Consider the following 257,107-nt stretch of genomic DNA (forward strand, 5'->3'; position numbering starts at 1 on the left):
AAGTCTAGGGTGAAAGAACAATTTATCCTGCTTTTTCTTCCAGTTCTGTTCTTCTTGGTTTTTACTAGAAGCATTTCCATGTGAAGTGTTGGTATTCTTCTATTCAGAAGGTCCCAACATCATTGCCCACTAATTATTTTAAATATTAGCTACTAATGAAAGGTCATTGAGAATAAAATAAGAAAATAAGATTTGTATGACTTGTAAGTCATACAGCCTTTTCATTGCATGAACTCTAGTGCAGAATAACTTTACATGGCTCAGAAATAAATTTTCATCTCAACCTGTAACAAGAGAAAGATTTCTTGTGTATGTGACAGAAATGCGAACATTTCTATGAAAATTTATGAAGGCTGATAAAAGGGCAGCTGAATTTTCACTGTGGCTATGAATTAATTTTGTGAAGTTTCAGAAAATTCATTCTTCCTTTCCCTTCTAGAAAAGTCGAGTCTTTTTTCTTTTTTTTTTTTTTTTTTTAGTTCTGCATTTAAAAGGCAATTTTCTCAATTACAGAGGGCCAGATTATAAGGAGAGTGCTCAGGCATGATGGCAGTCACCAGCAGCTACAAAACCAAAGAACTGACATTCATGAGAAAAGTGCTCAGATAGAAAACAAGAGAAAAGGAAGAAACATTAAAGGAGAAGACATTGTAAAGAGGAGGATTTGGAGACATGATGAGCAATACCTTGAAGAAGATGAAGTCAAGATGCAGAAAGAATGGGTTCACAAATGGAGGTCAAACCAGAAACCTGAGTGACTAAAAATTTGTATGAGACATTTTGATTAAGGAAGTCAACCCAGATAAAAGTAAATTTGAAATAAAAAAGAAAGAGAGACCTCAAAGTTAAATAATGAAACACTGGAAGAGTGAAAAATGAGCAGTTCTGTGAGCAACAGAATTCCTGATGTCTGATTTCTTACAAATTTGTGTCTTGTGATTACATTTTCTCGTGTCCAGGAAAATGTGTACCCTGACCAAAGTTTTTTCTGGTATTGAGCATTAATAATAATTAACAATTAATAATTGTGCATTCGCTGGAGGGAGCACATGCTGTAGCCTTTCCAGCAGTAAAGGCAAGTCCAGATCTTTCTTCTTCACCCAGTCATCAATCTTCATGAAAACTGCAGGAAGTTGGTATTTTTAAGACCTTCACTCTGTTACCACTGAGGTTTCAGCTTACCAATAGGTTCAGAAATGGGTCATTAGATTTAGATGCTCACATAAACATACACATAGCTGAATCAAATAAGCCTTAAGAAATAAGGCAAATTGGGTGGAACAAATCCCAGAGGAAGAAGAGCTGTGGTTATTGAGTGGAAAGAAGATGAATGAGGCAAGACAAAGAGAAAGCTGACTTTGTCATGGCTTCAGGACAAATGGTGAAAGAGGAGGTTAGATATATTGAGACAGCATTTAATAGAAAGAGAACTGGGAAGAAGGCAGAAGAGAGCGATTTATTGAAAAGCAGGAGACGAAGGGATAGGATGTGAGAAGACTGTGGCTGGCAGGTTCTGAAGGAGGAAGGGGAAGAGGAAGCCGTGGCTCCCCAATGACAGGCAATATGGAAAAAGAGGTTTGAAGGCAGGAGAGAGCTCAGTAAACTGCAGGAGGAGATAATGAGATGAGAAGAAAAGTGAGCATATGCAGCAGTGGGAAATACAGTAGTGCCATCTGACTGAAGGGACAGAAGGCGGCGGGCACAGGTGGCCAAGGACAGAGATGTGGATATAGGGAAAGGATAAGCTGACATAAGGATGAACTGTGTGAAGAAAATTGAGTAATGAGCATTAGATCGCTTCTGCCTTGCAACTGTGTGCCAGGGCTCGAGGAGGAAGGCTGGAAGGGGCTGGCAGGCCTGCTCAGCTATGCTGTTGTGGACGCTGCCAAAGGGGCAGGTGGAGCATAACTGGTAAATGCTTTGTTCACGAGAGAAATATTGAATTATGTCTGGTAATTATACAGCAAGGGAACTAAAGATAATGATGTGTCTGTGCATCAGTGTCTCTGGGAGTATCAATTAATCATCGTACCAGTCAAAGCTGGTTGTGAACTCTCCAACAAGACATGGCTTCATCAGGGCAGGCTGGTATCAGCACCAGGATCGGCATCTTTGATGAATCATGGGGCAGGATTCCAGTGGACTGCCAGGCATCCAGCCCCTGCAAGCAAGGGAGCCAGCTGGCTCGGGGACCTAGAAACTCTGAAACCACAGGGCAACCCAGAAGGCAGACCCATCCCAGCCATCCAGACCTGGGAAGGGAGCAGACACTGGGCAAAATTAACACAATTGTGAAAGTCACAGCTGCTGTTCAGGAGGTGGGCAGCACTGAGCCCGATGAGCACCACACCAATTTCAGCCAGCAGCTGCCAGGGATCATACTTCATTTCAGAAATCCCATGCGTTGGTATTTGCAGAATATCTTTTCAACAGAAATTCCAGCTTACAGGAAACATCAGAAAATGGTCTTTCCCAGCCTGAATAAAACATATCTGTATTTCTAAGATTTGGCCAACTTTGCTTGCCACACAAATTTGCTGCTTGCAGGATCACAGGTATCCTAGTCATGTTGAATCGTTAAAAGATTTTTGCACTTGGCAATTTGTGCATCATCCTCCCACTGATTTGACAATGGACATAAAATCTTTCTGCCATGACTTGAGTCTTCTGAAATGAAGTTCATGTAAAGGGGAAAAGACCCTCTGCCTGACTCTGGGCCATATCAGCAAAAGTGCAGAACAGATGCAACTACAAACTGAGTCACTAAGCTTCAAACATTCGTCACTGATGTTTAGTGAGTGAATATTTGTTCCTCAATTCAAGAGAAGTTTTGAAAATTTCAACCTACAACTTACTGCACTTCTGTTTCATCATCTGTAAATGGAGAACAGGATTTTATACTCTGAGAGGCAATGCCAATAATTTTAATGTATACATAGACCAGAAAATGCCTATGGGTCTTTTCTTGAAAATAGCACGGAGAAAAATAGTTCTTCATTTGACCACAGCTTCACTAAAAAACAAACTTTCTGAACATGCAAAAGACAACGCAAAATGAAAAAGAGCTACTTTTCTTCTAGAAGCTTTCTTCAGCTAATTTGTCCTCCCTCTCCCTTTTTATAGTATCCTGTTGCTCGACTTTCTCTGTCATGTTTCTCCATCCTGAGGTTACTGGTATATCCTGTCCGTGACACAGCCAGAGGTTAGCCACAGTGACGTTAAAGCAGCCTGCACAAGGACGATAAAAACCAGATTTGCTTCTCTGTCAGCCACGACTGAAACACAGATGTTGAGAACTGTTTAAGATCATAGGGTTTCTTTCTTGTAGTGACAAGCTGGCAGGAGCTCCTCTCCTTGTTACTTATCAGAAAGAAGTTAGCTGCTTTTAACACAATCTCTCCGTGCTGTTGTCTTAACTGTTCTTTCAGTACCTTTCTGACATAGACCAAGTCTAAAATGTCATCCTATCATGTCACATGTTGTAGTTTAGAAAGAAACATTTCTATTACGAGAAAAAATGGCCCTTTTTATCTTTTTTTAGGATGTAAGCACAAAATGCAAAATATAGAAAAAATATTCAACCCTTAACTGCAAGTACTATGTAACTGTAACCTTATCTTTACTAGTACCATCTAGTGCCTACCATTATTAGCTCATATTTCAGGTATCTATAAGATATAATCATTCTTCTAGATATAAACATTTTCCCTGTATTATTTGTGTGTATAGTATGTATATATGTATAGTATGTATAGTATGTATATACAGATGAGCTTTGGGACAAGGGGTTTATAGCAAATTTCTGGTCTATGACAAAACAGAAATAATGACCAAGCGTACAGTCCCTTGCTCAGAAAGGGCCATCTGAAAGAGATCAGTTTGCTGAAATAACCACTTGTGCTTTCTTTCTTGGGTCTCACAGTCAATTCTAGTAATGAATCTGCAACTCTGGATTTCATACATATAGGAGGCAAATGTTTAAAATAGAAAAAAACAGTATTTACCAGCAGTTAGATAGCTCAGAGAAACACACAATGCTGGATGCAGTCTTGACAATCTTGTTCAGTACGCAGCCTTGGATGGGGTAACTTTCCAAGGAAGCTATACTGGCAGGTCAGTCCAGAATGCTCTAAGAGAAAGAGAGATGAGATGGGTATAACTGCACTAATGACAAAGACTTTTCATCTGTAATTGTACAAAAGTGTTCCACCTGCCACTGACTCTGCTGTTTTTCTTCCTGTTCCCAAGCAGTGTGAATCTTGTAATCAATAAATAGATAGCACTGTACAGATCTTTCGTCTGCAAGAAGCACGCACAGCTGTGCAGGAAATGGAGGTGGAACAATACAAAAACCCCAACTAAATACAGCTAGGACTATGGACATTTGGATAAACTGGGTTAAGCTCCCTGAAGAAAGTTGCAAGTAACTATTAACAAGTCTGCAAAATTAAACAGGGAATAGACAACTGCACACACCAGTAGGAAAAAAAGTGAATAATTGTGTGCAACCATGACATTTAATAAACAGCACGTTAGAAGAGAATACGATTGCTAAATATATTAGTGTCACACCTGCTACTGTCTATATTGCTTTTCTCCTTGTTTTCAAGATGACATTAACTGTATTATCTATAAATAGATTAAACTGTAGAAGTCCCTTACCTACAAATAGCACACACAATTCTGCAAAAAGCACCTTGCTCATGCTGGTCTGAACAAAAGAAAAGATGTATTGCGTAATGGCGGAGAGGGTGGTGGTGACAGTTGGTGGTTGCTGAGGCTGAAGTCTTCCACATAATCACAGACCTGTGACAGCAATGGTAAAAGCTTCTCTCCAGACTTTGCCATTATTGTTCTTCTATGTTGATCTGCATGAGATAATTCTGCAGATGAAAGATATACATATAAACCTTGCCGTCTTCTTTCCTTGGTTACTAGATGTGATCTTCATACTACTTCTAGTTTCTAGCCACTAGAAAATGCATTGCATAATCATATACCAAGACAAATATATGCCCTCAAGTAATCTAACCTGCTGAAAGAAAATGAAGCAGTTGAGAACGTACTGAAATATTTTCCAGCAGGGATAGGGAGCCACTCCCTACAGCTGGCAAAAATCACTCAGAAAAAAAGCAGTGTTTGCTTGTAATCTTGCACATATCTTCTCTATCAGCACTTTCTGTGATTCTTCTGCTTGGTTGGGTCTCATATTCAGCTCCACACAAGATCCCCTAATCATTCTCTGATAGCCACCATTGTCAGAAGCCATGAACCTCTTTAAGGCTAAGTTTCTCCTTAGCAATATTATTCTTTCCCAGATTCATACAAGAGGCTTGGTTTGCATTTCAGCTAGCTTATGCTTCAAGAATGACTTTCTCCTTCATCAAAAAAACAGTAACATTTGCCTCTTACCCCAATTTGGGCCAGTTCAGAAATCCGTCCCCCCTTTCTCCTTCATACCCTGTTCAGCCCTCTTGCTCTTTCCAGTATTGCAGGAGGCTGCATTCAGAGTCCAGTAGTATGGGGCAGGCAACTTTTGGCCTGCTGCACTCTGCAGCAGCCTTAGAAGAAAGCCTTGTTTACCCAACGCAGTGGTCAGCCAGGTTGCGCACATAAACAGAAACAACCCCCACCCCTCCACAACCCAGCTGTGGGGCTGAGGAAAGCTGGGCAATACAGTTCAAGGCAGGTATGTAGCACACTCGGTCTCTCACAACAGCAGGTAGGTTGTCAAAGCGCAGGACACCTGGGCTTTGGTCACATGCATCTAATCAGGCGGACACTGGCGTTTCATCTCCCTGCTATCTGCCTCCTGCAGAAATGCTGAGGTGAGCTGTAAATGCAGCATTTGTATTGGTGCAAAATTCTTCTTAACCTTTGTCTCATTGACATTATGCTGTGCTAGAAAAATATTATTTTTATTTTACAGTTTAATTCTAAAGGAAGACAGGAGAAATTTCCTGAAGAAGCACAGATAGTCCTTCATTTTAAAAATCTGTAAGAAAAGTTCTTACTTGTTGGAACAAATACTTTTTCTAGATCAAAGTGCTGTCTATTTTTGTTACTACTTTCATTATGATGCAAACAGAAGACACTCTGATCTAGAAAGCAGATAAAATATTTCAGCCATTACAAAGTAGCAAGCTCAATTCATTATTTTTTAAATAAATACAGTTCTTTTATCAGACCATGGCACATGGCAGTAGTAACATAAAATGTTCACTAATAGTTCAAGTTTAGGAAACAATAAAAGTATTAAAGTAAAAATATCCTATGCTAAGTGAAATGTCAAAATTCTGAAATGGATTTATTCAAAACTAGTTTTCATTTTATTCAATTCTCCTGAGGAGTATTTAGTGAAATTTCTAAGTTCACAAAAAATGTTCTTTTCAACCATTTTTCTGCCAAGCTGTTTTAATTACACTTTCTGTCCAATTCCATACTTCTGCAGACTTCTTTGGTATTTTACTTCACAGATCCTTATGTGAAGTGTCACTCCTGGATGGAAGTGGAGAAATCCTCATTCAGCTTTCTAGTTGTATTGAAATCATCTGTTCCAAACTTAGAGGTTAGGCATGTCACTAGAAGCTCAACAGCATTTTTGTCTCTGAAAGGCAAATGATCAGTAGCAGCTCTTGTCTCATGCCAAGATCAAATCCAGGTATTGGGGAGCATCTACGACCTACAGACACTTCTCTGAAGATGGTGAAGCTCCCAGCCCTTGGTTCTGTAGCAACTCTGCTCTGTACCATTTGAAGTATGCCTCCATACTCATATTAGCATTAGACGTAGATGACCTGCACTGGAGGTAAACTGAGGCATGAAGTAGTTACCCTTCTGAGGTGGTAAACAATATCGTGGAATTCAAGAAGTCTAACAATATTAGTGTTCTGTTTGGAAGAAGACTTCCAAATTTGGTATCCCTTCCAGCTGGAATAGAGATGCGGTCTTCGTATCTTCTCTAAAAAGTGCACACAAGCTGACCAAACAGTAAACGAGTCTAAATGTCAGGACATGTGGCAGACAAGATGGGATTCAGGAGACTCCTGCCTGCTTTTATCTGTCTTCCTGTCTCTTAATACCAGGTCAGTGTGAGATGTCAGGAAAGCGAACAAGCTCCAGACATATCTGAGCTCTAGGCACTGTCTCCAGCATGGGACAACTCAGGCTCCTAACACTGGCAGTCTGACTGACTGTCCCTTGAGCAGGACAGAATTTTCTTTACAAAACAACATTTAAATTGGAAAATTATCATTTGTTGATCCCTGAATAGTTGCCTGTAAACATTCTAGGCTCTACGGATGTGCTCAATCAACATCTGGACTCCTGAAGGTCTTCAAGTGGCCTCAGTGCTCCCAGATTCATAGGTATGGAAGCAGCAAGCTGTGCCAGAGCTTGGCATAGCCTGAAAAGCCTGAAGCCATGGGTCAGGGTCCTAGGTTTCACAGCAGTCTCACAGGGCAGACCAGAGATACCCAGTCCTGCAGACTCCTGGTCTATCTGGAGGGCCATATGAACAAGGATTAGGGGAGCCCAGCAGTTTTAAGCCTTGGGCTATTTTCAGGGAAGACAACCACAATCTCAGCAGCCTTAGCATCGGCTGAGTAGAACTGGCATCCTTGTCCGTTACAGAGAAGTGTATTACTATGAAGGTTTTCAGCAGCTCTGCTTCTTTGACTGGGATGTGTCTCTGAATTTTTCTACATTTTGAGTAACTATGCTGACAAAACTAGTTTATGGTTTAAACCAAGCCTCACTCCAAGGCAAAAATATACTGAAGTAATCCCAAGAGTTCAAGGAACTCATTCACAGGATGACAGGGTTACCAAAGGCTGTGTGTGTGGCTGCTCTTTTATCATTTTTAGGCAGGTTCTCTTGCCTTCATAAAGATCGCTGCAGCTTCTATTTGATGTAATGGCCTTTACAGAAACAATGGCAGAATTGCATAAGGGCACAGAGGCATTCTTGCCTTTAACCATTTTGGGAGAGTCTTGCAATAGACAAACTCACCAATCTGAAAAATAAAAGAGTAAGATGATGCAAAGTAATATTAGCAAAATAGCATTCACCATTCTGTGTCCCCAAAACTATGTTAATACACTAAGTAGCATTTTCGCCAGCTCATGGTGGGCTAGGGAAAACATTATCCTCACTATGAGAAGAGGAAACTAGAGTCACAAACAGAGCTGAAGGGACCTTTTCCACGGGCAGTCTGTGGAAAAAAATGACTGGATGTCCTGGATGTCCTGAGGTTTTATTCTCAGCTAGTGCACTACTAGTTTGGGACTTTACACCATTTAAAATAGCATTGTATAATGTTCCACTATGATGTCACTTAATGACATCAGTCAGGATTTGTGAGAGGCTCTGTATAAATGCAGCAGCATTAGACCAGCAATTCAAACATCTCTCTCAGACCTACAAAAATTTCTTTTTTGCTAATTTCTCATTCACCAGGTAATTGTTTTCCATGCTGTTTCATGTAGGAGAACATGAAGAACAAAACCACAAATTTAAGACAGTCCATTGTTCTTTATATATCTCATAATGACTGTACATCAGACTGAGAATCTATTACACTGCTTCCATACCAACATAATTTACCATTTACTTCTTTGGGTCAAGAATTAACTGACTTTCAGTTCATAACATCTCTATTACATTTACCAGTGTACGAAGATGAAAACGTTACTAAGACCTAGATGGACCGACAGTGCCTGACACTTTGAGTCTTTGCTGTGGTAGGAACAGCAGTAATACAGCTCCAGAGTCACCCTGTTGGCACTCCAGTTTACTGGATTTACCCACAGGGTTTTGCCCTCACAAGAGTGAGAGGTTGCTTTGTTACCTGACTTTCTGCTGGGAGAGGACATTGTCTTATGAACCAAAAGCCCACTGAAGAATGCCCTCCCCGGTTGCCTTAGCCCTGGCCCTGGTCAGGTCCCAGGCACTGCAGCACTGGTCTTGGTTTTGTGCCCTGAAAGGCGGGGAGTTGATGTAATTCATGCTACAATCGCTTCTGCTCCTAGGTGTGGTTTTACTGCCTTGGCCTTGCTCTGAAGCTTATGTTGACAGAAGCTGGCTTAAACAAGGATTAAATATAGTTGTGCCTCAGTGTGACTATTCACACATACAAGGAAGGTGATGAAAAATAAATGAAGAGTGCATTATAGTTATTTTACTTTGTAACATATTTAAAAGCTGTCTCCCACTGCTGTTCCCGTTTTCCAAATTTGACTGGAAGCTGCGACCTCATTCTCCACTGCTTTGCATTTAACAGGGAGAAAATGCTACTATCATGATAAGGTAGGATTCTGCAACTCCCAGTTTTTAAATGTGTAAATACAAGGGCATCACTGAGAATCAGATCTAGACAGCAAGATTTTTAACTGAAGTCAAATGAGCTCTGCTGATTTACCCAAACCGATTACCCAGATTTGGTCTTTGCTAGAAGATTAATGTGCTTCATGTTTGAACTTCCCAAAGAAATCTGACAGTACCTGACTGACAACCCCACAGCTGCATAACAAAGCAGCTTGCACTTTTCATTTGAAATCATATTTAGTTAAGAAAAGCAAATTCTTCATTCATATGAGCATAGAGAAGCTCATACAAAGAAAATCATGGATAGCTTTTGCCACATATCCGTTTAACTGTCACTTGAAGACAGAATCATGTTTAATTACCACTAGAGTGATTACTGATTAATGCTAAATATTTTCATTTCAGCCTTCTGGATACATTTGATGGTCTTTGTCAATTGTGATTAACCAGATATTTGTTACAAAATACTAGATACTACTGAACTCGAGTGCTTCCTGTTCATAAACACTGTTTTTCCCTGTCGGTGCTCACAGATTCTACTTAAATAAACCTTCACCACTGTATCATACGTAATGATTCACAAAAAATGGTTTCATTGTCTGTATGCAAGAAAGCTCAATAATTTCTCAGGTAAACAGTAGGGCTTAATTTTAACCTTATGTATACTAGTATTTTGTATTGCTTTTCCTGATCTTGTCCCATTTTGTTTCTCTAGCTGGGGTAGAGGTGCTGTCTGAGGACCTCCCAGTACCACACTATGGGTTGCATAAAAATGCAAGATGACTACAGAATGATACAGACTTATTCCAAGAGATTAAGACCATGAAGATAGCATCAAAAACACTGATATCAGGAAAATCCCAGGCAGCTCACCTATTTGGCAAAGAAGACTCTGTAAGTGGGGAAGAAGTCACAGAGGTTGTGAGTTTGACTGATTTCAAAGAAATTTCTCCAGCCAACCACACTATGCCTTAAAGACAAAAATGATATTAAAAAAGCAAGGCTATTCACAGCTTTAGAGCATTTTAGGAAATAAATAAGTGAATCAAGAAAGTTTGTTATGCTGCAAGAGCTAGCATGAAACAGATTTCAAAACATCCTGATTCTAATATAATGAAAGAGGTACTAGGTGAACTCAGCAAGACAATGAAATTGTTAAAAACAGAGGAGCCTCTTGAACAAATGGATATGCTGGTAAATGCTATAAAATATTTGAGATGCAATCAGCTCCCTGGTTGTAAGAACACTTCACTCTTTGGTAGCAGAAGGTTTGCTGATCATAAACTTCTCACAAAGATGCAATTTTAAAACTTAAACCAAACATGGATTTTTTTAAATCCAGAGTCTTATAGACCTCCTTCTTTAATGTAAATGAGAAAGTCTAAAATGCTGCTATTGAGGATTGTACACAATAATACTTACATGGGTGAAATAACACCCAAACAGCTTCATAAAAGAAAGAAGCTCTTTGGTTAGTATAAAAGAGGATTTCTCCATATGGAACAGCATACCTGGAATATGGAGAAGAAAACTTTAACAGTTTAGCTGTCAATGCTAAGTGTTTCATATTTTGGAGAAATTATTTTGGGAGATATTTTCAAATGAGGATCAAAATTATCTATAAAAGTCCTCTGGCTTATCCTGGAGGGCAAAAAAGCTAAAAAACTAAACAAAATCATTGTACAGGAGAACAAGATATAAATGACCCTTATTATCTCCATGGTTTGATTTGGTTACAAAACCATTATCATTAAAATTCAGAGATACTGAATAGAATTATGAAATAAGCACAACACGCACAGAAATCATTCTTAAAAGGTTGTAAGCATTAGTTGAACAAAAAACCCTCAGCAGATGTATATTATAGTACTCTAATCTTGGGTCCATGAAACACTTAAAAAAGTGTGAACGCTTGCTGAATGTAGTCAATAATAAAATGAAATATTTAAGCAGTAATTCACTGGTTATGGTGGAGAATAACTTAAATGAAATATTAAGCCATTAATTGGAACCCTGTGCAGTAGCTCAAGCAGATGGAATTACGTGGTAAAATCCAGAAACTTTAAAATGAACTTCTTGCCCCTTTTTGGTCAAAACAAACAAACCAAGACAAAAAGTAAAAAGAAATTTTTCAGAAAGATTCTAATGGCCAAGAATAAAACACAGTAACGCAGAACACGTAAAAGGAGAGGGGTAGGATGGAAAACCCAGTGGCAGCATATTTCAAACAATATGTTAGGGTCATGTGTATCACATCCTCTGTGGGATGAGGCATTAAGAGGCAATTATGACTGGATCATAAAATGGCAAACTCATTCTCATTGTAGCAATTACAAGACTTTTCCTCCAAAATTCTGGCACCCATGAAATATCACCTGGTAATTAAAACTGTATTTACTAATTGGTCACAGAACAGACAAGCTATTGAGTAAAAAAAATAAAAAGATCAGATCTCAGAAATGTATCTTAATCAGAAGGAAAATAAAAATACTTTCATATCTCGATTGAAAGAAACTGTAGTAAATAGATGATTTCTTAGCAGGAGGAAGGGGAAAGACAAGGGAAGGAGAAAGGGAGAGGTTCAACATAAATGTATACTGTTTGCTTACGTTATTTATAATTTTTCCAGATAAGAAACAAACTAGGCTAGCTTCATTAGAAAGTATAATGCAAAGGCTGAAGTTTCCATGATCAAGATTATGTCTAGAATACATGATTCATAGCTGTTTTTAAAAGACAAACTGCATAAAAACTATTAAGTTATTTAGTCTAGACTGTAAATATGAAATAACAGCAAAAGACTGAGATGAGATCATGCAGATGATAAATGCTTGCTCCCAAACTAACCGTCACACAGGATTCAGTACTACCTAGTTTACAGAACGTGTATTTCTCCATCATTATCTCACAAAATACATAATATTGCCCCAGATGTCTATATGAAATGCAAAACAGTCTGGTTTTCCTTCATACATACAATATGGGAATACTAGATGGTAAAAATATTTTGAAACTCCATCTTGAAAGCAATAAAAAATTGCTAGAGACAGAACTTGAACAGGACTTATAGACATGTGTATTGGGATTTGGTCCATTCAGAAGATTTAAGATGGGAATGAGGAAGCTACTCTTGTTGTTGCTCTTTGTAGGAAAAAAAAGCAATCTTAAAACCATGGACCCAGGCAACAGCTCCCACTATATATTGCTGGAAAAAACTATTAGTACAGTATCTAATAATGGAAGACTTGACATATTCTGTGAGAATAGTGCCAAGCAAACTCTCCAAAATGGACAAAAGTGGTGGTATACCTTGCAAAGGAAAGATGACACAGCAGAAATACTAAGCTTATGGAGAAGCTTTGATACAGATAGTATAATCTTGTGAAATGAAAAGAAGCAAAGAACATTCCGAGGGAAAAATAGTTTAATTGGATAGTCCTCCTTCTCTAATCTTCTATACTGCCTCTCTTCCAAAGCATTTTCACCTCCTCCATACTAGCAAATAGTCAGCTCCACAATAAAGGTCTCAGAAAGCTAATAGAAAAGGTAAAATATTCATACCAAGTTACGGTAGTATTCATATAATTTGAAAACAGAGGACAGCTCCACTCAATATACGGTTATGTATTTTTAATTATGTAGAAAGTTGTCTTAATGCTTGCCACAGTAACTACAACTGAAATGTTTTATTACAAATGGCTAAAAAGATATACTTTTTATTTTGAAAATATTTTCTTTTAATTTCTCAACTAAAGCATTCTTTTCTGGGTTTCTCTGGGGTTTTTTTCCTACTCAAATGCTTCCATTTACAGAGGACCAATAGACAGTTAATATGCAAAGAGATGCAAAGAAAAATTACTTTAGTAGGGCAGATCAAAACCATCTTCCTTCCTTCAGTACCTTGGCTACTCAGATTAATTTAGGGCTACATTATCACATGGGTGAAACTGTTCAGAGGCAAAACATCCTAATTTATTCTGAGATTTGTAGGTGTAAATTGCAGCTGTATTTATGCTTTCAAAGTAGCTAGTACAAGTCAAGTCAGTAAAAGTTCTGTAGTTATTTAAGAAATGGAGATGATCTTGAACGTCCTTTGCAACCCAAACCATTCTGTGATTCTGTGATTCTCTGATGTTGGGTGAAAATAAGGAAGCAAACACAGCCTGGCCAAAAAGCTAGACACGTGCCAAGAGAAAGGTGACTCCAATTTCTGTCATTAGAAAGCACATTTGACAGAAACTTTTGCTAATTTTTGTTTAAATTCTCACTTTAGCATTAACCTTTTGCAGCTGTGATCTTGCCTTGTTTGAGTCAAGAAAGGCAGAAGTCTGGACCTGGGTTGGAATGAGAGCAGAGATGAGTGGAAGCTCTTTGTACCACATCCAGCTTCTCTACCTGTGAATTTGCTTCCCAGAGGCATGAAGAGGAATTAAAACAGGTGAGGCACCACTGCTCTGCAGCTCTGGTTCATGCAGGCTAAATACCATGCTATTAGTATGGCTGCAAAATCTTGTCATCAGTGAAACCGGGAATTGGTATCCTCTGCACACTTGGAGTTTAGTTTACAAGAATGAACTGCACTGGGAATAACACAATCCTACACAGTACTGATGTAAGCTTCCAAATATCTCCTGCTTTTACAGTCTACAAATTAAGCATTAATACCAGCTTTTAAATGTCTCTTTTCACACTGAAAGAAAACAAGAAGAAAAAAATAGTGATACAGTGTGGAACTAGGCAACAAAGTATTTATCAATTTCAGGCAGTTTCCATGTCTTGAAGTATTTCATGTTTCAAAGCACTGCTGAAGGAACAATATGAATGGTAAGGCAAAAAATGTGGTTCTGTCCAACAAACAGTTTAAAATTAAATGGGAAATAGTTTATGTTCTCTTTTCTGCAGTTTCTTTCTGTTTACATGAGGCCAAATGACCTTGACATTAAGACTCCAAACCATATTTGTGAGATCAGGTTTCCATTCCCAGCCTCTGCTGAAGAACTGCTGTATCATCTTGAGCAAGTCACTTTCCCTCTTTGTGGCCTCAATTTCCATCTGTACACAAGGGATAATATGACAGTCATACCCAACTTCGTACAATTTATTACATTTTAAATTGTAAGGCAGAGACTGAGTCTTGCTGCGTGTTCATGTAGACACAAAAACAATCCTATTTTTGTCTTGCCACTATTCAAAGAATTTTGTTGTCTGCTGTGCCTCCGTATTTGTGCTTAGAGCCTGAACTGCAAGTGCCAATATACCGGTATGAAAGCTAATCTCTCAGCATTGCCAGCCTGTCTAGAACTAGGTGATACCTAGAATCATATTAAAAACTCTGTCCTTCTCTTTCTCTCTCTCCTTCTCACATGCATGCACACTAAGCCACCTGTTTGCACCAGTCTGACAGCCAAAGGAAGTTCCAGAAAAGCTTCCAAATTCTTCTGGGATTATCTGAACCATATCGTGTGAAAGCTTCATTTCAGTAGTTTTATTACAAGCACAAGGATTTACGAGTGCATAAACAGTAAGTTGCCTACTGCATGGCCTATCAAAAATAAAAAAGGAATCAAAAAGGTTTATGAGATCACCATCCTGCTAGCATAGGGCATTCCCCACCTAAGCACAGAACTGATCTGCTTCAAGCAATGAGACACATGCTCTGACACCATGGAAGTTGCATGTCTCCCACGCAAGGGATCCAAAACAAGTAAAATCGCTGTGGAAAATTGCTGCAAACAGCAAACCAGTGTCTTTACCTCATATGTCGTATCACATGGCATAACACTGCAAACTATGCTTTGGAAAACAACCCTGCACTACCAACTGGAGTGTGCCAGCATCTTTACTGCCCAGCTCTACTATTTTAATGATCACTGAATGAATCTAGTGTCATTGTCACTCTTCTACCGTGTCATCCTCAACTCTTGGATTAAAGACCATTCATCAGTATCCTTCAAGAAAGCCACCAGTAATCCTATTCTACACAAGTTCTTGATATACGGAGCTAAGCCAAATTCATACATAGCTTAGAGGTATCTAGAATAATCTCTAATATAATTAATTCAGCACAGACCTCCCAGCTATTCTCCAATGCAGAGTTATGAATAGAAGACCTTTTCACAGGACTGCTTCAAGACAACTGTTTGGCAAGAGGCTGTTTTTGGGACTGCTATAGACCTAATATTAAAGATGAGGGGGAAAAAATCCTTTCTATCCAATAAACGGTCAAAAATAAAATAGAAACCAGTTTATATTCTTTTTCCTGCATTTTCTTTCTGTTCAGGAAAGGCTGAATGACCTTGACAACAAGGCTCCAGACCATACTTGTGAGATCAGGTTTCCGTTCCCAGCCTCTGCTGAAGAATTGTAAGACTTAAGAAGCCTCTGCTGTTGCACAAAGATTGAATTTCATTAACATGAAACAAACAACCCAGGGTTCAGAATGCTGCAAAGTAGATCAAAAGGTTAATTCTTCCTTTGATGGAACAAGAAAGAGCTTTTAATACTTCACCATACCCACAACGCTGACAGTCATACGGGATTGTGTGTTTGTCAGTCGCAGATGACTGAAAGGTGATAGCGTTAGCCACTTAGAGGAGAGCTGGGCCTGAGTCCTGCCGGGTGACAAACGTGTGATAAAGCACTTTCACTGACAAACAGCAGAACACATAAAACACACAAAGATTTCATTGCCAGAGCACAATATTCTCAAACAGAAATAATAGCTCTCTGAAAGAAGCTTTGTTCTGAGGAAAACAGCCCCACTGGGTTTGGGTTACTGTGCTGGCGCTCCATCAGTGTCTACAAGATTTCATCCCATGCAGAAAAAACCTGATTACAGGCCTCCTTTTTCCTTTTGGCTTTTTTTTTTTGGTGTGGTTTGTGGTTTGGTTTTTTTTTGAGAGGGGGGCGATGGGATGCAAAGTTGCCAGACTTTTTTCTAAGGCCTGCCTATTAGTTCTAGAGGTTTCCCCATAGTGCTTTTGCCCAAGTTGCAGAAACACTTCCTGATGGTTGAAAGACCTTTAGCTCATCTCTTACTCACTTGACCACAAGCTAACATAACAGTCTCCTACTGGAATAAAGGCTGGACAGAAAATTGTTTCCTCTTTGGATAATTTTCTACAAACATACTGGGGTTTGGTTTTTTTTTTTTTCATGGAGAACTCAGACTTTCAGAATTGCCAGACTAAGAATAGTCTTGCTTTTTTTTTCCTTAAAGATGAAAATATTAAAAGTTTCAGTGTTACCAAAGTGAAATCTCAGATTCAAAACACAAAGCTGAAGCAGAGTATTTTGCTTTATCTCACCACAATATCAAACCACAACTCCCTAAACTAGCATATGCTTCATGCCCACTTTCTCCCCTGGAGGCAGAGCTCTCCATCAGCCTACACCTTCTGTGAAGCATGGTGACATCCCTTCTTGCTCTTTTTTCATAGTGCAGGTACCATCAAGTTTGACAGGCAAATCCAGGGACTGAAAATAACTTTCTAAATCCATTCTATTGCTTGAAAAAATGTTCAACTGTTTGCTTTTTCCCCCTCAATGAAAGCTGTCCGCAAAAAGAAACTTAGCAAATCTGTTTGGCTGAAAACCTCTTTCTCCATCAGGTGTTTCTTTTAGACTTCCTATTGGAGTCCTAGATTTATTTTGTTATTTTGGGCAAAATAATTTTTGTTATTTCTAGCTTATATTATTTAAACCCTATTTAGATATCAGCCTTAACTGCTAAGCTGTCAGAACAGCTTGGGGACAGGAGAGGACAGGACAGAGGGGAATTCTGCTTTACCAATATGTCAAGCTATTGGCACATGGAATATTTAGATCTCACATAGCAGTTTGGAAACCAACTATAAGCTTCCATTGGGGTTACTGAAAAAGTGCTTCTGTACTTAATGTGTGGTGTATGTGACTGCTCCTGCTCTGCTATACTCTTAAGGATCCTCCAGTTGAACATGTATGTGATACCGCATACTGGGAACTGTAGTCTTTGCAAACTGCATTTCATAAACACAGTGGATGATGCCATCTGGTTTATTTTTAAAAAAGCACTAATTCTTGCAAAGTGAAATGTTAGTGCATATGGTGTCTGCCACCCTGTGAAAAGGTAGAGAAGAGGGAGGTTCTCAGACAGTAGCTTACCACACTGTCATCTTTTTGGAGTCTTCAAATGGCTGGAACTATCATGCAAAGAGTTACTATACCTGCATTCATCTTCATGTAAGTCTGAATGATCTCCACCTGTAAAGTGAGACCAAGATTTCCATGTCCATTTAAACTGTATATCTGTCAAGGCAAAACTATCTCCAGCATCTACCGTAACAAAAATCCAAACTCTTTTGCAGCTTCCAGATAGCAATGTAACAGATGATACACCGTTTCTCAAAGTACTGTTCTCTTCAGGATGCTATTCCCATTCGTTGCTGAATCTAGTTTGTAGAAGACACTAGCACAACATTTTGAGAATAAGTGCAATCCTTTATAAGGAAAGCTTTATTCTATCTATCTCCTTCATCTTTACCATCACCTTTGAGGGATTTTCCCTCTCTTTTATTGTAACTTAGTCAGATACCTTCATCTCAGCTCTCAGTCCAGATCCAAAGAAAGGAGAACAACTAGGAATTATTTCACTGCAGAAATACTGTACATAAAAGAATACACTGGCTTCTGTTAGAGAGAAAGAGATCTGAAAAAGAGGTTTATGGGTTTGTTTCATTGGTAGCAGATGCCAGTTTTCATTCAACACAATGTTTTTAAAGCATATAAAACAATGAGATATCCCCTATCAGAATCATTTTTTAAACAATCACTTCCACTCACTGGGCCCTTACAATCCCATAATAGGAAAATACCATTTAGGAAACAACCTGGCTCTAGTCAATGATACATTTACAGCCACGTAGAGGCAATGAGAGTCTCTGCCATTTTAGCCAAACTATTGACTCTGCAGGTGTTGTTCTGCACAAAATAGGATCTGGTTCTGAAATTAAAGGCTCTAGCTGAGTGCATGAGCTTTCACTTTGGCAGAGGAATCAAAGGCAGATAATCTCCTTTCTAGCTTTTAACCCTGGAGTGAGCAAGGGTCAGCTCCTGTGAAAAGCTTTAGGGCACTCTGTCCACAGTTTCCTTTCAAACCATTCTTCTAACCTGGGACTGCTAGACCGCATTGTGTCCTGGCTCCCCCCACTACTATCTTCAATATATTCCTCAAGGCAAAGGCAGCAACCAGAAATAAAGTCTATTGTGCTTATTCCAGTGATGATGGCACAGGAACCACAGCTGGCTGTGAGGCTGGTGTGGAGAGCACTTCCATGTCACTACTCCTGTTCAAAGGGATCTTGTTGGGGACTGAAAATATGGCCTTTCATTTTCAGGTGTAATTGACTTTTGAAATATGGTATTTCCCAGTGGAAAGATTTTTTACCTAGATCAACCTTCACACTGCTGGGATCAAACAAACAGGGATCAGAAGAAGAGCTTCTTACCGTAAGAAGGGCTTAGCTCAAGCACAGTATCTAATCATGCCCCAGACTGTGCTGGGCATCTTACAGTACTGACCCTGAGCACCAGAGGTTTCAGCTGTACACCACACTAGGTACAGCAAAGAGGCAAGAAGCAGTGGGGAGGAAATAAGACAGGAAACAGCAAGAATACAACAGCAACACATCAGATGGGATATGAGCACGGCGGGGCTCGTTGTTCCTAATGAACCACAACAGAGCTCTGGTTGCCTCCTGTTTGTGGCAGATTCTGTTCTCATGGAGAGGTTTGAGCACTACGAGTGATGACAGGAAGGTATTCTTGCCACAGTGAGTATACAGCCATCCCACTGACTACTGTATAGCACAGAGATATGTCCAGGTTTAAAATTAGCTATGCTGAGTATAGCGTGCAATATTGATCTCACAGAGTGGAGGTCAGAATGGGAGCGAAACCCAGCTAAGGAGCTGAAGAAAATGAGCTTATGCTGGGCTCTGTGCTGCACTGGACCAATGGCAAAATGAGGCAGTTTAAATCTAGCTAGGATGTATCCCTGAACATGTCACTAGTTTGAGGGCAGTGTAGACATATCCTGGCTGGGGTACACCCAATGGACAAAGAGATTTCACTTCCTCCCCTGTCTTACACACAGACACACACGTAACCTGAGAAATGTCCATCTTCCTTCCACAGCTCCTCCTGGGTCACTCCACACCACTTGCCCCACAAGACACAGCTCTAGTACAAGTATGTCTGGAAAATGCAGTTTTCCTCATAAGTTTGCAGAGAGGCCTCTCTGGGACTGGGGAGCCTCGCAGTTTTTTTTTACCTTAGCAGGTCTTATTAGGCAGGGCACAGACCTATACCACTTCCAGTTCCAGGGTTAGCACAGTTGCTGTTATGAAATGGGGATCTCTTAATCACAGCCTGTTGAGAAGTATGTACATACCCTTAGAAGCTTATTAAAGGGGACCTCACACAGCACACGGGGTACCATTATCCCTGGAGGGTTGTTTATTCATTCAAGGAGAGCCACCTTTGAGAGGGGAAGCCCCTGACTCCTGGAAGCCCCTAATGCCCTTCAGTTGTCTAAGCCAGGGTAGCAGGTTATTTCTCCAACCCTAAACCTGGCCAAATGGTAATTATTCAAGTAATGTCATCGTTAATCTGAGTGGACTGTGAGGAAAAAATTATTTGTGCCAATAATAACAATACCTAGGTACCTACTGTTGGTCTTTAAATTTATGTGAAGGGTTTCTGCATAAAAATAGTAAGATTTCCATGCAGCAGACTTCTCAAAATATGAATGTAGCTTGCTTAATGTTAGTTTCTGACTTGAAAAATATTGACCTCAGATTGAAAACTAGAGGCAGAATCAAAACCAAAGTGCAGTATTCACATCTTGGTGATGAAGTATTCACATCTGGACATTTCCTCCTGGCTACTGCATACCCAGTAAAAGTATTCTGTAAGACTCCCAAGCAATAGGACTACAGGCCTTTTACTGATCAATCCTGCAGGGGTTTGAAGGACACTGTCAAAGAATCATAAAAATTACAAGCCCTATTAATTAACAGCCTGCCTATATGTCTGCCAAAGAAGGGATTATTTTCTTCATTCTTTTTTCTGGGGTTTGACTCATCCAGTTTTAAAATGGATGAGGAGATCCCATTTTATTGCAAAGGAGGTCTAATTAATGTTCATTTACAGCTCTGGAGAGTTAATTCCAATTCTGAGCTGCATCTACAGCATTGCAGCCATCAACTCAAAACCAGCAAAAGACATTTGAGCTCAGGAGCAGCTATGCCTCTTTCTGTGATATTCCCCTGTTTTACCCCTTGTCCTTCTTCCTTTCTGATAGCATCCATAGGAAAACAGAATCTGTTTAGCAGTTCATCTGCTCCTGCTGCATAATCCTCTGCAACACACTGCTGGCAGTTGCAGGGATAATTATGTGACCAGGAAGGTTCTGGCAGTGGGTAGTGCCCAGTGGCAGGAATGAATGAACTTGAAAAGAATAGTTTATTTCCATGCAGAGTCCTTCTAGAAAGACAGAGGAATGCTGAGAAATCAGCAGGAAGGAATGTCTTTTCAATAAAACCACAGAATTTGCAGGCAGTATCCCAAATCTGTCTACCCAGCTCTGTCACAGCACTTTGACCAAGCCATTTAACATCACCATATCTCAGGCTTCTCAGCTGCAAAATGGGGACAAAGTACTCCTGACAAGGGTGTTCTGCTTCCATCTCAATCAGGGCTTATAACTTGGGCACTGCTGAAGCATTTTCAGACTCCCAGAACTAGGTTTAATTATTATTAAATACAGAAGACAGCTGAATTCCTTAATAGAATGTGCTTCCAACAGGGCTCAGTGTTTTCTTAAAGGGTCTTTGTATGGTAATGTGACATTTTACAGCCTACATGTAGGCAATTATCTTTGAAAGAAAAATGACCATTTTTTGGTTTGGTGTTGTTTTTGAGAAGAGGCTTTGATTAAAACACATTTCTGGGGGAGCTGATATGCAAGGACGGAATGTGGAAACAAAGCTGATTCAAGAGCTGGAGCTGTTATTAAAGGTACTAGAATTAAGCAGCATGAGGAGGCCTTAGCTAGAGGCATTCAGACAGCATCAGACTCTGACACTGACTGGAACCAGTGCAGTCTGTTGTGTCTGCAAAGTATTTTTCAGTATCTCCTAGAAAGTCTTCCACAACTAGACTGCTGCACTCCAGCATGATTCTAAGTGAATGACAGAAAAGAATAATTAAAAGGCTTGTTGTTGCTGCTTAGCATCTCAAAATTGTTTGGACTATTGTGTAAACAAACAGGACATGCAGAATTAAACATTAATAATATCTGGTTATATTGGTTTGAGTGCAAATTTACGGATAATTCTCATCGTCCTCGGAAAGAAGCTGTTATTCCTTGCTCCTACAGCAATGAAGTCAGTGGAGCTTTTACCACAACTATAGAGGGAGCAGGAACAGATCTTATGGATAGAGGCCTTGAAACTGCAGTCCAAAACATGCATATCATCTCCATCCACACAGCACCTTTGCTGTGTGAGCAGAAATATTTCTTTTGCTTTAACTCACAGCCAGCACCAAAAGTTACACCAGTTGTCACGCATACAGCATTTCCATGTGCTGTATGCGTGGTGTCATTGCCTACTCAGGATACAGGTGATCAGCTGCATTCCCAGATCATAAAGACCTGACTAAACAAGACTTCAGGATGCTTCGTAATCTCCAAGCCAGGAACATACAGCTTATATTCACAACCATTCCTACCAAACCCATTTGTTTTTCCACCTACATTCTTTCGGTTATAATTTGACATTTATCTACCATTCCTACATTCCACAGTTACACCAACAAAAGAATAAATTTAGGTCCCTTCAAACACTTCTTTTAACCACTCCTTCCTTCCATACTCTCTCTCCCACATAACAGTCATACATTTATGAGTTTATGGTTGAGAGCGTTCGCCACAGGGAGAAGGAGGCAGGAAGAAAGGTTGGGCAGCAAACTGAAAAGGCACAAATGCAAATGTCTTCAGGATTCAACATTTCAGTGTCTGTGCTGGTTGCCAGTGCCTTTGAAGTAATGTTTTCTCCATTTGCTTCCCTTGGTGTCAGGTCCAGGCAATTTGAAAAATAACAGAGGCTTCATTTAAAAGCACAAAAAATGACAACCAGCCCCTTGGATTTAGGCTAGGACCACGTGAACATAAATTGCAACCAGTCATTTGTAAATTAAAGGGCACTATGAGAAGACCAACCCAAAAATCAGGTTTTTTAAAGGAGTTATTTTTCATTCAGAATGAAAATGCAGCCAGCTTCTGGGCAGCTTCATTCATGAGCCTTTGCTTGTAAGTAATAACTCAAGTTGAGTACAGTAACTTATCAATTCCTTCTCCTTCCACCTTGTATTCCTGGATTTTGTGTTTCTTAGCCCTGAAGATAAAGCGTGAGCCAGAGAACAACCAGTACCACTCCTCTTCTGTCAAGAAAGTAAGCTACTGGCTTTATTATGGAATAGTTTGCTTCTTCCTGTGCATCTGAAGAGAAAACCAGGCTGACAGAAAAAGGACTCCAGTGGGGAGCAGTAGGCTGCTTACACAATTTCCCATTACCAGAGAGTCTGTCAGAGCAGTGAGGTGTTTATTCTACTGGAAAGCAAATTGGGTTTGGTGATGCTTAAGCCTTCTAGCTGAATCACCCCTAAGAAATCTATTCCCCCAACAGCTTTGGTTTGTTGGCCTGTTTTTTGAAGGAAATGAGTCAATGTCTTCATACTGTTACACATCTCTTCCAAAAACCTGTTAGCCAGTTTCAACCAAATTCATCAGAGGGTATAGATTTCTTACTAGGGTTGTGAAACTAGGCAGCCAGGTAGAGAAATGCAGGAATGCCCCCACGGGGGGACAGGCAGCAAGTAGCCTCTTTTCAGACATCAAAGGGTCTACAGGAGAGTCCTACCCCAAGACAAAAACCTCTGGGAAACCAGGTTTCATTGGTTCCACTGCTGCTTGGAAACACTTATTTGACCTTTTAATGTCAGGTGAGAGATAAAAAGGCTGTTAATGATCCCTGTTATTGCAAGAATGGTATAATATAGCCTTCTCCTAAACTGATCACAGTTCATCATAAAACCATTTGTGTTTCTTGTCCCACAAGTCCATTTGAAAGGCTGTCCCAGAATGTCACTGCTCTGATTGTCAGAAGTCTGGAAATTAGAAGGAAGTTCAGATTTTCTTGGCGAGTTTGTATTATCTGCTCTAAAGTCAACATTGCCCTTTAGCTGGAAGACCTCTTCTTCTCTCACGTCTGCCTTCCCCAGACTCCACTGTGGGTTTCCAGAACCTCTGCCCTCTCACCGTTGGCTTACTGAGGCTAAACCAGACAAACTCTGTTAATCCCCTTTGTATTATAAACTCTCCATTCCTGTCATCATCTGTTCTGCTTTAACTCTTGTCTCCTGAACATGCTTGCTCAGAAGTCTACACAGTCATGCCTTGTACCATACTGCTAGTATTTTATTTCTTCTTTCACTTGCTTGATACAAGTCCTCAGATTGCACTTACTTACTTTTTTTATGGTTCTGTTACACTGTCAGCTCTACAGATACCCTGTGTCTTTCTCCCACTTTGTAATTTCCAACTCATGAACTCCAAGCATGTCCCAAAATTTCTGGTTATTAATTCTATACATGATCTTAATACTTTGAAATATTAAAAATCAACCTGTTCCTCAGACTCAGATCCTTAAGGTCACTCGGTTCTTTCTGTACCATATCGCAGTTTGTCATCTGATGCTATCTCCCTACTTTGGGCTACCAGTAATTTCATCAGCATAAGTTTGCTTTTGTGTCAATATCATAAGGAAAACTATAAATTGTATTGGTCCCAGAACTGATCCTTTGGAAGCTCCACCACTAATCTCCCTCTAAGCTGGTTCTTCCATCACAAGAACTTTTTATCCCAGTTTTAATGGATATACAGTCCAGTAAATCAGTCTCCCCTTCTTGCAAATTTTTGCATATTCAAAGATTTGTGCCCTTTTCAGTCTTTCCATTTCATCCCATGATGAATTACTCCTATATATTAACACTTAAAATAGTTCCAGTCTGTGTCTTAGAACTACATCAGTCACACTGGCCAGTTTTACATTAATAGGACCCAGCACAATCTCCTTGCCAGCCACAGATGATAATTAACATTTTTCACCTCCACAGATATTGATTGTGCAGTACAGGCTAAGAGGACCCTGAGGCTTGCATTCAATGGGAGTGATTGTTATTGGGAAAGAGCGTTTCCATCTGAGCAGTTCTTCTCCATAGCTTCATTACTGTCTTATCTAACTTCAGCCAGAGCCAGCTGCTCATCTCTTCAGGGCACCTGAAAGCTATGAGATCATGATGGTTTCAGTTAATATTAGGCAGCCTAGAATGGGGTGTCATCCGCAGAATTCTGGGACTTCAAACTCTCACCACCTTTCCTGATGTCCCCATACACATACTGATAGAAAAGTTGAGCTTTCACGCTACATGAATGAAAAGAGAGAAAATTTTTATTGGTTGTAAGTTTTAAGCTCAGAATCAGTATAGTGTTGCTACTGTAGCTCCGTTCCTATGGGGTCTGAGAAAGAATAGGCAGGGAACAGAACATGGGCAATGTATCTGACTATCCAAAAATGAATGGTGAAAGCGAACATACATAAAGGACATGGATAATAAACCAACTAAATAAAAGCAGAATTACTTTCACCATTCTTCAGTATCATTCAATTTTAAGAGTCCTAGGAGATGCCTACGAAGGATTGTTGATTCAGCCTCCTAAATAGAGTAGTAATTTTTGAGGTTATGATGCCTACCACCCATAAGATCAGTTATCTTGCTGAGAAAGAGAATGAACAGGTGTCCTTCTCAAAATTTCGCAAGATAAGGGGAAGACAAAAGGTTGGTTAGACTTCTTTTGATAGCATTATCTTTTAACTAAACACATACAAGCATTCCTCTCACAGTAGTTGTTCTTGGGAATTCACACAAAAAGTAAATTCATAAAGAGGATCTATCTTTAATACTTTTGGACAAAACCAGACTGCTCAGAGGTTGGGGTTGCAAAGCACTTTTTTTCAACAGTCAATATTCACCGATTTCTCAAAAAATGCTCTTAGCATCAAGCCTTTATTTCAAACCACAGAAACTGACTAGTATCTCTCTATAAAACAGGAGCTATACATGCATTCAAGAATTAAAGGGGGAGCTTGCAGTAAACTACCATTTGTACAGGTTTTCAATGATCAATTCAGTCAGGATCACAATTAAAACAGTTTTTTCCCTAACAGGAAAACACATTAAAAGATGACCATCTCCTCCACCAAACGTAGTTCTCTAAATAGAGGAAAGAATTTTCTAAATTTATCGTTATAAGCCATTTATGTTGTCTGGTCACCTACTACCTCCAAGTTCACTGGCCTTGTCTTTTGGCCTAAGTAGCACTTATTTGTGACCACTATTGAAGGCAGGATATTGACCTATGTGGAGTATTGGTCTGACCAGGTATGGCTGGGCTTATGTTCTTATATTTACATTATTAGACTCAACAATATACTCAGACACAGCAGGCTCCATCCCAGTGGAGCAGGAGCAGCATTAATGCTGGAATGCTGTAATATACTACATCAGCAAAAAGCCTCTTTGAGATGAAAGACAGCAGACTCGCAAACAAGATTTGGTCGTGTTGAGGGTTACACTGATTGTCTGAGAAATTAACACACTTGCAACTTAAATAAAACCCTCTGACTTATGTTCTGTAGAAAGCCTGATTAATATTTTATGGTTTATTACCATTCTTTTGGTAAATTATTCAAAAGCATAGCTCGGCAAAGCACACAGGAAGTCCAGAGTGTCAGGTCAATTAGTTGTTTAAGCATTATGTAGAATTTCAAGTATTTTTTTCCAATTACAGAGTATAAATGTTATGAGTGGGGAACAAGAGGAAGTGAGGTAGGTTAGATGTATTCCTTTTTTAAAAATCCACTTAAATATTTGGGCACCAGTGTCACATGTGTTAGACTTCTCCCTGTCACTACAGTTCTTGTAGCAACGATAGTTCTGAGGCAAAAACCTATGCTGCTGTGTGCTAGCTGAGAAAAGTTAAGACATGTAACTGAGGATTTAATTTCTGCATGCCTTCATCATGATTAGGTGAGAAAAGTGACTAGCTACAGAAGCAACTACTCTATTATAGATCATTTAACAATGTCTCCCAAAATTTCTGGGCAGCTTGTAATTTCAGAGAGTGAGAGAACAGTTATTTGCTGATGCATTCCAACTCCCTGCTACTGTGAGATTGTTCCTTATTGTACATTTCCAATTGATCCCTCCAGACCACTGAAGCTTTTTAAGTCCTATAGATAAGGAACAATGCTTCCCTTCGAAGGCTGCTTACAACGCAGCAGAGCTCATCAGGAAAGACAGCCAGCCCAAGTATTACTCTTAATTGAGTCTAGCTTCTGCTGTACGTCTCTCCCACTCTCGAAATAGTTCTGGTCTTTTGAGCTGTATATACATATTATTCTGGTGCGTAAACACCCTCAACATGCTTAGCTCTTAATTACTCCATCAGTTTCACTATAACCCTGGGTGCTCCAATTTAGGGGCATGAAATGTTCCAGCATTTCATGGGCGAGAAGATCTATAATTATTCACAGTTTTCCTTAATGACTGTTGTGGTAGTACCCTCATTTTTCCTCAGTCCTTGATTACTCCTTTGACAACGTGTGCACACCTACCCACACTGCACCGAAAATTTAATAAATAATCCTGAAGCAATAAAAGGGAATGAGAAGGTTAAGATCCTCAGTGTCACCCTTCAAAGCTGCAATTAGTCTCAGCTGAGACTAGGGACCCTCCTTTTAGGCTTGCCTTTGCAGTTTGACAGAAGTCAGGGCTAAATCAGTATGTTTATGCCACAGCATCCTGGAAACTTCTGGATCTCCCAGGTTCCAAAAGCAAAAACTTCTTGATTCCTGTCCCCAGTGACAGCACTTCCTACAGCTTCTTTTGCAGAGATCAGGGATGGAACAGCATTAGTCTTGTAACAATTCTGTCTGTGATTACACAGTAATGTAACCTAAATCCATGCCAGTGCTGAATGGGATGGTCCTGCCCACCTCCACATCACTGAACACTTACTCCCACTATGTCGCTTGTCTTGGTATAAGAGCCCACGCAGGTACACGGTGAGCTAGATCAGGTACCTGGTCTGGCAGAAGAAGGAAGGACAAAGAAAGTCATGGCAAGGCAAAAAAAAGGAAGAGGGAAAGGAGGCAGAAGGGAAGAGAGAAGGGAGAGTGGAGAGGGTGGAGAGGGAAAAGACTTTAACTAGATGACTTCCCTGATTTAGTTTATGTGGCCACACATATACTAGTGCCTTATCGAGGGAAAGAGCAAAACACTTCCAGAAGCAGAGAAGATGGGAGGACTACCACTCTCCGTGACAAGCATGGGTCTGTGCTAGCTTGAACTGACTGCATAACCACAGCTCGTAAGTCACAAAAGTCCAGGCTTTCTGACCAAGTCAGCAAACCCACTACCCAGGAGCATCCTGGCTTCATAGCTGAGACACCTCCCCTTTACATCAGGGTCAGAAATGAGTAGGCAAATGGACTGACATTTCAAGTAAGAAGCAGGAAATACATTTAAGACAGTGTTGATTCTAGAAAAACCTGATGAAAGAGAGGAAGGAGTACCAAAAATGAATGCTTTAAAGTACATCAGCATAAAGGCAAGCTGACAATACCATTCTTTCACTAGCCAAATATTTTCCAGACATATTTTGAGCAAGAGAAGCATGCAGATCTCACACCATTCTCCATTCCCATTTAACAAGGACATTATATCTTGCTCTTCAAAGCATTAGGCATAGACTACAGCTAACGACCAAATTGGCAGTGCAATGGTGTGATAAAGTAATTCACGTAAGTATTTCTAATACCTGGCATTTCTTCAGTTATTCCAAGAGACTCTCAAAGTTCTTCGCATGAAGAACGCATTACGGTTCACAACAAGATGATAAAGTACAAAACAACCATATTGCACAGTTGGAAAACAGAGACACGGAGCGTTACTGTCTGTAACCATGTAGTAAAGTAGTAGCATCATGTGCGTTATCCCTCTATATCAAAATATAAAATCTTTAACATCAGATTCACCACCAGCAGCAGTCATAGTGGCAGTTACCACCACTGGCTGTTGCAGTTTTTGGATGGACAGACTTCATGCCACTCTGAAATGGCTTACTCCATCTGCCACCTCTCGGTCTAACATTTCAAATACTGGTAAGAAAGCATTATCTATGAGGTATAGAAAGTAATTTTATGATCCAATGTTTATGCTTTCCCCAAAGGCAGGCCCCAAAGAGATATTTGGTTAGCTACAGAAATGTCACTGAAATAAGGAGCCTTCCAGGCAACCACTGATTAGCTCAGGGAACAAGACAAAAAGAAAACAAATGTTCTTATGACAACCTGTACGTTTTTTCTTTACAACTTTCAGAACAGTACAACAAGCCATGCATCCTTTGGCAGAGTGCTTTCTGCTTCGCATCACGGTAAAATATGTTCATTAGTGTCTGTTCCTAAGGTATCAGCTTTTCAAATTGTGGGAACCTCTTGGTGGGAGTACTGAAGCTCAGCTCCACTAATCTGTTTCAACCCGCCAGCTGGAGATAAATTTACACATTAAGAGATAGTGGAAACCTCCAGGAAGAAGTCAAATTTCAATCTCTTCTGACCACCCTTGCAGAAACTGATAAGCCTGATGGCTCTGATCAAGTGGGTTGTGGGTTTCCTTTTTTCCATTGCCTGGGTCTGCAGGGAATTTAAGCCCTTTCAAATCATTTAATAATGCTGTTTAGTACTTCAAAGGATTATCTATTCTCTTTTTTGGCACGTGCAAGGAAACCAACCTTCCCAATATGCCAGTTCAGCTTGGCTGCTGTTAGATAACTTTCTTTACATTTCCTACCTTACTGCCTTTCGGTACAGGTGACAGCTTCTTTAAGTGAAACTGTTCTTAAGCCACAGTGGAACATGAAACATCCCACTTGAATGCAGGGGGCAGAGAACCAACAGGTACAAAACCGAGCCTTTGCCTTGCTGCATAACACAGCTACTGCAATGTGCACCGCTGTGACTGGACTGGGCCAAGCTGCAGCGTGTTACAGCACTACAGAAACCAACCTGTGCCAGAAACGCAGCATGCACTGCTGCATAATATCCTCTGCAAACACTGCAGAGGATCGTTTTACCTATCCCAGAATTTCCTCTACCTTCCCAAAATGAAGGACACAACTTTCATGATGTACTTTCTCACATGAACACTTTCATTTCCTTCTAATTTTTCTACCCTATACAAAAATAGATGTCAAGTTTTTGGGAGACCTGTGCACAGTTTTTCTTGACAGTGACTCACTGCAGCTCCACAGGGATGCACATCTTTCCCCACAGAGTCAGAGCATACTTCACACGTAATTTAAAAGCAAGAGATCTTGAGGGTAAGTAGGGACAGCAGAAGGAGACTCATATTCTGGAAAAATAATTTGTTGATTTAATCTTACATTTTCTAATTCTGGATGCTTAGCCTTGCAACTCTAAAATTATTTTTCATGGAAAATTGACATTAAAACAAAGATTGCATGTGCACAGATCTCCTCGTGAAACTGTAGTAAAATGTGAGAGCAGGGCAGAATTGTAAATTAAAGGGACCAAAATCAAGCTGTAATTTTGAAGTAGTCTACCAAAAATTTTGAGGGCATTGATGCAAAGGAGCTCAGCTCCAAATTTTCACATGGTTTTCATTTCACATAAAATAAAACCAATTATGGTTCTGCAAAAGCCAAACCCACAATACCCTCTCTAACACAAAGCATTTGGAGTATTTCTCAATGCCCTTAAAGGGAGACCGTCACCCTGACCCCCAGTGACATCCATGTTGCAAGACCAGATAAAATTCAGCTATTTCATTGGTTCCTCAGTCTCCTTGTCTCGCTTCTGGCTTTACTGTCACTTTTCTCACTACCTTTAAGAGGCTCACACAAATGAAAAAGCAATGGTTTTTTTCAGTCATAAAGACAAATGACTGTATAGTTCAAACAGTAAGGATAATTATATTTCAAGTGTTACTAAACTGGAGGAGGAAAAGATTAGTGAGAGGAAGTACTTTTTAGTAATAATCTCTCGGTCAGTTTGTGCATTACTTTTAGCATCAGGTGAAAGCATTCAGGTAGAATTGTATAACCAAATGTGGGAAAACCCAGATCACTTTGCTTCCACACAACAGAAAAAAACACTAATGAGCACTCCGCAGTTCTTCCAGTTTCATACCAGAGGCATATGTGGGGAAATGCTGATATCATATAGATGACCTCTTGGTAGTCTCCCTGCCAGTATGCCCCGTCAGGATTGGCATCATCAGCATGTCAATGGCAAAGCACTCCACAGATTCTTGCACTCAGGTTTCTTATTCTATAAATTCCTCCTGGAGCACTTGCCAGCATGTTCTCTGTACTACCAAAATGTTACGTACAGCTTTGAAACATCTGTTAAGGACTTTCCCTGACAGGTAGCCTAAGCAGTTTGGTTTTTAGCTTCAGGCTACTGCTAGTTGTCCTTCCAAGTTCAGGGACTGTGAGCAACTCACTTGCATCTGTTATTATGCCTTATCACATACATGTCACTTTAAGCATATGTGGTAGTTTAGAAAAATGCAGTCCTTTCTCCAGAGTTACAAAGCACACATGCAAAGTTCTCATTCAGGGATAAATTCATGTATCACAAAGGAAGTGAAGGGAGTAGTGGAGCCTTTGCCTTTGGGGAAAGATGTCCATTTTAAGGAACAATTGAAAGGGAGATCACATTTTATATGCGCATATGATAATATGTAAATATATAAAATATAACAATATGTAATATATATATATATAAATAAAAACATATATATCACAGATGTTGGAAGCCCTGGGGTGGGGAGGAATCCCAGCACAAAGTCCTGTGTGGGAGAGACACAAAAGGAGCAGCTGAGAGACAAGATTGGCAAAAACAGCATGTGGACTTGTGGGCAGAAAGATGTGTGGGCAGAGTTGTTTACAGCCTTGAAGGCACAGACAAGGAATATGAATTTGATGTGGATTTTCAATAAAATATATTGAGATTTTTTACAATTACTTGGCTAGCATTTCTAGACTCTTCTGCCCTCTAATATCTTTTAGACTGCTTAGCTTTAGCATCTTCTGAGTCCTTTACTTTGAAAAAGTCAGGGCAAGGGACTGATACAAGGGAGGCAGTACTGCGATGGGAAGCCGAAATGCCTGATACATACATGCAAAACTCCATCAGCAGAGATTTCCCAAGCAATATGTGTCAGTCCAGGTGATCTCTGATTTGCTCAACGTATTATTTTCTCGCACAAATGTCTGGATACATTTTTTTTTTAATCATGCAACAGGCAGGTATCGGAAGGGTGAATGACAGCAAGTTATTCACCCTTAAGAAACACATTTGATAAAGTTCTGGAAATAATGATTCTACTTTTTGTCAGAATGGGTAAAAGACAGGCTGCTGACACAGGGAGACGAGAATAAGTCAGGCAAAGAACAATGATCACACTTCTGTTGCCGCACTTACCAATGGCAAATAAATATTGCAAAATTATGCCCTATATCTCCAGTGCACTAAATTGCCATGTCAGCAGTGTGCCACAAGCCATCTTTTCGCTGTTCGTGCTGCCTCCCTGGCCACCAGGCACCAGGATGGGAGGCACCACGCCCCCGAGTGCCACTCTGACCCCAGGCAGGTGAGTGGCATGGCAGTGCCCAGTGGAGGAAGCTGAACTTCCTACTGCCAAGTGGGCATGACCAGGTAAATGTGTGCTCGTGTCTTACTTCAGCTGAGCTTGCAGGGGTGTCTTCATACAAATTAGGCAAGCAATCATATATGCCTAAAAATACAAAAAGCAGAACAGAAATACAGATCCTTTTCAGTTAGACATTCCATTACGCTGGTGCCAGCTCTTCAAGTGTTATAAAAAAAGTCTTTGACACATGGAGCAAGATCAAAATCTCACAGAGTGATTTTGCCCTAATTGAAAACAAAGTCAGAAAATTAATCCGTGTCTCTCAGATACCATGGTAAGTCTAGGAGACCACACTGCTTCTCTAAACTTTTCCATGCTGAGACTTGGAATGGGTGGAAAGTGTTACTCTTGCAGCTTTGGGACCTGCTGACAGCTGCAGCTCATCTTTGGTGGGACCACAATGATGGGTGGAAAAGGAACCCACAAAAATTCCTTCTGCATAAACAGTCTCCACAACTAGTGTAAGCCTCGCCTGCTAAATCTTCACCAGCTCCCTTGACCTAGGTTGGGAGGCAGAATGTGGCCAAGGTGAGAGAAGATGGTATTGCAGTAATTCCCTGTTCTTGCAGGCCTGCAGGAAGCTTAGTGTGGGTGACAGCAGCCCCAAAGCAGTGCTTATTTATATCTATGGAGGAAAAGGCAACTGAAGTCTTCCTGCGCCCACACAAAGCACCCTTATCGCCGTCAACAACACAGGAAGAAAATAATTGAGATTGCAGGCTTCTGGACATAGCGGGAACTACAGGAGTCTAGGTTTGCCCCCCCCCCCGAGAACCTCACCTGTCATTTGACATAACTAGCTCAGAGGCAAGAAAGCAATTCACTCTCCACAGTGCCTTGAAGACTTTGCATTTTTTGAGATAATTCCAAAAATTGGACTAAATTGTCATGCGTATGACATGAATGTCCATCAGTTGAGGCTCAAATGCTGTCATAATCTACTTGTTCTTGTTCTTCAGAGGCACATCTTGTACCCAAGCAGTGCAATAGTTGAGACACACTAGTGTTCACAGCCAGCAGCATAGAAGGAACCGTTTTAGCTACCAGCTTGTCTAGTCACCTTTGATTTCTCCTTCTCCCCCACAAATCCCCATGTGTCTGCGGCCGGGCTGACAGGAGACCTGAAACCCAAAGACAAATGTAGACTCACAATATACATCCAGACACAAGATGCCTTAACTCTATCAGGTCTTCTTGCTAAAACAGATAGTGAAATTATTAGCCTCTACCAATGAAAATCAATATAAAGCTCTCCCATCATTGGCTAAAAGCTAGTCTTCCCCCAGCATGGACATCTCCAGCACATTGAACACAGTCCAGACATAATCCATTCACATAACCAACATTCACATCCATGCCTGTATGTGTTTTTGCCAAGTGGGCACACTTCTCCATAGCATAAGGTGGGGCACATGCCCATACCCAAGGGGTCTCCAGGAAGGAAATATGAGGGATGAGGTTGCAAGCCAAGTAGATTGTGCTGAGAGGCTGAATCTGGATTGTAAATCATCAATTGCGTGGTTTTTGCCAACACAGCGCTGAGCATGTTTTTGCTTGTCTGCGCCAATCAGCTGCACAAAGCTTGCAATCAAACCTTCAACTCGGTCTAGAAACGTTTTTTGCTTTGTACCATAACACTGCCATGTTTTCCTCTCTGTAGGAAAGCAGCAGAAAACAGATGACAATTACTTTTTTATAGAAACTCATTTAGTAAGAAGCAGCTACCTCTCCTAATCTCACACTATTTGGAACTACTCTCTTGCTGGGCCTGGTTTTATTCAGAGATTTGCAATAGCCTAACCAAGTCCATTTCAAAGTATCTACCCAGTCTTAGCCGTTCAAAGCATTTCTTTCTTAGCACGAATTATTATAGCACACTTCTGTAGTGTCTCTCAAAATATACTCCTATTTTCCTCATAGCTGGGGAAAGGTGCCTGCCACGCTGAATCAACAGAGCTCATTTAATCCTGGCCCAGCGCGCTCAGTAGCAGCCAGGAGAGGGTGACCTGTTTCCATCAGATGCTGCTAGCCTGCTACCAGGGCAGCAGGAGCAGTGGCACTATTTTGGTCACATTGTCGTGGGGTTAGCAATGAAAAGAGAAGTCCTCAGAATTTGTGAAGTGAAAATCCTAGCGCCCAGAAGCAAGCCACTTGGAAAGGCAGGAGGGTGGCCAGGCACGTCTTGTTTCAGGCTCTCCTCAGAGAAATCTGCTCCAGAAGCATCGCAAAGAGGGGAGGAATAGCAATGAAACTTTGTCTGTGGCTTTAATTACACCTGTCCCTGTCTTTGTGATTTTTGCAAAGGAAAAGGGCGGTTTCAGATCTGCTGGGAAGGGAAGGGGTCAGGAGGCTCAGTGAGGCAGAGGGGCTGGACAGAGGGTCCGGGATGTGTCCTCTCCCGTCCCGCCACCCCTGCCCCCTGAGGGAAGGGGTGCAGAGTGCATGCACCTGCTTTGCTGGATCTCCCTATAAACTAAACAGTGGTCTTACCATTTCCTCAGGGATCTGACCCCGCTCCAGCCCTGCCCTGTCTCCCTGCTCCCCTGGACAGCACCCATGGGGCAGAGGAGCATTTCTGCCTGAGTGGTGAGGGAAGGGGAGCAGAAACTGCCCCATTGCTCAGGGGAGCACTTCCCTCTTTTTCCTCTGACAAAAAGGGGTCAGCTCTTCTCTCCCTCTCACTGCCTCTTCATCCTTGCCTCTTCCTTCCCTCACACAACCACATGACTGAGAGAAGAGGGGTTATCCCGGACTGTCGGCATTCCCCTTCCTCCCACCTGCCCCAGCCCAGCCCAGCCCAGCCCAGCCCTACAGCCAGCCCTGAGGAGGATGAAGGTCCACCACAGCAGTGGCAAGTGGGTGGGACAGGGCACACTAGGCACACCATGGACACTAAAGCAGCCGATGGGGAGAAGAGAGGCAAAAATGTACTTTGGATTGGCAACACGCCATGAATGGCTGTGCTGAGTGAGCCGAGCAGATGTGGAGATAGCACAGCATAAGCTAAATTAATTTTGAGAGCTGGGAGGAGCACAAAAGGTCCGCTACGAGACAGTGCCATAGAGAGATCATAAAGACTCAACTTGGTCTTGGATGGGTTCGTGGCGGGGGCTGATGTTACGTTAGTTTCTGTGCTCTTCTGAGAGTAGCACCCTGCCACCCTCATCCCTCACCAGCGTGTCCCAGATTGCACTGTTCCAGTGAAAATGTTCCCTGTCGGGCCTCTTCTGCCTCTGCCTGAGCTGGCATGGCACCTGTGGCATGTCTCACACCTTTATGCTTCCCTGTGGGCTGGCTTCCCTGATTTGGCTGCCTACAGGTTTTGCACTGAACTGATCATGGGAGTACGAAGGTGATGTTTGCAGAAGAGGATCCCTGTCCTGTATTTCACCAAGGAGGCATGAGTTAAACTCCAAAAAGATGTATTCCACTGTCAGGCCAAGCCACACCAGAATGTTTCAGTGTTTGTGTGTGGAGACTTTTCAGAACTTTCTGTTGCACAAAAAACACACAAAAGCAACTCTGTCACTATTTGCGATTTATTGTTGGAGGGTTTTTTAACTATGCAGGTATTTCCCATGGGTGGGGAGTCCCATTTTCAGGCTTTGAGCAACACAGTGGCCTTCATTTCCACGGGGCGTCTCTCCCCCAGCCAGCCCTAGCTGTGTCATCTCACCCTGGTATCCTTCTATGCAGACTCAGGATGCTCCAAACGGCTTTTTAGCTTCGTTATAGAGGGTACATGGGTATTCTGCTCTAATTGCTGATATTATAGAGTTTAACATCTCATGACATTTCTCCTATAAATTTACTATTCTTTGTAAAAGAGGAGAATGAAAAGTAACCCCTGCACCACTTAATCAGTTTTCAATGCAGTTTGCGTTCACTATATATAATGTAAGGTAGGCTGTTCCCCATACCATGGTGGCTGTCATCTTTACTTCTCTCTGGAGATGACAGGCAATGATTTACTAACACCTGTACAATTGCAATGTCAAATTCCAGCTCTTGAAATACAAGGCTTAGCTCTGTGATATACAGCAGGGCATCTGAAAGTACATATATCACCTCTACAAAATCTGCCTGGGACCAGTCCTTTATCAACTCACGTATGATGTTAACCAGTTGTGAACTTCCTTTATTTTCACTGGTGACTCATCTGATAAATCCTGAATCTTTTTCTTTTGGGGGAATTCAGGAGTAACAGAAAAGACTTCTTCAGTTAAATATTCTTTAAAGTAAGAAACTGAATCAGCTGTAAAAAATTCACAAGTACTGACCTGTGGGCAGTAGAATAGTAATTTATTAACATGGTATTTGACATCCAGAAAATTCATGTAAGTCGTAACAGTCCTCAGTATAACTGGAAGGTAAGCAACATAAAATCTACTTATTGGAACAAGTTCTTGGTCAGTCAAGCAATGTTATGAAAGGGTGATAGGATGATGCATGCATCCCACTATAAAATTCCTTAAATTTCTGTAGGAGTAGCAGCCAAGGCATCAACTGATTATGTTAAACTCTTTCTTTCCTACTCTGCCTGTTCCTCGGAGCAGTAGCTGTAGGGACTTAACATTCACAGTCAGCTTTTTTCAGTAATGTCCTTGGAGTGAAAAATGATCTTTGGCAAGAATGCGAAAAGACAAACACAAACCATTGGCACTTATTATAGCTTTTCATATAGTTATGCAGTTATATAGTAAGCATTTTCACTGCTGTTCCTACAATCTGTTCCAAGAATCTCAGGAATTTGCGAAGTAGGCTGTTGGTTTTTTCCCTACAGTCAGGAATCTGAGGAATCAATTCTTATTCCCCGTGTACCTAATAATCCTTGACGTTCTCAATTAACAACAGGAACAATAGCTGATGTTACAATATTTATGATGATCCAAGCTTTTTTTCAACTCCTTCCCTAAGCTGTTTGTTTGCCTTTTAACCCATCTCCCAACAATTATTATATAAGCTGGGACCCAGGTTTGGTATCATCTAAATTTAAAAGAATGGTGGAAGTATCAAGGATAATTACGTTTCTACATGTCTTGTGCTAGGCAGGAGAAACCCAAGGGAGAGGCAGGAAGAACTGAACCATCATACATTCTGTTTGTCAGCAAATGGCTCAAAGCCAGCCAGTCTCCGGACCAGACACCAAGCCTGAGGACAGCTAGGGCTATTGCTGGAGGGAAGAGGTAGTACTTAGGGGTACAAAGTATATAGATACATGAGAAACCAGACTTTATTTATTCTGTAGCTCTTGGAAAAACTTGTTCTAATTCTGTGTTTTACTAAAAGGTTCGGTGTATCTGCCAGGATAAGATTTCTGTGTCTTCTTTTTCCTCCATTTTTATGTGCACATCTAATATTTGGAGGTGTCTTGCAAAGTAAACTCCATATTCATCTTGCAGATATACACAGTAGTAAATCTGAATTTTGTATTGTCATGCTTAGTGTTCTTTCAGTGACATTTCTCTCAGCTTTCTCATTATTCTGAGGGCACCTTGACAAGGAAAGGCTGTGCTGGAACTGGCAGATCTTACTGGATGTCTGAAACTCTGCCTGAGAGTTGGTGCTCCCTGTCAGTCCTCAAAACCTTCCAGTTTTCCTGCTTTGCAAACTCTGATTTTATCTCAGAAATCAGCATTCAATAGTTCTGATGGCTTCATGACTTTAGAATATAATTCAATTAGCCATCAATACATTTCTCTGTCGTACTCAAAATAAGCCCCCCTCTCCAGATTTTGCTATGTATTCAATTATGTGTATCATATTGAATTGTCATGTATCTTATCTGAATGTTCCTTCCAAGTGGAATGAAATACTACTTCTCATTTGATTACATTTTTCTTTTCCTAGATGGCTAGTTTATATGTCAGCAGTTAATTCTCTTCTCTGTGCTACTAGGATAATCACTCACTCTTCTTTTAGTAAAATGCCCACCTTAATAAATTCTTCCTTGAAGTGCTGACATCATACCAGTTTGTGCTCTAAATCTCTGCTTTCTTCTGACCATCCTTGTAAAATTTCAGTTTATGCTAAATAAAATCTCTCTATGTAAGTTCCAGTGTGAAATTCTGTTAATTTTGAAATTATAAAAGGAGCATGCTTCACTACATAAATTTCATACCCATCAATATCTCTTTCATGTAGTATTGATCTGTTTATCACCCTACTCAAGAAATCCATATTTCCTCCCTTATTTATATTCTACAGAAAAATCATGTCCCTGTAGCTTCAGCATCATATGTACAACTTCAGCTGGTGGTAAATGGAGAAGTTTCTTCAATGTGAGCAAATCTGAAATTCTTGCAGGCTTGGTAGGTACACTTCAAACAACCAAACTAGAACCAGTTCTTACTAATTCCTTTTCAAACTTGAAATAGTTTCGTCCACAGCAACAGAGATCTCAGGGAATATACAATTGACTGCTCTTGAGAACACTCAGATCTGTATTTCTGGAAGATGCCTTTGCTGAAAGTATACCTGACAGGGGCAGATCCTTTGCATTTGCTCTCTGCTAGTGTGTTAAGTAAATCTTCCATCTGTTTTCCCAATGTCAACAAAGCTCCTAATACAGCATGTGATGCCTCCATTCTATGCAAGGATGCAAAGAATTAATTTATTAAATGTGCTTATGAGCATATAGTTCATAAGATGGATCAGATAAGTGAAGCTTACCCTTCCAGGAACCTATATGGAAGGGCAAATATATATTCTTACCAGAAAAAAAAAAAAAAAAAGAAGTGTTTCAGCACTTACATCACTGGTTTACGTGCTGTGTGAGACTGTCACTCTTCCTAAGATTAAAGACTGCCCCTGCACAGACAAATCTGTTTCAATATTACTTTTGTGAGGGGATTGTTATTTTTATTTTCACAAGTAAAAGGTTTTGAGCACCAGGGGCTTTAGTTGCTGCTCAACTACCCAGAAGTTTCTAAAACTACTTTGGCTCCTTGGATTCCGTGGGCAGAGTGACTACCATTGAATGGAGATGACTCAAAATAGTTTCTGTGGTGCTGCCCTTGTGGTGGGAACCAACTCCGTTACAAAGACATCAAGGACAGCTGCAGGACAGGCAGGGAAGAAAGTGAGAAGATGTGCTAAACTAACAAATCAGAGGAAAAGATTTCAAGAGTAATCACTCCCTCTTACCTGTAGCTCTCTATTATTTTTCCTTCACAGCATGCAGAGAGCAGCCAGCAGACCTAAGAGAAGAGATGCTGCTCCAGGCAGCCCCTGACATAGTTTTAGATCAAATCTATATCTGCAACACCGGCCTATGTCCCATCTTTTTCTTAAGATCAGAAATGCATTTCAACACAAACGGAGATTTGATGAGCCATTTGTCATCACCCAAAACTTGCAGGTGTTATTGCCATTTTGGTTTACTTGGCTGGATAAGCCCCTACTGCACCACCAAGTTGCTACCTAAGGTTAGGATTTGCAAGCCAGATTGAAAATATAATTAATACCAACCTAGACTGAGGCACAGATTATTCTGAATAAGGTACAAGCTTGTACTCAGTAGCATCCAAAGGAAGTGGAACTTCTCATGTAGACACTCAGTCTCACAACTCAGACACATACAAGAAGTCAGAGAGAATTTTAAAATGTATTTCACTTTACCTTTGTTTTCTTTCCTCTGATACAATGGAATAAAATAGCTACAGGCAGCTGGTCGCACCTTTTGGATGATAATTTAAAACTCAATATTCTGGTAGAACACCGAGTCTTTGGTTCCATAAAACCCAAGATATACAGAATGATACTTTGGGAACTAGCTCTTACTCTGTAATTCCATGCAAATATATTTTTCTGCTGTGTTTTCAGCCTATTCAAAGTGGCCTTGTTCTAATGCAAAAGAATAAAAAAGAGAAGTCTTAAGCGGAAGTGAAACGTCCTGCTCTATTTTCAGCATGCATACCCCAAGATGAGTGAAAACCCAAACACTGCTAATGATGATAAGTACGTAATTTTCATTCTTTCAGTATCAGCTGGTAACTTTAACATTTTAGTATGATTTTTATAGTGATGGCATCCTCTTAAAATAAAATAATAGCTTAATTAAGAAAGTAAATGCATCCATAAATATATGCATAAAAAATTAAATGGCCTCATATTTCTGTGTGAGTAGGAAGTAGGGAGAAAAAAAAATGTACAGCAAGAGGTTGGTCCGTACCATTTTGATAAGTTGCTACAAGGTGGAGGAAAAGGAAAGGGGGCAGCATCTATTGTAGTGCATGCATTTATATCAAACGCACTGGAAAAAAAAATGCTAGTAAGAGAGTTTGTTGAACCAGATATTCATATAGCTGGGGCTTTCATCTTTAATGGAAATAAATGAACTCATCTGATGTGAGAGGAATGTTTGATGAGGGTGGAAAGAATGCAAGGGCTTTTTGAGTAATCAGGGTTTAAGCTTACAGGGAACAAATGTCAACTTGCTAGAGGTCACTTCACCTCCATATGACAGGCATTCATTGCGGAGGAGTCACAGCCTAAGCTGTGGAGAGTGAATGCTGTAAAGGAATGGAGGGTTCTTTCCGTTAACCAGAACCCCAAGAATAATCTAAGTGATAATGCATCAGCTTTGTATCAGCAAGCAAACAGAGGTGGTTTGCATATAACTAGGCATCTAAAGGTTTTGTGTGAGATCAGTTAGGGCTTGGAATTGGAAATAAAACATAAATGAAAATAAACCTGCAGCATAAATTTAGCATAACAGAACTGGACATGAGCTCTGAAAAGGTCTTCTGACAACAGTGAGTTTGGCTACAGAAATGATCTGTCTGTTGGGGAGAATAGAGAGAGAGAGGCTTACAGGAGAAGAAATCCTGGGAAGCAAATAGATGGGGCAGTTTCAGAGGTGGAGGGAAGATAACCTGACAACACAGGGAACAAAGCTCTCAAGCACTGGCTAAGTAGTATTCCTTACACTCACAAAGAAATGTAAGTTTACTAGCAAAACAGAGTTAGAAAATATTATGAGCTCATGGATCCAGACTAGGCCACAGCTGAGCCCAGAACTGGGAGTCTCTGTCCAAACTCAGGTCCAGAGATAATGCTTCTCATTCCTGTTAAACTTCTAAAAATAATTCCCAATGATTTCAAGACTATCCCATTTATGATTAAGTTGGTGCCAAAAAAGGCTGCAGCTAGAAATCCTTGGAGTTCTCTGTTTTTCAGGTATCTACAGTGTAGATACAAGACCAGAAATGTCACAGCATGCTTCCTGGTCTCAGGGACAGGAAACTGCTCGTGAGCACAGACACAAAAAGGCCCTTTACTGATCCGAAAGCTCTCAGATGCACTGTGGCATTCTTTTGCCCCAATATACCCACATACCTCTGGTCTCTGATGTACTTTGCTGCCTTTGTACAGCTGTGACAGCAAGTTGCAGAACAGCAGTGTCCTGCAAACTATTCACACTTTATTGCTCTCCTGTGTTTGTCTACTACAGACAAAGACGGAAGTGTTTCAGGGCTTTGAAAAGGACGTAAGAGAGAATGACATCTCCAGAATGCCCACCAGGAAAGCCCCAGGCTTTCTCTGCCACTGAAACAGAGAATGAGGTTTTTCAGCTGCTGCCTCCCTGCCATACTCCTGTGAGGGAGGGAGGACTTCCCATTTCCTCCGAACTGTAGAGATGCAGCTGGGAGGTTCCTGTCTCACGGTGTCAAGAAAGAACCTACGACTCTTGTAAGAAGAACTGATGTCTTCTGGATCCTCCCTGCCACCTTGGTGTTTGAGAAGGATGTCTAATGTCTTCTGAGCACAGAGGCAAGATAATGGGATAGGGAAGGTTTAAGCAAATACTTCCCAGTTCCCTACAATTATTCTGGCGGCTCCTCCAGGAAGCTAGCTTGAATCTCAGCTTGGTGCATGTAGTTTCACTGAATATGCCTGCCCAGCTCTCCCCCAGGTTTTTCTGTTTGGCCCTCGGGATGGCAGGGCTCCACATCCAGTCTTCTTCAGCCTTTGCACTGGTCTGGAGAGATGATCTGTAAGAGCATGAAAGAAGTTTGTTTTCCAAGATCTGTTAAGCTTCTGGCCTCTGCCAGGGGCTGACATATGACTAATTAATACCAACTTTGATGATAGATTTCAATTTAGAAATTGGGCAGTGACCTGTCAGAGCACTGAGGTATGAAAATTTAACACAAATTTATCAGTCCTTTCTCTCTTGCATTTGTCTGTAAATATGGCCTTTCCGGTCCCCTCAGAGAAACTGGGCTGATCTGCTACAGTCTGTAATTATTACTGGAGGAAGAGCAGACAGCTTTTTGAAACCTTGAAAAGTTAAGGGAATAATTTAAATCGCCAACAGATTCAGTTACAGTCTGGCATATGAAGCTGAAAACACAAAAACTTTCTGTTATGTGCAATCATTATCCTCCTTTGATGGTGGTGTTAAATTGTGCACACTGGCAAGAAAAGCAAAGACCCCAAACCTACCGACTGCTGCGATGAGAAAATCCTGAAGTGAACATGACTGCAGTGGGATTGTGACATTTTAACGGTAGTTTAGAAATACAAAAATGTCTGAAGTGGAGATAGACAGTCTTCTATTCATTCTCTTTCTGTGTGCATAGCAGTCCTGATGGAAGCATAAGCTGAAATTCGTCCACTAGCCTTTCAGTTGTGTAGACATAGATTTAAGAAACTATTTTAAATCAGAAATAATTTTTATCTGAAAAGAATGTAGTGAGTTTGAGTTTTGCTTCTACAAAGATCTGTCCATAACCAGTGATACAAATACATTGCACATGGCCCTGCTTTCTTCTGATTTTTTCCCCCAAGTTCACACAATCTGGGCCCTACCTAATGACTCATAAACCCCCAAAATAATGTCTTCCTAAATTTTTAAGATTTTCCAGTAGATGTCATGATGTAAGGTCAGAAATGCTGTCAGTCTGACACAAAGCTGTTATCATAGGCTGTTCAATACAAAATTGTACCTATCTGGCTAAATTAGTAAATATTGTTTTGCAATTGAAATTGGTGGAACTATGCAGGTAGATCAAGGTGGAGAGACAGGGAGAGAGCCTAAGTACAGGTGAGGAAGGCTCAGGGTGGAGAGAGAGATCACGGCTAGGCTAAGGAAGTTCTGTCAAGAATGTGGTGTTTTGCTCAGTGCAGCCTCTAGGCTGCCTTCAGGACTCATTAAAAAACAGTTTTCCCCACTTCCACTAGGGCTTTAGGAAGTTAAGTGTTTTGAAAAGGCTTTTTAAAAATACATCTTGTACCCAGTCAAACTGTAGTTTTGAGAAAGTAGCAGAAGAAGAAACTGTGGAGTAGGGGGTATTTCACATAGTGCCAAAGGAAGGAAATGAAATATGTATGTAAGGGTTTTGGGGAGGATCTGTAGCGTGAAGGCCTATTTGTGGAACATTTTATTTGTCTCACACCCAGTCATACCACAAGACTGCTTGGTTTAGCTCAGGAAACAAAAGGTTTTGTAATATCTGGTTGCTTGATATAGCTGCATAAAAATAGTAAAACTGAGATAATGGTACCCAGTCTGCAATTATTAGAAGGAATCAGATGACTGGCGCCAAGTCTGAAAATAGGTAACATCCATCTGGTCAGGCCAAAACGATCTGGCTTTCACCTATGAGAAGAGGAAGTACCCCTTTGGACCATGGAAAATGTCATCAGATTCACAGTATAGTATTCTGAAGACTTATCTAACAGGTTTGATAAGTGCTTGAACTTTAGTTGTTAACAGATGAACTGCCTAGCTGGAGTTTTGAGATTTCATGGTGTCTCAGTCTCGCAGGTGCTCCCATCATAGTGGCCCCAATTACATGTTTATAGTTGCAATAGATCCAGTGTGAGGAATTGTGAGGTTTTGGGGAAGATGGCTCCCATGTTTGAACAGACCACGAGGGAATCTGCGCATATTTGCTTGATTTTGAGGAACAAACTTTAGAGTTTGAAAGTACTATGGCCAGAGACCTGTATGGCTTCATTAGAACAGAGGAGCTGCAGAGCTCAGAGAAGTAAATTTTAACCAGTGCCTGCCTGTGCAGCTCAGTGTACCAGGCAGTGGCCAGTAGCTTCCCGTGCTTACGTGTCATTCAAAAATGAATAGAAATTTGATAGTATAATAAACGTGACTGTCACTGATTACTTGTCCCAGGAGAAATACCATCACTATGTATCAGGGCTTTTGAGGTCTGCCTTCAGTTCTACTCCACTCTATCATGTTGTTACCAACTGTTCCTCAAATCATTCTCTCCTCTTCCAAAAACTCCTACATTCTCTTGCTAAAGCTAATAATGCTAATAATACGTTGAAGCTCTAATAAATTTATCATATAGGATTTAAACAAAATGCCTCTTTCTCCCCCAGAAAAGGTTAGAGGAAGAGTAATCATGGCTTTAAACATTCATCTTTTGTTCCCCTTTGCCTAGATGAAAAATATTACAGTCGCTTTATAGCATATGAATGAGAACAGGTACCTTCCTATGCTGGAGAGAACATAAACGAAATACATTTCTGCCTTCAGCAGTTGAGCAACAAAATAACCAAAACAGTACTGGGATCCTGGTCGGAAAACAATGCAGTCCAGGATTATTGAGTTTATCATGGAGATTTAGCAGACTCAGTCTAGGATGAGCACTTCTAGCAGCTTCTCAAGTGTTTTATTAACACCGGTTTGCTCTGGTACACTGTTGAAACTATGTACGTTATTAGATACAAGTAACTACACTTTCTGTAATTGGGATTATATTTGCATTTCACTGTCTCGCTAGAAAAGACCCTTAAGAATTGGCTACAGTGACCTGGTGTGAGGGAGCAGCAGCAAAGGGCTGCTCCCCAAGGAAAAGTGAGCTGGGAGCCAAGGGTGACAGCAGGGCAGGCAGGGCAGTGCCCTCACTGCCAAGGGTGTAGTCCCACCCTACCCCAGCAGGTCCAGTGACACTAAGCAGGGTCAGCCGACAATCCGGTGGTTGCCAGACAAGCCTTCGGGGATGTAACAGATCAAAGGTAACCCAGGGATTCAGATCAGTGGATCTGGCTCAGGAAGGTACACAGCCGGGCTACATAGCCACAATATAACTCAGGCAAGGACCGAGGAAGGGCCTGAGCCTAAAAGGATGCCTCCAGTGAGGCTCCTTGCAGCTCTGTCTCACAGACCTCCTTGCACAGCAGGCTCACCCCAGGTTACAGCCGCATGTATCAGAGCTGGCCATGGGCACAGGCAGCCAAAGCCCTTGTGGGGGGCAAAGGCTGTGTCCAGGACCCCAACAACGGAAGCCCAGGAGGGCTGATAGAGTGGGCTTGCTTATCTACAAGGGTGCAAGTATGTTTAACAGAAAGCATGTTTTAAAATATTGTACTTAGAGGTGGAAATATTGTTTCTTTTGAACTCCTCATTCGCATTAAGCCAGATTTATCAGTTAAGCTTGCTTTGGCAAATTTACAGTAACAGTCAATCCCCAGGTAATCCATTTTGATGGGAACTTTCGAAAAAAGGGGTGGTGGTAGCTCTTCCTTTTAGCCAGATGTTTATGAGTCACACCTGTGATAACTGATAATCCAGACAGTGACAGCTGGAAATAATGGCATTAGAGGACTTCCAGGTTCAGTTAAAGTAACACTAATTTTAATCCTTGCCTAGTTCCACATTTGCACAATTAACTGCCTGTTCTCTGACATCTTAAAGCAACATGGTTCAATTCCTCCAGAAACACAGGACAGATACAGCAGTTTCACAGGCCACATGGGGGTTATAAGTGCTGGGCCATGCTCCTGTATGAGAGGAGGCATGGCTGCAGCCTCACTCTCTTTTCCCATGGAAATTCAGTCTTAAAGCCCCTGACTTCTGCAAGCACAAGCTGATATGTTCAGCTGGTTGGGCAAACAGCACACACTGTCAAGCACACACTTGTCTCCTCTTGGGAAGCAGAGATGGGCTGGGTGTATTGCATAGTCCCTGGACTGCCAGCTGGACCATGATGAATTCAAAGAAGAAATTCTCATAATACTTGTTTATGTTTCTCTGCTAGATCCCTTTGGATTGCAAGACATAATGAGCAACTAATTCTGAGAATAAACTGTTATACTCCTCGTAGTTACAAGTTTGCTCATCACTTTTTAAAAAATTATTAAATATTTCATTAGGAATTTGGGTTGCTAGTCAGAAAGGAAAATATTTTCTTTTTTATTAAACTTGGAGGGGTTAATTCACGTGGGGGTCATCCTTTGCAACTGAATATTTCAACCTGTGCTTGCTGTGATTAGTTCTGATATGATTTTTATTTCTCTTTTTTTAATGCCTTAAGCATGTTTCTCTTCTGTTGTTTGTAGTATGACTGATGGAATCAAATGCAAATATCATAGAAGTAAATATTTCACATGTCATAGAACCAGAAGCTTAAGTGTAGTTTAAGTTAAGAAATTTATGAAACTTGTCCAGTAAATCTCAGAGCTCATCAAAAAAATCTGAAATATCAACACAATTTTGGAAGACTGATCTTTTAATGATACAAGTTACATTAAAAAGAAATAAACCTTACAACAGGAGAAATATTATGTGCATTAAGAATGTCCAAAAACATAAAAAGGCTGCTGTAAAATTATTTTAAATTAAACATGAGAATCTCAAAGATAAGCCTGATCAACTTATTTCCTTCTATGAAAATTTCAGTGGAATTTTTTGATTGGCTCCTGCCATCTACTGCATGGTGAAGAAAATGCAGCACAGAAACATGAAAACCATGCGAGCTGTATTTGCTGACAGTTCTGCATAACAGAAACAGTCCCTGTTTTCTAACACTTCCGAAGCTTAAATACCCTGCATGACATGCTTTCCCCATCTCTGTGGATTCAGAAAATAGTTTTCCAGTGTCTCATCCATTCAGTGCATCAGAGTCATTCTGGTACGGTGATGTGAGGTGCAGCTCAGTGAAACCATGTAAAGGCTGAGGAAGGGCAAGAAACTGTCTGCAGTCTTTAAGTCTGCGCAAGTCCTGGGGAGAACAGCAGTAATCTCAGATTATGCTCGTGGCTCAAAGCTTTGCAGACTGACTGCACCTGACCTGCTTCCCACTGTGAATTTGCAGTGTAGTCTGGACAAAGCTGTCTTGAAGGCAGAACGTAGAGAGCCTTTGGTGTAGCAAGGCCACTTAAAGACCCATCTCTTCTTTTCAGCACTGGAGACAGAGCATGCAGGGGAAGAAGGAGTCTTTTGTTCAGCAAGCTGATGAAGTTTAATTCCAGAGATCTTGCTCTAAGCAAGCTCTCATGTTGCACGTTATCTCAGAAACACGTCAACTATTAAGGGAAGCACCTGTAAGATCAGTTAACATTTTTTTGTTCCGGAAACCATTGCCCCAGTGAATTCTGTTTTTAGGAAAGAAGGTAACATCTGTGTGCTGTTTAGACCCACACTATCAAAACAAATGGTGTTCGCCTTAGGCATCCAGGATTCATTTAACAATTTTTTGTAATCTAGTTAATGGTGATCCAGCCTAATACCCTACACCTCAGCAGATTTTCAAGTTCTTGTGAGCAGCCTTTCCATAACTGTCCTTAGATGACACGCACTCACCTTCAACCAGCTTTAACTGATAGTCATTGTGAAAGACACAAGATAGTTTCCAAGACTGATAGAGTGATAACCACCCAGACAAACACGCAGAAGGATGCAATAGAACCTCTGTTGCCTGTATGCAACGTGCTGATAAAAGGACATCTGTTTCCATGGTTTAGTGGTGGACTTGGCAGTGCTACGTTTACGGTTGGACTCGATGATCTTAAAGGTCTTTTCCAACCTAAATGATTCTATGATTGTATGATTCAGGTCTCTTCTGTGTTGACAAGGTCAGTTTTGGTCTGTCAGGGCCAGTGTGCTATTAGGCCTAGAGCACTAATAGACCTTAATGGCTCTGACAGGCTTCACCTGGGGCCTCCACCCACAGCCCTGCCCTGAGCTTGGGGTCTGCATTTAATTTCAGGCCTGGGCCTTCAGACCTGGCCTGGGCTATGTTGCAGCTGTGTCTCTTCCCAGTTTTGCCACAGCTGTGCCTACAGGCAGTGTTGTTCCAGGCCCTGACCTGGCAGACTGACTTTCCAGCTCAGCTTTGGCCCGAAGCCTGTCTTGTCACTGTGAGCTCTCAGCCATCAGTCAGGGTCTGACTCTGACCTTGGCTCTGGCTTGCTCGCTGGGCTTGGGTGCTGTGGGGCTGGGCCCTGGCTGGTGAGGCCTCTGCCCCATGGGCCACCCTGGGGGTTTGTGCCCTGCCCCCTGTCCCGTGGCGAGCGGGCGGCCCTGGCTGCTCCACTGGGTCGGGGCCTCCTCGCTGCACCGCAGAGGCCGCACGGGCCCTTGGGAACTGCTGTGCTGCGCCCCGCTGCCCGCTCCTGTCAGGGTGCAGTTACAGGGATGAGAGAAACCAGCATCTCCCTTTTGAAGTTCAAAGAAAGAAATAAAGCTTGATTTCTTCAACATGGAACTCAAAAAATTCTCACCTAACCTTTTGGTAAATTATGTTATGCACGATGGAAATATTCTGGGATGGTATCGCCTATTAGCATTAACTGTTCTGCCATAGGTGCCTCCTCTAAAAACTTGCTCTAAGTCTGTGGATGAATTTTTAAAATATTTTGACTGACTACATCCCCTAGACAACAGATTCAGTTAGAAAGGGCTGTGGTCTGGAATCAGCTATAGATGTGGTTCTCCTCAGGCAGAGAGTAGACGGTTGAAGGCTCCATGCTGTGCCCAGGCTCTGGCAAAATTAGACCCCCCTATGAGCATAGGACGAAAAAGGACTTACTGGCTCATCAAGTCTTTGCTATTGCACGTAGCCTTGTCAGAAAATCCTATTAATAAACTACAGTTCTCTCAAGACTAAGGAAGAGGGAGAGATTAGAATTTCTTACCTCCCAATTTCCTCTATATTTTAAATTCTTTTTGCCATGAAATGGCATTTCAGACAAAATTTTAAGTAGTTGATTAATAGCACACTTTTGCTAGTTAAGTGACTTTCTAAATGAAAAATCCAATACTGAATCATTTCTAACATCCAAACTTGCAAGGCCCTCTCCAGGTTAAAATTTGTTAGATTAAATTGTACTAATTATAAGCTCCCTTTTGTATACTGTTCTTAAAATATCAGCATTTCAAGTATTTAATCAGACTATAAACCTTGTAAATTCTGTAACTGTTTAAAATTAATAGCAATTCAAGAAGCATTGTTGGAGCTTGTCTTCAGACCTATTGACTAACTTTATATAACTGGGAACTGATCACTACTAGGAAAATCAATTTAAAACCCACCACCATGATAAAAAATGTAATATAGCTCAGAAGTTAGCTACTGCTTTGATTTGGTGTATGAAATTCAAACAAGGACAACTGCAAAACCGTATATATGTGTTAGTGCTGCAATAGAGTGTGTGTCTCTGTGGATCTGCCTGCATGAATGTATTGCTGTTCTCTAATGATGGGAGCATTTTGGATCAGGTCAAGTCTCATATGTTTGCAACCTATTTACCCAAGGAACGGGAGGACTGAAAAAAACAAAACACAAGTTACAATGTCAAAGGTAGTTCACAGTAATTGTCCTGCAGTTCAAGAGATAATCTGATTGCTTTGGGATTTCTATATGTTTTTGGATGTCAGTAAGGGCCATCCATTAAGCACAGAACATGCTTTGCATTTCTACTCTCTCCTCTGTAACAAAGAACTCTAAAATGTGAGAGAAGTGCTAAGAAAAGTCCTTGGCTTGCTATCTTTTTACCAAAGAAGTTGTTTTACCAGTAGCAGAAATAATGGGGCCTAGTGACCTACAGAACTGTGTCCCTGGATTTTCCTCCTTTCTTCCACTCTCTCAGTACCTCCAGAGAGATTGCTCCCCCAGTTTCTACTTGCTTAGCTGAACAAAGGGCAGCATGGTTTGCTGGGTTAGTAGTTTGCAATTACATTTGAGCCGACTCTGCTCAGGACCTCTAGGCTGACTCCCTAGCCAGTTAATACCTCTTAAATGGGTAAGAGGATGTCTCTCTCCTCATGACCATGTGATCTTTGTTGCATAAGAAAACCACATAAAAAAAGAAGAGCAGTCACTAATTCAGAGGCCTCTATCTGAATTATTCCACCCTGGAATTTGGCCCTGTTGGGTCAAATGGAGAAACCTTACTGGTTCTCTATTTCCTCCCTTTCCAGTAACTTGCAGGGAAAGTCACCACAGAGTTTTAGATTTGGGGTGTGTTGGGGAGAACTCTAGTGAGGCAAGCCCTCATCTCTGTCCTTCATAGTACTCACAATGTCTGACTTGAGAAATGTTATTACACTGACTAGTGTTTGCATAAACAGGATTTCCCCCTCAAAGCCACCACAATTCTAAAATACAAAGGAGGAGCGCCAATCTATTGGCTTGATAATTCTCCTGGAAACCTTCCTTTTCTTTTACAACACGCTGTGTGTCGTCTGGCCACACAGTTTGACAAAAAATATTAATTGAAGGAGACAATATGTGGGAGGGATTGCAACAATTTTATGTGGCTGCACAGGGTAGGAAGAAGGAACAGACTATCAAAGTCTGTGAGAATCTTAGCCTTTCACTTCTAATACACCTTGAAATATTACCATCTACCATGTTTCTCCAATTTCCTTATATGTTTCATTATGAAAGGATGGCCACGACTGGAGGTTTAACCCCAGGATCCCTTCCTGGTAGTCCTGAACAGGTCTTGCATCGCGTACTGTAAGCCTGGGAGGGATTGGGGGATTTTTAATTTTGCCTGACAACTCATCATCCTGCAGCATTAATGGATGCTTACTGTGCAGGGGAGTTGGAAAGTTGAATTTAAATGCAAGATGACCTCTCCCTCACCTTTTAGGAACCTGAATCCAATGCTCATTTTAGATTTCTATGTTAAGGAGATGTTTCTTAGACTTTATTCCTGGGAACCAGCATGTGTGTAGGCACTGGAACAGTAAGCCGCTGTATATCAGCTGTTCAAGGGTAAATGAACTTTCTTTGAGAGTAGATGTGAGGAAATTTGAGATAGCTTACCCTAAACTGGCTTGTGTAAATATGTTTAGAGAGACATTTGTAAACATAAAAGATACAAAATATTTTTTCCTAACCCAATACTGAAAATTAATTTAGTGATTCAGAGCTGACTTATTTGTGGGTGTATACCATAATTTTCCATTGAAAGAGTTCACATTTGAATATGCTTCTTGCTTACAACTTGAGAGATCTTTCTTTTTTAAACCTTTCCAGTAGTTTGTGGATTTTTGTAACCTATCCCACAGCTCAGTCGTTCTCCAATCACACTCCTACTCTCCATAGCTTCTCTCAGTCTACAGCTGTACACGTCTATGGTGATACCAAATTCCCTTACCAAAAGAAGCACTCGTATAGGGAATCTTTCAAGGGACACTATACATATATTTTGTACAGCTGCTCTCTCTTCCTACTTTATTGCAAACTGTTTGACTCCTACCAGATCTCTTCCCTGATACTCATTTCTGGTACATGTTTGTGTGTTGTTTATTAAGAAGAAAATACATCTTCACTTTCAGAGAACTTACTGAGTTCCTCTTTACCATCCAGAAAGAAGGAGCAGCAACAAAAGGAAATTACTGACCCGTTTTGTAGATGAAACACAGTAGTTTATGATTTAACCACAGGCTTGTCAAAAGTATGATGTAGCAGCAAGAATTAAATTTCTATTACCCAAGACAAGTTTGTGTAGATGACTGAGTCATATTTTAAGAGGTTAAGAGCTTTGACTCCAAAAGCTCTTTGTACCAGAACACTACCTTCAGCTCTATTTTTAATTTTTTTTTTCTCTTGAAGCGAAAGAGATTACATATCCATTGTACGTCTTTTTTGCATTTCTGTGTGAGCTGAGGGCAAACATGAAAGTTTCTTTCTGCATCTGATGATTCATAAAGTTGTTTCTTTGACTTGTCAGCCTTTGGTTTGAGATGCTCAAGAATCAAGCCAAACAGTAACTACCTGGTTTTACACCCAGATTTTTTTCCCTTGTCTCTAACAAGCTGGTATTTCAATTGCCACAAGAGTTCTCCCCTGGATGGTTTTAATCTTCCACATGAGTACATTATTGGTCCTCCTAGATGTCCACAATCGTCCTATTTCTCCTCTTAAAAGAAAAATTAGAGGCATTTGGTTTTTACATTCTAATGAGCTATGGCAGATGGACAAAGTGATCATCTGTCTATTTCCAAAATCTAAAATATAGTCTGGTTCTGACCATCATGGTTTCATGACTCAGTAGCCAAAGGACACCAATTAGAGGACGCCACTTAGCTCATGAGCCTGTACATCTGCCAGAAGGATACCATTCATTTGGACATATTTCCGCTTCTGGATGGAAAAGGCCAACAGCATTGCTCTGCAAGAGTGACACTGAATGTGTTTCATTGTGCATTACCAAGCAGGCATCAACAGCAATGGTGAACTTCACTCCCAAAGTTTTCCCAGCTTTTTTAGTCAGATCATCTTCTGTTGTGGCACTATACATTACCTATGCTAGTTTTCTGAAATTTCCACAAGGTAAGATCAAAAAAAAAAAAAAGAGGACTAGTTATACATACCTGCAGGCAGAATACAAAGCACTGTTCCTCAAAGCACACATGAAATGTAGCTCAGCAATGTCTGAGAAAGAAACTGCCACCAAATAAGAACGAGTCCCCTTCTTTCTTTCCTACCCTTCTCAGGTTGGGGATTGTTATTAGGGTTGGAAGCTGTTAGTTTTGGAAAATAGTGAAGGACAAAGAGGTAAAGTCTCTTTTCATGTTCCCTCTCATGCTATTTTTTACTTTTCTTATTAGATGGAATGAGAAAAACAAACAAAGAAAGCAGCTGTAAGTAATACCTCATTTTCCAACAGAGGATTACATTTCATTGAATTGGAAATCAAGAGTCAGAAACCTAACAGATTGTGCAAATCCTACTGTAAGTCCGTTTGCACCTTTGGCAAAAGATGCTTTTGAAAACTCTTCCCTAAAGGACTTATCTCCTAGGAAGGAGAATAAAAGGGGGAGGTGGCAAAAAAGAAATAAAAGGAGGCAATGTGAGTTCTCAGAGTTACTCTTTATTAAACTTCATGTTGAAACCAAACTGAAAATTGGCAAAGCTTCCAGGAAAATTTAGCAAAGAAACAGCTTGCAGTAATCTAGCAACCAGGGTTACTATGGCAATAGCAGTACACTGTGAAATTTAGTGGATATAATTTTCCATGATTCACTGTATATTTTTAGCTATTTTTCTTTTTGTTCTCTCATGCTAATTGCCTTTCTGAAGAAAAGGAAGGACTGAATGGTTAGGTCATGCCCTCAGAAAAAATAGAGAGGTGTCAGCTGATGCTTACAGGGAGCCTTTGTGTTCTAGCCTCAAATGATCAACTGCCCTAAGGAAATCTTAGGATCTCAACTCCTACCCCATTCATCTTGTCTTGAGCCTTTAAGACCACTGTTCCCTGCTTCTTTAAATCCTTCCATCCCTTGTTCACCTTAATTTCCTTCTCTAATGCTTCTCCCCGCTAGTTCGTGGTCGGAACCATTTGAATAATTTTTCTCCTTTCCTTCTTTTTCTGTTATTATCCAACATGATTCTTTTCCATAACACCACCTCTTTTCTTTGTGGCATGGTTTCAACACAAGGATTCAAAAATCTAGCTCCCATCTCCTCACCCCCTTCCCTCTGTGCAGTCTTCTCTTTGGCCTCTCTGTGGCTTGCTCATAACATGTCTGATCAAGACTTAAATGTTCCTTCATTGTCAATCACACTTATTCAGTCACTTTCCTAGCCATTTAGATATACAGTCATGATTTTATATATAGACCATGGTTTTTATATGGCTCTGACATGCAATCTGTCATGCTTTCTTCACCCTCATAATATCTCATAAGATCTGGCCTCCTATTCTTTGACCAAATGTCCAAACTTGTCATATGAGTCCTTCTCTTGTTCCACTACAACTAGAGTCTCTGCTCCTGGGCCACACATGCTCAGAGTCATTCAAAATGTTGATCACTTCATGATCTTCCGTTTACTTCTTCAACTGCTGATCTCCTTTGTGCTATTCTTCCTCTGCTACGCCAGGTTCTACTTCTGTTCCTCAGATGCATTAACTTATAACTAAGTGCCCTTCTCTGTAATGGTGCTTTTATCATCACTGATCAACCCCTTCACCTTACCATTGTCTCCAACACTTGTTAGTTTATTCCACAACTTGTACTGGTATCTCGGTGCTTCGTTACATTGACCTTGATGCATGATAGATGGGTCATGGAAAAAGTAAAAAAGTATCTTTCTTAGCTCCCTTTTTGCAATTCACCTCTGCCACCTTATTTGAAACAGTAGCATCTAAGTACGTTTAGGCAACTAGAAAACTACATAGAATCACAGGCAGTCACCAGAACACGCTCATGCTATTATTACTTGCCCTTCCTTACTCTTCACCTCTAACCATTTGTTTGTTGAATTCTCTTCTGTATTGTCACTCTGTATTGTGGATAGGGCTCTAAGTGTTTTAAGGCTGGGACTGTCTGCCTGCTATATTGTTGTATATAAACAGCTCAAAAGAAATGAGGCTCTGTGAAGCCTTTGTGAACTTTGGAAGGAAGGCGTAGATGGAAGGAGTGGCAAAAATGCTGAAAAAGAGCAATTCTTTAAGTCAGTCAAGGCTGGGGAGGCTTACAAGGATCTTTGGAGGACTTAATAAAGGACCAGAACTTGGATACCCACCATTCTCAACTCCTACAGATTTTAGTCTTAGCTGCTAGTAGTAGCATGCATAAATACAAATAAACACATAAAAAATAAGAAAGTATTCCTAGAAATTAAAAATTAAAAACATACAGAAAAAATCATTTTATTAAAGCATAGTATATTTATATAGTCAAACTTCCTGCTGCAAGATACAAAAAAAGGCTATGTATTTGCTTATGTATATTCATGAGCATTTAAAAGGACCACAGTGCTTCAGCTCAAGACACAGCTGATCAGTAGCTGGGGCTGTGGTGCAGTGTTATATAATGCAAGTTTATGACTTTGTAAGACCTCGTTTTCCTTTCCAGCATTTATGGTGTTGCTTTTTTCTGTGTTTAGAAAGTAAAGTATTTCAAATAAATACTCACTTTATGCTTTTTTTACACCATGTAGGGCATACTAGATGCAATCACAGTATAAAATATAACAATACTAATGGTATTCTGTCACAGATGATAGTAGACTAAAGATGTCCTCATCTGTTCTGTGGTAACAACACTGGGTTAATGAAATCACATTTTTCTTCTCTCTGAACCCCCGTGAACCATGGCAGTATGGGCCTAAGGAAAAACCGAAGGAAAACTTCCCAGTTCTGAGTGACCCTCTGTGCATGAGGAAGAAGGAAATGCCCCATCCCTCAGAATCACCCAGTTTTAGACAGGTGACTAATTCAAAACCCAAAGAATGAGAGTTCCTCTCACAAGAATCAGCAGTACTGGGCTCCACTGGCTCCCCTGTAGTATCAGAAGACCCTGGTGTTGCAGCAGGCTCACCTCGTGAAGGGTCTGCTGTGCTCTAGCGTGGCAGGCGGCACCGCAGGGTGGTAACTCTTGTTCAGTCCACAGCACGGCTGTCCTTCTGCAAGGCACAGGGCTTTCAGCTGAGAACACAGCATTGCCCTTGCAAAAAAATATATCCAGTAATAAAATAGTGATCTGTGTCTACTATAGCTGTTCATGATTCTCAACATATGTTCAGTTTTGGAGAGATTTAGAACAATCCCTGTAGAGTTCTGCTGATGTTATTTTTTAACAGTCTTTTCCATGCACATGAAGTGCATCCCTCTTTCAATCTGCCAAATTAATGTCTGACATCCTTTACTGCCAAGACATCCAAGATTTCTATTTCCCATCACGCTTTATGTTTTTGTGACACAAACCAATTTCCATTTTCCTCTCTAAGGTGAGTTGGACTGCTGCCTTCCAACCGTGAATTATTTTTCTGGGTTTCTTTGTAAAGATGCTCAAATTGTTCTACAGCTAAAGTATTTAAACCCCTTTTAGTAAATGTTACATTTGTAATTAAATGACAACATTGTAATTTCAGAATGTCTCCTGTTCCTACAGTTATTGCACAGCAGTTTCTGCTACATGAAACTAGGCCTTTTTAGGCAGAAAATCCCTATTTAATCCCCATGTTTTAACAGAGAAACATCAAAGTTCCAGAAAGAAAAGCAAATGTGAGGTGTTCTAAAAAAAAGGAGTTTGAACTGTTCTGCCTATTCTGGATGGCTTGCCAAATACAATAATGCTATAGATCATATTTAGTATTGCGGTTTCCAAACTGTATTCCCTGCACTGTCCAGCAGATGATGCTAATGTATTACAAACTATTCTCTGTTCAATTTTAGTCAGAGGAAAGATGACCAGCTGAAAGATGTAGTTTTGTCACATCCCAGACATTTTAAACATTTTTCAATTGCCCTCTTTAATTCTTTTCTTTTCTAATATGTGTGATTCTGAGCCTCAGAATGTGTTGTTTTCCTGAAGCAGTTTTGTTACTAAAGGTTGACCCTTTCAAGTACCTACCTACCAATCTTTCATAACCCTCTGACATTCCAGTTTCACCATTTTCAGAAGTCCCTTGGCTATATTTACCATCTATTTACTCATATTTTGTGACATACAGCATTAGGTTTTGTGCTGTGATAAGCATTTATTCCTGTTTCCAGTCTGCAGTAAACATGTGAAGCCAAATCCTTGCACTAAAAAGACAAAAGCTAGAAGGGGAAATAAAATATACCATTCACATATATAAAGAAAAAGGCAGAACTGAGTTTCCATGAATTTTCCAGGATCCTCAGCTTTCTAATCTCTTTCTCTAATGTAAGCATACCTTAATTAAAGACTATGAAAGGAAGTTTTATAATCACTTCTACTTTGCAATGGATTCTGATTTTCTTACTCAGGGAGACTTGCTCCTAATTTCACGAGAAGCCTCCACAGAGGCCTTTGGAATTACTTGCAGAATGAGCATGATACTAATCATATATATCAGAACCCAAGATTTTTCAAACAGAGTGACAGTGCCTGCGTGGCATTTATAGACACTGTTTATCTTTTGCTGCTGAAAGGAAAGTAGGGTATAAAGAACAGGTTTGCCAAGGTGGATGCAGAAAAAAATTGAGTTTTCTCTGCTTGCCTCAGTCTTGACCTCATTCTCTGAAGCGGTGAGATCATAGTCAGCCCTCTCCAGAAGCTAGGCAGCTAGTGACTAGCTGTCACTGTGCTAGCAGACCAGCACATTTTTCCTGTGCTAGCAGACCAGGACTTGTGGTCCTTCCAGCCATTGGATCCTGTTGCAGCTGTTACCTGCTTGCTGAATTGCTGCACCACTAGAAGGAGACGAGCCAAGAGGAATAAATCCCAAATTCTGAGGAGAAAAGCAAAAGTACAAAAGAGGGAATTGAGCTGCCTTTCTTTGTCCTTTATTTCTTTCTCTGTCTCCTTTTTTTAACTCTGCTCCCTTGGGAAATGTATGGGCCCCTGAGGAGATGGAGAAAGAACCTTCTTGCTTCCTGCAGCAAGCAGGTCTGATGTGTGTCCTTTCCAGACTGTGAGGCTGAGGCTAATTAGACCATTTGACTTTTCTTATACTTTTTTTCCCCAGGAGGGCTGAGTTATATGAGAAAGATGAAGCTTCTCATGTAACTCTGCAGCAGGCTCAAGGACGGACAAAACCCATTACTGGTAATTGTATTGCAAGAGTCGACGGCGTAGAGGAGATCTAACTGGCAGCTGGGACATGAAGTAGACAGGACATGCAGGATTCAAGGTGTAGGCCTTAGGGCTTGTGTGCCTTAAGCTAACAGCTGGAGAAAAAGTTCCAGAACTTCCAAGTAAATCAGCACAAAGCACTTCAGCAGAAGCGTATTTAGTCATGTAAGTCATACAGGATTAATTGCGTGGTTAGTTGTTGTGTAGTCATTAACGCAAAGAAAAACAAGAAGTCAGTGGGTGGGCAAATTGTTTGAACAGAGACCACACAGGAGTTGCCCTTTTCTGTCTCCCTGGCATCAGTCACCAACAAACACACCTTCATCACCATGTGCAAGGAGAAGGGAAGAGAGTAAGAGAGGGAAAGAGAAAGCACAACACTTCAGCCAACAACACGTCCTTTCTCTTGAACAGCAGCCACTTGCCCAGCCAGAAGTCTGCCTCAAACCTGGTTTTGTAACGTGTGAGTCCCTTTGGACGTGAACTTCATACACGTGTATCAGAAGACACTATATTAATGTTAGAGATAAATCACTGAAGTACATAATAATATGTATTGATAAGTGTTGAACACTTATCTCTAACAATCCAAGTAAGGTCCTACCACATGAAATACCTGCTTTTCTCCACAGTGTCCTGTAATATAGAGAGCTGGAGGGCATAACAGAAGTACCTGGGTCCCTCTGCTCAGGAGTTGTCTCTGTGACGCAAGAAAGGGAAAAATATTTTACAGAAATCTAAAAGAAAAGGAAATGATTGAGAAAACACAGACCTTAGAGGGAGGTTGCCTTCAGCCGTGGCAGGCAAAGGAGCCACTGAACTGGAGAGACAAATATTGAAGAACTCGATGAGTTTTGTTTTATTTTGAACTTTGATACACCCTGGAGAGGGGCAGACTTCTTATGTAATTGACAGGAATTTTAACATAGAAGTACAGCTGGATGATGAGAAAGAAGTTGCTGGTTACTGTAGCTTAACTTGATAGAATTCATCAAGAATGACTTTGCTTGCTGAGATGAGTAGACACAGGAGACATTTGATTGCTACTGTGGGGGCTGTTTTTAATTCATTGGAGACGTTTGGTTTGGGAGGCTGAGCTTTATGGGCCATTGTATTTAAGTAATTTGGAACAACAGTTTGAAGTGTTATAGGGAAAGCTAAGTTTAGAATATGTTGATCATCAGGAAGAAACATTGAAGTCAGCCTGTATAAAGCTTTGGTCGGAGTAGTATGTGTAGCTTTGCATATACACTTCATTGTATATTTTCAGATGGGTATTTTTTACTTTAGTAGAACAGATTCGCCTTAAAATGGTTTAGCTTTAGGGTATGCAAGCATGAATTTGTGGGCCAAATGTTTGGATCTGGAGAAACCTTTATGTATAATAAAGATACAACCAAAGAAAGATGGTGGGAAATGAAAGGAATTTCCAAACGATTAACAGGAGTGCAGATGTCCAAGAGATGTCATCTAGAATGGCCATAATGGGAAAGACATTTCTCTCAAGGTATTAGTTGTTTCTTTAAGAGAAACTGAATTTTTACTGAGAAAAAGGTTTGCAATAAACATCCAGTTCATGCAATATTAAGCACTTAGTATTCTGAAGGAATACCACGTTCTTTGTCGTTTTAAGCAGTGCACAGTAGAAGTACACACACTATAATTTCTATCACTTCTTTGTATGAATCCCTGCATGTCTAAATTGCTTAGAAAATTATATAGCTAACAATCTGAGACTGCATGATGCACATGTGAGATTTCAGGGGAGTTGGAGCATACTGGGTAAGGAATTAAATATTTGAATGTGAAGGTTTGGGATCTTGAGAAGAACTGTAAGTTGGCCCTACAGAGGGACCTGGACAGGCTGGATCATTGGGCCGGGGCCAACTGTATGAGATTCAACAAGGCTAAGTGCCAGGTCCTGCACTTGGGTCACAACAACCCCATGCAACACTACAGGCTTGGGGAGGAGTGGCTGGAGAGCTGCCTGGCGGAAAAGGACCTGAGGGTGTTGGTTGACAGCCGCCTGAACATGAGCCAGCAGTGTGCTCAGGTGGCCAAGAGGGCCAATGGCATCCTGGCTTGTATCAGGAATAGTGTGGCCAGCAGGACCAGGGAGGTGATAGTGGCCCTGTACTCAGCATTGGTAAGGCCGCACCTCGAGTACTGTGTTCGGTTTTGGGCCCCTCACTACAAGAAGGACATCGAGGTGCTGGAGCGTGTCCAAAGAAGGGCAACGAAGTTGGGGAAGGGTCTAGAGCACAAGTCTTATGAGGAGCGGCTGAGGGAGCTGGGGTTGTTTAGTCTGGAGAAGAGGAGGCTGAGGGGAGACCTTATTGCTCTCTACAGCTACCTAAAAGGAGGTTGTAGCAAGGTGGGGGTCAGTCTCTTCTCCCAACTAACAAGCGATAGGACGAGAGGAAATGGCCTCAAGCTGCGCCAGGGCAGGTTTAGGTTGGATACTAGGAAAAACTTCTTCATTGAAAGGGTGGTCAAGCATTGGAACAGGCTGCCCAGGGAAGTGGTTGAGTCCCCATCCCTGGAGGTATTTAAAGACGTGTAGATGCAATGCTTGGGGACATGGTTTAGTGGTGGACTTGGCAGTGATAGGTTAATGGTTGGACTTGATGATCTTAAGGGTCTTTTCCAACTTTAATGATTCTATGGTTCTATGTGTTCTAAACAGCTTAATGCAAGGAAATATTATGTACAGAGTTAGAACCTACCAAATAGAAGAAAGCTGATCAAGCTTTCTTTTCCTATGGAGAAGCAAATAAAAAACATTGTATTCTTTTGCTGGGGCCGGGGCGGGCGGGGGGGGGGGGGGGGGGGATGATGACACAACAGAATTGCAAAGAAAGTAGGGCATGATGACAGTTTCTGTCCAGTTATGTGGGCTATTTAGAAGAAAATGGAATACAGTTTGTATTTCAATATATTTGTTTCAATGAGTAACAAGGAAAGAAAGTTACTCATCATAAATTATAATGAATGGAATGTGTGTTAAGTTCATCCTGTGATTTCAGTTAGAGATCTGAATAGCAGGAAAATATTTTGATTCAAATAGTGAAGCTCTTTGTTTGCAGACAAAGGAGCTGCCACAGATGGAAAGACAAAAGTACCTTCTTTTGCCTCTTGAGTTAAATACATATAACTTACCACAGACAGCAGTTGTGTAGGAATTTTTTTGAAGGAAAACTATTTTTTGAGTGATAAAACTGACTTGGAGCCATCTTCCATAGTACCAAAGTCTCAAGAATGACAGAGAAGGTGGTTTCCAAATGTAGATGTTTTCAAGAAATATGCTGTTTATTTTTTTTTTAAATTAGTTGAGGAAGATGCTGCCCTCTGATTGCCGATTCTTTTCGGAAACATACATGTAGTGAATGCCTTGGACTTTGTTATGGAGACCTGGGGTTCAATCAAAGTTAGCTTTAACAGGGGAGGGAAGGGAAGGAGAAGTCTGCTACTTCACAGCACTGTTTGAAATCAAAAATAGTGAAGAAATCATCACTCAAGAAATGAGACGTTATGGCTGTGTTCTGTTGAGTGGGCAGGGTAGTGTAGAGGGGTGATTTATTGCAGACACTTCTGTTGTGTCATTATTCACTCAAAATAATGTGACTTATCACACATGCAGACTGGTAGCTTATTTCAACAGACACGGTTAAGTGCTAAATTGAGAACTGTGGAAGTGAAAAAGGCTATCTTGAAGAGCTGGAGTGTTTATGCATGCTGATCATTGGCCTGGGATCGGGTTTAGAGAAAGGGGAGTTTTGCAGCCATGTAAGACAGTTGAAGAAACTACCTAAGCACATCCAGAAGGTTTATATAAGGCTTATGAAGAGACCTAACATGATATTTGCAGGAGGCTGTGTATCTCTTTGAGGATGCTGGTTGACAAACATTTCTTCTATTGGCAATGCTGCCTCAGGCTGTCCTTGCCCATGCCTGATTTCTGACAGATGCCAGGACAACAGTTTGTGGAAACGCACAATGAACAGGACGAGGGGACTCATCCAGGTGATGAATTGCATTCTTTTTTTTTCTTGCATTATTTTCCAGACAAATCCATTTCCTAATGTGGGTTACCACATGACAGCTTAATTACTCATCCTGAGACATTTAAGAACACATTTGAGGGACAAGAAAAAATTACAAAAGATTAGAGGTTACTGCTTAGACCAGCACTGTTTACCTTTGTTCAGTTACATTCACAGAGGTTCAGAAATTCCCAGGTGTATTGTTATCAGTAAAAATAGCTTGGCAAGGTGTTTGTTTTATAATTTCAACTAATAAGAAGAGCTGTTGAATCCCAAGGATGCCTAAAGGAGAGTTGATAGTAACAAAAATGTCAATTTACATAATTTAAAAAATATGAAGAATCACATCTTAAACCCACATAGGTGTGAGGAATATGGCAGGGTTCTGTCAAATTGAAATATTGAAGAACTTAGTTACTGAAAAGGTTGATCGATTCTGTAAAGACTTTTCTCAGCTTCTTTGACTCTTCTGTTCTGGTTAGTCTCTTGGAGTGAGGATGAAGAGTTTAATATTAAAGATTTTCAGGAAAACAGCTCAAAGTTGAAAAGTAATTTTAGCTGTTGTGGGTAAACGCCCACATAACTCAGAATTTAATTGAAGAGACTTGTAGGAAAACTAAAGGTGCATATATATAGGTACACAATGAGGTCAGGATGAGTTCAATATGGTCTTATTGTGTGCCTAAAATACAGAATTATACTATCTTCATTTGGATATAAACGATAGTTTTGTAAAAAGATCTATGACTTCTTAATAACTTCAGGCAAATTTTATTAACACTAAAAAAGCTCTGAACTTACCTGTCAGTGGATACCATTTTAGTTAAGGTATTTATGCGTTAAGGAAATAATTGTCTCTCTGTTTATATAGTTACCATCTACAAATTGTGGGGTTTTGTTTTGTTTGGGCTTCTGAATGGATGCAAGCACAATGGTATTGTTAATCTTTCCTACCTGCATATGGTAACTGATCTTCACCTTTAGAAGCTGATACTGGGACAATACTATCGAATATAACCATTTAAGACTTGGTAATGGTACTCACTTGTATCTTATTGACATGTGAAAGGGTTAAGTTTTCCAGAATATTTGTAAGGAAAAGGGACAAAGACTGAAAGAGAAAGGGGAAAGCCAGTACCCAGAAAGGTGTTGTTTTCTTCTTTGGTAGCTGGATAAGAATTAGTTGTTAGGCAAACTGTTTTAAAGCACTTGTTGCTTGCTGGCTTGCTTGCTTGCTTGTTTCTCCTAACTGAGTTAGACAGATTTGGTTGTGGTGTCAGTTAATCTGTTGTTGAGTATATACAAGGCCTGTATACTTGTCTGTGGGTGTCCCAGTGGAATTCAGAGCTGTGCACCTTTCTGACATATGTTAACTTCTTCAAATGTAAGGGAAAATACTTAGTTTCTTTCAGGAGGATATTTGACGTTCTTTTCCCATTTGGTCATAGTGAAATGCTTGGCAGAGCTTTAAATTTCATGGAATTATACCACACCTTCCTTCCTACACAGGTTATGTGTTCCCTCAACATTTCAGTCATGAGAATCGTTCTGACATTTCAGTGTTGTCAGTTATATCAAATTTCTTTTTATTGTCAAGAATTGTCTTTTTTTGTCCTTGTTTCTCAGGCTCTAGCATTAGGAGATAAACAAGTGAAATATTTCTTCTCTTTAAATTCTTTGACACCTTATGTGTGCCATACACTGAGTTAAAACAATATTTTTTCTACCTTCTTCTTCTGTTGTCAATTTTGTGTCTTCCTGGCTGCTTCTTCAGTGAAAAAGATCAGCATTCATGTCTATCAAGTATAGGAAAATTGCAGCATGCTGCCCTGTTATCACTGTGCTGTTGGCTTCATCTGCCTTTTTTGTCATGGAGTCACCAGCAGCTATCGCTCGCCTTCTTGCAAAAACTCCCATCAGATATCTCCTGCAATTTTCCATTACATTTTGCCAGACAAGTTCCTCAGTAGGTGACTTGTGGAGAGTCTAACACCTATTTGATAAGTTGAGTGTTTTCCAGATGTTTTTTCGCCTCATGTCATAAGTTGCCAGTCAGCTACCTGGGTTTCTGCTTTTCTGCGGTTTCCTGCTGCTGATTGTTTTCTCTGTGATCCCTGTCAATGATTCCCCATCTAGTCATTCAAGGAATATTAATTTGCTCCTACTGTACCCAGGATGACACTTCAATCACATGGAGATAACTTATGCTGCATTTCTGCTGGCTTGCACCGCATGTACCCAAAATTTCTTTCAATTAGCAAAAAAGGAAAACATAGCACATCCAATGCTGGTCACAACTGTTGTTCCCTCCTCATTCATGCACATGCCATAGAGCTACTCCTCTACAGAAGGAATCATAGTTTACCTGTGGTCTGCTTTTCTAGATGGACCTCCTCCAGATTTCAACAAACCCAGAATATCTCTCCTCTTGGCTTTCTGCCATTACAACACACTCCAGACACCTGATATGATCGATGACCCCAAGGCTCAAGCTTTGAATTCTTCTAAAGCAAACGACATGCATATCTCTCTTAAGTAGACTATTCAGAATCACAGAACACCAGACCATGAAAAGAAACAACCAAACAAAAGCTCATCAAATCCCTTCATTTCCAAGAACAGGATTTGCAGGTGGGCTCTCAAAAATCCTGTTAGTTATTCACCCATGATAGCCATTGATGACATCTTTTCTTTGCTGTTGAGATTTCATTGTAAGTCAAGTGATGCCATCTGCTAACAGCTGATCATGCCATTTCCAGGTTAGTAACAAATATACAAACCAGCAGCAGCCTAATACAGAATTTTGAGGCACCTCACTGTTAACTGTTACCACATCAAAAATGGACCACATGGACCAAAATGGACCACAACGGTTTATTTCTTTTAGCCTTATACTGTCCCACTGTAAGTTGGTTTACCTATTAGTAAGTCTTTACATATTCTTGGGGTATTCTTTTTAATCCTTAGGCTTGTTTGAATCACTACTTACTTTGACATTTCTCATCTTTACAGTGATACAATACAGATCAAGGATTAAAAATATGGCACATATTGATTACTAAGGGTACAATCACAGCAATAAAACTGGTAATAAGGAATATGCGTACATCAAGACCAGAAGATCTGCACTCCAATAAGGCCACATCAAAGATGACTTAGCAGCAGAAAGCCTGAGGTCTAATAACAGGAAGATGGCAACAAGATTTCAATGTGTCACACGGGCCATTCCTGTTCTCTCAACAGGAAGGCAGAAATAAAGAAACCCAGAATGAGAGAGCAAAGACGATGGGCAGCAGCCTTGCCTAAGAATTAAGGAGGATGAAGAATGCAAAACTGAGGCCATAATCATGTTGCAATGACTGCTTCACTCCCAGAGGATATAAAGAGCTTGTCCAAATTATAGTTTGCTGTGCCTCATCAAGAAAAACCTAAGAGACATACCAAGGACACAATAGCTAGTGTCCCCTGTCCTTTGTGTCACACACACATGCGGTCTTCTTGGTGCTTGTGAGTATGAGTGAATGAGTGAGTGAAATAGGAGTGAATGAGTGCAAGTGACTGAAATCAGTTTTATTTAAAATAAATATGAGCATCCTCTTCCACGGAGTCTTGAACTGAGTTTTGTAACAGATTCTTACACCTAAGGCTGTCATTATTAATGAGTTATGCCATAACAATTGTCATGATACTTACACCAAAAAAGCATTCCAGTACACCCATGGGACTTCAAGAGGTATGTCCATCTGGGGAAGACTTTCCCCTGCAGTGAAGGCCACAGTATGAGACGGCAGTAGGAGGTCTAGCACTTTTCCTTCTTCCCTTCTCCCTTTTTGGGAAGTGTATTCCTTTCCCCTCACAAAACCTCTGCGTTCTCCTGCCTCCTTCCTAGGGACCCACAAATAAGGCAGGTCTGCTCTGTTCCAACACTTTTCCAGAGAAAAGGAGTAAATCCACTGGCTGCTACTGGGTAGAAACACACTCCGCTTCTCAGTCCTCTGCCTCCCCTCAGCTGGGGCAGAGAAGGTGTGTAGCAGTATTGCCCCAGTGAGAAAGAAAAACTGGCAGAGGCATGGGCACAACTGGCAGAGGCAGAGCAGAGCACAGCTCATCTGGATTATACAGGACAACACGAAATATATGCGTAGTTTATAATACTGTAGTAACTTAGCACTCGATCATTTTGACCCCAGTGGCAACATATATATTTAGAATGGCAATTCTGTCATACCATTGATAAATTACTCATCACTGTTATCATTGCTAGATGATTAAAAGGAATGCATTTGTCTGGGCTATGCTCAAGATGAGCATTCTCATCTCCTGGGAGTCAGTGGTCCATTCATTCCTCGAGGAGCAGTAAATGGGGTATTGAGTAAGCTGTCCTTTGAAACGTGTAAGGAAGCTGCTAAGAGAGCACAAAATATGTTTAGCCAGCAGTACCAGCTGGATGTGAGCCCATCCAGGATACTCCGTTCAGCTGACAGCTGTTACCAGAACCACATGAGGGTTAGTCTCTAACTCTCTCATGTCTCATTCTCCTTGTCATCATACCCTTTGTTTTGCTCTGTAGGAGGGGAGAAGGAGAAAGATATAACATAGGGACGGATGCAGACGCTGGTGGGTAGAGAGGTAGGGAAGATTTGCATGGTGGCAGGTGTTTAATATGATGTGCACACCACGTTAGACATGCTACTGGGGAAAAGAATGGAAGGAAGTTCTTGTTATGCCATAAATTGCATCCTCGCACTAAAAAGGAAATTACTTTCTGGTCGTTCCATCTGTCAGTCCTCTTCCTCTCTGAGGAAAACTATTCCTTTTTCTTTTTTTTTTTTTCATTCTCTCACTCTCTGTTGTGGGGGTCAGCCTCGTGACTGGGAGATGGGTGCTGGTGAGCTCTGACACCTCGTGAGGAAGGGAGGGGAGTGGAAAGGGGGTATGTGAAAACTGATGCAAACGTGTCAGTGCACAAGTCCAGCACTTGCTGCAGCAGGGGAAGAGTCCTGGTGCCTGCCAGAAGAGGGGTAAGTGCGGATGGCGGTTGGAAAGCAGAGCATGCCATCACAGGGAAGCAAAGGCTGGACCATCCTCTAGGAGAAGCATTACTAGGTGCCCCATCTGTACTCTGAGATGAGTACACCGGCATCTAAATTTCTCCCAAAGCAGGTGGGTATAGGGGAGTGAAAGACCTTTGGTGCTGGAGAGCTAGATTTTTTTTTTTTTTAACATTCAGATCTTGACATCTTCTTTCTGGAAGTCAACATCAGATTTTACAGGGCTACTAATAAACATGCTTTACAAAACCCCAAATTTGCTCTTCAACATAGAACAGTAATGTGAAAAGCCTGCTATTCTGCTGTCAGCAAAAATCAATGCCGACCTTCAAAGGAACAAGTAGTAGCCTTGTTGTTGTTAGGTGATGATCTAAGGCAAGCCAAGCTTTCTAGAGAGATACGAGCTTTTGTTGGACCAAATAACACAGCTGGTCTATAGAAAAGCTTTTGGGATTGCAAATCTCCAGAGCAGAAGGTCAGACAGGAACACGGCCTTGAGCAGCCAAAAGCACGTCGTTTCCCCCAGTGACACCGTTTACTCTCACTAACGCTATTCCCTCTCCCTCATCAACCTGCCCGAGGACCGCTGGTGTGGGAGCGCTGCCCCGCGGGTCGCTTCGCCCGGGACCGGAGGGCGCTGCGCTCTCGCCCCGCCACCCCACCGCGGCCCGGCCGCCCCCGCGCCGCCGCCGTCGCCCCCTCACCGCCCGGTCCCCAGGCCGGCGCCCCCGCCGGCGGCCTGCCCCGGGAGGGGAGGAGCGCAGGGCGCTCCCTCTGCCGCCGCAGCCGCCGCTGCGGTGAACGGCTGGTGCACAATCCCACGGCGCCGGTTTCCAGCGCCCTCTTCTCCCGGGAAGGCAGCGGGGAGCCCAGCCCGGCTTTCTCACACCGCCGCATCGCCCCGCCGCCCCCTCCCCTGTCGGCGCTCGCACGCCTCCCCCGCCCGCAGCGCCCGGGGGCGTCGTCGCCTCCCGGAGGCCGACCCGCGGCCGGCTGTGACAGGGGCGCCGAGCCCCTTCGCCCCGCCGCCCCCCTCCCCTTCCCCTCTCCCGCCCGCCCCCGGGCCCTCCTCCCGTCACTGATTCGGCGCCGGAGCCCCGGGTGCCCGGGCCCCCCTCCCCAGCCCCGGCCCCCGCCGCCGCCGCGGCTCCCGAGCTGTCAGTGCGCAGGCAGCGCCGCGGCCCCGCGCACAGCCCCGCGCACAGCCCCGCGCCGCCAACGGCCGCCAGCCGCCGCCAACGGCCGCCAACCGCCGCCGCGGAGCCGCCACCGCGGGGCGGCAGCAGGTACCGTGCCGGGGGAGCCGCTGCCGGCGGGGCCGGGCTGCACCTGAAGGGGAAGGGATTGGGATTGGGATCCCCCGGCCGGATAGGGGCTGTGGGAGGGGGGCCGAGGGCGGGCCTGCCCCGGCGGCGGCGCCCGTGGGGAGGCCGTCGGTACGGAGCGGTGCCCAGGCGGCGGCAGAGGGGCCGTCGGGGCTCTCACGGCGGCGGCCGTGGTTCTCGCGAAGGCGGGTGCTCGGGACACGCTGCGATGTCCGAGCCCGTGGCCCTCGGGGGCGGCGGGTAGGGCTCGGACGGCCACCCGGGCGGGCGGCGCTCTCTCTCCGTCCCCGCTGAGAGGATGGACAATAGCGGGAAATGCCTGAGTTACCCCCCCCTTCCCCTTTTATTTCCAATATTAAATGAGTAGAGTTTATGTGGGCAAGGGCATGAAATTTTGGGTGGAGAACCTCCCAGGGGCCGGCCATGGAGGAGGTCACCCCGGAAAATTCCCACAGGGGCAGTTTTTCAGGTGGGAAATAGCATTAAGCTTGCATGGATCTCTACTTTAGTTTCCTGGGGGAACTGACTCCCAAGGGTTTTCCTGAGACTAGCATACACGACTGATTCTGTAATGTACAATTTTCTGTCAGATAATCTAGTTTAATCCTTCTCTGTGTACTTGGCAATCCCACTGTCATCTCCTCAACCCACTCCCTAAAAGCTCCAAGGGAAGTGGGTCAGCATCTCCAGATGATGTTTCTATCAGACACTCGGTGAGTTTCTGCACTGCTGGCTGACTAGAAGGCAGCATTGTGACCCTTCAGTTTATGCACATACTGAATGAGCCGTGCTTCAATTATTCATTCTGATGCTATTGCAACCTTCTGCAGTTTCTCTTCTCCAGGGACATGATGTGTAACAAGACTTTGAAATGCTTTGCCAATGAGGCTGCGATCCTATCTAGGCATATGGCAGCTGTTTGCTTGTCTACCCGTTCTTAAGGGTTAATTTATAGCACTAAAAGATATGTCAAGGAAGAATAAGGATTCCCAGTAGGGCAGCATTACCCTCTACATTCCTTCTGTTCCTCTCTAAAAAGCTGAGACCAGAGTACTGAATGGTTAGTGGACTAGGCTCTACAAATGATTTTCCTATTTTCCACCTGGAAGAAACAAAGCCTTCAAAGTACATTTGGTGTCCATAACGGAGAACCTATGTCTTTGACATGGAATTGATTTAAATCTGATAATTTGTCAGTGTGGTAGACATTTGCTGTTTTGTAGATGAAGAAACAGGTGCAGAAATGAAATACATTGGAAACAGAGATTTGGCGGCAAAACTTGGAATCCCATTTGTTGTTATTTATGTTTTACTAGTGTGATCATCTGTCTGTTGTGCTGTGCTCTCCAGAGAGAGCTCATTGATAAACTGAGAACCATTAATATTTTCCAATTACAGGAGACTGGGTGGGCTCACAATGGCAGCAGCTATACTTACGGAAATACAGGATAACTATGCTGTGACCTGTAGTCAAGTAGGTGTATGATAGCTTTTATTTTCTCCATTTTAATAATAGAGATATTTCCAAGCAGCGGCAAGGCCAATTGTTGATCCCCAGTTCTTGGAATGCTCACTCTTGTATCAAATAGTAATCTACATGAACACAGGCACACAGAGAATACTCTATGTCTAAGGTGTAAAGAGCCAAGATAATTTGAACCTTCTGTGCATAGCACCCAATAATATGAAGACCAAAAGAAAAAGAGGCCAGTGCTAGTGGAAAGTGAACATGCAGTGAGCCTCCAAGTGATCACTGTCATTCTGCCAAAATTTCCACATTCTTATGGTTCGTTATAGGCAGAGAGCATTGAAATGAACTAATCTAATAGTGAAGGTAGATTTCCAAGGTGGAGAGTACCTCTGAGAATATAATATTCACAGCTGAGAAACATCTCCCTCCAAGAGATACTCATCTCTACATTGACTCTAAGGCATGAGAATAGAGAAAAAAATAAGGCTTAAAAATGCTAGAGTCTTAAAAATGCTGAAGTCTACAGCATCTGAGGTCAGATATTAGGATTTGGTGGGGTTTACTCCTGAACTCTTCCATTCACCTATCCTTTTAAATGCCCAAAGTATGAAGTGTGCATTCTACTCCAAAGTGCACAGTTAAGGAAAATGATGTTCCACTTGCCTTAGAATAACAGCTTGCTGACTAGTCTGTAGGGGCAAGGATCTTTGTACTGTCTTGAAAGACACATGAAGGCTTGCAGTTTGATAGTTCGTCATACATTATTTGAAAGAATCTACCTGATTGACTCCAATTTTCACCCAGTAGAGATTAAAAGCTTCAGCTCTTACTTCTTGACACAGAGATTTAGTATAGATCCCATTGCCCAGCAGATCCAAGCTTAAGTAAAGGCAGGACTTCTTTTTTCCTTTCAGCTTTCCTTTACCTTTTCCTTTGCCCCTATCCCAGGAAAGGAAATTTGCCTGATGCTCAAATGAGATAAGCCAGTAAGACACAACTGCTGTGCTGCTGGCTCTCTTGTCAATGCCTTGTCCTGTGTCCCCCCTTACCCCCCCTCCCCGCCAGTGCTATCTTGTCCCCGTAAAGCCTCTCTCTAGTTGCATACTTCCTCCAGACAGGTTAGAGAACAAAAGAGGAATTCCTGCTGCATCTAATCAAAGGTCTGAGGTTTCCAGCGGAGGTAACACAGCCAGAATGAGGAGATGATCACAGAGCAAGCAGTCGGTGGCTACTCCAGAGGCTAATAATTGATTACTAGGGCCCCATTGGGAAACAGTACAAATTCATAAAGTCCTATTTCTCCCTCTTCACCCTCCAGCTGGTTAATTCATCCCATGCATGTTTTCTGCTGTGCTGGGGCCTCAGCCACAGTGCCAGGAAAACCATCCATAATTGGGCTAAGGAATCTGGGGAGACTATGGAAGTGGTTACTGGAATGAGAGCCAGAGCCAGATGAGAGAGTCAAGCCACTGTTGTCAGGAGGAATACCAGATCATCTTTATTCCTGTGTACACAAAGGCTTACTATCTGTTAGTGCCTGCTTGTGACCACCACGGCTGGCATTTGAGCTCTGAGGAAAAGAACCTGCAGTCCTTTGGTCAAGGGCAGGTGCAAAGAAAATGTTTAGTCCATTGAAATCAACTAGCTGCCTCGGTGCATCCTTTCCAGCGTGTGCTGGTGGTGTAACTACAGTGAGAGTAATAAATGCTGACATTTATAATATATCCCTAAGTCTATGAAGAGAGAGGGTCACATCTTTCCCATTCATTGTTTCAGTATTCCAGCAGATTCTAACAGAACTGGCTTTTCTTAATTTTACATATTAAAAGATTTTTTGTGGCATAAGAGTGAGAGAATTAATTTGGGGTTTTTTTAAGTAAAAGTTGAGATTCTTGATCGTGGTTGTACATTATTCTTAAATATTTGCTTTGGGGAGGCGCAGGGCATAGCAGGTGAAGGAGGCTATAAACTGGGTAAACATGATTTTCTGAACAGGAAGATCTTCTTTAAATAATATCAGAAGTTTCGGAGCTCATCTGCTTGCTTTTAGTCTGTGCCAGTCCTTCAGACAGGCCACAAGCTGCTTAAAACTGATATGATAGCTGTGTTGGCGTGTCCTGGATCTGCTTCTGTTCAGTGTTTTCTTAGATGACCTGGATGGTAATATAAAGAGTGGGTGTATCACATTTGCCAGGGACATAAAACTGTGAGACTTGAAATATGCTGGAGGAAAAGATTAGAATTCAAAATTATTCCAACAAATTGGAAGAACTGCTAAGAAAAGAACTGGATGAAATTTGGTAGGGATAAATGCAAGGTACTACAATAAGGCAGGAATAATCAACTGCATAAGCACGAGTGAGAAGCAAATGGCTAGGATGCAACGCTGCAGAAAAGAATCTGACTGCTACGATAGATCACAAGCTGAACATGAGTCAATGTCATGCTGTTGCAAATGAAGGCAAACATCTTGCTAGGATATATAGCAAGACTTATAGCCTGGAAGACATGTGAAGCAATCCTCCTGCTCTCTTCAGCATTGCTAAAGCCTCAGCTTGGAGGCTGTGTGAAGTTTTGGTTATTGCACTTTGAGACAGGTGCAATTCAATTGGAGAGAGTCCAGAGAAGGGCAGCAGGACTCACCAAAGGTCTGAAAAACGTGACCTGCAAGATGACTTGAAAGAACTGAAATTATTTAGCCCAAAGCCCAGAAAACTGGTAGGGGAATATTACAGTCTTTGGACACAAAATAGAGGAGGGAATGATCTTTTCTTTGGGGTCATGGTGAATGGAACAGAAAGCAAGAAGTAGCAGAAAGAAATATTATTTTAGAATGCAGGAATAATTTTCTAGGACCTAGGATAATAGAAAAGGTTGAATATTTAGTCTGGGGAGGTTGTGAAGACTGCATCTTTTTAAGAACAAGTTAGACAATTATCTGTGAAGAATGAAATTAGGCTAGTGGCCCTATCATGGGAAAGTACCTTGGACTATTTGTCGTCTTAAGTTCTCTTCTAGACCATTCTTCTATCATTTTATGAAGGCAATGTGCTCATTTCATGTAAATGAAATAAAAGCTGTCTGCTGGCCCTGTTCTGATGTTTGTCTGATATCCAAGGGTAGCACAGCACCAAGAACACGGTGCAGCTCTTTCTGAAAAGAGCCCGAAAGAAAAGTAAGAGCTTACTAGAAGATGGTTAAAAGAGGTCTCTCTTTTTGGAGAAGACATAGGGAGTGGGACATTCTGATTTCCCTGGAGCAGATGCTTGACTGAGTCTATGAATGCTGAAAACAGTGATATAGAAGAAGAAAAGTGAATGAGAATTAACAGTTAGCAAAATTATCTGAAATGAAAATACAAACTCTTCTAGCATTTTACTCCTTGAATGAAAGACCGTAGTCCAAAAATGTTTTTTTAGAGATAAAATGGAATAAAATAATGGAATTCAGAATAGGAATAAAATAAAGCATAGTTCTACGATTGATGTTTTTAGGCATTTCTTCAGGGAGAGAAAATCTAGGTCCTGTAGTATTCATGGTTTAACATATATTGTTTAATATAAATGGAACAGGCAGTCCCCTGTGAATGGTGAAAAAGTGCTGGATCTCTGTGAGGAGACAGGTAGAAAGTAATAAGAGAGCAACGATCATCTCTTTTGGATGCTGCAGTGGAGAGCAGCACATGAGATCCTGAATAGAACACATTTTGAGTCCAACCAAAGAATTTTTTAATCCTCTAAAGGGAGAAGGATTTTTCTCTCTCCCCAGGCTTTAGACCTTTCCACTCAGACAAAAAGAAAAGCTCTTAGAGAAGTTAAAAACATACTGGGAGGAGTGGAAGTGTTTTTTATACCAACCAGGCAATAGGGAATTTTTTCTGTGAAAACAGGTACTCTCTGGGACTGAAAGGCTGCAAAGCAACTGCTGGAAAGAATCTGAACAAGACAAGGAGAAAATGAAGAATTAGGCTACGCTTTTTAGAAGGCTGTTTTCATGGAGCTGTTGCTCAGTGAACTGTAGCATATTAGCATTATAATCTGGTGTCATTTAAATACTCTTACACTGGAATTATCCATAAATTGTTGGAAATCCTCATATTTTGATTTACTCTGGGACATGTGAGCACAAACTGTGACACTACATAAGCTCTGATTGCTTTTCCCCATGCCCCCATCTTCCGTTGCTGCTTGAACACTTTGGGAGAAATAATGATGTGCTTAGAAAGCCAGTCACTTGGTGCCCCAGGTATTTCAAAGTAAATTCACATCCCTTCCACCCAAGGACTGACCAGTGCTTCACATTAGCTTGTATTGTTTTGCTTGAGTTCATTTCATCGCTCCTTCTCCCATCCTTCCGTTTGCTGTCTGTACTTCTCATCTGAGTCTATGAAATCCAGTCTTTATTTGGGAGACAGAAAGGGTGTCCAAAAGAAGGCTTACTGTAACCCGATGCTAAACGAGATTCAGCTTTGGAACAAGGTGATTCTGGAAGGAGATAAAGCAAAGGATACCTAGTGTAAAAAATCTCCTTTTTACTAGTAGGAGGAGGCAACAAGGTGGAGGCGTTGTTCTCTAGGAAACTTGGGAGGAAATCTGAGACAGGCTGGGCAGAAAACTACTGAACATGCTGGAGGGGGTTCTGCAGATTGTAATCTCCTGTTGGAAGCTGTTAATAATTGTCTTGAAAAGGAAAGGTGTTAGACAGAAGTAGCTAGAAGGACGGTAGGGGACTGAAAGAATTTGAGTAGAGGGCGCAGTGGCTTAAAATATGAACCGAATGTGAACATTTGGTTTTAGGGTGCATGGCTGAAATTTCTCAGTGTGGTTGTGAGGAAATTGTGTAGGCTATTGCAAATGGCACTTCTGTCAGTATGAGCTGCATATTTAATGCAATGTAACGATATCCAAGCCTGCTTTAAATAAAGCATCTGCATAACAGTGTTCAGAGCAGCAATATCCTTCATGTTAATTCTTTTTTTTTTCTTTTATATCATGTCCAGTTAGGGTCTAAAAGTTACATAAAACCTGCCAGTAGGTTGCTGCAGTCATTATTTCAGTATTTTAGCAAAATTCTTTTCCTATAAGCAAAAATCAGAGGCAGCAGCTTCAAGCTGTCAAAGGCAATTTTGCCTAGGAGGAAACTGGCTGGTCACGCAGATGAGCCTGGAATCTGTGAACACTTGACAGGCTCTGAGCGCTTTCTCACTGTGAATGAGGGACTGATGAGTGAACAGCAGTGTCCAGCAGCGCTTTTTGATGGTAATGCCAAAGCCTTTTACCAGCAGCTTCCTAGTGCAGATGGAGTTTTACAGAAATAGTCACACAAGCATTTCTACTGCCATAACGAGGGGACGGGCGTTTTTTAAATACTGGAAAAAATATAAAGCCAGAAAGGAGATATGGGAAAACCTTGTAAAACTATGTGTGTATTGAGGAAATTGTTCAGCAAAGGCTTCTCTCTGTCCCTCCAACCAGGGCAGTAGACTCTGCCTTGTGGGCAGCAGCACTTCTGTGTCAGGTTGTCACAGAAAAATCCAAGTTCAAAAGCGCAACTATGAAAACTTGACTTGCACGGTGTTTAAGGAAGGAACTTCATAACTCCCTGTTGAAGAACATGACAAGCTGATTAAATCCATGGACCAAACTACACTCAGAGTTTAAAAAGTGGAAGCAGAAACTGGGTTTTTCCTGAAGATATCAGCTATCAATTCACAGCCTTGGGATGTCTCATTTGCACCAACTATAGCCTTCTGAGAAATAGTTTTTAGTAAAAAGGCTAAAAAATTGAAAGGGCCCAGGTTCCAGCTGTCTATAGGCACTGCTCAGAGAGGTCTCATTACAAGGCATTTGCGAGGAAAGACCACTGGCAACGGGGAACTGCACGTTGCTGATTGTGAAGGGTCAGTATTAACAAACATGACAATGACTAACTTTTCTAACTTACTTTGCTACTTTTAACTGTGTATCTGTAGGCATAAAAGAAAGAATGCTACTGGGCCGAGAATTTTATAAACCTGATTCATGAAAAGCAACTGATACTGAAGAGCACTCTGTGTATTGCAGAATTTCATTGTTAATCCAGAACTTCTGTACCACTTAGAGGAAGTCTGGATCTCAAGAGACTGGCTGGTGACAAAAATGGGGGTAGTCACACGCAATGATTATTCTTTAAATGGTTGTTTCTTGATCTGTCTACTAATTCACTGAGTATAAAAGCAACAGGATTGTCATGTTGGACAATTAGAGAACAGGAAGAGAAAAAAGACTCGTTAGTGTATGTGGACTTTGACTGACACCTTCCTTTCCCCAGACAGAGTTTGGCAGAGCAGGGTTTTCATTCTGGAATAATACTGGCCTCTGCTTTGGTGCTGAGTGCATGATGCTTGTTTCTTCCCAGTTCTCCAGTTCCAGGCCTGTGTCCTGACCCTGCAGGAGGAGGAGCAGAAAGCAAGATGCCAGAGCAGAGATGGAAGATACACAGATCTTAATGCCTTTTATCACCTTCTTCACTAAACTAGAGCTCCGTGAATTTCCAAATTGAGATGTTGCAGCATGTCGGCAGTGAAGAGCAGCACTGCAGTGCAATTCACAGTGTTCTCTGACTACCTTCACAGTAATGAAACAGCAGGGCATGAAAAGAAATGAATGTGATTTTTTGGCTGAGTGTGATGGCAGATGTTAAAAGACAGCATGCTTTCCTGCCTTACCTGTCAAGACAAGAAAAAAAACTCCCAAGGAAAGCAGCATTCCTGTAGGCAAATGCCCCAGTACAGACAGAGTTTTTTTCAGATGGTTTTACAAAGTCTACTGTCAGAAAATACCAGTTAATAGCATGTGACATTTTCTCAAAGTATGTTATAGTGCAGCCTTTGATGGATAAAAAGACCAAATCAATTATGTGTTTTCATTGATGAAACATAGTGTTACAAGTTGATCTATCAAGCAAAAAGAACTGAATCTCATCCTTTCTGAAAGTTTTCTGTTAACTGCAGGTAATCAAGAGGGGGACCAGAGTTACCCAACTTGTGAACATCTTTGGTTACATTGCTAAATCAACTCTTAGCAGTCAGTGAGTTCAGACATGACTAGGAAACAAAAATGCTTTTTGTTGTCCTTGCATGTAATCCCAGATGGCATTCAGCTATCCATTAATTCCCCTAGGGGACAACTACTGGACTCCACAGGCTCATCCTAATTTGTGATTTGATGATCAACCAACAAGAACCAGCATATTCCCTCTAGCTTTTACCCAGGTGGGTGACGTGTCAGGTCTTAGAGCAATGACTGGAGGGCAGCATACCAGTGAGTGGGGGAACGGGTTGGAGGCAACAACTGCAGGCACAGAGTTCCAGGAAAAATGAGAATGATGTGCCTAATCAAGTGAGAGAGAGAAAGAAAAGGTGTGGCTATGCAGCTAGAGAAGAAAATAGACAAAAAAATCTAAAACTTGTTCCTTGTTTTGATTAGGACCTTACATAGCAGTGAAATTGAAATCATATATTGGCTGATACAAAGTGCAGGAGCACAGACTTACAGAAACGAAACTGAGAACACAAAACCATTACAGAGAGGACAATGAACAAACCTTGAGAGTACACCACAGGTTCCAATATTTCTTATAATATCTCCACAATCTCATGTACAACAGTCTTCAACAGGAAGGTATAATACAAAAGTTGTGATTCCTGTAATGTATAGACAGTCAAAATGGCTTTCTTATTTAGTGCACCTTCATGGGTGGCAGGTTCCACAGGTTCCTATTAGTTCCTGGACAAATAAACCTACTATTAGCAGTTGTTTTCATTCTTAATGAGAGGATGAGAGGAAAACATGAAAGGATCACTGCAAGATTTTTCCCAGCTGATGGTGCTGTACCTGACAGGTCTGCTGGACGACTGGGCATGTGAATGAAAGTGGCAGTATGGAACAGGAAGGAAAGCCAGTACAGCCTGTGTTTGACTGGAATACTTACTCTCATCCTGATGAAATTTTCTTTAATGTCTATAAGTATTTGTTACAACTAAGGATTGAAAGAAAATTGACAAATAGGGCATCAGCTCTGAGAACAGCATAGGAACCTCCTCTTCTGGTCTGCATGATTGGAGGATGAAATTATTCATTCAGCTGCATTGAAGGAAACTTCTCCTTAGATGCATAGAGGAAAATGTGGTTTAAAAAAATCAAACAATAACTACCTATACTGTAGATACCTACCTATAGTAAATACTGTAAATACCTACCTATAGTCTCTGAACTGTTGCTAGACTTTTATAGGTTAACAGAAGGAGCGGGGATTATCCCGAGAGCTAAACTTTCCTTCACTGGAAGGAAGTGGCATAGAAAAACTGAGCCATGGTATGTAACAACAAAACAGAAAGAATAAAGGGGTTAGAATCTGAGCTGATTCCAGAGTACTGAGTATAGTGCCATTCTGCCCACCTAGTGTTTCCACTTTGTCACTCACAGCTCAGTTTTCCCTATTGGTTATAATGCAGAGATGTGTTTTAAAGAAAATGTCCCTAAGGATGTGAGCTACACCACCACTTCAGGAAAACCTGAGAACAAGCTTGTGTTCAGTGGGGCTGTCTAAACAGCCTTTTGATTCTTTATCAACCCTTTAAAGTCCCCATAATATTCCCCCTGGGGAATAACGTTGAACTTTTTCCTGCCCAAACTCTTACTAAAAGAGAAAAATTTCAAGAGTAGTCTGTGATGCTGAACCCATCTGCATCTTCCTTAGATTCCCAGTTTTTGCCTCCAACCCAGAAACATCTTCTGCAAACACGTCTAAACTTTCTCCCTCGTTGCCTCTTCAGAGAGTCCCTCGTGGTCTGTATAGCCATTACCTTGCTGTTCACATTCTGCTTTAGCACTGCTGTGTACTAACTGGGTCTTGCTTGTTGATTCCAGCTGGTCAGATGATGAAACGGAACTGTCTTATTTGCTGGCTGTTTCATTTTAGCACCTTTAATCCTGCAGGTTTGTTTGTTTGTTTTTTTTCCCCAGACTTTGTAATAGCATAGTAAGAGTAAGAAATCTTATGCTACATTTGCTTGTTATTACCCATGTCCCCTATCCTATATCTTCTAGACTGTAAGTTTCTTTTAAAAACTCTTCTACAGAGTCCAGCAATGTGCAGTTCAGCAGGCTACCAGCTTGTTTGCAGACTACCATAGTTTAAATATCTTAAGCCAGGTGAGAAGTTTAAAATAAAATCATCCCTGTAACTAAGTCTTGTTCATTTTTAAATAATAATTTCTCATTAGCCTTTGGAATAGCCTGAATTGCGCTGCTTCTGCTCAGAATTCTTCCTCATAAGGTGACTGTCACTCCAGTAGGGCTGTTGCTGGGGCAGTCTGTCTGGCAGCATCCCTGTGCTTCCTGTGGTTCTACCTCCATGGCCAAAGCGAAAAAAACCCAGGACTTCTGTGAAAAAGTCCTCCCACTACATGGCTTCCAGCCCAGCCACCTGGAAGAATGAAATTGCCCTCTACTCCATTCTCTGAGGTCTCTGTGCCTTTCTCTCTCTTTAGACCTAGCTAAACTGGCCAGTCTGCCTTTTGGGACCTTCCTCTCTCTCTGTCTTAACTGAGATCTTTATGGTATATGCTGCCAAAGTGTCAGTTACTTTTTTTTACCTATCAAAATACCTCCTGGTATTCCAGGCCAGACTGTCTCTGTTAATCCTTTATGCCAGTGTGATTTGCCTTCTGGTGCAGCAATCCGGTTCCTCCTGGAGAGATGGGATGCTTTAACAAAGCCTTGTTCCACAGGCTCAGCATCTCTTGCATACACCAGGAGAAAGAAATGCACACATAAACGAGGCTAAAAAAGGAAATTAGGTTCGGGGGCGGGAAAAGAGATAGTTTAACTTTGGCATTACTGTAACCGTAACTGGATCCATGCAAAAAATTCCTACTGTTGAAATGGTCTCAGTGTTTTATGTTTAAAGGTAGCAGTGTTAAATAAACAACAGACTTCTGGCTTTCTCATGCTGTGGTTTCCAGTTTTCTCTGTCCATGCTTTCACAGAAACCATTTATCACTGAACTCATTCCCAACAATGGCTAGTGTTTTTCACTACTTACTGCTGCTGTGATTTCAAAGACGGCTTATCAACAGTTTGTTTAACTGCATGTGCAAAACAACTTTACAGTATTCAACACATTTTATGAACTACAGTTTAAACTCAAATGTTCTAACAATGTTTTCTGTTCTTCCACTTCTGATCAGTGTTAGAGTATGTTTCTTTGCTTTGCAGTTTTTAGTCTTGTTTGCTTGAGGAGTGTGTATGTGGTGGAGAGTTGGACTGTGTAAGTTGTTCATTTAGAAAAGGATGTTAAAAAAAATTATATTATATTTTAAAGCATTAATCTGTTAGAATGAGTCCTTGCTCCCACCTAGGGTTTATTCAGCCATCTTCTCTACTAAAACATCACTCTGTCCATCTAAATGAATATATTTTTAAATATACATAATAGCCAAAGCAGAAGACACAGTGTGTCACCCTGGCACTTCAAATGTGTTTAACAACTTGAATGCTGTTATAGGAAGAAAAATCTTAATGTCAGGACTATCGTGTTTCCATTTTGATCAGTGAATATACATCATCTTATATATCATCATTTTAGCTTAAACAGAGTTGTTAGGGCTTCAGTTGAAATATCGCAGGTTTAATTAATATTCTGAAGTGCAGGCTAACATGAGAGGCTTATGCCAAAATACAGTCCCTCCATTTTCTTTTCCTAAGTATGGCTGGAGTTGAGGCACTTTGAAAGAATTTTTGTCTCTCCGCAGATCTTTGAGTACACAGAAGCTGGTTTATTATGTTAAAGGACTCCCTTGACTGAAGGAAACATTTAAAATTAAGTACTTTCTATATTAATGCCATACAGTTCTGTCATTCAAAGTGTGGCTTATAGTTTCCAAAAAGTATCCTGAATGCTTCAGACAAGGTTTTACCTCTCAGGATTTTTCCAGAGTTTAAAAAAACACCTTCATCAAAAGCAGAGAAAGACCAAAGCCATAAGTGAATCCCTGATTTTGTCAAACAGTACTCTATACAGATTTTGCTTTTGAGGTTCTACTACAATTAATTTCTCCTTGATGCTGGAAGAAGTGAAGCATTTGCATCATTATCTGATGCTCTTAACCTGTATCAGATGAGTGGAACAGGCAGTATGTGGTATCTGGGGAAAAAAAAATCTTGCTAACTATAGTCCAAGAAGGCTGTTCATTACCCAGGCTTTCACTGATTCAAATAATTGAAACATTTGCAGCTGTCCTTAAATATTAGAGTGAGAGCTAGGAAGAACAGGGCTTTGCTCTTGCAGCTTACAGGATTTTAAGAACTTTTACTAACAGTTAATCCAACTGCACTGCTTCACATTTGTTTCATATCTCATTCTTCAGTGATCTTCTGGGTAAAACTCCCACTGAAATTAAAGGACTCTGCCTAAGGTAGGACTAGGGAATCTAGCTTATTAATATTTTGGACTAAAAAGAAAACCCTTGTGAGTTTAACAAGATCTGGCCTGCAAGTCTAGAAACGGGGTGACCTTTCTATTATTGAAAGTCATTTTCTAAATCCATGGATTTCAGTAGAAGAGTAAAGCTAATTGTCTTTCCACTGGTGGGTTGATTCTGTTCCAGGACAGAAAAAACACCTTCAGCAAGTACAAAGCTATTAAAGTTTCCTGGGTCATGCAAATGGTGAATTCTGTCTCTTTCTTTTCAAAAAAGATTTGCAACTCCTGTTCTATGTGAGTCACTACCATTTTAGCCCCTTCTTTTCAGGTCATTAATTTAATGTCAGTGCCTTTGAGAGCTGTTTAGCTCCATGATGTGTTCTGTGCTTCCTGTTCCAAAATTAGTTTCTTGACTTCTTCCCTGTGGGCTGCTGTCCCTGTTGGTACTGCCTAGTGTAAAGGCAGTAGCATACTCTGTTTATCCCTTGGGTCTGCTTAGCTTCATTGCACACTTCTGTGGTGTTAGCACAATAAGGAATGGTAGGGTAGGGGGCAAAGGGCCCTGATTGATATGTAAATGTAATGAGAATAACACAGCTGCTATGTATGACACATGCATGGCCCATGCTGAAGACCCACTTTTCACCTCTGGCCTGGGTCCTTCACCTCACTCTGCAGTTTTAAAACTTATGCCATAGCATGAACTTAAGGCTGATACCACAGTGTCCCTGGCCAGCCTCACATCCTTGGTGCTGTCTCTTCCCTGCTGGAACAAAGCTATCCCAGTAAAACACTTGGGCACCAGAAGCATTTGCTGGGGGAGCAACAGAGCATTTTGGAAGCTTTATCTTTCAGACTTACTATGCTAATACGTTCAAGAGTTGTCATGAGTTGCCTCTGTTTATGGCAGTCCTGTAGATAGCTGAATCTTCCTAATGATTGGCAAATTATTCTTAGACTGGTTTAGTGTGAGAGGCAGTTATTAGATACTTTCTAAATTATTTTAAAAAGATAAAGAACCTAAATAGTCCTGAAAGTCGTGAGTGGGAGCTGTCAAGGAAACAACTTGCTAATGGAAACATGGCATAATTAACTGCCTTATTTAAATGACTTGTCAGTAAGTTATTGGGAAGAGCTGATAAAAAAGGGACTGCAGCAGCAGAGAGTCTTTGCAACTGTAACTGAGTGATCCAACCTTTTTCAAAGGGACATTACCACAGAGAAATTAGCTTTGGGACAAAAACAAGGATAGTGGTCATTTGAAGAAATATAAAGTCAGATTTACTACAGAGTTTATTAAACTGTTTTGTCTTTCTGTGGTTTTTTTGGCCAGCAGTGACGTGCTTGCAGTATATTCCCTGACTCCCAGATACACTGAGTGAGCTCTGGAGCACAGGCAGCGCTTTAGAACCAGGCTGGTTAGTTTAGCTAAAAATTCAAATGCCAGATCCTTTCCTGTCATTTCTTGGCTCAAGAGCATGCAGCCATGTCACAGTCATCCTGGTTCTCCATGCGGCCACACCGTGGTGATCACTAGAGTAACAATGGATGAGTATGAATCAGAAACATCTAACAACCCTTGTAAGTTTGCCTTTAGGGCTTGGTTTTCTAAGCTGGAAGCTGAAATGAGCCTGCCATGCTGGATGTAGCACTCTGCACTCTGCAAAAATAATACTGCTAAACCAGAAGCTGAGCTCACAGTGTGACAGTTTGGGATTTAGTTCTTGGTGGGATGTTAGGGCCTATTAGTATTGTTTAAATGGTAGCAATGGCCAAATGCTGTACAGACATGGGAAGAGAGAGAGTCTTTGCCCTGAGGAGCTCACAAACTAAATGGTGAAGTGAGGAAAAATAAAGACAGCATGGAAGCAGATGCATGGCAATTAGCTGTGGCTTAATAGTTCCATTGAAAATGCTTTCTTAAATTTCTTAAATAACATTCATTTGCTGGATGAAAGAATGTCTGTCAGACCTGCCGTTAGCTGGTTAGTTCCATGTAAGTGTCATGGCTAGGGTTAGTAGTGAGTTAATTTTAAACTGTGAGAAGGCAGTAGCTATGGGAATCAGCTATAGAATCAGGAATCATGACTTCGGAGGTCTCTAGTCCGACCTCCTGCTGAAAGCAGGGCCAACACTGAATGCAGACTAGGTTGCTCACAGCTTAATCCAGTCTGGTCTTGAAACTTCCAAGGATGGAGATTTCACAATCTCTCTGGCTAAACTATTCCATTCTTAATTGCCCTCAATGTAAAATTATTTCGCTTATATCTGGTCTGAACCTTCCCCTTTGGATTTTATGACCATTGTCTCTTATTCTCCCACCATGCATATCAGTGAAGAACCTAGCTCTGTCATCTCAGTAACCTCTTCATAGGTACTGGAAGGCTACTACTAGATCCCCCCAAAGCTTTCTCTTCTCCAGGCTAAACAAGCCCAGTTCCCTCAGCTTCTCCTCATATGGCAAGTGCTCCAGACCCCAACCATCTTGGCTGCCCTCTTCTGGAGTCACTCAGTTGTCAACTGAAGGGGAATAATCACTGCCTGTGGTTACTGGCTACCTTCTGTTGATGCACCCTGGTGTGCTGTTAGTCTCCATTACCTGCAGGGCACAGCGCTAACTCAGGAGTAAATTATTGTTCCCCAGGACTCCTAGATCCTTTTCAGCAGTGCTGCTCCTCAGCCAGTTAGTCACCACACAGGGTTTGTCCATCCCAGGTACAGGAATTTGCATTCATCCTTGCTGAATTTCTTTTCAGTCCATTCCTCCAGCCTATGTCCCCCTGAATAGCAGCTGTGCCTCCAAGTGTATTGACAAACCCCCTGTTTTGGTGTCATCTGCAACCTTGATGAGTGGACGTTCTGTCTCCTTCTCCAGGTCATTGATAAAAAATATTAAAGAGGATATTGAATATTAAACACTAGCCCTTGAGCCTGACAACCCAGCCAGTTTTTCACCCATCTAAGTAGTCCACTTATCTAGATTGTAACATAACAACTTGGATACAGGAATGCTCTGGGACACTATAACAAAAGCCTTGCTAAAAGGTAGGTGACAGACACTGGTCTTTTCTCACAAGAAGGCAATCAGTTTGGTCAGACATGATCTACCCTCAGTTGATCAACACATGCTAAATGTCATGCCTTTTGCCTAAAAATGTGTTCCAAGAAGAACACTCCGTGATTTTCCCAGGGACCAAAGTGAGGGGCTAACTGGCCAACCGGCCTGTAGTTCCTCAGGTTGTCCCACTTGTCCTGACACTAGTGTGTCAGTTACATGTAATTAAGTGAGAATATAGTTCATTCTTGGGTTCATATCTATTAGAGCTGCATTTCAGATTTCAGTTTTATTCTCAAGTGTGAAAGAGCAGGGACTGTAGGTCAAGCTAAATTCCTGTTGGTGAGTGATTCTAGGTATCACATCTTGCCAAAACAGGATCCCATTGCCACCTCACAGTCTATGTGGATTCCGTATGCTTTACTTCTATTACTAGGTTATCCAGTTGGTTCAAATATTTACCTTTTTATCCCTTTTAATTCAGGATTTGTCTTCACCCCTCCCCCCAATGAGTAGCATGTTTTGCTCCTGTTCTGCTGGTCTGTGAATTCATTGTTTGCAGGCTGGCAAGGCACCAGTTCTGGGGTGACAGATGGGACAGACTGAAAACCAGGCAGTTGCCTCCCAGCCTGAATGATATTTTAATAAGCACAGAGAGGTGACAGAGAGAGAAGCTTCTTACTGGAATGACTGGCAGTTTTGTTTTCAGCCTGAAAGCACTAATAGATGATTTTTGGCTTCAGTCCAAAAACAAAACTATCACAGAAACTAGCAGCAGAAAATCCCATTAGCTCCTAACTTATCCTCTTTTTTAAGGGTCAAAGAAGTTTTTTTTCTCTGTGGTTTATTATCCAGATGGGGAGTCGTTTCCCTGGTTTTGGTATTTCGGTTCTCTCTCTGAGATTCTATACTTTGGGAGACTTGCCTTTTTTTTTATCTTTTGTTTTCCTTCCTTTTTAAATGTCATTCATTTTCTCCATTGTCTTCCGTCCTTCCCTAAACAATCCCTCTTCTTCTAGTTTCTTTACACTCTTCACAGATTAATGGTGGAGTCTGTCTGAATAATGGGCTCTACCAACTTACTTACTTGGCTTCCAGCTTCCACATCCTGTGAAACAGCTAGTGCAGTGCTAGGCAATGACATCTGCATGGCAATCTCTAGAGCACATGTCCTCTTCTCCCTGCCCTTCAGCTGTATCTATCTCAGTTGTATAATACAGGGTCTGTGCAGGGCTTTGTTTAATCCTTGGTCTTATGAATAAGAACACTACAAAAGGGAGGTCTGGCAAAGCCCCAACAAGCTCTGAGATCCCTCTGCAGTGTGAGCAACACAGTGTTTTGCAGACAAACTGTAGGACAGCCAGGCTTTCAAAGGAGAAGGTTCTTTTTTTTCCTACAAGTACAGGGAAAAAAGGTCCAAGTCTTGCTAGGAAAATATCAAAATGGTACTGGGATCTGAACTGAGGTATGGTTCCACACACTGATCAGAGAATGCACTGGAAACTCCTCAATATTTGGACATAGACCTTCATGTCTATTTAGCAAGATTCAGGTCTGGGTTTCAACTGGAGTATGAGCTGGAAATTAATGGGATTCCTGCTAAAATATGCTTCTTTTTCCTTTCAGATACAATGATGCAACCGAAGGTTCAGATCCTGTTTGGCTTCCTTTGCTGCATGACGTTTCTGCCTACAGATGGCTTCCCAGCAGACACCAATACCGAATTTCGCTCTGCTTTTTCTGTGGCCAGAACCAGCAGCATGGAAGGGAGCTCTGAGATGGTCATTACCTTTGACAAAGTGTATGTGAACATTGGCAATGACTTTGATCCCAAGACTGGATTGTTCCGCTGTCGGATCCCTGGAGCCTACTACTTCTCCTTCACTGTTGGGAAATACCCAAAGAAAAACTTGTCTGTCATGCTGATGAGAAACAAGAATGAGGTGCAAGTGATTGTGTATGATGAACATCACCGCAAGGAACGGAAGGTAGCCAGCCAGAGTGCCATGTTGCAGCTTGACTACGGTGACACAGTTTGGCTGCGTTTACATGGAGACCCCAAGTATGCTCTTTACAGCAACGTGGGCCCCTATACAACTTTCAATGGCTACCTAATCTATCCAGACACTTCTGCCTTCTTCCAGAACGCTCTTAGCTCTCAAGAGCTGGGGCCACACCACCACACTATTCAGCAGCTTCCCAGAGAGCAAAATGAAGCTTCACAGCGACATGTGTTATCTGATCAACCAAACAGAGAGCAAGACCCTCGCTCTGCATTTTCTGTTGCCCGCTCACAAAGTCTCCTGGGGACAGATGACAAGCAAACCCAGCATGAGCCTATCACATTTGACACAGAGTTTGTGAACATTGGAAAAGATTTCAATTCCTCCACTGGCATCTTCTCATGCCGTATACCTGGTGCATACTATTTCTCCTTCACCATTGGCAAAATGCCCTTTAAGACTATGTCAGTGAAACTTATGAAGAATCACAATGAGGTGCAGGCCATGATCTATGACGACAACCACTCCAAGAGGCGGGAGATGCAGAGCCAGAGTATCATGCTGCCTCTGCAATATGGGGACACTGTTTGGCTCTACAGCCATCAGCACGATGGCTATGGTGCCTACAGCAACCATGGCAAGTACATCACCTTCACGGGCTTCCTGATCTATTCAGAGGCTCAGCCAAAATGGCTTCCAGGTGCCAGCTCACCCCAAGGGTCAAATAATTAAATGCAGATGTGAAAGGAGCGTAAGAAAAGCCAAGGTGCCATGAACTTGGGTACAGCTCCTCTTCGGATATCATCCTCTACTTTGAGCATGCTATCATGTGTCCAGTGCTTTCCTTATGCTGCACGCTTGTGCCCTGTCCACAGGGCAACTGCTGTGTCTGCCATTCATCCGTAGAAAGGTCTTTACAGGTTGTATGTGTGTGTCCTGTGCTGGTGTTTGATTTAAGCATAAAGCATGAGGTAGTTTTGGGGCAGGGGTGGGGCAGTGTAGTGAGATGCTGAGGATCAGAGAACCACTGCAGTAATGTTACTGCAGGTCCCCAACATCCAGAAAGCAAAGGATGTGGTGACTTTCCTTGCATATCTGGGGAGGGAATAAATGTAATGAAAATGAATGCAATAAAAATACAAAAGATGTAAAATTTTCTCAGACTGGAATTTGTTGTTACTTCTGAGACTTGTGTGCTTGTCACTGCCTGAGGTACCAGCTCAGACGAGAAAGAAGCACAGTGATCATACGAGCTGCAGTATGTGTTACTCCACCAGTCTGTGTGTGTACACTCTTTTTTATCATTTCTGTGCGTGAAGTGTTGGTACCTCTTATGATTTTCTTGCAAGTTTCACAATATTTGGTGCTTTTCTTAATCTGAAGTTGCTGAAGTCAAGAAGCTGTGTTTGAGAATCTCAGCTTCCATTTAATGAAAATTATGCATTTAGAAACAAACAAAAAAGTAGGCTTCTAGTCCTTGTAGTAAAGGATGAGGGCTCAAATCTATGAACGGTCCATCCTCTGAAAGTTCAGAAGCAAGGTAAATAAGAAGGATAAAAAATGTATTTTTGAATCTCTGAATATTTGGGTCAGCATCAGGCTCATAATGTGTAAGCGTGAGTAGTATCGTGCCATGCAATGGCAGTGTTGGCTGCAGGGGCATTAGATTCTCCAGAAATTAGCTCCTTGAACACAAGGGTATGGCTAACCTGCCATATGCTGTATTGGTAACCTAGTGCAACAGGGATGAAAGGTACAATTAAGTGAGATTTTCAGCATCTGCGTTCCAGTAGTTTCTTACACGCTGTGTTCTGCCAAGCCATAGTGCTGCTGCAGAGAGACTGGTGTGGCTGTGGAGGGCACTGGTGTGTTCCTACAGGGTGGTTGGGACTGACGGCAAGATCCACCTGGGCAGGTAGTAAGAAACGAGAAGGCTGGAGACTTCATCGTAGTGCTATTGGTCCTGTTTCAGTTGAGCTGAACTCTGGTTTGTCTCCCAAACTACATAAACTGCAAATGTACATCATCCTGAGCATGCACGAAACTTCGTGACATCACTTGAGTTTAATTTATAATCTGCTCAACAGATAGCTATGCTCTTAAACTGATCCTAACAAAATCCTGGGTTCAAAACAGCACATTTGCATCCGAGTCACCAGGCCAACCCCCTCAACCTTCATCCAGACATTCATATAGCTCAGACCATATATTCTCCAGCAAGACAGTATTTTCATGCACTAGTGCCATCCCAGCTCAGCCTTTTGATGATGTTCTCTGCTCAAACTGCACTTACCTAGAGCTGCTCCCTGCCTCCCTGCCTCCCTCACTCCATACACATCCTAGACATTAAACACTGGGGGCATATTTGGGAAAAGGATGAAAGGTAGAGACTGGAGGTATGTAAAAAAACAGCATAAGAATAGAAGAACTTTAGGTGGGACACTGGTATACTAGAAGTTATACTTCAAATAAAATGCTAATCTTAATTCCTAAATCCTTTGCGGGGGGGGGGGGGGGGGGGGGGGGGGGCGAACGACACAGGGGGCCCCAACAAGAAACAACCAACCTGCTTTATGAACTGTGTAAATCTATCTTCTCCTGTCATAGCCCTAACCTGACCTCGAAAGCCATTCTCTGTGGCATCTTGCTTCCAGGCTTCTTATTCCTGCCTCGCCGTTTCTCCCTTCCATCTGTTGGGCAACAACAGCTTGGAAAAAAATTAACTAGGTCAAAAGCTAGCAGTTCCCACTTTGAATGTCACACATGCCTCCTTTGTTGAGCATGGAAAATTAAGAGTATATTGATAGAAAGGGAATAATGGATCCCATCATCTAAGCACATGCAAAGAATGTTCAAAATTAACGTACCTATAATGGCAGCGGGAAACCTAGTAGGAAGAAAAAAAAAATCCAAACCCTCCCAAGTAGATAATTACATTTATTTAATTCCACATTGCAATGTGTAAGATGGAGAAAAGTTAAAGATCTCTTTCTATAAAATAATTATGCTTCTGATTTTGAGGACAGAGACTGTGTATTTATTATGTTTGACTTGTAAAGTGCCATAGCTGTCAAAAAAAACTTCATAGAAGAAGTAAAATCTGCTGAAGAAATAACTAGGTCATGATCCTTAGGAATTTAAATGAGATTCAAGGAAGTATATTCCAAACTGATATCTGACAAAAACAGATGTACATGTGTAAATATGATATTCAGATCTAGAAAGCTTCATGGAATACGTACATTTTCAGGTTGTTTTTTAAAGAAAAATTGATATATGAGGTGGGAAATTACTATGGACAAATAAAATGTGATGCCACATGAGCAGAAAGCTGAAATTAAATATGTGACCTATATCATGAAACACAATAGCATCTGCTTAGCTGGAGAGGAGAAAAGTTACTGTATTTGGCTGAAACCACAGGGGGAATATAAGGAGGCTGAACTGAATTATCTGAAATGAAGTCAGCCGGGAGACCAGTGTAACATCCTGGAAAAAAACAGCCAGGGCATCTCCCTAGTAAGCATCAGTGATCAAGACAGATAACACATCTGAACAGCACTGCTCCCTTCAGCACAGCCCACTTTAAAAACAAACAAACAAACAAACAAACAAAAAAAAAAAACAGGAAAGGGTGAAATGCATTTTATAGTTCTGTCCTATTTCATTTAAAAATAAAAGCTTGTGTATAAATCCTTAGATGGTTGCCAATGCAACGCAGAAAGCGGGACAAAAAGGTGTGGTGTATTTGGTCAAAGTCCTGAATAATGTGGAAAGCATTTGAAATAACCGAGGATGCAGCTGAAGTCAGGTGTGTCCTTTCCTACCCTAGTTTCCCTTATTAAGTGTCTCTCTTGGTCCTGGTCAGGTTAGAATGATAGAAATGTTTCAGGGATGCTAAATGAGAAGGTTTCTCCTTCCAGGGCCAGGAAGCCAGGAGGAGGGTGGTGTTTGCAGGGCAGAGCCCCTTGCACAGATCGCGAAACATTTCATCAACCAGCTGAGAGAAAAAACTAATCCAGAGATTTTTATCCAGACCCTGCATGGAGCGAACCTGGTAGGCACAGTAAACACTGGTGAAAAGGAGACGGTCAAACTCTGTTAGAGGCAAAGGGGTATCGATCAGTGAATAATATCTCAGGTGCTGCTCAATCTCTGTCGGTGTTTTGGGAACTTCATCCTCTAAAATCTGCATGAACCGCCGTGCTGGGCGCAGGGAGGCCAGCTCTTCATCCCGCAGCCGGATTGTCCTGTTGGCCTGAATATCCAGCCCTCCCCAGAGCATCTGGAAGAGAAGAGCAGCATCCGCATGGGAGGCCCAGCCCAAACCCTCTGCCAGTTATAACTGAGCTGTAAAGCCGCTTGCAACGCTGCCAAATCTCAGGCCGGACCGAGAGGCAGCCGCTCCCTGACTCGCTGCCCACGGCCCGCCTAGTCCCACTCCATGTCCTTCTCTGCCAGCCCCACACCCCTTTTCTGACCAGCCCCATGCCTCGGTTTCCCCATGGGACCCGTCCAGCTCTTGCCTCCCACCCTGCCTCTCCCACTGGCGTCCTGCCCGCAGCAGCTCCCTGGTGCAGCTGCCTTGGTTGGGGGGAGTCCCTTGTCCCACCCCAGAGCTGTGCGGTGCCGTGGAGGGGCTGAGAGCCCCCTTCAGCTGCACCCCATGATGGGAGGGAGCACAAATGCAATTAGGGCATTGCCAAGGTGTTTTCCAGGCGCTCTCAAAAACCGACAGGGATAAGAACAAGCAGAAGGTGTGAGCTTTTACGTGCAGGCAGGTGGGAGCAGAGGCACTAAGAGTGCCTCAGCCCATGGGCCCCCAACGCCCGAGAGACCTCTAACATGACGTTGGCGTCCTCTGGGCTGCGACGGGGTGCGTTGGCACTGGCACCATCCCTGCTGTGAGGATGTTCATCTGGAAGACATCAGGCAGAGTTTGGTAGCACAAGACCATGGCCCTTCCTGTTTATTTTTGTCATTTGGTTGTCAATAATGTCTTCAATATTTCTGAGCTGCCACTCATAGTTTGCCAAACATGACAGATGCTGACCACGGGATTTTGATGAGCAAAACAAGCTTTTTAAGAGAAGGAGGAGTGGTTAAGGGAGGCAAGTGTAAGTTTTGGATATGACGGCCCTTAATCCTGCCAACAGAGCTAAAGCATGTGGCAGCAAAGGCACTTGCTTTGACAGGCAGCACAAAGCCCCTCACAGAGTATGGGTGGGTTTTGAACTGATGGGTTTTGGTTGCTTGGCACTTTTTGCTGGAGAAAGTAATGCTGCCCAACGGAAGGAAGGTGCTGGGAGGCTCCTTGACCTGCTCGTGGAAAAATAACCTGATGCTTACCCTGGTTTTATACTTCTTCCCTGAGCATCTGCTGCTGGTGGGGGCAGAGTGTGAGGGTAAAAGAAACATGGTCAGATCCATTATAGCTCTTCTCATGTCCAGCTAATTCCTTGCTGGGCCACCCAACATCACTTAAACTGGGAAAAATGGATAGGAGGCGAGAGGAATGGGAGTGATATTAATATGAGAGTCACATTAAGCCCAAGAATTCTTCAATTTTCATTTACTAGTACTTCTAGTGCTTTATACTTTCTGCATTTATTTTGCCTTTATTATTTCTTTCTTTGTGAAAAAAAGGAGACACGAGTAGCCTCAGTCCAGGACTGTGAAAGGGAGGCTGCATCCTCTCCCTTCTCTGTGTTGATCAGTGTAGTCCTGTAGCCAAGACCCTCTTCTACTTCTTGCAAATTCAACCTTCAGGTTAAGAAACATGAAATGGAAAAAGCTCGTATAAAACAGTAAGCTCTCTGACACATTTTTTTTTATTATTTTTACATGGATGAAGGCTTTTTTATATAAAAAAGAGGGAGAATTTATGTTGAGTATTCCAGAGCAGGTTCTTATAAAAAGAAGAAAAATAATTTAATACTGTATGTGTGTGATGACTACTACCAAACCCCACTTCCAACTTTCTATTCTTGATTAAAGCTTTTCAGGGAGATGTACAAGCTGCCTGAAGAAGTGCACTGCCACCCCCCAGGCCGCGGAGGTTTGTTTCTCTACACAGCTGCAGGCTCCCTGATCCAAGCCAGCTGTGGTTTTGGAATGTGAGCAGGGATGTAGCTGCTCTCTCCTACTCCTCCATGGATGTGCCAGCAAGGTTTTAAGCTGAGGTAAAGATATAACATCATCTGAAAATATCTTTGCTGGGCTCCTCTCTGCTCGCTGATCCACTAGGTCCACAGATCCCTCTCCTGAGAGATGTCTGATTGGCTGCAAAGTCAGTGAATTTGTTGAATAGCCACCAAACTGCTGCTATTAGTGACTGTCTTATAAATATATGCAGTGTTAGATTTTTCAAGTAGAGTAAAACAAAAATTAAGCAAAGCATAACAAACAATGTATTGAAATAATAACATAAGTGTCCTCTGCAGATGGGAAAATGGTCCCTTACTTTATCATTTAACAGGGCTTTTTGTCCCAAAAAGCATCTCAAAAATCCACAAACATTATTGCAGGGGCAGACTTTTTCAGCAGAGACCCAAGAAAACCCTCCGCCTGCCACCAAAAATAGCAGCAGGTCTTCAACCTGCAAGCGGGTCCGAGTGTCTCCCCCACTGAACAACCTCAGCTGGGACTCCAGCTACTGCGCTCTCTCCCATGTCAGCACAGCTAGCTGAAGCATTTGACCATATCTGAAGAAGCAGGCAAAGCGTCGTGCCACTAGCATTGTATGAATGTTTGCCAAGCCGAGAAGCCGCATCGCTAACAGGTGCGATTCCTACCTGTCAGCCTCTGGGATCCAGCAAACACGCACAGGATCAGCCAGGCGTTGAACTGCGCCTGGGCCATAGCAGCGCTGCCCGGTAGCGGCTGCCACCCCCTCCGCGGACAGTGCCGTGCGTGAAGCGAGAGCGGTTTGCTGTGGCGTCTTCCCTTGCTGCTTCTGGTCCCAGCAGCCTCTGTTGGAATGGATCCATCTTTCTCTGTTTCTGGTTGCGGTCCTGGGAAGGGCTTGCAGTTTAACTTGCTGACCCCGAAGGATATTTTCCATCATATTTTGGAAACTTGGACGACTTTGTTGTGAAGTTTTTGGCAGAATTGTTTAAGCTCCTTTTCCAAAGACTGATTTCCCACTGTGATTTATTATAGGAAGCAATTAGTTGCAAGAAATTCACTACACATGATTGCCTCTGAACAAGGGGGGACCTCCTGGTCCCTTCAGCCTCCACACAGCACCTTTGTCACATCTCTGTGACACTTCTGCTCAGATCCTTGGCTTCATTTTCAGTTTTCCTTTTTCCTGAGTTTGAAAATCTTTAAGCAATCCTGAAATGTCACGAACAGATAAGGCCGGCAGTCTGTGGAGATCCATGGAAGTGCAGTAGCAGCCAAAATATACAAGCAGGCAGAAGAAATGTTACTTGTTCCATTCTGTATCAAACCTCCCGGAGGAAGAACTCAATATACTGACCTAGCAAACAGCAAGGATCAGAGCCTGCCAGGCTTCAGCACCTCATCATCCTCTCCTGTGACAAGACTTCTGGGTTACAATGAGCACGGTCTACCTTAGATGTTGTGAATTACATAGACGACACTTCATCTGATTCCCTTCACAGCAGATATCTGGTCTCTACACATCTTTGCATTTTTATTAGTGCCCAATCCCCAGTCAAGCTATTCTGTATTTCTACTCTGTACGGCACAGTATTGTCCCGGGTTCTCCAAAAGGTTCTTGGATGCCAGGATTATACAAATAAGTAATAATATGTATAAATAAGTAATAATACAATCTCCCTCAGGTTAAAGGTGTTATTTGGGGAGAGAAGTCTGCCTAGAAAAGAGAGAAGGTGGAGCTGAAGCGCATACTTTTCTTAGCAAGATACAGGGTGTCAGTTTGTAGTGACTACTGTCACCAGATAGTTTACTGAGGGTAGGGATGATGTTCCAGTTAGTAAGTTGTCAGTGTGCAAAGCAGCAAGTCTTCTGAAGCTTCCAGGATCTATAGGTGTACCTGGCAATATGTGGGCTCACATCAGCTATGAAGAAAAGCAGCACAAAATGGAAGAGTCCCACAGATTTATCAAGGATGGAGGGGCCCTCAATATCCGGAGCTATTCTTACCCTCAGTTTGAATCAAAATAAGACCTGTGTTTCTGTCACAGCCTTGGCTACCTTCAAGTCAGACTATGCTTCTTTCAGTTTTCATTATTTTCTGCTGCTTACGCTTTAGTTGCATCCCTTTCTTCTGGGATGAGATATCTTTTATTAAACTGTGAATAACATGCTACTCGAGAGGCAGACTGATGACCCATCTGTGCAGTGAAATTGATGTGCCTTCTGTTTTGTGCCAGAGTCCCTTACAATCTGCAGTGTACACATGACTTTGTCTAGAAGTAACTACACAAAAAAATCTCATGGGCCATGAAATAGCCTCCCTTTATCATGCAGCATGTGACACAAAGAGGAGCCCAGGATTTTGGCCAACATCTGCAAACGCCATATATGATTTTGTCAACAGGAAAATTTCATAGGAACAGCTTGCAGCTGAAGCGCTTAGAGGAGGATACACATCTTGGTGGGACGGAGGAGAGAGGAGGCTCAGAGGCTGTGCTTAGGTGACTGATACAGTGGCAGGTGGGGTACAAGCATCAGTGGTAGATGCTGCCTTGAGCTGGGGGAATTTTGTAGAATTGCCTCACTATCCCACACAGAAAGGCAATTGCAGAGTGACAAACACATGCCTTAGTTGTTTGTAAAGCAGCGGTAGTTATATGGTGCACAGAAACAAGCCCGAGTTTCTGACAGCTGCACATAGTCCCTGCATGTGCGAGTGCAATGTTAGGCAGTGCACCTGCTCCTCCCGAGGGATTTTGTCCTTGCCAGGTATTCACAGCTGAGCATGCACAGCCCTGTCCCTTCGCACTCCCCCTGGTCATACCGTCTGTTGTAGGAGCAGTTTCAAAACATGACATCAAGCCAGGTTTCTGCAGGGGCACCTTGACTGGTTTCATGCTTTCCACCATGACCTCCTGAAGGAAGAAGATGGGAAAGGGGAACAAAATATGAGGGATCAAAAACTGGAGGAGCTGCTTGGATGCTGATGCAAAATTTGTTCCAGGTGGCTGAAGCTTTGCCCATCCCAGGGGAGCTAGGGCAATGGAGTGAGAAACTATTAAGGGAAGAGAGTAGCGAGGCGGCAGCCGCCCTAACCTCAGTTTGCCGCAGTCACAAGTGTCAGCATCTGCTGGGAAGAATTCCTCTGGTTCTTACGTTACAGACCCCCGTAGGCCCTAAATCCTTGTGTCTGTTGGCTTACTTAGCGCATCCATCCACCATTATGTTGTTTGTACAGACCTTTTATTTTGTTACCTTGTTTGGATCTTTGATTTTTCAATTGTAAACATATACATAGCAATGTTTGTACAGCCGAAGCTACCCGTCCTCTCGACACCGTAGATTTCTGCTGCTTCCTTGTCCCATTGCAGGTTACGTCTGTACGTTGGGACAGTCATCTTGCCACAGGGACCCACATAGGCTGTGCTTAGAGGCACATGTGGTCCAGGGCAGTGGCAGAAGGCACAAGGTGTGGTTAATACAGCACCAGAAGAGCCTCTTTGGGAGGAAGGTTTGTTTGAGATGGGACTGCAGGGAGATAGGGAGCATCTTCATGAAAGGGAAATTCTGCTTATAGAATTGGAGAAACCTCTTGCTTTGAACGTCCTGCCCAGAACTTGGGGAGACCACAGTCCCCAGCCTGGGCCTGTCTGGCAGGTGCTGGAGGGAGGAAGATGAGGCTAAGGAAAGAGGGGAAGGAAGCAGGAGATACATGGCTCCCAGGGAAGGTGAGGTTTGAGTCACAGGAGGCGAAAAAGAAAGAAAACCTTGAGGGAAGTAGGAGTGAAGCAGTGTCTGTAACCAGATGGGACCTCCACTGCTATACTGGTATTTTCCAGGTATGGTGCTGCTGGTCCTTATGCAAATGCTTTCCTTGTCTTTTTTGTTTCAGCTCGTGAGCTGCATCCCCTGCTTGAAGGAGTAATGGGCTGTGTAACAGTGACAGAGCGGGCCCCATCCCACTGCACCTACTGCACAAAAGGACCCCCTGAGGCCTCACACAACTTGGAGAAGATGCAATAGGATGCAGTGTGATGGGTGACACGGGCATGCTGTCATCCAGCCTGTCCCTCAGTAGTCTCATAATCTTTGTTCCGCAGGCGTGCAAGGCCCAGCTGAAATCCCCATCTAGATTTTGACTGGAGATCAATCATAAGGGCCTATACAGACAGTGTCGCCGTGATGCAGATGGATGCCCAGACACTGTCAATAGCCACATCCTCGGGGAGGAGAGCCTGCTCGCCTGGCTGTAGGGAGAAAAGCCAGAGTTCTGGAAAACACCAGTGAAACCTACTCAGCTGGGGAAGCTCAACATGGTGACTGTGAGTCATCACCTAAAGTCTATTTGTCCCTGCAGTACCAGAAAATTTCTCTTCTGAATAGAGTGTCTGTAAGTCAGCTACATCTGACTTACATTTCATCCAATGTCCTCCTACAGTTGGGAAACCCAACCCAGGCAAACAAGCCTCATGGAGGCTGGCAGTGCGGAGCAGGCAGGGACAGAGGATTTGGAAGACAGCTGTGTGCTTGAGCAAGCTGACCACAGCCTTGCCCAGCATGAAGCAAGTGCCCACTAGCCACAAGGAACCCAGAGCGAGCAGGCTCCATAGGCAAGGATGGCCCCTGGGGCTCAGGAGCAGTGGAGGAGGTAGCGTGCCAACACTGGCAATGCTTTGTGAGGCTGCGTAACTTCTTGTGCCCTGGGATAATGCATCTGGGTGAGTAAATTGCACTCTTCATAAGCTCCCAGGCTTCTCTGACAAGAAGAGATTTGGGTCCATTAGCAACTATTCCACATACTAAAGACCCCCTGGAGCCAATGCCTGTCCCCACAGGGCTGGCTGCTTTGACTCCAGTACACACATTCTTCAGCAAACCTTGCATTTTGTCTGACTTGACGGGACATTGTGTCTTAGTTTCTTGATGTTACGTCAATCAAATTCTCCCTCTGCACAAACATTATGTTTAAATGGCAGTTTTCCTTCTGTTCCTGCTACCGTCAGTCTTCTGACTTATCTCACTGGGAAATACATATTTTTTATGATACATAGATGGTGCGTCTTGGCACGGTGCCTCAAGCACCCTGGGATGGGGGAGGGAGAATGTGGGGGGAGAAATGCGCTTTATAAAGAATTTTCACAGTAACAGAAGTGGTGCCAGGAACTTTTCTGTCTTGTGCAATAGGCATCGGCACGCAAAAAGAACCACTGCAACAGAAAATAGAACCAGCTGTGGAACATGCAGGAAGGACTAAAAGTACATTTCCTATTTAATCAGCTCAATTGATGGCAGATCCAAAATGGAGGTAAGAATTGTACAAAACCCCCAACTTCTGCTGATTTGTGTTCCCTTCTCTTTCCTCTTTCCCATAAACAGTTATAACTTTTAAGGTGAGTGGCAAATGCTATTAACTAGGGAACACTGTTCTGAGTCACATCCAAACACTGCCGGCCATAGCAGCCTGAAACAAATTAAAAAAAAAAAAAAAAAAAGAATTTAAGCAGCCCATGCTTACAACGCTGGGGTGGAAACAGACAAACATGAAACCTGCTTCTTACCATACAGTTCAGCTCTTTATTCTTGCAAACAGATCAAATTCTAGTCACAATGAGTGCTTGTCCCTTTTTTTTCTTATCTGAATTTATTATTGTCCTATCCCTCCCTCCATACCTTGCTTTAATCTCCCCCAACCCCCTTTTTTAATTAGTGCTCTTCCAGTTTAGAAGCTTAAGTAGTGATTCAGGGAATCTCTACAAACAGTTTGTGAATTATTTTATGAAATCTCTTATGCAATAGTTTTCAGATCTTAATGAGGTCAGTCAGCTTTCTGATGCAGAACTGTGTTACGCATTTTCTGGACTAAGGACAAGGGACATTATTAATTGATGACTGCTGTAATGTAATCCCATTCAAACAGGTGGTGGGTGGACTGAAACTACAGTATTTTTCCAGCTTTTTTGGAAAGAGCTGAGATTTTCCACAAGAGCAAAGATAGCGGTAATGCTGTCATATCATACAGCTCAAAATAATTGGAATAGTGACAAAAAGGCACAGCCTCTTGTTTATGGAACAAGGGAAGGGAAATATTTTTGACTGTAGGAAAGAGCACAATCTGAAGAAGTTGGAGAAAGTAAAGACTGCTTGATTGTGACGAAAAAGCCAGCATGAGAGAGTGGCACGTGAGAGGTTGCCTGCAACTCCTTCTGCCAGGAGAACAGGCACTGGCCTAATTCCCAAGGAAACAATGCAGAGATTTCCACAATTGTTTTGATCTGGATCCAGGTACATCTTGTGTTGTCCTAATAACAACTGTATTAGAACCATTTACAAAAGCTTTGCCTGTTCGCTATATTATTACGGTCTTCCCAACACCCATCTTGGAGCTGAGATACTGCTGTCCCATTGCTTAAACTACACAGCTGCTTCAGTAGAGTCTCCTAGTGAGCGCTCAGGTTATGATTTATGCCTGCAGGGGCAGCTAGCAGAAGCAGCGTATATAAAGCATCTTAGCCACAGGGAATGCTGGGACTCTATTCAATTTGCAAACCAAAAAGACAAATCCAGTGTCTTACAACTCAAAAAATAGCAGATAAACATCTACCAGCTGGATTATCAGGATTGTAAATTAGCATCCCTCACCCTGTGCTTTTCATCTAGTTTGAAAACAACATTATTCATTTGACCACAACAGGCAAGAATCTCATATCAATTTTTATTATTATAAATACTATGTTAGAACAGAAAGGATGGTGCCGTGCATCCACTCCATTCTGCTGCTATTTTGCATCTTCTTTCTTGGCTCCTGCTTCTATTTTCAGGGGTTCTGGAGCTGCACGATAGGCAGGAAATGCCTCCCAAGGACTATTCAAATCAAATTTGCGAAATTCCTGAGATAGCTCCACAGGCTCTGCCACTACCCGTTTCACTTCGTCATCATACCGCACCTAGAACAGTGCAAAGAACACAGACCAGTAATTTTTACACAGTCCCCATAGCATCTCTGCTATTAGCTGTACACAGTAATGACCCAGACCTCCTCCAGTACAGGCAGTCCTACTTCTCACGCCATGGATAGGCCACAGGCCTCTGCCACAGCTTCAGTTCTCCTCATTATTAAACAAGAGCTCTCCAGATGCCACCAAGACTTCTGGACTCTCCAGGAAAACCTTCCTCTTCGCTACCACATACCTCAGGTGTCCTGACTAACCAACCACGCTGAATTAGCAGTGCCCAGTCTACAGTCCATATGAAGTCCACAGGGAATAACAGATTTAGCTTGTCACATGACAAAGGAATTTCTCCTGAGTCACTGAAATTAGGTGGCCCATCCACCTGGCATAGCTGGAGACTGCTCTCATGAATCTTTATAATATGGCAGTTTTAGCTGTGCTTCTTAGCGCAACACTCAGAACATGGGACAAAAAGACAACCAGGGTGAAATGCAGGTGAGTACCGGACAATTCTGACTGGCTTGATTTATCCTCACTGTGCCAGTCCAGATCTCCAAACCACAGCTCAAGAGATGCTGCCTGGTCCTCACTCGCAGGATTTGCTGTTACTTCTATTTTTCTTAAAACCTTCTGTTGCCTGCGAAACCTCACTGTTTTCTCCTGAGACTCAACTCAGTCTTAGAACTGCACCAAATATGACTGCTTCTGCAAGGCGGTCATTTGAAACTAGACAGATACTAAACACACTCATTACACTTGTGGTTTGACACACACAGGTAAATATTTGATAAATGGCAAGAGTCAGTTCAACTAGAGTTTTATAATCTGAGTCTACAAAACTCAACAAAGTGGAGTTCCAAATGCATTAAGATCAGTTCGGTCCTTTATTCCTCTGGGAATCTCCAGTTTTGCAGTGGAAAGTTTAACTTCCAGAAGACATGCTAAAAGCAGAAGTACTTTCTCTGCCTGACAAATTTCTTCAGTATACAGCACATGAAATTTGCTCAATGCCTCTGGCTTCAGGCTGTCTTATTACGATGATACTTTGTGATGACTTCAAATTTCCATGCAGGAGATCTATACAACTTCTCTGGAATACAAACGAGTGAAACACCCCTACTGCCTTTTCGACAAAGGATTATAAAGCAGTCATATCTCTGTACCGAAACTCAGATCACAGAATCATAGAATAGTTTGGGTTGGAAGGGACCTTTAAAGGCCATCTAGTGCAACGCCACTGAAATGAGCAGGGACATCTACAACTACATCAGGTTGATCAGAGCCCTGCCCAACCTGACCTTGGATGTTTCCAGGGATGGGGCATCTACCACTTCTCTGAGCAACCTGTTCCAGTGTTTCACCACCCTCATCGTAAAAAATTCCTTCCTTATATCCAGTCTGAATCTACCCTCTTTTAGCTTAAAACCATTACCCCTTGTCCTATCACAACAGGCCCTACTAAAAAGCCTGTCCCCATCTTTCTTATAAGCTCCCTTGAAGTACTGAAAGGCCGCAGTAAGGTCTCCCCGCAGCCTTCTCTTCTCCAGGCTGAACAACCCCAGCTCTTTCAGCCTTTCCTCATAGCAGAGGTGCTCCATCCCTCTGATCATCTTTGTGGCCCTCCTCTGGACCCATTCCAACAGGTCCTTGTCTTTCCCCTGCTGAGGACTCCAGAGCTGGACACAGTACTCCAGGTGGGGTCTCACCAGAGCAGAGGGGCAGAATCACCTCCCTCAACCTGCTGGCCATGCTTCTTTTGATGCAGCCCAGGATATGGTTGGCTTTCTGGGCTGCGAGTGCACATTGCTGGCTCATGTCCAGCTTTTCATCCACCAGTACCCCCAAGTCCTTCTTGGCAGGGCTGGTCTCAATCCCTTCATCCCCCAGCCTGTACTGATACCTGGGGGTTGCCCTGACCCAGGTGCAGGACCTTGCACTTGGCCCTGTTGAACCTTATGAGGTTCACATGGGCCCAGTTCTTGAGCTTGTCCAGGTCCCCCTGATGGCATCTTGTCCCTCAGGGCTGTCAACTGCACCACACAGCTTGGTGTCACCTGCCAACTTGCTGAGGGTGCACTTGATGCCACTGTCTATGTTGCTGAATATATTAAACAGTACTGGTCCCAGTATGGACCCCTGAGGGATACCACTTGTCACTGATCTCCATCTGAACATCGAGCTGTTAAGAGGTAAGAGTATTTGAGAGATTTGATAACTTTAAACATGAACGTTATCTCCTACCTCCACATAACCAGAGAGTGGAAAGTCCTTCCGGAAAGGATGGCCCTCAAACCCATAGTCTGTGAGGATTCGCCTTAGATCAGGGTGGTTGGCAAAGAAAACACCGTACATGTCCCAAACCTAAATGAGAGGGAGCCAAGCAAGTTGGGATTAGAAAGAAAAAACAAACCTTCAAGTATTATGTCCATAAAATTTCAGTCATATGCCTGGCTTTGTGCAGTGCCAGCAAAACTGATGCAGGAACTCATGCAAAAGCAAATGAAACACCCTTTTATCTCCTGTTCTGAAAAGGCAGCCAGGCAAACACTTCCCTCTTTCTTCCTCAGAGCCCTGGGAATCAGTTTAATCAGGAAAACACAGCCCCTCTCCACAAAGACTCTGCTCGCAAAGTACACTGGCACTCACCTCTCTTTCATACCAGTTTGCTGCCTTGTGCACGGACACTGCTGAGTCAACAGGTGTCAGCTCATCAGTATATGTCTTCACGCGGATCCGACTGTTGAACCGCAGAGACAGGAGATTGTACACAATCTGAAGCAGAATAAAAGAAGGCATTGGTCTTGTATGGCATTTATGGATCTCTTGGCAGTATAGTACTGGCTAAGCAAAGGCACGCAAAGACTATTTCAAATATTCTTTATCAGCAGAATCACATTCAGCACTTCAGAGCAGGGCACTAAAAGACACTATTACAACTGAGGTTCCAACAGCTTACCACTTTGATCCTTAGAAGTGTAACAAAAAGGATGTGAAATTTAGAAAACATGACTGATGAAGAAGAGCTGACGTAAAGAGCGACTCTAAATCTTAGAAAAAGAGAATACTGAAGGGATGGAGACACTTGACAAGTCTTTCAATAGTCTGTCACAAAGAAAATGGCTATCAATTACTCTCAGCATTCAGTGGGAAAAAGCTAAGAAGAAATACACTTAGTTTTCATCAAAGAAATTGGATACCAGGGAAAATTTCTAACTCTTCTGGTGATGAAGTACTAATAAAAAGGCTGCTTATGAGGATTACTAGAACCTCCGGGGGGCGGGGGGGAACACTTACTACAAGCAGACTGAAGAAAACCCCAAACCTTTGTAAGAAATTGTGTAGCCTTGTTTGATACTGCCTCTGTGAAGATGGCTGGTAAAGGTGAATTCATCAAGGTCCATATTTCTGTTATTTCTATGAATCTACTACGTTGATTTTTAGAAGAAAAATCCTGAAGTAAAAAACCTTCAACTTCTTCAGTGACTGGAGGCCTTTAAGTTAAAGAAACTCTCTCTACAACTCTCAGGATTTTTGCCTAATCATGAGTTACATTACTAAAAGTCAAAGCTGTTACTAGCAAAGCAAGAAGGAGCTATATTTGAAAACAATAGACAACTGATTAGCTAACACAGATAAGGCAAACCTGCCACCCCTCGCTTTCTGAGTAGTTGTTAGTAAGTGATTTAATACCACAAGATAAACCAAAGGGGGAAAATAAATCAGTTACTTTTCATTATCCTTGTTACTTGCTGGGAACTAAAAATCTACCAATTCACTTCTCTTGTCTGAAAGACAGTCTGCCTGGATTAGAAAAGGGAAGATAAACATCTCTTCGTCCAGAAGATTTTCTGCCGCTGTCTTTTACAGATCTTCCTAGGGTAAACTACAATGTCTTTGCAACAATACTGTGAACAAAGCTTTCTAATAGTAGGTGAGAAGACAATATGCTGAGTCTGTGGTTTCCCCAAAGATGTATCTTTTCTTTTTCTATTTGCAGCTGCAAAAATTCTCACCATATACAGTGAGATTTTCAAAAGCATCTGTGGGAGCCAAATCTCCAATATCCACTGAAAGTCAGTGGAAGTTCAGTGCCCCAGATCTTCTGAGAGGTTTCTGAAAATCTGCCTCATCTCCTGTTTGGTCCCAACTTTCAGGGAATGCTTTTAAAAGAGCTAAATAGGTTTTCTGTTTTGTTTTTTTAAAAAGAGGAAAATTGTTAAGAAGATTGATGGGATTTAAAGAAAAACACGATCAGTTGTCTCAACAGCAGCTGACAGGCTGGAAGAAGGAAAAGCACCAATTCACATCAGGCCAGAAAGAAGTCTCTAGATGCTTTGGTAAAACCAAACTAAAACAAAAAAAAAGAACACAACAAAAAAAAGAGAGAGACTTTCAGCAGAGCACAAAAGGAAAGCCAGACTAGGAACCCATGCAATGTCAGTTCTGCTGCTGCTTCCATGATCAACAGATTGAACAAAATCCAGTATTTCAGAGTGGATTTTCATTTCACTGTCAGAAAGCAAAAAATGTGATCACAGCTGCAACAGCGCCCACAGCCATCAGCACTTGTGAAACCTTCCGAGTCCGGCACCTGTGAGCGGTTCTTACCTCAAAGCGGTACTGCCGAGATGGGACATCAACAGCAGTCAAGTCAGCCAAGGATTTGAACTGGGCATTAGTGTGATCTCGAAGGAAGGTCAGAACCGGAATGATCCCATCTGGATGGATCAAAAGTTCCAGCTCATTGAAACAGGTCACCTGATGAAAACAGTGGAAAGGGCATGAGTACAAACACCAACAGGACTGAACATTACACTGAATCCAGCAGAACACCTAAACAAAGAGAACAGATTGTACAGCAGACACATAATGACATCAGATAAAGGGGCTTAATAATAGCAGTAACTTCCATGTAATTCTGACAATCTTTCTTCCCCAGAACAACTTCTGGAAACATCTAACAAACAAGCAGTGTGTTCACTGGATCCTGTCCCCCTCACAAGAACAATTTCTTGAACAGCACCTACCTGTGCTTGCTGGATATACTTGGGCAGAATCTCAGCCACATACTCCCCAAAAGCACATAGCTGCTTCTGTTCTACTTCATTTTTTGGTCTGACAGTAGCTAAAGAGAAAAATAAAGTTCCCAAGATTATGGCAGGGAATATAGAAAGCTACAGAAAGAAGAGGAGTAACTCCCATCCCTGACTTAAAAATCCCTTTAACCAGTCTAGCTACCTCTCAGTAGCTCTGGCAGAAGCCAGGCAGCTTCAGGTTCAGGTAACTTGCAAAGTTTAGACACAGTAAATCCGAAGCTAAACATAACATATATGTATAGTAGAATAAATAGGATGCTGTAATAGAGACTGGACTATAGCAACATACATGTGTTGTGGTACATAGAACAATATGGAACTAGAGACTTTGATAAGGAAGGAAGTTTGCGTCAGTGCTAGACAGAAATGTTTCTGTGCACTGTAAATACAGCAAGAGGAACAGTGCAACAAGATGACAGAGAAACAACTTACAAGATGAAAAAGAGAGAGGCAGAGATGCCTGAACAATCTGAACTTAGATACTGCTCATGACATTCAGCCTGGGTCTAGAAAGGATCTTTTTTCTAGACAAAATAATCCTGGTTTTGTTTGACGTGCCAGCCTCTAAGCAACCCCCTTATAACCAAAACATCCTAGGACCTCATGTTGCGCTTTGTTGTTGTTGTCGTTGTTATGATTACAAATACTCCTCGAGATTCAGGGCAGTGAGGGGCTGTGAAGCTGTTGCCCAGGCACAACTTTGCACAGCGCAAGCCGGCAGGCCCGCGAGGAGGGACGCAGGCGGGAACGCAGGGCGAGCACGGTTGATACTCAGCCCCCTTTCTGCGCAGAATTCAGGTTTACGCGTGACAGGCGCCAACCGTTTCCTGACGCGCTCACCGAAACGGTTATAGGGCACAGGAGCTTCCTAAGGGCAGTCAGTGCCCCGGCGCCGGGCCGGGAGCGGGCAGGGACGCAGGCGCACGCCCCGGTCCCTTCCCCTGCGCTCCCCCCCAACCGAACCAACGGCCCCAACCGCAACGCCACGCCGGGGCCCCCGCCCCGCTCACTTACGGCGAGTCTCCGCGGCGGAGCTCCCCGCCAGCCGGGCCTGCGCCGCCGCCGGGCCTGCGCCAGCTGCGGAGAGAAACGGACACGTCTCACCGACCGCGGCCGCCCCCCGCCAACCGCCCGGCCCGGCCCGGCCCGCGGCCACGGGCTGGCCGAGCCCCGCCGCCTCCCCTCACCTCGCAGCGCGGCCCGCGCCAGCCCCCGCGCCGCCGCCGCCGCCAACATCCCCGCCGGGACACGGGCGCGCAAGGGCACGGACCGGAAGCGGAAGGCACCACCGTCGCCGCGCTTCCCCCGGGGGAGGCGGAAGCGCGCGCGCGGGGCTTCTCAGGGAGGCTTCCGGGTCGGTGGCCGGAAGCGGCGAGTGCCTGGCGGCGCCTGGCGCAGGGTGAGGGGCGCGGAGGAGCCGCTGGGGCACCCCGGGGCGGCGGCGGGAGGCTCCGGGGCGGCGGCATGAAGGGAGGCGCCGCAGGTGGGTGCCGTGCCGCGGCGGAGCGGGGGTCGGGGCCGGCGGAGCTCCGCTGCCCTGGGGCGGGCTGGGAGCCCGCGGCGGGGCGAGCCTGGACGGGGAGCGGCCCGGCCGCGGAGGCAGCGAGCTCTGGGGAGGCGCGTCCGCCGTCGGGTGCGGGCGTAGGGCGCCTGGCAGAGCCCCGGCCTGGAGCAGCGCTGAGGGGGCGAGGCAACTTCCCGGCGGTGTTCACAGCCTTAGTGCGGGCCTGGTGCGGGGCTTTACTTTTCCGAGAAGTAGCTTTCCTCTCCTTCCCCACCGCCGCCGAAGCGTGGAGCCGCTGTCGGTTGTGTGTAGGGGTTCCCTGATCCCAGGCGCTGTCATGGCATCCGCGACCCTGTCAGGAGCAAGGAAGGAGGAGGCAGGTGCGCCAGGTGCTGGTTACGCCATCATCACCCATAGCCCGGCACACGGCAGGTCATGGCTTTGGTAACGCAAAATGCGCATGGGGCGTGAGATTTTGCTTTATGGGATACTTTACCGTTCCTGCTCCTCTCTCTCTTTATAGTGGAGATGCCATGGATGCAAAGGGGAACTTTGAGTTTACAAAGAAGGACGTGAGATTTACGGTAGTCTTTAGCTGCTGTTGGCATTTCTTTCGTGACTTGGCACCAGTGCTCTGGAAATTGTGCTGGGCAGTGGGGGCAGCCGGTTCTGCTGTGCCAAGAGGGCAGAGTAGTTCATCTGTCCCTTGCCCTGGTGCTCTGCGTGGTCGCTTCGGCACTCTGGGCTGCAGCTTCTGGGCACCTTGCCTGTAAGGACCAAGAGCTGCAACTGAAGTGGGAGCCCATTTGCAGGATACGCTTGTACTTGCAAAAGCTGGAAAAATAGTACTGATGTGTGCTGTGCCAGTTGCAGTTGCTCAGTCTCTTACAGATTAATGTATTTTAAAACTATTGTAAAATAACAATAAGGGTATAATTAAGACAGGCCACCACCAGGGATGGGACGGACGCATCCAGCCAATTAGGGATGTAGACACTACTTCTTGTGAACAGAACTTGTGCAAAGAACTTAGGAGCACTCCTGTGTCAAGCAGAGCTATAGTAAGAAAATGCATATTTGACAAAGCATGGAAGAGTAACTATCAATCTCTTGGAAAAAAATCCCATCTTTGTGAAATATTGTACTGGAAATCATGTCAGTATTAAATGAAGAAATCTGTGATATCAGTCACCATGGCTAGTAGTTGAGGTGTAAAAATAAGCTTAAAGTGAATGCAAGCAGGCATCTATTTGCTCCTAATGCTGTCAGGAGCCACGTTAAAGAAGAGCTCTTTTCCACAGCAGTCCTTCTCTGGTTCAGAAGCTTTTTTGACCCACAAACTGCTTGGACCTCTGCAAACAATCTCTGGTACCTCTCTGGTGTTATCTTTTAAACTGAGTTCTCCCTGCCAGTTGGGAAACAGCAGCTAACAACATCTAACAGGTTATTTGAATGCTGAAGATATTTGGCACATTAATAAACTGAGTATGACTATCAGTTATCTCATTTGGTTAGCTTGAAGGACTGGTGGTTATATCTGGCAGACTTCTCACGCAGCTTTGGTAAAAACAAGTTCACCTTGCTTGATATCAGTGCACACATTCATCATGTTGGTTTTGGATGGTAATTAACTCCTCCTGATGATATGAACTACTGTCTGTGCTCTTTGTTAGTATGATACTGTAATCCTTTTTCCATCTAGCCCAGCTATGGTGCTGCCGCGTTCTTCTGGCTTTGCGAGTTTCCTAGTGCAATTGCTGGACTTTCCACTTGAATAACTGTTGCTGCATTTCTTTGTGTCAGTGAAATGAGTGGTGAAAAGACATGCACGTCTCCCAGTTCTGCTGGGATGTGATGCTCACTGTACTGGAAGTTTGGTATATATTATAATTTTAATTATGCCAACTTCTCATTTGTTGTTTGAGATTCTGAAGCTCAAGCAGAAGTTTCTGGCTGTGCTATTTATATTCAGTCTAAAATATGCTGGCCTCTTACCAATATGTTAGATTTTTCCCTGTACCCTGAAGTATTGCATAATCTTGTTAGTGGAGAGAGAAAGCCGTATGATTATTGTGATTTTACAGATTGCTGGAGGTCTGATCTGTGCAGCACCATGGACTCGTCAGAAGAGACTGGAGGCTCCTCTGCAGAAGAGAACTACTTTGTGAACTACACCTTCACCGACCGCTCCCACTCAGGCCGCGTGGCCCAGGGTATTATGAAATTATGCTTGGAGGATGAGCTCTTTGCTGATGTTACAATATCAGTGGAAGGCAAAGAATTCCAGCTGCACCGTTTGGTCCTCTCGGCTCAGAGTTGCTTTTTTCGTTCTATGTTCACTTCCAACCTAAAGGAGGCCCACAACCGGGTGATTGAGCTGCAGGACGTTAGCGAGAGTGTCTTTCAGCTCCTTGTGGACTATATTTACCATGGGACTGTAAAGCTGAGGGCAGAAGAGTTGCAGGAAACCTATGAAGTGGCAGACATGTACCAGCTGACTGCCCTTTTTGAAGAGTGCTCCCGTTTTCTGGCCCGTACGGTGCAGGTTAGGAACTGTCTGCAGGTCATGTGGTTGGCAGACCAACACAGTGACATGGAGCTCTACACAGCTGCCAAACACTGTGCGAAGTCACATTTGTCTCAACTGCAAGACACAGAGGAGTTCCTACACCTGCCTCTCCGCCTACTGACAGACATCCTTACAGGTAAGGAGTTCTTGAGACTAGCCAGGAGGTGGATGTAGATTTTCAGAGAGTCTGTCAGGGACTGAACAAAATAGACAGAAAGATCCAAGTTTTCATAATCACTGTCTATTCAGAGGCTTAGCTAAGCAAAGCAAAACATTCTGGATAACTTAATCAGAAGATAAACTATTAATTATTACCGGACATGAAGCATCTAAGCTATAGAAAAGGGACACGGAGGATGCTGGTAATTCCCAGCGGTTCCTGAGTCAACAGGTCAGAAGTATTACAGGTTTTTTAAACATAACTTAATAACTTTCAACAATTTGTCGTATTTTTATTTGCAGTAAAACAAAAGTCTTACCAGAAATGAACATCTTATGAAAGTAATTTTTTTTTTCTTTAGTTCTTAATCATTTAACATAGTAATGCAACAACTCAACGTTTGTAAGAAGGCTGAGTACAAACCTTATTTTTAGACTATGTTAGTGTCATTAACAATTGTATATAATTGTTAGGATCATTTAGGCTAGGCGCTCAGCTGACTGAAATAGAGGCATTGTAACATCTTAGGTAATACAGTAATTACCCTTCTTGTAAAGGTAATAGCCTTTGCAATGGCCAAGGATGGCCTTTGCAATTTAGCCAATGGATGCAATGACTCAGGGTTGTGAGGGATGTGTCCACACATCAACAGCTTAGTCCAACTGCCACCAATCCTTAAAGATTCTCTACTGGCCTAGTAAGTACAGCCAGTACTTGAAAACCTCTCCATGATGCTGCAGTCACAACTCCATTTTTGTGCATTTATGTATCATTGCTAGAGGAAGCAAGAATGTAGAAGCAGCTCATACATTCAAGCGTACTGGACTTGGGACCAGAGAGATTGCCCCTTTCTTGCTTTAATTAAATAATTTTGTAATTGAGTAAATAACTATACTTTGTGTGTCATGTTTTATATGCTGTTACAACAATAAAACTACTGTGACTGGCTTCTTTGGAATACTGGCAAATCTGTCCATAAGGCTTAAAATAGCCTTTAAAGTTGATGCTATGCATATGAGAATCTTTATAGATATTGAATTTTATTATCTCTGTTGCATCTAAAGAAATTCAGTCAAAAACCTATTGAGAGTATGTACTGATAGCTCAGAAAAACTACGATAAAATTAATTTTGATAGCTATCTAGCTAAAGTCTTTAAACCAAGTTGTGACTACATTAAAAAAAAATAATTCCTAAAATCATGAAATAAAGCTATAGAGGTCAATCACCCTTAACTTCCTAGGGATTCCATATAGTAACCATAGTTTTAGGACTATGGCCTTTAGTGTTTGTGGTCCTAAATTAACGTAATTGCTCAATAAAACTTTTTTTCCATGCTTCATCTATTTCTATATATAGAATCACATTACTCAGTATTTATGCTGAAACTTAGCTCATAAAATGGATTATAATCTGAAATACACTCCTACTGCTGGCAGGGAAAATCTTCTTCTTTTGCAATTCCTGCATCTTTGTTTAGTTAATGGAGAGTTAAATAGAGGAAGCTATTAATGGCAAGGATTACAATTAATTTCATGAAATAGTAATTTATTAAGCTTACCTTTTGTTGCACTCTAGGACCCATTTCAAAATCAAAGTCTTTCCATTTAACCACTACCTGTGATGGATAGCTTACGGACATCCCTTTTACTAATAAACAGAGTTGAAATACTTGCTTTTGTTCCACGCTTTTCCTCCTCCCTTCCAGTATAGAGAAAAGTGTTGGAATTTGTCTGATGCCTTCAGCAGCATTGAATTCAGGGTTTGTCATGAGAGCAGACTACAAAATCAGAGAACCTTCATAGGGAAGCCTCTCAATGAGTACAGGCATAGTTGCTGGCTTTCAAACTGGAAGTAAATACCTAAAATCTTCTAGGTAATGTACTGACGATGATGATGATGCAGTAGTTTGTGGCAGAACCAAAACTTCCAGTTGTGTCTGGAAACAAATCGAAATCTGATGCAGGCTGTTGAGTATTTCCTACTGTCACGCTGCTAAGGAAAGCTATAGTAGCTCATTGGGGATTTCCAAATGTTAAGAGGATAGCAGCAACACCAGATGTTCAGTCTTGAGGGTCAGGTGTCTGACAGTGCTCCGAGAAGGGAAATTTCTGCAGATGACTTTTGCTAGATAGGTTTCTAGGACCAGGCAGAAAGAAAGGTAGCTGCTGAGATTCTCAAGTAAGAGAATCTTTTTGCCTACGTGCTTAAATAAGAACGTATTTTTCATCGTCACAAAGCATGTAGGTTCTCTTTCCTGTCCTCTTTCTCTCGGAAGTACATTCCTTTGTTGAAACTCATCCAAAGTGCTTAAGATCTGGCAGCTCTGTCTTCTGATGTTTACGCAAACTAATTTCATGTAGATGCCTGGCTGGCAGTGCTGATCATGCCTGCCAAAATCTATAAACCTCTGTATCTTTTTGTCCTCTCTAGAAAGTAGGGTTTGTGGTGGGAGTGGAGGGAGGGAGTTGCAGGAAAAGGATGTTCCTGAGTACACACACCTTTGTCTAGATATCATAAATGCCTTTCTGTCCCTAAACCGCAGATGGCGTTCCATGTTCTCAGAATCCAACAGTTGCCATAGAAACCTGGATCAACTTCAACAAGGAGGAGCGAGCAGGCTTTTCAGATACACTGCGATCGAGTCTGAAGGTATAAAAAGACTTTCTGTTCTGGGGTTGGTGTAGCACTTGCTGGTTTTGCACTTCCCAAGGCAGGGTATTCTGCTCACAGGTGTGACTTGAAAGTCACAAAACACAAATGCCATTGAAATTCACAGTGCTTGTGTGAGGAATACTTTCATTGTCATAAATAGCAACCCCACTGACAGCTTTTTTAATTTAACCTGAGGTTGCTTTCACTAGTGATTTGAGCAAAGCCACAAATAACTTTTTCACCAGATGCTCAGCTACCGAAGAGACCATTCAGAAATCTGAGTGTGGCATTCCCCTTATAAAAACTCTGCTCCATCAGTGATGTAACCAGCCCTTACCTAAACCACAGACCGTTGGGTTCCAGTGAAGTCTGTTGCTATTGTGCTATGTCAGATATGACTGGTATCTTGAAAAGGCTTTGAGGCTCCAAATCCTGAATGTTGTAGGGTGGCAGGACATGGGAAGCGGGTCACGCACCTCAGGCCCACAGGTGGGTCCTAAAAAGCTGAATAATTCGGTCTTAGGCATCACTGATGTTTGTGTAAACAGGCCTAATTCTGCTGACACACTCCTCCTTTCTCTCAGGTGATTGGAGAAAATGTTCACATCTACCTGATTGGAAAGGAGTCGTCACGTACACATTCACTCGCTGTCTCTCTGCATTGTGCTGACGATGACTCCATAAGCGTGAGTGGCCAGAACAGCCTCTGTCACCAGATCACTGCAGCCTGCAAGCACGGTAGTGACCTGTACGTTGTTGGTGGCTCCATTCCACGACGCATGTGGAAATGCAACAATGCAACTATAGACTGGGAATGGTGTGCCCCTCTGCCCCGTGACCGGCTCCAACACACCCTTGTGTCCGTGCCAAGCAAGGATGCAATATATTCACTGGGGGGTAAAACTTTACAGGACACACTCTCTAATGCTGTCATATATTACAGAGTACGAGACAATGTCTGGACAGAGACCAGCCAGTTGGAAGTGGCAGTCTCTGGAGCTGCAGGTGTAAACCTTAATGGTGTCATTTACCTGCTGGGCGGGGAGGAAAATGACTTGGACTTCTTCACCAAGCCCTCTCGGCTAATTCAGTGCTATGACACCAACACAGAGAAATGCCACGTGAAGCCATATGTACTGCCTTTTGCAGGGCGCATGCATGCTGCTGTACACAAGGATGTGGTGTTCATTGTAGCCGAGGGGGATTCACTGCTATGTTATAATCCCCTACTGGATAGCTTCACCCGGCTATGCCTGCCAGATGCTTGGAGCTCAGTACCATCCCTCTGGAAAATTGCCAGCTGCAATGGCAGCATCTATGTCTTTCGCGACCGCTATAAAAAGGGTGATGCAAATACTTTTAAACTTAACCCAGCCACCTCTGTTGTAACAGTCACAAGTGGCATCAAAGTGCTGCTCACTAACCTGCAGTTTGTCCTGGCCTAAGCGGGAAAAACAGGCCCAGTGATAGGAAGGGCAGCAGCAGTGTTCGGCTGTGCCGCTCAGAGGCACCCACCACCCTCAGCACCAGTCCCAATTACTACAAGCTCACAACATCGAGTAAAGACCCCATCCTCTATACCTGTGCAGAGGAAGTACAGGCTTTCTGGCTGCGGGCCTATTCTTTTACATAGCACTATTAAAGTTGAACTGCTGCATCTTAGATTTCAGATGGACTCAATGCTATTACTTTGATCCCTTGACGATAAGCTGCTTGTGTTGGAGGCCCAAACCGCAACAAATGGCATTTTTAGCCTGGAACCAATCCGCCAATAACAAATCCTATAACATATGGACAACATCCTCCTTGGCCCAGACTGCTAGTTTTAACTGTCTGGGAGACTGTGTGTTGCTGCCATGTCAGTCACAGAGTTAGATGTGCACTGTGTCCTCCAGGGATGTCCCCATTTAAACATTCCTGTGTCCCTATTGCAGAAGGAGGGACTGGCAGAAATATTTACAGCAGACAGATTCCAGAGCTGACCCCAAGACCTTTAGTGGGTTGCATTATTCAGCACTTCTCCTAGAGGAGCAGTAACAACCTGGGAACTTGCTTACTGCTCTGTCATCACCTAGCATAAAGAGGGAGATAATTTTTATGAGCACTGACTTCTTTTACTGTACAGGGAATCCCCACCTGTAATCATAACATACTGTTGGTGAAAGACAGAATTAAGACCACTTCCTCCTGCCCCTCTCTGTTGGCACTGTAACCCTTTGGGTAAGAACCTGAATAAAGTCTCTCCTGAGACAAAGTTTTCTTTTCCTTTGCTGCAAATATAATAGAACTTCTTGTGGACTGCAGTTCGGCTCAGCACTGATACTGTGTGTGGGAGAAAAGAACTGTGGGGCTACAAGAGAACTAAGAGATTAGCCATAAGGAAAGAAAGCTTTAATGAAACAGCCCAACCTCCCCTTTACTGTAATTTATATAAAAAGTTCTTTATTGATAGTCAAGAAGTACAATGTTTAAGCCTTCATTAGATCATTAAAACGTAAGGTTTTTTTTTAAAGCAGCCAAGACAGAGATTTTGATAGTTCTTACTGACTCTCTGCAGTTGTCCCAGCGATCACATTCCTGTGAAATGTCTCCAGGACCTGGACTTGCTTGTGGCGAACAAGGATGTGGGGACGGATCTTGGCAATAGCCTCTATTGCTTCCTGAGGGCTCCAGTGATGCAGCTGAAAAGGCAGAAACCCTGCAAGTGAAAATCCATTCCATCCCTTCACCAGTTAATGGAGCCTTCCTGGAGGCTACAGGCAACATTAGAGTTGTTAGACAACTTGCTGGTTTGCCCCTTCTGTTGACTTCCTGTTCCTCTCAGAGGGGCCTGAATGTTAATGCAAGTTCATGAAATGAGTCCCTCAGTTAAAGAGGGATGGTTGCTGCCTGGGACCTCCATTTTCTGTCTCACTCATGCTTCCGTCATGTTGTGAATAGTTTCCTGTCCTAGTCCCACCAGACCAGAGCAAGAGTGCAGCTTGCTTTTTTTATTTTTTTTTATACTTTACTAGTATTCCCATCGTACTTCAGCACTTGGTGAGAAAAGTTTTCTCTTCAGCACTAAGGGAAAATTTTCCAGGGAGCACTTAATAACACCAACAGAAGAATCCACAGTTTAGTGCTGGCTTACCCAGTTGGGTCTGTAGAGGAACTCAGAAAACCAAAGTCACTTCTCTTGACCCTGAATTGTATTTATTGAAAAGCTTAGAAAGGCTGGCCATTTTAGTTAACCAAGGAGAAAATCTGAACAACAAAAATGGATGTTTATCTGCTCAGTGAACCTACCCTCATGAGTGACTTGTTATTCCCATCTCAATCGTTTCCTCCATAGAAAGAATTAAGAATGGCAGAACTTACTATATTAATGGCCCAGAAAACTGAGCAGCTTCCTGAAGTCTGACTGATCTGCCAGAACCAGCAACAGATACTATCAGACCATGTGTTTCAAAGCTTTGTTGCAACAACAGTTTCTCTTTCCCATAAGACCAGAACATCTTTGCCAGCGCCTGTGCTAATAACTGAGCTGGCAGAGGGAGACTGTACAGATGAATGAAAAGACTACTTGGAATGGCAGCTATATTGCAGCTTCACCACTGTCTCATGGCCAAGAAGCATTATCTATCTTGACAGTATACGTGCAGATGAACAAGGTGTGCAAAGATAAACCAGATTATCAAAGAAAGCTTAGAGCGCAGTTCAGCAAATGTTAAATTTCACTTGTTCATTTACCTTGCATTTGCCACGTTCTACAAAACAGCAACATAAGTTTGGGGCCTAGCTATCTACCTCTTTTCAGATGGGTCTCCAGTCCAAACTCTGTAAAATCATGGAATACTAACGCACCCGTACATGCTCAGGTTTCTTGAGCAAAAGCAAATTGTAAAGGTTGGCTGTACTCGCCCCAACTGTATGAAAATAAACCCCATTTAGTACAGAAGCCTTCTTACTTGAATTAAATATGCTGCCACCATAGTGGCACTGCGGGAGCGTCCTGCCTTGCAGTGCACGTAGACGCTGTGACCGCACGCTCGGTGTTTCAGTATGAATTCAACACCCTTGTGGAGGTCTTCCAAGGTGGGGACTCCAGTTAGATCCACAGTGCTGAGGCGCAGTTGCTCCACTCCCATTGTCTCCCATTCCTGAAATTGAGATAGCAGATTCGATCAGTTAACTTTTTGGGGTTTTTATCCAGAAAGAAAACCCACAAGCTGTTGAGACAGTTGGGAAATTCAGTGGGGGTTGTAAGCAGACTTTGAATGTCAATCCTTTAGATTAGATCTATGAAACCTTTAGTGCTGGCTATCAGAAAGGAGAAGGTAAAGGGAACTGGAAAGATGTGGTTCCGCTAAAGGAACGGAGGTGAGCTGGGATTCTTGCAGGTGCGTAGTGCTGTGCGTGGAATTAATGCTCCCCTTCCCTCTCGCCTCCTCCCCACCGCGGTAGCTGTAGCACTTGCATCCTCACGTTTTACTGCTTTGTCGGTAGTTTTAAAGGTCGGCTTCGGTAGGAAGAAGCCACGTCCTTGCTGTCAGAGGACTTGGCGGTCGCTGCCAGGATGACGGCAGGAGGCGGCTAAAGCCTTCACCTGCGCCGGGACAAGCCACAAGAGACCCTTCCTGGGGGGCACCGGCGAGCTCCCCGGGCCGCCGGCCTCACCTGGGCGGAGCAGCAGAGGAAGCGGGTCTCGTACTCCTCGTTGAGGGTGACCACGGCGCGCACGTTCTCCTCCGCCACCAGCTGCGGGCACAGGCACCGTCAGGCACCGTCAGGCACCGCCGGCCCGGCCCGGCCCAGCCCGCCCCGCCCCGCCTTACCCTGCGGCTGCGTCCCCGCAGCGGCAGCGCCCCCAGCAGCACGGCGCCGTCGATGCGGTGGAACCAGGGCCGGCGGGACCCAGGCAGCCGCGCCCGTGCCGCCGTGTAGAGCAGCGTCGGGTAGAAGAGCAGCCGCGCCGCCCCGGCGCCCAGCACCGCCGCCACCCCCATCGCGGGCAGCGCCGGGCCGGGCCGGGCCGCGCCGGCCGAGGGGCGGGGGAGCGCCGCGGACGAGCGCACTGAGCGTGAGGAGACGGGGGAGCCTGCGGCGGGCTCGTGGCGGGAGCGGGGGGCGCCGGGCGGGCCCGCCGCCTCCGGGGCGGCCGGAGCGGGGCGGTGCCAGGCGGGGCGCGGAGAGGCCGGGCTGCCGGCCGGGGAGGGCGGGCGGGTCGGCGCGTGGCCCCGGCCCCTCCACCTCGGGCCCGCCGTGGTCTGGCCCGGAAGCGCCGCCATCTTGCGGAGCCGGCCTGAGGCGGCGCAAGGAGCCGAGCGGGGCGCGGGTGGATCCCCGGGGGCAGGTGAGGGCGGCGGCCGCCAGGAGGAGCTCGGGCCGGGCTGGGCCGGGCAGGGACAGCGCCGAGCCGAGCCGAGCCGAGCCGAGTCCGCGGAGAGCGCGATCTGCCTCGCGCAGGTAACGGCTTTCCTCTCCCGTCTCACCCCCGTTCCCTGGGCTCCCGCCGTGAGGCCACTCGTGCCGGGCCGCGGCGGCAGCCTTGCGGCGGGCGCCTCGCTCCTGCCCGCCCGCCTCTGCCCCCCCGCTCCGCGGCGCGGAGGGGCTGGGGCCCGCGGGGCAGCCGCCGCCCTGTGCGCGCCACCCCGGGGGCGGTGGCCGCCCCGCCGGGACCCTCCTCCGGGGCCCGGAACCGGAGGCCGCCGGTTGTCGTATCTGATCTGAGCCCTGACAGCGCCTCGGGCGCCGCCGGGCCTCGGGGCGGCGGCGGGGGGCGCTGCAGGTGCGAGCGCAGCCCGAGGTGGCGTCGCCGTTGAAGGGGGGGGAGGGGGGCGGTGCGTCGGTCCCGGGGCGGCCCCTGGGGCGGGGGAGCGGCTGCCCCGGGCTACGGCCGCCGTCCGCCTGCCGGGCTGGAGGCTGAAGCGCCGCGGAGCGGCCCGGGGGCTCATCCCAGGACCCTGGGGTGCGGTTACATGTCGTCGGGGGCACGGTCTGTCTTTTGGACTGGTGAAACGTATGCTGGTATGCGAGGGGGTAGAGGCAAGCCGGGTACAGGAGAAGTACAAGCAGGGTGCGAGAATTTGCAGTCTCAAGTGTGAGAGGGCGTGACGGACACTACTGGAACGAGGTAGGAAGAGAAATACAAAAGCCAGGAGAGACTGAACATAAAATGAATGATAAATACATGAAGAAGCAATAAAGATTGATAACAGCATGAGACTTTTGTAGGACTATTTAGTTGAGAAGTTGAGAGCCGGCACTATGATAAAGTGTGGAACCTTCACTCCTTTAAATTCCTGAGGAATCACGGCCCAGGCGTTTTCACCTTTACGGCACAGGCATTCTCTTCTGCCAGAAGTTGTCAGGGAGCATTTTTCAGATGTTGCAGTTTTCTTGTGCTGTACTGCTTGACTGTGGTCATTGGGTGTATTTTACAGGGAGCTCACTTGATTTGGAAAAATATTTGGTGGGGATTTACATCTTGAAATATGCTTTGCTTCTGGTCTACAAGAGCTTAGACTTTCTGAGTATCTTGAATATTTTTTGTTGTTGTTGTGTTGTGTCTGTCTGTCTTTCCAGTTTTACTCTTTGAACTAGTGTTCACAATAATTGCTAAATTATCTCCTGGTGCCTTTAGCTGTCTTCTCTGTTGCTTTTCTATAGATTAGTTCATCAGATTTTACTGCGCTGACTTGGTATTGCATATCCATAATAGACCCATCACATTTTTTTTTCTTCCCCTCAGCTATGTTGTTCGGAGCTCTGCATAATGTGAGATACTGTACTTCCTAGAGTTGTGTATTGACCCGAGTCTTTAAGAGGCAGCTTTGTTGGAAGTACTACTGCTGTGGTAGATGTTTAAAAATACTACTTACGTCTTTACGCTGTGATAGGAAATGTTAAGGTGGGTGTAGCTTGCATCCTGCAACTTAATATGTTCATCAGCATTCCTGCTGATGAAGAGTTCCCTTGGCAGTAACACAATTCTTATATCTGATCAGGGACATGGGTGCAGATGTATATACCAGTAAAATCCCTACACAGGGATTTTAAAATACAATGATGTAAAGGATTATTTTTTTAAAAGATGCTTACTGTCCTCCTCCAGCCTGTGCTCACTTCCAAAATTATTGCTAAAATTTATTCTGGGAAGGTATATGCTGTTTTATGGGGTGGGTTCACCCTTTCTCAATGATCACTCTTGGATGGCTGTGTTTTTCCTTTCCCTGTCAAAGTTTGATGTTACATTAGAGAAAAATCAGTCCCAGATACTGCCTTTTTAGTTATGTGCTTGGCCTTATGTATCTGCTTCTTTTTTGTATATGAAACACAATTTCCTAAGCCTGCATCTATTATTGTGTTAACACACGAAAGAAAGCAGGAGCACAGCATCTGTAGAAAAGCAGACAATTGAAAAGTGACTGTTATAAAGTCATGAACACTAAAACATGAAGATTTATGTGTTAGGTAGTTTTGTTTTGAAAGTATGTGGCTTACAATAATGAGAATAACTTACCCATCTTTCACAATGGGAGATATGGTGAAGAACTCCACAGTAGTACTGTGTACTTACTGCTGTATCCACCTTTTTGCTAGTCCTTCAAAACTAGATGCACTTGTAAGATTATCATTACATGGCAGGGGAAAGGTGTCTTTTAAGTTTTATTTCTTCTGCTATGAGTAAGGATTCTGAAGACACACTGCCTGGCACTACTCCTCTAAAGGGAAAAGCAAAGAAGGTGACTATATCATAGATATGCAGTAACTGTATATCTCATCAATAATAAATCTGTAATTTGTAAGGTCCCTTGCAGGTAACCTTTGCATCAATTGAAGAATCATTAGATGAAACACAAATTATGGCACCCTGACATAAGACAAATATTTATAATGTTGTGTCACTTTTCTTTTGAGATTACTGCAAACAATATTATGCTGAACTAGTTGAATTTCATACATGTTTCTGTGGTTCTTAAATATTTAGACTCTCACAGAGTTAAGTAAAATACTACCTATAATCCAGTCTCTAACTGAACTTTGTAAGAAATTTTGTTATGAGCAGGTTGTTTGCCTTCTGAGTCTTCTGCCACAAATCTCTTCAGAGGGCCTGCTCTAATTTTTCCTTTAGTGCTTCTTTTTAGGCTAGGAGGGAAGTGATACCAATTCTCCTTGTTTTTGAGATTTCCTGGTTATTAGTCTCTCACTCTGGTATCTAAGAAGAACCCACTGTTCTGGCTATTGAAATACAGACTGTTGTTCAGCAGTATGTCCATAAGGCAGTCCAGTTTTCCAAGTCATAATGTGAGTTTTGCTACTGAAACAGCAGCAATAGTCCAACACACTCAGATTTATATTTCTGCATTCTTATTTATCAGTCTTGCCATGAATGTCTTAAATGTTTTATTGCAATCTAGGCATGTTCAGTATTGCTTCTTGTCCTTTACTTCACCATTCCCCAAGACTATGTGCAGAGTTATTCACTGCCTTGGTAACTGCCTTCAGGCAAGAAGGTATTATTTTTATCCATCGATCAGTTATTTGGCAGGGGAAAAAACAGTATAAATCAAAGCAGAATAAAATACTTCAGGGTTTATTAGAATGAGAGTTGTAAATTGAGAAAAGTTATCTAGGCCCTCTAATGGGTATTTCTCTTGAAGTATCACAACACAGTATCTTGAGTTGTGATCCTGTTACAAGATTTCTTGAGGCAAGAAAGATTAACTTCATTGGAAAAAAAGTAACCAGTAGTTTTATTGCCCTTCCTCCTGTCAGTAGAGATGCTTGTGTTGTATGAAAAAATGCAAGATACCACCTTTCCTGCTATTGCTGTCTACACCTATTTTAGATTGTCCTGCCAAGACACTTTGTGTTGGGGACGTAACAGTGAAAAGAGAGAGCTTTAGCATTCACATTTTCAAGAGGAGATTTCCCGGACGTCAACTGAACATCATCTTGTTTGCACCTGATAGGAGATTCAAGCACGTAAAGCTAAAAAATACGTCAGGTCAAAGCAGGAAATTTGGATAGAGATAGGGAGAAAACGTAAACTGCTTTAAAGCTCCTGTGCAAATCAGTCTGCAGACGCTTTGCTGTAGGGATGAATAGCTCACAAGTCTGAACTGTGATAGACGGAGCAGGCTTATTTGTTTGACAGCAATGTAGTAGGGCACAGTCATCATCCCAGGTAAAGGAAGTCTTCTTTCTGACCTCCTGAGTAGCATAAAACTTCCAGCCATCTTAGCCCTGTGCATTTGAAAAGAAAAGGCATTGTTGCTAACTGAATTCAGGATGAACAGTGAGCCACTAGATAGCTGAACAGAAATCTTCAGTAGTTTTCAACTCTTAGCAAAGAATTTCAGTTTAGGTGATACAGTTTGTGGCACAGGTGTATCTGTGTGAAAGCTTTATGCCAGAAGCAGAATCATCATCCATAAGCTGTCTTCTCTGTCCCATATACACATATTGCCCTTCTGTCTTCAGTATCCTCAGTATAGCATGATCTGGTTTTTTGTTTTGTTTTTAGAAAAGAGATGCTGTTTTACTGGCTGCTCTGTTAGAGGCAGAGGACTAGTGGCAAACTGACAAACTGCAAGTTTTGGTAATGGCTCTCTACTGATTTGGAGTAGATTTAAAACTGATTTAATGGCTTGGCTTGCAGTGGTCAAGTTCCAGGTAGACTAAGATTATACAAACTGTGCTTAAAATCGTATCGCTCTGGGATTTTCACATTGAACGTGGAATAACTGGCTTAGATATTGCTGAAATTCATGCAAGTGAGCAGGCACTTTGGGTTCTTTGTCCTTTCCAGCAGCACACCTCAGGAAGATCTTGAATGAGCACGTGGATAAGAGGATGAGTGTTTGTTGAATATCCAGTGTCATACTGATATGATATCTGGTAGGTTTTCCTTTGCAGACAATTTTTCGTTTTTTTTATGGTTGCATATTTGTGTTCTCTCAGAACTGAATTCTCTACCAGTTGTGATAAGAACTCAGGTGAAGTTCTATGATGTCTTACATTGTTTTTACTTGAAATTAGAGTTTTTCAGGACCTTGGCTTTTTTTTCACCTCCATCAAAATTGTTCTTTCTGGTAGCTTTCACTTCTATCTGCAGACTGTTTCATACTGCACCTTTCACAAAAATAACGTAGTTCTTATCCACTAGATTTCATTTTTTTACACATCAAAGTAAAACTATTGTTCTTCAAACATCTTATCATTTAAAATTCAGATTTTCACTGAATCCATGAATATTCTGTGCTATTTTTGCCTCAAACCATGCAGTTCAAAAGTTATTCCAACATATGCATCCTATCCACAAATCCTTCAGAATCTGTTGGAAAGGGAACATTCATGTCTGTTTTTTTCAAAGCAGAGGAGATGGTTATTTATGAAGTCTGTAACTCAAAGAAGTATTTAGCAGACAAAGTCCAAGTCCACATACAAAAATGATACCATTTTCTTTAATTTACTCTGTGTGGAGATATGCAGGATGGACACCAGGCATTTTAATATCTCTGCAAAATTTTACAAACTAGAGCTTTGATAAATGATTCTTCAGAAGGCAGTGAAATATTGGTCTTCCAGGAAGAGAGAATGTATTTTGAATGTCATGTCTCGCTATTGCATTTCCTGTAGGCATAACACAGTGTAAAAGTAGTTCTTCTCTCATTTATAGTCTTACATTCCGAAGCAGAGCACCATCTCAAAATCTTTTTGCCAACTCACCTGTGCCTCCTTGTTATTTCACTTCCAAAAATTCCTGTTTTCCATTTAAACTTCTACATTAAAAACCATACATCTTGATGACAGGTCAACTTAGCAAAGAATTGTATTTCTTCCAGGCTTTTTGTCTTGCCTGTCATTGTGTTATGAATGTACAGTGTCTAGCACAATTTATGAGCGAAACAGTGAAGATTCCTTGCGCAGTTGTAAGTGATATTAGAATTTACTGTAGAAAATTATCAATATGCAAACTCTTGGGGGGGGGGAAAGGGTTATATATTTACTTCTCTAAAGCACAGTTTTGACTGCTCAGAAATCTGTGATCATATGCTTGGTGACTTAGGAAAAGATAAGTGAGAATATTCTGATATTTATGGAGTAAAGCCACCCATATTACATTTTGGATTGCACATTCAGTGCCAGAATTTGATCACTGTCAAAGACTGGCTGTAGGTGTTACTGTCTATATTTCACAGTGTGGAAGCTGCTATGGCACTGAGTCTCTGCTGCAGAATGTGCTTTAGAATTTCTTTGGGTTTTAAACTTAGTCTTGAATTAAGTGAGAAATACTTTAATAGGCATTTCATGACTGCTTTCAGGGGAGCAGGACTAGGACACATATTCTTGATCCTTGTGAAGAAGATAATTCAGGGTATGCTTAGGCATACAGCTAATTTCTGAGTAAACCAGTGTCTTCCTGAATTTGCAGGAGCCTAAACCATTATCTCAGTCATGGGAAATTTGAAAAATATTGAGAATGTTGGTTTAAATACTAGCACTTTTATATCTACTTGCAAGTCACATTAACAGAACTACCTGACTAGTGTACTTCTAGTTCTGAATTGGTTACTACATGCCTGGTACAGCTGAAAGTTGCAACTTCCACTTACTTGTGTGAGAGAACTTTTCTGGTAACTTCTGTAAGGTGGTTACGTATCGCCACATAAATGTGGGATATACTAAGTATAAGAAACAGGCAGCAGCGTAGGATAATAAATCTATCTTATGAAAAATTATGCTTTTGTATATAAAAGAAACTGGTTTCGAGTTTGCAGACTGTCATACATGTGTACTAAAAAATTCAGGCACTATGCCACTTTTTTTTTTTTTTCTTCTAATACCTAGGGATTCAGATTTTCAGTTACAATAATTTTACTCTCTTTCCGTGCAAGAACATGACAAAGGGGGGGGGGGGGGGGGGAGGAGGGGATGCTGCGTAGGGGTGGATTTCTTCTGTGTTTAAGAAGAATGCATAGAAAAAAGTTCAGTTTGTGTTTAAACGCTGGCATTAAAAGACTACTGGGAAAGCAGATGTGATATGGCAGGTCACCATAGTAGTTTGTGTCAACCAATGGGAAAGGTCATGCTTACTGGTTTAGGGAAATACTTAAAAAGGGAGAAGGGTTTAAACAGATTGCTATAATTAAATTTGGGGAGAGGGGAAGGTCAAACCAAGAGCTTAGTGTGTGGATGTGTGCATCCAAAAGCAACAAGGAAGACCTGGCCAGTTCAGTAGTTCTTGAAATGCTGGTGGATGTGGGCATTCCCTGGAAGGGAGATTCTCATGTCTGAGTTGCTGCCCAGATTCTGTTGGATGAAGAGTGCTGGACATTTCTGCATTATTAAGGTGGGCTCAAGTAAAATGGACTTGGAACTCATTTCAAAACAGTAACTCCTCCTTTAAGTCTGTACACTTCAATTTTTTTCTTCCCCTGCCCAGTGTGACAGTGAATGGGGGGGGGGGGGGGGTGCGTGTGTGTAAAGGAACTTGTCTTAGCAATGGTCTCTTTCAGAGACCATGTATGGGTAAAGCAGTTCGGCTGGTTCAGCTCCCTGCTCCTCCCTCTCGGAGAGCTGAGCAGAACCTCTTCTGCTGCAACGGTTGTTCCACTTTCTGCTTGCTATATTTGTACAGCAGCAGCACACTAGCTAACTAGGTGGTGTGGCCGGCCTTGTGTGCATTCGGCATTTGCTGAACAGAATTGAGAGCCAGGGCTTACAGTCTCTGTCGTTACGTCCGTCTGTCTGTCTGTCTCTGGGGAGGACTGACGTTCCAAGTGAAAGGTGATCTGTTTGTGGATGTTTTCTTTTTTTGTAAAATGCAGTTCATCCTAGTTGGGAGTGTAGGGACTGGGAGTGGAGGAGGGAAGACAGTTGTCTCGCAGGGAGAGTATGCAGTGGGTGGCAGTGGCATCAGAAAGATACAGCTTTAACCTCCAAAAAGCTGCTGTCTTCTGGGATGAGGGTTTTAATGTCCCTGCCTGCTTTGGGGCGTGATTAGCCAGCCTTTATCTTGCTATGAAAGGTCTGTTGTCACTGTCTGCCATGAAGGTTAATGAAAACTAGATCCTGTCCTGGAAGAACCTAGTGCTGTCTTTGCTTATTATGGGCAAGGGGGATTAATGAGGAGCTAGACCCTGGCCAGCCTAGTTTGGAGTAGGGAGTTGGTGCTGAGGGATGGGGCTGTAGGAAATACCTTGTTAGGAAGAGCTGGAAACTTGTAACTAGGATTTCCTTGGCTCTGCATTTGCATAAGGCTGTGCATTTGCATAAACTTTGTATTAAAGCCCTGCGCACGCTGTGATGACTATTCACAATTGCTTAGGTAGTATGTCAGGTGAACAAATAGCGCAGGAAGTCTGTTAGCTGCTGACGCCATAGTAAACTGTTGATACTTTGAGGTAGCAGAAAGGTGCTCAAAATAGTGGCAGCAACTGGATCCACCATTAACATTTGCAGTAAATTTTTTGAGAGGGAGAAAGAGGGAAATAGGTTATAGGGTACTTTCTGTCTTCTAGGGGATGCTGTCCGCTTACAAATTCTGCTGCCTTTTGAGTATCTATGCAAATAGGCATCAGGCCTTTTGTTTCTGGAATTTGAGCAAGGAAAACATTGTTTCACTTGTGAAGCAGAAGACCGTGTCTTGCTAAAATAAGTCTTGAGGATCATGTTCCGTAAACTCAGTCTGAATCATTTTTTTTATTTCCTACCACTGCAGTGTCTTCAGTGCATTTCCTTTTGAGAAAGGCATGTGTATCTCGCATTTGGAAGAAGCAAATTTTTGAGGCAAACTGGGGGATCTCAGCTGCCCAGCAATGTCTGAAGCACACTGTGTCTGCAGGCAGGGAACTGTGATTGATGTGTGACAGAGGGTCATCTCATTCTTGAACTGTTTGAACTCAAGCAACTTTGTTGTGTGGCTGTTTTCTGATCATTCTTTGTGTAACGGGGACACGCTGTGGTAGTTGTTCCATCTTCATCTGGAAAACCTGTGGAATTCATTGTGACTATGCAGCTTCTGGGATGTTAAACTTGTTGTCTTAAGTGCCCTGATGTTTCCCAATTCTTGCATCCTCCTAAAGCCCTCTGCCTTTCTTTCTTCCCGCTTTTCCACTTCCTGACCCCGCAGTTGACATCTTTTTATTTCATTGCTAGAGCAAAGTGGCAAAAACATAATCTGAACTGTTTCTGAGTTTACAATACCAATTAAAAACAAATCTTGGTACTGTTTGATGCCAGTGATTGGGGTTGTACAATTCCTCTACTTTAAAGTGTTTTCTGGTAGCATACTTAATTTTTACTTGTAGTCTTGTAGCAGGAATGTGATTAGCAGTTTCAAAGGCCTCTTGGAAGTACACTGTTGCATATTTAAAAAATGTTGCTTGTCCGTTCTGTGAAAGATGTCATGATAAATGAGTAGAACACTGAAGAAATGTATGTTCACCAAGTGCATCGAGTAGATGAAAGATAAAGCCAGGCTGTAGAATGGCATTAGGGGATTTAAATCTTCCATTTTGTAAGAATCTTCTTAAAGGCAATGTGTAAGAAAGTGGCATTGTGCAGAGCTAAGCTAAGCTGTCGGTTGTGTTTCTTGGAAGGCAGATGCTTTGAGCTACATATGCAGTAAATTTGTCTTGCACCTATTGCCCACTAGTGCAAAAACAGTGACTTAGTGCTCTGCCTATTTCCAGGAGTTCAAGTGATTCATGTAGCAACATATAATGCTTTAGATGTATAAGGTCAGGAAATCATGTTTGCCATATATACTTTGAGTTTAAGGGAGAATACCCAGTAATCCATTCTGGATTGACTGCATTATTATCCTGTTTGCCGAAAAGGTTTCGTCAAGGTTGGAGACAAGTCAGAAATGAACTTCTGTCTGACATCCTTTGAAGGTCCTGAAATTCCACAGGAAGGGATAATTTTTTATTTTCTTCTTACCTTATTGCTTCTATTCTTTACGCAAAGAATTATTATTTTTTTAACGTCATAATTGTGCACTTGAATAATAAAGTTACATTAAGGGTGGACATCTGGGAAGATTATGGAAATTTGGAATCAAATCCAGTGTTCGCTTGAAGTTAGTTGAATTTATAACTGGTGTTGAAAAGCAATTACGGGTATTAAACTCCAGGAAGAATAAGTGAAAAGTGAAAGTTGAAAAGGATTTACTTGTGATTTTAAAAAGCTGAATCATATAGTTTAATCAAGGATAGGGAGTGACATGTCTTTAAATGTTGGAAGCAGTCCACTGACAAAGAATTGGGACATAAAGGTGATTATATGGAAGAACATGCACATGCTTCTTACAAGTAGAATGTTTTCTTAACAGAAGTAGTGGAAGCCTTATTTATCACTTGGGGCCTTTAAAAAGGATTAATCAGTAGAGAATTAATTATGTGAAATTCGGCTCCTAAATCTGATGATGTGGTTCCATGAGTAATTGGAATGAGCATATGCCAGTATTTCTCTGAGAGAGGCTTTTTCCATCTTTCATGCGTTTCCCTTTTCCTTTGTGCTGCCAAGAGCATCTGTGTGGTTGTGCAGTGAATTGAATCAGGGGACACATCTGGGTTAAAACTATTATTTTCCTGTTGTTGTTGGTAGGCTAGATCACACCTGGATCATTTCCTTTCTCAAGCTTGTTATACAGAGGTGGGGGTGGATAGCTAGTGAGGAGAGAGTTGTGCTCTATTCTTTTGGCAAGAGCATTGGCTGGAACTGGATCTACAGCAGGAATATCTTGATCTATTCCTTTGTATTTTTGCCCCATTTCTATCTAATCCTTATGGAGAGCTTGTATCCGGTCTTACCTGGTAATATAACCCCAAAAAAATGAAGTAAGAATTGTTTGCATATGTTACCTGCTGTGGCACATTTCGTTTGGTTCTAGACAGGGAGGTACTAAATGTTGTCATAACGTATTTCTTTATGAATGCAGTATGTGATACTTGCTGTGTTTGATGCTGCTGTACAGAGAAGTCTGCTGTTCGTTTGGGAAGAAATCGATGAACTTTCCTGATGCGAGGACAGAGAGAAGATAATGTGCCACGTAGACTGTTACATGTGAGGTTTTGATTCAAGAAGTATAAGGTACCTCCAGGATCTAGATAGGAGGTATAGAAACACTGAGAATCCAGCAAGATATGTAAGAGGATTTTATGTCTATTTTGAGTCCTCATGCAGCCAAAACTGTATTTATAGCACTTGTTTTTGTCATAAAGTTTCTGGAATCTCCTCCTGCTAGCAGTGGAAACCAGCTGATGTCATACTGTGCCTTCCAGGAAAAGTGAATGGAAAGAATTGATGGAAAAGTGTGTAAGTGAAGAATGTCTGAAAATACCTGCATAAAACTACAAGCAAGTGCTGTGTCTCTCTAGTTCTTGGCAAAGTGCGTTGACACTCTCGATCCTTCCCACGCCTTCCTCCCCCCACTCAGCTAAAGTCTAAGATCGGGTGACGGATCCAGCCTTGTACAGCAGGGAGGGTTTCTGGGGCCTTGGGAAGAGAGACAAGCAAACGAAGCTGCCCTGGCACATGAGTCAGCGAGCATTAATCACCCTAGGCGAGCAGCCTGGAGGGGGTGTTTCAGGGTCACAAAATGGGCCACGAGGGTAGTTTGTGGAGTAAAAGGCTGCTGATATCAGTAGGAAAGACATTCTATTAGTCATCTTTAGATGTTTGTAACTAAGAATGAAAGTTAGGCTTCTTCAGACAGAGAAAAGTTGATCTTAAGTGTGACATTACATTTGTGAATGGTAGTCAGACAAAAATAATGCTTCAAGGTGCTGCATGTGTTTATGCATTGATGTGTTTTCAGTAGGTATTAGGTTGTAAGTTAATGCAGAAATGTTTTCTATATTATTTACAGTGGTTTGTATGCTTCAGATACTGTATAAAGATATTGAAGAGGGGGTAAATATTGCAAAAAAGAAACCAAACTATGTATAATGATGCTGCAAATTGTGACAAATGAGAAACCTTCGGAGAGCTTGAGTAGAAGCTTAGGAAGAACTGCTTTGCAGTGAAATGGTTAGATTTTATTTCATTTGGGTTTTTGAACAAAAGTCAGGACATTCCTAAGTTAATGTTCCCACAGCAACGCCAGTGTTTGCCTCTGATGAAGAAAAAGAAATAGTACGAAATATTTTTTAAAGCTTCAGCTCTGCACACCCAGTATTAAATCCAGTGAAGTGTTAATGAAAATTATTTGCAGTTGAAAGTGATTGGAATCAATATTCTTTCCTGAAAATAGAGCATTGACTCCAGTTCTTTGCAGATGTAAATGAGTGTAATTTGAGACTTGTATCCATTTACTTCTGCAAAGGATTCGACCGTGTGCCTATTACAAAAAAAATAAAGTGACATATATTTTTACTCTTTGGTTTGTAGGCGTGGCAATGGCAGATTCTGCATGGTAGAGTTCATGGCAAGTATTTGTCTAATGTAGGCCAAGCAGGAGACACACACAAGCTTAAGGTAAATCAGTCTTTCTTGGTTGTGCTTCTTTGAAATAAAATATAAATGTTTATGCTTAAACATTTTGCAAATGCAGAATTTCAGGTCTACTCAGAATTTTGTATCCAGTTCGATTCTGATCTTTCAAACTTGGGACGCCTCAAAATTATTTTCCCTCTGAAGCTGGCAGTAGATGCTGAAAATGGTCGTAGGTAGTGTCCTCTTTTAGTATTTTAGGTGTAATAGTACAGAATAGCGATTGCATTTGAGGATCTTTGTGGGGACACCTGCAATACCTCTCCTCTGTTTGGGTTTGAATCTGTTCTCTTTTGTGCAATCAAAAGAAAGAAGCGTGTTAAGTACCTTGGTACCATTATAAAAGACTTATTTTAACACAGAGCTATGCAAACTGTGTCTGTCTAAACACTGCCAGGGATGATTTTCCCATTGAGATTTTTTTTAATCTCACCTTTAGTGATAGGTAAGTGAAAGTGTTAGTATTTGAATCCTGTGACTGAGACAGATGAGGTTGTTAAAGTTCAGCTAGTGTTGTTGCTTCTGGAAGTAGGCTTAGTGGTTAAACTGAGAATACTGTTTTTGTTCGCTACACCTCAATCTTTTACCCAAAAGAAGACTTAAAACTCTGGCTACATTTGATAGGTCTTCCTGTGGCATGTACAGTATCTGTAAAGCAGAACATGAATGTGTGTTTTCTGAATATTTTGGATCCTCATTCAGAAAGTAAATAAAATATGTTGGTGTGTACCTTTTGGTATCTGCAACTCTTGAGACATTTTGAGAGTCCCTTAATGCCATAATCTGGAAGGATATAGCAAGCTTAAATCTTTTGTTGGTAAGATTCTTAGTTTTTATTAAGACAAATGTTTTGTGGAAACTTTTTTTTTTATTAAGTTGTTCACTAGGTTTTCAGCTGAGATGCAGCTGTAACAATGTCATGATACTCTCTGACTCCTATTGAATACAGTCATTAGTTCTCAAAATACCTTTTCACAAAGAAAACAAATAAGATGATAATACTGTACAAATGGAAACTCTTAGGACCATAAAGTGACTTGTGCAATGCTATTCAGTCCCATAGCAATAGAACTCATGGCTTTTAAGCCCCAGTCTCATGTTTTCAACAGCAGACCACAGGATTGTTGTGCATTCTCAAAGCGTGTCTCTTGACGCTTTCATTAGGGGTTGTAGGACTAATGATCAATCTTGGGAATGTTTAAGCTGTAATTGCTGACTGGGCATGGAACAGATATTGCAGATACGGTCTGCATCCCAAATCTTAAGTATTTGATGATGTTCTGGTTACAGTAACTTGAAGCGTGGCATTTAAAATGTTTTCCTCTCTCTTTTTTTCTCCTAATCTGCCATGGTCCCAAAATGTGCACCTCTTCTGTTCTTCATTCTGTTCTTCCTATTGTATCTTAAGTTGAACCAACTTACATTCTCATAGTTGAACCTACTGTCGTGAGTAATTCAACTGGTCCGCTTACTAACTGTACAGATTGTCTGCTAACCTGTATGCACATTAGTACTTGGGCTGGCAACACTGAGGAGAACAGTATTTGACAGCTCTGTCTGGAAAAGTAAATGAGCAGGCGCAGTGACTAGGAGCTGTTGCTTTGCATTGAGCAAGTAGCTTCTGGTGCTGAGGCGTTTGGGTGGTGTAAAGATTGCAACAGAAGATGGGCATTTCTCACATAAGAAAGTATGTCTGCTTCCTTGGTAAGGCTTTGGCACTACAGGAGTTTCTTGTTGCTATCTCTGTTGTCTTGCTGTCTCATAAGTAATGTTTACTAGAAAGTTACATGCTTTCTGTGGGTTGTGGCCTAAGCTGTACAGTAATTGAAACTTCATCTGATTTGTATAGACTTCTCTATTTGTAATCTGACTTACCTAGTGCACTTGCTCCTTCAGTCTGGGATGCATCGTTATCTCCCTCCTGCACTTCCTCCAGAAATAGTTATTTTTATATTGCCAAGTTTTTATATTGACCATACTTAAAAGTATGTAAATCTTCAGGGAGTCCAGACTGAATGTTGATTTATGTGAGAGACTGTTGACGCCAGAATATATCTGAGGTTGAGCTATTTGGTCGGTTTTATCTGTTAGCCTCTCTAATTGTCAATGGTAGTCCTGACGTCCCACAAACATTAATTCCTGGAAAGTGTAATGAGAAATCAGAACTAACTGGTCTAGACAAGTGCTGACTGTGACAGTAATTTCATTGATCAGAATCCATTAAACGATCTGGTATTCTTTTGCGGATGGTCCTGGGTGCTGGTGAGACTGAAATTTTGCCACTAAGTGTCAACGCAGTATCACTAGATTTATTGGGCTCGTATCCATTGTCTAGTACTTAGTGGCTAGAGCCGCTTGTTTTCATTACCAGCTGCAGTTCTATTTATATTATATTGCATGCCAGAAGTTACAACTGTTTGTTCATCAGCAAGAGTGTATTTTGTCACTCTTAGATCTGGCAGGGCTAAGTGTTAAATCTAAGTGTTAAACCTTCAGTTTTTTACATGGAATTGTCAGGTGGTGTCATAGTTCCTCCCAGCTTTGTACAGAAGAAGTTGGAAGTGACATCTATACTCGTATGCAGCACTTCAGTCGGGGGGGGGGGGGGGGGGGCAACTTCAGCAAAAATGTTCCTTGCAAAAGCTGTGATGAGATGTGCCAGTTTACACCTGTTAATTGTTTTGCTGTCCCCAGTAAGAACCTCCACTCATGCAACTATGAAACCAGTTCACTGTGAGCGTCTAATGCTGGGCTGGGGTGAATCTGCAGTTTGCACAAGAGCTTACTGCCATGTCAGTTAAGTACAGAAATTACTATGCTACATGCATTGCTAGCAGCATGCCAGCGGTATATACCTTGCTCTGAGGTATCCAAGTCCTCATTTCTTCAAAGAAGAAATAGAGTTGTCAGATTCTTTGGCCTTTGGGCTAAGTCTGTCTGATGTATAAACTTGGATAATGTATTCCGTGTATTTATGTTCTGCACACATTTAAATGAACCATACTAAAACAATTTTGTTTTAAAGAACATTTATGATTTAAGAGCATTCTCCCAGGTTTTCTACAGGTGGTTGTCAGATTAACTGCTTGCTTTTTAAAGTTTTTATTGTCTTGGATTTTGCCTTTGATTCAGTGAGGTGTATATTTTTTCCCAAAGGTATCCAAGAGTTATGGGTTCCTCTGGCTACCTTAGCTGTACTTTTGATTCCTTTGAAGTTTTAAAATTAATTCTCTAGTGTGCTACATGTGCGAAGGGAAGATTTTCTTTTTAACATTAAAAAGTTGTTTACCAGTGTATTCTTAAGCATTTACAAGATCAATGGGCTGTGTGTTTCAGGTTTTTTTCTGAAAGCTGATTATCATAGAAATATAACAGCATTTATGACAACTTCCATAGGGCTTAAATATCTGGCAAAGATTGGGTTTAAGAGGAAGAAAACAAAAATTCTGTGTTACATGATGTTTTGAAGCCAGGTCTGTTAGCAGGAAACTGAGACCATTTTTTGGCCATAAGCAAATATTCTTTAATTAAATGTCAAAAAAAGCAAAGGAATGTGGGTGAGGTGGAAGGAGGTGCCCTCAGGTAATATATTTGCCTGAATCTCTAGTAGGAGCTTCATAATCCGCAATGTTATTGTGAAACAGAACAAAAAGCAGTATGTAAAGTGGTCCCTGACCAATAGTCAGTTTTCAGTAATACTCTAAAAAAGATAAATTCATAATTTTGAAAATACACATTTCAGATAACTGAGCTATGTTTCTCAGGATTCATGGATTGATTTTTACTGTTCTTAACTAGTATTGTAAGAAAATTATTTTTGTTGTTGTGTTTGGAATTCTGTATTCCTTTAGAGGGTCAGTCTCTTCTCCCAAGTAACAAGCGATAGGACGAGAGGAAACAGCCTCAAGCTGCGCCAGGGGAGGTTTAGGTTAGACATTAGGAAAAACTTCACCGAAAGGGTAGTCAGGCATTGGAACAGGCTGCCCAGGGAAGGGGTTGAGTCTCCATCCCTGGAGGTATTTAAAAGACGTGTAGACATGGTGCTCGAGGACATGGTATAGTGGTGGACTTGGCAGTGATAGGTTAACGGTTGGACTCGATGATCTTAAGGGTCTTTTCCAACCTTAACGATCCTATGATTCTAGGGTATAATACTTTATTAAATCAATTGAACAAATTAGAAAGAAATTAGAACAGTTGAAAATTACTAAAAAATACGGATAAAAAATTCTCAAGAGATCTTCCTCTGGAAAAGAGAGCATGAGTACATGTGATAAATACGCAAGTATATTACAAGACAAGTTAGAAGAGGATATGGATCACTTATCCACACTTCTCAAAGAATATAGAACAAAGGTCGTGAAGAGGCCTGCAAAGCAGTGAAAATGTGGGAACTCAAATAGCCTTGTATCACTCTTCTTGCAGATGGATGCAGTTTTTGGTTTGGTACCTATAGATAAATAAATGGATTTGGATTTTCTGTAGAATACTGCTAGGCAACCATGAGTGTAGCACTGCAAAATAACCTCGGAGGAAGTAGAGAAGAAATTATCTTAAAAAACCCAACCCCCCCCCCCCAAAAAAAAAAAAAATCCAAACTTTGTATTTAAATATATGCTAGCTTGTGTTGTGGGTCAATTACTGAAGCTGCAAAACAAGAGTCCTGAATCAGAGAGTAGCGTCCCATACTTATGAGGTGCTAGTACAGAAAGTCTGCATGGTTCCTGGTTGATGATTTGCTTAATATGTAGAAATAACATTTTTTCCTTGTGTTGTTAGTTCTGTGTGTTCCCTAATTCAGGGCTTTTTCATACATTTCCATCTATGCTGTCTTACATTAGAGTTGACATCTGCAGGATCATTGTCATCTGTTAGTGCTGCTGCTGTCAAAATAATGTAATATAGGAGTTTGGGATTGTGGATACTACTGTTGGTAACTCTGCTTCTGTCACGAGAGCCGAAAAGCCAAACAGGTAGGATAAGTCCACTGGAGGTTATTAGGAAGTTACAAGACTTCTGTTTTCAGCCATGTTGTGTTTGCAGTTCTTTCTTTTGCACCCTTTCATTTACTCTCTGTATTTTTGAAATGTGCAACTTCGAGTCTAATGAGGGTTGTTACCACCTCGTGATGACTTCTATTATTAGAAATATGCTTTACTTTCACAGTCCTCAGTGTTTTGTCTGAGTTCATGGATGAGTTCAGGATGGAGTTCATGTAACGATTGTTATTATCTAATTTTAACTCTGGAGTACTCAATGTCTGTTTTTGTCCTTATCTTTTAGAGTGAAGACTGGAACGGCTAGAAGGAGGTGCGTAGCTGCAGGTATGAACCAACTACAGTTTGTATTCCCTCAGTTGCATATTGGAGCTTCCTTTCAATGGTTTAGAGAGAAGTTGTTTTTATTTTCAATTATGAAGGCGGTCATTTTCCACTGCAGTGAGCAGTGTTCCCTGAACCTTAAACTCTTTGCAGTTTCCTGCCTTTGTACTGCTAAAGGGGGTTGGGAGTGTTAACAACTTAGGACTGCAAGTACCAAGTCAATAGGCTTCTTTACCTCCATCTGTAATTTAGTAATTTTAGAAACATAACTAACTACAAAGTAGAAATGCATATCTTCATAGTAATTTCTTGACCAGAACAAATCTCAAGTATTCTCTGTAGTACATGAAACCCTGAAGGTGAGTATTAGTGGAACAACTCCCTATGGGCTGAGACAAATTTGATTATGTGCAGCAGAATAGGAATATAGTCCAGTGTGAAAATGCTTGGAGCCAAATGTGAGGATCTTCTGGTGCAATTTTCTTAATGCCTGAAGTCCAGTAAGGGTGTAGTTTCATAAGACAGCTGAGACAATTCCCCCTTCCTCTCCTATTCAGTTTCCAGCTGAGTAGTCCTGTGTCCTTTGGTTATGCTTGTTTCTTGTGATAGTTTGACTGCGTGGTAGACAAAAGTCAGCTTGACAACCCAGAAAAAAGCTCTTTTATGATCAAGTTGTTATTTCTCTGGTTTAGCAAGTTGGCATAATTTACTGTGTGGTCAGAGGAGTACCAAAGGAATAGATCAGACTGTAACTGTGCACCTTAAGAGTTTCAGTTGACTTCTGAGGACAGATGACCTGTAACTGCTGTGTTAGGTAACACTATCACGCTCAAAACCTGGTGATTGTTGCTCTTCTGATGAATCACCTCTGCTATGGCAGAAATATTTAAGGTGCACTTTAGTTTATAGACAACCAGGGAGAACTGAGTTTTGATATTGTCTTGAGGAAGCACTTGTTTTTTACAATGGTCAGACATTTGCTACAGTTTTCATAAATACATTGGAAAGGATTTAGTCATGTCTATATCAGAAAGAAAATCAAATTTGCCTAAAGTTCAGGATATCCTGTCTCTCCATATGTTACTCATCAGGGTAGAAAGAGCTAAAGCTGGATTAAGAACCACCTTCATTTTCAAGTGATTTTTCAGAGAATTGGTGATTGACCTCTGTGTTTGGAAGTATCAGTTTGAGGGCATTGGTCTCCAGGCATTGTGGGTGTTGCAAAACACTCAACTTCTTTCCTAAATGAGTGGTGCTCTGTACTTTGCCCTTCCTGCTTCTTTGCTGCTCCCTTAGGACCATAGAAGATAGGAAAGAGAGAATACTGGTCATTATCTTTGTGTTTTTGTCTGAAGAGTTTGTATCTTTTGCGACAGACTAATCTGTGATTGGACCTAGTTTTTCAAACTCAGGGGGTTCTGCCAATTACAAAACGCAGGTCCAGAATCAATAGATTTGGATTACTTAAATAACAAAATAATCAGATTATTTAAGTAGTGAAATTATCAACTTTATGGTTGCTGCAAATGAGTCACAAAATGGAACACTTCCATTTATTGGAAGAGTTTCTCATCTTAAGAACATAAAGTTGAATTCATCTGCCTTAATGTGAATGTAGAAAGGTGTCCAAATGAAAGAGAATTGAGACTTTTCTTGAACATCTGACAATGGTATATGAAATTGCTTGTATGCATCCCAGTATGAAATGCCTCTTATGATGATTGACTCCATAAATTAACTCCACAGAGATATATCAAAATAAAACTGATGGCATTCCGCTTCTGGTCTGGTACAGAGAATATAACTGAGGAGGAGTCAGCTTTGCTTTGAGATAAGGAATCACTTGGCCTTTGAAATAGCACTTGGTTTTGTTCCCCACTTTTCTGGTAGCTGCTCTCTTTAACCAGACAAGTTTTTGAATAGAGAGTTTACTCTGACACTCAAGATTGCTTCTTGTATTCGGAAATTTATATGCCGCACTCTGCCACAGGAGATTAAATACTTATTCTGTCAAATCATATTGTTGTAAAAGTGAGCATTGGCAGTTTCAAGACCGAGGAACTCCTATCTCTGTATTGACTCTTGTCATATCCACATTCACCATGCTGATATTCCACTGGAGGACAAAAATGCCTTTATATTGTTTAAATGCCCTGTGGTTAGAGAGCACTGTAGTGTTCGTATTGTTCTTACTGCCCTGCCCCTCCCTTAGGGTGATCCTGTTGTTTTCCTGAAGGTAAGCTCTAATGAAAACTCCATTGGGACAGATTTGTAGGCATGTTGTAAGTTGCTATTCTTCATCACACCTGTTTTTACCTGAAACATGTCTGTGTTCAAATAAAATTTCTGCAGATCTGAGCCCCTTCCAAAATGGAAGTCTTTGGCATGGAGATGAAAATGGGCATTAAAAGACTGTAGATTTGTCTACTTAGAAGGAACTTCAGCTCTTCTGCCATAAGAGAAATTAATTCTTCCTCAATACTTCTAAAGCCATTTAGAGTTCAGGAAAGTAGAAGTAAATTTGTTTGCTTATAGATTTATTTGTTTGTTTGGAGAGACTGTTCTGGATTAGAGTCCTCATCTTCATTCTTTCCGGGCTTAGCTCTTCCTGAAGTTGAAACCTACTACAGTATCTAATCTAATGCTTATTTAGACCTTATTAAAGAGGAAATTTTTAGATAGGCATGGCTGTATTTTCTTAGCTGATTAGGAAAACTGAGGCACATACACCATACTGCTTCTCTTTTAACTCTGGAGGCTTGGAAAGTTTAGATATTTTTCAGAAACACACTCTCTAACATTTTGATTATGGTCCTGCATGTGTAGCTTAAAAGCTAGTGAAGTTTTGCAGATGGCTTCTTGTCCAAAATATGCAGCAGGAATCTCAGCTTTGGTTAGGAGGCAAGATAACAAAATAACAACTTCCTAAATCGATCACATTCCTTCTGTGCCAGGAGTGATGCTGGAGCTTCCCTTGTTGCATCTGCTAGTCTTTCCTACCCCACAACGTATGTGGTAGCTTGAATTGTTTGCCTTTCCAGGGATACCACATCCCATTCTGATCTCCACTCTACTCACGGACAGTGCTGGAGCTATACCGCTGCCTTTGCTGCCTTGTGCCAAGAGCCAGGGGAGATCATGCTTTATAATGTTCTAAGTTGATGCACTATGCAGAAATTATTATTGCAGTGATTACTATTTTAACTGCATAATGTACTCTCCTGGAGCTGTCTGGGCTGCATTTGAACTCTCTTCAGGTAACATGCAACAAAAAACTTCCATTTGGATAAAATGAAATGAGAGAGAAAAAGTGAGTGAATTTTTACTGGAGTATAATATTAACTGGTTCACTTTTGTATCTGGTACTATTAGTAGAAACAATTTGAGATTAAAGGACTCCTCAAAATGGCTTGCATGGCTGTTCTGATGGCTGCAAAGGACAATGAAACTTGAGACTTGTTGCTTTGTTTAGTCTAAATGGTCTCTTGAAACTTAATGAGAAGAAAAAACAGCCTCTATCATACTTCAGAAAGATTTTCTAAACAGGTCTTACAGCTATTCTAAGAGAGTTCAGAAAGGAGAGGTTGTAAAATCATTTAATAATATGAAGTTTGTTCTTCTGAGCTAAGATTACACGTTACATTTCTTAAGTAAAAAAAGTAACTCTGACCAGTTCTTACTTTAAGGTTTTACCTCACACATGCACGAGGTATGTTGCTTGCAATAAACCTTAGTTGAAGGCATTTTTGATTCATTGTAGTTCTCATGTAGGGTAATACAACAATCTTCATATGTGGTATTGTCCTGGAATTGTATAACAGGTTCTGTAGTCTCCCCTGGGTCCAATATGCAACCACACAGCAATTCTCTGTGTAAATGTAGTTACTTTGCCCATTGTAGTGCTTTGTGGCATGTTTGGCTTGAAGACAAGCAGACTGTTCAGAGCTTTCCAGGACCCAGTGGATTTCCAGCTTCTTAGCAGAAGAACAACTTCTGGCTCTGTTTTAGTGGCAGAAAACTAACCTTAAATGTATAGTTGATTCTTTAAAAATATCTCTAGCAAATACTGCAGAGATGACAAAATGTTTGTTTCCAGTGCATCTTTTTGACTAAAGTACAGAGCTGCAGGTTCCTATAATATAGGAAAAGACAGCAAAATACAGGTGTATTTGAAATCAGATTTCTAGGTCTTGTGTACAAAGTAAAAAAGTTGAAGGAGATCTAAAGTATTCTGTTCCATAGAATTGCTTGCAGCGTTGTTTCTTACACAAAAAGCTCAAATACCTGAAGGTAAACTTCTGGCCAATCTTAAAAAAAAAAAAAAAAAAAAAAAAGGATCATTTTTATAAGCTCAGAGACAACATTTGGGGAGACAAGAGGGGAAAGGCAGTGTAAATGGATCTGTACCTCTGCTTTCAGGGCATGATAGCTTGCAAGCATTAGTATTTTTACCCTCTTCAACTGAAGACTTCAGCGTTGAAGTGCAAGTGTGATTTATCATCCATTACTTTTGTGTGTCTCTCATGGTCTGAATTCAGTCAATAAATAAAAAGAAAGGGGGGAGGGAACCCCTCAAACCTTGCTGCTGCCTTAGATGTTCCATCCTGTCTCCTTTTAGTAGTTCTCTGTCCTTTCACAGGGTAGAAATGCATATCCTCACTTCTTATGCTCTCATTTCCTGCCTTGTCTCCTGTTCTGTCTCCTACTGTTGCATTTATTTCCTCTTACCATTGTTGTGGCCAAGCCACTTTTCCTACTTTCTCAAGAATTTTTTTTCTATCTACAGTGCCAAAGTGTCTACAGGTCTTTCAGATCTCTCTTAGGTACTCAAGATTTCCACAGTTTGTCTCTGGCAAAATGTAAGCATTGTTCTGTTCTAACACTGTAATGATAAAAACTCAAAATGCTTCCCCAACTATGTCTGCTGGAATTTTGGCAGATGTTTAAAAAAATAATAATTTTTAACTGAAATTTTCTTTTGCATACCTTCCTGTAGAGCTTAAGGAGTAGAAATACACACTTTACATCTATTCACAAAAAAAACCCCACAACCTACAGATAAGGATAAAAGGATTAACTCTTTTACAGGTTTTTTTTTTCCTTTTTTTTTTTAACATTTATATGTCTTCCTAGAATAAGAGGAAGAAACCTATATGCTTCTGCTTTAAAAGCAAATGCCCTGAGATTCATATATCAATGCTTCTTCCTCATATCAATTATTAATTGTAAAATGTCTTGCAAAGAGAGATAAACATGTGCTGATTACTCCTTGTCTGTGATTTGCCAAAATTCATTATTCTAGGGAGCCTGCATTAAGGCTTGTTGTTATCTGTTCTACAAGTACAGATGCTCTAATAGGTTGTCATGCATTAATTGCTCCAAATTCATGATCTGGTCTTTTGGCAGTTTGTTCATCCGCTTATTTGGTTCGTGTCTAGTATCTTTCATACAGTGTCTTCTGAGCCAGGCCTTTGCTGTCTTCTTTGCATCACAGTAAGTTTTACTGTGTTGTGGTTTTTTGGTTTTTGTTTTTTTTCTGAATTCACTACTACTACCAAGAAATAGCTGACAATGCTGATTTTTGTCTCCCTCTCCATTCCCTTAATCTGAAAAAAAATGAGGAATTGGGAACTTTTAATTAAAAAATTGGAAGTCTAAAGCTAGCAAAAGAAAATGTCTTGCACTATAAGGGAAAGACACCAATCCAGGTACCTCTCTTGTTCTATTTCTATGAAGATTAATGGAAGTGTTTAATGTATCATTGGGGAACAGGTATAAGAAGGAGATAATTAAACACCAAAGAGAAGATGGAGTTTCTAGGAAAATATTTTAATTCGAAGATTTTACTTACATGGACATCTTTTTTATTTAGTTCACTGTGTGAATGTAGTAGCTATTATCCTAATGCTGCACAGGCACTCGCCTTGAAAACAGGGTGGGCAGGTACTGGCTGCCTTTGGAAAAATCCAGCTAAATACTAACCGAAGTTTTCTGTCACTCTGTAAATGGCACTACTGCAAAGTGTGATATTTGAAGTTCTTTGGAGTTTCTTTCTTTGTGTAAAAAAGAATTAAATAGATACAGATTCTGGAAATAATAGTTGTGATATACCTCAAAATAATGCAAAAACATTTGAGTGATCTCAAACCGGAGGGTAATGAGAAATTTTATGGTTGGAGATGGGTGTTTGAGGTCATCGTGAGGAGGCATTTTCATGGTCAGTCTAGTCCATTTTTTTCTCATTTTGGTAATGCCTGTACAAGCCTTTGCAGTATCATCACTGAAGTAGCAGACACAGCTGCAGCGGGTCAAGCACTGGGTTAGCAGCCTCATGCTGCTGTGTTAGCTAGCAGCTATGCACTGAGAAAGTAAAACTTGGGTAGCATCATGCAGCTGTTCTGCCCTAGAGAAGCAGATCATTGTCTGCAGAGCTGTGGGTCGCTTGTATTGAAGAATTTTGATACCCACAGCCCCATCAGTATGTTCACAGCACACTCATGTGTCCCCTCTCAGGCAAGCAGATGAAGAGGCAATGTGTCAGAGGGAGATGAGAGGAAAATTGAAGAAGTTTGGAGGCCACTGTCTTAAAGTCAGTGAACTTCACTCATCTGATTATAAGAGGGTCTTAAGACTGATAATTCAACTTCTTCTGAGTTCTTGTTAGACATCCTGTTACTAGCAGTTATTGGCAGAGCAGGACCTAGCTGCAGTTTTTTTGGCTTCTTGGATTTGAACAGATGTTGTTACCTGTTTCCTGGTAGATAAGCTCTCATATTGCAGAGCTACCGTCTGCCATTTGGTGTAAGTTCTCTTCAGGAGTGAGCCAGATATTGAGTATACCACAGATTGAATTTGTTCATCAGTTATATGATGGCATATTGAAAGCAATGGCAAAGCATTTTAAAAAGAGGGGAAAGTGTATATACTGGTTGCTATCTGTGCTGTAACATTTCCTGAAGTCCAGAGGTGTGGTTTGGGGGGGTTTGGGGTTTTTTTTGTTGTGTAGTTGGGGGGTGGGGTGGGGGTGGATATACTTACTAAAGCAATTGAATATTGCGCTGATAATAGCTGAGCATTTTTAATTAGCATTTGCCTAGTGTGTGTATAGTTCAGTTCTTGAGTAGTTTTAACAGGACAACTCTTTTTTTTTTTTCCATAGTGCTTTATATTTTGTCCCAACACAAATGCATAGGCATTCTCCTGGTCTTTGGCATGTTCCAGACCTATCTTTGCCATTCACAAAGGCTAATAATCTATAGTGTTTGTTTTCACCACAAAACTGTCTGAGCGGTCTCTCAGCCTCTCTGTTTTCAGCTCAGGAGAACCTAACCTGTTGTGGTTTGTCTGGTAGCCTCTGATGGGTCTCTTCCAAATACTTGTCCAGTCTGTTCTTGCACTCCTGTAAGTTTATTGCATCTGCACTATCCTGTCAACAAGGAGTTAAAAAAATCTACTACCCTTTGCATGAAATACCATTTCCTTTCCTCCTCAGAGGAGGAATGCTGTTGTATCAGTCAGTAAGATTTTGCTTCTTAGGTGTCATGGGAAAAGTTAATTTCGAGATACTAGCTGCTTAAGAAGATAATAGCCACACACAACTATTAGAGTTGATATGTTCATTCACTTCATTGCTTGTTCTTTGAAATAAAAGCAAGAGGGACATCTAGACTGGTCAGACAAATAAATGTGTGGCAGTCAAACCAGAATTGTTTGGCATCATGTTGGTATGTGGTTAATACTCTAGATACAAGTCTTCCTTGGTTTTGCTGTTACATAAAGGTCAAAGATGTTTCTATCAGAGCATTAGTTGATTCCTGGACCTTTACTGTTTGTACTTCCAGCAAAATGATGGCTTAAAGTCACTCGTCTGTCTAAAGACCTGGTGTTCTAGACTACTTTGCTGGTGCCCTTTGAAGTGCCTTTGCAGTAATGCATGCAGCATGGGGAACAGACAGGAGGAACTGGATGTCTGTGTACAGTCTGTGTTCTAATCTAGAAGTATTTTGATTAATGGAAATAATAGATATTGGCTACAGAGAGCTCAGTTGGATTTTTTTTTTATTAGCCAGTTTTTAAAGGAAATGATGCACAAGCCTTATACTGTCATTCCTTCCTGAAAACTTTTGAATCCACTGTTCATATTCACATGAATTTGTTAGAGCAGTAAATGTCTCAAGGCATTAAGTTCCTAATCATTTAGCATTAAGTGAGGGGGAGGCCACAACTGAACATTCAACTCTTGCCCTTTGCCCATCGGTGTGTGAGTAGCTCTGAACTAATCTGGCTATTGGCTATGGTCTGCGCAGCTGAACAGGTAGCAGTCACTGAAGGATCTTCAGACTCATTGGATTTATTGTAAGGAGGTAAGACACATCTGTAGGAACAGCTTTTTTTAGTTCTGCTTTTGGTACGTATTGGCATACTTGTGTTGAGGGTTACCTCTCTAGTGTATAGGTTTGTTGTATAGCAAACAGTATTCTCAGTTCTCTGTGTCCCAGGAAAGCATCACTGCATCGTGGTTTGCCTGTGTGACATCTGGACATTGAGGAGCTAAGGGAAGTTGCTTGGATTTTTGCATCAGGTTGGTACAGAGGTGGGAACAGAGCCTTCTTTTCTACCACAGCTTGCCATTCCTTGATGCCTCTCTGAAACAGCATGTTCAAGTGATAGGTCTTTTCTGACCAGCTTAGTTCGGAACACCTTCATACAACAGGCTCACACAGGTATAGGACTTTATATACTGTTTTGCCACCTCATAATTGTGATCTCAGTTGCCACAGAGGAGAAGTAGCTTTTGTGGTTTTAATCCAAACAATGTCTTCCGTATCTATTGTCACATGAAGATTTTGCACTGGATGTGTTAATTTAGGAAGACAAAAAGCTGTGACTATGGAACTTGAGAACTGCCACACTGGACACAGTCTAGTTTGTTATTTCCTTCTGATAATGCCCAGTACTATGTGCATTAGACAAATGGATCTAAAATCTTAGTGATTATTGATCAGTCTGTGTTTAAAGGTGAGGTTACTTAGTTGTTCATTCCTAATATTAGCTAGAAGATGGTAGTTCTTATGTGCAGTATTTTGATGCATGTAGTCCATGGGTTATCTGTTTAAAAAAAAAGAGTTGGGATTTATATATATGTGCAATGTGCAGTAAATAGAAGTGGAAAAATATATCCCTGCAAGCATCCAGTTGTGCTCAAACCCTGTCAAGCTTCGACGGGATTACAAAAGTCACTGCAACTAATTATTTATTTTATCTGTGAATATAGTAAGAAGTGTTCCCTCTTACCAGTTTCAAATTTGCCCTTGCCAGTCTCTTGCTTTACTCCTATGAACATAGGAAACTACAACCACTTTGTGAATTGTGTGGCAGTAGATTCTGTTTCAAGTGAATGTTGCATAGCAGTAAGAAGGCAGGAAGAACAGAAGCAGAGCTTTCAAAAGAAACATACGTACTTGAGGAAGCCCATAGACAATTTAAAAGAAAATGTACCTGTATATGTTTCTTTTCTATCTTTTTATAAGCTCTACTGTTTAGAATTCATTAGAATAACAAATTTGTTCACTTCGGTGCAAAGTTTTATCTCCTTTTTCAGAAAAATAACATAATTCCCTCATTTTAGAAAACAGAATCATAGAATCGTCAAGGTTGGAAAAGACCCTTAAGATCATCGAGTCCAACCGTTAACCTGTCACTGCCAAGTCCACCACTAAACCACGTCCTCAAGCACCACATCTACCCATCTTTTAAATACCTCCAGGGATGGAGACTCCACCACTTCCGTGGGCAGCTTGTTCCAGTGCCTGACCACCCTTTCGGTGAAGAAGTTTTTCCTAATGTCTAACCTAAACCTCCCCTGGCGCAGCTTGAGGCTGTTTCCTCTCATCCTATCACTCATTACTAGGGAGAAGAGACCGACCCCCACCTCACTACAGCCTCCTTTCAGCTAGTTGTAGAGAGCAATAAGGTCTCCCCTCAGCCTCCTCTTCTCCAGACTAAACAACCCCAGCTCCCTCAGCCGCTCCTCATAAGACTTGTGCTCTAGACCCTTCCCCAACTTCGTAGCCCTTCTCTGGACACACTCCAGCACCTCAACGTCCTTCTTGTAGCGAGGGGCCCAAAACTGAACACAGTACTCGAGGTGCGGCCTCACCAGTGCCGAGTACAAGGGCACTATCACCTCCCTGGTCCTGCTGGCCACACTATTCCTGATACAAGCCAGGATGCCATTGGCCCTCTTGGCCACCTGAGCACACTGCTGGCTCATGTTCAGGCGGCTGTCAACCAACACCCCCAGGTCCTTTTCAGCCAGGCCACTCTCCAGCCACTCCTCCCCAAGCCTGTAGCGTTGCATGGGGTGGTTGTGACCCAAGTGCAGGACCCGGCACTTAGCCTTGTTGAACCTCATGCAGTTGGCCCCAGCCCGACGATCCAGCCTGTCCAGGTCCCTCTGCAGGGCCTTCCTACCCTCCAGCAGATCGACACTTCCACCCAACTTGGTGTCATCTGCAAACTTACCGAGGATGCACTCAATCCCCCTCATCCAGATCATCAATGAAGATGTTGAACAGGACCAGCCCCAGTACTGAGCCCTGGGGAACACCACTCATGACCGGCCGCCAACTGGATTTGACTCCGTTAACCACCACTCTCTGGGCTCGGCCATCCAGCCAGTTTTTAACCCAGCGCAGAGTGCACTTATCCAAGCCGTGAGCAGCCAGCTTCTCCAGGAGAATGCTGTGGGAGACAGTGTCAAAGGCCTTACTAAAGTCCAAGTAGACAACATCCACAGCCTTCCCCTCATCCACTAAGTGGGTCACCTTGTCATAGAAGGAGACCAGGTTAGTGAAACAGGATCTCCCTTTCATAAACCCATGCTGGCTGGGCCCGATCCCTCGGTTGTCCCGCACTTGCTGCATAATGGCACTCAAGATGATCTGCTCCATGACCTTCCCTGGCACCGAGGTCAGGCTGACAGGCCTGTAGTTCCCCAGATCCCCCTTCTTGTAGAGGGGCGTCACGTTTGCTAGCTTCCAGTCATCCAGGTCCTCCCCGGTTGACCAGGACTGCTGATAAATAATGGAGAGTGGCTTGGCCAGTTCCTCTGCCAGCTCCCTCAGTATCCTCGGGTGCATCCCATCTGGGCCCATGGACTTGTGTGCATCCAGGTGGAGGAGCAGGTCAGTGACTGCCGCCTCTTCGACAACTGGGACTTCACTCTGCATCCTATCTCCATCTCCCAGCTCAGGGGCCTGAAAAACCCTGAGGATGACCAGTCTGACTATTAAAGACTGAGGCAAAGAAGGCATTAACTACCTTAGCCTTCTCCACATTCTTTGTGGCAATGTTTCCCTCCTCATCCAACAAAGGATGGAGATTCTCCTTGGCCCTCCTTTTGTTGCTGATATATTTGTAAAAACATTTTTTGTTATCTTTAACTGCAGTGGCCAGTTTAAGTTCCACTTGTGCCTTCACCTTTCTAATCTTCTCCCTGCATATCCTCACAACATCCTTGTAATCCCCCTGAGTCGCCTGCCCTTTCTTCCAAAGGCGGTAAGCTCTCCTTTTTTTCCCGAGTTCCAGCCAAAGCTCTCTGTTCAGCCAGGCCGGTCTTCTCCCCCGCCTGCTTGACTTGCGGCACATGGGGACGGCCTGCTCCTGCGCCTTTGAGATTTCCTCCTTGAATAACGTCCACCCTTCCTGGACTCCTTTGCCCTTCAGGACTGCCTCCCAAGGGACTCTGTTAACCAGACTCCTGAACAGCCCAAAGTCCACCCTTCTAAAGTTCAGGGTAGCGGTCTTGCTGACCCCTTTCCTTACTTCTCCAATAGGTTTTGTATAATTTATTTTGAATCATTTGTCTTTACTATCAAATAAAAGGGGAAGTTTAACTGCTGTTTTATTTTTCCCTAAGCGTGCTTAGGCAGAGAAAACATCATCCTGTAAGGCAGAGGGATAGGTGACTTGTTGCTTCATCTGCTGGCAGAGAGCTGGGAGTCCAGGGGATTCTTCAGTCAGATAAAAGTTCAGAATTCATTCCTTTTGAGCTTTCACAGAATTAATTGGAGTAGAAGCTACAGGTGAACAGGACTTCATTCACAAGTCAGAGAAGTAGGTCAAGAATGTATTGATTTACCTCAAATATTTTTTTCCCAGGAATATTTTGAGGAAGGGGAGGGAAAAAGAGCTGCTTATAAGCTATTTTTAAAATAAAATTTACTTACGTAATTTGTGAAAATCCGTCTTGGAGAGTATGGAGGAATTAAATGCTCTCAGATAAACACCTGAGAGAGAGCACCGTGAAACTTTGCTGTTTCTGAGATAAAAGTAATTGTCATCCTCTCCTATCCTTTTTCTCCACCTGGGAACTTCTACAAAAATTTCATATAAATAAAAGTGTCTTTCAGTTAATTTAATCTGAATTGTAGGCAACCCAAAACTTCATGTATTTTGATGGCAAATTCAACATTCCAAATGTGTCAGATTTGTGTACTCATGGTGCATAACTGTCATAGAGATTGGCAGAGGAAGAAACTGCAGTTTTGGCAACTAGGTAAGGGGCTTTTTGTACCCAGCGAGGCATGGGGAGACAGTTTGGATTTCAACATAGGCAGAAAATGTTCTGACAACATGCCTATATGATCAACAACGGAACAACCAAATATTGACTAGTTACTGTATTTTGATGCATGTAACCCAGGCGTTATCTGTTTAGAAACAAAACTGCAATTCAGCAACACTGTAGGGATCTGGATATGCACAGATAATACAAGGGGAAGTTTATTCTAGGACCTGTCTCCTTCAAAGCTTCATAGCATCTGATTTCCCCATAGCTTGCATCCTTTCCCATAGTTCACTCTCACCATCCCAGTAGTTCCTTAGCTTCAGATTTGTATATGTTGTCTGAGGTTCAGACTGTATAAAATAAAAGATCGTATTATCTTTAGCTTTCAGAGTTAATTGGTCATGGAAATGAACAAGGCTTTCTTAGGAAAGAATATTTGACACAGGTTTTTTGTTTTGTGGGTATTTTGTGGCTTGGGTTTTTTTGTTTGGTTGGTTGGGTTTTTTTTAGGTTTTGTGCCCCAGGATATAATGTAATTTTGTAAATTTAAAAATAAAAGCAAAACTTTCAGCCTTTATACTCTGCAGTCTCTGAGGAGCATATATAGCGATATATTCTGCAGCATAATCTAGGGCTTCAGAAATGTAAAAAAAGTGAGATTTAATCTGTAGCATGTAGAAGTTTTTAATGCTTGTATTGTCAGATTAACACCACATTTAAATGTGTAGCTACAGCCCATAGAGCTTGGAATTTCAGACATTGTTTCTATTATCCTTTGAATAGAAACAGTCAAAGAATGGATCTGGAAGCCAGCAGGAATTTGACATCTGAGCAAAAAATAAGTGTGTTTAGCTCTCTTATTTTTCTTTCTTTCTTTGTGAGCAATGGCTAGGATGACTTTTGTGTTTTTTATAATTCCAAAGAAACACTGCTTCCTCATTTAATTCTTCTTATTTCTGTGCAGTAGCAAAATACCATCTTTCCCCTCTCTTTCTGATATTTTCAGAAGTGAAGTCTGTACGTCTTTTAAATTCACTAGCTTGATGCCTTCAACTAAATAATGTTAAAACAAACCTGTTTGTAGTGTTTTGTCACTGAAATTGCCATCATTACTGCAGAAGTATGGTACCTGAGGCACTGAGTCTTGGCTAACTTACCTTCAGATATTTACTGACTATTCTACTATTGATTCTTCGTTTCCCCCAAATTGTACATAACAGCATGTGAAGTATTTTTGGCGCTTTTCATTAAATGAAGTGAGCACATCACAGGAGAAATTAGAGTAAATATAACAAGAATCAAAAATTAATGTGTAGCAGGATAGTTGCACAAAACTAATGTTTTAATTATCAAAGCCAGTAGACTGAATTTGACATGGAGTATAACGGTGTGAGAATGCCTGTAACCTGTTGCAGTTTTGTCTTAATGGAACAAGAAGATAGACTTCCATTTTGGGGAGCAGAGAGATGAGGGAAAGAGTGGGCATAGGATCAAATCATAGTGACTTGGTGATTTTCTTCAGTGAATTAATCAATCTCAGTAACCTTTCTAAAACCCATTTTCTAGAGTATCTGTTGCCAGCATCATCTTTCGTTGAACCTACAATGAGCGTGGCTGCTGGGGTATTTTACTGGCTGCTTAAAAAAGCTAAAGATAACTGAAAGACTAGAAGGAATGAATTCTGGTCTTCATAGGCGAGACCAGAATTTAAAGTGTTGGTCTGTGGATTTATGTGAACAGTGGCAAGAAACCCACCGTATCTTCTGCTGTTCTGATCATATAAATCTGAACTGTTTCTCTCTGTGGGCTCATTTTAGAGAAATCCGTAAAGTGAGCTCCAGGCACAATTTAACATTTGAATATGATACATTTTACACAACATGGCATTTTTCAAGTGGGAAGCCTGTAAGATGTGTCTTAAGGTAGATATGAACACTTTACTGAAAGCTAATAAATTGACCTGTGCTCCCTAGTGCCTATTTGCATGCTTTTAACAGTGGTGCTTAGCAGGTAGCTTACACCTTTTTCATTAAAGAATAAGCTTTCTTGCATTTACCACATAGTAAGAGCATACATGTAGTAGTTACTCTTGAATATCTGATGTGTACTAAATTCGTGTCCTCTCTTATTTTGCAGTAACATGCATATCTCTTTGTATTACGAGGCCTAACTCCTTTTAATAGCCTTTTAATTAACCTCAGTGTAAGCAGAAGATTGGAAATGTTCTTTTTTTCAGAGGTTGGAAATGGTTATTTATGAAAAAATAATTGACATGCTGTACCTGTGCAAGCAGAAAGCAAGCTGTATATACTGGCCAGTCTAAAGAAGTGCAAGTACATGTTGCAGTCATTGACAGACAAGAAAGAAGTGATTGCAGCTGCCCCAGCATGCAGTCCCTTAATGCTCTAAGAGGTTTTTTTGTGGTTATATCGACCTTATACATAAGGCTTATCTGGATTCATGCTGGAGTTGAATTAGTCATCCCTCCTGGAGTGCTCGGACACACCCAGCTGCTTCTGCAGCACTCACTATCTGCAATCAAATATTTCTGCATTTCCCACTGCATCCAGTATTATCCAGGTTATCTCCCCATTAGTTTGGGTATTGGAGATTTAACAAGAGGTCTGTATTGTGTGTATAAATACACCTCACAGTTCCTTGATCAACATGTCATTCCTGTTTTAATGATGAAGCAGCTGAGGTGTTCTGACAGTGTTTTCAGAGATTATAAAACAGTTTTCAACAAATCACTGTGTTTTTCCCTTTCTTCGTCATCTCTGTATATCTCTGGATTTATAGATGCATGATGGGCAAAGTATTGTTTCCAGAAAAATGTATGTCTTGCTCCTATAAAAGGAGTAGGTTTTGATGTTCTGTGGTAGTTAAGGAATTTTTGAGTAATCAGATCTTCTTAGCTTTCATGTTTTGGCAGGTTCAGAGAAACATTTTAGTTGGCAATTTTCCCCCTAGAAGTTAGGAGAGTGTCAAAAATAGTGCACAAGATGAAAAAATAGTGCACAAGGTGAAAAGAGTGAGATCAGCCATTGAAAATGTTTATGGTGAAGGAACTTCTTGACTTCACACCTTAATATTGATGATATGGGAAGAGTCTGTCTGAATCTCAAGGCCTTGGACTGCCATTTTGGGAGGCAAGGAGTTAGTTGGGGATGGAAAGACTGGAGTTTGTATTCTTTCTGCTCTGTTACCCATTGCTATCTTCATGGATCTGACACTCTGTTTATCTGACAGTGCACTCAGTACTGCTTCGCCAGGGAAAATTGAACAAAACAAGCCCAGTGCATCAGCATTTTCATTGTGTATTAAGCTGAGCCTCCCTTCACATGGTCACATCCCCTTTTTAATCTGGGATTCTATGTCCCTTTCCCAGTCCAGCCTGTTTCTGTCGTGTCTATTGCTGGTCTCCCTGAGCTTCTGTTTCTGTGGTTTGAGTGTTTTTTGTGTGGCTGAGTGTTAAGACCTGCAGGACTTTTGGAAGTGGTGTTGTTTGGGGGTTAGGCAATACACTGGTTTAGTGTTAGTAGTTTGTCGCAGACTGAGGTGATGGCTGCGTTCAAGTTGGATTTCCTCCCAGAGATGATGGTGGACCATTGCTCCTTGAATGCTAGCCCTGTGTAAGTATTTTGTCTTTGTGTCTAAGTTTGTAACTAAAGTGATAGTTGGAATTGCTGTCTTTGAGGCCTCTGCTGTCTGATGAACTCCCACTGGGGAAGGGGGAAAGAGAGATGGAGAGCCTACAGTTTGTTTGGTTCAAGAAATTGTAGTGGGCATTGACAATTGATGTTGGATTCTGGATAGGGGGAAAAATGATCTGATAATTTTGGGGATGAGGGCTAAGGAGGAATAAAGCTATTTGGCAGTACTGTTTATAGTATGCTACAGGTGCTGATATTATAAAATCAGTTATTTAAATCAATTATTGGGAGAACAGTTTCTGCTCTTCCCTATTAATGACTCCAGACTAAACCTTTTAATTAGGAGTGAAAGATTCCTTGAGTACCATTGAGGTCATGTTAAGAGCTGCCCAGTTAACAGGAGCCATGCTATGCTCTTGAAGCTACCCATGGCATAGAAGGCAGGGATGAAAATTATTATTGGCAGAGGGTTAATGATTTCCAGTTGTTCTCAACTGGAATGGAAGGACATTGAATAAAAAGAGGTAGTTTACCTCTTTGTAAAAGTTACTGTTTGCCTTGGATATTTGGAGAGGTGCTGACCCTTTCTGAGTGGAAAGGTAGAGAGGAGTGAAAGGATTTATGATGATTCCCTTCCCTTCTAGTAAGAAGCTTTGTTGTTTGAGGTCTGTTCATACAGTTAGAAAATTGTGAGCTTTCCCAGCATCAGTTTTCCCTTAGGCTCTGAACAGCAGCATATTGAGGGGAAAAATTAACTAGGCATTGCCTGGTTTGGATTTTTTTTTTATTCTGTTCAGGGAGGAATATGATTGCAGATGAACAGTGAGAGGAACACTGGTTACTGTAATGTGCAGTTAACAAGCCATTCAAAAACTATCTTTAAAGGAAAAAAGCAGAGATGATGAGAGATGACTACTCTGGAAGAAGGCCACCTGTATTCCTCAACAAAGAGTTTGGGGGCAGAGGGAACCATTGTATAGTTACTATTCCACTCCCCATGTCCTTTCTAGATTATGCAGAGGCTGGTCAGCAATTTTAACCTGCTAATCACTGTAGCTACAATAGGATGTTGTTACAGTCAGTCTTCCACAGAGAGAGGTCCTGTGGTATACCAGGCTGTGACTACCAGTAGCAAGACCTCACATTGCACTTGGCAAGCAATGAGGGGTCAGTACAGAAAGCAGTGTATGACTGTCAACTAGCTGGGTGGAGTATAACACAGTTTTGTTAATAGGCTGTGAACTGTTCATATGGCTAGATGTAGTGCCTTGAAGCCTATTGAAGATTGCCATGCTCAAAACTTCTGTGTTGTAGTCTTAAGTGACTTTTTTTCTATGTTAACACCCTACTAGTAGTCAACTTGATTCAGTCTGTGACTAACTAGGTTGTCCAATCCCAACCTGTTCATTTACAACCTAAGCCTGTTTTTTTGCCAAATATTGTTGAAAGTTCCCTAGTTTCACAAAGAGCTATTGCCTTGCAAACCTTTAATGAAGCTTCTGATCTGTTCAGTTGTACCTGTCTCTCTGTTTTAAGATGGATCTTCACCCTGGGAAACAGTTTCAGATAGTCACATTTAAAAACAACGAAAAAAATGTTATCCTCTCATTTTCACTGGTTACTGATAACTTCAGTAGTCTGTGGGTAGACGGAGTTTAGGTTCTTTCCTGTTCTGGTTTCTTTTTCTGTAAAGTTTTACATGCTTGAACTAGTGATATTTTTCAGTTATCTCAACAGATTTATGTCCTGAGTTACAGATGTTGACTACATTATAGGAGCAAACGTTAAGAGAAGTTTTAAACATCTGTATAGGGTGTGTTGTGGTTTCCAAGTACACAGCTTGCCAATGTATGTGAATGATGTTTCTGAATATTCTCTGGTATGCAGGACTGGAAATGTGCAAGAGTCTCTCTTTATATGTATAGTTTAATCAGATATATTTATATATATATGTACAAAATTATTATTATTTTTTTTAATCTTGCTGTAAGCATGCCTCTTCTAGCTGCAATAGCATCTAGAATCTATGGAAAGATATAAACCAGAAATTTCTTCTTGTTTTTCATAGCTCAAAGAAAATGAATGGCACACTGGATCATCCAGACCAACCTGATCTAGATGCTATCAAGATGTTTGTGGGTCAGGTCCCACGGAGTTGGTGTGAGAAGGATCTGAGAGAACTTTTTGAACAGTATGGTGCTGTCTACGAAATCAACGTCTTGAGGGACAGGAGCCAAAACCCTCCTCAAAGCAAAGGTGAGAACTTCTGTACTTCTCATGTGAGACTTGGTGTCTCAGCTGCTTTCACATGGTTACAATCTTAGCTGTTTGCTTATTCAAACATCCCTGTGTGTTGGAGCTCTGTGTGACCAGGTGTGCATGCAAGCCCAGGCTTTATAGTCTTTAAGTGTATGTGTCTAATTATACTTGGCATTCCTGTGAAACTAGGTACATTTTTGGTACTACCAAATAATGATTGAGTTTGATAATGGAAGTAGCCAACAATTATCTGGCAGATGTATCTAAATGTTTGTTTTAATGGTGTATTGGTGATGTTGGGTCAGTTCTGAATATATCCTATTTTATTACACTTAGAAATCTTTTTTTTAAACAGTAACAATTAGTAGTACCTACTTATTTCAGTGTCTAACCTCTTCTGCTTGTCATACATTTTGCATTGGAAGGATAGAAGTGGGACTTGCAATTTCAAGATTCAGTGTTCTTTCTTGGCTAGCATTTTGTTTCAATTGCAGGGTGCTGTTTTGTTACGTTTTATACCCGTAAAGCTGCACTAGAAGCACAGAACGCTCTTCACAACATGAAGATCCTCCCAGGGGTAAGAGAAGAGCCATGCTTTCTTTGCAACTCTGTCTTGGTTTTCTGAGCTCTGGCACCACTGATGTACAAACATATGTTATCTTGCCCTCAAATCATGTTTTAAAAGAACTATTCAAAAGAGCAATGTCATGAGATTTGTATGGTAACAGATTGTAAGGGAATTTTGGAGCATTTGGAGAATAATATGGTAGTGAAGTGGGCTCCTGTAATACTGAGAAGGGATGATGGCATATCGTTAGGAAAGCTTTTCTTCTAGAAATTTATGTATTGTTACATATGCACCGCTATAGAGGCAGTTTAGACTACCATTTCTTTCTTCCAAAGTTCTTATGGGATGTATTTCATATAGTATAAAGTGAATGCATCTAGGATTAAATAATCTTTTTACATTTCAGATGCACCATCCTATCCAGATGAAACCAGCTGACAGCGAAAAGAGTAATGGTAAGCTGTACTAAAGTCTGAGTTTGGTGGCATCGTTTGGGCTAATAGGGAAGCTTGAGGATTTTCCTTTTGTTGAACAGCTTTTGATGAAGTCTTCTTGAATTGGGGACCTGATTTTTGGAAGGAAAAAAAAAAAAGAGAAGGAAAAAAAAAAAAAGGGGCGGGGGTGTTTTCACTATAGTAGATAGCGTAAGTGATATCTCTAAAATTCCATGACTCAGTATCTCCCATTGCTGCTGCTTGTGGTGGAACCATGTTGTCAGTTAGGGAAACATACAGTGAGGAGTTCTTTGTACTAAGGTGGTTTAAATCTTTGTTGGGGACATGGACAGTGGGATTGAGTGCACCCTCAGCAAGTTTGCGGATGACACCAAGCTGAGTGCTGTGGTTGATAGTCTAGAGGGAAGGGTTGCCATCCAGAGGGACCTTGACAGGCTGGAGAGGTGGGTCTGTGCAAACCTCATGAAGTTCAACAAGGCCAAGTGTAAGGCCCTGCACCTGGGTCAGGGCAATCCCAAACATGGATACAGGCTGGGCGATGAGTGGATTGAGAGCAGCTCTGTGGAGAAGGACTTGGAGGTGTTGGTGGATGAAAAACTGAATATAAGCCAGCAATGTGCACTTGCAGCCCAGAAAGCCAATTGTATCCTGGGCTGCATCAAAAGAAGGGCTAACAGGTCGAGGGAGGTCATTCTCCCACTCTACTCCGCTCTCATGGGACCCCGCCTGGAGTACTGTGTTCAGCTCTGGGGCCCCCAGCATAAGAAAGACACGGACCTGCTCAAGCAAGTCCAGAGGAGGGCCATGAAGATGATCAGTGGCCTGGAGCACCTCTCCTATGAGGACAGGCTGAGAGAGTTGAGGTTGTCCAGCCTAGAGAAGAGAAGGCTCCAGGGAGACCTCATAGCAGCCTTCCAGTACCTGAAGGGGGCCTACAGGAAAGATGGGAAGGGATTCTTTATCAGGGAGTGTAGTTATAGGAAGAGGGGTAACAGTTTTAAACTGAAAGAGGGTAGATTTAGATTAGATATTAGGAAGAAATTCTTTACTGTGAGGGTAGTGAGATACTGGAACATGTTGCCCAGAGAGGTTGTGGATGCCCCACCCTGGAAGTGTTCAAGGCCAGATTGGATGGGGCTTTGAGCAACCTGATGTCGTGGAAGGTGTCTCTGCCCATGGCAGGGGCTTGGACTTTAAGATCCTTTTCAACCCAAACCATTCTATGATTCTACGAAATCTAGAAATGCTTTTTCAAGTGCTTGACCAATTGAAGCAAGGCCTGTTGCAGCTAGGGTGAGAGTCAAAACTTCTTGTAGTATACAAGGGAGATTGAGAATTCACAAGAGTTCAGTAGAGAAAAAACTGAATATTTCTGTGCATTGGCCATTTCAGATGGATTAAGACATTCATCATCTACCATTGGGTAAATGATCATTTATCCATGTATTTCCATGATGAGTTTATATATGTACATACATACGTGCTCAAATGTGTGTGTATATATATTGCTGCAAGATAAGCAAAGTGTTTAGCATCTTGTAGTTTCAGCCTTTCTAGGCTTGGCTGAATTTTATTTTCTTCATTTGCCATAGTTACTATAAGATTAGCATTCCATCATGAAGAAAATAATCCTGGTTCCAGAAAGCTTACATCTTAAGATAGTTGAAAACAGAAGATGGGATATATGGGTAACATACAGTAGGAGTAATTCCATCTGCAAACTCCTCCATGGGTATACAGAATATGTTTCTGTATAAATATATCTAGAAAGGAGTAATTCTTTTGAAGTATTGTTGGGAGGAGAACAGAATAGGTTCTCTAAACTAAAATTGATCTTGCATTATACATGCAGACAAGTATCCTGGGAAAATAATGGAAAGAGGAAAAAAGTATTTAATGGCATTTTAGGTTGACAGTTCTGAGGCTAATATATAATTATATGAGTTTTGGTAAAAGCTGTAGGTGAAAATATAAATAAGAAAGCATCAGTTAAAGTGTTTTAACTTGCCATTAATAAAAGGGATTCTGGATCTCTTGAACTAAAATGGACTGCAGAAAGGATATGAGAGCAGCTTGAAAGTGAACTGGGTACGACATTAAGATTTAATAGTCAGTTAAAGTCACGTCAGCTGGAATATTTTGGAATTTTTCTCTTCAACGCCATAGAAGACTTGGCAAATAAGTTGATTTCCCCTCACCATGGCACTAAATAGGAGAAGACTTTCTCTCTTGAGGCTTCAAATTGTGCTACAGCCTTCATCTTATTATATTTTATATTGTGCTGATTTGCAAGCTGTTTTATATTTCCAAATGGTGTTCTGCATAATTTGCTTCATCCTTTAAAAGCAAGTATTTCAGAGGTGATTAGCATCCTGAAATAAGTAAAACAAGAGGTACAAAGTTCTGCTCTGGATTCATATTCACCCCACTCTCTTAAGTGACCTTAAACTGACATTAGTAACTGCTAAATGAAAAGTTAAAAGAAATGTCTTTCTGGACCATTTATTTTAAAATAGTCTGCACACTGAAAGGTATTCTTCAACTCTAATACATCTAGTAGCATCAGCATTTAGAGGCAAGATACAGTAGCACACAGTCCATCGTTCTGATTTGAGGTGTTATTTTCATGCTCTTGGTACAGATCAGAATGGATGAATCTGAAACAGAACTAAAGCTGTTCTGTTTTAGCAACTGCTGTTGCTTCCACTGTTGAGACAGGAGCATGAGGAAATCAGCAGATCTAAATTCAAGTGATTGGCATGATAAAGAGGCTAGAAAGAAGCTTTCTGCAGCTCACTTGCTTGTTTAGATACAGTTAGGTATGTTGGTAATCTAACAACAGAAGAGACAGAGGAAAGAGCATGAAAATAGTCCAGTAAAATATGTACAAGTCTTCCCTCACTTGCCAGCAACTGAATGCAGGACGTACAGGGAAGTGCTGAACCTGATATATTTTTTTTTTTCCTTTTCTTACATTCTTGCAGTTCATAGGCTTGCAAGGGAGAAACAGTCAGCAAAATGTAAACATAAAGCATCATAAAACAGGCATCCTTCAGGTTCGTCGAGGTATCTCATATGCATTCTCTTAGATTGAAGAGATTTCATTATTGGTAATCTGATTTTTGACAAGCCCCTACCCTAAATACAAGGGAAATAACTGCAGTTGATGGAGAAGACTTGACAAAATAAGATCTAGTAAGCGCATATTTGCTGGTAATACTCTTATCCTTTGATTTCTTAGCAGTAGAAGATAGAAAGTTGTTCATTGGAATGATATCCAAGAAGTGCAATGAAAATGATATCCGAGTGATGTTCTCCCCCTTTGGGCAGATTGAGGAATGCAGGATATTACGGGGCCCAGATGGCCTGAGCCGAGGTAAGCAGGAAGCTTTTCCAACAGTTCAAGGTTCTCCACTGGATGCCGCTTTTTGCAACTCAAGGTGGCATTTCAGCTCTTTCTGTGATTCCCCCAACCCCCTCCCCAGGCATTTTCATTTCTTTATTCATCCCAGTAATTGTGGATGTAGTGAATGACTTGGTTCCTTTTTGTTCTTTCCCCAGGTTGTGCATTTGTGACTTTTACAACAAGAGCCATGGCACAAACAGCAATCAAAGCAATGCACCAAGCACAAACCATGGAGGTAAAACAAGTTAGTGGGTGTCAGGAGATGATGTAATTTGTCAGGCAGTCACTGTGGCGTTTGGAGGACTAGAGAGCAGAGAGGATAAGTGCAGTGTGTGTTTCTTCACAAATACTACTCCTGGACCTTTGTGTTTGTTCTGCTCCTATTTTCAGAGCTTGAGATAGAAACTTCATTTGCAGAGAAAATGCCAAAAGACCAAATAGAATTAAAAGCAAAAGAGATTTTGAGCCTTTAATGAAATGTGCTGTTTGGAGAAAAAAAAAAAAAAAGTATATGTGCATGTGGGGGGAGGGGAATACTTCCAATGTCTTAATACAGTATTTTTGTGACTGCTGGTGATAGCAGGTATATAATTGTTTGAATTGCTGTTTGCAGGGTTGCTCTTCTCCCATTGTGGTAAAATTTGCAGACACACAGAAGGACAAAGAGCAGAAACGAATTGCTCAGCAACTCCAGCAACAAATGCAACAGATCAGTGCTGCCTCAGTATGGGGAAACCTGGCTGGTCTCAACACACTTGGACCCCAGTACTTAGCAGTGAGTTTCTCATTTGGGTTCTTTTTATCTCTTCAGGGATTACAGTGTCTGACTGTCTTGTAGTGTTTAACATATTCATTTTTAGAAGGCTCCTGATAGATGGGAGCAGGGTTCTTAATCCCCATTTTGTGAACGAGGAGGCTGAAATTAAGTTATGTGCTAACAGCTAGTCAGGATACATTTAAGTGAGGATTCCAACCCCAGTCACTGTAGACCTAACTACTGAAACTTTTTTTTCCCTGTCTTCTGTAGAATGACTTTGTGCTAGGAAGATTTTCTTCATATGTTATGGCCTCAATGTTTGCCCATATTAAGTGCCCTTTTCATGTCTATCTGATGACATAGTTCTTTTATTCCTCTTCCATTTTTCCTTTTACAGCCTTTATCCTTTATTTCTCTTATCCCCTTCCAGTGAAACCTAGAACAGTACTTGGTGCTGTCCAAATAGAAAAGGTGATCAGGTTGGAAGTGCCAACAGCTCACAGTGCACAGTAAAAAAAAAAAAACAAAACAAAACAACAAACCCAACCAAACAAAAAAACCCCAACAAACAAACAAAAAAAGCCCCCACAAAACAAAAAAGAAACCACCAACAAAAAAACACACCAAAAAACCTACAGAAAATAGAGAGAAGCTACTCTCTTTAACTAAAATGACACAAGAGAAGGTAGTCTGTTGTTTGTCACTGATCTTAGTTGATTTTGCTGGCTCCCTAAAGGGTGAACTTTTCATAAACTGATGTGCTCTGGCTCACGTGGGTTGCCAGAGTAGCTATGAGAACTGTATTCACGCAATATAAGGTCTGGGGAACAGAAAAGGAAAATTTCATCTCATTCTTGGCATGTGTACTGTTGAAGTGGGGGCATTCTCTCTTCTACTACTGCTTTAGGTTTGGTAGATTGGAATTTTTTATAACACCACCTAGTTAATGGGGAAAGGAATAGGAAATCCCTCTAAGTAGCTTCCAAGCTGAGGCTTGAAACCTCTCTCATGGCTGCTGTGCTTAAGGAAAGTGGAGGGGGTTCCCTCTCACAGTGGCTTTTTGGTTTTGATACGGCATTTGCCATTTTTCCTATGCTGGCAGTGTCAGCTGTAAAGTCTGGCTTGAGGTAGTATGTCCTTAGGGGTGGCAGTCCTGCCTGAGGTACTTTGGATAGGAGTTCTTTCTCACTACTGATTCTACTGGTTTTGTCTTGGTGTATTAGCTATAAACTTCCCTCAACATTGATTATGTTGAGTGGGGAAAACATTGTGCTGGTGCTTTGGCTGCAATGTGATGCATGGGCAATGTGGATTTTCACTATGGCGGTGCTCTGGCTGTGTTGTGTAAGGGGAATTCTCTTTACGCTTTGCTACGACGTGGTGCATGGGCAGTGGGAGTTCCCTTTGTGACGGCGCTCTGGCTGTGGTGTGATGCAGTTTCTCCCAGAAGCGGAGCCAGCCCTCACTCTCACTCTTGTTTTGTTTTTTGGTGTAATGTCTAGCTTTATTTGCAGCTCCTTCAGCAGACAGCAGCTGCGTCATCTGGGAACCTGAACACATTGAGCAGCCTCCACCCAATGGGAGGTGAGTTTTTTTTCCATCAGAAGACAAGTACAGTGCCAGAGAAAAGAGGAGGAGGGTAGAGAAAGTAGCCGAAAGGCTTGTAGACACATTAACCTCATTTGAAATAAGTAGTCCTGAGTTTACCTACTCCTTTGGAATGACAGGAATCCTTTGCTACAAGTGTGGATGTTCCTTCTTAATCTTAGTTAACCATAGTCCCCAAGGTAAGTTGTGGTATGCTGGTAATCTCCCCGACCTCTGGCATTTAAAATTATCTTCTCTTATGCGTACAAAAAGATGGCTCTGTATATTTATTTTCATCCAAACAGGTGCATATTTGAAGCATTGTGTTTTGAAATAAGCACTAAGGCATGTGTTTCAGTGATAATGGATTCCTAGGTTTCCCGTTTTAAATTATTTGTTCTTAAATACATAAAAGTTGAAAATGCAATGTCAGTAGGAATGTGAACTAGTCCTTCATTCAGGTTCTTTAATTACTTCGTTTGGATTATGATTGATTACGCCATTGCTGTTAGGGAAATACCAGCTTAATAGGTATGAGCCAAACTCCTTGCTGTGGACTGCTAGTCAGAATATTCCCTAGGTGTAGCAGTACTGGGACTGCAAATTGATTGTCCCTTCTGTCTTCACAGGGTGAGGAATAATGAAACACATGTTAGTAACTCTATTCACCCCATCCTCTAAAGTCTTCTGCTGTCAGAAAAACTATATTTTTGGTTTTAATACTGAACGTTCTAAGCTTTTTAAATTGCCTCCTGGAATTATATGGTAGTTCAGAATATTACATGCCCTGTCTGTGCAGAGGTTGATCTAAAAGCGTTAAGAAAGTAGTGTCTTTGTACATCTGACTTGTGTTGGTGCACCCATCAGTAACAATTACAAGCTTTTGCAAACTGTTGTGTTTTCAGTTGTAAGAACTTTTATACTGATTTATACTTGAGGTTCAATCTAAGCTTAGCTTCTTGTGTTTACTTTTTTCACGTTAGACCTCTTCAGAGCTCTTCAGATCTAAGACTCTTGCCAAAAAGCAATTTTTTAAATCGGTTTCACTAATATCCTGTGTGGTTGTGACCTATAATAGATTTTGTTATGTGCATGATACTGTTTTTTCTTCCTCTTATGTCTGTTTAGAAGCAAGCGGTAATAAAGGAGAAAAACAGTACAGCAGTTCATGTTAATTGTTACTACGATAAGGATTGGGGCAGGGGGAAGGGACTAACTAGCTGAGGTTGCCTATGAAATTTCCAGGGTAATTCTGTCTTCACTCTTTAAAAAAACACCTTAAAAATTGAGAACTCAGACATATAAATAGCATGTTGCATGGTGTTTTGAAAGAATTATTCCAAGTCTGTGATTCTTCACAGAAAGAGTTTTAGTTTCAAAGTCCTGTTCATACCTCAGCTGATCTCCTTCCTTTCTTGAAATTCATAGAAAGAAATATTAAGTGGGTAATTAGATCCCAAACTATATCAGTCTTTGTAGACAAAGTTTAATCTTGACCCTGTTTGAAAGCAGATGGGAAAACAATGTGATGACAAGAGGACAGGTGCAGTGCACACATGCCAAACTGCTACAGAAAGGAAGCAAGCTGCTTTGTTCTTCGCTAGCTCTAACACTTGGACTTTTAACCCTCTGTAGCACAATAAAAACAAAAAATATAACTTTTTGGTTTTAACTTCATGCTTTTGTTACAATGGCACCTTGAGAATCTAAATAAAGGCAGAATCCTCTTGTTTCAGGTACTAAATGTGGTTAGGGAAACAGACCCTGTCACAAAGAGAAAACAATTGAAAAAGAGAAAAAAAATAAATGGACTATGCTAAAGGTAGTAGAAGTTTTTTAGAAAATAAATAGTTTATACTGTGTTGTCACATACTTGTGTTGTCTGTTTATATAAATGACAAAATTGAGATTTTTAATTATTTGAGATGTGTGCTTTGAGCATCCAAAATATGAGGTGTCACATCTGCCTAGGACGTTTTGATATTGTTATATGAATGGCGATTAATTTAATTTTGGTTTTAATTTTGTAGGGAAGAATTTTACTAGGGATTGTCTGAATTCAGATGAAAAGAGGAGGAATTGTTAGAATAAGCAAAGGTAGAGACAAAAAGGGGAAATAAGGGAGAAGGGAAGAGAGGCAGAATTGGAAGAATGGAGCTAGCCTACCAAAGGATGGCAAAAATACAGAATTCAGAAGAAGATTGATATCAATGATAATCCCATGGCAGGAAAAGAGGGCAGAGAGTATCAGTACTGACCAAATGGTTTCGTTAAAAATTATAGCTCAAAATCAAGGTGAGTCAGATGAGTAAATTGACCAGTAAAAGTTCATCAACACAGGGATACCTTCCTCTCCCTGCAGTATTCCTGGCTGCTTACCCACATCATGCCTGATGTTTCTTGTTTTCCTTACCACTTTTGTTTGACCGGCTGACTAGCCTACACATACATTGGCTGGTCTTGTGGTCGGGAGTTGCTGCTTAACATTGTCTCACAATTGACTGTTGCTTCTTGGCTGCCAAGGGGACCAAACAAAATATGCTGATATTCAGCTGATGGTGGGTTAAAGGTGTGACTTGGTGGCCACTGTGGTGTGTAGGCCTTCTTGAAGGAATTCTGCAGTTATTGCTGTTCCCATACAAAGAGAGTGGAGGGGCACAAGAGGGGGTTATTGGTTGGTGTCTAGACAAGTTCTCTGGCTTGCAGATGAGCTGTCAGACCCTGGCTTAACTCTTAGTTAAAGCTGCTATGCTTTTGTGACTGGAGAGAACACCGCTTGAAAATTTCTGTACTCTGGAGTCTACATCTGGGATCATAACTACCTGGTCTTTTACAGAAACTCATCTATCTGGGCAAAGAAAAACTTTTTTAGTTACAACAAGGAATCACAATGTAGAAAAGATCAGTAACTAGTATTAAGCCTGTTGTTTTTAAGCTCCTTCCCATTACTCCCTTGGGATGTGCTGAAGTTGCTGGGTCTGTTAAGCTTGGATGATCGTGACTATTATAGGAGAAACTGTGCATTCTTCAATGTGTTGCAGGACTGAATGCGATGCAATTACAGAACCTGGCTGCATTAGCAGCTGCAGCCAGTGCAGCTCAGAATACACCGAGTGGTACTGCTGCACTCACCTCCTCCAGCAGTCCCCTGAGTGTGCTCACCAGCTCAGGTAAGAGACTGCCTATGCTGTAGTGTGTTATGACATGGGTTGCCTTAGGAGTCGTTTCAGGATAGATGTCACCTGTTTTGTCTATCCCTTTTTGTCACTTTCATGTTGATCCTTGAATAGACAAACAGTTTTACTAGTAGATTCACTGGCCTTTGTTTAGGGTAGATATCTTTGCCACCAGCAAAGGCTTTTGTACCTGCTGTGTTCCTTCCTCCAAATGGTCAGATTAATTTAGAGTAAAAAGAATTCTTGAGGTCATCATGAAGCAGAAAGGTAAGTGGCCTCTTCCCAGTCACGTTATTACAATCTCATCACATATTCAGTTTATCTCTGATTTTAGGCAGGTACTGTGGCAGATGTACCCTGTTCCTCTGGACATGGAGATAGAAGATGCCTTAAGCATGAAGTAGTGCATTCTGTGCACTAGAGCAGTACAGTTTATATTCCTCTGGCATTAATGAAGACAAGGATACTATAACTATCTCATAGAAGCAGAATAAACAGATCCCTAGCACGTTTATTGGAAAGTGTTGTCTAGAAATGAGTGTATAAGTTGCACGTAAAAATCAGTATCTTGCTCTTCTGGGTTTTTTTGTGGTTTGGTGGTTTTTTGTGCTTTTTTGTGTTGGGTGTTTTTGTTTGTTTGTTTGTTTGTTTGTTTTAACTTTAGGTTATGTACATTATCCAGAGAGGCTAGGATGTCCAAGTAGTGTTCTTTTGCTGCCTTATTGTTAAATGTGATCATTAAATGCAACAAACAAGAAAACAAAAAGAAAATTAAATTGTGCTTACATCAGACATGCTCAGTTTTTACTACAAATGAGGATCAGTATCCTACTCAGTTATTTCTCTCCTATTTTCAGTTATTTCTAAATCCTGACATGAGAAGGGAGACCCTGTATTTTCAGGGTGTCAGTTTCCCAGCATCTGTGGTGTGGTATGTGGGTTTGGTTTTGGTTTTTCATAAAAAGCCAAATAGCTTGTCCAGTTTTGAAATCCAGCCTCCAGAGTTGACATCCTCACCTGTGATTGTGAGAGACCAAAGCAGGCTGGGGGGTGTTTTAAATTACAACAGGTAGCTTTTTGTATTGCGTAGGAGGACCAAGGAGCTGGACTAAGAGGTTATAAAGAGATTACAAGGAAAAGCTGTTTAGAAAACCTTATGTCACGTGATCAGGAGTTAAACCATGAGTGCTTTGCACAGCTTTCTACTTAGAGAAATCCTCAAGAAATAATTCAGTTCAAAGAGTGTTCTGTTGCTGGACAGGTTTTTTTTTACATAAAAACTTTGTGGTCTGCAATCCTTAAAGATTAAAATTTCAACATTTATCTTGACTCCCAGCTATGGTATCCTGTTCTATAATTAAAAAAAACAAGAAAGCATTGAGGCTATAGAAGAGCTGCATTTATAACCCACTAATGCACTAGAGAAAGCACGAAGGAGAATGTATCTGAGAATTTCTGCTGTATTTCCTCATGCAGTAGCAGAGCTGGAATTGTCAGGTTACAATTTGCTGTGACTGGAGTTTAGAACTAAAACTTCCGTGTTGGCTCTCTTGCCTACTGACTGGAGCAAGTTTGTTCTCTGATTGTTGAGGTGGGGAAAGGGACTGGCAGGTTGTGAAGTTCAAATGCCAGACATGCTAGAAAAGGCAGAGACAGCCTCTTCTCAGAAGTGTACAGTGAAAGGACAAGGGCAATGGACACAAGTTGCAACAGAGAAAATTCTGAATGTATATAAAAGAAAAATAAAATTAATGGTGAGAGTGATTAAGCTCAGGAACCAGGTGCAAGACGGGCTGTGGAATCTCCATCATTCCAGAGATTCAGAATGCAATTGGAAAGGACCCCGAACAGGCTGACCTAACTCAGGTTAGACCAGCTCTGAGCAGACCATTAGACTAGATGATCTACAAAGGTCCCTTTCAACTGAAGTTACACTACTATTGTGTGATTCTTTGGGATTGGTTTCCCGTCCATGATTTTTGGCTTTTCCACAGTGCTCTGCTGGTTCCTTTTCCCTTGATGAGAGACATATCTCAGGACTCTGTTTCACTTTTGATCATGCTGGTGGAGAGCCTGGTGGGTGAGGAGCAGTCCATTTTTAAGCACCTTCTGTGCTGAATCCAAACAACTTTCTGATCGCCAGTCATACCAATAAATGATTGTGTGTCAACAATCAAGTAATCATGATGGCTCATTTGAATTAATATCCTATATAGATGTATCAGTCAGTTCACTCTTCACAAGTTTGTAACTTGAAGCAGTCACTATTGTATTGCTCTTTAAACTTAATTTCAAGTATAATTTAAAGAGTAGAGAGATTAGCTTTGTTCAAAAGAAATAAAAAGTTCTGGAGGTTATGTGGTCTGTGTGTAGTCACTGACATAAAACTCTGAAACAGTTTCAGTGCTTTTCATTAGAGGCATGAATATGCTTCACCTTTTAAAAACTGTACTTAAGTTGGGGGGAGGGGAAGCCTCAATGTATACAGACAGCATTCAATCTCATGATGCTTCCTGTAATTATACAGCTTTTTAACTCTTTACTCTGAACTAGCTATTATCTCTTATAAAAGCAGACTTGAAATTCTCTTTTGATTAATACTTACATGTGCATTCACACTGTATGTATTCACATAGATGGCTGTTGCACTCCACACATTCAGAGCATCCCTCCTGAACCTAGACCTTGAAAAAACTCAAGTGTATAGCTGTTCAGTACCATGTGTTAGTAAATGCCTTCCTTGTGTGTGGGACGTATGGCAACACCTACTGTGATAACCTCTTAAACCTAACTGCAGATGAGATGACTACTGGCTTGACTTCTATCCATCTGTTATTCAAATGTTTGCCTGATGCTTATTTGGACAGCTCTCCCAGATTGTCCTCAAACTGCGTAATTGGTGAAAAAATCCAGACAATCAGTATGCGTAGTTACCTTTTTGATTTTCTTTCATGTGCACTGATATCTTTTATATTTGGGGAACTTGGAAGTCCACACAGTGCAGCGTCTGTGGACTATGCATAGGTTACATGTCAGAATGGTTGAACTCAGAGGTGTTAAGTATTGTTGTTGTGCTGGTTGTGCTGTCTTTGTACTCATTGCACGTGGTTTTGTTTAGATATTTCCAAGCAGTATTGTGTATTTTGATGTAGAATAGGATGGAGCAAAACCTTCAACCTTGCAATAAAGCAGCTACTCTTTGGAACTGAACAGACTGCTGCTGCATCCACCAATAGGTGATCCTTGTTACAGAGACTGTGGCCTTAGATAAACTCATTTAAACTGCTAGCTTGTGAAAGGGACATTCAAGAAAATATTATAGAAGTATTTCAGGATTGGAGTGTTGTCTGCCATTTTTTCGACTCAGACATCAGTAAGAATTGTCTGCTGCAGAGCAAAATAGAATCGTTGCAAAAGCTGATGTATGTTTCTATTTCTCCTCCTTTCAAAGGCAACCATCAAAGGTCCAGCAAAGACTAGATGACTTTGCTGACCTTAGTGTGCCTGCAGCAAAATTGTTTTCAAAGACATCATAGTCTTTCTGCTTTTACTGGAACTAATTCTGGTACAGTTCAGTCAGATTCATTGCCTGAATTTTAGTGCTCTTTAGCTCATTGCTTGGATGCTAGATGACTGAATTAGATCAGACTTACTGTTCCCTCAGTTTACCTACCTCCACAAGTTGGTAGCTGATGTCCTTGCCCGAGCTTTGTTATGTTTCCTAGCTATTCTTTACTACATAGTCTGATTTTCTGAAAACCTTTTCAAGTATTTTCAGCTAGTTTTGTTAGAGTTAGCCTTTTTGACTAGATGTAACTCAGTAGATAGATCTAAGAAAACATAACCTCAGTAGCAAGCAAAAAAAAAACCAAAACAACAAAAAACCAAACAAACAAAAACAAAAAAACAACAACCCACCAAAAACTGCACAGAAACAATGTTAAGAATTAGGGCTGGAGTAAAGAACACGTATAAAGCTATACTGGTTTTCCATCCCCATTACTGTGTGCTGTTTTCTGATCTAAAATAATACACAAAAACCAGAAGAACAGAAAGGATGACTAGAACTGTGGAACTCCTTCCCTATTAGGAGCAACAAAGGAGCCTGAAAAATAGAAGACTGACATGAGAGGAGGATATGATTGAAGCCTACAAATATGTTAATGGTGTGATGAAGATGACTAGGGAAAGACCAGTCATTAGATATTTCAAGACAAGAATTAACAGGATATCAGGTGAAGTTGCCAGCTGACAGTTCAAAAATAAAAAGAGCTATTTCTTTGCATACTGCACGATTAAATTGCAGAACTCTCGTGCCTTAGAACATAGTAAAGTCAAACAATTTGGTGTTCAAAATGCACTGAAATTAATGAATGAAAATTGTAACTTTAATACAAGGACATTGCCCTTGTCTGAAAAAATCCTAGATTTGCAAATTGCTGCATTGGTATATAGATTATACCTAGGAAGTATTCCTTTGTAATTGCCCTGTATTTCTGCTCTACTGTTATTTATCTGCCTTTAGTCATTATCAGAAATAGGGTGCTGACTCAGTACAGCAATACCTATATACATATGATAAAGACAATAAACCAAACTGTTAAATTTTCTTGGTGTTTTCAGTACTAAAGCACTTCTTGTTTTGCTTAAAGAGATTTCTGACAAAGTCAGCTAAACTAAAATAGCTGTGTGTTCAGCTTTTTGTGGTGGTTTAAATGAATTTATTTAAATCACAACCTTTTTAAAGTAGGGAAGGCATCCGTTCTCTCTTTTACTTTGCTCCTTAGCCTTGGCTTCATTCTTTTTTTTCCATACCACTACTATTTTATTGTGGGTTGTTGTTTTTTAAGTGGTTTTCTCATCTGTCAAATGCAGTGTCTTTTTGAATTATGCAGATTAGCAATGAAGTGTTGCAGAAACAAGTGATATTCTAAAATCGAGGCAGCTGTATCATTTCTGAATGCTGGCTTTTATTCAGCCAGCTGTGCTATTTTTTTCTACCAGCTTGAGGCTTATACTGTAATTCTTCTCTGTATTTTTCTAACATTTAATATGCTACTGATAGCAAGACAGGAATTGTCTCCTTTTCTTCAGAGTAAGCATCTTGAAATATAGTTTGGGACATTGTCTTTCAATTTTTGACTTGTTAAGAGAGTTTGTGTAGAACTTTTCTTAGAGGAGGTTTGTCATTTCCTCTGTCAGTACAAAAACTAAACAGTGAAATGCAGCTGCTTGGGTTCTCATGCAACTTCTGTTAGGTACAACTGGTTTTGTTAGACACAGCTTTTGCTGGGGCTTGTTAGGCAAGTTTGCTGTATTCCATTTAAATAGTTACCATATTCCACTCCAGCAGAGACTTTGTGCCACATATATGAAGTGGTGAATATGTAGCGTGTGTGAATCTGCTTGAAAGATGCTAACAGTTCTTTTCAAAGTTTTAATGGACGTACACAGCACAACTGAGAATCACAAAAACATGAAGGAAACTGAAAATGCCTGAATTTCAGTTCTTCTGTTAGCCACTTGGTCAGCCAATCTCTTGAAAGCAGATGCCTCTACAGCACTAGTCTTCAGTATCTTTTAATTTGTAGAAGACACAAATATTTTCCAGTGCATCTTGTGCAGCAAATTTAAACTTCTGGGTTAGTAGCAATATGCATAGCTTTTCTTACTTACCTTCTTTAGATTTCTAAGTAGTCCGCAAACCTGTTAGGAAAACCACTATGTAATCATAAAAATACTATTCTTTTCTTATTTTACCATGTCCATAATCTTTGTAGATGACCTAAATTTGAACCTCTGTTTCTTTTAATATACCAGCTTGGCAAACTTTTTTTCTTGTCACTTTGATGTCCATTTCTGTAGAAGTAACTCCACCTGTTCTAGAATTTGGCAGGCTGTGTAAGCTGTTAGTCTCCTAGGTACTTCATCTGTAGACTTCTCTTATTGAGTAAACATAGTTGAAGATGTTAGTGGCACAGTCAATAAAGGACAGACTATGTCTTTTGTATGTACATTCCAAGACTTTTCTTGGCCCTGGCCCCAGCTGCTGCAGCGGGATTTTTAACGGAAAATTATTTCATCTGTCAGAATAATCTGGGCATCTGCTGTTCCTGTTCTGGCAGTATGGGAAAACCATATGTTCAGTTTGACTGGAGCTTTCTTTAATGTCCCTAGTATCTCTGTTTCAGGTCTTTTTCACCTTGTGTGATGTTTCAAGGATAGATATTAATATGTAGCAATTATTACTCACTTTAGTCAGCAGGAAAGAGGCATTGCTGCTGGTGACCTTAAGTTGAGGTACGAAGTTTAGCTAACATTCGTATATTGTCTGAGTCTTAGGTGTCTTACACTTCATGAAATTATTATTGCTACGAGGAGTAGATGTTATGATGAAGTAGAAATTTTCAAAAATGTAGGAAGGGATTAGAAGATAGCAGCAGTACGATCAATCAAGTTATGTGGGTTTGGGATTTTCTTTTTGACATAAAGTATACTGTGTTGCCTTGGTCTGGTCCTTACTAGCCTTTTCTACAGAAATAACTTAAGAAGTTGAATTATCAGGACCAAAAAATATTGCTTGAAGTTTAATTATCTTATTTTAATAGCAGGTTCCTCACCTAGCTCCAGTAGCAGCTCCTCTGTTAATCCAATGGCTTCTCTTGGAGCATTGCAGACGCTGGCAGGGGCTACAGCAGGCCTCAATGTTAGCTCTTTAGCAGGTAAGCTATGTATTGGGGTGGGCTGGTGAAACAGCTGATTATCACTTCTCAGGCTGTGCTAGTTCTGTGGGGGTACTTTTCTGCTCCCTGCCTTTTTGTAATAGTGCAGAGTATTTGAAAGGCAATTGATCTGGCTCAGTGGAAGTACTCAGTCATCTTTATTTCCTCTTTCTTATACAGGAATGGCAGCCTTAAATGGAGGACTTGGCAGTGGTGGTCTCTCAAATGGGACAGGTAGCACAATGGAAGCCCTCACGCAGGCTTATTCTGGAATCCAGCAATATGCTGCTGCTGCATTGCCCACACTCTATAACCAGAGTCTCTTAACACAGCAGAGTATTGGTGCAGCAGGAAGTCAAAAAGAAGGTAAGCAGAAAGTTGTAGAAACAACTTGAGAGGGGTTTTCAAAAGGGCAAGCTCAGCCCTTGCAGCTGCCTTATCTGCAGAGCTTTTATTTGGTGGCATTTTTTAGAATTCTGAAGTTACTGAAGATATAGAAGGAAAACCTGTGAGGTCTTTCTGTTAAGGGCTGTCCACAGTACTTTTTATACAGGAGGTTTCTCCCCAGATTTGTCTAGTCTTAAATGCTTAGTAATCGTATTCCTCCATTTTCTCGGAGGACAGGAGAGTGTGAGTCTGCAGCCTGATACATCCCACTGTCAGAGAATCAGTTGTGGTTTTGTTAAATTTATTTTCTTGGTCCTTCACCTCTTCCCACAGATACTTAATGCCGATCTCTTCACTCTTTAGATTCAGAATCAATTTAACACGCAGTGTAAAAAAATGAAGAATGTAGGAGTAAGTTTTCAGCAGAATGTAGGATGACGCTTGGAAAAGAATCCGTCAGATTATGAGTAATGCGATTGCTTGTATTTTGTTTTGAGATTTACTTAGTTTCTTTGGGCCACAAGCTTTGCATAGCCATTTTTGTTTTAGTCAGCATCTGGGGCTCAAATTTACTGTTCAGCTTTCATTACAGCAAAGATCTGTGAACCAGTTTTGGCACAATGTGGAAATTACAAGCAAAAATGGTGAGAAAGAGCTAGAATTATTTGAATGATCAATCCCAGCAAAGGGTCATGCTGATGTATTCTGGAATCAAGTACTCCACAGAAGTGCAAACAGCAGTTTCATTGTTTTATCTAGAAAATTTGGCTTGAATGGCTCTTCCACCTTTTTTTGTGAAGTGGGCCTGTATTATCCATGCTCTTTCTGAATTTATATTCCTACTTGTTCTTTGAAGGTCCAGAGGGAGCCAATCTGTTTATCTACCATCTCCCCCAGGAGTTTGGGGATCAGGATCTGCTGCAGATGTTCATGCCATTTGGAAATGTCGTCTCTGCCAAGGTTTTCATTGACAAGCAGACCAATCTAAGCAAGTGTTTTGGTACGTTGGGTCTAGTCATTACCTGTAGAAAGGTGGCTTCTTTTGAGTAATCTCTTTTCCAGTATATTGTCTAGTCTAGCTCTTAAGTCAAGTAGTGACTCTTTCTCTATATCCCTAAAAATAAATAAATAAATGCAAACTCTTCCAGTTCTGTATTTTCCTGATTGAATGAACTGTATTTTCCTGATTTTCATTGTGACTTTTTGCTTTTCCTGATTTCATACTGTTATGCCTCATTATACTGTTATGGCCCTAGATAATTCACTATGATTTGTAATCATGGTATAGTTCCTTCTCTTCCCCCTTTCTGTCTTTTCACTAATTGTTTACATTTCTGTATATATTACTTACTACATTATCATTATGAATTATTTCTATTAATATTTTTATATGTAATTATTATGGCTACCATATAGTACAGGAGCATTTAACTCTGATGTTCTGTAAATCCTCTGAAGGCAATTTTTTAAAGCTTCCTACTAATTCTTGAAAACTTTGTAATAGAAAAACGTTTTCAGCTGTTATTTACTACCTAACTTTGGCTGCATCTCTCATCCTAATTTCACGCTGCTTATTGTGTATTTAGATGGGAGAGACGTCAGGGTGGGAAGTGTATTCTAAAACTGTAAATCAACCTGTCGTGCTACTGTTACTATCCAAATAGATTATTTTCAGCTAACTGCTAAAGTCTGTGATGCCAAGAGGGCAAAGAATATATTCTTCCTTAGCTTGTGTAGTAGGAGGCTGTGCGTGTGGACTGAAAGATTTGCGGTTTTATTTTCCTCACTTTGAAACCCCAGTGCAAGCAGTTGTAGCATGTAAGCTCTCGTGACTATTTTGATAGATGGAGATTTCTTGTGATGGAATAAGAGAGGTGAGCCTTTCTCTATGGTTTTGATAGCTTTGTGCCTACGTAATATCCTGTATTTTTTAGTATTTGAGCCAAAAGATGTGGACAATCTGATGCTTTGTGAGAACACAAAAATCTGCTGAGCATCAGGCTGTTACACCTGCACATGGAATGATCTCCCCAGGTAGTGATACCAGCCATTGACTGGAGTTGCTTAAAATGGGTTCCTTCAAAACCCTGGAGAAGTTTATTTTGAGGATGCTCTTTCCCTGGGATGATATACAGCTTTTCATCCAGGAGAGACCTAAACGTAATAGTGGTACAAATGCCACACTGCCTTGACAGCTACTTCACTCCAAACAAATCTACTCCCATAATGCCAAGAGAGTGATTTCAGTCTTGTATCTTTAATGAGCTTTCATATATAGATTAACGTTTTCCAGGTTTGTTTTTTTTCCAGGTATGAGTTCTTATAAAACAAACAGCAGTACTCCTTTTTTGTTAGAAGACTAGAAAATGTTATTTTAATTTCCTGAGCTTTGTATATCTTTTGGCCAAAGTTCCATACGTCAGAAAGCAATGTTTTGTCTGAGAGCGCTTAAGCCCTTAAGTAAGAAGTTTTTGTGAAGAGTCTAAAATAGTTGTGAGCTTCTGAAAATGGCGTTTCATGCAAGCCTCTCTTACCCTGTGAGTACCTGCGTTTCCAATTGTGAGTAGCTGTTCTGGACAGCTTTGGCATGGTGTAATTATGTATTTTCCTTTCTTCAGGTTTTGTAAGTTACGACAATCCTGTCTCTGCACAGGCTGCCATTCAGTCAATGAACGGCTTTCAGATTGGCATGAAGCGTCTGAAAGTACAGCTCAAGCGCTCTAAGAATGACAGCAAGCCATACTGAGCGCCCCTCCCCTCCGGGACTGGAGTGAGAAGGATCTTCTGGTAAGTTGGAGAGGAGCGCACTTAGTGATTTGAAGCCCTAAGGCTGTGTTTTTACAGTCCTGGAAGCTGATCCATGCCTTCTGTCTGGCACATCTTCCCCTGAAGATTCGGCTGCAGCCTCTGCTGAGAATCCTGCTTCGGATTGAGGACAAGTTTGTGCTTTTGTTTCCAGTGTTTTACTTTGAAGTTTAGGTGCCATATCGCTGAGGGTTTGTTCCCCCCCCCCCCCCGCCCGCCCCTTATTTGAAGTTTGCTGTGTTTGTAACCAGTGTGTGTTGAGAAGGACCAATGCCAGCTCCTTGGGGGTGGGGAGGGAAGGTTAAAGGGAGCAGCAGAAACTGACACCACACCGCCATGGGGGAGAGGAGAAGGGAAAGCAGAAATAACACAGAACAGCTGATGAAAACAAAGATGGGGAAGGAGAACTGAGTCCATCCAAGTTTGGGTGAACAAAGAACCGACTTCATGTAGCCTTTGTCATGCCCCATCCACTCTTTGAAATTTCCTTAACTGTATGCCATGGTGGGGATTCAGTAAATCCTAAAGCAGGAGGCAGGCTAGAAGGGTGAACACATTAACAAGCCAAAGGAAAACTGCAGTGATTTTTTTTGCTGTATATAAAGTAGTGTTTATATAGCATTGTGAATGTACACAGCACTTTATAAAAATATTAGATAATGTCCCTGCCCAGAAAATTTCACTGTCCATTTACAGTTGAATATTAATGAGATGCAGTGGATTTCTCCATATTTAAAAAAACTTACCCGATGTACTTTATCTAGGTTTTGTAGAAAGTTATAGAGAGAGACAGCTTAGTCTGGATGAATACCTCTGGGGCTGGAAACAAGAAACTTTTGATCCCTGGTAACCTGCAGAATTTTTTTGACAATTTTTGACAATTTTTCTTAACAGTTCATCACATTCCCCATTGCTATGGAATAATGTCCTTTTTGCAGAGTATTACTTTGAATTCATTCTGATAAGCATAATGTAAGTGCTGTTTGTTTCTCTATTAAAATGATTGTTAAATTGAGATACAAAGCCCAGAGTTACCCTAACACAGCTCTTGAGGCTCCTGTTTCATACATGTTCTCATAGGATTTGATTTCTCAGTCTTAACTCTGTTGCAAAGATAACTTCTTGGTTTTTTTTAAAGAAAAAAAAAAGATAAAACAATTTGTGCGGTGATTTGGTCTAGTAATTAGATATTTCTTTATACTGCAGTTTTCCCTTAAGGTGGTGTGTACCAGTGCAAAACAGGCTAACACAGGAGCTGTGAAACCAGAGCAGAGCATTGAGCCATTCAGTCTTATTCTGCCTTTTGGTACTAGCTGTTACCATCTATATTGAAGGAAAATTGAACACACCCCTTCAATGAACACACACTTTTTCTGCACAGTTGTGAAATTGCTAATGCATTGCTAAGGGCCTTTGTGATACACTGTTTCCAGGGGGCTCAAAGGACTTTTGACACTCTGGCCTGAGTTGTTTTAAGAAATCAGAGTAGAGTCCCATTTTATAACCACAAAAATCCACCTCTGTCACAAGAGGATGTTTACAATTTCTGTGTGTCTTTAACAGAAGTTCCATTTACCTCATATTTTCTCCTTTTCCTTGTTTTCTTTGTATTCCTGGTTCGTCATGCTGTTTCCCAGGGCACCGGCTAACACTGCAATCTGGGAACCAGCTGCTAAATAATGTGTGGGTCAGACAAAGGGTTGGGAGCTTCTCTTCTGCTCCAGCAGGAGGAGCACTAAACCCACCAAACCTGAGATCATGTTCAGAATCCGCACCCATGTGTGGTGCTCCGTAGGCAATGTCGGGTGTTCCCAGGGACTGGGTCCCCTGGGATCTCAAACCTCAGAAGTACAAGGCCTGGCCTGAAGCATCCAAGAAGAGCCCTTTCCATTCTTAAATTGAAAATCAGTTGATGCCACTCTGTCTATATTGATGGCAGACAGGTAAATCTATCAGTATTATTCAAATCATTTTGTGGTGGCAAAGATCCAAAGGCCAGATTGCCAAATTTCCCAGTTATGCTGGCATGTGGTACCCTTCAATGTTAATTATTTGAATCTCTCTAGAAACGTAAACATACACTTAAGTGAACCATGTACACTTGAATTCTGCACGATGGGAAAGATGTGTCCTGGTTTTCTGAGAAAAGAGTGTTGGAGTGTGAAGGCCTCCAGGGTGATAATGGGATTTTTTTTTTAATAAATAATATACTTTTCAAAAAAAGAAAAAAAAAAACAAGAAAAAAAACAACCATAGTTGGGAGCAACTGCTCCAAGTGCAACCTGCTGTAACCAAGAATGTTGTTTCTATTTTTATAGAAGTTTTATACTGCTCCAGGGTGGAGAATATTTATTACCTAAATTATTTCACTGGAAAAAAAGGCCAGGGTTTTGTAGAATCCTGAATGTGATTGTTTTACACACATAATGATGTGCATGATTGAAACTACTGATTTTCAGTGGCCTATTTGCAGCCCAACAACTGCTAAATGGGGAAGACGAATGCTGTGAACCAGTGGAGGAGAGCACTGTGCTCTGGGGTCTCTACAGTCACTCTTACCTTCTTTGCACCCTACCCCACTGTACCTTTGTCCTGTTTTTCTTTTAACCTGATGCTCTGGCCTCTTTACTAGTCATTTCAGTTGCCCAAAATTAAGATATTTTAGCTTCTGCATCCTATAGTGTGTGCTCAATACTGTAACTTATGGATCAAGCTTGGCATTGTTGCAAATAGGTGCAACTGCTATTGACTTTAGGAGATTCACCAGTTTACACTGTGGCTTAGTTTGATCAGTGACTCCTCCCAGACAGAATCACCTTAAGACACCTAACTTGGGCTAGCTCTTGTGCCTTACTGGCATAACTATAAGTATTGCCAAAAAGAAAAACAATCTATGCAGGTTAAATTTTTAAATATGTGATCCTCAGAGGGTTTGAATCAATGCAGTTCTGCTCTCTTTGTTAGAGCTGCATCAATTTTCACCAGCTGAAGATGTTGCCCTTTTTGTGTATTTGTTTCAGATTTCCCTTTCTTGGTATATCAATGTATATGTTGCCAAAGTTAATAAATGTATCAAGTTTGTGACTTGGGCAGATTTGTTTCTGGTAACAGAACTGATCAGATAAAGTCAACATTTCTGTTTCTGTTTGGTGCCTGCCGCTGACTCTGGACATTTAGGCTCTTCTTGCCTTCCAGTCTTAAGCCAGTTTTCTTCCTCACTCATTGGCAGGAAAGTCTGGGATTCTGGGGACTTGGGGCTTTTAAATTTTATTTTATTTTTAATTCCTATCATACTCTCATTCAGATGCAAATCAAATCAGTGTCAAATGCTTTATTTCTTGGATAGTAAGATAAGAGTTGGGTGAGTTCCAATAAACTGCAGAAGGATTGGCTTAAGTAGCACATGAACAAAGTATTCTGTATGGTCATAAACCAAAGAATCTGAATTTTCTACAACAAAAGCTAGTAGGACTTCGGATGAAATGGAATTCCATATTACATGTGCCACCAGGAAGCACTTACATATTTTTAGAAATGGCCTACTTCATAGATTTATTTTTTTCTCAGAAGACATTTGATTTTACTAGATATGCTGTAATAAGATGGAAGTGTTATGAATAATTGAAGTCTTAGTCTGATGCTACTTAGTATCAAGTACTATAGTAAACAAAATCATAGATTCTTCAGTCCCCTAGATAATCAACAGTCCAAAATAGGATATCTCTTTGTAGTTTCGGTTTTTTTCTTCCAGAAATACAAAGCTTGCATTATTAGAAAATGCCTTTGATATGTAGTGATTAAATTTTAATCCTAAGCAGAATGAGGACTGGAATTTTTCAAAAGTATCTGAGACAATGATGGTGAATATCTCTTTATATTTTAATGGTGAGGCAGTTTACTAGCTGTGGGCACTACTATCTGGAAAATAGGCACCTCAGAAAATTTCTCACTGGCAAATACATCTATGAGGAAAAAGCTTTTCGTCTGAATACTGAAGGTCACATAGCATGATAGATTCTGCTTGCATGATAGAATTAACTGAAGTGTTTCTTCTTGTTAATGCTTGTGAGTTAGGAAAGAACAGCCAAGCAGAATGAAATTGTTCCTATTTCATTTCAAAATATCTAAAAGCAACTTGGATAAAGCAAATTGCAAATGAAGGTGCAACTATGAACACACAAAATGCTATGAGAGCTTCTTGTTGCAAACGTTTAAACATAAGGATGTTTTACATCCCTGAGCAGACCTACCACAAAATATAAAACACAGAAGGCAGAATTATCACAGTTGTGAGAATAAAACAAGGACAAACGGGAGTAACTTTCCCCAAGTCATTAAGTTCTTATCCAGCATCTCATGGCTCTGCTCTTCTAGGTCTGTCCTTCCTCAAGCTTTAATGAAACCTAGTCTTTCCCCCTCAAAATTGCTGAGTGAAATACTTGAAAAATCTCTATCAAAAAAAACCCAAACAAATCACACAAAGAATTTCTATGGTGCATGCTTAGATGTCACTTGATTTCATGCCTCTTGTTGTTTTCCATGCCTCAGTTCATGATGAATTTGCCTTTCTGGTTTAGGACTGAATCCTTACAGCTATCTGCAAACTATCTAGAGTATTTCTAGAACTATAGAAATAACTGCAAGAGCTGCATTGTACTCTGTTTGCTGGAGTTGGTTTAAACTCCATACTAAGTCTTTTCCCTGAATTGAAAAGTATAAAGAGCAAATTAATCTCAGCGGTTCTAGTAAGTGGAGTGTTGCAGGTCTAGTGGACCGTGCTTCTCGTTGCGTTGCAACTAGAATGCAACACTTGCTGTTTTCAAACATGCTATAAATGCTATAAGATAATATGCAAGTCTCACCTTGCTTTAGTCTCTAACCAGCAGCTTTGAGATGTGCTGAAGAATAAGGCCACAAACAGGAGGTAAAGGGGAGTCGGAGGGAGTGAGGAGGGAGGAAGAAAAAAGGAAAAACTTGCTTCCTCTCTTGCCTACCTCCCACATTCTTCCCAAATTGTTGTTCACAAGCTGAGGGGAGGAAACAAAGGTATTTATATCACTTAATATAAGAATTATTTTATTTATAAACTCTTCAAGAAAGCTTCAGGAAACACATTTTTTTCTGCTCATCAAACTGGCAACAGTGACTGTAGAGCTTCTCAGAGCCCAGAATCCCCTCCTCATGAAGTCAGGGAGCTGGGGGCTGTTTATATAAAAGGCTGGGAAAGGAAAATCCCTGTGCAGGTCTAATGGTATGAAAAGTGCTCAGCTAGGACAAGTCTTAACTTGCAGTCAAGTCTTAAGGAATTCTTCTCTAGTGTGTGGTGTTTTTGGTTCCACTTATTTGTCTTGTATAATCTTTTTTTTTTTTCCCCGCCCTGTTCCAAATGACCCACCGCCAGTTTCATGGGCTCCTAGGGAATGAGAAGGGACTGTAGCTGAAGGAAAGAACATGGATTTCCTGGGCTACCACTGCCTGAGAACTTCCCATGTTAGGATGCAAGAAAAGTCTCAGCCATCAAACCACCTGTGAATCCCTGTGTCCTCTGTCTTGTCTCTCATGGTCTCAGTCTCTGTGGGCAAACGTTAGCCCTGGAGCCATAGTTCTCGGAGTCGTTCTCCTGGGGAGGGAGCTTGCTCTGCTCTTCTCCTAAATAGAGCTAGAGGAGACACTGGGCACAGGGCACGGTGAATGCATGCTAATCGATGTGTCACGAAGCTGTGGAATGCTCCACAGACTGGGTGTTGAGAGGGAAATCCAGGCCTCTGCTTCCATTTGGTTTCTGGCAGTTTGATGTTTACTTGGTGTCCTTCATGTACTTCGACTTTCACTTGTCCATCGTTGGCATGTGCTGCCCTTCCCTGTCAACTCCCTTCCCCAGGAGATCTCATTGTACAGTGCCCATTCTTGTTCTCTCTCTCTGTGTTTGGATGTACTGCTCTGTGTAACTCAGTGGGTCTCCCTCTTTCTGGTTTGTTTTTTTTCTAGATTCCTGCCGTTTGTTCATCGTTGTGCCTAAAGCATGTCGATGTGGCGTTCAAGTACATCGTCCAAATCCTTGTCTCTTCAGCTTCTCTGATGCTTGAACTCTCACCTTTGACCTTGTGTTGACCTTTGATGCTGATGTGTATTTTTATTATGTTTGTTTCTTTCTTTTTTTTTTTTTTGTGCTGCCAAATTGGTTTTGCTAGAAAGACTGCTGAAGGGGAATATTTAAACTTGCATTTGAATATAAAAGAATTTCTATTTTTCTAGACCTTCGTAAGATAACCACTTGATTTTGTGAATCTGATTCTTTGTAATTGTCTTCAGAGCAGCCTTGCTAGCATACCTTGTGGAGTATTTGTATTTCTGTGAACATACAGCCAATCACTTTCTAGGCTTAGTTTTTTCTGTGTGCTTAGTTTTAAAAACACAGTTTTGAAGAAAAAGTCAATTATATGGTGTGACTCAATCTTTCAGGAGACTTCCTAGTCACATTTTGCTGATCTGGTTTCTGTGCTTGAGGAGACAGCATGTGTTTTTATGAGATCAAACTTGTGACTTGACTGGCATCAGCAGAAAACACTTGAACTACATTTTCTTCTGATTGTAGCTACATTTTTGCCCTGGCATTTATTGATTTTTTTTTTAATTATTATTATTATTATTTTTATTTTCCCCCTGCTTCCCTGTGTGATTATCAGTCTGCAGTGAAAATTTGATCAAAGTTGATGTTGTATTTTGTTAAGCCCTAGCATGCTTGGTTTTTTTGTAACTACAATCTCCTCAGCAAAATGTGATGTTTTTGTTTTAATCTTTCAAACTAAGATAGTGCCCAGAAATGTTTTGCATGTTTCCTGCTGTTCTCTTCACACCCTCGTATATATCACCTTCACCTCTCTGTTTTCTATAGTTTGTGCAAAAACTGAGCAATTTAATGGGTTTCAAAGGTATCCTTTAAATTGGTGTTTTTGGTATGACAAATATCTGATCAGAAGCCACCTGAGGGCATCTACCTGTGCACTTAGACTGTCTGCCTGACAGAGCACCTGGACCTTGTTCCATCTCCAGTGCTGGCTGAGGCTCCCAGGGGGCTTGGTTGCACTGTTCCTGTAGTGGAAGTTTTGGTGGAAGGGGATAGCTGGGGAGCAGGAAGGTGGGGGAACTTCACAGTATTTCTGTTTCCAAAGTTATCTGAAGCTAGGGCTCCTTTGAAACACTCTCTATGAGCATTTTGTATAATTCAGGGCACATTTTTGTGAAGTCCAGCCCCAGTTTAATACCATCGGTCAGACCTTGGTGGCAGGATCCTGGAAGGATCTAGGTTAGCTCTTGAAATAGTGTTTGAAATGTCCCAGAGAAAGCATTTGTAAACCTGGTCCTACAACTGCTGGCTCTTTTCCCAAGTGACAAGCACAATACAACAGCCGCTGAAGCTGTTACCTGAACAGGGTACCGTCCCCAGCTCTCTTCTCAAGGGCCTTAGCTGGGGAATCTCTACGGAGATTTTTTAGTTTTTGTTTAGTTTTTAATTGGGTAATGAGCTAAGCAGTTTTTCTGGCTTGCAGGATGAACTAGAACAGGTTACTGCTTTCTGGGTAGCAGGCTTCCCCCTACCCTACGTACCATCTGCACAGGTAGAAACTGGGATGTAGCTTCTAGATGAAGGCACCTGAAGAGTGTGTGCTGTGATGAAGTTTCAGTCAGAAGGAGAAGCAAGCTAGTGCAGGTATCTTAACAGTAGAAAATAATGTGAAATGAAATCCCAGGAGAAGGAGTTTTGCTGAGAAAACAAATCGTGTTTGATTGGGATAATGCAAAGATGCAGAAGGTTTTTTTTTTTCTCTATCCTACTCCTGAGTTGGCTGAGGATACTATATTCTCAGTGGATATTGGCTAGGCTTGTGTAGACAGTCCTTAATCTGCTTGTAAGACAGAACATGTTTGGATATGGTACATATACCTGGGAGTGAAGCGTGAGGCTGGATGAAAAAAGGAGAGAGACTTGTTTATTTGGGAGGTAGGGTTGTGGGCTGGCTGCTGTTAGTCCCACAGTCTGAATGCACAGGGCTGTGTGTCAGTGGGGGGCACTGATACCCTGCAGTGTGTTGGGTAACTGCCAATACGTTTCTGTACATGCGCATTTGGTTCCATAAGGAACTTTGGGGAAACCTGTGGAAAAATATCTGAAGAAAACCAAAATGCCAAACATTGGATGTTTCTTTCCTTTCTTCTTTCCTTTTCTTCCTTTGGTTGTTTTAATTGTTCTGTGGTGGTTTTAATGGATTTGAGACAGTGGAGCAGCAGCTGCCTTTCTGATTTTTGGCTGCTTTTTGTGAATAATTTAAAAAGAAAATTTACATTTTGGAGACAAACCTGTGGGCTTTTTTATTGGTACAAACATTGTATTTAACACTAGGGGTTTTGTACAGTTTTTTGCCTTTTCTACTAGAAAACAATGTAAAGTGATTCACAATGTGACGAGAAAACAAATTGCCACTATGACCAAATGTAGAGTCTGTTCTGCAGTAACGGGATTTAATCAACTCAAAGTCGTGGTTCAGTCGTAGAAATGCTTTTCTTTACCTTGTTTGAGCTGTTCCTTTTTTTTCTTGTTTTGATTTGCAAAACAAAATGTCTTTTTGTGTGAAATTGTGTTGTACTCTGTAGAGAATTACGGATTTTACTTTAATGGTTTAAAAAGCAGAGGAGCACGTGTTGCTTTTCTGATCGCAGAGTTTGTGTAGTGGATTTAAAATGAAAAGATTTGTTACAAGTTTGGAACGAGCGAGTATGTGTTAAAGGAATTTTCTTCCTTTTGTGTGTGTGGTTTTTTTTCTTTTTGTCCCAAAGGGCAACTTAAAGCTGTTTTAATTGCACAGACACACCGACAACAAGTCATTTTGTATATGCCAAGTGTGGTACCTTCCTTTGTTTATTTGCTATTAAACTGTTTGAGAAGAGTCCTTGTGTGTTGTATTTGTGTCTTAAACTTGAGGTTCTTTTTGGGTCCAAGTGTGGGAAGATGAGGAGAGAGATGAGAGAATTATCTTCCAGTTACTTTAGCTGTGAGCCACAAAAATTTTCATGGCCCAATACCACTTGATCTGGATGTACAATATAGCCCTGGATTTTTATCTCTGTGTAGATGAGTTACTTTGAGTAGAAATGGAAAAGCTTTTTGGTTGTTTAGCCTGCATTTTGTATCCTTTGGCAGTCAAGTCCCCTTTAGACGTTAGATAGAGAAAAGCTGAGAATCTTGGATAATGCAAATATGTGATACACTGGGGAGTGAGGTGTAAGCATATCCAGCCTCACAGAATTGCTGCGTAGCCACTTGCCTCTCCGTGCACTGTGCTTCATGGTGTTTCAAGGGCTAAATAACTTGAGCATAACACCAGACTTCAGCTATGTAGGAACAGCACACGTGCGTGGTGGTGTGTGGGATTAGACAGGCACCAGCTCATGCTGCTCCCACGAGCCCGATACCCACCGCTGCCTCCTTACCCCTTCCAGGAACACAGCCAAGCTTGCCGAACCGATCCTGGTTCTGCAGCATGAAGGTATCTGCAGCCCCCAGTGCTCCTGGTCCTGGAAATACTACACAGGGAAACTCCAAATGGGTTGGGATTACTTACTATCTCAGGTTTTGTGATAAGCGAAAGTTACCTGCTTTGCTTTTAGAGCTAAGATACATTAATAATTTGAAATACAATGAGTTGTAAAAAAACAAATACTTTGGTGTAGGCAAAGTATAATTAATTTAGAAAGTTGCCATGAGTTTGACATTAATATTACCTCTCTCAGAAGGAAAGTACCACAATGGCCGTGACTTTGCCACGTTTCTGAAAGCTCCTAAAATTCAGTAATGTTACTCCTTCCTTCTGCTGTCTTGCATCTCGGAGACTGCAAGCATTTTCAGGGCAGCTATGTTTCTCCTCCATGTCCTTTTCCTCTGTTATCTGGCATACTCTGTTTCACCCCATTACTTCCTACATGACTGTAAATCTGAGAGCACTTGCAAGCATCAGGATTCAGTGCAGCATTCCTTTCCCTGGAGTGCACCAATTGCGAAGTGAGGCGCTGAGCCACCTGTTGCAGAGTATGCCAGGATCCCTGCAGTTAATTTGCAGCTGTTGAGAAGGGAGGCCAGAGATATTTCAGTTCAGACATGTCTGAGGTGAAGGATGGAGAGAAACAATTGAATCAGAAAAAGGGTTTGTTTAGGCAGGATGGAAGATTCCTGCTTGTGGAAAAAGTTGGCTGTCCTCATCTTATGCAATCAAAGCTCTGTCAGTTGCATCATACAGAACTGATACTAGATCCCTCGGGGTAGGTGGCTTTTTTATTTTTTTGAAGGTTTTTTCTTTAATTTCAAAGGCTATCGCAAATCGATAGACAATTAAACTACACATAAGAGCCAGTGTATTGATATCTGGAAATAATCAGCATTTCACTTGAGTTGTTATATTTATCAACATCAGTAGGAAATACACAAACCTGTAGATTAAGTCCTGATGTTGAATGTTTAGGGGAATTTTTTTTTCCTGTCACATCCACCTCCACCTTTCACTGCTTGTTTTGACTCCAGTCTCCAATCTTCCTGACTTTACCAGCCATGTTCTGCTGTCTTCATATGGCCAGGAGTCACCGGGGATACATTACGAAGAGCAATGTGGAGGAGGACAAGCAGCTCAGTGTGGTCACTCTGAAGAAGTGACTACGTGATTAGCTACGCTGCGTGTATAGCTCCACTGCGTGACAGGTGAGATTCCCCGATTTGGTGTTTCCATGCACCTTGCAGGCTTACTTATCTGCAGTTCCTGAGAAGAAACTGTGGATCACTTACTGTAGAAGCCGTACCTGAATCTTGCACGAGCCAGAGCTGTCTTGAGCCACAGACTGATGATCACTCTGCCATTACTTTCTCGAAGCAGCACAGGGAGTCAGCGTCTTGGCAGTGTGATCAACAAAATGCAGGACAGATAATTTCCCTCCTGTTAGATGGGTTTTGTCAGACTGCAAGGAATCCTCTTCTCACTTTGCCTATTCTTTGTGGGATATGAGAGCGAACACTGAGGGGAGCAGTGCTTTGGTGAAGTGCTCCAAAAGCATCAGGATGAGTCTGAGTTACAGGCAGGTTACTTGCGGAAGGTTAATTTTGCAAAGTAGTCTGCTCCAGCAAAGAATGATGTGATTTTCGTTCTCCCCATTCTTGAGTCCTGGCTTTATTCTTTTTGTGTAGCAGACTCTAATGGTTGCTGTCCCTGGCCTCTTAACTTCTCCAAGTCCAGAAATCCGATGGCCTCACCATTACTAGTGCTTTCCATGGGGATTGGTCTTCTGCATCTCATGTCCATCCCACCACCCATCTCTAGAGAGACATGTAAGAATTACTGCAGGGAGGAGAGACTTTTTTTTTAATTCTAAATCAGACTTTTATGGAAGTCTAGAAATCTATAAAGTATCTAGATAATAATTTTAACAGTGCTGCTGAAGTGATTGTTGCACATTAACCAGCAGTGCCTCAGCATTACTTTTCAGCCTTCTGTAGATTTTTCCACAGTTTCTACTTCTAAAGTTTGGGAGTACACAGCCTATGCTGAAACATCATCTAGCATGTTACCACTGAAAAACAATGTTAAATTAGTAATGCAAATATCATGGAGTATATAAGCTCCCAAAAGAGAATCAGTCTGATTGTAGCAAGACTTTTCTACCATTTAAATGCTTTTATTTTTAAAATACTTTTCTGAGGAAATTCTGGGTAAAGGTATGGACGGAATCTCTTAAGATCATGACTGCTATGATGTAAAGCCTCTAGGAAGACTGTGGTTCCTTATTCTTTTGTGTCCTGTGTTCCTTAGGGGTATTAGCTCAGGAAGGCTCCCTTGGGTTTGTGTTTCCTTAGGCAGCCATGACACAGGCCAGGATGGTCCAGCTGGTGGCCTGTGAGATGCTTACGTTGGTATTTACCTTTGCCTGGGGAAGAGCTGCCACCAAATTCACATAGAAGCAGGGAGGCAGGTGGAGACATGCCTGCTTCTGCATGTGGGTCTGTTGTTAAAACTCGGAATGGCCCTTTCTTCTCTTGAGCCTGTAGAAGGATCCCAAAACAGGTGTCTGGGACTTCTGTATCTGAAAAACATTAGATTTCCCTGAGGCATTCCCCCTGCCCCAAGTTTGGTATCTCTTGTTATGAAGGACAGAGTAAATATACAGATAACCAAGACTGGGTCCATTAGAAATGCAGTACATCAGTGGGGGTATGAAACTTGACTCCTAGAGGAACGAGTGTAACTTTTACTCTTTCAAAGGTGTGTAGGACAGTTAAAGCTATCTTCTAATTGGGCTAACAATCCTCTTCTGCAATCAGAAGGTGCAGAAATCTGTTGCTTTGAGTCACTATTGTCATTCGTCATAAAAGATCAGCAAGTTCTGGATGCAGAACTTAAGCAGTGCCTTTGACAACTTCTGTTGAAAACTTTAGGAGGCCTGTCACAGGTATCGGATGGCAGTGAGCAGCAGTGAGGCATGAACAAAGTTTTTCAGCATGGTTAGCTTCTCGTTGTCCCTGAAATTAAGAAGTCAGTGCCATATTTGCAGCAAATCTGTGACAGAGCTGACCTTTGCCCACAGAAACAGTCCATATTGCCAGCTGAGGTCCTCAAAAGGGAAGCTGAATTTTGTGCCTGGCAAAGTATCAGGCACATTGTTGCAAGTATAATACTGCACATATGTGCATGCTGGAGCCTTCTAGTTCATACCTTACTTTTTAAGGCATGTATTGTTCCTAAAGCTACTATTCTAGCTGAGGCTGCTACCTCCCCAGCTAGCCCATCACCACCAGTGCTTGTAAAAGGGTATGGCCAGAGAGAGAGGAAAGAGACAACAGAGACATGCCTGTGACTGCAGCTGATTGTCTCTCCCTGGGGTATTTATAAGCTGCATACTGGTGGGCAGGGGTGGGCAGTTGGCTCGCCGTGACCTTCGGAGCTGGGTAGCCTGACTAGCATTCCTGGGAGCCATGTGAGCCGGACTGGCAGGCGCAGCTGTAGCCAATGAGGAGGAGACCAGCACTGGCTGCTCAGATTGAGTTTCACTCCTGTCGCTTGAGATTTTTCTCTTTCTCTCCCTGTTGTGCTTTTCCTCTTTGTTTACGGGATTGGACAGGCGAATGCGCTGATGGAGTCCTAGCGAGCAAGACGTTTGCCTAGTGGATTTGGGATTCTACCTTCAGTGCTGAGCAACCACTTCTTGCCATTGCCTACCACCACTCCAGCCCTCTGACATGGCTGGGCTTTTATGGCTCCAAGCCTTCTGAGCACGCAACCTGCCCTCCTCTATTAGGGCATTTTATGTTGTGTTGTGTTCTCTTCTATGCGCTTCCTTTTTGCTGTCCTTAGAGGTTAGTGTATGAGGCTTTTTAATGCATGGAAGATGGGTCAGGACCAGACAAAGCAACAGATAGAGAAAGGACTCCATCTTTACCAGTCTAATCAGACGGAAAAGGCCCTGCGAGTCTGGATGAGGGTTTTGGAGAAGTCTGCGGATCCTGCTGGCAGGTTTCGGGTTTTGGGTTGCCTCATCACTGCTCACGCAGAGATGGGCAGATACAAAGATATGCTGAAGGTAAGGTGAACTGGAGATGAATGCATGCCGTTGTGTCGCACTCACTACGGGGAGAGGCTGGAGATTAGAATGTGAAATCGGGGGTTTTCTTCTGTATATAGTAAAACATACCAGCTATTGAGTGCATATTGTGGGCTGCCGTAATCACCGTGACCAGTAGCTCCAGCCCACAAGTTACACAGCACACTACTTTTCATTGGGTCTGGCCCCTCAGGATTCCCAGGTTATTGAGGTTCTCCAGTTAATCATGGGGACCTTTCTTGATTTATTCCCCACATAGAGGCACACCATGTTATTAGGCTTCAGAACAAGGTATGAAAACAGGGCCTTTGCTCCACTTAAAGCTGTTTACAGTGTGTATGTCAGTGTAAAAAGAGATCTCCAAGTGGATTCTGTAGAATAAGCAGCAGTCTTGTGGAGACATGTCTGTTATCCTGTTGTTCAGCTGCTGTTTGATACCTAATATTAGATCTTACGTTGTTTTTAATTGCAATTATTTGTTTGCAAGGGGGCTGATTAAGAGGGGAAAGAGGGTGCTTTTTTGGCAGGGGGGTTGAGAGACGTTCCAGGAGGGGTCTGACAGTTGTCAGGACAGCATAGAAGAAAGAAGGATATGGGGCTTGATGGAAGAGTGGTAAAAAGAAGCTGAAGTTACATTTCAAGAGCACAAGGATAAACATGTTTGGTTAAATGAACAAAAAGAAGCTGATGCGTGTGCATCCTGTTACCTCTCAGATCCATAGAGAGCAGCAGGCAGTGTTTGAGAGGGTGACTCAGGAATCGGGAAGACAAGGCAAGAGGGTGTTGTAATAGTCTTAAGAAGCTATCCCAGCCTGAAATAGGGTCTTGCTAAAAGGCCTTGATATTCTTGTTCTGATATTTTTGGTTACCTCTTACTAGACTGGTAATCATTCAGCATTTAGCACAAAATGTGAAGGGCATGCCCACATCTCATTGACAAGTTTTTGGTAGCTCTGTTTAGAATGGGGGGGGCACATCTTACTAGTAAACCCATGCACATGTCAAAGCCCCATCTTAAAACCAAATACTTAGGATGAAGAAGAAAAGAGGGGTATTAATACACTTGGAAAACATTTGAAGAAAAACAGTTCTGAGAAGTGATGTGGAATTAGGTGGTGGCAGAAACAACAGGCTGATTAGGGAAGAGAGAAGCAAAAAAGGTACGATGTGGCTACCCGAAGGAAATACTGAAGGTTTCATGGAAAACAAGAAACAGGCAAAGGAGTAGGCTCAGTACACCTGAACATTTGTTACCTGAGAAGAGAACAGAAAGTGGGATCAGAGTAGGTGAATTTTAGTTCTTCCCAGTATTAGGAAGGAAAAATGGCTTCAGTCGAACTGAAGATTTTTACACCGCGAGTGATCGAAGATAGAGGAAGGAGAACTTTAGCAATAAACCATTGAGAGAGCAAATAACATGAGAAAAGGGGTCAGAATTAAAGGCATGAAATTAACTGTGATTTAAGAAGGGCTATGATGCTCAACCTCTTTTGGAGAGAAAAAGTACCTCACACCAAGGAAAGAGGCTGTGGCAATCAGGAAAAATGAAGAACTTGTACAAAGGTAAGGGAATGTGGGGAAGCGTGAGCAAATGCACATTACTGGGTCCACATAACAGCTTTCCTAAAGTGCTAAGGAAACTGAGAACATATATACCCAAACATATGCAATTTGTGGTTGGGTTTGGGTTTTTATTTTGTGAAGAATGCAAAATGTTCTAGTAGTTTAAATTATTATGTGTTGCCACTGTACAAAAAGGAAGTAATTGGTGCCCTTGGGGAATTGTTATCCATAAACCTAACTGATAATCTCTAATGAAAACACTTACTGAGAAAATTGCTAAATATTTATCTTTGCTACTGGTATTAATTCAAGCCAGCAGTGGGGTTGGTTCGTCACAAAACACAAAAGAGTCACTGCTCAGAAGAGTTTGCAGTCTAAAAGAAAGAGGCTTCAAATCATTTGAGAGAACTGTATGCAACGAATCCTGAAGGTTATAGGACAAAAGCTGTTCAGACTGCAATTTGTTAGTAAAAAATTGATGAAAGAAGTAGCTTGCTTACTTTCTTTTATTAATAGAGTATTTTAATATCTTCAGAATTCCAGAGAAAGTGGAATAAATTAAACTGAGTGAAAGAAAACTGAGCTGCGTTGTATCAGATGTTTCCTGCTTCACCTGCTTCTCTTTAGGGCCATTTAACAGCTTTTTTCCACTAACTGCCAGCCTAGTTCATCTTCCTTGCCCCAGAGACTGTGTGGAGAGAGGGAGAGGTTTCTTCAGAGCGCTCATGGGCCTTTTAAACCACCAGATAACTGCTCGCTGTATACGGTGCTTCTGAGTCCGTGCTGCTGGACTTCTCTGCCCTGCCACTCCTCCAGTACAGGGTGCTACTCTGTGGGTGTTTGAGCTGTATTTAAATAAGCTACACACTTTTATAAACACTGTCTTTTCTACTTCAAGTTTGCAGTGGTACAGATTGACACAGCACGGGAGCTGGAAGACCCGGATTACCTTACAGAGAGCTACCTAAACCTGGCTCGCAGCAATGAGAAACTCTGTGAATTCCAGAAAACAATCTCTTACTGTAAGACGTGCCTGAACATGCAGGGTACCACTGTGAGCCTGCAGCTGAATGGCCAGGTGAGCCTCAGCATGGGCAATGCCTTCTTGGGCCTCAGCATTTTCCAGAAGGCTTTGGAGTGCTTTGAGAAAGCTTTACGCTACGCACACAACAATGATGACAAGATGCTGGAGTGTCGAGTCTGCTGCAGCCTCGGGAACTTCTATGCCCAGATAAAGGTGCGGTAACCTAAGGGACAGATGGGTGATTGTCTCACGGATTCAGGGAAGAACTGGAAATGGTGTGAATTTCACCTTATTTCTTTGCTATAGAAAGTGATGTACTGAGAGCGCGTTGTAAACTAAAATCTCTTCTCTGTAAAATCATCACTGAGTACTCTCCTTCACAGCGAGGATGGGAGGATTAGTGTAATGTTTACATAGCACAGCAGAAGCAGCTGCAAATATTCCTGTGTGTTGAAAAGATCAAGCTTAGCTTCAAAGAAGATCATATCAGAGGAGGTACTCTCTGCACACAGGGCTGGCAGCCAGAACTCATGGATTCTCTATTTCTACCACTACTGCAGGCAAATAGCTATTTACACGAACAAAACCAGGCAGGAACTGAGGATGGGGGTGATTTGCCAGTTCTAACTTCTATTACAAACAGCAACAAATAGGTTTTCCTCACAAAGTCTTGATTTTTGTTACTAATGGAAGACTCACCAACTGAAGTGTTGAAAACTATCAGAAAACTGCCCTCATAATACCAAAAATAAAGAATAGAATATTGTGCTGGATACTTTTAAGGCATGGAATAAGAAGGGAGAAAGGAAATTTTAAAAGTTGTGGTTTCCTTTGTGCATCTTGGAGAGTTAAAAAATAGAAGGACTTTTTCATTTCTGCAGTCTCATGTAACTTACTTGAGAATGGTTTTAAATATTTAGATATTAGTTTTACGTACTTATTGTGAAATAAGATTTCTTTCTAAAATGCTTTTAATGCTGAAAGATGCTTAAAAATGAAAATATGTTATATTATTACTTATTGTGGATTTGGTGAGGCCATGATTCTTTTTTCCTGTTTCCTGCAATGATGGATAACCTGCCTCTTGGAGATCCTGACTCACCATATGGAGAGCATGAGGGCTCCATGTAGATGTTGAAAGCAGAGATGATGTAAGAGCAGACAAAGTTTTCAGCCTTTGGTTATAGAGGAGGGTAACTGGTTCCTGCAGAGTAAAGCTGATGGTATACTATGTAAAAGTCATTTGCTGTGTCATTGCCCCAGTGTCCTGAACCCAGAGAGTAATATGAATTCAGTATATGGCAATTCCACCTTCCACAGTTTGATATCCAGTGAAAACATCTAGTGAAATACGGCTTGTGGAAAGGAGCAGCAGCAGTTGAAAGGTGTACAGAAATCTGCTATCTGTTGCAGTGTTAGTAAATAAAAAATGGTTGCTTTTTTTTCTTATTGCTTTATTTTTGCTGTAACTGCTGTCTGTCTGCTTGTCTGCCTTACAGGACTACGAGAAAGCCTTGTTCTTCCCATGTAAAGCAGCTGAGCTGGTGAATGATTATGGAAAGGGCTGGAGCTTGAAGTACCGTGCAATGAGCCAGTATCACATGGCAGTGGCCTATCGGAAGCTGGGGCGCTTGGCAGATGCTATGGACTGCTGTGAGGTATAGGGTGCAGGCAGATGCAGAGCTGTCAGAGGTCTCTGCAAGGGGATCTTGCCTACAGGACTGGGAGAAGAGAGATATCATGGCATTCACGCTTGACTCTAGATGTTTCTGCTGCCTCCCAGTCTTAGAGCTGTGGTTTCAGTAGCCCAAGGGGCCTCAGAAGTTTGGGTCTGTGAATGGCCCTTGGTTGCGAACACGTGAACAAGACTTTACTTGCCTTGAAAACATTGTGCCATTTCTTTGGAGCTGACCTTTCCGTGGCTGGAGTGCACAGTCCCAGCCCTGCTGTTTTGAACAAGCTCTTTTACTGACCAAAGACAATTTCTTTCAGGAGTCCATGAAGATTGCCCTGCAGCATGGTGACCGGCCTCTGCAAGCGCTGTGTCTGCTGTGCTTTGCAGATATCCATCGCAGTCGCAAAGACGTGCAGGTACAGCTCTTTCCTGCCAGGAAGGACAGAGGGGATAGCAAGAGGGTGTGAAAAGTAGGCATAGCCAAAAAAAAAAAAAAAAAAAGCCACAGCAAAAAAAAAAAAGCCATAGCAAAACATGTGTTTTCCTCCCTGCTTCTGCAGACAGCGTTTCCTCGCTATGATTCCTCCATGAGCATCATGACAGAGATTGGAAACCGCCTGGGCCTGATCCAGGTGCTGCTAGGAATGACTAAGTGCTGGATGATCCAGAAGGAGCTGGACAAGGTCAGTTACAAACTTGTTTCTACAGAAGTTTGTTAGACAAGATTAGAGCATACAGGCTTTTTCTGAACCGTACGCCCATCAAAGTGCAGTAGAGACCTGTACCCCTTGGTTCTACCAACAAGGTCTGTGGTTTGTACAGTTACACTGCTCCAAATGGTCCCTCTCAGCCAGGAATTTGTTACTAACAGTATGAACATCCATTCTGAGTCAGACTGCTAACTTTTAGGCTTGTTTCGTCAGTCAGTCCTGATGACTTTAAGCACTACACTGAGAAACCAGCACTGAGGGAAGGAAGCCTACTCCTGCCATTTAGCTATGTGACTAAGCTCATTGTTGTGATAGTGGTGATGTTTAGACAGCTCTACAGCTCCACCATGTGCTTTGCAGACAAACGTGGCATCAAATTCCTAAAGAAACTTTGAAGGTATATAAACTGTGATGTGAAACAGAAATGAGAGCAGAAGATCATCTGGGAATAGACAACTGATCAATGTAGTACAAAGGGGCGACGTTACTTATTTTGAAAGTGCTTAGGCAGTGTACGTGTGTTAAAATCCAGATTGCACAAGATGCAGCAGATTGCACTGCAGAAGCATTACTGTGCTGCAGAATGAGATGCTCAAAGGTTAGCCTTAAACTAGTGCTGAACAACCTGGAATGCCTACACAGTGCCACATCAGGATGCTGGTTTGGGTGTAGATATGATGAAGACTCACTCTTATCACTTATGAGACACACAGAATTTTACCTCAAACAAAGCATCCCAGACATTAGGAAATCAAGTACTTGTCTGTCAGAAAAGACAAGTTCAAGTCGCTGTCAGAATCTGAGTTGCCTACAGCAGTGAATCAGTTGGGTGAGATACACCTTGCAATCTCAGTAAGTAAACACTATGTTTGCAATGGAAGAAGAAACTGTGGACTTAAAAGCTTTGCTCAGTGTAATCCCTTCCCAGCCTCATATCCCATATTCAAAAGAATGGGACAGGACACAGCAGGTAGGCCTCTACATAAGAGAATATTCAGAGCACTCATCAAACCTCTACACCCACTGATCCCACCTCCAGCCATTGCTGCCCCCGATATTACAAGCAGCTCTCACCTGTGAGAGCCTGGTGAGGGCTTAGCACAGAGTCCTAATCTCACCAAAACCCGCAAAAGAAGAGAATGAATAGATGAATCTTGTATTCTGTTCCAGGCATTAGAGGGAAGTCTGCCCTGGTGGGTCAAGGACGTTATGCCCATCGCTCCAAATGTGACCTCCTCAAGTGTCCCAGCCCTGAATACTCACCCAGGCCTGTTCCTCAACTTGCCAGTCCCAGTTTCCATTTCTCATGCTACTCATCCTAATATCAGTTACCTAATAAAGCAGTTTGCTAACTTTCCACTTGCAGATTCCCTATTCTTGTCCTAGCTTCCTTCATCTTCCTGGTGTCCTCGGCCAGTTAGTCCATTTCCTTTCATTGTAGTCAATACTATTGCAGATCCTCCCAGGCTGCTGTCACAGCCTGCTTGCCCAAACTCTTGTGCAGTCTCACATTCCTGTCCAAGACAAACTGTCCCCTGGACTTCTCGGCATCTCTTCCCCCACCCCACATGCTTCACTTTGATTCTTAGTCCCGGTCATTAATTTCAGGGGTTTCCAGTACACAGTCTCTCTTCCTAGGCACAGCTCTCAGTTATGTTCTACCTGCTAGCCTTCAGTTCCTGCTTCCCTCTTCTACAAGTTCCTTATCCTAGGCTGTTGCTGCCACCGCAGGTCTAATGCCATCTCCTCTGCATTCAAAGGGCATTCTTTCATCTCATCTGGTCCTTTTCTCCTAGAATAGCAGTAATGCCAAATTATAGGGTAGAAATTTTATAATGTTCCTCCTGAAAACTACTGCATCAGAAGGGAGACCTCTTCTTCCCCCTGGACCAATCTGAAGCAGATCTCAATAGTTCTGGAAAACAGAGACTGATAATCAGAACAGTGAGGAACACTGTGGCATCTACGGGAAAGCAGGGACTCGTTTGGGTATAACAGCTGCTATGCTGAATACTTTCCTTCAGATTGAAAAAGATGGATAGCAGCACACTCCTACATCACACCATGTGTAAGTAGGACAAAGTGGATATATGAACAGCAGGGAAAAAACGGAAGAGCGTGGTGTGTTGGTGGTGCTGATCCCTTTCCTCCCTTCTTGTACAAGTGAAATTGCCCAGCGATTATTGAGCCTGTAGGGTAGGACGGGGAAAAGGCTTGCTTTGCTTGTGCTTCATCCCAACCCCAATGAGCATGTGTGACTGAGTTTAAATAAGTCTGTATTCTCTCTGCTTGGAAACACCAGCCTCTGTCAACATCATACCCTCACTGTGCACTGTGTGGCTGGAATAGAAATGTAGCTCTTGGATTATTTGTGGTCTTTCAGAAACCAAGCTTTTCTTATGGATGAACTTTTGGGAGGGGAGGGAAATCTGCCAGACAGCTATCTTGCATCTCCAGAGTTGCAGTGATGCTTGTTTATCCAAATTCTACTCTGTACCTCTTTACCGCTTTCTTTTAATTATTCCCATAGGGCATTCATACAAGTCTGGTTTTGATATATCAGACTGAGAACTGATGATGCATGCTCTCCATTCACAGGCTCTGGAAAGCATTGAAAAGGCACAGGAGCTGGCAGAGGGACTAGGGAACAAGGTAGGATCCTACAGCTTCTCTTCAGCACTGTCCGTAGTCTTCTGTCAGGCAACTTAAGAAGCCAAGCGTTGAAGTATCCAGACTTTATATTGCTTATTAACGTGTCTGTATTAACCAGTCAATGCTTGGGACTTGCTTTGTTGTGAAGTGTTTAGTTGTGGGCAGTTGCACAGATGATCGTCAGTGTGCAAGTCTGAAAAGTGAGGGAGGAGTCATGGTGGGATAAACAACAGGGAATGGGAAGCAGTGAAAACGGGGTATGAAACAGGCAGAGAGCTAGAGGATTAGGGGTTTCTTCTTGAAAAATATTATTGCCCTGAGCAGCAGCTGGAGGCAAAGGGAAGTGAACTACCGTGTATGTCATGGATAGCTCAGGAAAACCATCTTGATCCAAGAGCTGCAGAGTGCCTCAAACCTGGTGCCCCTTTTGCGATACAGAGAAGTAGCGTTAGTGGCAGGAAGTGCCGAGAGACCAAATGTCCTTATGACCGCTCCGAACCCTCGGGCAGCTGTCTGTGCTGATGTTTCTCTAGCTGGCTGATGGGGCTGTAGTGGTTTCCACTCCTCCTGTTACTGGTCTGTCTTCACCTTGTTGTTCACTTCTCTTGTGTTTCTGCCCTTCACGTGCAGCTTGGCCTGCTGAAGCTCCACTGCCTGTGTGAAAGGATCTATCGCACAAAGGGGCAGCAGCGGGAATTGCGTGACCATGTAGTGAAGTTCCATGAATGCGTGGAGGAGATGGAGCTGTACTGTGGCATGTGTGGAGAGTCCATTGGGGAGAAGAACAACCAGCTCCAGGCGCTGCCTTGCTCCCACTTCTTCCACTTAAAGTAATGAGCTGGAAGTACTAAAGATCTTTGTCATGACATTAGTCATAGGAAAGAGCTGTTCATGCCCAGAGTAGGACGGTCCTATGCATGCCGTTCCCCAGGTCTTTGTCCTGCTTGCCTGCGCCCTGCAGGATCCCGTTGTGGTGTTGTGAATCTCGTAGCCTTGGAGGGTGAGATTTAGCCATAATCTCCATCCCGCTCCCACTTCTGTCCTCTAAATGGTTGCTCACCAATGTCCTCGCCTTGTAGGTGCTTAGCCCGGTTCACAGATTCTTATTTAATTCCTCTTGGGGATTCAGTTCTTCGCTCCCAGGGGCAGCTGGGATTTCTGCCTGGAATCCCCCCCCTTTCTCTCTTGTCTAGCGGTACACTGAGGTGAAGCAGGTGTTGGGTCTGTTATTGTGCTACTGCCATGAAAGAAGGTAGCTGTACCATCATTTTATTTTTAGAAGAAACATGAGTGTAACCAAACACTTAGTTTTGAAAACTGACAGTTTAAAAACACAGCCTCACCATGATACCAAAATTAGGGTAAAACTAGCGGGCAGCGAGAGGTGCCCGAGGAGCCCTGTGCATTTGCCTGCAGCAGCACAGGAACTTGCTTTCGCGGTGCCTCACCGAACGGCCGTCACGAGGACGGACCGTTGCCCGGCGGGAGGGCGCTTTTGCCGGCGCTACGCCGTCGCTGTACGGCGCGGCGGCGGGAGCGGCGCGGGGGGACGCCGAGCCCCCCCCAAACGACCTCCTCCCTTTGCAGGTGCCTCCAGACCAACGGGACCCGGGGCTGCCCCAACTGCCGCCGCTTGTCGGTGAAGCCCGGCTACGTCTGACCGCCCGTGGGGCTCGGCCTGCGGGGCCCCCCGCGCCTCCCGGGGCCCTTCGGGCTGCGCCTAGCGGCCCCGGCGGCCGCGGGGCTGGGGTGGGCGGCGGGGGCGTCCTCGGTCTCCCCTCCCCGTGGCCGGCCCGGCCCGGCCCCGCTCCTCTGTACGGGGACTGACTGCAATAAACGGTGTCGCTGCGAGACCCCCCCGCCTCCGCCACCGGGCTCCGCGCGGCGGCCCCTCGCGGGGGGGCGGGGGGTGAGGGGGGGCGGCCGCGCTCGGTCCCGCCTCCGGCGGGCCCCGCCCCTGCCCCGCACCAAGATGGCGGCGGGGCCATCACTCAGCAGATTTGGCCGGTGGCACGTGACCTGCGCGGCGGTTTCCCCTCAGCACGCTGTCGGCAGATTCGGCAGATCCCTCGGGCCGCTCTCCGGGCGGCGGGGGCGGAGGGGCGGCGGCCGCGGCGGGGCGCCGAGGAAGAGGAGGGGGCGCGGGGCCCCGGAGCCGCCTGTCCCGCCGCCTCCCGCCCTGCTCCCCGGGGCTCGGAGCGCGGAATCTGCCGCCCGGAATCCGCCGCGCCGCGCGCTCGCTCGCTGGCTGGGTGAAAGATGGCGTCGGTGTGGGATGAGTCGGAGGTGAGGGGCCGGGGCCGGGGCCGCGGGCCGCCGCCGGGCGCGGGGGTGCGGTGGCGGGGCGGGGGGCGGCGGGGTTGGGGCGAGGCGCGGGCCGGGCCGAGGGTGACGCTGCCGTTGTGCCCCCGCAGGATGGCGTCGGCGAGGAGGTGCTGAAGATGTCCACGGAGGAGATCGTGCAGCGCACGCGCCTCCTCGACAGCGAGATCAAGGTGGCGGCCGCGGGCGGAGCGGGGCCGGGGCGCGGAGCGGGGCCGGGACGGCGGCCCGCGGCGGCGCCGGCCTCGGGAGCCCTGCGGTGCTGGTGCTGGGGCGGGCGGGCTTAGCACAGTCCCGGGGGCAGAGCCGAGGGCAGTGAAAAACAAGATGCCGTGAGCCAGGTCGAGATTTAGTAGACTGAGGAACAGTAAGCCGCGAAGGGATGGCAGAAATAGCCGGTAACAGAGCTGGGGCCGGGGGAGGCTGAGGGGACGGTTGTTCTACAGAGCCTTAGTAGCCTGGATGCTTTAGCTGAAGGGACACAAGTCCTCCCAGCTCTCGTAGGTGCAGGGGAAGGGGGGGCAGTTCCATGGCCCGGGTGAGGTGGGATCATCGGGTAATTCAGGTTGGAAGGGGCTTCAGAAGATCTCTAGTCCAGCCTCCTGCTCCAAGCCAGGTCAGCCCTAACCCAGGCTGCTCAGGGCTTTATCCAGTTGGATCTTGACAGCCTTTAAAGACAGGGATTGCACCGCTTCTCTGGGCGTTCTGTGCCACTGCTTGACCGTCCTCGTGAGGATAAAAATTTGCTTTACGTACAGCCTGAACCTCTCTTGTTTCAGGCTTTGTTGTTTCATCCGGCCGCCGTGCACTGCTGTGAAGTGTTTCGTTCTGTCTTCTTGATACCTTCCCCAGCAGTTCTCTTTTCCAGCTGAACAAGCCCACTTCCCTCAGCTGCTTCTCACAGGGCCTGCTTCTCACAGCCCCCCGGCCATCTTGGTGGCCCTGTGCTGAACTCAGTCCAGTTTATCACTGTCTTTGCTGTACGGGGAGGCCCAAAACTGGACTGAGCGCTCTAGATAGGATCTAACAAGTGTCAAGTAAAGGGGGCTGATCACTTTTCTCCATCTGCTGGCTGCACTCCTGTTAGCACAGCTCAGGATGCTGTTTGCCACCCCTGCTGTCAGAGCACATTGCTGGCTCGCGTTCAGTTTATTGTCCACGGAGACCCCCCGGTCCCTTTCCACAGAGCTGCTCCCCAGCCAGTCGCCAGCCTGTGTCACTGCAAGGTGCTCTTCCTTCCCAGGTGCGGCGCTTTGCATTTGTCCTTGAATTTTGTAAGGTTTCTGTATGCCTGTTCCTCCAGTCTCCCACGGTCCTTCTGAGTGGCAGCCTTGCCCTTGAGCACAGAGGCTGTGCCCCCCAGTTTGGCGTCATCTGCAAACATGACAAGAGTGCACTCCATCCCCTCGTCTAGGTTATTCGTAAAGATGTTAAATAGGACAGGCCTGGGTCGACCTGTCCCAAGACTGATGCGTTTCGCGTAAGAGAGCACTTACAACTTCAGTATAAGTTTGTCTCTACTGCCTGATGTTAGTAATATTGAGATAAATTATTTCATATATTCTACAGAGCAACTTCATCCTACTGCTTCAGGCTCCACAAGTAATTCTGACTTATGAACATACTTTCTTATTCTTTAAAGACAGCAAAGATAAATGTATGCCTTATTTTTAAATTGTAGAATACAGTAAGGAGTAAAAGCAGCCTTCTCTATTATATAGTAGGAGCATCATAATTGAGGTGGCAGAAATGTTTATTGGCACCCTCCCTTCATGCAGTTTTCCTTGAATGTTTCCCAGACTGTGTTTATTAAATCAAATTTCTGGTTTTTTTGCGTTTTTATGTAACAGATTCTGTATTGGCTCCTGTAATAGTTCTGTCCTGTGAATAAGTATGTGTTACAGCACAGCATTATGCTTAGGCATCAAGAGTTTTAAAAAGACAGTTTTTTAGAGGAGAGTGGATTTCCCCGCTAAACAGAATCACGTAGGCCACTTCAGGTGTAACCAGTTCTCCTGAGACCATTTGGTGCTGCACTCGCTTCAGCGGGGATCACAGACTGCATGTTTTCAAACTGTGTGACTAACCAGGAAAGGGAGGAAAAGGTATGTGGGCGTCAGCCAGACAGCGCTGAGAAACACCTGTACTGGGCGCCTTAGTCTTGGGTATAAGTGTACTTACTGCTGGATGGTGAGTACAGAACTTCTTTCCTTATAGGTGTTTTCCCTTAGAGTAAGTAAAATCATAGAATGGTTTGGGTTGGAAGGGACCTTTAAAGGTCACCTAGTCCAACCCCCCTGCAACTAGATCAGGTTGCTCAGAGTCCCATCCAACCCGACCTTGAATGTTTCCAGGGATGGGGCATCTACCACCTCTCTGGGCAATCTGTTCCAGTGTTTCACCACCCTCATTGTAAAGAATTTCTTCCTTATATCTAGTCTAAATCTCCCCTCTTTCAGTTTTAAACCATTACCCCTTGTCCTACCGGAACAGGCCCTGCTAAAAAGTCTGTCCCCATCTTTCTTATAAGCTCCCTTTAAGTACTGAAAGGCCGCAGTAAGGTCTCCCCGCAGCCTTCTCTTCTCCAGGCTGAACAACCCCAGCTCTTTCAGCCTTTCCTCACAGCAGAGGTGCTCCATCCCTCTGATCATCTTTGTGGCCCTCCTCTGGACCCGCTCCAACAGGTCCTTGTCCTTCCTGTGCTGAGGACCCCAGAGCTGGTTGCAGTACTCCAGGTGGGGTCTCACCAGAGCAGAGTAGAGGGGCAAAATCACCTCCTGTGACCTGCTGGCCATGCTTCTTTTGATGCAGCCCAGGATATGGTTGGCTTTCTGGGCTGCAAGTGCACATTGCCAGCTCAAGTTCAGCTTTTCATCCACCTGTACCCCCAAGTCCTTCTCCTCAGGGCTGCTCTCAGTCCCTTCATCCCGCAGCCTGTACTGATGATACCTGGGGGTTGCCCTGACCCAGGTGCAGGACCTTGCACTTGCCCTTGTTGAACCTCATGAAGTTCACATGGGCCCATTTCTCCAGCTTGTCCAGGTCCCTCTGCATGGCATCCTGTCCCTCAGGCGTGTCAACCGCACCACACAGCTTGGTGTCGTCTGCCAACTTCCTGAGGGTGCACTCAATCCCACTATGTCATTGATGAAGATATTTAACAGTACTGGTCCCAGTACAGACCCCTGAGGGACACCACTTGGCACCGATCTCCATCTGGACATTGAGCTGTTGACCACAGTAGCAGTAAAAGCCTCAGAAAAGTTAAAATTCTATAAAGATGTAGGAATTTGAGCTTTCTGTCGTGCTACTAATATATGTTTAGTTTGTATCTTTTTTTCCTATAGAAAAGTTTTATATCTTATCAAAGTCTAGGCCAAGGTTAATTCAAACTATAAATTACTGGTCATGAACTGAAAAAATGAGAGATTCCACAGGGGTATGAAGATGACCTTGTCACTGTGAGGGCAGTCAGACAGTGGAACAGGTTGTTCTGGAGGAATTGTATAGTCTCCGTCCTTGGAAGTTTTCAAGATTCAGGTGGGCAAAGCCCTGAGCAACCCAGTGAGAGCCCACGGCTGACCCTGCTTTGAGCAGGAGGTTGAACTAGAGACCCCCGAGGGCCCTCTCAACCTCAGCTCTCCTATGAGCCCATGTTCCGTTGTTTTCCAAAGGACCTGGCTATCTTTGTGGGAAACAAGTACTGGATACTACTCCAGTGTTGAAGCTTTTACTTTCAAGGAGAACAAAAAGTATTTTTCCCCTACAGAGGCAGCTGATATGTTTGTTTCTCATATGTAGGTCTCGATACGTGTGGTCTTGTCAAACATAACAGCTTTATAAAAGCGGCACCTCTGTTTCTCTTTGTTCCACTGGAAGCAGTGGTGGCACATCTCTTTGCGAAGGTGCTGCTAGTCCCACTGCTCTCAGTAGACACGAGCCTCAACCCTGCCATTCCCCGTTCGTACTTTCAGTTTACTTTGATTCTCTAGGGTGATACTTTCTGTTTAGGGTTTTTCTGGCTGTTGGTTCTATGCCATTGCGTGTCATTGCTTCAGTGTTCCAGCATGCAGTTCTTCTTTAAACACAGCAAAACATAACCTTAAAATGGGTGTGTGTACAGGGATGCATATAGATATGCACGTGTATCTATATCTAGTTACCTATGTATCCCTATATATGAAAAAGGAAGACCACACAGTTGCCTTATCTAGGTCGTATCCTTCTCTAGGTCGTATTGCAACCCTGTAAGCTGATGGATTGACCAGGGGAAGGTTATCCAGTGACACTGTGAAGAAATTACTTAGGGATATTGATTAGTTGGAGACCAGAATGGACTGCGTAGCCTTGATTCCTGACCAATTTTGGATCATTTGCTGGCTTTTCCTCTTTTGATATTGCACATCCCTTTATACCCACTCTTTCCTCACTTAGGTTTTTATAACTGTTTTACTTTTAGAATAATGCGTGAATTTTATCCTGCCTTAGTCTTCTGATACTATTCTTATCTTTCTTCTGCGTCCTGATCGCAGATCATGAAGAGTGAAGTACTGAGAGTGACCCATGAGCTTCAGGCCATGAAAGACAAGATCAAAGAGAACAGTGAGAAGATCAAAGTGAACAAAACCCTGCCGTACCTTGTCTCTAACGTTATTGAGGTGAGAGCGGTGCGCTCTTCCGCAGCAGTGCGAGAAGTGTGCGCAACATATACCAGGAGGGAGAAGGGCAGGGGAGGCCATCAGTCATTTGAGACACAGGCTATTCTCAAACTGCTGATGCTCCGGAGCCAAGACTTTAAGTTTTTTCTGTTGGTTTTGTTTGTGAGCTGTAAGTGCACATCACTTGTCCACTTCTTGTCTGGGTCGTTCTTTAGGTGTCGGCTACCGTTCATCTGTACGTAACATAGCCGTCAGAGGGGGCCACGGCCTCGCTTAGTGTAGACTTGGGTATGTGACATTTGGTACGTGCTCTCTGAAACTTGTGAGGCAGTGAAGGAAAAGTGGTGGCTCTGTTACTACATCACATTCTTTTTGTAATTCAGTAACTTTGCTGATATGCTAAAAATGCTGACTCTTTTCTACTTTTAAAAAAGGGGGTTGGTTTGTACTGGTGTTTTAGAACGTACAGAACTTAAGGCTTAATGTGAGCTGCTGAAATGGGAGGTGAGATCGGTGCCATTAGCTACGACTTTGTTCTGGACTTCATAGCGTCTTTCTATATGCTATTGTGTGCTGCTTCATGAGGAAAAGAATAAATTAATTTTTATAGGAGGGCTTTAATGCTTTTAGGATTCTGCTACTGATGGATGATGGGAAGTTTTGTTTCTCCTCCTGAGTGTAATTTAGAAGCGTAAATCCTGTGGTCACCCTGCTGGCCTGGTTACATTATCATGAAATCTCTCACTCTGGTTTTCAGCTGCTGGATGTTGACCCCAACGACCAGGAGGAGGATGGAGCAAACATCGACCTGGACTCCCAGAGGAAGGGCAAGTGTGCTGTGATCAAGACCTCTACGCGCCAGGTAAGACCCCTGTGCCCGGCTAGGTGTGAGGAGTGCTGAAAAGGACCTTATCCTAGTGCAGCTGGGTGTGCTTACTTCGCTTCCTTTCCTACAGACGTATTTCCTGCCTGTTATTGGGTTGGTTGATGCTGAGAAGTTGAAGCCCGGAGACCTTGTGGTGAGTGATGCTGTTGTGACTCTTAGATGTAACATTGGCCAGAAAATCGCATACGTCTGGCCCTTCAGAAAGGAGACAAATCTGTCCAGATTTCTCCAAGACCATTTCTGTACTAAAATTTTAATAAGATATTATGGGTTCAGTCATACCTGTAGTATAGAAAAGTAGTTGGGGAGGACTTTATACATACAATTAGGTGCTGAAAATTTAGGTATCACCTAGTAAGCTTTCTAAAAGATTTTCTAAATCTTTTGTATCGTAAGTAAATTGGGCCCCTTCTTTTTAAAATGTGCTAGGTTAGCTGTGGCGTTGTCCACTGTGCCAAGCTGTGGTGATTTGATGAGTGCCAGTGTCAAAGCTGGTCCTGCATCCTTGGGGATGCAAAGGTGAATCACCTTTGATTGCACGTTTGCTAATTGCTATCTGAAGGGCCTGTTAAAAGCAAAGGACTTGTGTTTACAGGGAGTGAACAAAGACTCGTACTTGATCCTGGAGACTCTACCTACTGAATATGATTCACGGGTGAAAGCCATGGAGGTGGATGAGAGACCCACAGAGCAGTACAGTGACATCGGGGGGCTGGATAAACAAATCCAAGAGGTGATACTTTATGTTTAGTTTCTGGTCTGACTGAGGACAACAGCCTTTGAACTTCAGCTCAAAGCAGGCAGCCTGGATCTGTGGAGTAGAATGGGTTTATGTATTAATATTTTTCTTTTGCCGTAGCTCGTGGAGGCCATTGTCCTGCCCATGAATCATAAGGAGAAATTTGAAAACTTAGGTATACAGCCGCCCAAAGGAGTCCTTATGTACGGGCCTCCAGGAACAGGGAAGACGCTTTTAGCTCGAGCGTGTGCTGCCCAGACCAAGGTAAAAGGAGCCTTTGAAAGCGTGTACTGCTGTAAAATAGTACCTCAAAAAGAATAAGAACACCTCCAGGGGGAGAGAGGGTCGTACGTACAAGCTGGTGTTACAAAGGCTGGGATTTTCTTGTCGGTTTGCTTGCTTGCTTGCTTGTTTAATTAAGGGCTTCTTGTAGTACTTGGAACTGATGCTGTTGAGAAACGAGGCATAGGATTGTCTTTCACTTCCCAGGCTACGTTCCTGAAGCTTGCGGGTCCACAGCTTGTGCAGATGTTCATTGGCGATGGAGCTAAGCTGGTACGCGATGCTTTCGCTCTAGCCAAGGAGAAAGCTCCTTCCATCATCTTTATTGACGAACTGGATGCCATTGGCACTAAAAGGTGAGGTGTAGGCTGTGTTGCAAAGCTCTTGGGAGCTGCCTAGCAGCCCCCTTTGCCTGTGTATGTGAGGGAAGCCTAGCTTAAAGCATGGCCTATTCAGAAACAGAGTGTAAAGCCAGTCACAGATAGCAGTTGCTCCTTGGGCTCATGAGCGAAGTTCTTGAGGCTCGGGACCTATCTGATGGTCTGCTGCTGTATAAAACTGTTTTCTGATAACTGCGTCAGGCACATGGGGGCGTTTGCCCTCATTTACTACTTGGTCCTGACAACATTAGCCCCATCCAACTCTAAGGACATAATAAGACTTAGCTGCTGCTGACAGTTATTCTAGTCGCAGTCCTCATCAAGGTAGGACTTCCTGTAGTTTCAAGGAGGAATTTGGGAGACCTTGGCCAAGGAGTGTGAACTGCAGTCATTCTGCCTTTTTATGTGATTAAAAACACTGGGGCAGGGCGGTCAGGTTCACACTGATGGTTTTACCCTTGTTTCCTCCTCAGGTTTGATAGCGAGAAGGCTGGTGATCGGGAGGTGCAGAGGACCATGCTGGAGCTGCTTAACCAACTTGATGGTTTCCAGCCCAACACACAAGTCAAGGTTGGGGTCTAGCAGAGAGTGCTGCTGAGGTCCGGGGCGCTCTAGCAGGGGATGGAAAACAATGTCCAGGGAAGAAGCTTGGTGGATCCCTGGGGAGGAGAGGCCTGTCCTCCAGGTGCCTCAGACTGATGAACCTACTTCTACTTAGGTGATTGCTGCAACCAACCGGGTTGATATCTTGGACCCAGCTTTGCTCCGCTCTGGACGATTAGATCGCAAGATTGAGTTCCCGATGCCTAATGAGGAGGCCAGAGCCAGAATTATGCAGATCCATTCACGCAAAATGAATGTCAGGTATGGAAGAGGCATGGCCTTCTGGGGCTATGTTTGTCACTCGTGATGGTACCTCAGGGCTGTGGAGCGGCAGGCGCTCACTTTTGTTGTGAGCTCACTGTTGGGTTTTAAGGAAGCTCCATAGCTTGGTTCTTCTGTTGGTACGTGTGCTCAGACTGTTTTTTTCTCCCCCCCTCTCGCTCGTATCAGCCCTGATGTGAACTATGAGGAACTGGCCCGCTGCACAGACGATTTCAATGGAGCCCAGTGCAAGGCTGTGTGCGTTGAAGCGGTAAGTATTGCTCTGCGGCAGCCAGCGCTGATAGGAGGGAGATGTGAAAGCTAGCATGGAGTGATTACTTTGAACTGATGTGGTGCTCACATGCCCTCTCTAAATACTGTCTCATTGGGCAGGGGATGATTGCCCTCCGCCGTGGAGCTACAGAGCTCACCCACGAGGACTACATGGAGGGAATCCTGGAGGTACAAGCAAAGAAAAAAGCCAATCTGCAGTACTATGCCTGATCTCTGCCCAGTCGAGGTTGTGGCCTTGGCAGAGGACAGGACTAGACTGGACTGTACCACTTCCTTTCTGTCTGGAAAAAATAAAGCATTTTTTCCCTCTAAAAACAAATCCGTGATGTGTTGGGGCTGTCGCCCTTGCTCGGTGGTTCTACATCTGCAAAAGGGAAGGTGAGAACCTCCTGTCCACGGTGCCCATCATGCTGCCTTTGGAGCCTCCTCCTGCTAGAACTGGATTACATCCTGCTCTGCTACTTCTGGATGAGGACCAACAGGTTATACTGCAGTAAGCATACTTTGAAATTGATGATCTGCAGCTCGCACAGCATCCCCTCTTTTTACCTGTGCAGCCAGTGAACAGACTGTCCAGCTTTGCTAGGGTCTTTGAAACTTTTGAACTAACACTCATCTTGCAAGGGAGAAGTGATCACGATTCACGTATGAATGATGTTTTAACTTTCTCGTTTAAACTTAACTCTGGAACCTTCAACACCATTGCTGATATGTATGTGAGCTCTCTGGTGAATCAGTTTGCTAATTAGTCAGAAAGAATTCAAGGTTTCATCCACTGAGCAAGTCTTTCAGTACTTTTAATGCCAGTTGAGAATTACAACTTCCATTTAAAAATTACACTTTTCATAAATACACTGACTTTAGCATTAAGTATCTTACATGCCACTGTATTGTATTTTAAATACAATGTAAACATCTCCAAATGCTGGCCATCTCATCTTTACCTGTGCAGTTTTTGGACACTTGGGAGAGGGGCGGGGGTGTGAGGGAAGAAAGAACAGATGAATGAAAGAAAAATGCACCCCAAAGTACTTTGGCTGATGTTCCTGAGTTAGCCTAGTACTTGCGCTGGTTCCAAGGTCCTTACTGCGCAGTTTGGAGAGGGAGCTCGTTCCAGCGGAGCGTGCGTGTTCTCGACACGCTGTGCTCAGGGGGGCATTTGACATTAGAAAGGGGTGAGTGGTGAAGTGAGCAGAAGCCACGCGTTCCTGAGGAAAATACATTGCGGTTCCTTTGGACGTTAATATTCGAGGGGGCTGTACATCTTCTGGTATTTGAGCTCAGGGAGAATTACTCATCTCCTTTCACAGAACAGGAGTTGCACCCACAAGTTAGTTGAGGGGTGAAAGTTGATCCTGGCAGCTCAAACTGTGACATACTTTCAGAAATATACCCTGGCCTCTAGTGGAATAGTTATAAGCTGCGTGTTGCATACATCTCCCCATAAAAACAAGGGTATGTTAGTTAGCCAAATGAGTAACCTTACCTGTGTAAGCAGCTGAGGAAAACTTTCCCCTCCTTTCCTAAAGCCAGTAAGAATTTTTTGAGAGTCCTGCTGCTCAGTTACAGCCAGCTCCTTTTGGAAGCAGCTTTAGTAGTGAGTAAATAGCTGATACTACAGCATGGAATAGCACAGATTTCTGATTTAAATGAATTAATACTAAGAATGGGCTAATTCTTTGGCCTAAACCTCAGCTTAGATCAAGGTTCTTTTGGGAAATGCTGGCCTGAGCCGACACTAGACACGCCTGTTGCAAAAGTGTTCAAGCCAACTTCACGTAGCTCCTTGTCCTAATTTGGGTCTGAATTACACAGACCTGCAGCAATAGAGTTGGTGCGTAAACATCCCTTACAACTGGACAATAACGGGACCATGGAGGTACAGTTCAAAAAACAGCACAAAAAAAGACACAGCCTTGGACTTAATCCCTTGTAAACAGAAGAAAAACAAATCAAAAGAACTGTTCCCCTTAAACCACCAATGAGCAAATCGGCAATGATTCAAACCTGGAGTTACTCGCAATGTCCGTGTCCACGACTGGAGGCTGTAGCAGCATCCCACGGGCTGGTATTTCCACAGCTATGGCACTGCTCTCCACACGCTGACATGCCACCTCTTCCTGGTGTTAACCCACAGCTCTGCCCAGGCTGCGCTTTCCAGAGTCTCTCCTCACTCCCTCCGAGGTCACACGGCCCCATTTTCTTGTCTGGGTTTTTGTACGGACGCCCGAGAAGTGTTGAGTGATGGGGCCAATGTGCAGAGGAACCCAGCCAGCAGGGTGAGGCCCAGGCCTCCCCAGGCACAGAACATGGACCAGCCATAGCCATGACTGATGTCCTCTGGCAGCCCATAGACGTAGCGAGGATAGCGAGACAGCTCAAAGTTGATCCCAGCTACGCATGTGCAGAGTGAGATGATACAGCACGTACCTGCAGGAGAAAAGCAAGAGGGTTCTACACTGCCCTCAGACAGGTTAATTATGCTCTGGTTGGTTGGTTGGGTTTTTTTTCCCCCTAGGTATTTTCAAAGTCATAAATTTTCAAAATCAAGAATTACCCTTTTTCTTTGTAGTCCTACCAGTCACTCTTCTTACGGGGGCGGGGGCGGGGGGGAAGGCAAAATAGGTAGGACTACAGGATACCTCACTTCACAAATAACCACTATTGCCTTAGCTCCCTCCATCGCTATTTCGAACTCAGTCCCGTGTAGTTCATCATGCTTCGATTCTCCGGAGACGTTATTTATTTCTAATGTCATCAGGTTCTGGACAGTACTTGGGCAGTATCTCCTATGCAAGGTCCATAAATGAAGCCCAGGGCTGCAAAGAGCAGCACTGCTTGGTTTCCAGGAGGAACGTCCAGACTCCTGCCAGCTGTAGGCCACAGAAAGTGCCAGGTTTTTGCCATCTGCTACAGGTTCACCAAGCACCTACATAGAGGCGCAAAAAAAGCCAAAGAAACTTACAACACAAGGCACTCTAGTATGTCTAATATACAGTAGTACACTAGACTCAAGGCTGAGGTGACCATTTTATTCTCTCCAGCTCTGGATCTGTGTCTAGATACTAATGACTGCTCTTACTGCTGCCAGCATGCCCATCATGGTAGGTGCAGAAGCACTCGGCGGGGACCCAGTCTACCTGTTACACTTACTTACAATCCTTTACTCTTTTACTGCTGTGCGCTAAAAAAATGAAAATGTTCCCAAAGGAAACGGCAGTTAAGCAGCACGTAAGATGATCACAGGCAGCACAAGCCTAACTTCCAGCCTTTCAAGCGTCACACCACGTCAGCAGGGTGGTTCTCTGTGCGGCTGCCCAAAAACATTCCTTGAGAAGACACACTTATGGCAAGGGAAGATTCGTGGCCCCCCCCACCCCGTGGCACCAAACCAGTGTCACACCTGCTTGTTTAATTGCTACAGATGCTGTTATATCACCAAGTTCCTTGCTTGCAGCCATTGTAGCTGCTGACACTGGGCCTCTAGGGCAGCAGCTCTGGCTTTGACGTAGAGCCTCATTTTTTTCATACTTGAAAGTTGCCTGTTTACTGCTTGCAATTTGAGAGTCTTCATCCTTGCAGCATCTCTGTAGCTCACCCTTTTGGTGCATTTGTTGCTACTATGCCCCTTTTGAATAAAGATGAAACACTGCCCGTTTTTGAGCTGAACAATCAAAGTTCAGCAAAACCTTTGGCCATCCAGAAAGTCTGCTCCCAGCCAGGAGGAACAGATGTAACACCCTGAGCAAGCACTGAGCTCATGTCCTTACCCCTGGGCCAATGTTCTCCAGGCTTGGCTGGGTTCGGACTTGATTGTTACCCAAAGAGGTGAGCATCTGTGAGCAGCAGAAAGATGCTCTACATCATTGATTTTTTTTTTCCCTTTGTTAAGATTCCCTAGGGAAACTGAGCTGGGCTGTCTGACAGGAGCTGCAGGCTCCACAATCTCAGAGCAGGCAAGAGGACTGTGCTCCTTGTGCACGTGGTCCCTGTGGCTACACACCAGCTCTCCACAGCAGAAGGCTCGTGGCTACATGCAGCGAGGTCTACTCAGAAACATGCAAATACCCATGCAAGCACAGGTCCTGCCCAGTGCTGGAAGTGGTAACTGTGCTGTGCTGATGGTTTGCTGCACTGAAGAACTGCTTTGTGTGCTTGCTGTGGTCTGACTTTACTTTTAAGAGCCCCTCCCCAGCCAGCAATGCTGTGGTGACTTGAAGCAGAAGGCTCTCACCTCCCATTAGGAAGAGCAGCCCAGCCACGTACTGCATGAGCTCCTGCTGTTTGCAGCAGCCCAGCACACCAATGATCCACCCAAACAGGATGATGGAGACTGCCATGCCAATGAAGCCAGCTGTCATCCTCCGCAGATCTGGGGAAAGAGAAAGGAGAAAAGCAAGAACGAAGACATGAACGTGGCAGCACCCAGACAGGACAGCCAGAGGGGAAAGTCCAGACAGATTTAGATTTGCTGGTTCTAAAGTTTATACTTCACCCATGGACGACTCCTCTTGTAGCTTCTTTGAGGTTTTTTTTGAGATAGTTTGCCCATTACACTGAAACTAAGGGAATCCAGCTAACTTAACTCCCTTCTGTTAGGCACTGTACAACTAGAGAGCATTCCTGTCCTGATTAAGAGGAATACTGACCAAATACTCCCCAGCCTGGGACAGAAGGGGTGCATTATGAATTCAGCAACGATTTTTAAATGTTAGTATTGCACGGGCTTTTTTTTTTTTTTTTGGTGGTGTGTTTCTTTGGGATGGAGTCTGTTGGGTGAGTGTCTGCTGAAAATAGAAATAAAAGAAGTGAGAGGGGATGCTGAAGAGAATTAAAGGACTACCGCATGGAAGGCCAATAGTGTGAACCGAAAAGGGGAATAGTGGGAGGACAGAAGCAGACAGCAGGTCAATACAGTATGATGGGAACAACTCCAGTAACAAGCTCTAAAAACAAAGCTTGGGCACCAGTGATATGAACAGCACTTTGTCATCCATAATACAAGCGCTGTTCTTGTCTCTTCCTAGTTCAGTCTCTAGCTGGATTTCCTCAGCACTGAGGCTCACATGACAGGGGCTAGGCAGAATTATGTGAGGCAACAGAACCAGAAAACAAACATAGAGAGAAGCAGGAGCAGAAAAAAACCAATTAAATCATTCTGAGTGACAGGCTACAGGTCAGTCATCTGTGTGGGAAGGACTTGGGCATGAGGCAGCCTGGGGGCCAGGAGCTGGTACCAGGAGGTTGCAAAGACAAACAGCTGAGGTGTTCCCTAAAAGAGCTGGTTGCCAGGAAGCTGCACCAGGTCGCTGGTGTGCACACAGAAAAATGCAACAAGCTCTATACAGACTATATGGTGATGCAGCACCTTTGCTGCAAGCCAGCTAGGAATTGTCTGTCCCCAGAACCAGAATAAGATTACACCTTCCAACACACTACACGCATGCCTGAATTCCTGAATTCACTGTTTAAGCCCCTCCACATGTCGTGACCCCTTCCAATTACACTGTCAGCTGCTTGCCCTTCCTCACTAACAAATATGTATTCATGCTTAGAGCCCAGTGACGGCTAGCTGGTTCAGAGCCCTCACTTGGCATTGCATTAAGGCATTAAGTAATCCAAACAACGGTCTCGTACACTGCTTTGGGTTACTTACGGAGCGCATGCCACTCATCCTGCCGGATGGTGTTCGTGATGTTGATGGGTAAGTTGCGAGGCAGAGAGCTGGAGGTGTAGTGGTACTTCACAGCAGTGCAGCGCTGAATAACTCCTGTAAAAGAGACATCAGTGTGAAACAGCATGAAACCCCTGTGCCTTGCACTTGCTGCTGAGGTGGCTGCCCAGCAGAGCTCACACAGGGGAAGCCTTAGTTCAGTAACAGAGCAAATGCAACCAAAAAAAGAGCTGTTTTTACTTCAAACGCTTTGGGGATTAGGAGGGGAGGGAGCCTTGCTACAAAGAAACCCCTGCAAAGAGGGAGCAAGGTGTTGACCCAGGCAGGATCCAGGAAAGAACAGCTGAAGGTAATTAGTAACAACAGGCACCAAAAACAGCTCCAGAAGCTTCCTAGAGGAACTGGTACGATCTCTTTGGGATGGCTGAGGAGACAAGAATGTGGATCAAGAGGACTGCTTTGTCTCTAAGAAGACAGAGTTGAATCACTTGGAAAATTTTGAATGAATGCTGGGAAGTGAACTGCATGGGAGAAAAGTTTGACTTCACTCCAGTAGTCATTGGTTCTTTGCTTTACTTTCGATGAACAGTAGTACCCAAGTAGGCTTGTTTCCATTATAGCTTAAAGTGTACCCCAGATGCAAATGTGAACCTACATGCATGCTCTTCTTGAAAGGGATTTTTAGTTTAGAAAGCAGCCGACAACAGAGGAGATACCAGGGGGTGGAGAGAGAGGAAGGTGCCTTGCCCTCCCTGTTATAAATAAAGCCAGGGCAGGGGGGAGAATAAGTGTGGATGGTGGAGTGGAAGAGAACAGCCAGAAAGGTAAAAGAGCTAAACAGTACAAGAAGTTCCCCTTAAACAATGGCCGTGGGGTCATTACCGCTATTTGAATGCTGGGGCAGAAGAAGTGAGAAACAATCGGTTGGCCAGTGAGCTCATTAAGAACAATCACTAGCAGGGAGCTGCAGACTCGGGGATCAGCCTTGCAAAAGACACTAGAAAACCCAGGAGAAGAAATGGGCTCTGGGCTGCTCCCGCAGGAATGGGAAGCATGATTTTGTTCTCTAACAATGGTCACTGGGACTGTACTGACCTGGCTCCTGCAAGGACCTGCAAAGAGGAAGCCCCTGCTTCAGAAGATGAGGAGTTGCACACAAGAGGCCCAGCCAACTCCAGCCATCAGGCCAGGGAGGGAAAGGTGATCTGAATTTCCCCACATTAACAAAACTGAAGTGGAACAAGCAGACATGTAAAGAACATGCCCCAAAAGGGGAAAACTCAAAGCTAGAGTTCCAAAAGCCTCTGAGCAGCAAAGCATTTCAAGTGGGCCCCTGTCCTCGGCTGTGCATCCCACCACCCCCTTCCCCTGCCGCGGTTCCCTACCACCTCCGCTGACATGACAGGGTGCTGGCAGCGACACACCGATACACAGAGCTGCTGCCCTTCACCTTCAGCCATTCGCCCTCACCCTGCGGAGCAGGGCACCCTCTTTGCAGTTCTGTCAGAACAAGTCTGTAGTGCTGCCTGAGCAAATGGATCAGTGAGGCAACCCAGTGACAGAGGATGCCAGTTTATTTGCAAAAGCTCTGTAAACATCTGAATTAAGAACTTAGGCCATATGCAGCACACCACAATATCTAACTAAATTTCACCTATAACTGTTGACCGAATTCAATTTCAATACTGACATGATTTACATGTCTTGTTAAGAAATATGTCTATGGTACAAACTAATGGCATCGGATTTTAGATTACAATGCACTGATTCATTACAAGATCTATGCACTTACATATTCTGATTATAAAAGTATTATATATGAAGCAGTACTTTATATAAGAGCAAGGATTACTACTTTTATAGCTCATTAAAGAAAAATCAAAGACTAGAGATGTACCTCCCTTATGATCAAAGCTATGGACTCCTCAGCTAAAATGCCACTGAGAAAATGTTTGCTCTGTACTATTACAAGAGTTTACGTGTAGACTAAAAGTAAAACCTCTCCACCTTCTTATACAAATCTGGTTATTTAGAAGTTTTCAAATATCAATTCATTCTGCCTCTGGTTTAAAAACTTTACTCCTAATCCTTTCTTCCCTAGAATTCAAAGTGCTAATTTTATGTAGGTAGCACATAAAATTATATTAAAACAGCAAGTTTGCAAAACTAAGAGCTCAGGAGGTAGAGAATTTTAGGGTTTATGCTCAGCTCTGACCTCTAATCCATGGGCTTGGTGACAGCCTTTGATTAGACCATCACAAGCCATTTTTCCAATAAGATTCCCATTTCTCTGAGGGCACAGACTGGACCTGCTCTGGTGTGAGCCACCATAGGCAAAACATGGGAGGCCTCTCGCTGTAGGTCTGCTAGAAAAGCCGAAACAAGTAGGCAAGAGAGTCAGGGGATCAGGGAAGCAGGGAGGGTGATCTCTCAGCTGAATACCTACCCACTTTCTCCCAGCAAATTATAACATGCACCCAGGCAATCCTCAGGAGCCAGATTTTGCACCTGCAGTCACTCATTCATGCTTCCCATTTTCTGAGTGAATCTCTAAGTCTAAATTGCAGAGATGCTATGCACTCAAATATAGCCAGGTACTCCACAAGGCTGCATTTAGAGTGATGTAATACCTTGTTCTCTAAGTACTCAAGAAAAAAGAAAAAAAAATCAAAATCAGGTTTGCAGTCTCAAAGTTATCGCGAAGCCAAAGGTATCTCAAAGGCACTCCAATAAGCCCTTTGTCCTAAACCCTTACACACCTTAAATCCCAGTCTATAAAACAGTGACAGCACCCTGCCCTCCATTTCAGAAACCTGCTAGCAAAGTGATTTCACTTTTGTTTATAACACACTCAGAGAAGCACCATAAGAAAGTCTGCCAAAATTAAAAACTTTGCCTTCAGGCAAGGGCTTGAACAGAATGGAGTCATGTGGTGAACAACAAGTAAGCGAGCATTGTCTTTTTTGGCACACGAGTAAGTTGGGAATACAGGACAGGCGGAGGCAGGTGCTCATGTCATTAGCTTACCATAGAGCCCATGGACAAGAAAAAGGTTACACAGAGAGCCTGACCCTAGCAATTCTTAGGGGCATTAAAAGAACACTATAAAAGTTGCACTGCATGTACAATTTTCTTGATTAAAAAATGAACACAAGAAGCAATGAACTGCATCCGGCAGTGTCACATCGACACTTTCATGGCCGAGCTACATGCCTATGCCCTCCCATGGCCGACATTGCTTCTCGCACCTTGTCCTCAACATGTTTGGGTTTTTTTTTTTCCCCTCAGGATTGCAACCGCAGACAGGTTTCCCTCCTGTACCCTCTCCCGACCCTTGGGACACTACGTGTCAGTGTCCCTGGATGAGTCCTTTCTCCTGACTGAACACAAAGGCTGGGAAAGATCAGAGGATGCTGGCTAGAAAGAATTTCTGGACCTCCAGATACCCAGGCAGAGCACAGGCCCCCGTGTCCCTGGGCTGCCAGACACCTGGAAACCCAGATCCAGGCCTGCTGTAACACATTCAATTTGTAATCCTGGGCTCAGCACACCCTGATTTATTCTCAGTTTAGTTTTCATCTCTCTCTGACCTTGACATGTGGGTTTTCTTCTCTACGCTGCCTGTGTGCCAGCGTTATGAGGAGGAAATGGAGGGGTTCTCATTTTCAGTTCTGCTACCTGGCCTGGTCCTATCTTAGAGCAGTTTGGCTCTCACGCAGCTGGGAGAAGCCCTCTCCTTCTCACCATGAGCAAGGTCAGGGAGAAGCCATGGGCAGTTAACACTGAACTACCACGTGAGGTCTGGCCCTCCCCTCCCTCATGCCCCAGGGCCAAGTGGCCACTGAAGCTCCCTGGCCTATTCCTACCATTTCTGCCCAAGATTGTGGAGAGCATCACAGCTATGGGATCACTGTCCACGCTGTCCCCCAAAGGCCACTAGATCTGGTAAATCAACCTTCCTTTAAAACACCATGATAACTCCTTACCAATGGCCGTGACCAAACAGATTGAGTTTATTAAATACGCCACTATAATAGATGCTCTATAGACCTCACAGTCATTCCTGTACCTCTTCCAATTTATCATCAGTTGGAAAGGACGGGAAGTACAGACGCCAGGACTGAGCAGTTTTCCCTCAAGGGCCTCATTACTGCCACAAACTGTTGTGTTCCTCTGCTTAAGCATCCAGTGGTTCTTCTCATTTTCTCAGCTACATCGTGGTACTAAGAAGTCATTTCTGCCCAGTATATGTGAGACCTAGCAGTCCCATCCCAGAGTCTTTTCAGAGCAAGCTTGAAAAAGCAATAAAATCCCCAGTTTATGAACAGTGATGAACCTTTTCTCTTTTAATTCCTTCAATTTACTGGTGTTAAAATGCACGTTGTTCAAATGAGCCCACCGAGCTATCCAAAGCAGCCTATTAGAACAGATCTTTCCTAATCATTTTCTACTGTCACCACTTTGTAAGCAACGCTTTTTTCATACTAATAGAGAGGACCACTAAACAGCAGGTAATAATCCCTGCAGGACCTCACTACTTAAGAATTCTCCATGCAAAATATTTATTGTTGCAGCATCAGTTATCCAGCGTGTAATCCACATAGCACAGGCTCTATAAGATGATGTATAGTGCCCAAGTTCCTACACTCACAGAGTCCCTGCCTACACACGCAGATCCTCTTAGTTTTCCCACCAAGTGCTTCAGTTCTTTAGCTGCTATCTTTTACTGATTGCTAATCTCCATTTTCCCCATTTGGTTTGTACATTATTTCTTCTTTTGCCTTTTTAATTGTATTTTTAAAATGAAACTATCTATTTTTTCACAGTTCCAAAACAGTGATTTTGCATTTTAAGAAAAATCCCACACATCATTCGCCTCTTACATTTAAACATTTCCCACCTCTCTGTTTTGCCCTACATTTTTTGACTCCTGCCTCTTCCCTTTAAATATATAAAGCAAATATATTTTACATATTTTTAAAAATAGATATTATATATAAATGTATGCATGTATATGCACCATCAGCTAAAATGGTCAAGTATGAAAGTTTCCACAGAGCTTGCTTTGTATTAGTAGCAGTAGATAAATACTGGATTAGAAATCCATGGAATTATCTAAATGGATATGGGCACTTATGGACTTAGTAATTTATTCAGAACTCAAGAGAGACCCGGAAAAGAAAGAAACCTTATTCCAGAAGTACTAGAAAATGAAGAGTATAAACCCTAATCAAAATTACCCCTGGACTTTCACAAAAAAACCCCCACAACCTATTTACTCCTCTGTCACTAAAAGCCTATAAAAATCTCTAGTTTCAGGAATATTAGGACCATAAGAAGGCATTACGCATCATCAAAGAGTTAGCTGAAAACTTACTGCAAATCGAGGAGAAAGTAGGACTTTCAGAGTGCACAGTAGTGACCTTCAGCTCACACTAGGACAAAAAACCTGTTTTTTCCTCTTTGGAAGCACCAGATCTAGTATTGTGCTTGAGAGAACAGCTCAGCAACAGCCACACCTGACCACTGGCCAGAAAAGGCTGCTTAATCACAGTTGGCAGAGAAAAGATAGACACAGCGGGAACAAGGAAAGGCTGCTAGCAAAGCAGGTCAGGGGAAGAGATAAGAAGAGAGTCATATCTATTTAAAGATCTGACTCTACAAGAACTATTATTAATAATTTCCCTCTATAAGATAACACTTTAAATCTTCACAGGAGCGACTGCAGACCTAATAGGCAAAGAATATGAGGGAGGGAAGCAAGGCTTGTAGGGAAAGGCAACGTCTCTTATTAGAACAGCTGAAGAAAAAAAAGAAAGTAGAAGGAAAAACTTTTGGATTCAGAGTCCCTCCTGTTTTACACATCGGACCCTGAGAAAGATCATTTATCACCCTGTAACACCCTCGTGCATGCAGAATGCAGACTCTGGCCTCTCTGTCTGATCGTTGTAGCATTGGGAAAATACCTCAGAAACAGAAGTATTGAGGACTAAACTAGTATTCTTCCCATCCCTTCCCCCAACCTTTGCCAATCTCAATGGGAGCTGAAAGCATTTGGCTTGATGTGAAGCAAAAAAATAGATAAATATTTTACATGACAGGCACAATTAATAGAAAGAAATTAATGAGCTGCCTTTTAGTGAAATGAGATCAACGTGGAAATAAAAATGAAAAGGCATAAAATGGTTCCTAGGAGATTAAATAGAGAAAGAAGCTAACCACACGGCTCTAGAGTTTCTAAAAGTAAGAGTCACTGCTGTGCACTGGGAAGAATGGACAAAGACGAGCTGAGCTTCACAGTGCCAGTCTATCCATCCTCTGCTGTGCAGGACTGGCGTCACAGTTGGAAGCCACGCTGAAGAACTGCTCCCACTTTCTTAAGATAGCATTTCCATTTTGTGCCTCAGTGGAAGCACTTCTCCCAACTCCTACTCTCCCTGTGCTAATATGTACCTGCTGGAACAGTAAGTCCTGTTATTTATCATTAACCATACACGGCATTTCTTATCCTAAGCTTGTTTTATATGCCATTTATTTTGACTTAGTGGGTCAGCCCACTACATTATCTGTACCATCCAGTTAAGGAATTTTATTCATACTTTGTCAACTGCTTGGCTTTGTACTGTATGCCACAATAGCAGAAGAGCCACAGCTTTCTCTCCTGTCACCCCTGGAGCCCTGAGTGACATCTGCCACCACGAAGGCCTGGCAATCCACTGCAGCAACGAGCACTCCCCCATGCTAGAACAGGAACAACAGGTCCCTTTCCCCTTGCTGCAGACGTGACAGAGCTATAAATAATACTGTACATTTCTCAGTGCTCAATGACAAGAAGGCATCACGGTTAGGAGAATGCCCACCGAGACCTTGCCCGAGTGTCAGGCCCTGCACTGGGCCACAGAAGGGGCTCTCCCAGGACGCGGTCCCACCCAGCACTGCAGCATTTTAAGCAGACAGGGAGGCGTACAAGCCCCCGGGATCGGGCCAGGGCCACGCTCGCCGCTTCCCGCACGCCAGGGACGCCCGGAGCCACGGAGGCCGGTGCGGGGCTGCATCCGCGCCCTCCCGCCGCCCTGTTCACGCCGCAGCAGCAGCAGCCGCGGCCCCGCCCGCAGACCCGGGGCCCCGGCCGGGCCGCGCCGGCAGCCGCGCTCAGCACCACGGACAGCAGCGGGTCCCCACCGCCTCCCCGCCCGACCGGGGCCGGGGCAGGGGCCGCCCCCCCGGGCGCCGCACCTTTCCGGATGAGCTCCTCGCTGTCCGGCTCGTATCCCGCGCGGTGGCAGCGCCTCCAGAGCCCCGAGACGGTGGAGTTGAAGCGGCGGCCGCAGTGCGAGTCCAGAGCGGCGGCGGCGGCGGCCGGGGCGGGGGCCGGGGGCCGGCCGGGCAGCAGGGCCCGCGGGGGTCGGGCGCGGAGCGGCAGGTGCGAGCTGGGCGCCGACATGGAGCCGGGCGGGTCGTTGCGCTTGTGGCCGAAGCCGCGGCAGCGCTCACGGTGCCGCCGCGCGTCCGTCTCGTACCAGGAGTCGGTGCCGATGGCCACGGCCAGGAGGGCGAGGGCGGCGGCGGCCAGGAGCAGCCCGGAGCCGCTCAGCGCCTGAGCCGCGGCCGCCATCTTACCGCGCCGGGGGCGGCAGGGGCGGGCGCTTCCCCTGCAGCCCGGCTGGGGGCCTCCGCCCGCCGCCGCGCCGCCCCCGGAAGGGAAACGGGGCCAGCGCCCCCCGCTCCCCGACAGCGGGTTGCGGCAGGCGCCGCCCGGGCCCCGGCTCGGGCTCGGTCCTGCACCGCTGCAGCCCCCAGGGCACGCCAGGCCCGGCCTCAAGGGGGTCCCGGGGCCGCCCGCCACCTCCGAGGATCGGCGCCCCGCCGCCCCCCGCCGCAGCGCCCGGCGAGGGGGCCCAGCCCCGGCTCCTGCTCCGCGGCACGAGACCCCTCATGGCCCGCGCGCGGGCAACGGCCGCGCTAACGGCCGGCAACGGCCGGGCCGCGCGCAGCGCTGAGGGGCAACCTCCGTCGCCCCGAGGCGGTGCGGGGGCGCCCGCGGGCCGGAGCGGCGGCTGCCAGGGGCTGGCCGGGGGCTGCCAAGGCGTGAGCCGGGCCCCCCACCGTTTCCGTGGCCTCCTCTTGCCTCGTCCGCACCCCTCCATCGGCGGAGCCGCCGCCGGGGCTGGCCTGGCCAGGGATCAGTCCCGCTAACGCCGAGATGCCACGGGATCATGCGGTTTTTCGAACGTGGATGAAAGACAACCACCACTACCAGCAGGGCTCGTGGCATTTTGATTACCATTTCTCCTCAAGCCTTCATTACCAGTTAATGGAAAATAAGGCCTGAAGAGCTGAAAAATGTCAATCTATTTTATGCAACGAGAAGCAGGCTAAATCCAAGCCATTAGTTAAATGCAACATTTCCAAGGGCACAAAATCCCTTTTGATGCTGCTTGTTCTATGGGACTTGTTCCTCCAGCTGCAGTACTATCCGTCCCCAAAGCCAGTGGTTAGGGCACCATCTTTTCAATCTGGCCTCCAGATAAAATGATCTAGTGATACAGTAAGTCTAAATTACAAATTTAATGTCCAGTTTTAAAAATCCTTCGTTTTGCTTGTTAAAAGTACTTCAAATTGTCTCCCAGGAGCAAAGGTTCGAAGTGTAGGAGATTCGGATCCTTCCCCCCCTTGTCACTCCCTGCGCTCTCAGCCACACCGAGCGCAAGCTAAATGCCCTCCCCAGCACCTCTCCCCGGGACCCTGCCCAGACCAGAGCACTGCTGCTCTCCCCACAGCACTACGCCTGGTGGAAATGTGCGGCAACCACAGACAAAACTTGTTTTAACCACATTGCAGCATGATCCTCTTCAGCAGTTCGCACTGGACAGATGGGATTACCATCCATGCAGCTGCACATTAGTGCCTTCAGGGCAGACAAATTGAAAGGGCTGCTGTCAAAAGAATTTTCTTACACCTACCAGCTAAATTAAGTCTTCCACAACAAGAATGAAAAAATGATTTTCAAATACAGTCACTGCTCTAGATAACACAGAAAAATACTTCAATTTTAACAGTTCTTTCATGGAAAGATCTGAATATTCACATTTCCTAAATCTGCACCCTACTCTCTACGTCAGTTCCTCAGGCTAGTTTCAGAAGACAGGGGCTTTGCCAAGACCATCACCGTAGAAAGTTCCCATGTACGAGCCTCCTTCCAATTGTTCTCCCCTCCGTGCCACTGCGGTTGTGTCAGAGCCACTCTTTGTGGAGCCTGTGAACCAGGCAGCTGATTAATCCCTGTTATTTTTGATTACTTTTGAGAAGGAAAAAGGGGTGGGGGAGGGAGGTTCACAGCACAGCCCCACAGGCAGGGATACCAGCAGAACCAAAGAGTGCAGCACAGCAAAGCCAGGGACAGATTCTAAAATGTGTGCCGCTGGTAAAGCCTCCAGACCATGAAAACATGTCCTTGGTCACCTACCTGCCTTCACCTTCCAGCTCTTAGGTTATAGTTTTCCTTCTTCTTAAGACTTCCGGTAAGAGCTGAGCACCATGTACTACCATTCAGTATTCACAGGCTGAAAATCTTTCAAATGAAGAGTGGCATAAGACATGCTTTGAACCCGTGTTTTTGAAGGGTAGAGAAAATCCCTTTAGTCCTTTCTGGGCAATTCCTACATACAACATTTGACGACCGTGCCTTTGTCCCACATGGCATGTAACCAGCGTAGTGTTAATTGATATCAGATAGGCCTTGAGGTTTTTAGATTAAAAAAAAAAACAAACAAAAAACCAAAAACCACCAAACCACTGACGGTTGCAAAACTCTCTGGATAGTCAGTTACCATGCAAGCTCTCCCCTCAAAGAGGAGCGACTCGCTTGGTGATGCTTTTCAGGGAACCCCGACCAGCAGCCCAGAATTATGATCAGACCACACTGCTCCAGGCCCACAGTGCCACAGCAGCAGGAACAGAAAACTGGATTGGAACCTTTTCTTTCAATTGTGGAAGTCTGAGGAGCAGAAAGGAGGGCAAGACAGAGCCCACACTTCTCTAGCCTAACCCAGAGATAGTGCTCTGTAATTCAAATGAAATTTGAATTGAATTTGTAATTCAATGAAAAGTAGTAGCTTCAACAAAACAAAACACAAACCCACACAGAAAACCATTTATTTCATCTCTATTGTCTCCATGCAGAGCGACCAATACAGATGAAGGGGGAAAATGCATAAGAGTAGCTGAAAAAAATAGAGCTAGAAAATACAATTCTCTCTGCATTTCCAAAAGTGACAAATGTGGTGGAGCGATGCTCCATTCCCTCCCAAGGCTCTCCGTTCTCAGCCCCAGGGCTGATGTAGTGGAAAACTAACAAGCCCCTCCCTCCCGCAAGCCCTGTGCTACCTCCTACCAGGGTGTCTTCCCAAGAACCGCAGACTGTCCAGGCCTGTGGTAGCAGCCAAGAAAAACAACTCAGAAATTCCTTCTTCAGTGTCATCCACTTCGCATTCCTGAACGCTGAGCACAAAATCCTGACTGTGGTTTTCAGTCTTGGCAAGGCTCAGTGCTGATGCAACAACGCCAACTCATGGGCACTCACCTGGCAACGCCTCAACTTAAATGCCAGCTTCATTTTGAGAAAGACATCTTGGGAAACAGCAGGCACATCTTTCTGTGCAAGCCCGTTTCCTCCAGAGCCCTGCTACAGGGTCTGCTTAGCTTTGGTCCCTGGGGAAGGGGGAGGAGGGGAGGAGAGGAAAAAGCACCCCGAAGCTAGAACAAGAGGGTTAGCATACTCCCTCAGTCCCTGCAGGCTAATCACATTAATCGTCCTTCCAGGAAAGCAGGAAGCGGATGCTACCTTCGGATGCTACCTTCGGACTTTGCGACAATTGAATGACAGAGGCAGTAGTTGGCAAAGGAAGGCAACTTTGTAAAGAGGAATAAAAAAATTGCACTAAGCCTCCCTCGTTGTTGCAGTGAAACTAGTTACTGATGTAAGCCTGGGGTAAGGAAAGCTGAAAAAATTTTAGGCAGCCGTTTCTGGGCAGAGAGAACTGCAAGCATGAGCTCTTCAGCGCTCTCTGAAAAGTAGGACAGGAGCTGTCATAAAAAAAGAACTGTGTCAACAGTTCAGGAATCTCTTAGGGAAGTAAATGCCTTTGCTGTGGGCAGCATACCTGCCTCGCTGCTCTGACCCAAATCGCCCTCCTGGTAAGGCCCTGTGCAGACTGGAGAGCTGCACTGATTTACAAAAGCTGTTTAAAGAGAGCTGAGTTGGTGCAATTCACATTGTGGCTACTGTTCTGCGTCCAATGACTCTGCTAGTTCAATTAGATCTGTTTTTAAACAGATTTAAGCAAAGCGAGGATAAGCTCTGCAGAAGGGATGGTTAGTAATTCTGCACATCTCTGTGTCAACAAAACATCCCTGTGGAACGACGGCCTGGTCAGCCCTGTGAGCTGGGATGTGGGCAAAGCACTAGAAATGTCATTTATTTTTATTGGTCTCAAATTGCCAAAAATTTTATCCCAAGAGTCACACAACAGAAAACTCCTCTTAAAGCACACTTATCGTTACCCTTTCATATCCCTTTCTCTCCTTACTTAGCACACAGCTTTTCCAGACCCATTTTTTAAAATCTTTTCACCAGCAGTTTCACCCTTCCCATTTCACCCTCCCTCCAGTATTATTTGCTGCTGTGCCCCTTCCTTTAAGGGCTGTCAGTATTATTTCTTACCCATTCATCCCCAACAGACTAACTCCACTGTGAGGTAAGAAGTCCAGAAATAGGCTACCATCTATATTTTTGGTTATAGCATGCTCTTAAATAGTCTACACTGAACAGAGGGAAAGCTTACCAGGGGTTATCGGCTGCTGGCCAGGCTGTAGTGTCCAACTATTGCCCAAAGTGCCCAGACCTCTGCCATGACAGCCTCGGGCTGCCGTAGCATGCCAGGCAGGGCTAACACCCTACACCTCAAGAGAGTTCTGAAACGTGGCATGGGGCAGATGGTAGGCGAGTCAGGTCTCGAGAGCAGGCTCAGAGCCGTGTTCAGCTAATGGCTATGAGGAGAGGGAGCTCAGTTGCAACAACTACATGGCTTTCCTTCCAGATGTAGGTGAGCTGGTATTATGGTGTGGCAATAGAAGAAACATTTACTGACCATTTTTCAGATAAACAGTTAGGCTGTGCTGGCTATTGGAGTGGTTAGGGCTGAGGCAAATAATCTCCAAGCTGAGCCATTTAATTGTAGTGACCTATCCTAAAGTGCCTCAAGCTTTTGGCTCGATTTCAACATCAACAAATATAAAATACACCAAAGAGGTGGACTGCTGAGGCTAATACTACCTTTAGGAACAAGTGATGTCAATGAAAAGCTGGAGATCAAGTTGGAAAGGGTCCTTTCCCCTCTGTCTCATAGCACCGTAACTTCTCAAGGGTAGGGAGTTCTGACTAAAGCTGTTAGTTTATTGTTGCTTTGCCATCCCTGTTCTGCCTCCAGCCCTTAGAGTGGTAGGAAAAGTCCTTCCTCTTCATCAGCTATAGGAATTGCCTCTGTTGTTTTCACACAAGAGCTTGGGAGGTGCAGTTCCATCAGAATGAACCAAATGAAACATTGTCCATTAGCTGTGTAGCAGTTGTTCAGTCCATTTCTGCTCACTGTATCTTTTGCTCCATAAAAAAAAAAAAATCCAAAAAAAAAGGAAGCCCTGATGTGTGGATTTTAGCAGAACAGGGATAGGAGAGCCAGGGAACGAAGTCCTGCACACCCAGACCTCTTTCTCACCTGCTTCTCATACTAGCAGCCAGATCTGCACGCACACACACGGGAAGTAACATTAGTGTTCCTTATTGCTTTGTAACAGCTCAGAGTCACTGTGGTGGCTCTGGGAGGCATCATGAGGTCTGCGCAGAGGTCACTCGGTTGTGAGCGAGAGTAGCACCATGACTGTAATGCCTGTACACAGGAGCAGAATTTGCTGCAGGGAGTTCCTGGGAAAGAAACAGCAAAATTAGGAGTAGCCACAGACCAATCCCAACAGGCAGCAGTATAGAGGCTCACAAATGGTTTGTTCTTCGCCCTTCCGAACCTACCACAAGGAGAACACAACAGCTGTATGAAGCCACTAACACAGCTGAGAAGACTCTTTCCCAGCATCCCAAGCAAAGAAGTTGTCTATAAACTGACAGGTATTTGTTCCACTCAGCTGCAAGGCCCGACTTCAGGTTTCAAAATCAATTTAAGCTGATTCAGTCCTGCAGCTACCCAGGTATCTATTCCTGTCCTTTCTGTCAGAAGAGAACCAGCACTTGCACAGCATGTTCACAGATACTTTAGGGACCTCCAGCTAACAACTACAGTTACGAAAATAAAAAAAAAAAGCTGATGAATTTTGCCATCCTTTTAGCACCGTCTCAGGTTTATACTGGATTGACATGACTATGCACCTACCACCTCTGCATACTCTGCCAACAGCTCTGCCAGCACAAGAGGTTACCAACCCAAAAGCGAGCTCCCGACTGGTCATTAACATTTCTCCACCAGAGGTTCCTGCCTCCTCAGATATAACTGTGGAGCTGTTTTTTGAGTGCTTCCTTAACTGTTTCAGTCAAAATGAACTAGATGAGCCAAGGTTGCTTATTTAAACTACTGAAGTTACCCGTCTCATTACAACTGAAATAGGAGGGAACATTCAGGGGCAACTCTCCCAGCAGATCTGAGAGGGCCTTTACTGTGGGACAGCTGGATTTGGACCTGCTACAGCCTTAATCAGGCTGCAAGAAACTAGAATAATACAAATGAGGGGAGGCCAAATACACCAGCATATATATACCAGCATAGAAGAGAGATGGCTGAGGTGGGATACAATAAAAGACTATGAAATGCTGAATGACAAAGAGAAGAAAACTGTTATTTTATATTCACACAGCAACAAAGCGGCATCTAATCAAAATTAATAAGCAAGAGGCTAAGAAACAAATAATAAGAAGCATCATTTAACACAGCGCAGTCAAACTATGCAAACTTGCTGCCAAAGGGAGATCGCAGAAGCCCAGAGTAATGGATAGGGTCAAAACGGGACAAGAGAAGCACGTGAAGGATAGGTTCACATGTGGTTATCAGACACACACACACCTCTATGGCGGCCTGGTTCAGACAGTCCCTAAACAAGTACATGCCAGAAGTTGACAAGACAGACTGGGGCACGGGTCATCTTACTGGACATGTGTCCAAGCAACCTGCTCTAGCCAGTCATGCTACATACTGCGTGAGCACAATCTTTGAGACTGACCCAGCTGAAGGTTCTCATGTTTTATAGGGTCTTTGTAGTCCCATAAACACAATAGCTAGCACAGCAGGCTATCCAGATTCCAGCCTTGCCCATGGGATTTGGAAAGCTGGCATTCATGTGCTCCCAGAACAGGCATGGGGAAGAATTGCTGCAGCAGAACAGGAGGGAGCACTTACCAAGGATTCTTTTCCTCCAGGAGATCAGGCACAACATTTACCAAGGCAATGTACAGAAATCCTCCAGAAGTGAAAGGGAGGATCCAGGCTACTGTTTCCCCTGCACGAATACAGAAAGCTTTTGTTATTACTGAGACAAAGCTATGGGAGAGAACAGAGAAGGGAAATAAGATACACACATGGGGATGATAGGTCCCCCCTCCTATTCCTACAGAGGTCCCAGGGAGCCTTACCTGCTCCTTTTGGTGACTGAGCACAAATTGCAAAGGAGGCTCCTAGAATCCCTCCCAGAGCTGTGGAAAGCTGCATCTTGGCTGCACTCCAGCGGTCAAAGCCAGCCCGAAGTAGGATTGCAAAATCTCCAACCTAAGAAAACCAAGAGCTGACAGTTAATGAGTATGAACATTCTCAGTCATAAAGGTCATCCGTAACAAGACCAGTGCTTCAAGGCTGTTTCTAGTTTTCCATGTTGACAGTCTCCCAGAGGAAGTAGCTTTCAAATGGACAAGAAAATGTTAACCAGACCCAGCCTCCTCTTAGTAGAGGAAGCAACCTTGTAACCCCTCGTGATGGCAGGATACAAAGCCCTCTCACCTCATGTGGGATTTCGTGCAGGAGAATGGCCATTGTGGTTAGGAATCCAACCTGCAGCAGAGGAGAGAAGGTGATTCGGAAACAGTCCCCCAGCTCTGAGAGATGAGACTTTCACCAGCATGTCAAGGCCCCTTTCTCCAAGTTAAGACTTGTTACTCAGAGTTCAGAACTATTCAATCAAAAGGGTAGACGAGCTAACCCTTCCCCTAATGCCAGCAGAAATGACTAACATGCCCCAAGTTTGAAGAAGCTCTGCATCAGAGGGTCAGGACAGAGTTGCTTTTTACTGTAGTCCCCATTTTCTCAGAAACTTCCAGAAAACAGGAGGGAACTCCTCACATCTTTGATTTTTTTGCATGTTGCATCACACTTGAGAACAGGCCTCTCCAGTTCAGTACACAGCTGGTGGCAGAAGCCTTACCTTTCTGCTAACCAGGAAGCTGGCTGCTACTGCCAGGCCGTGCGTAAAGTTATCAATGGTGTTGGCCAGCAGATTGAGGTATCCACTAATCTGCAAAGAGAAGGAAGAGCCCCTGGTAAAGGAAGAGACATAACAAGATAAAAGAACGCACATGGCTTAGACACAGGTTATACAGAACCACGATCAGATCTGGTGAAGATCTTAAACCATGTCAGTGCTCAAGTACAAAGTAAATGTTATGTTCAGTTTTAGAGCAAACTAAGTTTTAGGGTAGACAAGTATTGCTGAGATTAGGATAATCATCTTATGCAAATGACAAAGAGCTCTAGAAACAGAAAAAGAGAAGGGAAAAAGAAGACAGACAAAATGCAAGAATATATCTGATTCTAAATCGAACCAATTTTAGGTAACACTGACTAATTTACACAGGTGACTGGCTTCAAATATGACCTGACCTTGTCTTCTAGTCACGTACTTTAATATCCAACTGTTAAATATCTCCTCTTTGAAAGCGGGCAAAAACAATGCAACAGAACAAATGCTGCTGAAATTGCTTTTTATAACTAAACAAATCTTCAAGCATTGTACTAAAAAAGCTTGTCCTTGTGGGTTTGCTTTCCCTTAACAAAGAATAAAAAGAGAAGATAGTGATGACAGTCACCAAAGAACCACCTACTAGAAGGCTGGATAGCATGTATATGCATTTGCATATAAACACATTTCTTAAAATTATGAGCATAAAGCAGCTTCCTTCCTCACAAGTCCATCTCCGTGTTGGACCTCCCTATCATGCTTACTATGGTCATCCCCAGACAAATTCCGAGTATTTGACCTGAAGTGATTTATAAGGATACCACCCCAGCTCTTTTGCTCACAGGTTTTTGGGTTTTTTTGCATTAGATTTAATAAAAACTACTGCATGTGGGTCCTGAGATACTGCAGTTCACTGTACGGCACTGCAGTTTAAATTATTATCAAACCAGGTGTTAGCCAATACATCAGGCTGTCTCTGGACTGCAAGAACTAAGCTGGCATACATTAACTCCAGATATAGGGCAGCATCCAGCAAGTAGAGAGACTGTCTAGAAACTGTGAGGCATTAACCTCTTACTTCACCGTGGCATCAGGTGTCAGAGTTCAGCTGAAAAAACACAAGTGCTGATGAGTTTCATGAGCCCTTTTCGGTCTTCTGCTCTTCCCTGTTTCTATCAAACTCTGCGTGGGGCATCTTTTCTTCCTGCCATCTGTATGCCACAGCTCAGGTGGGGCTTTCTGTCAAGTCTCTCTCTCCAAAGCACCACCTTTCTGCAGGGCACTTCTACTGCACAGTCTCAGGATATCTTTATAGGTTTTAAACTTTTAAAAGTGCATTGATTAAATATGAAAATAAAGAATTAAGCAAAGCCTAACTATGGATCACGTTTAAGTAATAACTAAGTAACATTTCCACAATGGATGCAGAAGTTCCCTGCATGTTTTTGTAAGAAGGGGAACAAAGGGATGCATGCAGGCAGACCCATGAACACAGTAGTTTTACTTCTCATTCCTCATTTTCAGTCAAATATGACTGTCTAAAATTTATCCTTTTCATGTTGGGATTTTATGTGATTGCATTTTCCCCACAGGCTAATAATAATTGTTCACATAAGTCTTACACAAAAATGCTTTTCCATACCGCTGTATAGGGAAAAAATAGACTTCATGATTAAAACATTATGACTTTTTCTTGTCAGTGGCTTGGGCAAAAGCTGTCACCGAAAGAAGCAAAGCCTTGGAGTGCTCAGAAATAAATTGGGTTGATTTGACAGTTATGAGCCTCTGACATTTACATTCTGTGAATTCCTAATAGGATGTTCTCGTTGCTCATAAAGAACACAGCCAGATGAAGTGTTTATGTTCATGCATCAGAATTAATGTCACTATGCAATAAAACATACTTCTACAAATCATCAAGGGCCCCATGTGCCACAGGGAAAAAGAAAGAATAAGCGAGGCAAAAGTATTCTACAATGTTTTTACTTGTTGAGGGAATAAAGGCTGCAATGCAGGACAGAAGTGATCTATGTTTGGATGCAAAGGAAGCCTCCCACCTGCAGTTTTCAAGCTAGGACATATTATTACAGCAGCAGCTAATGAGCAGAAGTTCTAACATATATGGACAAAGGACGACTGATTAGAGCTTACTAATCATTAAGTCCTAAAGGGTGACTTTGTTCATTTAAATAGTATCTTTCCCTTTTTGTTTTCTGAAAAAAAAGGTTACTGAGCGAATAGCAGAACCAAAGAAGTCTGGCTTGCTGTGGCTTTCTCTCTTTTCTTTGCAAGGACCTACTTTGCTCACTTCCAGCCCCACTGTTTCCCTGCATGCCCCTTCCCCACTCTGCACTGCCTGACAGCCATTTCCCCACCAGGCAGGGGCGTGAGCCTTACCTGCTGATCTGCCAACCAGGCGGACCTGCCAAGCAGCATGCAACATCTAAGGTCTGCCAGAGTTTTTCAACAGGGCATTAGTTTGCATTCCTCCTCTACCCTCATGCTGAGTTTTATGGAAATTGCAGAAATTTGATTACCCTCAAGACTTCTATCCTCTCTTGAAGTCGAGTAAAATTAATTATGGGTTCAAAAGTTATTGAAAACGAAGGGCAGAACAGATGGACAGGCAGATGGAATGACTGCTTATGTTGTTGCCTAAGGAAACAGGCTAACAATGCAGAAATATCTTGGTAGTTTTAATAGTTTCCCCCCACCAGAAAGACTATTAAAATATTCAGATTATATGCTCAGAAGGTAGAAAGTTAAAATGACACACGTTAACTCATTAGTTTCTATTTCATGCATATTGACAACAGTCTATAAGACTGAACAGATGGGTTAAGTCTAGACAACCATGGAGAGCCCTTCTAGCTTTAAAATCCTTCTACATAACACAACTGAAAGAATCTCATTCAATTTCTGCACAAAGCCCGTTGTTTCTGAAGCTATAGCGTACCTTGTAGAAAGCAGCTTAAATCACAGCTTAAAGCCCACACGTGACAAAGAATCTACTATGTCTCTGAGGTAGGTTGGTCCACTGGCAAGTTACCCTCAGTTAAAGAGTTGTCTTTGATTTCTCACCTGCTACTGTTTGGTATAGCTTCAACTATTCAAATTTAGTCATGCCTCTTACATGGGTATTTGCATACTTTAAGTCACCCCTGATCTATCACATCTACAGAGCTAAAGACTAAAGAAAACCACTTCTTATCACATACTGCAAACCTAAAATAATTATTTCAGCTCTTTCCTGATCCCTTTACAAATTATCAGTAATATTTTGGGTATTGTGAAAAACACTACTGGAAAAAGTCAGATAGCTGTTTCATTATGGCTACAGAGAAAGAGGAACATTTGCCTCTTCTCTTACATACTATTTCCTACTCACCCACCCTCCTGGCTGTAGCATCATAATGGAAGAATGTGTTCAAACAATTTCCTACTGTGATTCTTATACCTTTTTCCGAGGCACTGACTTCCTAGAAACTGTCCCTCTCTTGTAAACATGATCTGCATTCTTTCTTAATCTATTCCTTAATATTTGCATGTATCAAAACATGTTAAAAATTCAGCCCTTTTGATGAAGTTACTCAGTTTAGCCGGTATCACTGACCTCAGGCAGTCACAATGTGCCATTTAAGTAATAAAGTAGTATCTGCAAATGTGAAGACACACTATTTTCATAAATAATCACTAAGAAAAATCACCACCAGTGCCCAGATTTGAGAGGAGCTGCATTAATCCAGTCCCTGTTGATAATACAGAATAACTGATTTTTAATACAGCTAATATTAGCAAAGTCGATTTCGTGCAGTACTAGTTTTATTAGAATGCAGGAGAAAGTTACGTTTTGTTTACATCTGCCACTGTCATTACCTTTATCAAACAATTTTATGACTGAATAAAAGGCAGGGAAAAAATGTCTGGTTGACAAGAATTTATCTTCCATAAGATCATATCAATTAGCATTAACTACATTATTATTTTTTACATTAGGACCAAGCCCTGAGCAATTGTGTCCTCCATGAGTGTTTCATTTCTACTTGAAATCAGTGGTAGACTAACCACCCTCTAAGTCCACAGTTCCTTATGTAAAGCTTTCTAAAATAATAGCACAATGTTTCATAACCCAGTAATATTGGTTTCTTCACCACTGTCACCTCTAGAAACACCAACGCAGAACCTTGCAGTTTGTGCAGTGTTCTGTACAGACTACATGAATGTGACAGATATCAAAAATATCCAGTGACCTCAGCATATCTTTCACATTGTGTAGTAAGAGCTATAACGTTACAGCAAAACAGATTTAAAATAGACAGGCTGAAGAGCCTCTGACTGACCACATATCCAGGTTTGGGCCAGTTCATGCAACCACACTTTCTGTTCATAGTTACTCTCCTACAATCCTGCACATTTTTATGGGCTTTCAAACTCAAATTATAGGTACTCCTTCGCCAAAGCGGCCGTTTACTCTCTTGCCTGTAATGTTCACCCAAACAGGGGGTTCCGCAGTGCAAAGATAGTAACACAAAACTGAAAGCAAAGCCAATCTAAAGGTTAGCCACTGCCCAATGGTACAGTACTCCTTTTCCCTCCTCCACCTCCAATGCTATGAGCTTGCTGATGTCTCTTATCCCAGCACTACAGGCTGCCTGTCTACATGCCAAGCTGATTTAAGAAGTTAAATTAGGAGAGAAACAAACCTATGGGGGGGGAGAAAAAAAAAAAAAGCTAATTCTTTGCCTGTTTAGCTCCCCGAATAGGTTCGCTGTGGGGTCAGATGAGGTCCAGTGCAAAGGAAGTGATGGGAAATACAGGTTTGGAGGCAGAAGTGGACAAGAAGCCCTTTTTGGCAGCAGGTAAACTGCTAATCTGAGAAACTGAACTTTAAGTTTTACAGTGGATAGCTTCAACTGTCAAAACGCTTCCAAAACGTGCCTTAAAGGAAACATACAGCTCACAACTGGTACAACGCAGGCACTAGAGAACAGAGAAATCATGGCACAAAAATTTAAGCAAATAAAGATATAATGACTATAAGATATAGAGTAACAAAATGTCAAAGTACTGTACTTTGGTCTCAGGATTCAGCCAAAACGCACATCATCGACTTATGCCTTCACAATAGTGACTCTTCCTCTTTTGCATAAGCTGCAGTGCAGATTTTCTCCAAGTTTGCTACTTCCTCCCTGCTGTGACTTGGACAGACACTTTGACAGAGCAAAATTAAGTACAACTCAAACACAGAGTTCCTCACCCAGGCACAGTTCTTTCCACAGACAACTCATCCTCCTGACTGAATTTTAAAATACGTGCCCCAAAAACATAAGATGTGAAGGTCAGTTTGTGGGTCTCTTACCTTGATTCTGTTGTCTGTTGGACAAGACCGGAGAGAGGAGCCATTACACTGAGTTGAACCTGTTCCCGCTCTTTGGGATTGGCCTGCCACCTTCAGCAGGGCGTAGCCACTTCCATTGGGAATCTTTCCAGCTAGTCCTTTGGAATCACAGCCCTAAATTAGGGGAAAACAACTTGTCAGTGCCTTTTTGTCAGTGATGAACGAGCATGAATCAGAGTCAGAAATCCAATCTTCACCCTTAATCCTTTTGTCCTTACAATGCAAATCAGCAGCTTTGGTACTCCAGTTTAATAACGACAACTGCCAGAAATGAGACAGATTTCAGAAAGCATTGTGACGCCTGCACTGTGAGACAAGAACAAAGACTTCCCCAATCACCAAGAGAAGGAAAGTAGAAAGAGAGAAGAGGAATTGGAGTCACACTCCCTTGGCACGAGCCAGGTTCCACTGCAAAGATGAGGGACTGAGCCTACCACTCCTGCTGGCAGCTGCTGCCCAGAGAAATACAACTCCATCTGGGCAGGGGATAGGGGGGAAAAAAAGAGTCTTGCTCTCCCCAGTGCATCAGAATAATTAAGTCTAGAGAATTATTATATAGCTGGGATTACTCAGACTTTAGTCTCTCTGTAAATGAGAAGATTAAGCTCCTTTCAGACTTTGAAGTCTCATGCTGAGTCCAAGTAACACCTAATTGCTCTTATGCAGTGCCTGACCTGCAGTTTCACCTCTCAAAAGTCACAGCACAGCAAGGACTGAACAGTCTCTTGGAGTTGTGCAGATGCCTGAGGACTAACTGCTCTCCTCTGTCTTGGAATTACCTTCTGGTACCTCTGTCTACATTGCCCCTTTGCAGCTGGGTGACTCTTCTCTGAACCACTACTTAGTATTATCTGGCCAACCATCTCAAAGTTGCCCAAACAAACACCCGGTCCAGGCCGTACCCAAGAAGAGGAACACCTTTCAGAGAAGGCTGTTCTTTGTCCTGACCCAGAAGGCGAGTGAGTCACGATGGCTACGGAACATGCATCAGCAAGCTGTCATCCCTCAAAGCTTACTTGAGCAAGAGTCTCATCTGCAGAGCGCTCCAGCTCCCTGTCCCCACAAAAGGGGAGCTCTTTTTTTACACATACCACATCAAGAACAAAACCAGCCCAGAGATGAGAAATCTCAACTAAAACCACAAAACCAAAGCCTGGAGATGAAACACCTTCTTCTAGAGCCCAGTGTCAAAGAAGTGGCAAAAAGCTCCCAAAGGGCATTGACAAGATACTCACAGCTTCAGGATCACTTGCTGAGCCTGTCAGATAGGGCACATGAGGTGTTTAGTACAGTGCTCCAAACATAACAGCACTCCCTCCCCTCTGGCTGCTAACTTACCACACCAGGGCACTCCTTCTCTTCTTTCTCTAAGAAGATCTTCTCTAGCACCAGGAAGGTCAGGAAACCAATGATCACCCAGAGACCCAGAAGCTTCTGCTGCTGAAAGCTCTGCCCTTCTCCTGAGGAACAAGAGAGAAATCTTCATGTCACTATCAAATACACAGTGGTTTCTCACATGTGAACCCACCCTGCCCCAGACAGTTTAACTGGCAGTTCCAAGACAAAAATCAAGAAACAACAATGGAAACACCTCCTGCAAGGAATAAGGAGCAAACATATCTCACAGCAAATTAGTTTAACTTGCTCATTCTTGATCTAACAGACATCCTCATCTCAGGACACTCAGAGTGAGAGCCCCCACCCCTTCTGCTTAAATAGTGCAATCCAGAATATTTCCTGACAACACTGGGAATTTCCCTGAGCTCCAGAGGCAAGTGAAGATTACATCAACAAAAATCATGCAGCTGTATCTACTGGGGAGCAAGCCCTGACATGAAATCTGCCATTAGTGGAGCTACAGACTCACCCTCCCCTTTCTGCCACACCTGGGCAAGTTATTAATCCCAAAGCTATAAACTTTCTTTTCAATTACAGCCAAGCTTGTGAGATAATCATTCATTCAGCCTCACTGCAGAAGTGGAGACTGCACTGCAGTGGAAGAACAGAGCGACTCTGTAACAGGGCCTACATGGGTCAAGGAAACCTTTATGTTTCCGGACAGCCTGGCAGAAGCAAACAAGCTAGAGCAGGAAGACAGAGTCATTTGGGAACCATTGTAGAAAGGGGAAAAAAAGGACGACAGGTTCTGCCGGCAGTGCTAGAGCCATGAGGAAGAAGAGGACCAAAGGCCCAGCAGATTTGAAATCCCAGGACATAGGTGCAAGGAAATCTGGGAAACCCAGGGCATCCTTTTCCCTCTTTCACATTTTCAGCGGGGAAATGATTTCTTAGTTTCTCGACAGATGGGATGCTGCAGCAGCTGCCTTCTATGCTATCAGCTTGCTGAAGCAGAGAGATACAATCACTACAGGTTTCAACAACCCTGGCTATCTGAGGGGTGAAGGAGATACACCGACACCACAAGCTCTATCCCAACCCAAACAGTGTCTAGTTCACTGGTGAGCTCAGGTTTCTGTCACCTGCATTTCCTTTTTCTCCCCCTGCCCCATCTTCGTCATGGCTCTATGGACAATTTTCCATGACTTCTCCTTCAGCAAAGATTGAGAGGGCAACACATTAATCAAAGTACCCAGCGGAGGGGCCCCAGTTAGTCCCAAAAAAGACGCTCTAGGAGACAAGATGCATCTGATGGGGCAGAATTCCGACCTGAGATGGTGCACATGTTCATGTGCCAGACCACACACACATTCATAACTTCCCATCAGGTTAAAGAAGCATTCCCTTTCTTTACAGAAAGGACAAAGGAAGATCAACAGATATTTACAGGAGTCCAAGGCAAGACAGGAAAAGTTGATAGACAAGAAATCCATTGCAAGTTACTAAACATGAAGAAACCACGGACAACTCAGGAAGCCTCCAATCTCAAAATCTTTGGAGGACTGCAGAGTACAAAGATGAAGTATTACATGTGTGTTTATTGTTCTTGCATCCTTTCCTAGGCATTTGCTTTTACACATTGTTTGAAAGAGAATACCAGCCTAGACCAGTTTTTGGGCTGACCCAGCCTGGCTGGTCTTGTGGTTTCAAGATGGAATGGACTCAAAAAATGTAGCAGTAGGCATAGCATGGACTGCTTCTAGGCACATATGGCTTTCACACCTGTCGTTGCACTGCATGTGTAGGCCCAGGCTTCGGGAAGCAGGTGCAGAAACACATTCCCCAGTAGTCCACCAATTGCAAAACTCAACAACTGCTTCAAACGGTGTGATCCAGCTAAAAAAAAAAAAAAAAAAAAAAGAAACAAAAATTGATCACAACTCAGCCGGGAACCAAAACATCTCCAGCTGAGATTTCACACAAAGAGACATAAATTGGAAGCATCTGCAAAGCAAGCTTTCAAAGGAGAGAGCACAAAACAAACAGCTGGAGTGCAAGAAAAAGCCCTTGCACCACTTGGCTGGGACAGCAGTGTGTGGGAGGGTCCTGGACGAAGCGGGGTGCAAAACAAACAATACTCTTTGTACAAGCTCCATCCAGGACTTGCATTTGTCCAAGGACTCCCTATCAAATTTCCAGGTATGGACTAAAGCACCAGGAATGGACTAAAGCACTAGGAAGGGACTATCTGTTGTACAGGACAGTATTTCTGTGACAAGGTCCTGTTCATCACTGTGCCGTTCAGTCACAACCCAGGACTTTTGGCTTCAGAAAGGCTAAGGCAGGTAGCAGGCTTACCTTCTGACCGTAGAGCAGCTCCCGTCTCAAACGGGATCACCAGCAAGGGGAAGACCCCACTCAGCCCCACCATAAATGAACCGATGAGGGAACAGATCCAGGCATCCAGCCGCTCGCTGCTGAAAAGGTTTCCCCAGGACTCTGCCTCCTTCTCGCACAGAGGACCAGAACTAGCAGCAACATGACTCCTCGGGAGCTGCTGAGCTTCACAAGCCACGATCAGAAACAAGGAGAGCGTCCCATCAAGCAGAAGCTTTTGTTTTGTCATCGCTGAGTGGTCTCAGCCAGGCTGGCCGATCTCTGAAAAGAGCAGGGGAGAGCAGCTCTGAGAGCATGCCCGAGACTCCCTCCCACCATCCCAGAGGAAAGGCCTCAGTCGCACCATCCCCTCCCCTCAGCATCTTAGCACAGGTATGTATCCCCAGTAAGGAACATATGAAACTCTTCCTGATTTCAAAACAGCACTAAAGGACACCGAGGCTGTTTATTGTCGGGTGTATGAAACTGCACGAGACATCTGCATCTCCCCTCAGGTGGACTGGACAAGGACTCCAAGTACCCTTGTCCTTGCCTTTCAGTGTCCCGAGGCTTCAGAGAAAGGTATTGACCAGAGATGCTACCCAGATAAGTCTTCTCTTTGCCATGGAGCAGCATCCATGTAACAAATTAGGATGCAAGACAGGCAACATAACAGAGGTCCGTAAAATCACGAGTAGTATAAAGACGGTGAACAGGGGTAGATTATTCACCGTCTCTTCAGATGTAAGTGCTAACAGCCATCACATGAAGCCACCAAGGGTGAGCTTCAAAACAAAACAAACAAATGTGACTCTTCATCAGCAGGTAACTTGTGTGGTAGTACTTCTCCAAAAATTATGGAAAATTTTACATGGATTCAACCAAGACAGGAAAAGTACTAGAAAGACAAATCTGTTGATTGTTCATGGTTAGACAGCTCACATTAGACTCAGGAAATCCCCTTATCTGAAAGGAGCTGGGGGCTGGAAGAGCGGTTGGAAAATATCATATATATTTGTCCTATCTTTATTCTTTCCTAGAAGGACACTGGGTTAGATGGTCTCTTAGTCAAAATCAGCACAGCTGTTACTAAGAATTCTTCAGTCACCAGAAAACTGGAGAGAAGTGGGCATGTTAGAAGAGGAAAATAAAGATAATTACACTCTCATTGGCAAACAGGAAAGGAAAGCAATGATACAAAGGCTGAAGTACAAATGCTCCTTCAGTCTCCAGAAGAAAAAGTGAAATGTGACAAGCAAAATTAATTTGGAAATGGGAGAAAAGAGCAAGTTAGAAAAGAATGGCTTAACAAATGTTCACAGGAGCTGAAAATTGAGAGGGAATAACAGCATTCTCCTGAAAGCATGTAAGAAACCAGTCAAAGTAATCTCTGAAGCGTTAGTGACCATCTTTGAAAATTTACAGGAATACGGGAAGGCCACAGAAGGCTGGAGAAGCACCATGCCTCACCTACCTTTATAAAAAGAAAAAAAAAGGTGGGAGAAGACTTAAGAAGTTACAGACCAATAACTTCAATCCTCTGAAAGATTCTCGATCAACTTAAATGATCAGTTTGTAGTTACCTATAAGATAAGAAAGTGATACAGATAGCAAAGCATTAAGTAACAGCCAGACAGAAAGGAGCCTGAAATTATCAAGACAAAATCCAGGGCGTTGGAACCAATCTAAGGGTTCACTGCACCTGAAATGGGCAGTGTTGCCCCTTGTCGTCGTGTCCCCCCCCCCCCCCAAAGCATCCCCTCCCCATGCTCATGCCTGACTCCATGAGTGAGCGTGGTCAGAACAAACTAGCAGGAAAAACTATTTTTTTAAAGGCTTGGCCCTTTTCCAATTTCAGTCCCTGAACTAAATCACTGCAGGAGGAAGGCCCAGCTGCAGTGAGCAACCAAAAAGAAAATTAAAGGACAGGGTCCCATGGCTCCCATGAAGGAGGACACTGAGCTCCAAGCACAGTGACCATGGACATCAGGAGCAGGGAGGATGCAAGAAGGAATCCGTGAAGACACTGGCTTGGCTAGCTGTGGAAGAACCACTAAAACTTTTTGTGGCAAGGTAACGTCTGATCATGTGTAAACTCTACTGACCCATACAAAACTCATCACTTTTTCTTTTTTTTTTTGGACAAGAAAAATAATCCCTCAACATAGCAAGTTCAAACTAGCTCAGGATTTTGTGGCATCTTATTGCGGTGTTCTGATCTGGCTGCAGGAACCCTACATCTACCTACAGCATACTGTCAAACCAATCTTAGTAAAGATGAGTCCAAAACAGTGCACTAAGAAAAAAAAAAAATCAAATGGACATGACAAAATGGTAACTCCGATGTGCGAGAAAAAAAAAAAAAAGCATACATGCATTACATTGATTCAGAAATTAATTCCAAGCCAGCAACACAAGCCTGCTACAAATTAGGCAAATGACATCCTGGGACATACTAGTAGCTACATCGTAGGTGTGACACAGAAGCAGGGATTCTGTTCCACTCCACACAAGTGAGACTTTAGCCAGCAGATCGCACCCAGCCTCATATATTCTTCTTTATAAAACAGATGCAAAAATCAGAAACATTCCAGTGGAAAGAAACAAAAATTAGAGTGTAGAAAGCATGACCTGGAAGAAACAACTGAAGGACCTGGGTGTGTTTAGTCTTAAGAAGATAACACTGAAGGGAACAGAACAGTCTGCATACATTAGAAGTCACCAGAAAGGGGGAAAGCACTCAACTCTTCCATATTGTAGCATCAGCACAAAAGGTAAACTAGATTCAGCCTGGATATGAAGAAACAAATTTACATAGTGCCAAAGCGGTGATATACTGAGACAGGTTATCTATGATGCAGAAACTCCAGCACTGTTTTTTTTTTTTTTATTTTGAGAAAAAGAATAAACACCTGATGCAGATGCTATTTCATTATGAAGAGTAGAGGCCTTCGTGAAGTCCCTCTAGCCCTACACCTGTGGTTCAAGTAAGCCGGTGAGATCCTTGTTCTACCAGCAGGACTCTACCAAAGCGGGCAGGTTTTCAGCTGTAAATCACTATTGGCACAACCACTTCAAAACACTAGGGAAGGGGGGGTGGCAGCAAGGCACATTTTCGTCTCTCACAGCACTTCACACACCAATTCAACTCAGGCACTGAAGTGAACAGGCACTGGGCTGATGCTCGGAGCACTAGTAACAACTGCAAGGAGAGCGTGATGGGCCAGAGATGCCACCCTCTGCCCCGCTCCACCACACAAATGTACCTGGGATACTGCGAGGCCCTCTGGTTCTCCTCACTGGGATTCGAGCTCCCCCCACAGCTATGCAAACAGACACACAAAGCTATGGTAAAACTATGCCACAGAATCCCCCAAATTTCTCCTTGGGGAAAAAAGAAAAAAAAAACAACAAAAAACCATACACACACAAAAACATAGGACGCTCTTAAAATGTTAGCTGTCCTCTGACCAAACAGGGTTTCTTCTGTCCCGAGTACCCATACAGACTGAAGCCATCAGCCACAAAGCATCTGCACAGGGAGGCGACGGGACTATTCAGGCAGATTACACCAGCCACAGACTTCTCCCTGCTTCCTACCTGCTGCATAACAACCTGCAGTTAGAGAATTTCCTGCTTTGAAAGAAGACAGGCACCCCTTCCAAACCCAGTGTGGGCCTGACAGACATCCTCTTCCTTTATGGCAGGATTAGACCTAGAAAATGACTGAGAACAGCTTCCTGTGAGGAGCAGAGCAAAAAACTCAGGATTTATACAACGACCGCATGCCTATGAAGAGGCAACAAACACACAGCAAAACAACCACTCTCTGCAGCTCGGCAATGATGGGAAGTGGCACAAACTGGCCTCTTCTGCAACACCGTCATCACAAAGTTAACAGCTTTTGAGAAAGCCTGGAAAAGAAATCACTGCAACTGATGCAACAGGTCCATTTCTTCCATCTTGTTCTCCACATTCACAGCCCACATCTGCCCCAAGGGACACCTGAAAGGGTCTTCGAGACTAAGTGACCAAAATCTTGGAGAAAGGCAGTAGCACACAGGACAAAGGGCATGTCCAGGGCTCTGAAAATAGGCTGCATACCTGGCTTCATGTCCTTCTTCCAGCAACGAAAGGGATCAAGTTCCTCCAAAAGGGATGGTGGTGGAAAATAAATGGGCATAAAGGGGTAGAAAACTGATTCCCCTAACTCACATTTGTGTCAGTCAACTTTCTGTGGCCCACAGGTCTGTCTTCTCTTGTTACTCACACAAGAGAAAAGCAGTACATTTCTTTACACCTGTGCTGCCTGACAGGCTCAAGAAAATCCCCATATCTCAGGCAATAAATTCCTGATGCTTATAAAACATCTACGAGGAACCTGGTGCATCATCCAGGACACACCTGAACTGATCTTTGTGCCCAGCTAATTATTTAGAGCATATTCCAGTCATTTGCTTCTTCCTAACATATTGTAACCACTTGCTCTAAAAAATGCACTTTTTATCTTTGTAGCCACTTTGCTTTTCTATCTCATTAGTACACGCTCCTCCTGAGTTAAGTTTACTGAATGTTTGTGAAGTCTCTAAATTCAAACTAGCTGCTCCTAGACAAATATTTAAGGGGAAGAAAAGGAGCAGTCAAGATGTAGTCCTAAAAAAAGCTCAAGAGAGAAAATAATACCCTGCCGCTACAGTTGCAGAGGGTGGGAGAAGTCTTTCCCTACCCCTAATTTTAGACAACAGCATCTGTTTTAGGAACCCAGCTAGAGAAGGTCTCGAGAAATTTCTAGAGAAAGCACCTACAGGTTCTCAGAGAAGTCTGTGGGCACTATGAGGCAGAGGTATAACCAGGTTTATAGAGACGTGCTTTTCTCAAGAAGGGTATATGACCTATTTAAGAACATGCATGGGAGAGAAATATCATTTACTTGTTATTTCTGACAACGACACTGCTTGGGATCACAGCTCCCAGCCGAGCCAGATCAGAACCTGGTCACCATTACTGTTGGCAGCACTCTCCAGAGCACCATGTGTCCTGCGCAGGTCTCCGAGCCGACCATTCAGGAGTCAGGTCTGCTCAGCTCCTTCTGCAGCAGCCTCAGGACTGGGATAACCGTGAGGTCTTCCCAGCTCAGGAAGAAGAAACAAATGAGAATTTGCCAGTTACACACCCCTGAGTGGGGGCAGGGGGAGTCTGCACACCAAGCCAGAAGAAGAGCTCCTGCGTCCTTCCTGGGAGGCTCCCGGGGCCTCCCCCACCTCACAGCGCTCACTGAGCACCTCTGTAGCAGGCAGTGCCTGAGAAAACACAGATAAAACTTAAAATGCCAAGGCGAAAACCTATTGGAAAAGAGAAAATAAAATATTGACACGACAACGATTCCTGTGGCAACCTGCCTCCTCCCCTCCTAGACACACTGCCTTTTCAGACCACACAGCTTCATCTCTGTCTCAGCACAATTGCTCATTGCCATACAATGACATTTTAGATGTTGTTGGGGAAAAAAAATGAAAAAGAAAAGGCTTTTTTACAAGTGTTTTCCCTGGAAACCAGTTGCCTGGTCTTACAGTTGCAAAAGAGTACTGCATGGAACGGAAAAAAGTTATTTTCCAGGGAGGAAGCATAATTTTCAGCCAAAAAATTCTCCACAAGCCGCCTCCCTCCATTAGCCCTGCGGAGAGCTTTGAATTCCTCCTGGAAGCCCCGACCTCGGCAGAGGCACAAAAGGTCTCCCGTCCCCCACCCTCCGAGCACTCCCTTCTCTCTCAGTCACTGTCCATCTTTAGGGAACGCACTGCTCTGGTGGGACCCTTCCCCTTTCCCCCATCCCTCTCATAAAAAAAACACTTTGCACAGAGACTCACACTTCTGCAAATCACACACATCACAGCACGCGCAGCTAAAAGGCGGAGATGCACAGGATTAAGAACAACGGGGTATTGCATATCAGAACAGATTACAGACCCCGGGCAAACCTAAGAGCTGGCAAGGAAGGCAGTTAAAACACTGATTGAACACTACTGTAGTTTGGGAGACAGCGACTCCTTCCCCATCCCACCCAGGATGAAAGAGGGAAGTTTGCGGATCCGGCAGTGGCGTTCCCCCCCAGGGCTAGGTGGGATTGCTCTCCTCCCAGCCCGCTCACCGTGGCAGCCCGAGGCAGAGGCCGGGCAGAAACGCCCGCTCCCGCCCCCCCGGGCAGGCACCCGGTGCCGCAGCCCTCGCCCAGCCTGGGCCAGGCTCCGGCACAGCTCTTATCTGCAGGCGATTAACACGGCGGCCGCGCTCCTGTCATTGTTTCTCACATCCCCGGGGACGGCGTCTGATGGCACAGACAGCGCGGGTCTCCCATCAGAGGAATGCCGACCAACGCAAAGGGAGACGTATCTGCCGGGGCGGGGGGTCACCAACCCCGCTCACGCACCTCGCCGGACCAGTACACGAGTTCCCCCCAGGCTCCGTGTGCCCCCGCGGCCGCGCAGACCCCGGCCGGCCCGCGAAGCCGGCTGCCGCGGGGAGAGCCGGGACACGGGGACACGGGACGCCTCCCCGCGCCGCGCGTCCCGCGGGGGAGGCAGGGAGCGGGGCAGCCCCGGCGCCGAGACCTTCCCGCGGCATCCTCCGCCGGAGGAGCGACTTCCAAAACTTTCTCCGCTGCGTCCCGCAGGGGCTGAGCTCCCAGCCCCGGGCACGCCCGCAGCGGCAGCCACCGGCGCTGCTCCCCCGGCAAGCTGCAGCAAAGGCGGGCTGGACCGAGGGGACACCGGTCCCGGGGGGAGACGGGGCCCCGGGAGCGGGCGGCGCGGAGCCCGCGGTCTCGCCGGACCGGCGCACGGATCCCGGCAGCAGCGGCCCGGCCAGGCGCTGCCCCCCCCTCGTCTCTCCCAAACTTGCCCCGCGCTCGGCCGGGCCGGGCGGGGCCGGACCCTGCCGGTGCCGGACTCGGCTCCGCTGCGGGCAGCGCTGCCCGCAGCCGCCGCCGCCCCCGCTCACCCTGTGCCGCCGCCGCCGCCCGGGGCCGAGCTGCGCGGCCGCACCCGGCGCCCGCCGGCCCCTCTCGCCTCCGCAACAGCGGAGCGGGGGCAGCCCGGCGACCCCCCGCCCCCGGCTGCGCCGCTCCCGGGCCGCGACCCGTCGTTACCGTGCGCCGCCGCCGCCGCCGTGCCCCGGGCCGCCGCTGCCATCCAGCCGCGGCTCGGCGCGGGATCTGCCCCGCCCGGCGGCCCCTCAGCTCCGCCTCCCCCGGCCGGCCACGTCGGTCCCGGCCTCCTCGGCACCAGCGCCGCCGCCCCGGCGGGGACCCGCCGCCGCGCGCGCTTCCGGCCGCCGCCGCGGGGGGGCGGGCGCCGGGCGCGCTTCCTGCCGCCCCCCCGGCGGGCAGGGCCCCGCGGCACGGGGCGGCCCCCGGCCCCGCCGCCGGGGCGGAAGCGGAGCTCGCCCGGCCGGGCCGGGCCCCGCGCCCTTCCCCGCCCCGGCAGCCCCGGCCGAGGGGGAGCGGCCCGAGCTCCGCCGCCGGGCCCTCGGTGCCTCGGCGGGCCCCGAGGCGCACGTCCTGCCCCCGCGGAAAGAAGGTCCTTGCGAACGGCCCGTTACAGCTCGCACCTCCTACGGGCAGCGAGGTGGTTTTACACATCCCCAGTACGAGCTTCTGGGCAGCGGGACAGAAACACGCATGCTGTGGGAGAGCTGCCTTTCTAGAATATGCTTACTGAGATCCTTTACTTGGTTTTTTTGTTTGGTTTTTTTTTTTAAAGCTGCCTAATTGGATTATAAATTCTTTGGGCTACAGACGTGTAAAGACGGAGCACAGTGGAAACCTGGTTTTGAGCAGAATTTCTGGAAGTTGTTAGAGCAGAAGGAAGTATGGCAGCCTCCTGTAGGACTTAGCCTCCAAGTGTTTTTAACAGATACAATGACTTTTTAAAGAGATTTGCCTCCTCCTTAGAGGTTCATTACAGCCTTCATGATGCCACACACGTAACCGCAGAGCTCCGTAAGCACTAGCGTCCTGACTACTAGGGGTAAGGAATATCCACGGTCCTTACAGAGATCTGCAGAAACTGCATGCGCTCAAGAAACTAGGTCAGAGGAGAACAAGGATTTACTTTCATACAAGCTGAGCTAGTTTGGAGCTATGTGGTTTCCAGTACAGACACTTTCCAAAACTTCCTGGTGTACCTTTTAGTTCCATCTCTTACCATTTTCCCTGAGACACAGAACTTGTTTCTCACTCCAATTTTTGGAATGAATCCCATTCTCCAAGGAAACACTGCTGATGCTGACACTTCTTTCTACAGCTTCACCTTAGCCTCATTACATCATACCAATGTCATGCCCTGGAGGGGGAGTTAGGAATTAAGCCAGCCCCAGTCGCCCGCACTGGTTTAGCCGCTCTTTCTACATTCATGTAACGGGAACACAATCCTACGTGCTGCTGCACTGCAAATGCAGGTTAAGAAAAGTTACATCTTTCTCGCTTGCAAGCAGAATGTTTATATAGGAAGCTGAATTCTGAAAGTGAATTTTAAAAGAAAAAAGTATTTTGTGTTTTGTTCTCAAGTTGTAAGATTTATGGTTCTTGTGTTCCACAGCTGCCTTATCTACTGCCTGCCTACCATCAGCCTTCCTGAGCCTTGCCCCAGTGGCTGTGGGATCATACCTTTGATTATCACAGTTACAACAGGCACCTCCTCAGGTAAACCAAGCCACACTAAGAATTTCAGGCTATTGCAATCAATAGTGGTATCGTGGTCTCAGGGAAATGAGTGGGAATTTGCTTTTGACTTCAGTGATGTAGGATTTCACTCCAAGACTTTCAGTTTTTGTGACATGCCACCGTAAGGCAACACAGGAAGAATTCTGGATGAAATGTGCACTCGGTAGCTCGTGTCATCAGGTGGCAGCTGCTAATACACCGTGCATCGAATGGAGCTTGTTCACAGTTGGTGGCTGTATAGTGAATTTTCAGTGATAGTCTGGAGATCAGTATGGCAAAATCAGAGTCCAGCAGGCTGGGTCCAAAAGCCACAGAGCAGCTTCAGCCTCATTTCTCTGAAAACGACATTTGGGTTTCTGTATTCTTTACTGAATTATTTCCTCAGCTGAGGAGAAAAAACCCAGATCACTTTTAAAGGCAGACAAACAAAACCAGTCACCATATATCCAGTTCTCTTTGACTTGTAACTGATGTTCTTGCCTCTCTAACATCTTTAATTGGGTGTCTCCAACGCTTACCCTTGTTTACAATCTTTGTGGTCTCTTGTGTCTTTCTTGCCAGAGTGGGGCAATGATGGAACTGAAGCAGCTTTCCAGAAAAAAAATGTAAACCCGTTATAGCTCACTGGCACCCATGAAGACAGAGGCGTGGGGTACACCTCATGCACAGCCCCCGAAGGCTGGTGTCTTGTGCATCCACAAAAGCCAAGAGATACCAGTGGAGCTTGGCACATCTTTTGGGCAAAGAATTTGTTTACTGAAAAATTCAGTCACTCAGAAGTATTAGTCAATTAATGACAAATGCTGCAAACAGATTGATTTTAAAAGCACTGCTTTTGATTTTTTTATCGTTATTATTTTTTAAAGTCCTACTTTCATTGATAAAGTAGTACATTATTGGCTGCGTCACCAATCTGAAAAAGCCGTTTGGAACATCCAGGCTGAAAAAAAGAGGTGGAATAAATGTAAAAGGGAAAATGGCAAATCTGTTATTCTAACACGCCTAATTGGTTCTTGGGGTTTCTGGGGTTTGTAGCTCACAGTTGCTCGGGAGCAGCTTGACGCCGTGCTGGGAAAGGCGGCGACCCTGTTCCAGCTGTATTTCTGCAGAGGCACCGCACGGAGGTGCTACCTGCCTGCAAAACGAGATCGCTGGGCCGGGACGCGCTGCCCCTTTCCCTGCCGGGGTGTGAGCTAAAGCGTCTTTCAGTGGGGAAACAGGGAATTTCACCAGCGGCAGGGCAGGGAAGAAGATATAACCTGGTAGATTAGATCTGATCTTTTACACAGCCACTGGACACAAGCAATGAAACCCAAGGGTAATACTACATGAGTGGCCTTTGTAAAATACCCAAATGCCGCGGGGAGTTACACGGCACCTTACAGTGAGAGCTTGGTAATGACTTGTTTTGCCATCGCAGTTTAGAGCTCAGCTTTGTGTGCAGTCAGGGTTGGGGAAGGAGGCTGGTACGGCTGTACCGCCGGTCGCCTCTCCCCATGAAGATGAGGTGGTGTGCTGGCAGGACGGGAACACCCCAAGCCCAGGGATGGTGCTAAACTTTCCCCCGGTCACTCCGGCGCTGTGGGAGGCTTTCCTTTAGCCAGGCACAGCCTCAGTGGGATTTAGGCCCCGAGTGTCTCATGAAAGCCTGGCAAGCATCTGCTTTGGTTGAAGGAGGGGACCCTCCGGAGGAGTCTGGGTCCCTAGCCACCGCGGGGGGGTGTTCTTTCCTAGGAAGACATTACAGCAGCTGAATTTCCACCATAAAACTTGCTAAGAAAGGGAGCAGAGTGGCTTAGTAAATTATGCTTCCTCACACCCAATAGAGCTCTCTGCACTCTGTCCCCAGGACATTCTTAAACATGTTTTTTTCTTGTTGTACAGTCAGAAGCTCACTTTTGAAAAAGGGTGGGACATGAATGGTGCCCTGAAAGTGCACTAAATGCAAAGAGAAGGTACCAGAGCCCAGCAAAATCTCTGGAGAGGGCATATAAAAACATCTCTGGAGGGCCCACATGTGTAAGACTAGATGTTAAGCACTGCCAGATGGGGCACAGACAAGCAGAGAAACAGGGACAGACCATGAATGTGGACAGGGCAGGAAGATTTTTAAGAGATCTTCCCAATAAAGGTGGGATGGAAGAGATGTCCAAGGTTGCTGTGGTATCTCTTGGAGATTTTCAGAAGTTTAGCTGGCCTTGACCGTGAGCAACCTGATCTAATTGTGAAGCTTTGAGAGGAGACTGAACTAAGTGACCTCCAGAGGTCCTTTCCAACCTAATGTTTTCTGTGATCCTACGATTCAGAAAAAAACAGCATCAAGGGTTAACAAGTGAATCAGAGGGAGAGCCCTCTAAGTGTATGAAAGGAGCTGCAAGGCCCCAGAAGTAGGCATTTTTGCCTGCTGTTTGGTGGGAGCCAAATGCAGTAACGCCACTGCCTGGAAGTCCTGCTCTGACTCATCCAGGACACATCTCTGCAAGGCACAGCAGAAAAAGGAGAAGTGACTGCTGAGCCCTGAATGGGGGGAGGGGAGCTGGCCCCATGGAAGCTCAGAACAGGGAATTTTAGTCTTACTCATCATATTATTTTTATATTTGGTTTTTCAGATGTAAACCTCAGTGTTTCTGTCAGCATGTTAACTCTGTGTGCACCACAAGTCTGTCCACTAGCCCCAGTGACTCCTGTATGCCTGCCTCCATGCACAGATGCACAACTTCCAGCTGGGAGCTCAGTCTGACCCATGGCACTTTACTGGTGTTTGTAAGGAATAAATGGACTGCCTGGTGAGTGCTATTTAATCTGGGCAGATTTCAGTGTCATGCTGGAGAAAGAATGAAAAAGATGGGCCTGGTCTGGGAAAGATATAGCCAGAGAGCAGGTTAGGGCAGATGAGTGAAATGTGGCAGATGAGGCAGAGGATTTACAGAAGTTAGTACTGAGATTAATCCTGAAAAGGTGCTCTACCTAGTCTTAACAAATGTAAGCGAGAAAAGGAAGGGAAATCTATATGACCATGAACAATAAATAGTGCTGGAAGGTCTAGCAGAACCTAGACCTCTAGCAGAAGACCAGCATGGGTTTGTTCTTTGCTGAGGTTTCAGACTTAAATAATGAGGCCGCAATATTACCCTGCCAATCTGGGTATCAGTATGTGTTATGTGTTTGATACACGGTCTTCATCTTACATCTAAATGTAGTTAATGCTGAGTTCTGACCATGAAAGAGGTTTTTCTTGTGTTCTTCAGTGCTCAACAGTGAAAACCCTGATTTCTACAACCTAACACATCTTCTTCATGTCTCCAGGGTACAGCCCAAACAACGGTTCCTGCCGTTCACTTGACAGAGGACAGGCTGCAGTTCAGTATGGATGTTTCAATATCAGTGTTGCAGGCACACAAATACTTTATAACCAACATTCACACTTTTGTTCCTGCACAGAGTGAGATCTACATCCCTCCCTAGTGAGGTCCATATTCTGAACGCTGGTGCCAAGATTGATACTCTCAGCTACTGTGAGTAGTGAGACCTGTGCTGTCACTCACCCTGAGTGCTGGCAAGCTCCATACTGTACAGTGCTGCATACTCTGTAAGTGGAGTAGCCATCACTTGGCAGAGTTATAAGATTAGTGTTTACACTCTAAGGCATGGTGTGCAGAAAGGGTTCAATACCAGGCCCCTGTAATGAAGAGATTCATGGAGTGCAAAAGGATCTTCAAAGCAGTAATACTGTGATTCAGAACGATGCCCACCTCAAGCCAGCAGAGACAGAAGTAAATTCTCCAGCTTCTTAAATGCAAGAGGACCCATTATTGGTATTCACCACTCAAATTCTAAGCCCAGGTATGACAACCTAGTCCAGTTTTCTTCTAATGAGGAGAGGTAAGTAGAGGTCAGTGGTTTACAGTCTTCTTCCAGACTCTTGATGAATCTATGCAGCCTCCATTTGGGTAAAATACAAAACTACTCAGCAGGTTGGTACAAAGAGTTCTGTAAGAAGACCAAGGAGAACATCTCCTGCTATGTATCAGTCTGACATGCTGCATTATGGAATATGTTCTCAAAGACGGAAGAAAACTATGAGATTGGGGTTTTTCCATTTCTGTTTGTCTAAGGTGACAGAAGTTGTATAAAGCTAGCACTAAAAAAAGTGCAATTGATAGCAAAGTTCATCTGAGGTACTTCAAAGTAGGTGGGGGAAGCCCTTTTTTTTTCTTTTCTAGTTGTCAAAATAGCACAAGACTGGAGCAATAGTGGGAGTGCCACAAGCAACACTGAAACTCAGTGGCAGACATTATTATGGAGGAGGATTCAGAACAAGAATAGCAAAGAGAATTGCCACTGAAGCTCACCTAACATTCATTGTTACCAGTAATCTGAGAAACTTGAAGTTTTGGCTAAACAGAACAATTCACACGCAACCTCCAAGATGAGCAATCCAGTACAGAGCAATGGTTTTCCAGTGCTATGATCAACGATGAAAAGGTGCAGGCAGAAGTAAATTTAGCAGAGACATCAAGAGGAATGATTAGAAGAAGGAAACAAGCAGCCTGGGGCAAGAAAGGTTGTGTAGAGACCAACTCAAAGTAAGTGTTAGAAGGAGAAAATTGGGATGCGGGCATAGCATCTCAAAGATGAGGTCTAGAAAACTGATCTTAGTGTAGCTGGACGTGGATGGTATCAGATACAGTAGTGATAGAGGAAAGATAGCTGAGAAAAGTCGTGAGATACAGTACCGCCAAATCCTTTTTTTCCCCACAACTTCACACTGTGTTTTATATTTTATCTTTTGTTTTGTGTTCTCAGAAACCAAACCTCTCAGCATACTGAGAGGTCCTGTGGAATCTCAGTTTCTCTTTCTTTCAGAAGTTTTTTATCAGGTGGCTTGGAAAAATTGGAAAACATGAAGCTGACAAAATTGAAAAATCTGAACACAAAAAAAGAGAACCCCAAATTAATATCGCAAGGATCTAAAAATGTTTTAACCAACCATGACATTTTTAGGTTCATCCTGTATTTTTGAGCTTCACAAATTTTGCACTATCAGAAACGGTATATGCTCTGAACAGTGCACAGCGCGTTTTTTTCCAGCACAGGCATTTACTTACACTGAGCAAATGAATCTGCTGGTTGGCAGAGCCAGTGGCCCCACAAACATCACAGATCCTGAGTTTGAAAGCTTATCTACCACCCTCATTTCTTGCTATTGCCACAGACCTCTTCTCAGCAGTCTGGGGCTTTGCTCCCCTAATGCTGGGCTTGTCCTACACAGCTGCCCACCCCTGATAACACAGCTGAGGAGCCCAGAGGAAGTTGTACAAGATGCTTTTGTCAACACTCCTTCCCACACAGACCATCTCCTGTCTCCTTTGTTACTGTAAATTGACATCAGAGCTGCTGAATCATGATACGGGAGTCACAAAAATGTTATTTATGCTGTAGAAACAAGGCCCCCTCCCTCTCATTGTTTCCTGCCTGTGTCAAAATGGAGTCACTGATTTTTGTCCTAGCTCCTCCTGCACTGGCACTTCGGGTGAAGCAGGCTGAGTTCTCCTCATTCGGGCTAGAATAACATACATGTACAGACACAACCAAGATTTGATTCTGGCCTGCTAAAAGATAGCCTTGCTGAGCAGACACTGTCTGGACAGTTCACCATGAAAAGCCATTTGGAACCAGTTTCTAAGAGATTTGCCTACAAGGTCAGAGCCCCAAGGGAATTTTTCAAATGATACACTGCACATTTGAAAAGTTGGCCTCCCACACAGAGGACTTATTTGCACTGCAAAAATATTTTCTTAGGGTGCTTAGTGACAACAGGCTTTATTCCTAAGCCTGTAGATGGAGCTGAACTATGGTTTGCCTTTTCAGCACTGTAACTGGATTCCTAACAAACCAGAGTGTTGAGGAAAGAAAATGGTGCGGTACCTGGAAAGGCACACATGGAATAGAACGACTTGGAAAGCATTAGACAACACAGAAAGACACAAGAAGGACACAGAAAAGAGAAGAAAGAGGCAGGGGAGCCGTGGTTATAAGGAGACATTGATGCCCAGAGACAAGAAATTACAGAGAAATGAAATATTAAAAATATACAGGGAACGAGGGTAAGTTATGTCAAAGAGGAAGTCTGAGAGGCCTGACAAAACACAAGGAAAGAAAGAGATTATTATCAAGCAATCCAAAAAACTTCATAATGATCAAAATTTTCTATGTGTAAAGTCATAAGCATTTAAAATTTTTATGTGCAGATAAATGCTTTTCGAAGCCGTATTTTCATAGCCCAGTGAGATTTAACTTTCCTACTTTAAACTAATACATAGACTCCATATAGATTTTCGAAAGTATGCAGGGGAAACTTCCAGACTTTGACTGTCTAAACAAATTTATCAGGAAAAGATACCTATAGATCTCCTGCAGAAATTCAATTTAAGACTGTGACATCAGTTAGAAAAATCTAGGAAAACTCACAGAAGAAGAAAGAACTAATTTCATTCACAAATGAAAAGAAAGTTGTAATTTCTTTCACTGGAATACTGTTCCTCTGCTGTTCTCTTCCAAATTCTTATTTCACAGCCAGCTAACAAACAGACAAAGCTGTACTGAAAAAGAAAATATGGGAAAGCAATGAAGATTTCAATTCTTCATTTACTGACAGTCTTCCTGACTAATTATGACTCACCCTAAGATTATCAAAATACATAATAAATTCAAAATAACAAACTACTCTGGAATTACAAAATAGTATAGCCAACACAAATCATTGATTTTCAACACATTACAAAACTGTTATTGTTGCTATTATTATTTTAGCCGTAGGTGAGAACAACATTTGGATGAAATGATACCTGTGCGAGAAGAATCTTGTAACCTAACTTGAAATCAAGTGCAACAAGTGAATGACAGAACCTATAGAAGAAATTATTGGAGAGAAAAGAAGATAAATTTAAAAAAATATGGCTAGTGACTTACATTAACTGTGTGACTTAGGTCGTGTGAAAAATTTCTTTTTTAACAACAAATGAAATCACCTCCCTTGCTCAGTTCAACTATCATTGTTTGGCTCATAGCACACTAAAACACAGTACAAAATGAAAAATACTTCCATAGTCATTACTAAGTGGTTAGTTAAAAACAGACCTTAAAACTCTGCATAAACTTCCCTATCATGTGCTTTATGTATCTCATAGTTTCAAACACATCCATCCCAATTCTATTGAGAAAACATCCTGTTGTACCACTGTTATATGAAGGTTTATAGAACTGTGTTATAATGTCATAGGCTGTTGAACTATCCTCCCTTTGAAATTGTTAGCATATGCTTAGTAAAGACAACACCACTTTTGGCATCATATTTCTATTAAATGTAGGGCAGATTGAAGACCAAGTGGGTGATTTATGCCCCATAACTGATAAAGGGTGAGTAACAGCAGTGAGAGGGGGAGGAAATCCTTTCCTGTATTTTTTTCCCAGACCTGTATGGATTTTAAGCTCTGTAGCACCGTTTCAGCTGACTTTTCTTTGTGGCAGTAGCCTTTAGTGCTTATATTGACTTTTTCTTTTTTTTAATCAACAGATTGCAAAACATTTTACTCTTCTTTAGACACAGTATTTTACTTCAAACAAGGCACTGAACAGGTACCCCTCCCCATGACCGACAGGGAAAATAAAGGCATAGAGAGTGCAAGTGGCCAGCTAATGAGTCAAGGAACCAGAAAATTAACCCAGTATCCTAGATTACAAGCCAGACCCCGAACAGTGGATTGTAATCTCCTATGTTAGCATTTGCAGTTCCATTTTCTTTTATGAAATCTACCTTTCCACAAAAGTAATTCAGAGGTTACAGGTAATTAAAGTGACATTTTTGCAAGTATTTGAGGATTGAAAAGAGAACACCAAATGTAGTAGGATGAGATCTCAAGAAAGAGGTGGTCAGGAAAAGAGCACAGCAATGTGGCTTTAATACAAAGACAGGTAAAGGCAAAAGAAAATTTTTTGAGTTTGGAGGGTGATATTATTGCAAGCAGCAGATTAGTCACCTTTCATGTTGGGGAGGAGTTATTTATAGCTCTTTGTTTTCCACATGGTTTGCTGTGGGACTCTGAAGGAAAACACATGGTTTTCTATGTTTGGCAAGATGGGGAAGATGAGAGACTGGGCTTAAGAGCCAGACGAGACTTCAGAGCTCTTATTTTGCCAACGCAATTAGTAGTTTTCCAGATGTGGCTCTTCAAAAAACTTCCATTGAGTTTCTGTAGTAGTTTGTAATAGGATAAAATAAAAGGTTTTAATTTTGGATAGAATATTCTTGGACACTGAATGGCCATGAAATTTATCCAGTTACACATGGAACATTTACTTTGGATTTGTTCCTCAGAATTAATTTGAAATTGGTCAGATTATCAGCAGGAAATCAGGATGACCCAAGTACAGACTTGTCACAGTCTCTAAAATTTAAACTTGTGTTTATCAACCGTTTAATACTCTCCATTCCTAAGGGACTGAGAGGATAAGCAGATGGTCTGCAAAGCAAAACTAGAATATTTGAGGCTTGATGGGAGATGTGCATTTTGGCCAAGAGGCATGTACAGTCTTGCCTGGTATTTATTTCCTCTAACATTTAAGATACACAGCCATCACTCAACAAATTGGCTGCAAAATAGCTGTTCCTAGTCATCATATGCCTATCCTAGGATGGGCATTGTCATGTAGCTGAACCTGCTGTAGAACAACAAAGGAACAGTCATTATTTGGATAATACAGAGCAAAATGGTGGTTTGACAGGTCTTTCAAATACAGAGGATGGGCCTATTTCTGCTGCAGGATGGACACAAGTTCAAATTCAAAAAGGTGAGGCAGAGACTGATATCTGAAACGGCTTTTTCCCTGAGAGGTTGTTTAAGAAGCACAAAAATCTTAAAGTCACCCACATCTGTCATGAAGGAGCTGCTTTTTCGAAGTCTGCTAAAAGGGGGCTGGCCCTGCTAACAGGCGAGGAGATGGTCTCAATGCACTAATGGTTCTTTCCATCCAAATTTCCTGTGTGTGTCACAGCTGCTGGTCTGTGCAGCTGTCTCTGGTTGTTTTTTTTTTTTTTTTTTTGCCTACCCCATCTCATGTTTATAAATGGCTTATCATTTTATGTTGCAGATGAGGGAGATGAAGAGTAAGAAATACTATTCTGACTTTTGCAACATATTGATCACGAAACCCTCAACAACCAAATATCTGTCCTGTTTGTTAGTAATTAAATAGTAAATACCAACACATTCTTACTCAGACGGACTTTTACCCTTGGGCTTTAGATTTTCCTTTGTTTTCTTTTTGTTCTCCAGGCACATATGCTCAGGGATTTATCCCTTGCCAAAGGCTTTAGAAGGCCTCACTCCTTGTGAACTCCAGTAAGCACCATCTCTACACCCTGTAGAGATGATTTACAGGAAATGCATAAAACAGCACAATCAGTTTCCCTACATATTCACGGGGTTCAACAAATTTCAAATCAGATGTGGGGTGACGTGACCTTTTAGTGATGGAACTGTATGGGACCTGCCGCCATCTCCGGCTACAATGAATATATCCCCCTGGGGCATGGGGGGCACTGGTTTTAGTCATGGGCGCCTTCCGGCAGACTGAAGCAGGTGCTATCACCCTCTGATTCCTTCAGCTTTCTCTCATTTCGTTCAGCAGTTGTTAGCCAAATTCACTTCTCATCACATAGAGGTGAAGATAACAGCTTGAGACAAAAAGAAATGACTGATGAAAAGCCCATCCTGACCACTCCAAAGCTCATACACTGTGGCAGGTAGTAGATTGGCACTGGTTTGTTAAGAACATTGCTCCATTATTGTTAGTCCTCATGCTGCCCACCCATCTCATGTTCATGTCATCCTCCTTTTCCCTCTCCATTCTTTGGGCAGATGGACCTCAGTTGCTGAGTGTTGCTTCAGTGTAAAATAACACGTGGTGCTTGTGGTGTGGGAAGGAAGCTGGCTGTGAGAGATAAAGGTTGAGGTTAAGAGCAGACCGACTGTTATGCTCCTGGGGCTTTGCTGCTCTTTGTATAACCTTGGTGTGGCTGAGTGATACAAATCAGTACTACCTTTTCTGATAAAATCCATCTACCAGAGGCAAGCAGCAGCCATACCTCCACATCTTTTTGTAGTGTATTACAGCCCCAGCGTTCCAAAGGGACTGGATGGGTCAAAGGTTAGTTTTCTGTTATATTACTGAAAGAGACTGACCAAGTTTGGTTGGGGCTCAGAGGCTTAGGAAAGAAACTGAAGAAAAAAATATATCAGAGGAGCTGCAAGAAACAAAAGCCTTTGGGGAAATTCCAAGATTGCCAAAGAAAAGAACAGTCACTGAGAATGTTTGTGCAAAACCACCATCTTCTCCTTCCTTCCCACAAGGACTAGTGCAACTCACTTTGAAAGAGAAAGAAAGAATCAAGAGAGCAAGAAGCATTTCACCCAGCTGTCCCACTCTGCAAAGCCCCGCTGCTTTACTTCACCCAAACCAGCAGGCAGGCAGAAATGCAAAATCATGCCATTTGTGACCTGCAGAAACAAAGCTCAAGGTTTGCATGGGTGGCGGAGAGATACAGTCAAGCTTATCACCAACTGGAAAAAAATGCAGAGTAGAAATGTTCTGGTTGCTTTCTCTCCTCTCTGCGTCGTGTCCCCCCCACCCCCACCCCCACTCCCTTCATGCAAGCCTTAATTATTTTTCTTCCCAGGAAATGCAAATCCTAAATGAAGCCCAGCTTCATTGCACATAATCAAAGAGACCGAGACTGATGGTTTTGAAGGCTAGAGACTGAAACTAATGGTTCTGGAAGATGCTGCACCAAAATCAATCTTTAACTCTTTAGTGGAAAACAATAATTAAAAATAAGACAGGAAGCATTGAAAAACCAGAGAAGATCTGAGCTGATCTCCTCAAAGTGGTCCTCAACCTGTCTTAAGGAATATCTTCTACCTGGTCTTCTGAAGTTTTATGCAGGAAGGAAAGTTCTTACATTCCTGTGGGCTATAGAATAAGCAAGTGTGAATTTACCAGGCAGGTCTATGGCAGCTGCAGTCTCTCCTTTTGCAATGTCCAGAGCAGAACAAACATTGTCCTTGGACAACCTTGTCCAACCATTCTGTCATCTGATTCAGACTCAAGCTGTCTGCCCAAAGGGAAGAAGTACTGTGAGCATCTGCATAATTGAAACCTAGGACAAGCATAATGTTAAATAAGGCTAAAACAGCTAAAAAATTTCACAAAGAAGGGAAACAAAAATCTGCTCTTTCTCTGAGGTCAGCTCTATCTTGAACACAGCTCTAGCTCTGTCACATAATTCTGACATAAGGAAGTTACTCCCTCTAAGAAAATTTGGTGGAACCAGAAGGGAATTGGCATGTAGAAACCCTCTGTCATTCAAAATACACAATTTGCATATTTTAGATACTGATTTTATTAAAGCAAAGCTAAAGCATTTGCTTTAAGCAATAAAGCTAATGATGCTTTTTCCCTTAAGCTCTGATTACATCAAGAAAATCTGAAAGTATTTTTTTGCCACAGTTTAGCTTCAAAAGTATACTGATCCTATAAAATACTTTATAGATCATATGCAGCTCTGACAAGGATTAGATTATTGATTGGTAAAATATCTAGTAGTCTAAATGTTCAAACAACTGCAGTTGAAATCAAGAGAGCTCAGGACCTATGAAAATCAAGTCTTAGGTGTGTAAGAGGAGATCAAACTGTTTCCCCTTCATACTGTAGAAACTGTAAACAGAGTTTGCATTAAACAAAATTATGCTTCAATTAATGTAATAAAAAATAAAAACAAAAATATATCTTAGTCTGAAAGTGATGGAACTATGTTTTGAGCTTTCAACCTTCCTTTCATTTTTCTCTTTCTCCCTTGCTCTAATTCTTTTTTGGTCTGTCAGTTTTGTCAATTAATACAAACAACCAAACAACAAAATAACCAAATAAACCTGAACCATATTTCACAAAATGAGATCTAAAGAGTTCTAGCTTAGCAAAATTAGGTTATGAGGGGTTAAAAGAAGCTGCTGACTGCTGAAAATACAGTATAGATACAGAACAACCACAGTGATTACCTTGCCAATGAATTTAAGAGAACAAATGAAGGGACGGAGTGAAGTGTACACAATAATTTTCAAATTAAACAAAAAATCAAAACAGACGGTTTTAAAGTAAGAAATGTGTGTTATAGAATGGCTACTGGAGAAATGATGCTTCCTCTTGCTCTCAGTGAAGGCCTATAAAGCTACACATTTATGATCCTTACCTGAGGCCTTCTATAGTCTTGGTAACAACAGCTGAAAGGAAAACTAGAGGAGCTAGCTCAGAGACTGCCCAGGCAGAGCCATAGGCAGGAGGGATACCAGCAGCTTGGCATGTTGAAAAAGTTCTCTCTGAAAAAATAGCAAGAAATAATTGATTGAAATGTAATCAAACGTAACTAATTTAGCCTCCCGTAGGACAGATTTTGTTCTTCAAAACACTGATCATGTCCACATTTTAAAGACTACTTTCCATCTTCCATTTTCCAATCTGCACCCACATGATACAGTTTAATACAAGTTATACCTTTGTTCACAGAGGGTGTTTTTTTCTATCTTTAAGGGCAATTTTGTACCTACTTGACTTGCAAAGGGCTATGTCAAATCCAATCAATCAATGATTTCTCCACCAAGAGGCACAGAAAAAGTCTTTCTGGCTACAAGAATCTCTCAGCTTCCTAAGCACTTAAAAGTCACTAGTCCTGAACATTTTCTGAGTTCATTTGCATAAAATGCACCCCTTTCCTTCTATTTCTTGCCTCACACATTAGATTATTTTCATACTGCATATTAGACCACTAATAAGGTACAAATTTCAGAGAGCATGATCTAGTCTAATAAGCACACAAAGTTTAAGAGGATTGGAACCCCCTGGTTTCCCTGATCATCGTCATTGGCTCTGTTTTTTAGTGCAATGAAAATTAATGATGATGTGTGATTTTTCCTCTCAGAACTTAAATTTTTATCTGCAGAAGTTAATAATACTCACTTTGGATAGGTCATAAGGAAAAAATCAGTCTCAATAAACATTAAGCTAGAAACAGGTTGAGACGAATCATCAGACCTGTGGAAAACACAAGGTGTGAGTTGTAGTCAAAGTTGAATCAAGTAAATGAGGAAGAACTGGTGGAATAGTTTGTTTCTGAATGTTTGGCTTCCAGGATGCATTTTCACAGAAACAGGCATGATAAGGATCTCCTCCTTACTCAGGAGAGCCTATTTTTCACATTTACATGGCCAGGAGATGGAGTCCCAGAATTCTAATCTTAAGTACATGCACAATATTCCCAAAGGGACAGAATTCAATGCAGACCTCAAATTTAAGTGAGCTAGTGATTTTTGTGTGTGTGTGGATGCAGAGTGGTAAGACGTATCTTGGAGTTTAAGGATATGCTGATTTATCCACAAAAAAAAAAAAAAAAAAAAATTCATTAAGCCCGCCATGGAAAATCTGTGACAAGTGTGTAAAGTTGGACATTTTACTAGAAACAAACAGGACCAGCCATATATTTTGCCTAGTCTGCCACCAAGAGAAAAGGATAACTGTATTGTAGTTTTCAGGAGAAAAGACATGAACAGCACATCAGCATTCTGTCCAGTAAACTTCATGATTTTATTAATATTTTTAGAAATTTGAAAATAGCCAACAGACAGAATAACCAGCAGGAAGAGAGAGATGTTAGATCAAAATGAAGAGAATATGGCTGTGTTAATACTGGAACTAGTCAT

The 257,107-nt window shown here is 43.1% G+C and overlaps 10 protein-coding genes across 38 annotated transcripts; 5 read left to right on the top strand and 5 right to left on the bottom strand.

Annotated features, from left to right (window-relative positions):
- Positions 1-68,225: 68,225 nt before the first annotated feature.
- Positions 68,226-87,547, top strand: C1QTNF4 (C1q and TNF related 4). 2 transcript variants are annotated; one of them, XM_087746772.1, is made up of 3 exons: positions 77,037-77,118; positions 78,776-78,844; positions 86,014-87,547. In XM_087746772.1, the coding sequence occupies exons 2-3, from the start codon at positions 78,784-78,786 to the stop codon at positions 87,120-87,122; spliced, it is 1,170 nt and encodes a 389-aa protein (XP_087602898.1). In that variant the 5' UTR covers positions 77,037-77,118; positions 78,776-78,783; the 3' UTR covers positions 87,123-87,547. The 2 variants fall into 2 exon arrangements, with proteins under 2 accessions (XP_087602899.1, XP_087602898.1); XM_087746773.1 differs by lacking the exons at positions 77,037-77,118; positions 78,776-78,844 and adding an exon at positions 68,226-68,356.
- Positions 87,548-89,127: 1,580 nt separating this feature from the next.
- Positions 89,128-95,427, bottom strand: FAM180B (family with sequence similarity 180 member B). Of its 3 annotated transcripts, XM_087746070.1 has the most exons (4): positions 95,254-95,307; positions 93,185-93,873; positions 91,229-91,308; positions 89,128-90,675 (listed from the first exon to the last, which is right to left on the bottom strand). In XM_087746070.1, the coding sequence occupies exons 2-4, from the start codon at positions 93,249-93,251 to the stop codon at positions 90,232-90,234; spliced, it is 591 nt and encodes a 196-aa protein (XP_087602196.1). In that variant the 5' UTR covers positions 93,252-93,873; positions 95,254-95,307; the 3' UTR covers positions 89,128-90,231. The 3 variants fall into 3 exon arrangements, with proteins under 3 accessions (XP_087602196.1, XP_009472100.1, XP_087602197.1); XM_009473825.2 differs by having other exon boundaries at positions 93,185-95,324; XM_087746071.1 differs by lacking the exons at positions 93,185-93,873; positions 95,254-95,307 and adding an exon at positions 95,341-95,427 and having other exon boundaries at positions 89,130-90,675.
- Positions 95,428-99,214: 3,787 nt separating this feature from the next.
- NDUFS3 (NADH:ubiquinone oxidoreductase core subunit S3) lies at positions 99,215-105,905 on the bottom strand. Its single transcript, XM_087746068.1, has 7 exons — positions 105,750-105,905; positions 105,577-105,639; positions 104,494-104,591; positions 104,075-104,224; positions 102,113-102,238; positions 101,708-101,827; positions 99,215-99,460 (listed from the first exon to the last, which is right to left on the bottom strand). The coding sequence occupies exons 1-7, from the start codon at positions 105,796-105,798 to the stop codon at positions 99,293-99,295; spliced, it is 774 nt and encodes a 257-aa protein (XP_087602194.1). The 5' UTR covers positions 105,799-105,905; the 3' UTR covers positions 99,215-99,292.
- KBTBD4 (kelch repeat and BTB domain containing 4) lies at positions 105,890-113,111 on the top strand. 3 transcript variants are annotated; one of them, XM_087746046.1, is made up of 5 exons: positions 105,890-106,045; positions 108,151-108,771; positions 111,340-111,446; positions 111,864-111,938; positions 112,034-113,111. In XM_087746046.1, the coding sequence occupies exons 1-5, from the start codon at positions 106,027-106,029 to the stop codon at positions 112,892-112,894; spliced, it is 1,683 nt and encodes a 560-aa protein (XP_087602172.1). In that variant the 5' UTR covers positions 105,890-106,026; the 3' UTR covers positions 112,895-113,111. The 3 variants fall into 3 exon arrangements, with proteins under 3 accessions (XP_087602172.1, XP_087602170.1, XP_087602171.1); XM_087746044.1 differs by lacking the exon at positions 111,864-111,938; XM_087746045.1 differs by lacking the exon at positions 111,864-111,938 and having other exon boundaries at positions 105,891-105,961.
- Positions 113,112-113,864: 753 nt separating this feature from the next.
- PTPMT1 (protein tyrosine phosphatase mitochondrial 1) lies at positions 113,865-116,437 on the bottom strand. The gene is made up of 4 exons (XM_009473900.2): positions 116,267-116,437; positions 116,109-116,189; positions 115,400-115,591; positions 113,865-114,130 (listed from the first exon to the last, which is right to left on the bottom strand). The coding sequence occupies exons 1-4, from the start codon at positions 116,435-116,437 to the stop codon at positions 113,990-113,992; spliced, it is 585 nt and encodes a 194-aa protein (XP_009472175.2). The 3' UTR covers positions 113,865-113,989.
- Positions 116,398-188,834, top strand: CELF1 (CUGBP Elav-like family member 1). 21 transcript variants are annotated; one of them, XM_087746059.1, is made up of 15 exons: positions 116,761-116,897; positions 128,835-128,921; positions 134,220-134,260; positions 152,550-152,737; positions 153,235-153,317; positions 153,715-153,763; positions 157,005-157,139; positions 157,325-157,404; positions 157,783-157,944; positions 159,429-159,510; positions 162,555-162,683; positions 169,298-169,411; positions 169,592-169,777; positions 170,655-170,798; positions 172,417-181,548. In XM_087746059.1, exons 4-15 carry the CDS (start codon positions 152,560-152,562, stop codon positions 172,542-172,544), a joined length of 1,470 nt encoding a protein of 489 aa, XP_087602185.1. In that variant the 5' UTR covers positions 116,761-116,897; positions 128,835-128,921; positions 134,220-134,260; positions 152,550-152,559; the 3' UTR covers positions 172,545-181,548. The 21 variants fall into 21 exon arrangements, 20 of the variants coding, with proteins under 20 accessions (XP_087602187.1, XP_087602190.1, XP_087602191.1 ...); XM_087746061.1 differs by lacking the exons at positions 116,761-116,897; positions 128,835-128,921 and adding an exon at positions 116,398-116,511; XM_087746064.1 differs by lacking the exon at positions 128,835-128,921 and having other exon boundaries at positions 116,569-116,897; positions 134,220-134,246.
- On the top strand, positions 185,984-195,664 carry RAPSN (receptor associated protein of the synapse). Its single transcript, XM_087746073.1, has 8 exons — positions 185,984-186,217; positions 188,700-189,038; positions 190,325-190,483; positions 190,818-190,916; positions 191,061-191,183; positions 193,809-193,862; positions 194,493-194,692; positions 195,450-195,664. Exons 1-8 carry the CDS (start codon positions 186,002-186,004, stop codon positions 195,520-195,522), a joined length of 1,263 nt encoding a protein of 420 aa, XP_087602199.1. The 5' UTR covers positions 185,984-186,001; the 3' UTR covers positions 195,523-195,664.
- Positions 195,665-195,832: 168 nt separating this feature from the next.
- On the top strand, positions 195,833-205,210 carry PSMC3 (proteasome 26S subunit, ATPase 3). 2 transcript variants are annotated; one of them, XM_087746066.1, is made up of 12 exons: positions 195,839-196,148; positions 196,277-196,357; positions 200,717-200,842; positions 201,600-201,704; positions 201,799-201,861; positions 202,324-202,461; positions 202,588-202,731; positions 202,957-203,105; positions 203,603-203,699; positions 203,848-203,993; positions 204,183-204,264; positions 204,387-205,210. In XM_087746066.1, exons 1-12 carry the CDS (start codon positions 196,122-196,124, stop codon positions 204,495-204,497), a joined length of 1,269 nt encoding a protein of 422 aa, XP_087602192.1. In that variant the 5' UTR covers positions 195,839-196,121; the 3' UTR covers positions 204,498-205,210. The 2 variants fall into 2 exon arrangements, with proteins under 2 accessions (XP_087602193.1, XP_087602192.1); XM_087746067.1 differs by lacking the exon at positions 200,717-200,842 and having other exon boundaries at positions 195,833-196,148.
- Positions 205,067-217,632, bottom strand: LOC104020468 (transmembrane protein 178B). The gene is made up of 4 exons (XM_087746072.1): positions 217,198-217,632; positions 209,944-210,057; positions 208,522-208,659; positions 205,067-206,717 (listed from the first exon to the last, which is right to left on the bottom strand). Exons 1-4 carry the CDS (start codon positions 217,574-217,576, stop codon positions 206,473-206,475), a joined length of 876 nt encoding a protein of 291 aa, XP_087602198.1. The 5' UTR covers positions 217,577-217,632; the 3' UTR covers positions 205,067-206,472.
- A 2,470-nt stretch (positions 217,633-220,102) lies between these two features.
- SLC39A13 (solute carrier family 39 member 13) lies at positions 220,103-241,878 on the bottom strand. 3 transcript variants are annotated; one of them, XM_087746076.1, is made up of 11 exons: positions 241,722-241,878; positions 236,102-236,160; positions 234,560-234,859; positions 233,984-234,097; positions 232,202-232,323; positions 230,825-230,977; positions 225,433-225,522; positions 225,012-225,062; positions 224,651-224,783; positions 224,418-224,517; positions 220,103-222,940 (listed from the first exon to the last, which is right to left on the bottom strand). In XM_087746076.1, the coding sequence occupies exons 3-11, from the start codon at positions 234,825-234,827 to the stop codon at positions 222,865-222,867; spliced, it is 1,107 nt and encodes a 368-aa protein (XP_087602202.1). In that variant the 5' UTR covers positions 234,828-234,859; positions 236,102-236,160; positions 241,722-241,878; the 3' UTR covers positions 220,103-222,864. The 3 variants fall into 3 exon arrangements, with proteins under 3 accessions (XP_087602202.1, XP_087602201.1, XP_087602200.1); XM_087746075.1 differs by having other exon boundaries at positions 236,052-236,160; XM_087746074.1 differs by lacking the exon at positions 236,102-236,160.
- Between the last annotated feature and the right edge of the window lie 15,229 nt (positions 241,879-257,107).

Source organism: Nipponia nippon, unplaced genomic scaffold (genome assembly GCF_047370975.1).
Source record: "Nipponia nippon isolate SJK-2023a ecotype South Korea unplaced genomic scaffold, ASM4737097v1 scaffold_10, whole genome shotgun sequence".
NCBI lineage: Eukaryota > Metazoa > Chordata > Aves > Pelecaniformes > Threskiornithidae > Nipponia > Nipponia nippon.

Coding starts and splice junctions, on each gene's coding strand:
- FAM180B (XM_087746071.1), bottom strand. CDS start 95,425: ATGGTGGAAAGCATGAAACCAGTCAAGGTGCCCCTGCAGAAACCTGGC. Junction 91,309..95,340: donor AACTGCTCCTACAACAGACG/GTATGACCAGGG, acceptor GATGTCTTCCAG/ATGAACATCCTCACAGCAGG. Junction 90,676..91,228: donor ACGCCAACGTCATGTTAGAG/GTCTCTCGGGCG, acceptor CTTCTCTTCCAG/ATGCTCTGGGGAGGGCTGGA.
- LOC104020468 (XM_087746072.1), bottom strand. CDS start 217,576: ATGGCGGCCGCGGCTCAGGCGCTGAGCGGCTCCGGGCTGCTCCTGGCC. Junction 210,058..217,197: donor CGAGGAGCTCATCCGGAAAG/GTGCGGCGCCCG, acceptor TCTCTTTTACAG/GAGTTATTCAGCGCTGCACT. Junction 206,718..208,521: donor GCTGCTCTTCCTAATGGGAG/GTGAGAGCCTTC, acceptor TTTCTCCTGCAG/GTACGTGCTGTATCATCTCA.
- C1QTNF4 (XM_087746772.1), top strand. CDS start 78,784: ATGATGAAACGGAACTGTCTTATTTGCTGGCTGTTTCATTTTAGCACC. Junction 78,845..86,013: donor TAGCACCTTTAATCCTGCAG/GTTTGTTTGTTT, acceptor TTTTCCTTTCAG/ATACAATGATGCAACCGAAG.
- NDUFS3 (XM_087746068.1), bottom strand. CDS start 105,798: ATGTTGGCGGCGGCGGCGGCGCGGGGGCTGGCGCGGGCCGCGCTGCGA. Junction 104,225..104,493: donor AGTATATCCAGCAAGCACAG/GTAGGTGCTGTT, acceptor TGTTTTCATCAG/GTGACCTGTTTCAATGAGCT. Junction 99,461..101,707: donor CACTCTCTGGTTATGTGGAG/GTAGGAGATAAC, acceptor GCACTGTTCTAG/GTGCGGTATGATGACGAAGT.
- KBTBD4 (XM_087746046.1), top strand. Junction 111,447..111,863: donor CACTGCGATCGAGTCTGAAG/GTATAAAAAGAC, acceptor TATCTTGAAAAG/GCTTTGAGGCTCCAAATCCT. Junction 111,939..112,033: donor CACGCACCTCAGGCCCACAG/GTGGGTCCTAAA, acceptor CCTTTCTCTCAG/GTGATTGGAGAAAATGTTCA.
- RAPSN (XM_087746073.1), top strand. CDS start 186,002: ATGAGGCTTTTTAATGCATGGAAGATGGGTCAGGACCAGACAAAGCAA. Junction 189,039..190,324: donor ACTTCTATGCCCAGATAAAG/GTGCGGTAACCT, acceptor TCTGCCTTACAG/GACTACGAGAAAGCCTTGTT. Junction 190,917..191,060: donor GCAGTCGCAAAGACGTGCAG/GTACAGCTCTTT, acceptor CTGCTTCTGCAG/ACAGCGTTTCCTCGCTATGA.
- SLC39A13 (XM_087746074.1), bottom strand. CDS start 234,827: ATGACAAAACAAAAGCTTCTGCTTGATGGGACGCTCTCCTTGTTTCTG. Junction 224,518..224,650: donor TCAGTCACCAAAAGGAGCAG/GTAAGGCTCCCT, acceptor GTATTCGTGCAG/GGGAAACAGTAGCCTGGATC. Junction 222,941..224,417: donor CTGGAGGAAAAGAATCCTTG/GTAAGTGCTCCC, acceptor TTTCTTTCCCAG/GAACTCCCTGCAGCAAATTC.
- CELF1 (XM_087746050.1), top strand. CDS start 150,390: ATGGCTGCGTTCAAGTTGGATTTCCTCCCAGAGATGATGGTGGACCAT. Junction 159,511..162,554: donor CAGCCTCCACCCAATGGGAG/GTGAGTTTTTTT, acceptor AATGTGTTGCAG/GACTGAATGCGATGCAATTA. Junction 170,799..172,416: donor CAATCTAAGCAAGTGTTTTG/GTACGTTGGGTC, acceptor TCCTTTCTTCAG/GTTTTGTAAGTTACGACAAT.
- PSMC3 (XM_087746066.1), top strand. CDS start 196,122: ATGGCGTCGGTGTGGGATGAGTCGGAG. Junction 201,705..201,798: donor TCAAGACCTCTACGCGCCAG/GTAAGACCCCTG, acceptor CCTTTCCTACAG/ACGTATTTCCTGCCTGTTAT. Junction 202,732..202,956: donor CGTGTGCTGCCCAGACCAAG/GTAAAAGGAGCC, acceptor TTCACTTCCCAG/GCTACGTTCCTGAAGCTTGC.
- PTPMT1 (XM_009473900.2), bottom strand. CDS start 116,437: ATGGGGGTGGCGGCGGTGCTGGGCGCCGGGGCGGCGCGGCTGCTCTTC. Junction 116,190..116,266: donor TGCGGGGACGCAGCCGCAGG/GTAAGGCGGGGC, acceptor CTGTGCCCGCAG/CTGGTGGCGGAGGAGAACGT. Junction 114,131..115,399: donor TGGCAGCATATTTAATTCAA/GTAAGAAGGCTT, acceptor CTGCCTTTTCAG/CTGCATCACTGGAGCCCTCA.